This window comes from Eubalaena glacialis, chromosome X, assembly GCF_028564815.1.
Source record: "Eubalaena glacialis isolate mEubGla1 chromosome X, mEubGla1.1.hap2.+ XY, whole genome shotgun sequence".
Lineage (NCBI taxonomy): Eukaryota > Metazoa > Chordata > Mammalia > Artiodactyla > Balaenidae > Eubalaena > Eubalaena glacialis.
In genome coordinates, this window is record NC_083736.1 from 42625453 (window position 1) to 42886077 (window position 260625).

The 260625-nt window shown below is 40.7% G+C and overlaps 2 protein-coding genes across 8 annotated transcripts; one reads left to right on the plus strand and one right to left on the minus strand.

Moving 5' to 3' along the window:
- Positions 1 to 8372: 8372 nt before the first annotated feature.
- CHST7 (carbohydrate sulfotransferase 7) lies at positions 8373 to 34049 on the plus strand. Of its 4 annotated transcripts, none has more exons than XM_061178496.1 (2): positions 8373 to 10253; positions 33959 to 34049. In XM_061178496.1, exon 1 carries the CDS (start codon positions 8759 to 8761, stop codon positions 10220 to 10222), a length of 1464 nt encoding a protein of 487 aa, XP_061034479.1. In that variant the 5' UTR covers positions 8373 to 8758; the 3' UTR covers positions 10223 to 10253; positions 33959 to 34049. The 4 variants fall into 4 exon arrangements, with proteins under 4 accessions (XP_061034479.1, XP_061034482.1, XP_061034480.1 ...); XM_061178499.1 differs by lacking the exon at positions 33959 to 34049 and adding an exon at positions 33255 to 33828; XM_061178497.1 differs by lacking the exon at positions 33959 to 34049 and adding an exon at positions 23014 to 23188.
- Positions 34050 to 35012: 963 nt separating this feature from the next.
- On the minus strand, positions 35013 to 177369 carry SLC9A7 (solute carrier family 9 member A7). 4 transcript variants are annotated; one of them, XR_009698899.1, is made up of 19 exons: positions 176970 to 177369; positions 111000 to 111199; positions 109186 to 109263; positions 103221 to 103297; positions 100226 to 100338; positions 85257 to 85362; positions 84783 to 84924; positions 82858 to 82963; positions 81489 to 81577; positions 81283 to 81396; positions 78926 to 79037; positions 75892 to 76045; positions 68013 to 68072; positions 61417 to 61480; positions 52116 to 52198; positions 44609 to 44714; positions 40768 to 40899; positions 35998 to 36159; positions 35013 to 35166 (listed from the first exon to the last, which is right to left on the minus strand). XR_009698899.1 is itself a non-coding variant. In XM_061178270.1 (18 exons), exons 1-18 carry the CDS (start codon positions 177295 to 177297, stop codon positions 36055 to 36057), a joined length of 2169 nt encoding a protein of 722 aa, XP_061034253.1. In that variant the 5' UTR covers positions 177298 to 177369; the 3' UTR covers positions 35261 to 36054. The 4 variants fall into 4 exon arrangements, 3 of the variants coding, with proteins under 3 accessions (XP_061034253.1, XP_061034252.1, XP_061034254.1); XM_061178270.1 differs by lacking the exon at positions 35013 to 35166 and having other exon boundaries at positions 35261 to 36159; XM_061178269.1 differs by lacking the exons at positions 35013 to 35166; positions 35998 to 36159 and having other exon boundaries at positions 39933 to 40899.
- Positions 177370 to 260625: the final 83256 nt, after the last annotated feature.

Below are 260625 nucleotides of genomic sequence, written 5' to 3' on the forward strand. Positions count from 1 at the left end.
ACCTCTTTGTTTCCTGGTGCGTGAAGAGAGGGGATTAAGAGCGCTGCTTAAAGGAGCCCCAGAGACGAGCGCGAGCCGCGGCTATCAGCGCGGACCCCAGAGACGGGCATGAGACGCTAAGGCTGCTGCTGCCGCCACCAAGAAGCCTGTGAGCAAGCACAGGTCACTCTCCACACCGCCCCTCCCGGGAGCCTGTGCAGCCCACCACTGCCAGGGTCCCGTGATGCAGGGACAACTTCCCCAGGAGAACGCACGGCACGCCTCAGGCTGCTGCAACGTCATGTCGGCCTCTGCTGCCCCAAGCTCGCCCCACATCCGTACCCCTCCCTCCGCCTGGCCTGAGTGAGCCAGAGCCCCCGAATCAGCTGCTCCTTTAACCCCGTCCTGTCTGAGCGAAGAACAGACGCCCTCAGGCGGCCTACACGCAGAGGCAGGGCCAATCCAAAGCTGAACCCCAGGAGCTGTGCGAACAAAGAAGAGAAAGGGAAATTTCTCCCAGCAGCCTCAGGAGCAGTGGATTAAATCTCCACAATCAACTTGATGTACCCTGCATCTGTGGAATACCTGAATAGACAACAAATCATCCCAAAATTGAGGCAGTGGAGTTTGGGAGCAACTGTAGACTTGGGGTTTGCTGTATGCAACTGACTAGTTTCTGGTTTTATGTTTATCTTGGTTTAGTATTTAGAGTTTATTATCATTGGTAGATTTGTTTATTGATTTGGTGGATCTCTTCCTTATTTTTTATGTATATATATATATATATATATTTTCCTTCTTCTCTTTTTGTGAGGGTGTATGTGTATGCTTCTTTGTGTGATTTTGTCTATATAGCTTTGCTTTTACCATTTGTCCTAGGGTTCTGTCTGTCCGTTTTTTTGGGGTTTTTTTTTAAGTATACTTTTTAGCACTTGTTATCATTGGTGGATTTGTTTTTTGGTTTGGTTGTTCTCTTCTTTCTTTCATTCTTTTTTCTTTTTAATTACTTTTTAATTTTTTTATTTTTAATAATTTTTTTAATTTTTTATTTTAATAACTATTTCTTTTTATTTTCTTTCTTTCCTTCTTTCTTTCTTCTTTCCTTCGTTCCTTCCTTTTTTCTCCCTCCCTTTTCTTCTGAGCCATGTGGCTGACAGGGTCTTGGTGCTCCATCCAGGTGTCAGGCCTGTGCCTCTGAAATGGGAGAGCAGAATTCAGGACACTGGTCCACCAGAAACCTCCCAGCTCCACATAATATCAAACAGTGAAAGCTTTCCCAGAGATCTCCATCTCAACGCTAAGACCCAGCTCCACTCAACAGCCAGCAAGCTACAGTGCTGGACACCCTATGCCAAACAACTAGCAAGACAGGAACACAACCCCACCCATTAGCAGAGAGGCTGCCTAAAATCATAATAAGGTCACAGACACCCCAAAACACACCACTGGACACGGTTCTGCCCACCAGAAAGACAAGATCCAGCCTCACCCACCAGAACAAAGGCACCAGTCCCCTCCACCAGGAAGCCTACACAAGCCACCAAACCAACCTCACCCACTGGGGGCAGACACCAAAAACAATGGGAACAACGAACCTGCAGCCTGAGAAAAGGAGACCCCAAACACAATAAGTTAAGCAAAATGAGAAGGCAGAGAAACACACAGCAGATGAGGGAGCAAGCTAAAAACCCATGAGACCAAAAAAATGAAGAGGAAATAGGCAGTCTATATGAAAAAGAATTGAGTAATGATAGTAAAGATGATCCAAAATCTTGGAAATACAATGGAGAATATACAAGAAACTTTAACAAGGACCTAGAAGAACTAAAGAACAAACAAACAATGATGAAAAACATAATAAATGAAATTAAAACTTCTATAGAAGGAATCGATAGCAGAATAACTGAGGCAGAAGAACGGATAAGTGACCTGGAAGATAAAATAGTGGAAATAACTCCTGCAGAGCAGAATAAACAAAAAAGAATGAAAAGAATTGAGTAAAGCCTCAGAGACCTCTGGGACAACATTAAATGCACCAACATTCAAATTATAGGGGTCTCAGAAGAAGAAGAGAAAAAGAAAGGGACTGAGAAAATATTTGAAGAGATTATAGTTGAAAACTTCCCTAATATGGGAAAGGAAATTGTCAGTGAAGTCCAGGAAGCGCAGAGAGTCCCATACAGGATAAATCCAAGGAGAAACATGTGACGACACATACTAATCAAACTATCAAGAACTAAATACAAAGAAAAAATATTAAAAGCAGCAAGGGAAAAACAACAAATAACATACAAGGGAATCCCCATAAGGTTAACAGCTGATCTTTCAGCAGAAACTCTGCAAGCCAGAAGGGCGTGGCAGGACATATTTAAAGTGATCAAAGGGAAAAACCTACAACCAAGATTACTCTACCCAGCAAGGATCTCACTCAGATTCGATGGAGAAATTAAAACCTTTACAGACAAGCAAAAGCTAAGAGAATTCAGCAGCACCAAACCAGCTTTACAACAAATGCTAAAGGAACTTCTCTAGCCAGGAAACACAAGAGAAGGAAAGGACCTGCAATAACAAACCCAAAACAATTAAGAAAATGGTCATAGGAACATACATATTGATAATTACCTTAAATGTAAATGGATTAAAAGCTCCAACCTAAAGATATAGACTGGCTGAATGGATACAAAAACAAGACCCGTATATACAATATCTACAAGAGACCCACTTCAGACCTAGGGACACATACAGACTGAAAGTGAGGGGATGGAAAAAGATATTCCATGCAAATGGAAATCAAAAGAAAGCTGGAGTAGCAATTCTCATATCAGACAAAATAAACCTTAACATAAAGACTAGTACAAGAGACAAAGAAGGACAGTACATAATGATCAAGGGATCGATCCAAGAAAAAGATATAACAATTGTAAATATTTATGCACCCAACATAGGAGCACCTCAATACATAAGGCAAATGCTAACAGCCATAAAAGGGGAAATCAACAGTAACACAATCATAGTAGGGGACTTTAACACCCCACTTTCACCAATGGACAGATCATCCAAAATGAAAATAAATAAGGAAACATAAGCTTTAAATGATACAGTAAAGAAGATGGACTTAATTGATATTTATAGGACATTCCATCCAAAAACAACAGAATACACTTTCATCTCAAGTGCTCATGGAACATTCTCCAGGATAGATCATATCTTGGGTCACAAATCAAGCCTTGGTAAATTTAAGAAAATTGAAATCATATCAAGTATCTTTTCCGACCACAATGCTATGAGACTAGATATCAATTACAGGAAAAATTCTGTAAAAAATACAAAAACATGGAGGCTAAACAATACACTACTTAATAACCAAGAGATCACTGAAGAAATCAAAGGGGACATCAAAAAATATCTAGAAACAAATAACAATGAAAACACGATAACCCAAAACCTACGGGATGCAGCAAAAGCAGTTCTAAGAGGGAAGTTTATAGCAATACAATCCTACCTGAAGAAACAAGAAACATCTCAAATAAACAACCTAACCTTACACCTAAAGCAATTAGAGAAAGAAGAACAAAAAAAACCCAAAGTTAGCAGAAGGAAAGAAATCATAAAGATCAGATCAGAAATAAATGAAAAAGAAATGAAGAAAACAATAGCAAAGATCAATAAAACTAAAAGCTGGTTCTTTGAGAAGGTAAACAAAATTGAGAAAACATTAGCCAGACTCATTAAGAAAAAAAGGGAGAAGACTCAAATCAATAAAATTAGAAATGAAAAAGGAGAAGTAACAACTGACACTGCAGAAATACAAAGGATCATGAGAGATTACTACAAGCAACTATATGCCAATGAAATGGACAACCTGGAAGAAATGGAAAAATTCTTAGAAAAGCACAACCTTCCAAGACTGAACCAGGAAGAAATAGAAAATATAAACAGACCAATCACAAGCACTGAAATTGAGACTGTGATTAAAAATCTTCCAACAAACAAAAGCCCAGGACCAGATGGCTTCTTGGGAAAATTCTATCAAACAGTAGAGAAGAGCTAACACCTTTCTTTCTCAAACTCTTCCAAAATATAGCCGAGGGAGGAACACTCCCAAACTTATTCTACAAGGTCACCATCACCCTGACACCAAAACCAAAGAAAGATGTCACAAAGAAAGATAACTACAGGCCAAAATCACTGATGAACATAGATGCAAAAATGCTCAACAAAATACTAGGAAACAGAATCCAACAGCACATTAAAAGGATCATACACCATGATCAAGTGGGGTTTATCCCAGGAATGCAAGGATTCTTCAATATATGCAAAGCAAGCAATGTGATACACCATATTAACAAATCGAAGGAGAAAAACCATATGATCATCTCAATAGATGCAGAAAAAGCTTTTGACAAAATTCAACACCCATTTATGATATAAACCCTCTAGAAAGTAGGCATAGAGGGAACTTACCTCAACATAATAAAGGCCATATATGACAAACCCACAGCCAACATCATTCTCAATGGTGAAAAACTGAAACCATTTCCTCTATGATCAGGAACAAGACAAGGTTGTCCACTCTCACCACTATTATTCAACATTGTTTTGGAAGTTTTAGCCACAGCAATCAGAGAAGAAAAAGAAATAAAAGGAATCCAAATCGGAAAAGAAGAAGTAAAGCTGTCACTGTTTGCAGATGACATGATACTATACATACAGAATCCTAAAGATGCTACCAGAAAACTACTAGAGCTAATCAATGAATCTGGTAAAGTAGCAGGATACAAAATTAATGCACAGAAATCTCTTGCATTCCTATACACTAATGATGAAAAATCTGAAAGAGAAATTAAGGAAACACTCCCATTTACCATTGCAACAAAAAGAATAAAATACCTAGGAATAAACCTACCTAAGGAGACAAAAGACCTGTATGCAGAAAAATATAAGACACTAATGAAAGAAATTAAAGATGAAACAAACAGATGGAGAGATATACCATGTTCTTGGATTGGAAGAATCAACATTGTGAAAATGACTATACTACCCAAAGCAATCTACAGATTCAATGCAATCCCTATCAAACTACCACTGGCATTTTTCACAGAACTAGAACAAAAAAATTCACAATTTGTATGGAAACACAAAAGGCGCCGAATAGTCAAAGCAACCTTGAGAAAGAAAAACGGAGCTGGAGGAATCAGGCTCCCTGACTTCAGACTATACTACAAAGCTATAGTAATCAAGACAGTATGGTACTGGCACAAAAACAGAAATATAGATCAATGGAACAGGACAGAAAGCCCAGAGATAAACCCACGCACATATGGTCTCCTTATCTTTGGTAAAGGAGGCAAGAATATACAATGGAGAAGAGACAGCCTCTTCAGCAAGTGGTGCTGGGAAAACTGGACAGCTACATGTAAAAGAATGAAATTAGAACACTCCCTAACACCATACAAAAAATAAACTCAAAATGGATTAAAGACCTAAATGTAAGGCCAGACACTATAAAACTCTTGGAGGAAAACATAGGCAGAACACTCTATGACATAAATCACAGCAAGATCCTTTTTGACCCACCTCCTAGAGAAATGGAAATAAAAACAAAAATATACAAATAGGACCTAATGAAACTTAACAGCTTTTGCACAGCAAAGGAAACCATAAACAAGATGAAAAGATAACCCTCAGAATGGGAGAAAATATTTGCAAATGAAGCAACTGACAAAGGTTTAATCTCCAAAATTTACAAGCAGCTCATGCAGCTCAATATCAAAGAAACAAACAACCCAATCCAAAAATGGGCAGAAGACCTAAATAGGCATTTCTCCAAAGAAGATATACAGATTGCGAACAAACACATGAAAGAATGCTCAACATCATTAATCATTAGAGAAATGCACATCAAAACTACAATGCGATACCATCTCACACTGGTCAGAATGGCCAGCATCAAAAAATCTACAAATAATAAATGCTGGAGAGGGTGTGGAGAAAAGGGAACCCTCATACACTGTTGGTGGGAATGTAAATTGATACAGCCACTATGGAGAACAGTATGGAGGTTCCTTAAACAACTAAAAATAGAAGTACCATACGACCCAGCAATCCCACTACTGGGCATATACCCTGAGAAAACCATAATTCAAAAAGATTCATGTACCACAATGTTCATTGCAGCTCTATTTACAACAGCCAGGACATGGAAGCAACCTAAGTGTCTGTCGACAGATGAATTGCTAAAGAAGATGTGGCACGTATATACAATGGAATATTACTCAGCCATAAAAGGAAACACAATTGAGTTATTTGTAGTGAGGTGGATGGACCTAGAGACTGTCATACAGAGTGAAGCAAGTCAGAAAGAGAAAAATAAATACTGTATGCTAACACATATATATGGAATGTAAAAAAAAAAAGTTCTGAAGAACCTAGGGGCAGGACAGGAATAAAAACACATACATAGAGAATGGACTTGAGGACACGGGGATGGGGAAGGGTAAGCTGGGACGAAGTGAGAGAGTGGCATGCACTTATACATACTACCAAACGTAAAATAGATAGCTAGTGGGAAGCAGCCTCATAGCACAGGGAGATCAGCTTGGTGCTTTGTGACCACCTAGAGGGGTGGGATAGGGAGGGTTGGAGGGAGACGCAAAAGGGAGGAGATATGGGGATATATGTATATGTATAGCTGATTCACTTTGTTATAAAGCAGAAACTACCACACCACTGTAAAGCAATTATACTCTAATAAAGGTGTTAAGAAAAAAATAATGGTCTGGGGGCTTCCCTGGTGGCGCAGTGGTTAAGAATCCGCCTGTCAGTGCAGGGGACACGGGTTCAATCCCTGGTCCAGGATATCCCACATGCCACAGAGCAACTAAGTCCGTGTGCCACAACTACTGGGCCTGCACTCTAAAGCCTGGGAGCCACAACTACTGAAGCCTGTGCGCCCTAGAGCCCATGTGCCACAACTACTGAGCCCACGTGCCACAACTACTGAAGCCCACACGCTCTAGGGCCCACCTGCTGCAAGTACTGAGCTGCATGCTGCAACTACTGAAGCCCGCGCACCTAGAGCCCATGCTCCGCAGCAAGAGAAGCCACCACAATAAGCCTGTGCACCACAGCGCAGAGTAGCCCCTGCTCGCTGCAATTAGAGAAAAGCCTGTGCACAGCAACGAAAACCCAACGCAGCCCAAAAAATTAATTGATTAATAAAATAAAAATAATGGTCTGGGGTCTGTTAGCTGAATATGAAAAATTGAGAAGGAAGTGGGGGTAGTGGTCAATGAGGCTGGAAAATAGAGAGGATTTGAACCAGTGGCTGAAGGGAGAGGGAATTGTGCACAAAAAGCAGGATGCCAGAGCTAGTGATTTCAGAGGTGGAGTCGTTGCTGTGATGAAAAAGACTAGAGGAGAAGATCTTTGGAGATATTTTCACTTTTCCAGTTTGAACACCTTCCCCTGGTGGAGATGAGTACATTTGCTTTCTATCCTCATTAACCTCACAACACCTTCCCCAAGGGGGTATTCATTATCCTCCTTTTAGTTCTCTTTTGGATTTCAGGCACTCTAAGCTTAATCTGCCTCTTGGGCTTCCTGTCACTTTTTCATCCATCCTTGAGTACATGTTCCTCCTTATGGGTCCTTTTATTTTTTTTTAACTTTTTATTTTATATTGGAGTATAGCCGATTAACAATGTGTGATAGTTCCAGGTGCACAGCAAAGGGACTCAGCCATACATACACATGTATCCATTCTCCTTATGGGTCCTTGTAAACACTGAGCTCCTGAGAAATTCCACCATCCTACCACTCTGATTCTGTAAATGTCTTTTGCTCATGTGTGTCATAATAGGCTAGGTTATTCTGTGCTAACAAAGGACCCCAAAATCTCAGGCTGGAAGGTATGGAGGCACTAAAACTTATCCGCATTTTACAAATGAGTAAACTGATCTTCAGGGTGTCTGTAAAATGTGCATGGCCCTCAGCGGGCAAAACCCTAGGAAGACAACACTTAAATTTCCGCAAAGGCTACACCTTAACAATCAAATGCTCTGCGTGAACGCAGTTGTGCTTCCAATTCCTCTGGACCACGATGCACTATGCAATCTGCGTCTTTATGCTAGTGGAGAAGTGCTCCCATCCAGAACTCAGTAACACCCACCCCGGGGCTGACGGGGGCGCTGGATGTAGATAGTGACCAGGGGCCCCATTCTAAATAGTGTGGAGGCGAGTCTGCTTACGACAGAGATGGCCAAGCAGGGGACATAAAACAGGAGAGACAGTGGAGTTCTCCGGGTGGGGTCCACGTCCTGTCACTGGGTACATTCTGTACACACGAGCCCCTCCCTTGCCTGCACTCAATTCATGAAGACTTGACTTCATCACGGAGGGGTTGGGGAAAGGTGGGGTCTGGCTCCGTGCGCCCCAGCCGGCGTCCCCCACCCCGCGGCAACCCCTCCCAGATCTGGCAGAGCCCTGGACGAACCTCGGCGGGTAGAGAGGCGGGGAGAAGCTGCAGGGTGGAAGGCGGGGCGGGTCGCTGCCTAGCCGGCCAATAGGCGGCTCTCCAGCGCGGAGCCTGGAGAGGGCAGGGGATTCGCTACTAGCACCACCGCCTCCAGAGTTTCCCTTGTGGATGCACAGCCCCGGTGACTCCGCTCGTCCCGGCGCAGAGGGGCCCCAAGAGGCCGGAGGAGCGCACTCGGGACGGGATTTCCGAGGAAAGGGAGAGGAAGGGCGCCCCACCCGCTCTGGAGGGGTTCCGTGAACGATGAAGGGCCGGCGGCGGCGGCGGCGCCGAGAGTACTGCAAGTTCGCGCTGCTGTTGGTGCTGTACACGCTGGTGCTGCTGCTCGTCCCCTCTGTCCTGGATGGCGGCCGCGACGGGGACAAGGGCGCTGGGCACTGCCCGGGCCTGCAGCGCAGCCTGGGAGTGTGGAGCCTGGAGGCGGCGGCGGCGGGCGAGCGCGAGCAGGGCGCGGAGGCGCGGCCCGCTGCGGAGGAGGACGCGGGCCGGTCCCCCAGGTCCCGGGGCAACCTCAACGGCGCCGTCGGGGAGGCGGCATCTCGCGAAAAGCAGCACATCTATGTGCACGCCACCTGGCGCACGGGCTCGTCGTTCCTGGGCGAGCTCTTTAACCAGCACCCGGACGTTTTCTACTTGTACGAGCCCATGTGGCATCTGTGGCAGGCGCTGTATCCGGGCGACGCCGAGAGCCTGCAGGGCGCGCTGCGCGACATGCTGCGCTCGCTCTTCCGCTGCGACTTCTCGGTGCTGCAGCTGTACGCGCCGCCGGGGGATTCCGCCGCGCGCGCCCCGGACGCGGCCAATCTCACCACGGCCGCTCTCTTTCGCTGGCGGACCAACAAGGTCATCTGCTCGCCGCCGCTGTGCCCCGGCGCGCCCCGGGCCCGCGCCGAGGTCGGCCTCGTCGAGGACACCGCCTGCGAGCGCAGCTGCCCACCCGTGGCTCTCCGCGCCCTGGAGGCCGAGTGCCGCAAGTATCCGGTGGTGGTCATCAAGGACGTGCGCCTCCTCGACCTGGGCGTGCTGGTGCCCCTGCTGCGCGACCCCGGCCTCAACCTGAAGGTGGTGCAGCTTTTCCGCGACCCGCGGGCCGTGCACAACTCGCGCCTCAAGTCTCGGCAGGGGCTGCTGCGCGAGAGCATCCAAGTGCTGCGCACCCGCCAGAGGGGCGACCGCTTCCACCGCGTGCTGCTGGCGCACGGCATGGGCGCTCGACCCGGGGGCCCGTCCCGCGCACTGCCAGCCGCCCCGCGCGCCGACTTCTTCCTGACCGGGGCGCTCGAGGTGATCTGCGAAGCCTGGCTGCGCGACCTGCTGTTCGCGCGCGGCGCGCCAGCCTGGCTACGGCGCCGCTACCTGAGGCTGCGCTACGAGGACCTGGTGCGGCAGCCGCGCGCCCAGCTGCGCCGCCTGCAGCGCTTCGCCGGGCTGCGCGCGCTCGCCGCGCTCGACGCCTTCGCGCTCAACATGACGCGCGGCGCGGCCTACGGCGCGGACCGGCCCTTCCACCTGTCGGCGCGCGATGCCCGCGAGGCCGTTCACGCCTGGCGCGAGCGCCTGAGCCGAGAGCAGGTGCGTCAGGTGGAGGCCGCATGCGCCCCAGCCATGCGCCTGCTGGCTTACCCTCGCAGCTGGGAAGACGGCAACGCCGAGCCGTCCGAGGACGAGGAGACCCCGCTGGAGACGGAGGCCGACGGCGCCACGTAGCCCCGCTCCCGCGCCCCCGGGACGGATCCGGGTAAGGTGGCCCCCGGCAGGGTAGGGTCAGGAAAGGGTCTTGGGGAGCTTGGATCAGCCTTCAGGGGGAGGGGAGTGATGCCGTCTCAGATCGATCTCACCCGATGAAAATATATCCGAGCGGTAGGGGAAGTCCAGCTGGGAGCATTTGGGAGAGTCATTGGGATCTCTAGCATAGTCCCCTGCCTTCTCAGAGGAAGACCCAGAGAAGCGAGAGGTTAATTATGGCTAAGGCAGAACGCAGGTCTCCGCACTACGTTTCCCCTATGAAGTAAAAGGTAGGATCGTCTGTGGAGAATGAGGAATGGGGGAAGGAGAGGGAAGAGGGATATCACGGGTCTGAGCAGAGTAGAGAAGGTTTGAAAGTCACAATGAAACTTGAGACTGGGAATTGACATGAAAAGTACAGGATTTCGGGGACCATATGAGGTCCATGATTATGATTTTATCTTGATGCCACTAGGTCCTGTGGGGAAACCTTTTGCAACAGTGTTTGCAGGCACAGGGAAAACCAAAAGCAAAATTTGGGGGAAAGTTATTGACTCTTATCCTACCTACCCCTAATCTGTTTCATATTTCTTTGCCTCTGCCTCTCTGACGTGCAGACTCCGAGGCTTTCTTTCGGATTTACCAAACATACAGTCATAGGCCTCTCTTGCAACAGCTTTTGCACATGTGTGTGCCTCAGGCTCTGGTATACTGGCGTGGAATGGACTTTGATTTCCCCTGGCTCGAGGGGTGGCTCCCCCCACCTCCCACCTCCGCCCCCAGTGGCTGGCGCTCCCAGGATATTTGACCATATTCCGTTCACATCAGGTCACAGAAGCTGCCTGGTCTGCTTCCTCTAGTGCGGACAGAACCTCAGGGCTGGGCTTCCCTCACTCTGCCCCATCCGCTTGAGAGATGGAACCTTGGATTGGCAGTAGCAGCTTTGGCTGTGACTGCTGAAGGAGCTTTGTGAAAAGACATTCCCTTTCCGCCCCCCCCCCCCATTTTTTTTCTTTCTCTGTAAAGCATATATCCTAAGATATCCTAAGATGCCAAAATGGGGCTTAAATGATCTCAAAATGTGTTCAGTGTCTGGGTCAGTCTATGGCCTGTTCGTTGGGACGAGGGAAGTTTGTTCTACGTGATGTTGACCTCAGGAGTCTAGTTAGTGGCATGGGAATGCGATTTCCCAAACTTTGTGTGAGCTGGAAGAGTGCAGCCTTCTGCACTGTGCAGTTCAGAGGAGGAAAAGCAGTGCTGGGTGGGCGGAAATGACTTAAGTTTCCATTCATTAGTTTATAGTGTAATTCAGTATTCCTCTGGGATGAAGCTCTGAGGACAAAGTCGAAGACGTTAATGAAGATGGATTTTGTTGTTGTGAATAGAGCCAGGGTTTCAGAGTGATTTCGGAAGCTAATTTTTCTCTTAGTGATCAAGTGGTTTTCTTAGTCAGTTTCTGTAATTGCTTAGGAAGTCTGTGCTCTTTCCTGATTTCCAGAGTGAAGGTAAAAGGCACAGGGTGACTTGTCACATTTTAACAAAAACATCCTTTCATCTGCTAATCCTGTATTTACAGATGTAACATAATGGGTCTCCAACCCTCCTTCACCGGTCTGAGGGAACGCCTCTCGAGGACAAATGGCTGCAGCATTTTATGGTTTTAAGAACTGACAATCTCCCAGAAACTTTGACTCTTTTTTTTTTTTTCATTTTTACTAACATTTGGCACTGACTGGGGTGAGGTAAGAAAGTGAATAGAGAGGAGGGTTAGAGGACACAGTCTTCATCCAATAGGAGGTTAGAGTCTGTGCATGTGACAGTGACTATGGGGCCAGACATCGGTGCTGCTGTTTGGAAGAGCCGATGGGGCTTCCTTTGCAGGGCTGCAGGGACATCTGGGAACAAGCTTTAGGCTCTTTCAAACTCTGGTGACTGAGCTCTTCCTCCCACATTTCTGCTGGAATTATCGGGCACTTAACCATGTCACCACCAACCAGTGGATTTATCAAAATGCTTGTATTCCTGGTTCCGAGAAAGATAATGTTACCAACCAACTGATGAGTTTCCAAAAGTCTGTCACACTCCACTCTAGGAATGGGAAGGAGATGGATCCTCAGGTGCCATGTGTTGAGTTAGGCATTGTGGATATATCATTACTGTGACTGTCGATGAAAATAATCAATAAACAATCTATAATAAGAATAGAAAAGAGTTTTATTTGAGCCAAACTGAAGACTATAGCCCCGAAGACAGGAAGACAGTCAGATGACTGTGAGCTGCTGCTCCAGAGAAGCTTGGTTTTCAGACCAGTTTTACATCTTGTCAGAACAAAGAACACTAAGCAACTCAGGGATCCATTCCTTCAAGGTTTCCAAAAACAAACAAACAAAACAGATCAGCACGTACACCGCGAGCCAGTATGTCCTCAGCACCTGGGAAGTGAGTCTTATCATCGAAGGAGTACCAGCGTTGGCATCCCAGGAAGGAAGGCATTTAATCTTTATTTTTAACACAGACATTCTTTACTTCTGGTCAATGCGCCCTTTTCTTTAATAAGTAAAGTAGAAGTACCATGTACGTTTGATAGGCTACAAACAGGCTGTTTTAGTTGGCATCACATTCGGGTTAAATCACGTATAAGCCAGAATGACTTCCCCATACCTCCATATGTGAACATTTCTTTCATCATGACATATTATCAGTTTTACAGATGAGAAATCAGAGACTCAGAGAAGTCAGGTACCTTGCCCAAAGTCACACCTGGGCTGCTGGGCTGCTGAACTGTCATGCAGCACTGGTGTTAGACCCCAGAGCTCAGAATCTCTCCATTATAACACACCCTCACCTGCCCCCCCCCTTACCTTCCCCTGGCACCCTTTTGGCACCGCAGCCAGGCTTAGTGGCTACTCTAGGGTGAGAACGACACTTAGCTTTATTACTAACAAACACTGAACAAACCAATAAAATATCCCTGAGCGCTGCCAACAGCACCTACACGGGAGAGCCCCTGACTCTATAGCCGTCCTCCTCATGGCTGTCCTTTGCTTGGGGCACCTGAGCACCCTTGGGGCACCCTTGGCTCAGCAGTGAAGAGGGACTGCACGTGAATTAACCTGAGTGACTTCTGGATGCTCCAGACCTGACAGCCAGGATTTGGCAGGGAGGGAGTCAGTGCGCTTTTTTTTCAGGGCTGGGTGGGGACCGCAGCACCAAACCAAGTCACCAAGGACCCAGGCCCTTTCCATCTTTTCCATCTTCTTGGCTTTCGTTCACCAACTTATCTTCCCACTGTCACAAGATGGTAGCCTCAGCAAGAAGCATCACTTCCTCACCCAACCACACAGGGCTGTGAAAATGCAGAAAGGAAGGAAGGTGGTTACTAAGGGGTAGCGTTTTCCCTCATGTATCTGTCTTTCCTCCAATCTGGTTATAAAACCATCCCCAGAACCCCCTACCCCACTCACTTCCTTTTATGTCTCACTGGCTAGAACTGGGTCACGTGTTCTGCCCTAGCCCAGTAATTGGTGAAAGGGAAGGGGGTTGTCATGATTAGCTTAGACCAGTGGGTTCTCAGCTCTGGCTGAACATTACATTCACCTGAGGAGCTTTTTTTTTTTAATGTCAATATTAAAAAAACTCCATCCTCAGAGATTCTGATTTAATTGGTCTGGGGTGGAATCCAGTTATATAATTACTGTATAATCCCCCAGGGGATTGTATAGTGCAGCCAAAGTTGAGAGCCACCTACTTGGACCAGTCATGCTTCATCCCCTGGGCTGAGCCCTTGCCACTGGAACAAGATGAGGATGCAGACTAAAGTTGATGAGCAGTGAACTGTCTGCCACAGTCATTTATGTGAAAGAACTTGGAGCTGTGAAATACCAAGCAGCTGTAGGGTGTTAATATGGAAACGTCTTAAATTATTCACAGCTCCATTTATCACCCTCTCACATTCCTTCAAATGCTTTGTTGTCTGTATCTCCTTATCTATAATCCATCATGGTGCACTATCCACTACCATTCCGAACAGACTCATGTGCTGTCCTGTCCTTTTCAGCATGTATCCGTTTGACCTCTGCCCTTGGTAGGACCCAAGATTTCATTTCATTAGGCATTTAAGACATCTTGGTCTTTGTTCTTCACAAGATAGATGGACCCTTTGAATGAAATTAGGAAGGGAGGTAAGCACACTGTAACCGAAACCCCAACAATCAGAAAGCGTTCTTTCTAAGGAAATCATCCAAACAAAAAGAAATGAGCAGCCATCACCAAATCCCTACCAAAGCATTTTGAAAGTCATTCCGTTTTAATAAAACCAAATGACTTATGTATAAAAATCACTGAAAGGGAAATCTCTTGCTTAAACAGCAGTCTGTACTGCTAAAGAACAGGCATTTGTTAAACATTGTTCCTACCTAGAATTTCTCATTCAACAAAATTTGTTCAAATTCCTAATTGTAGTAAAAGAATGAAACTAGAACACTCCCTAACACCATGCACAAAAATAAACTCAAAATGGATTAAAGACCTAAATGTAAGGCCAGACACTATAAAACTCTTAGAGGAAAATGTAGGCAGAACACTCTATGACATAAATCACAGCAAGATCCTTTTTGACCCACCTCCTAGAGAAATGGAAATAAAAACAAAAATAAACAAATGGGACCTAATGAAACTTCAAAGCTTTTGCACAGCAAAGGAAACCATAAACAAGACCAAAAGACAACCCTCAGAATGGGAGAAAATATTTGCAAATGAAGCAACTGACAAAGGATTAATCTCCAAAATTTACAAGCAGCTCATGCAGCTCAATATCAAAAAACAAACAACCCAGTCCAAAAATGGGCAGAAGACCTAAATAGACATTTCTCCAAAGAAGATATACAGATTGCCAACAGACACATGAAAGAATGCTCAACATCATTAATCATTAGAGAAATGCAAATCAAAACTACAATGAGATATCATCTCACACCGGTCAGAATGGCCATCATCAAAAAATCTAGAAACAATAAATGCTGGAGAGGGTGTGGAGAAAAGGGAACCCTCTTGCACTGTTGGTGGGAATGTAAATTGATACAGCCACTATGGAGAACAGTATGGAGGTTCCTTAAAAAACTACAAATAGAACTACCATACGACCCAGCAATCCCACTACTGGGCATATACCCTGAGAAAACCATAATTCAAAAAGAGTCATGTACCACAATGTTCATTGCAGCTCTGTTTACAATAGCCAGGACATGGAAGCAACCTAGGTGTCCATCATCGGATGAATGGATAAAGAAGATGTGGCACATATATACAATGGAATATTACTCAGCCATATAAAGAAACGAAATTGTGTTATTTGTAGCGAGGTGGATGGACGTAGAGACTCATACAGAGTGAAGTAAGTCAGAAAGAGAAAAACAAATACCGTATGCTAACACATATATATGGAATCTAAAAAAATGGTTCTGAAGAACCTAGGGGCAAGACAGGAATAAAGACACGGTTGTAGAGAATGGACTTGAGGACACGGGGAGGGGGAGGGGGAAGGGTAAGCTGGGATGAAGTGAGAGAGTAGCATGGACATATATACACTACCAGATGTAAAATAGATAGCTAGTGGGAAGCAGCCGCATAGCACAGGGAGATCAGCTCTGTGCTTTGTGGCCACCTAGAGGGGTGGGATAGGGAGGGTGGGAGGGAGACGCAAGAGGGAGGAGATATGGGGATGTATGTATATGTATAGTTGATTCACTTTGTTATAAAGCAGAAACTAACACACCATTGTAAAGCAATTATACTCCAATAAAGATGTTAAAAAAAATTCCTAATTGTAAATCAATGTAGGTATTGTGTTCAAGCCAGAGGGCTAGAAGTTAGGATGGTATGTGTGTGTGTGTGTGTGTGTACATATAGACAGGTACTTGAGTGGCAGGGATGCAGTAAGGTGCGAGCAATTTTTAAAAACACACCCACATCCAAATTCTTATTGCCCCCTTGTGAGGTTAGTGCTGCCTTTGACCAAGACATTCTTGGAGCTCCCCCTTGGGGCTGCCTTCCCAGGCAGGACCCCCTCAGTTGATGGTGGATTTAGTGTTTAGGAAAAATCAAGGCTCATCAAATGTGGCGAGTGAAGCAGGGGAGGAGGCTGGTCCTGCGAACTGAGGTGTGGCCATAGAGTAGTAGCAGAGTCATTCCTTGGCTCATATGAAATCTGTTTTTATATTAGGGTACAGGAACCCAGGCATCAGAGCCTGGCTTTCCTGGTTACTACATGATTGACCTTGGCAAGTCCCTAAACCATTTTGGCTTTAGTGTTCTTACCAATAAGAAGACGAGGTTGAATTAAGAGGATTTACAAGTTTTCTTGGCACTAAGTGGGGGTGTGTGTGACATTTATCGAGTGCCTATTTTGTGTACTGTGTTACTAGCTTAGTGCATGTTGTCCGAGTTAGTCCTCATCTTAGCTTTATGAGGTACATAGTATCCGCATCGTATGGATGGTGAAACAAGCTCAGAGAAGTTGGGTAATTGCTAAGGATAACACAGCCGGAGGATTAAAATCAGGTGCTCTCTATTTTGAAACTAGTGTTAAAAATTTTTTAGGAATAATATAAGCACGTGGCGAAAAAAGAGTTCAACAGTTTAGGAGGATATAAAATACCTGCCAAGCTCACTTCATAGAAGTAACCACTACGTTTCTTGTGATATATGTCTAGAAATATTTCATGCAAATTCAAACAGAAGTATGTAGGCTTTTTGTACTTAAATCTTTTTATTTTTAATTCCTTAAAATTTTAAAATTGAGATCTGACATAACATTATATTAGTTTCAGGCGTACAACGTAATGGTTCACTCTTTGTATATATTGCAGAAGATCTCCACAGTTAGTCTAGTGACTATCCATCACCACACAAAGTTATGTAGTTTTTTTTCTTATGATGAGAAATTTTAAGATCCACTTTCTTAATAACTTTAAAATATATGGGAATTCCCTGGCAGTCCAGTGGTTAGGACTCCGTGCTCTCACTGCTGAGGGCCCGGGTTTGATCCCTGGTTGAGGAACTGAGATCCCACAAGCCATGCGGCACGGCCAAAAAAATAATTAAATAATACACACACACACACACACACACACACACACACACACACACACACACACACACACGGCATTATTAACTGTAGCCACCATGCTGTACATTACATCTCCCTGACGTATTTATTTTATAACTGGGAGTTTATACCTTTTGACCCCTTCACCCATTTCAACCCCACACCCAGTGCCTCTGGCAACCACCAATCTGTTCTTTGCATCTGCGAGTTCATGGGTTTTGGGGTGGGGGGCGGAGGGCTAGATTCCACATATAAGTGACATCATACAGTATTTGTCTTTCTCTTTCTGACTTATTTCACTTAGCATAATGTCCTCAAGGTCCATCCATGTTGTCACAAGTGCTGATATTTCATTCTTTTTTTATGGCTGAATAATAGTCCCTTGTACACGTATATACCACATTTGCTTTATCCATTCATCCACTGATGAACACATAGGGCATTTCCATATCTTGGCTATTGTAAATAATGCTGCAGTGACCATGGGGGTACAGATATCTTTTTGAGTTAGTGTTTTCATTTCCTTTGGATAAATACCCAGCAGTGGAATTGCTAGATCATATGATGGTTCTGTGTTTAACTTTTTGAGGCACTTCCATCCCTTCTTCCATAGTGGCTGCACCAATTCACATTCCCACAATTCTTGGGTGACAGGGACGGGCACTTTGTTGTACTGGATTTCTGCTATCATCTACTTAAAGTCCAGAAACATGATGGCAAAGATGAGGTTATCAAAACCGTGCCTTTGAAGAAGATGGTGGAGAGAATTCGAATTCGCAAGTCCCAGATTCTAAATGATGAGGTAATCACTATCTTGGATAAGTACTTGAAGTTGTGTTATGGAGAGAACATGGCCATGGGGCATGTTCACCGCTCTCAGCCACCCATCTACCAGTCCCTGGCCAGCAGCTGAGGGCATGTATATCACCTGTTTTTTTTTAAAATAAATAAATAAATTTATTTATTTTTGGCTAAGTTGGGTCTTTGTCGCTGCGCGCGGGCTTTCTCTAGTTGCGGCGAGCGGGGGTCTACTCTTCGTTGCGGTGCGCAGGCTTCTTGTTGCGGTGGCTTCTCTTGTTGCGGAGCACGGGCTCTAGGCGCACGGGCTTCAGTAGTTGTGGCACACGGGCTTCAGTAGTTGTGGCTCGTGGGCTCGAGAGCACAGACTCAGTAGTTGTGGTGCACGGGCTTCGTTGCTCCACGGCATGTGGGATCTTCCCAGACCAGGGCTCGAACCCGTGTCCCCTGCATTGGCAGGCAGAGTCTTAACCACTGCGCCACCAGGGAAGCCCTATCACCCGTTTTTGAAGAGTCCCAATACTGACTACATTTAATAACTATAAGGGCATATTTTTCGTTCTATAAATTGTTTAGTGAGAATTTTAGGGACTATTTTTCAGTATCTTTGTGCCAGTTAAAGTGGGATGCTTTTTTTTTTTTTTTTTTTTTTTTGGCTGCACGTCTTGCGGGATCTTAGTTCCCCCACCGAGGATCGAACCTGGGCCCCCTGCAGTGGAAGCGCAGAGTCCTAACCACTGGACCACCGGGGATTTCCCTAAAGCGGCATGCTTTTCAATCTAAAAAGCTTAATTTTATAAAATTGACTTACTTTTCTAGACTAAAATTGTATATGCTTTTGGTAATTGGAAACTCTGAGAATATTGGCTGCTGACTGTTGCCATTGTGTTCTTACAAAATTATTTTCCATTTTTTATGGAATGTTCCCACAGCTAGCTATGTCATAAGGTACTGCTCAGTTCATCCATTTATCCTTTGGCAAAGGGTCAGTAATGTTTAGAGAAAGATTTGTGGACTTAAACAAGAAACTTAATGCCAGCGAATTGATTTAAAATCCTTTACCGATTAGCATTAAACTTAATGATTAAGTATTTAGCTTTTGTTTAGGGATTTTTCTGATGGTCTTTTGTGAAGAATCTTTTCTAAGTAATTCTTCCCTTCCCTTTTTTGTGTCAGTGTTTCAGAAAATAGTTTACTCGAGTCCTCTGCTTTCTCTAAATCCAGTTGTGACGAAATCTAATTTGTGAGGTATGATTTAAAGGTTACAGAGATAAAACTAATGAAACCTAAAAAGACAAAAAGTTCCTATATCATCTTCTTTTCAGTGACTATCTAGTATTTCATTGTAGGAATGTATTGTAACATATTTAACCAGTTCCTAGTCCCAACACTTCATTGCTGCATTTTTAATAGCATCTTTTGCATACATGTAAGTACGTCTGTAAGAAAAATTTCTGTAGTAGGGTGATGGTATAGAGCAAAATGTATACAGGCTTTTTTACATTTTGAGAGGTTAAGTTGTTCAACGTTGCACCAACATCTGCCCCCACCAGCTGTTTCTTGGAGTGTCTGCTTCCTAGACTTTCAACAACAAGCATTTTATCTATTTTTTTTTTCCAACATGGCTAGTGTGATAGGTGGAAAACCCTTTCTCCCAGCGCCCTGGCCCTCTCTGACCCTACAGTTCATCTCAGGCGGTGAATAAATGCCTCCCACCTCAGGTTGTGATAACCAGATGTCGAGATGAAATTCATTCCTTAGTCCTTCTTCGATGCACCTGGGTTTGCAAAGTGTCACTTCTGTGGTTCTTTTGAAGGACTGGACACATCTTGAAATCAAAGTGATCATCCCTTTATAAAACCACACTTACACAGGACATCAGGTTGTAGCAAGCTTCTTATTAAGCTGAACTTCTCCTGCTACTGCTGCAGGGGATTGTACCTAGTGACTTGAACTTCAGCTATTTCGGGACACTATCAGTGGGGAACTGAGGCTGATTTTAAATGAGGTTGAACTCTATACATTTTCTCTCTACTCCTGAGAGCCTTCTTTATTGGGGGGGGGGCGGGGGTGGAGGGCAGAAGTGCCCATTTGCAGTTGTTGAGGCAGGATTCAGAGGATTTTCAAAGAGGCTTTTGTAGTCTGGGCAGGGATTTGTTTCCCATGAATACAAATGTAATATAAATAATTGGGAGTGATGCTTTTAAAAAACATTTATAAGCAGCTGGCTTAAAATTCCTCAGTATGCCTTTTCTCAGCCTGCTCTCTGTCTAAGCAGCACAGAAAAGACTGAAACTGAAAAAAGCTAAACGGGCCTTGCTTTTGTGTGTCCAGTTGAACAAGGTGACGAATAAATGAACCTCTGTCTCTGTGAGGTCTCCTGGCCCCTCATCCTCTCACTTCGTAATGGAACCTGAGGAACTTGCTCTATTGAAAGAACCATTTCTGCTCAGGTGCAGTATAAAATAAGAACAGTAGGGACTAAGAAACAGCTCTGGCCCAAGTTCAAGAACACAGGGAAGTGGAGAACTATTGGGGAGTTGAACAGGAAGCAGTTTCAGTCGGGGCAAAGTTGCTGAGCTCAGTGATGTCTTCATGGGAATGGGAAGCCTTCAGCCCTGCTCCAGCCCACAGGCACCAAGCCAGAGGCCGTCAGTCCGCTGGATGCTGAGAAGACATTGGAACGGCAGCTGGCAGTGAATGTTTTGAAATCTGGGGGGTTAAAGGGCGGTGGAAGACGACCACCACGTTTGACTTCAATGATGACCGCAGTGAGCAAATTTCTCCTCCCCTGAAATGGATGCAGCAGGGGGCTTGGCTGTAGAGTCACATTCTAAAAATAGCCACTGAGGTAGACTCGTGTTTTTCACTCGTGGAATGGAAGCCCTTTCTTTTAAGTGTTACCTTCATGCAGAGGTGTTAGAAGGAGCCCCGAAGGCACAGGGAGAGTTGTGAGAATGCAGGGCAGTCTCTGGGCCCTGCCAGCAAGAAGCCTCAAATCTGGCCTGAAATCCAAACGCTTAGAGGGCCAGCTTGGACAGATTAATCTTGTGTGATTAAGATGGTTTGGTCACAGTAACCAGCAGGCTGGAAACAGAAACCAGCCTAACTGAAAGGCTGAAGTAGAACATTACAGAAGCGTTTGTAAGCTATGGGGAGCGGGTGGGGACTCGAGACTCTGAGTTCCTTTGTAAAGATGATGAACTGGGGAAAGTTATGAACAGCACAACTGGAGGCTGGCTGAAGCAGTCCTGACATACATACAGATCAAGTGAACATCAAGGAAAAAATGTCCCAGGGCTTTGAGGGTCACTTTCCCCATGACTGAGACCAGACATTACCAAAAAGGACTCATTACTGCCTCGGAGAGCTTATGGGAACAGTAAGCCAAAAATACTAAAACCAAGATAATGTTTTAAAAATAGGACTTCCTTTCAAACAGCCTAGAGCTGGCGTATGTTAAATATACAGATTTTAGAAGCAATAAAATAGATGCTGTCTCTTCCTGTAATAAAGGATATCGCCAACAGGGATGTGAGAAGGGAAAACAATACATTTTTCAGGTTCTGCAAACAACAACAAAGTTAAACTTTGTTGCCTTTCTGTGCACTCCCCTCCCCCACCCCATCCCCCTAGCTGGGAATTGCCAAGGGGACTATTTTACAAAAAGGAGACGGTTGGCTAAAAATAAACACACAGCCCTACCGAAGACCAACAAGACTCCCAGCATTATCGAATGCCTTTTAGATTTATTTTTATTTCTCAGCAGTCAAAGGGAAGGAGAAATCATTCTGAGCTCAGGAAAAATCCATGTCCTGCTCCTAAGTATGGCAATCTCTGGCAGTCCTACAGGCCCAGGAGAAGACTGGTGTACAGCTCGCCAGTGTCCTGTGAGAACGTGAACCTGCTCTCGGCCATGGGGCCATTTCATCCCTGCCAGACTGTGCACAGCGCTAGGAAAGGGTGGCACAGACACAGTGCCCCGCTCCGCAGGGAGAGAGAACCAGAAGGGATGGGCTAGACTTGGGGTGACACACAAACTCTGTACCCTGACTAGCCATCCTAACCTGTGAATCCTGAAGCTGATCGGGAGTGGCCCTAGTGCCCCCCACTCCATTTGGCCCCCTGTAGAGGCCAAAGGGCTGCCTGAAGGGTAGGTCCAAGCTTCCCAACCCTGTGCCCTCACTAACCCCTGCCAACCCTACTTGGTAGATGGCAAACATCTGCAAGTGGGCGGTCAAATATATATTACAAAATACTGATTCCGTTCCTTTATTTGAGTTGGGAATGACTTTCCTCACAAAAGCAAGTAGGTACACACCAATTAAAATTGTATCTTGGAGCAGCTCAATGAAAGGAAAAAACAAAAGTCAACTAGCCAAACTCACGTCTTTCCAAGTTTTATTAACACTGGTTTGGAGTGCATTCCTTTTGTTCTGAAGTGAGCTCAAAAATTCTGGAAGTTTTTAGCTGGGGGTGGGTATGATAAAATTGGAAACGTGTTATTATTTTATTCTCTTCTATTGGGGAAATGTAATGGCCATTCCGTTTTTGCACTGGCTGACTCTGGGTCTTGACTAATGAGTCCCATGGAATGAGGTTTTATTCTGAATTCCGGAGCAGAGAAGTGAGTCCTCTTCTCCCACTGGGGGCAGGGAGGGATGGGGATGCAGCTCAACTCTGGACATGGGCTGCCCAGGGTCAGGCAAGTGGCTTTTCCCCGAGTTTCTCCCTTTACTCCCCAGGCAAGAGTTTTGTTTGTTAGTGGGTTTTTTTTTTTTAAAGATTTCTTTGAATGTGGACCATTTTTAAAGTCTTTATTGAATTTGTGACAGTATTGCTTCTGTTTTATGTTTTCGTTTTTGGGCAGCAAGGCATGTGGGATCTTAGCTCCCGGACCAGGGATCGAACTCACACCCCCTGCATTGGAAGGCGAAGTCTTAACCACTGGACGGCCAGGGAAGTCCCTTATTTTTCTTTTAAACTCAGTCTCTGTTTTCACCTAAAGGGAGAGTTGTTTCATGTATTAAATAGGACTGAAACTAGTATTGACTAATGCAAAGATACTGGTGCCCCCTGCCACTGCTACTTAATTTTTCAGATTGAAAGTCTGGAAACGATTTATAACATGTATGCTGCTTCAAGTACATTTCTAGGCTATTTGGGGGGTGTGGTTGTATTAGCAAACTCCATGTTTCCTGTTCCATTTTGCTTTAGAGTCACAGGGAGGGAACGCTTGCACTTTGACATTTCTGGTATTTCAAGTATTATTTTAACATTATCCCTAGGCAGCTCCCTTAAAAAAAAAAAAAAGACAACTTAATGGCTCCATTGTCACAAACTTTGTCAGTTATTTCCGTTTTCCTTGGCACTGCATTTCACTAATTTGAGGTGAAAACAGGAAGGTGAAGAAAGCTTAACCAAGGTTAACATAAACTTAGATGATAACATCACTCACAGGGGGCCGTTCCAGAGTAGGATATTGGGAGATGACCCCCCCCAAAACACATCACCCTTGAAAAGGAGGCTAATGCCTGTCCTCGGCCCATTTGTTCTGCAGCAGGTCCGGGAGGAAGGCTGTTACAATAGGCTGGAAAGTAATTCCCCCGTGATAACGGGACCCGCTGAATACCCGGAAACCTCAGCTCCCGCAGCCAGAGTGCCAGGTCCCTGCACCAACTTTTAGCATCTGTGAAGTGGCTTCTGGTGGGGAACCTGGGGCACCTCACCTGGCACAAGTGTGTGGGCAGGGACAGGTGAAACCAAGAAAACTGGAAGGAAAGAGGGGCTAGTAGAAATCTACAAGTGCAATTCAAGGAGGGGAGGGAGGTGCCCATGCCGGTTCGCAGAGCCACCGGGGACGCCCAGGGATCGGTATCTGACTTGAAATGGGCCAGGAAGGCCACTGAAAGAGGCAAGTTCATTTGGCCGAATCTTATGTTCTCAACCTTGAAAGCCGGCAGGAAGTTGATTCTTCCTCCTCCCCCATCCCAGCTTCAGACGTTGAAAAAAGTTTGATTAAAATGCTAAGAGTGTGTCTTCCTGGGTTATTCCGCCCGGGGAGCCTCAGCCAAGCCAACTGCAGGCAATCACAGCCTGGAATGACGTTTCCCTTTGATGGCAGTGAGGCTATTAGTAGGTCAACCAGCTGCAGTTAGGGCCCGGCTGGTCATTTAAGTACTCAGGGGAACTGTAGCAAAGGAGATAAAATACACCCAACTCATGGGAGTATGACTTTGAATCTTTAAGTAAACAATCCATTTTTTAAAAGTGCAAGTGAATTTGTGAATTAATTTGAGTATTAATTAAGCCATTAAGGAATGACTTCACGCTTCAATGCCACATATTAAAAAAAAAAAACCTTTTATACAGGCTTCACAAAACAATATACAGAAATCTCTGTAATTCTGGAAATTAATTGCACCAAGACAGTTTTTAAAATTATCTACTCTCTATTATCATACAGGATAGGTCTTTAAATAGTTTTGACTTCGGAATGACCAGAAGGGTCTACACCATTTCAGGTGGTTCAGGCAGTAGTAAACATTCTCCCCAGACGCTGGACAAGCGGAAATCATTTTAACCAAGAAGTTTAGTAGCTTAAAATTTACTTCTACATTGTTAAACATCTAGCAGTTGTAAAAAGGGCAAAGCTGGCTACTTGGTAACTGTAGCTGGCTGATAACCTGAGCGTTCAGTTTTAAACTATGCACGCAAACTTGAATACTTCATTGCTCCAAACTAATCAGGCCCCATAGTATTAAGAAGAGTGGGGTCTGGAGTTAATTAAATTCTTAATCCTATATCTAAGGAGCTTGAGAATTTGGGGGATCATCACACTAAGAATTCATGGACATGTTAATGTTTTAAACACAACCAAAAGTAATTAAAAATGGGAGGAAATTAACTGACAGTTTTTGTAGGGTCTACTTGGAGGTGAAGTCAGAACTGGAAGGTATTTGAGCATCCCTGCCCTGGTGCGGTGACATTCAGGAACTGAGACCAAACCAGAAGAACGGGAATCCATTTCTGATGTGAAGAAAGGGCCTTGTGGGGTTGCTGCCTGGGCCCAGCCTGGCTTAGCAGGACTTCAGAATTGTTCTTCAAATACCCCAGAGGCAGTAATAGATCTTTGAGGGCACCTGTTTCTCCTCTCCTCCCACCTTGTACTGCTGGGTGATTTGATAAAAAAAAAATGTGGACTTATGAAAAGCAGCTTTTCAGGTAGATTTTAAAATTTTTTTAAAGAAGGTTTTTAATAAAAGGACTTAAAGGGTGCTTATGGGTCCAGAGGTTGGGCTGATAGTATCTCCATAAACATCTGTCAGGACATGGGATATGATCAGGCAACATTTAGCACTTGGTTAGTTATTGACAGAAAGCCACACTGAGTTACTGCCAAGTTGTTCTCAAGTCTTTAAAATGACCCAAATGGAGAGCTGAATGCATTGTACAAAGAAAGAGTGACAGGAAAACTTTTTATTTTGAAATAACTATAGACTCATGGGAGGTTGCAAAAATAGTACAGAGAGGTCCAGTGTACCCTTCACCCAGCTTTTCCCAAAGGTAACGTGTTACACATCTTACACATAGATCAATATCAACACCATGAAATTGACATTGGTACAATCTACAGGCCTTATTCAGTTTTTAACAGTTTTTACGTGCACTCATTTTGTGTGTATGTGTGTGCATAGATCTGTGTGATTTTATCACATATATGTAAACATCATCACAATCAAGATACAGAACTGTTCCATCAGCAAAAAGAAACTCTCTTGTGCTATCCCTTTATAGTCACATATCCTACCTCATCCCACCCCTTTCCCTGGCAAACACTAATCTGTACCCCATCTCTGTAATTGTGTTATTTCAAGATTGTTATACAAATGGAATCATACAATATATAACCTTTTGAGATTGTCTGTTTTCATTGAGCGTAATTCTCTGGATATCCATCCAGGTTGTTGCATGTATCAATAATTCATTCCTTTTCATTGCTGAGTAGTTTTCCATGGTATGGATGTACCACAATTTGTTTAACCATTAACCCATTTGAAGGGCATTTGGACTGTTTCCAGTTTTGGACTATTACAAATAAAGCTGCAATGAATATTTGGGTATAGGTTTTTGTGTGGATGTAAAGTTTCATTTCTCTGAGATGAATGCCCAGGAGTGGAATTGCTGGTTTGTGTGGTATATGTATGTTTAGTTTTATAAGAAACTACCAAAATGTTTTTCAGGGTGGCTGTACCATTTTACATTCCCACCAGCAATGTATGAGAGAGAAATTTCTGTGCAGCCTTTCCAGCATTTGGTATTGTTGCTATGTTGTATCTTAGCTGTTCTAATAGGTATGAAGTGGTATGTTATTGTAGTCTTCATTTGCATTTTCCTAGTGGCTAGTGATGTTGAACATCTTTTTGTGTGCTTATTTGCCATCCATATCTCCTCTTTGGTGAAATGTTGGTTCAGGTGTTTTGCCCATTTACTAACTGGATTGTTTTTTACTCTTGAATTTTGAGAGTGATTGGTATATTCTAGATAAAAGCCCTTTGTCAGATATGTGGTTGCAGATATTTTCTCTCAGACTGTATCTTGTCTTTTCATCCTCTTAACAAGATCTTTTGCAGAGCAGAAGTTTTAAAATTTTGATGAAATCCAATTTATCATTTTTTCTTTTGTAGATTGTCATTTGATGTCATGTCTAAGAACTACCTGTCACTCACCAGTATCACACTGTTGTGATTAATGTCGTTAGATGTAGCTTAATATTGAATAGAGTGACTATTCCTACTTTATTCTTTTCCAGAATGGTTTTAGCTATTCTAGTTTTTTTGCCTTTCCATATAAATTTTAGAATAAGCTTCTCTGTATGTATAAAAGGCATTGATAGAATTTGGTAGGAATATTGTTAAAACTATAAATCAATTTGGGGAAAAATGACATCTTTACTTGAGTCTTCCAATCCATGAACATAGTTATATCTCTCTATTGATTTAGATTGTTTGATTTCTTTTATTGGTGTTTTGTAGTTTTTGGCATACAGGTCCTTTATTGTTTTGTTAGATTTATACCTAAGTATTTAATTTGAGCGATTATAAATAGCATGAGTTTTTAAATTTGGTTTCAAGATGTTCATTTCTAGTATATATAAAGTTGATTTTTTAATATTGATCTTGTAGCCTGCAAATCTGCTGAATTCATTTATTAGTTCTAGGAGTTTGTTTTGTATTCCTTGGGATTTTCTATGTACATAATCATATAATCACAAATAAGGACTGTTTTCTTTCTTTCTTTCCAATCAATATGGCTTTTCTTATTCTTGCCTTATTTCATTGGCTAGAACTTCTAGCACTGTGTTGAATAAGAATGGTAAATGCAGACACCTTTGTGTTCTTCCTGATCTTAAGGGGGAAGTATTCAGTCTTTCACCATAAATAATGAGGTTAGATGTTGGTTTACGTAGATTTTTTTTTAACATCTTTATTGGAGTATAATTGCTTTACAATGATGTGTTAGTTTCTGCTATATAACAAAGTGAATCAGCTATACATATACATATACATGTACATATATCCCCATATCTCCTCCCTCTTGCTTCTCCCTCCCACCCTCCCTATCCCACCCCTCTAAGTGGTCACAAAGCACAGAGCTGATCTCCCTGTGCTATGCGGCTGCTTCCCACTAGCTATCTATTTTACATTTGGTAGTATATATAAGTCCATGCCACTCTCTCACTTCGTCCCAGCTTACCCTTCCCCCTCCCCGTGTCCTCAAGTCCGTTCTCTACGTCTGTGTCTTTATTCCTGTCCTGCCCCTGGGTTCTTCAGAACCATTTTTTTTTCTTTTTAGATTCCATATATACGTGTTAGCATACAGTATTTTGTTTTTCTCTTTCTGACTTACTTCACTCTGTACAGACTCTAGGTCCATCCACCTCACTACAAATAACTCAAATTTCATTTCTTTTTATGGCTGAGTAATATTCCATTGTATGTATGTGCCACATCTTTATCCATTCATCTGGTTTATGTAGATTTTTTACATTGAGGAAGTTGTCCTCTATGCCTAGTTTGCTGAGAATTTTTATCATGAATGGGTGTTAAATTTTGTCAATTTGCTAAATTTTGTCAGTTTCTTGAGGTAGGTGCTTAGATTACTGATTTGAGACCATTCCTCTTTTCTACTGTAAGCATCTAATACTATAAATTTCCCTCTCGGTACTCCTTTGGCTGTGTGTCACAAATTTTGGTGTCTTGCATTTTCATTTTCATTTAATATGTTGTTGTTGTCTAACTTCCCATGGATTATTTAGAAGTATGTTCTTTAATTTCCAAGAGTCTGGAGAATTTCCTCCTATCTTTTTGTTATAGATTTCTAGTTTGATTCTATCAGGGTTAGAGAATGCATTCTGTATTATTATTTCAATTCCTTTAAATTTGTTCAGGTTTGTTTTATGAACCAGGATATGGTTTATGTTGGGAATGTTCCACGCATGCTTAAAAAGAATGTGTTTCTACTGTTATTAGGTGGAATGGTGTATAAATGTCAGTTCAAACGTTTGGTTGATGGTGTTGTTTAGTTCTCTATCGTTGATTTTCTGTCTAGTAATTCTATCAACTTTTGAGAAAGAGGTATTGAAGTTTCTAACTAAATGTGGACATGTCTATTTCTCCTTTCTATTCTTTTAGTTTTTGCTTCAAGGAATTTTAAGTTCTGTTGTTTGCTATACACATACACATTTAGGATTGCTATTGTCTTCTTGGTGGGTTGAACATTTTACTATTATGTACTGTCCTTCATTGTCCCTGGTAATTTTCTTTGCTCCAAAGTCTATTTTATCTGATATTAATATAACCACTCTTGCTTTCTTTTGATTAATATTTGTATGGTTATCTTTTTCATCCTTTTACTTTCAACCTACCTATATCATATCTGAAATGAATTTTATATGTTTTATATGAGCATATAGATGGGTCATGTTTTCAAAACCATTCTGCTGGTCTTTTTTGTGTACTGTATTTGTGTTTTTTGAACCTTTTATATTTAATTATTGATATTATAGGGCTTAAGCTTGCCATTTTAAAAACTTGATTTCAGTTTCTTCCCTCTATTTTTTGTTCCTATTTCCCTTTTTGTGCCTTCCTATGCATTACTTGAATGTTTATTAGAATTTTATTTTTATTTATTTGCAGTGTTTTTAAGTATATATCTTTGTATGCTTGTTCTACTGGCTTCTTTTCTTATTGAAATATAGTTGATTTACAATGTTGTGTTAGTTTCAGGTGTACAGCACAGTGATTCAGATACATATATATATATATATATATATATATATATATATATATATATATATATGTATGTTAATCCCAACCTCCTAATTTATTCCTCCCCAACCCCTTTCCCCTTTGGTAACTGTAAGTTTGTTTTCTATGTCTGTGGGTCTATTTCTGTTGTGTAAAAAAGTTCATTTGTATTTTTTTTTTTTTTTAGATTCCACATATAAGTGATATCATATGATAATTGTCTTTCTCTGTCTGGTTTACTTCACTTAGTATGATAATCTCTATGTCCATCCATGTTTCTGCAAATGGCATAAGTTCATTCTTTTTTATGGCTGAGCAATATTCCATGTATGTATGCATATATATATATATATATATATATATATATATATATATATATACCACATCTTCTTTATCCATTCATCTGTTGATGGACATTTAGGTTGCTTCTATGTCTTGGCTATTGTAAATAGTGCTTCAGTAAACATTGGGGTGCATGAGTCTTTTTGAATTATAATTTTCTCCAGATATATGCCCAGGAGTGGGATTGCAGGATCATATGGTAACTCTATTTTTAGTTTTCTAAGGAACCTCCATACTGTTCTCCATAGTGGCTGTACCAATTTACATTCCCACCAACAGGGTAGGAGGGTTCCTTTTTCTCCACACCCTCTCCAGCATTTATTATTTGTAGACTTGTTTTTTTTTTAAACAGCTAATTCATTTAATGTAACACTATTTTTTAAATTAATTTTTATTGGAGTATAGTAGCTTTACAATGTTGTGTTAGTTTCTACTGTACCTCAAAGTGAATCAGCTATACGTATACATATATCCCCTCTTTTTTTGGATTTCCTTCCCATTTAGGTCACCACAGAGCATTGCGTAGAGTTTCCTGAACTATACAGTAGGTTCTAATTAGTTACCTATTTTATACATAGTATCAGTAGTGTATATATGTCAATCCCAATCTCCCAATTCATCCCATCCCCCCTTTCCCCCCTTGCTGTCCATGCGTTTGTTCTCTACATCTGTGTCTCTATTTCTGCTTTGCATATAAGATCTTCTATACCATTTTTCTAGATTGCACATATGTGTTAATATACAATATTTGTCTTTCTCTTTCTGACTTACTTCACTCTGTATGACTGTCTCTAGGTCCATCCATGTCTCTAGAAATGGCCCAATTTCATTCCTTTTTATGGCTGAGTAATATTCCATTGTATATATGTACCACATCTTCTTTATGCATTCCTCTGTCGATGGACATTTAGGTTGCTTCCATGTCCTGGCTATTGTAAATAGTGCTACAATGAACATTGGGGTGCATGAGTCTTTTTGAATTATGGTTTTCTCTGGGTATATGCCCAGTAGTGGACTTGCTGTGTCTTATGTTAGTTCTATTTTTAGTTTTTTAAGGAAGCTCCCTACTGTTCCATGTAGTGGCTGTACCAATTTACATTCCTACCAACAGGGTAGGAGAGTTCCTTTTCCTCCACACCCTCTCCAGCATTTATTATTTGTAGACTTTTTGATGATGGCCATTCTGACCAGAGTGAGGTGATACCTCATTGTAGTTTTGATTTGCATTTCTCTAATAATTAGCAATGTTGAACATTTTTTCATGTGCCTGTTGGCCACTGTATGTCTTCTTTGGAGAAATGTCTATTTAGATCTTCAGCCCCTTTTTTGATTGGGTTGTTTTTTTTTTTTTTTTTTGATATTGAGCTGTATGAGTTGTTTGTATATTTTGGAAATTAATCCCTTGTTGGTTGCATCATTAGCAAATATTTTCTCCCATTCTGTTGGTTGTCTTTTCGTTTTGTTTATGGTTTTTTTGCTGCACAAAAAAGTGGCTTCTTTAGGTTACACATATGTAACTAATCACAACCTACTGGTCTCAACATTTTACTACCACCTCAAGTGAAGTGTAGAAACTTTATGTCCATTTAGGTTCCATTATCCTGTGCCCTTTATAATTCTCTTATAATATTTTCTCTCTGTATATTGAGAACTACATCATACAATGTTATAATTTTTGCCTCAACTGTCAAACATAATTTTTTAAACTCAAGAGAATAGTCTATTAAATTTACTTGTATTTTATCCTTTCTGTTCTTTCTTCATTCATGATGTTTCAAGTTTCCTTCTTTTATCCTTTCCTTTCTGCTGGAAGAACTTCCTTTAGCAGTTCTTTTACAGCAGTTCTATTGGCAATAAATTCTCTTAGTTTCCTTCATCTGAGAATGTCTTTATTTCACATTCATTCCTGAAGGATATTATCATGGAATATAGAAGTCTGAGTTGACAGTTATTTTCTTTCAGCTCTTGAAAAATGTCATGCCACTTCCTTCTGGCCTCCATGGTTTCAGATATGAAATCCACTGACATTCAAATCATTGTTTCCATAAGTAATGCATCATTTCTCTCTAGTTGCTTTCAAGATTTTTTCTTTGTCTTTACTTTCCCGAAATTTGATTATGCTGTATCTTGGTGTAGATTTATTTGGGGTTTTGTTGGGGTTCACCCAACCTCTTGAATCTGTAGGTCTTTTGCCAAATGTGGGAAATTTTTAGCCGTATTTATTCAAGTACTTTTTCAGCCTCAATCGCTTTTCCCTCTCTTTCTGGAACTCTGATTAAAAAAAAATGAACACTAGATCATTTACTGTAGTACCACAGGTCCCTGATGCCCTGTTCATCTTTTTTCACTCTACTTTCTCTCTTTTGTTCAGATTGGGTAATTTCTATAGTTATATTTTCAGACTTACTAATTCTTTACTCTGTCATCTGTATTCTGCAATTTGGCCCATCCAGTGAGCTTTTAAAATTTTGGTTATTGTATTTTACAGTTCTAAATTTTCCATTTGGTTCCTCTTTCGTTTTTGTATTATACTTCTTTGCCAGGAATTTTTTTTTTTTTTTTGCTTCAAGTGTGTAACTGCTAATTGAAGTATTTTTATGATGGTAGCTTAAAATCCTTCTTGGATAATTTCAGTATCTGTGCTGTTTCAGTGTTGGCATCTGTCAGGTGTCTTCTCTCATTCAAGTCAAAATCTCCCTGGTTCTTGGTTTGACAAGTGATTTTTTTTATTGTATCCTGAACATTTGGCACACATTTGAACATATATTATGAATCTCTGAATTTTATGTATTTATTTTAGCAGGCCTCCACTGACACTGTGCTGGTAGAAGAAGGGGTACATCACCTGGTTATTGCCAGGTGGGGGTGGTAGTCCAGAAGCCCTGGCTTCCCACTAGGCCTCTGCTGACAGGAGGGGGGATTTTTTTTTTGAGGTGCTTGGGTTCTTTCTAGGCTGACCCTTTCCCTGCCCTTTGGCTAGAGATAACAGGCTTTTCATGGGGCTTTTATGGTCTATGGCCATTGGTATTTCTGGCCTGCTGGATTCTTCAGCATCCATCCTAGGATATTGAGGAGGCAAAAAGAAAACCCAGGCAACTCACGCCTGTGTTGTTCCTCAACTCCCAAGGTCCCTAGTCAGTCCAGCTTGTTCTCCCTATCCTTCAGAGTCTTATCTTCATTTTATAAATATATTTGGGGATTTTAGTTACACTTTTGGGGAGGAATAAGGAGAAATGCATCTATTCTACCTTACCTGGAACCACAGTCAGCCTGTCTGGAAATTGGTTTTTATTAAACTAAATTCAACTGAAATTTGACATGCTGGCTCTTTCTTTATGTAAATAACCAGTACTAACAGAATGCTAAAGGTCATGAGACAGGCCTCAAGGCATTTATGAAATCAGTTCTTGCCTAATGCTTAATGTGAATCTTTATTGCACATTTTTAATCATCTTGAAAGTGCTCCTTACCCAAACTCTGCTGCATCAGTAGTTCTATCAAGTTTCACTACATTAGAAAATGTCAAATTTGGCACGTATCCGGGATCAGAGGAAGGATCACAAGAAAGCCAGAAACTGGTGGCAGAACTAGCATGAACATCGTCAGTTCACCCTTTGCCGCTCCCATAAAGTGATGCAGCAATGTGTTTTAATGGAAGATGGAAAAAGCCCAGATCCCACAGAGGTAAGGAAGCTGGACTCGTTGCTTATATACAGCCTCAGTTTTACAGAACAGCTGATCGTTGTTGGCATGATTTATTTCGCACATATGAACCAGTACACAAGTGAAAGGTGGATGGTTACATGGTTGGTGCCTAAAGGTACAGCTTCAGTCCCAGCCCTTACCCCACTCTACCCAGCAGGTCCCAGAAAGTTCTCTTCTCAACAGGCGCCCCACAGCAGCAGCTGCAGAAAGCCCAGTCACACTAAGAGAGGTGCCCCCATCTTTTTCCCATCTTCTTTAACCTCACCAAACACCTCTTGGGTCACAAGCAGAAATGATAGATACTGATTCTGTATGGGTTTACAGCATTGGATAATGCAGCTTAGGTAGGGAAGATTATAGGTTTCATATTTAAGAGGCCTTATATCGTCAAGGTTCAACAGGCTTTCCGTGGATTTCTGTGTTCTGAAGTTCAAACACCCTTTGTTCCTTCCCTTCCAGGTCAGTCACCACGAACCGGGGCACTCAGCACATTGTCCCAGCATTGGGGAAGCCACGCTGTGGAGGCAGTCTATCACACTGTCAGAGACTGGGGCTTGACTTGGTACCAACTGCTGTGCTATTCTGCGGAGCAGGAATATCATGAGCTGTTAAATAATGACTGACACATTGGTTGAAATGAAGTTTCCAGTAAGGAAATGACAGTGCAATGTGGATAATTATGGCAATAAAATAGGAAGAGCTTTAGTTCCCAGCCTGACCCTGCCTCTGCTGGAGCCATGTCAACAAGGCGTTCTCAGAACAAAGAAGAGACGTGATTTGGTACCATTTCCCATCAGCAGGTGTCTGGACAAAACATCAATGTGAATAAGGGTCAAGTGCAGTCCTGTGTATCTTGATTAAATTACTTAATATTAAATAAAAGGTCTGGGTGGTATTTTTTAAAATCTGACTCATCCAGCTCTAATTCAAATAGCTCCCCTCACCCCGACCCTTGAATGGATTTTTAAAAAGTAATTTCTCTCCCTGGGGTGGGAGAACCCTAATGAGCTGAAAGAAATTTTTGCTTTTAAATTGTTCTACCTGATGTTTTTGTAAATTATATTATTAAATGACTCTGGAGTCACTGTTAATGACAAGATTTGTTTTTGCTTTGTTATGATGTAGTTCAATTGCATGGTTTAGGGAAAAGCTAGTCTACATACAAAAGAACACAAAGACTATGAAGGAAACTATAGCGAGCTCAAGAATCTTAGCAACTAGCCAACACTCAAAGCCTGTTAAAGATGATTGCAGGCCGGGAGAAGTCACAGGCAGAGACCAGGTTTAAAGTGTTTCTTTTAATCCTAAGGCACATTTTTAACATCTAAAAAAAATCTGTTGCTGTGATTTTTAGATCTAATTTTAAAACTAAAAATTTTCAAGCATCTAACTTAGGGGTCAGCAAAAAACTTTTCTGTAAAGACCCTGATAGTAAATAGCTCAGGCTTTATGAGCAGCTAGTTGTTCACTGCTGTTACAACTCCTCAGCTCTGCGTGAAAGCAGTCACAGACAGTATGCAAATGAGTGAGTGGAGTGTGTGCCAATAAAACTTTATTTACAAAAAACAAGCAGTAGGCTGGATTTGGTCCAGGGGCTGCCGTAATTTGTCAGTCTCTGTTCTAAATGAAGTTGGAGAGGAACAGCTTCCACCCAGAACAGAACCTCTCTGTAAGGGAAAGAAACAGACTAAGAACAGGATCATACTGCATTCTTCTACTAACGGACAATACTTCTAAAAATACAAAACAAGATGAGCTCACCCAGTTAATCTTTTTATTTTGAGTTTTGTTAAAAAAAAAAAAGCTTTGAGAAAAATGTGTTAAATATCAGTAAAGGGCAGGAAAACATGTAGCTAGCTTTATAATATCAATCTAAACATATACACAAAGGCAAACATTAAGTAAAATGCTAGGGAAAGGGAGCACTTTGGGGGCCTAACTCCAGTTTTTCTTATTGCACATAAAGGTTGCTGATAACTCCAAGTCTTCACTTTTTCACAGTTAGACATACTTTAATATTATTTTATATAACATGTTTATATAACATCCTATGTTAATTTTATAAAGCCACCAGTTTGCTACTGTTGAATGGAAGTAAAAGACAAAAATTTCCCCAATTACAGTATGTAAGCTCTCTATAAAAAAAATTCCCCAGAAGGTCACATCAGCCCATATTAAATTCATCCTATTCTATTTAAAAAACTGCTTTTCAGCTATTAAATGAATCTTGGTGGCCTTCCCATTTAATCATTTTAATGGACATAGTAAAACTTCCTAAGTAAGAAGTACCAGATGTATTTTATGTAAAAAATAAAAAACCTAGGAGGTGACCCTACCATGAAGTCATACTTCGAATGAGTGATTTCAGTGACAAATTCCAAATCCATAGACTTAACACCCACATGACTGAAAATCATCCCACTGCTTCTCCAAAGCCCACAGCTGGAATAATCACAACTAAAGTCAACCCCCAAATGTCCATGCAGCTAGATACTCACCCAGTAACACTGGGATCTTAACTTTTTTGAAGTGCTTTAGACAGCAGATGTAGTTCTTCATGCTGTTTCCAAGTCCTTTTCCACCTGAGTTCCCCCAACACATACAGGCCCAGATAATTTTCCACTGGCCAAGAGTTGAGCTGACCATGACATGTGGCAGTTCTGTGAACCCATTTGAAAAGGTGGCCATCAGGATGAGAAGGTAACCACTCCCTCTCCCGAGCACTCTCATGTCTGCTACACACCTTTACAAAGGGCAGCAGAACAGGCAGCCCTTCCTTCTCATCTTTTCCCAGGCTCATGTAGCAGAAAACTGGCTGCCTGTGTGTGCCATGTGGGCCATGGTTAGACTATACCCTGCTTACAAAAATAAAACTGACATCAAAAACTTTGGTTTTGCTCTTTACAATTTCTGCTAGCACTGGTTGACAAGATGGGTTTGTTAATTTATAAAAACTCTGCTTATGAAACTTGGAACTGGAAAAAAAATGGTTTCTTTCTAGGTCTCGTTTTGAAAGGATTGTCAAAGAGCCTACTTGCTTTTCCTCGTTAGACACTAGCATTGGTTTCCAGAATATTTCTCTGTAGATTGTTCTTATTAGGTTTTAGAAAGAGGGAAGGTCTTTTGAGGTATCCACATGGTGAAAGCAGCATTCAGGTGGGTCGTTTCTAAACTCTAACTCTTGGCCACTAGATGCCCTCAATTTACTGTATCAGAACGCAGCAATTGACACTGGTGAGCCAGATTCTCACTTAAAAAAAACAACAGAAGGGATCAGAATTCAATGATACCAGTCTACTGTATTTGACAGACTAGCTCCTACACTAATTCACCTACAGAAGCAACATCAAAAAGCAGGCACCAAACCTGTCAAGTGTCCCATTTCTGAAGTGGAATAAGGAGTCATATACTTACTGAATCAGAAAGCTGACTTTCCAGATGCTCTCAGTCCAGATTGCATTTTACAGCAGATGGGAAAATCAGCTTTCTGATCTACCTCTTAGAACTCGCAATGGGTACCAAGGTAGGTTTCCAAGCGGATGATTTTCCCCTTTGATGAGTTGCTTGTTTGCCCTGCCAGCAACCTCTCCTGAGCGCATCAGCGGTGTTTCTACATTTAGCAATCATTTTGTTCACATTAAATAGCTGACATGATAACGTTAACTTCCACTCTGGACATAGAAAGGGAGAGCTATGATGGGGGGTGGGGGGGTGTGCGTGAAACAGACTTCTGTTTTGGAAAGAACCACTACTTCTTTGCCCGAGACTGAAACGTTCGCGGATAGCTGAGATAACATTTTTTCAGGTTTTCTAAAGAGATTTAGAACCATGAAGGACATTTTCAGGTCTAGAGAACACGGCCTAAAGAGCTCCTTGCTGTTTGCTTGATGAAACATTTGATGTCGCAGCGTGATTTTGGGCTGCAGGGCATCAATGCTTCGTCTGGTCACTCTGACTCCGATGGTCAGAGGCCATTTAATCACATACGCCCTTCCTATACCTGTTTCCTAGGAAGAAATACAAAATTTCTTTAAATTCCAAATTTCCTTCTTTAGTTCAGTTCTCCTTGTAGTCCCCAAAAAAGAGTATGAAAAGGAATTGCAGGCGCTTTTGTCTTTCCTGTGTCGGTGCTATACAAAAGTTTGCATCTCCTTAATTACCTGCTACCGACACCACCGCCACGTGACAGCAAAGTGATCACAACTTTCCACTTAATATGGGGCCTCTGCTCAGGCAATAAATGGGCCCATCCTTATCCTGAGGAGTCCAGCGTGGATGCAGGCATGGGGACAAGCAAAGTGTGAAGAGAAAGAAAGTTCACTTGACTGCAATGGGGACTATTAATATAATCTCAGGTTAAACTGCAAAGATACCATCTCAGAAAGCTTCACATTTGATTAGTCTGCAGCTCAGTTAAGACAAAACCCCTTTTTTCCCATAGATGGGGGCAAAGATGACAGGTTTTTAATCCCCCCCGCCAAACATACACTCAAGTCGCCCATCTCTCCTTCTCACGCTCTAAGGTTTTCAAAAGTGACCTTTTAGGTTGCACTTTAAGAGGTACATTCTTGACTTCTGCAAAGATTAGCATGAAACTCACAGCTGCCCGGTCTGTATTACTGATCAACAACTGTTTGTTCCACATGACTAACAACTAAAATAAAACGTTCTTTGCTAGGCCATTCTTTAAGGTTCCAAATAGGGTCCACTGCCAGTTCTAGACTAGACGCTCTCGACCCTAGCTGTGCATTAGAATCCTTGAGGATCCAGAACAAAGCATGGCAGCCAGGGCCCACCCCAAACCTACTGAATCTGAATCTCTGAGGGTAGGGCCCTGGCATCAATATTTTTAAAAACTGGCCAGGTAATCCTAATGTGCAGCCAGGGTTGAGAACCTGTGCTCTAGAGCATTCGACTACTGAACTGTCATCCCCCCAACCCAGAACAAACATGTTTATAAGATGACTTGGGATTACTCTCTCAGGGGAACTTTCTTTAGCTGGATGCACCATTACTTAGCAGTTTCGATCTGATTTCTGCCAGACTGGCAACAGATACTCAGCCTTGAGTGAGGTGGTTTCAGGCCTTCGTGGCACCCTACTTTTTTGCCACTCAGCACAGGCATGATGCTTCTGAGAGGTGGAAGCATGTTGATGAGTGGACTCACTTCCCATGACCCCTGGTAAGGTCAGGATTAATCTCCACATCTTGCAAACAAAAATTAGGACCACAAGTCAGTGGCTTACTCTGATCCACTGAATAAAAAATCCAACTACATAACTACAAACCTAGCTCACTTTTGGTCTTAGCAAATCTCCATTTACTTATATTTAAGTAGGTTAGAATAAAATGTTTGCAGTGAAGAGGACAAAGCCCATGGATGACCATAAAATCAAAATGGACTTTAGTGTAGATACGAAGGAAAGAGGGGAAAAAAATGATTCAATTATATTATATTGAACCATATGAAATTGCCATATCTATTTTTTTTAAATGGTTGAATGTCAGCAATTTCATATGGCTCAACCTAACAATAAAATTTTCCTGGTTTGCACAAATTATCAATTCAAAAACAAAGTATCAAGCAATGTCTTATTTAAAGATTAACCATTAAAAATGCGAGTCAAGAAGATTCAATGACTGACTTCATTATGGCTGTCCTAGACTGAACTGGGCCACTATTTTGTCTGCCATAATAAGAAAAATGGCCACATTTTATGAAAGCATTTTTTAGAAACTGGGTTTTCAAATATACTAGCACTGAAGCATAGAGACACGGGGAGAATCTCAAACTTGGTTTCCAAGAGTTCTCTCAGTATTTCACCTACTGCAGGTGCGGGCAGGTGGAGCGGCTCATCCACAAAGAACCCAAACTAAAAACCTAAGTTTGAAACCACACTTACACATGAAGCTGGTGCAAGGCTCCCCAGATACCAAGAAAATGGCCCTTCTCTACATGGCATTCAATGTCAAGACATCTGGATTCCTAATCTGTCTATAGTAGACAGAACCTTCCATCAAGTTGAATAATGCTGAACTTTTCATTGACTTGCCTCTGATTCCCCATGTGGCCACTGAAATCTCATGTATTTATTAGCTCAAAGTTTGGAATTCTACTCAGTCATTAGAATACTATCTTGTATTTTCTTTGCAGTTAGTTTTGTTTGCAGTGAGATTTCTTCCCTCTGAATACTAGCCTGTTCTCTCTTAGGCTTCTTACTGCCTTCTCTTCCCTAGATAAAATTGCACCCCACAAACTGTGGTGTCATTTCTAAACCCACAATAGAATCCAGTCCTATTAATCGTTTTCCAGGCAGTCAGCTCATATGGGAGCCTTCAAGAACCGACTGATTTTTGCAGTGATATCACCATCAGTTTCTAGACAGTTTCTCCTGTCCTCAGATTAATTAAAAACAACAGTATAACACTATTTTGCCTTTGGTTTCAAACATTTCAGTAAATTCTTCTTTATGGAGATTTCCAGAGAAGGAACTGGAATTCGTTCCCCCATGTTGAAATGTTCACGGACATATTTTCCAATCTTCAGTCTAGAGGAAACACAGGTAGCCAAAAAGGGCAGGAATCCTGATGGGAGGGTACAGTCATGCAGCCTCGCTGCTGGAGCCTCCACTCGAATTGCTTTTTCATGTTTTCTGTCCCGTTTAACACCAGCTTCTCACAATCCTTGGAGGTCCAATCTCAATTGCCTTCCTTCACGGTCTTTTTCTAGCCTGTTTCCCCCTTGCTATTCCTACAACCAGCTAGACCTGCATCGCTGTGTCTGGATATGAAGCCTCTCCTGGGAAGAACCCCCAGGAGTTCGTCAACCTGCCACACCTTGTTCAGATCTGCAGGTGAATGAATGAAGAGAGCATTAAAGCATGCTATTAGTTTGTTTGTTTGTTTAACTCTGAACAGCGTACTACTATGTGAAAAAAGTGGGAATACGTCTGCATTTGTCTTGATTTAGAGACACTTCAGCCCCACCAGCTGCATCTTGGGTTAAATTTTAAATGTGAAGATATCTTCAGACCCCAATAAAATAGAAGTGTTAGTTCCATTCAGTCAAGGCCCCACCTCAAGCTCGCGGCCATCCTCACCCCGCCAGTGGGCCTACCCCGTCACTCAGGGCTCGGGGTGGGGGGGAGTCACGCGTTATCCTCCAGGGGAAACACCAGGCGGGTGCCCCGGCTGGAAACCTTCTGGTCTCCCATTCCCAGGTCTCGTTCCAGCACCTCCTCGGAGCTGCCCTTCGTTCTCCGACTGACCTCGACGCTCGTGGGGGCCGTGTGGGAGCCCGAGGAGCCGTTCGCAGTCACTGTGCTGTCCCCGTAGGTCAAGGTGAGGTCGCCCTCGGTCAGGATGAAATCAGAGTCTTCCTCTCTCAGCGGCTCTTGGTTCTGAAAAGTGCAACAAACACCACGAACATCAACGACAAATGGAAGACCACTGTTTTCCCGGGCTGAAGCCCACCCCAACCTCAGCTCCTCATCTGAAAAGAGGGATCATAAAACTTGCCTGCCTTGAGCCTCTAGCATGATAACTGGATGTAAACTGTAGAGTGCTAGTCAATGTAAGGCTGGTGCTGAACCAGCACTTCAAACACCAGAAAGCAGTTCTGATTTTAAATGCCTGACAGCTTGGGGACAAAAAGTGACAAAAGGGAAGAAAGGGAGATCAGCTCCAATTTTCGGCTTCCCAACCCACAAAGGTAGGAAGGAGTAAGGTCCCTGGGCAAACCTACAAATAGGTTTCAGGTCCTCTCTTCTTTGGGAAGGTCTTCCGGGGGTGGAGGTGGCCTCCTGCCCTGTACAAACCACCCTAAACCCACCTGGTTTACAGCTGAACTACTCTTTGTCCTAGTCAGCAATTCAGGGAAGAGGATAAGCCATAATTAGGGTTTCCTTCCTGTCCCCACAGAAACACCCTGATGGGAAGGAAGGCCTCAGGTGGATGAAGCGAGGGACAGAGAGGGAGGGGACGTTTTCTCGAGCATCTATTATACGCCTGCCAGGAACGTCACAGAAGCTCTCATTTGATCCTCACCCCTTCCCTATGAAGGGCACAAACACTCAGGTCACAGAGAAGAAAACCTGAGAGAACCCATGGAATTTGCCCGTGGCTGTCCAGCTGCTTGGAAGCAGAGTTAGGATTTATGCTGTCCCTAGACTGGTTCTACCCACATAAAAGATGTGAAAAATCACCCCATCGGGAAGAGGACTGGTGGGGCATCTCATGCTAGGCAGCGGTGGTAGCAGAACAGACAAGGCTGAGCAAAGCAGGCTAAGTGGCAGCCACTTGAAACTACGAGACTATGGGAAGAGTGTCAGGAAGCAGCGTGAGGTCAGGCACAACCTTTCACCCTCCTATGGTTTAACAAGCAAAGCAAGGGGCGGTACACTCCCCGCGCCCCCGCTGCACGGCCGTCAAACACGGGGGACTTCTTCCTTGAATGGCAAACATATGCTTCCAAGCCGCTCCGGGTAAACGGTTCTTTCTCTCCTATTTCCCATCTACCTTCAAAGTGCATTTGCGGTCCTTTGGCCTCTACACGACAGGGTCTCCTTGGTGTGGGATGCTGAGCCTGCCTCCCTGACAGCCACGTGGCCCCCACTCAGTCTCGCTGCCCGAGGCTGGGGTAGATTCTCCCGTGTCCGGGCCGGGGATCCCCAGCTACGTGAGAAACCACCGAACAGCAGTGATCTCCTCCTCTTCCTGGCGCCCTTCCTTGCGCTGCTGACCTCTTAGGAGGTGCTAGATGAACGCCTGTTAAATGCACCGACCCAGGGAGGACCCGTGGGTTCTGCCTACCTTGCCTCTCCTATCCTGGCCCATCTCTGGGCACGTAAGGGTGACAAGCACATGCTTGTTTTCTGCATTGTTTCTCAGTGACGTCGGCTTCTCCACTCTCCAGTGTGACTCCACTTAACCAGGGCTCCGGCTTTTTTAACAGGCAAGCACGCAAGTCCTCTTGATTGCTGCCTCCAACCCTCACCGGAATGAGGCAGGGAGCAAATGTACAGTTCAGTAAACATCCTCGACTCGGGCAGAGCATAATTCTAAAGCTCACTCCAAACTCCCCAATTTCCTCCTCCCCATTAGTAGTTCTCAAAGTCCTGAAACTCCAACTGCTCCATGATGGTTTTCTTAACAACAGATGACATCATGTTCCCTGTTTTAGCACGTTCCATTTCTCCCGTTCATACATGTGCTAAGTAATGTTTTTGTTCATCTCTGTCAAAATCTCTCTCCCAGGGCTCCTTAGCTCCCAATGTTCAGGAGAAGACTCTCCTGGCACGTATTTTGCTGTTTCGAGGTTTGGAGCCACACGGGGACAGAGAGGAATACAGAACAACTGCATGTGCGGGGAATTCTGCAAATGGAGCCAAGCCCCTCCCTCCCCAGCAGCACAGAGGAACCCCCAGATGGAAGTTCCGGCGTGGCCCACTCTGACCCCTCGCAGTGGGAAGCAGGGCCAAAATTCACTGACAGGAGAAAACAAGACTGGATGTTGTCCCATTCCATGATGAAGCTCACAAGCCCAGACAAATAGAACCCCAGGAAAGGTCACTCAGAAACAAGGACGTAGTAAAACCCAGTGGAGAGGGATTTACAGATGGAAGCTTAAGGAATGTTCTATGCTGACGACAAAACTATCCCACACTCTCCAATTCCAGATGACAGGATTGACAAAAGTTTTGTTCAGCTGAAGGTTTGTGTAATTACATAACTAGCTGTCCAGTGAGGGCTGCTATGGAAATGGAGTGAAATAACCCTGCAAACACCTGCAAGCAAGAGTGTCGTGGGAATGTGTGCATTTAAATATCCACAGATCATTTTCATTAAGTGGAAGAACAGTTTTCTAGGCGGTTTTCAAACCTAAATTTTGTTTAGAGTTAGTGGAAATGACGAATAACGAACATTTTCCATATCTCCCAAAGAATCTTGGTGAAGTATAAAACGCCCTACAGGTGATGAGGGGGGCACCCAAAAGTGTGTCAAACAGCCCAGAGAATGGCTCATCTGATGCCCTCATGTGGCACTAGACTCCACATGGAGCCCCCTCCATTCTCTCACCTCTGGCTTTCTCAGTTAAACTTCCAAAGACTCTCTGCTCTCACTCTCTCAGCAGCAGGCCTCTCTGTGTCTGGAGGAGGCTGGGACCCCAGTCAGGACCCCAGCCCAAGGCAGTAGCGAAAGAATGGAGGGTGGTTCTTGCCTGTAGCCCAAGTCACCGCATCTTGGGTTGGCTGTGGGGAGTCCACAGCCCAAACATTACCCCAGGAAGCAAACCTTGGGCAGGCTCTGGAAGTGGTGAGGGGAGCACTTTCAATTTAAGTCCCTGGAAGTATACTGAGTTTATGCTGAGTTCAAAGTAGGCCAGATACCCCTAACTGATGTGTGAGGAATAGTTGGTAAGCTTCCAATTAGGTAAGGTTTTTATAAAGTTTTCATAGTGGGTTAGTTACTTTACTATTACAGAGACATGAAAAGTGACCCTTGTAAAACCTAAGTAAGAAGGAAGGCTTTAGAAATTGGTTAAAAGAGACTAGAGCTAGAAGGCAAAGAAACACATAAGCCCAGTGAAACAAAATCAAACAGTGTAATCAGTTGATGATGATAAAACACATCCAAATGGCCCACACTGTCACTTTACACAGAGGTCCAAACTGAGCAAACTATTCAGCATTCAAAAAAAGACAGATTTATTAAATAAAATGGGATGGGAAATTATAAAACTAACTTTTTAATCTATTGGTCTGTATCCTTCCAACATAAAAGAAAAGGTAATTAGCATTATTACCTAGGCTCATATTCCACTAAAAACTCACCATAAGCATTAAAAATCACTTTACAAAACCGGGAGCAGTTCTAAGGAAATGGTGCTCTTGGCATCTGACCCATTTTTTGTAATTAAAAACAGTTTATCAGAGGTGGCACGGGAATTCCATTTGTATATGGGGAGGGGCTGGGGAGGCTGGAAGCCTCAACTATCTTTAAGAGAAGGAGACATTGATGTTGTTCTCTGTCACGTTTGGTGGAAATTCAAAGCAAAGGCCATAGCAGAACTGCAGTGTTACCATGGCAACCCGGCCATGCTGTACTTACGTCGTACACCTGGGGACTGGTCAGACATCGAGCGAGCAAGCCACACCAGGCTGGGAGAGTGGTGGTTAATGGGGGGCCACTGTGTGTGAGGATGGGCTTCAAGTAACTTTAAAAAGAGAATTAAGGAAAAGTGCCTGCAAAGAAAACACACCCAACAAAATGTGTTTAGAAATCCCAAAGAGTAAATCATCTGGCATTCTACCCCCAAAAAGCCTCTTTTCCCCCATTTTGCCAGTACAATACAGAAAGTACCTGTAGTCTGCAACAGTCTGAATCCAAGATTAAACTATGTCCCATCAGCCTTAAATGTTAACTGTTAACTTTCAGGTTGCGGGTTCCTCATTTTCAGTTAGAAAGAATATCTGATTAATTAGAACACCCTTCTGCCTTCTTTGTTATGCTGAATGAGAATTTTGGTTTTGATCAGCCTTCCAGCTTTTGACACACAACCAGCTCATGTTTTGGAAACAGGAAATCGTGTAGCTGGAGTGGAGATGTTACAGCCCCTGGGTCCCCCCCCTCCCCAGAGGTCACATGGTGGAAATGTTCGAGGCGGACAGGACCTGAGAGGACTCGGCAAAAGGCAAAACGGTTTCCCGACAGTCACTCAGACCTCAACCTCCCACCTTCCCATACAGGACTATTCTTCCCTCTACCCTCTGCCTCTCTCCCAGACTCTCCAACACAGTTTCTCCACCTCGACACTAGTGGCATTGTGGGCCAGATCACCCTTTGTCGTAGGGGGCTGTCCTGCATTGTAGGATGTCTAGCAGCATCTCTGGCCTCTACCCACTAGAGCACTCCCAATCCTTCCCTCAGGTGTGACAACAAATATGTCTCCTGACATGGCCCAGTGTTCCCTGAGAAGCAAACTTGCCCTCAATTGAGCACCCCTTTCTAACATGAAGGTCAACTGTTCTGTGGAGACCGGCTCAGGGTTTGCCAACCTACAGATATTTGTGCTGCCAAATGTGCAGCCCTGTGTCACATTACGATGGAGCTGGGACCATTTCTGATACCCAGAGCCGAAGCAATGTGGAAAAGGTGGAGACCTACAGGGCCACCTCAAATGCAGGAATGGCCAAGAGACTTTAAAGGCAGGTGAGAAGGAGTCACAGCTGTCTGTACCCAAGCGGATGACTGCTCCAAGCACCATCACTTCCTGTCTTCATTCAGAGCAGCACGAGAGAGAAAAGGCTTCTCTACAGGAGGAGATGGAAGGGTGACCCCTGGGTAAAATTCTGACTGGGAATTACTCATCAAAGGAGGATGTGTAGGCTCTGCTGGGACTCTATAAGCAGAACAAGCCCCCTCTGACTGCTGTCCTCATTCCTAGAAACAGCCCCTACAGGCCTATCAGTTTTCTTGTGTCTTCAGCTCAGAAGCTGACAGCAGCTGCATTTGCAGAATGACTAATACAAAAGAGCTCCGGGGAACCCAGAGGCTACCTTTCAGTACCCTGTCTTGGGCAGTTCAAAGACAAGCTCGCTCTTCCCAAATACAGCAGGCCCTCTAACAACTTCTTTAAAAGAGAAAAAATATTTACAGATAGATTTTAAATATTCAGATTGTTGGAAGGGCAAAAATGAAATATCAAGCCTCCCTCCCACCCAGTCTTTCTGGTAATTTACCATTACAACTTTATAGAATACAGTTTTTTTCGCCTATTTCCTGATTTATAAACTGTAGTCAGCTTTTAGCTCCCTCTTATGAAGGATGGTAAATTTAATTCATTTACATTCCTGCCTCTTTTCAATTTTTTTCCTTTCTAATTTTTATTTATAATTAATTTTATACTGTAGATATATAACATTTGCATTCTCTAACTAATAAGCAAATATCTGCTTTGTCTATGGATTGAGCCTAATGTTAAAGACCAATAAGCAGTACTTGTAATAATATAATTTATGAATATTATTCACTGTAACCAAGCAGAGTGGTTGGAATACTATTAAAGGAAATGTAATACAATGTCATTTAAACTTTGTTAGAAGACAACATTTGAGTATCCTGCAAAAAAAAAGATCTTCTTTTAATTTCTTTTTGATCTTGTTCACTTCTTCTGGGTTATAACAAATCACTGTCCCCTTAGTTGGATTTTGTTTTGTTTAATCCTTATGTTATTTTCCCCCCTTCTTATAGAGTCTGCACGGTGCTAAACTTTCTGAATTCTTGCATGTCTGAAAGCCACCCTCCTTTTTTTTGCTCATTTTTGATTAACAGTTTGGGTATAGAATTCTAAGCTCAGAAAAATTTTTTTCATCCTAGGACTTTCATTTTGTTGATGGTTTCCTTTGCTTTGCAGAAATTTTTTAGTTTGATGTAAAAAATTTTACACGTGTTTATTTTTGCTCTTGTTGCCTGCGCTTTTGGTGTCAAACACAACAACAACAACAACAACAAATCAGTGCCAAGACCAATGTCAAGGAGCTTTTCCCCTTTGTTTTCATCTAGGAGTTTTATGGTTTCAGGTCTTACATTTAAGTTTTTAATTCATTTTGAGTTGATTTTTATGAGTGGTATAAGATGAGGTCCAGTTTCATTCTTTTGCATGTGGCTGTCCAGTTTTCCCAACACCATTTATTAAAGAGACTGCCCTTTCCCCATTGTGTTTCCTTGGCATGTTGGTCTTGACTCTATATGCAAGGGTTTATTTCTGGACTTCTTATTCTGTTCCTTTGATCTGTGTGTCTGTTTTTATGCCAATGCCATACTTTTTTGATTACTGTACCTTTGTAATATAATTTGAAATCAGGAAGTGTGATGCCTCCAGCTTTGTTCTTTTTCCTCAAGATGGCTTTAGCTATTTAGGTTTTTTCGTGGTTCCATACAAATTTTAGGATGGTTTTTCTTTTTCTGTGAAAAATACCATCAGAGTTTTGATAGAGATTGTACTGAACCTGTAGGTCACTTTGGGCAGTGTGGACATTTTAACACTATTAATTCTTCCAATCCATGAACACAGGTATCTTTCCGTTTACTTGTGTCTTCTCCAATTTCTTTTGTCAATGTTCTTTAATTTTCAGTATATAGATCTTCACTCCTTGGTTAAATTTATTCCTAAGTATTTTATTGTTTTTGATGCTACTGTAATGGAATTGTTTTCTTAATTTCTTTTTTGGATAGTTCATTGTTAGTATATAGAAATGCAACTGATTTTTGTATGCTGATATTATCTCCTGTAACTTTAGTGATTTAGTTTAAAAGCTTCAAACAATTTCTTGGTAGAATCTTTAGGGTTTTCTATATGTGAGATCATGTCATCTGCAGAGACAATTTTACTTCTACCTTTCTGATTTGTATGCCTTTTATTTATTTTTCTTGCCTAACTGCTCTGGTTAGGATTTCCAGTACTGTGTTGAATAGACGTGGCAAGAGTGCACACCCTTGCCTTGCTCCAGATCTGACAGGAAAAGCTTTCAGCTTTTCACCACTGAGTATCATGTTAGCTGTGGGTTTGTCATATGTGGCCTTTATTATGTTGAGGTACACTCCATCTATACCTAATTTGTTGAGAGTTTTTATCATAAAAGAATGCTGGATTTTGTCAAATGCTTTTTCTGCATCTATTGAGATGATCACATGATTTTTATTTTGTTAATGTGGTGTTCACATTGATTATGTGGCATCCCCCAGGGATAAATCCCACTTGATTATGATGTCTGATCCTTTTAATGTGCTATAGAATTCAGTTTTTTAGTATTTTGTTGAAGATTTTTACATCTATGTTCACCAGGGATACTGGCCTGTAATTTTCTTTTCTTGTAGTGTCCTTGGTGGGCTTTAACATCAGGGCCATGCTGGCCTCAAAAAATGAATTTGGGAGTATTCCCCCATCTTCAATTTTTTGGAAGAGTTTGAGAAGGGTTAATTCTTTCTTTTTTTTTTTGGCTGCACCGCACGGCTTGTGGGATCTTAGTTCCCCCACCAGGGATTGAACCTGGGCCCTCGGCAGTGAGAGCCCGGAGTCCTAACTACTGGACCTCCAGGGAATTCCCGGACTAATTCTTCTTTAAATGGTTGGTAGAATTCACCAGTGAAGCCATATAGTTCTGGGCTTTTCTTTGCTGTGAGGTTTTTAATTACTGATTCAATGTCCTTACTTGTATTGGTCTGTTCAGATTTTCTATTTCTTCATGATGCAGTCTTGGTAAGTTGCATGTTTCTAGGAATTTATCCATTTCTTTTAGGTTATACGATTTTTGGTGAATAATTGTTCACAGTAGTCTCTTATGAGCCTATATATTTCTGTGGTATTAGTTGTAATGTCTCCTCTTTCATTTCTGATGTTATTTATTTGAGTCTTCTCTTTTTCTTAGTCTAACTAAACGCTTATCAATTTTGTTCATCTTTTCAAAAAACCAACTCTTAGTTTCGTTGATCTTTTCTATTGTTTTCCGAGTCTCTATTTTATTTATTTCTTCTCTGGCCTTTGTTATTTCCTTCCTTCTACTAATTTTGGGCTTTGTTTGTTCTTCTTTTTCTAGTTCCTTGAGGAGTTAAGTTAGGTTGTTTGAGATCTTTCTTTTTTCTTAATGTATCACTTAATGTATCACTTATCACTATGAACTTCCCTCTCAAAACTGCTTTTGTTGCATCCCATAAGTTTTCGTGTGTTGTGTTTCCATTTTCATTAGTCTCAAGATAATTTTTAAATTTCTCTTCTGATTTCTCCATTGACCCATTGATTGTTTAGGAGTGTGTTGTTTAATGTCCACATATTTGTGAACTTTCCAGTTTTTCTCCTGTTACTGATTTCTAGTTTCATACCATTGTGGTCAGAAAAGATACTTGGTATGATTTCAATTTTCATAAATTTGCTAAGACTTGTTTTGTGACCCAGTATATGATCTATCCTGGAGAATGTTCCATGTGCACTTGAGAAGAATGTATAGTCTGTTGTTGGATGGAATTTTCTGTATATGCCTAAATGTCATTTAGTCTAAAATGTAGTTCAAGCCCAATGTTTCCTTATTCATTTACTGTCCAAATGATCTATCACTTTAGCATTCTGTCGCTCTCCTGTGAACTCTCTCCAATTTCCTCTACATCCTTTCCAAGCCCAGTGAGTAACATGCATTCTGAATTACAATGTAGACAAAGTTCATATGACTTAAAAAAAATCCCTGGGGGTTCTATTTTAGTTAATAGCAAACAAGGTAATTTGAACCATTTTTTCCACTGAGGCTAACTAGAAAAGCTGGGAAAATAAAACACAACAACATTTTCTGCTTAATGGCATCAGAAAGCTACCATGGCAGTGAAGAGGGCCAGAGTCTGGAAAAGGAAATCCAAGAGGTGAGCCCTGCACACGGTGAGCCACGTTTTCCCTAAAAGCACCTGAGAAGCTAAGCAGAGCATCTGGCAGACTCACAAAAACAGAGTGAATCTGACAAAAACTGGAGTCCAGGGTCTTCTGAGGAAGTCTACATAAATACTCTAGGCTCTAGGTTGGAACCCTAGAAGAAAGGGCACACAGAAAACAGACTAACCCTCACAGGAACTGAAGCCCAGATTCATATCACCTTTATTCCCGATTGGATTAAAGTGATCTGGAATTGCTAATTCCCCTAACCTTGCCACTGACCAGATGTAAGGTAAATCATCTCTGAAAGATGAAAGATGATAACCTCATCTAGAGCATCTCAAATTATCTCTATACTTTTTCATTGCTCATGTCTGTCACTTACTTAAAAAAAAAACAAACACAGATGTACAGAAGGTAAACAATAAAGCTCCTAGAAGATATCATAGGAAATTGGCTTTATGACTTTGGAGTAGACAAAGATTTCTAAAACAGAACACAAACAATAATAACCAGAACAGATAAGATCAAGAAATTCGATTGGATCTTTTGTTCATCAAAAGATTCTATCTAAAAGTGAAAAGGCAAGTCACAAGTAGAGAAGATATTTTTTTATCACATATAACTAGCAAAATACTCATATCTAGAATACATAGGAACTCTTAAAATCGGTAATAAAAAGGCCAATGACCCAAGAGAAAAATGGGCAAGAGACTTGAACAGGCACTTCACAAAGGAACATACCAAAGGGCCAGTAAATATATGGTAAGGTGCTCAACCTCATTAGTCACTAGGTAGATGCAAATTAAAACCACAAAGGAGTATAATCTATAAAAATATTGAATCACTGTGTTGTACACCTGAAACTAATATAATATGTAAATCAACTATACTTCCATTTTAAAAAACCACAATGAAATACCACTATAAATCCACTAGAAAGGCTAAAATTAACAAGACTGGCAATACCAACCGTCAGTGAGGATGTGGAGCAAATGGAACTCTCATACACTAGAGGTAAGTATGAAAAGTGGTACCACCATTTTATAAAACTGTTCGACACCATCTTCTAAAGTTGAACCTTTGCACGTCCTATGACTCAGCAATTTCACTCCTGGGTGTATTCCCAACAAAAATGTATGTAAACATGCACCAAAAGACATGTATAAGAATGTTCATAGCGGTATTTTTCATCGTAGCTCCAAATTAGAAACAATCTACATGTTCATCAACAGGATGATAAATAAATTATGATATATTCATACAATGAAATACTATGCAGCAATGAAAATAGATGAACTAGAGCTACAACATGGATGAATCACACAAATAATGTCAAGCCAAACAAACCAGATACTAAAATATATACACTCTATAATCACATTTATACAAAGTTCAGAAACAGGTAATATTATTAAGTGTTGCTAGAAGTCAGGAGAGTGGTTACGTTTGGGGAGGAGAAAGGGGCAGTAATTGGGTTATGGCATGAGGGGAACTGGTAATTTTGTGTTTCGTGACCTGTTTGGTATTGAGCGTACTTATTTTGCAATAACTCGCTGAGCACTTATGATTTATGTACTTTCCTATACGTATTCTTTACGTCAATAAAAAAATTTTAAACACTTTCAAAGTCTCCAAAGACCATATATAAGCTACCTATGCATTTGACCGCTATGTCAACTTAAGAAACCATGAAAGTGTAACTTTTTGGTTTTTAATTTTTCACCTGGGGCCAAGTGAATCTACTAGAACAGAGTCTGCCTTGCATGTGGTCCAGTTAAGGCCAGGATCAGACTTGGCCAGACTCGGTTCAGCCAATAGGAATCATCCTCTCCACATGGATTAACTGGCCAACTTCCACTTCCCTTCCTGACCACAGCATGGTTCAAGTGGAATTTTAACTAATTCACCTACACAGGCATATTTCCCTTGGACACAAAGCTCTGAAGAGCCACGTGAGTCTACCAGGCTGTGGACTGGCTACCCTAATGATGTGCAAACATTCCTCTTGGCCAGAAAGATGCTCGTTATGACTGCCTGTGGTTGAATGATCATTGCATGTGTCCCAAGAGAGGACTGACTACACCTGTAGCAGCAAGCACACATCTTTCCTTGGTCATCAGAAGTCATTCACTGACAACTCAACAAGAGGATTTCATCATTGATGCTTCACAAATACAGGGAATCCTCTTAAAAGGATACTTGTGGTCAAAGCTGTACCACAGCCTGAATAGCCATGCACTCTCCTGCTTTGTCCGGTTTCCTCTGGCAGTATCTGGACCATCCTAGGAACAAACAAGAAGAAAGATACTTAGGTGCAGAAAAGGGATTGAAATAGGGGGAAAAGCTTCCCTTTTAACCATAACCTTTAGAGATTTTGAGCTCAGAGTCAAACATCCTGTATCATCAAAATTTCAAAGATTTATCAGGAGGTAATATTTTAAAAGAAATCAAATAAATCCAAAAGGCAGACAAATCAATCCCCAAAGAAACAGGCTTGGTTATGTCTGAGGGTAGACCAACTCAATGTAGTACAAAATTTCTTTTGGCATTTTTACTGTAATTTTCCTCAGAGTGCCTTTTAGCAGGTTAATTACCCTAAAGTAGTCTAGATCCTAACAGGCCAAAATTGATTTATAGAGAAGATTAAAGAAAGCGTCTGTAAAACCAACTTTCCAGGTCCCCCACAGCTGGCCTGGGGAAATCACGCTTGGTTGAGTTTCCTGACAAACCAGCCAAGGGTTCTTTGTGGCCCTTACCCAGGCACCTGCATTGTGTTCCAGGCAGTTAGGAACTTGCCCTCCCAGCTTTAGGAAGCGGCGGGGGGCGGGGGGGGGGTGGTGGGCAGGGGAAAGGGAGCCAGAATCAGCATCTCTGTTATTTTCTCTGCCCTCAAGTAGTACGTTCCTTTACTACTCCTCTCATGCCTTTCCAACTCAAACATCCCCATCATTTCATTTTCAAAGTAACTGGCACAATCAAACATTCATTTGTGGTTTAGGAAATCTGTTCTGTGCAAGTAGGATAAGCAGCACAATTAATATTAAAAAGTGGACTGATGGCAGCAGTCTGAGGGCACTGCTGGGGTTCTACGTTGCTGGATGACAAGCTCTGAAAGTACAGGCTGCTTGTGAAGCGCAGCCATTTTTATCAGCCTCCTCTTGAATGTTCTAGGGAGAGGCAGCTCTACAAGTAAGGGGCAATCAAGAAGAACGAAATAGAAGTTGAGTCAACGATTACAAGTATGTAGTTCCAAATCTCAGTGGGTGTAAATTCTACCTGTAGTAGAGATGCCAAGAAGGAGTCAGAAGTCTCTGAGAAGGTAAGATACAGACAAGCATAGGGAGGGAAGTTAGCAAGCACTATTTAAATTCCTAATATTTCCAACGGCAAAGATGACTTTTAAAAACAGAGTCCCCCATGGTATTTGAGGAATGTTTAGTGACATATATGCAAATGGCTTAGTTAAATGGGCCCTTCTGTGGATGAGGAAATAAAAAGGAGAGACCCCAGAGACCAACTTTATTTCACATTTTAATAAATCACGTAGGGAAAAGGGGGCACAGAAATGTCTCTATTTGCAGATAACAATCATTCCTTCGGGTAATTAATTGCTAGCCCAATGACAACTCTAGGGAGATTTCGAAATGCCACACGATTGAGTGGAGAAGTGGTAGATGACTTTTTTGAGAGATGACCGTTTCACGAAAAAAATTAGGTGCTTCTTTATAAAGTGATAGGCTCTAAGCTCTTGGTTCTAAGTGTCTGTAGAATCTTACTAAAGAAAAAACTAGCAAGATGATAAACATCTTCTGGAAAGACGCTATAAACCATTGGGCATAAGACAAGTTCCCCAAAGTCACTTTTGTCTGCTCTTCCACTAAAATAACAATAAAAATGGCAAACCCCTATTCTGTCATCCTAACCTCTGCATTATCAAATCACAGTGCATTCTCATCACCTGCAACACTTAAGTTCTTGCCATCTCACCTTAAGGAAGCTACAGGAGACTGACCTATATAAGCCCCAAGAGGGACAATGAAAATGAGTAAAGCAAGGGAAAGGCTTTTTTTTGAAGGCAAATTAAGAAAAGGTCTTCTCAGGCTACAAAGAGATATGCCTGCAGTCCACAAATAAGATAAAGCGACCTTGGAAATGTAAGATACTAAGAGCCAACCCTGAAAGGTTACAAATTCAGGGCAAATAAAAAGTGCAAATCTGTAACGGGGGTGTTAAATAACTTCTTATTCTAAGAGATGGGGCCAGAAGCATGATTATGTACAGGAAGAACTTGGATAAATCCACATATAGAGGCTTTGGGGAAATCGGGGAGGGTCTGTGGAACAGGACTGATTTTTTTAAGCTGACCCGGAAGACAACCAACAACTGCTTCCTAGCATGATTTGGGCGGCTACCATTCACAAGCCGGCCAGCCCTTCCTGCGGGCTCCAAGCAGGGGTCGGTGTGGGTGCAGGTGATCCTACGATAGGTGGGCCGCCTGCCTGGGCTGCCCAGAGAAAAAGCGGGGACTTGGCTCTCCCACCACGTCCTCCTCAAAACCTCCATCCCCACCAGGACGGTTCACACCCCCATGTCTTTAGTTCAGGCTGCTTCTAGAATCCAGAACACCCTTGCATACTCTCACCTTCTCCCACCCACAACACCTACCTGGCTGATCCCTATTCATCTTTCAAGGCTGTGCACAAGGTTGGCATCTCTGAGAAATGTTTCAAAGGCAATGGAGTGCTCCAAGAGGTGTAGGTGTAACCATCACAGGCTTTCTCAACAGACTACCTGGGTCCAAGTCCTAGCTCTACTCCTGACTGTGCCTTTGCCCTGCTGTGTGACTCTGGGCAAGTTTAAATTGAGACATAATCGACATATAACATTGCATGTTTAAGGTGTACACCAGTGTTGGTTTGATATGTTTATATATCGCAGTTTGATTACCACCGTAGGTTAGCTAATGCCTCTATCCTGTCACATAATTACCATTTCTATTTTGTGGTGAGCACAATTAAGATCTAGTCTCTTAGCAACTTGATAGTTTATAATATAGTATTGTTGACTACATTCACTATGCTGTACATTAGCTCTCCAGAACTTGTTTATCTACTAGTTGCAAGTTTGTACCCTTAAACATCTCCCCAAATCTCCCCCTCCCCCATCCCCCAGCTCCTGGTAACCACCATTCTGCTCTCTGTCCTTATGAGTTACACAAGGGATTTTAAAACATTTTACTGAAATTGTTAATAGAGAAGCCCCTTCAGGAAAATAAATACCACTAGCTCTGCTTATCACCAATTTTTGAGCATCAAACAATGAATGGCTATTTCTCCTGCATTCATTAAGCACCTACTGTGTGCCAGGTACCATGCTGGGTGCTGGAAACACAAAGAGGAATGAGACCCAGCATCTGCCACTTGAGGAGCACATTTCCAGAGGGGGAGACGACAGACAGATACATACGGGGTGAAGAAAAAGAAAGCAGATTAAAGACCTGGGGAGTGGCAAAAGGTCCTATTTTGAAATAATTTTTCTAGAACTAATGAATAATGATTTCTGGGTAGAGTTATATTTCATTCCATTCTTATTGTTAAGAGATGTATTTTTTATGTTAAGGTCATTACAATAATGAGAACAGCTTATTTTTTTTTCAGAGATAGAGCAGAATACTGCCCCTGCTCCCCAAAGATTTCTACATCCTAATCCCTGGAGCCTGAGTCTGTTAACGTTACACGGCAAAAGGGGCTTTGTGGGTGGACTTAAGGTTTTCCAGGTAGGCCCAGTATAATCACATGGGCCCTGAGAAGTAGACAAGGGGGGCAAGAGAGTCAGAGAGATGCGGTGGGAGAAGAGGCAGGAGAGATTCCGAGCATGAAGTTTTCATAGTTGGAAGTGGAGGGGGCCAAGAGCCAGGAAACACGGGTGCTTCTAGGACCTGAGCTTGACTCCCGGCCAATGGCCAGCAAGGAAACAGGACCTCAGTCCTACAAGCACATGGAAGGGAATTCTACCAACAACCTGAAGGAGCCTGGAAGTGGCTTCTCCCCCAGAGCCCAACCCCACTGACACCTTGATTTTGGCCTTAAGAGACCTAAAAGAGAGAAACCAATAGAGCCCACCAGACTTCTGACCTACAGAACTATAAGACTGTGTTGTTTTAAGCCACTGAGTTTGTGGCAATTTGTTAGAGCAACGATATGAAACTATGCAGAGCAAAAGAGTACATAATTGATGCAACCCGATTTGGGTCTTTCTCATGTCCCTGGGATGATGGGGCCAAGATTTCTCAGAAGGGGGTAACACAGGGTTTAAAAACAGGGAATTAAGAGCTCCACACTGCCTCCACCAGGGCTTCTCAAATTGTAAAGTGCACACAACCCTCCTGGGCACCCTGTTAAAGTGAACATTCTGATTCTGTGGGTTCAGGTGGGGCCTGAGAGTCTGCATTTCTAACGAGCTCTCTGGTGATGCCCAGGCTGCTGTCCACGGGGACACTTGGAACAGCAGGGGGAGGTTCACAGTCCCTCTTGGAGAAGCAGACAAGGCCCTCCACCATCTCGCCTCTGCCACTCTCCACCTTTATCCTTCATCACGTTGTCACCAAGCCCTTAAGGACAGAGATTCATCTGTTGTGTTTGCAAATGTATTCCCAGAGCCTGCAAGAATGTCTGAAATATAACAGATGCTCCATAAATATTTGTCAAATGAATGAATAAATTAATGTTAATTTTGAACTTCTAAGACAAAAAAAAAAAAAAGAATAGCAGAAAGGGAAATCAGGGGCCAAGGGAGGCAATCAGAGAAACAAAAAAGTGTGGTGGGGAAGGCAGTCAGAGAGTAGTAATCTGAGGAAAGGCACTTCAGCAACTGTTTGAAGTTAAAGATTTAAGGGACTGGATGTCAGATTTTAGCCTGCAAGGAAACTGGGGGAGGACCAAGGAACAAACAAATCCAACTTGCCCAGAAAGGTATATGTGAATGCAACTATAAACAGCTGAGTTTCTGCAGTTTTCAGGTACACACACACAGACACACACACACACACCCCCCACAAGCACAGTGGTTTCCCTTCCCCCACATTCCACTAATATCCTGCTTGTGACCTTGTCCTGCTGAGATGGCAGAGGCGGGATACATTCAGATTCGTGTTCCTAGCTACTCCAAAGCGGCCTCATCAATGAGCACGCTTCTGTAAACTTGGGGAAGGAAGTGAATGATGTGTCTGCATGTCCGGCCAACATAAATCTCAGCTGCATCTGGCATGAAAAATCCCCCCTTGAATGGGTTGGGAGGCCACCCCCAGGCCCAGGCAGCTTGCCTCCAGCTGGGCTTGTTTTTGTTTTGGTTGCAAAGTCACCAAGACCTCCGCAGAAACAAAGCAGCTGAGTTTTTTGTTTTGTTTTGTTCTAATGAGTCAAACTTGCCAGGGACATGAAGCTGAAGTCTATCCACAATATTCTTATGCTTCCCTCACATAGAGCCAAAAGTTCTGGCCAACAGCTCCCTTCCTTCGCCCACATGAGCTAATATTCTGTGGCTCTGTAGCCATGACTCTGTTTATAACCTTGGGCTTCTAGGACCGGTGAGGAAAATCGTGCTCCTTATAAATTGTGCTTTCCCATCAAATATCACTTTGTCTGTTTTTAGCAAGATGGGGAACAAACATCTGGACTTCCCCCACCTCTGATTTCAGTTTCATGACAACATTGAGCATGTGACCTGGATCCATTTCAGGGGAAGCTGCAAGGAACCCAGGGTTTCACCCAAAACTGAGAAGTCCATTTAGTTCTCTGTTTTACTGGTTTCTCATGACCACTGAGTGCTCCCAGCCCTGTTGTTAATGGCTTACTGGACCAAGAAGTCAGGCCAGGAGGACTTGGAGAAATGAGGCCCTTTCTGCATGAGGGCATGAGTCATTTTTCAGAAGGTGTCCTGAAGAACTGAACTTGAAGTTCGCCTTTTTTTTCTCCAGTCTGACAGCAATCTTGAAAGACTTTCAAAATGCCAACAGAACTGCCTTTGAGGGCCCTCTGCAAGACTGCGTATGAGGTTTGGAAGGAGGGCGGTTAAAGGGAAGGTGTGACACAGCTCCTGACCAGGGCCGGCCAAAGGGGCGCCACTGGGAGTGCAACGGAAGTGGCTGCCACCCGCCTGGTCAAAATTGGCCCAAAGGGCGGTTTCCAATGTTCACCCTGCCTGAGGCTGGGGGCGCTACCTTAGCTATCACAGCAAAATGGCTGGGGGCGGGGTGGTGTTGACCAACTTGGAACTGTCAAGATGAAATTGCCCCAAACCCTCAATATCCACCTGGCAGTGACCTGTTTTTCTTACAAAATTAACTTGTCTGGCCACAGGTCTATGGAGGATGTGTATCCTACCAGAGCCATTATTTTCCCTTCGGTGAAATGAGGATGTCCATCATGAATTTCACCCAGCTTTCCTCAGATCCCAGTATGAGGGAACCCAAACTGTCAGACTCTAAATTGGCTGCCAGGTGCACAGTTCCTGAACCCCTGTTTTCTAAAGTCCTTAATCAAAGCTCAAGTCAAATAGCAACTTTTCAAAAAGAGCTTCTCATTGAAACCGCATGTTCCCAACTGGCACAACAGCCAATTCTAATATAGTCGCAAAGGTCTTCTGCAGCACCATTAAAGTGGGCACCAAATCTCCAAGTGAAGCTCACTGAAAGCTCTTCCCAAAATGCCTAGAACTTTCAGAGGTCATGGCTTTGTGTCCCTTAAGGGGCATCAACCCAAGAATGGCTCATCAGGCTGTGACCACCCTCACAGAAAGCTGTGGTGGCACCCCTGGGCCCCACACGGCACCACATTTTGCGAGATGTGTTAAATCTGATTTGGTAGCTGGAGTCATTTAGAAGATCCTAGGGGCAGAAGACCTAAATAGACATTTCTCCAAAGAAGATATACAGATTGCCAACAGACACATGAAAGAATGCTCAACACCATTAATCATTAGAGAAATGCAAATCAAAACTACAATGAGATATCATCTCACACCGGTCAGAATGGCCATCATCAAAAAATCTAGAAACAATAAATGCTGGAGAGGGTGTGGAGAAAAGGGAACCCTCTTGCACTGTTGGTGGGAATGTAAATTGATACAGCCACTATGGAGAACAGTATGGAGGTTCCTTAAAAAACTAAAAATAGAACTACCATACGACCCAGCAATCCCCCTACTGGGCATATACCCTGAGAAAACCATAATTCAAAAAGAGTCATGTACCAAAATGTTCATTGCAGCTCTATTTACAATAGCCCGGACATGGAAGCAACCTAAGTGTCCATCATCGGATGAATGGATAAAGAAGATGTGGCACATATATACAATGGAATATTACTCAGCCATAAAAAGAAATGAAATGGAGGTATCTGTAGTGAGGTGGATGGAGTTAGAGTCTGTCATACAGAGTGAAGTAAGTCAGAAAGAGAAAAACAAATACAGTATGCTAACACATATATATGGAATCTAAGGGAAAAAAAAAAAGTCATGAAGAACCTAGTGGCAAGACGGGAATAAAGACACAGACCTACTAGAGAATGGACTTGAGGATATGGGGAGGGGGAGGGGTAAGATGGGACAGGGTGAGAGAGTGGCATGGACATATATACACTACCAAATGTAAAATAGATAGCTAGTGGGTAACAGGTGCATAGCACAGGGAGATCAGCTCGGTGCTCTGTGACCACCTAGAGGGGTGGGATAGGGAGGGTGGGAGGGAGATGCAAGAGGGAGGAGATATGGGGATATATGTATATGTATAGCTGATTCACTTTGTTATAAAGCAGAAACTAACACACCATTGTAAAGCAATTATACTCCAATAAAGATGTTTAAAAAAAAAAAAAAAGAAGACCCTAGGGAATCTAAGACATGCAGACTGGATTTGGGATTAAGTGCAATGATGAGTGTGATGCAAAGCTGACTGAAAGAAAAAGAAACACTCGACATGGCTTTGCGGACAACACATGCACGTAGTCAGTGAAGCTTCCCATGCCCTGTGCTGCTCTCGCTCCCCCATCTTCCCATCAAATACCGATCAGGCCCCCCATGGACCAGGCACTGTGCTCAGCACTGGGTATTCTATGCTGAACAAAACAGTTCTTCACTCCCAAGGCCAAATAATAACATTTTGGAAACAAATCTCTGCTCTTATTGTGAGTTTCCCTTCCCCCACCTTGCCTGCCCAGGAAATGCTGGTCTGGGGAAGGAGCAAAACCTGGAGGCAGAATGAGCCCACCAGCCTCACAACAGGGCTGATACAGCAGCTTTAGAACAGGGCTGCCACTTCGCTTATGCTCCTCCCATCCAGAGGCGATGGTCTCTATCTCCTCCCGCTGAATCTGGGCTGGCCCTAGCAACTTGTTGTAACCAAGAGAAAGTCACGGAAGTGATGCTGTGTGACTCCCAAGGTTAGGCCAGAAAGGGCCACATAGTCTCCACCCTGCTTGCTGGGACACGGGCTTTTGGAAGCCTGAGCCATCACATAAGAAGTCCCATACCCTGAGGCCATGGAGAAGCCATCACAGGCATTCTAGTCGCCTCGCCGGTCCTAGTCTGAGTCCTCCCAGCCCAGGCGCCAGACATATGAGCGAATGAGCCTTTGGATGATCCAGCTCCCAGCTGTTGAGTTACCCCCAGGTTTCTTCATGGAGCAAAGGCAAGCTGTCCCGACTATGCCCTTTCCAAACCTAGAGAATGCATGTGGATACGAAATTGTTGTTCACTTTCCTTCCTATGTTTGGGGCAGTGCATTATGCTGCAAGAGTGACCGGAGCAGATGGCAAAACCAAGGACCAGCACACACCTCTTCCCCCACCACCCCACCCCCGCCCCACCCCGGTCTCCATCAGGATTCTCTGTGGCAGCAGGAACTCTTCCCTACTGTCACACGAGATGCGGCCATAGCGCTCTTGCCCTCACCTGCTTCTACAGCTTCCACTCCAGGCTGTCACTGCCACCACGATCCTGCCCAAACCTTAACCGTTAGCCTTGCTGTGACCTTCATCGCCTATGGGGCTGAGGGCTGCTGCTCTGCTACTGCCGCGCCGTCACCCGGTGTCCCTCCTCTCTTGCTCAGATTCCCTGGGCTGGAGAGTTGATCACATCCCTCTCCTTCCCAGAACCAGTTACCGTGAGCCAATCACCAATGTATCCACATATCCATTCTTGGAAGGTAGGGAGTCAGCTTAAACACACTTTTGGGCCCCTTAATATGTTGTTTAAGAACAGGGACTTTGAAGTCAAATCCTGCCTCCATCATTTTCTAATTCTCTGACCTTAGATAACTCACTTCAACTCTCAAACTTCAGCTTCTAATCTGTAAACTGGGGATAACAGTTCCTACTTCATAAGGTTGTTGTCAAGACCACAATGAGGGAATCCACGTAAACTGCTTGGCGTGTAGTAAACGTTCAATAAATTTTAGCTATTTTAAATAACACCTCCCTGGGAAGAAGCATCTCTTGTGACTTACCCCTTGTAAGACTTGGAAGCTGTCATTGTTGGGTGGTGGGTCTTGATCTGGATCAACACCAACTCTATAAGTCATCAGAGAGAAAGACAAGGAGAAAAACAGAGAGTATTAGCTTGGACCATAGCGGCCAGGCTGGCTGAAAGTAGCCAAGAGGCTGACCATCTTCCCGAGGTGGAAGGAGTGGTTAGCTAAAAGAAGGGGAAGGCTGTCATGCAAAAGTCGTGCGAAAGAGGTCATACACCACATCAGATCCCAGGGGTAGGCCGGGCAATCAACCTGTGTGCTGACACCTTAAGCAAGACCTCTGGGGAACGGCACCAGCGGGCAAAATGTCCGCCTGCCTTCCTGCACCAGATGGTCCCAGGTAGCAAAAGGTGGGTCCTGCCGCCCCAGGCCTCTTCCCCTCTGCTGCTTCCTTACTTCCCTCTGACCTGCTTTTATTTCCTAACCTTTTGTTATGGAATTTTTCATATATCCAGGTAAGTTTTGAATGAATTTATAGTGAACACCTGTATACCCCTCACCTAGATTCTACCATTAACATTTTGCTGTATTTTCTTTATTACATACCTAGCCCTCTCTCTATCATCCACCTTATTTTTTGGATGAATTCAAATAAAGTCGAAGACATCCGTACACTTCCCCTAAATATTTCAGCATGCATATCATTAACTTTCTATCCTGGTGGCCCCGCATCCTCCTGCAGCACAGATGACCTGAGAACTCACACGTTTGAGATCAGCAACTGAAGACAGAAAGAAAAAGCAAGGTGGCACAACCCACTTATAACGAATTCCATGAAAGCACTAGGGTAAGCTGACTTGGCTTAGCAACATACCAACTGTTGCCCTATGTATCTGTTAATTCTTTATCCTTGAACCTTCCTCATTCTAAGGCAGAGAACTGTGGCACTGATGACATGGGGCAGTGGAGGAGGAGACAAAGATGCCAGGAAAATTCTCTACTTTCCTTGTTCCCTCCGATATTGCAAAGAGTGGCTGTTATCATAAAAGCCAAATAGAAAACACAGCTTTCAGCAGGTCTGATTTGAGCTTGAAGAGAGGTGCTGAATGGCCTTGACCACGTGTGTTATTTGCTGTCTGGCACCAGGGCGCTGACTCCGATGAGCAGACAGTGGATGTGCAAAGCCCCACGTGTGCCTTATTTTTCCTCCTCTCCCTCCCGCTTCTCCACCTGTGATGCCCAGGATATATCCTGAGAAAAGAGACTAATGGAAAGGAGGAATAGAAGACAACACAGACATACTGGCAGCCTCTACTCTGTTTTACTCCAGGCTTGCCGAGCACTAAGCCAAGGTGCATGCCCCCTGGATGGGGGTGAGGAGATACAGAAGGAAAGGGAACAGTCACCCCATATTTTGCTGAAGGCAAAGTTTAAAAACCACGAGATGAATTCATGCATTCAGCAAATATTTACTGAATGCCTACCAAGCCAGGCCCTGTTCTGAGCACTTTGTTAAAACCTATAGTGTACCTGGCACCAGATTTCCTCCCCACAGGCCTGAGGTTTGATGGAATCTTTGTAGTGAATTAGATTGACTTTGCTGTGTCTAGAGGTCAATTTCTGGCAGGGGTTTCGGAGGCTTGACCTCACAGCTGGACATTATCCAGGGACTTCTGAGCAACAAACCTCACATAGATTTTTTTGGAAATGAAATATTCTGGGGCCCCAGGACTACCCACAGAGGTCACACGAGAGCCTCAGTGCTCCCAAAGTGTCTAACGTACTGAAGTGGTAGAGGAGAGGTCACACTGAATTCCTAGCTGTTGATCTTTAACTCTCACCTGTTTTGAGAGTCTCTAATGTACGTTCCATAGAGAAATGTCCTCTATATGGTGTCAGATCTGTAAGACCAACAGCTAGGAATCCAACGTTAGGTCTTGTTCTGTGGATTCTACAGCCGCATGGAGCCACTTCGTGGCAGACTAATTTGCATAGATGAGCTCCCCAGTAAAGCCTCAGAGAGAGGGGCAGAGCACTGGTTACCAGTCTGTCTCCCGAACAGCCTACTGGAACGTCTGGTGACACGGCAGCCTTCTGCCTAACCACAGAGAGGCTATTGTGGGGCAGGAGCAACGAGATGATGTGATCTGAAGGGCACGGCGGGCAGGATGGCGAAGAGCACAGCAGTTCATACCTGCCACGGACAGTCTCTCCTTTCTCTACTGTGAATTTTGAAACAGGTGTATTGCCTTTGTAAGTGGCTTCCACGCAGTAAAGATAAAACAAATGGATTTTATCAGCCCAGGTGAAATAGGAATCCTATGGGTAAGAGAAAAGGCTTAAGTGTGCCTTGTCCTACAATGAAGAAAATAAAGCCAAACATAATAAAAGCTTCCAAATGAAGTCTAGCCCCCTCTATTCTTTCAACTAACCTCTGCTAGGAGAAAAAAAAATTGTTTAACAAGAATTAAAATAAATTCTGTTTAACAAGAACTGCTTATAAAGACTAGGTTTTGACTATTTTCATTCAAGTCCTGGAAACATAAGAGGAATTCATCTACTATCCTGGACCCACATGGCCAGGCCAGAATTCAAACAACGGAGTGTGAAACATTGGAACAACCTGATAAACTCACAAAATCAGGGCCACCCTAACCTCATCCCAAACTGGTTCGACATTTTGCTTGGGGGAACTTGAGAGTGATTCTAGATGTACATCATCCAACAGAACTTTCCGCAGTGATGGCAGTATTCTAGATCTGCGCTGTCCAATGTGGTAGCCACCAGCCACATGTGGCCACTGTGCACTTGAAATGTAGTTAATATGACTGAGGAACTGCATTTTAAGTTTTATTTCATTTTAATTAATTTAAACAGCCACATGTGTCTAGTGGCTACCAAATTGCACAGTGCAGATTCTAGAAAGTACTAATTCCAGCCATGTCTAGCATCACTTTTTTCTCTGCCAAAAAAATTGACAACTATCTGCTTCCTTCTGCCTTCTCAGTGATAATACCCAAGATTCCTGCTGGGATCCTGCGGAGACGCAACTCTGTAGTCCCACAGATATTAAGTAAAAATTTGCTTGAACTGATTACTTAGACAATGGAGAGATTTCTCACTTCCTCGGTATAGAAAATAAGATTGAAAACCCGCTGAAAGCTCTTCTATACAGATAATTGTCATAAACATGAAAGGAATGATAGGATTAGAAAATCACCACTTGCCCCTCACAGTGTAATAATTGTTTTGAGACAATTTTACCAGTGGGTAAAAGGTTGTTGGGAATCTGACTATTCATATGATGTTAAAGGATCACTCTACAGGTAACTTTTTAGTTACAAAGGGAAAACAGTGCTTTTATGGAGAGACCTGGCGTCTAAAGTGATCAAATTTAACATCACTAATAAAAGGACAGCCTGACAACATGCACCACCTGATATGATGCAACAAGAAAGCATAACATCACTTTTACATTATTTTTGGCCCCCCCCAAAAATGATTATCTATCTCTACTCAAGAGGAAAACAAATTTAAAAAATCCACTTTGTAGGGCATTATGCAAGACAATTATCCTGAAAATCCTGACTCCTTAAAAAAAAAAAACCCTCAATATCATAAGAGACAAAAAGGAGGAGGGGAGGACTGTTCTAGATTAAAAGAGACTAAAGAGGTGACAACCAGGTCAGTCAGAGCACACAGTGGCAAGGAGCAGTAGGAGGGGAATGGAGCCACCACAGGCCTGAATTAAAAAAAAAAAAAAAAGATGACAACCAAAGGAAACTTTGATTGGATCCTGGATCCTGTGTGTGTGTATAAAATTCATGTTACTTTCTCAGGTGTGATAAATATACTGTGATTATGTAGAAGACTAGATTCCTAGGGGATACATGCTGAAGTATTTAGGGGTAGAAAGTCATGATGTCTATAACGTACTCTGAGGTACTCGGAAATGGTTGAGAGAGAGAGAGACAGAAAATGACCCAAAAATGTATGACAAAATGTTAACAATTGGCGCATCCAGGTTAGAACTTGGATATTCATTGCTCTATTCTTTCAGATTTTTTTTTACAGATTTAAAATTTTTCACAACTTAAAAACAATATTTAATTATATCTTTGGTGAAAATGTTTCACAAATACGTGAGTACAATTTCCTGTCTCTATAATTTAATCTAATTTATTAATAATGATGATTCGGGATCCTCATATTACTCCAGGGTCTGAAAAATCACAAATTGTAAAGATTCATGGACATAGGGTGCTATAATAGGTAAATAGGTAGATACAGAGTCTAGTAATTACACGGGTTTTTTAATCCCAGATAAATCTTAGAATATTCTGTTGAGGTTTTCCTCCTAAAAGTGAAGGGCAAGGAGAAAACTGCTAGTTAACTGAAACATATGGTTAACTAAATTCCAACCAAGACAGCCATCCTCAGATCTGGTTGTGCACATCCCCTGGAAACCTGCAGTTCTGAGCACAGGCCTACCCAGAGCCCCCATTCCTTGCTTTTCCCTCCCTCTGCCATGGCAGTTCTGATCCTTGCTGCAGCCACTTGCTACCAACTACCTGCCTGAGATGCAGCCCAACTCCTGGCCCACTCAGAGCCTCCAAAGACCTCTGGGGCCCTCCCACAGGTGGAGTGACTTGGGAGGGCCCCTTGGAGGGTCTCGGAGGTACCTGCTACTGACATAAGTGCTGAATAGGAGAAAGTAAACCTGCTTCCCAGCTTGCTACCGGGTTTTAAATGCCAAAAGAAAACAGACCAGGGGACTTGCGACACAGACCGTGTTCTGCGATTTCTTTCCCCATTCAAGGCTGTTTGCTTCAGGACAATTGAATGATTACTTTTCTGGCAGGGTTGAGGGCCTCTTGGACCAATCCCCAAGGATGATAATGGACCCCTACAAAGGGCCTCACCCTTGGGGCAGGGCGTGTGGTGGTGTGCTGGGCAGCAAGAAAGACCAGGTACAGTATTTTAAGTACAGTGCTTCAGAAGACTTAGGGTTCGTTAACTTTCTGAAATTCCTGGTTTCAGGAAACTGTCCACAATATATATTTCCCTCCTGACCTGTTATAACGCTTTTGATCTAGGCCACTATATAAATCTAAAACTTTTGTGCTGTTTTATTACATCATATTTTAGCACTCCCCTGATACATCAGGGTTGAGCTCATCTAAGCACATACAACAGTCTTTTCTTCCAGAATGAATTGAATTATCCTTACTTTCATTAAGAATAAGACAAATGTGGTAATCCCATACCAAATGAGAAAATAAAGCTATCACACTGATGTGCTCATTCTGGAATGAATACAAAAAATGAATCATTTCCCTTTTGATATAGTATGTACATTCTGATTAACCACCATATAAAATGCCATAAAATCTCAGAAATTTTAGAAGCTAGATTTAATCAACAGGTTTTTATTTTTTAACTGGAATGGCTGAGGTCCTAAATAATTTGGGGAATATGAGACACACACGTTCATATAAAACCTTGAACAACAAACAGATCAGAATCCGAATTCCCTCATGTCCCAAGTGTAATAACTTGCACTTTGCCTGAGGGACCTTCCTTCTTGAAGCTTGGATATTTCAAAGGAAAGGATTTCCCCTGCTACTTAACTGGTAGTTACAGTCAGGTCTCTGAAAATGAATTTGTGTGTGTGTGTGTGTGTGAGAGAGTATGTGTGTGTGTACTTTAAACAGTAGAAAAAAGTGTGAATCCAGGGAACTTAAATGCTTCAATTAGTTGTATGCATGTCATTACAGTTTACATTGGGGCCTGGCAATAGCCCAAGATTCATGCCCCATGACAGGTACTGCTGCTTTTACCACTGTCCTCAGAGAGTAAAACACTTTCACAATGAGAAGAACAGAGTTCAAGCCTGTTTTGTGTTTGATTTATCTACCAGCACCCAGAATCAGATCAGGAAGAAAGCATGCCAGTTAAAGATACGGAAAGGAAAGAAGAAACACTAAAGTCTTTACTCTGATAGCCCAAAATCACCACCCTTAGGCATAATCAAATCATAAACTTGGATGGACACTGAGAAACAAATTGCATTAGAAGAGTCTTTCAATATCTTCTGATTTAAAGAAAAATCTGGTTTTTGTATCTTCTGATTCACCATGATAAGGTACAAGTACACAAATTCATACTTAAGAAGTAAAACAGCATTGGTGCTTAATTAAAATGGTATAAACCATACCCCAGTCATGGCTGAAATACAAAATTCAAGTTCTCTTTATGAGTTAAAAGCCTTGTTTACTAGATCACAAGCAGAATTTGGTGGGGAAAGCGTTTGTGGCTCTGAAAATGGGCTGCTCTTAACACTGAGCTCAGCTGTACACGGAGAGACTCGCCAACTCCAGCTTTGGTGCCACACACTGTCCAAAATGGGGCGAGGGGGGACAGACCCTCAGGAACACCAACACATCAATCAGCCCAGAGGAGGGTAGAATAATGATTAACCGGACCTCCTGCCCCTTTTCAAAAAGGGGCAGACGGCTGGCGCACACGGGGAAGGAAGAGAGAGACAAACAGCGTAAAGAGAAACATCTCAGGTTAGAAAGAGGAGAAAAGCCAGGCCCAGTTAATTTGTTTCTGAGGATGCCCTGTGTCACCTGAAGTACTGCCAGCGGTGTTCGTTCTGGTCCTCTTCGGAGGGCTCCTCGACGCCAACTCTGGGCAGCAGAAGAAGGGAACGTGAGTGTGACGGGGACAACAGGGGAACCAGGAGCTCTGGGCACATGACCTGGACCACGTCCATCAAAGAATAAAATCCGCACCCCCTCTTAAACTGTCCCCCTGTTCTCTAAAACCCAGAGAGGCTGCTAAATTTACAACAAAAGCAACAATGTTAGCAGCCAGGTCAAATGAGGATTGATTAGGAATGAAGACAAGCCTCTCAAAATATAACGTAATGAAATCAGAGTAATAAATGCAACTCATAGAAAATGACTTCACACAATTTTTCAGGAATTCATCTGTTTTATAAAGCAAGACACATCCATACAAAAACTAGAAAACAGAAAGTTGTTATTAAACATATATTTGAAGTGTTTACACGCAGTTTTACACATACTTGACAGAAAGAACACTGTATCACTGAAAACAGCAAAAACAGAAGATAAAATGGCCTTTTTTTCTAGACAAGTAATCACACTGTCCATGGGTTGAACCCGAAGGTCAGGAACCCAACTTCTGCTATTCTCTTTACCTTATGGCTTCAAGAGTTGACACGGTCTATTTTCACCTCCCTTAATAATTGCTGGGTTATTCAGACTACATTTGAATTACACCATCATACTAAGAGCAGGGTTTCACAATCTCAGCACTACTGACTGATATTTTGGGCCCTGGCCTCTACCTGCAATATACCACCAGTATACCTCCAGCTGGAGCAACCAAAAATGTCTCCAGACATTGCCAAATGTCCCGAGAGGGCAAAACTGCCCATAGCTGAGAACCTCTACTCTGAGTCCTGCATTCTCAGTGGGGGGGGGGGGTGATATAGACCCCAGGGGCATGAAAATTGGTTCTTATGGGAGAAAAATTTTTTTTAGATATTACAGTGGTTTGTAGCCCTCTAAAGCACCATAGTACATAAACAGATATATAGATCTGTGGTATTAAAATTTCAGTGGAAGAGGTAGATAAAAAGAACATTTTTAAAGGCTCTTATTTAGAGGGGCAGTGATGGAAAAAAAAGGTTGAGAAACACTGTGCTAGACAATGCCCAAATACTCATGCTACTAATATGCCCTGAAATAAGCAAGTGCGAACATGATGCTTCTTAAGGTGGTACTTTTAATTAGGTATATGTTCAGAATGTGACTTAAACCAGACTATAGTATTGAAAAATTATAACAAATTCCAGAACAGCAAGCTGGATTCCATTAATGTAAGATTCACTAGTAATAATAATAGTAATAGCAGCAGTATTAAGGTTATGATTAGCAATGATAATGTTATAGCTAAAATACACTAAATGCTTTCCATGTGCCAGATGGTACATTTAATGGCAGAATTCTTTATCATGTTTATTTGGTATCACATTTTATCTTCACACTGTTGTCATCCCCATTTACCCAGACAGGAAACTGAGAGCAAGAGAGGTTAAATAAGTTGCCCAAGGTCACAAAGGTAGAAAATGAAGGAACCAAGATTGCAACTGAAGCTGTTAGATCCCAGAGCCCTAGCTCTACACCTTACAGGATATTGCCTTTGACTACAAGGTGGCGTCTTTAAATTCTTTTAAAATATCCAGTAACAAATGCTATTACATAAAGATCTCAGGGCTTCTCCCTGCCTTTATTCCTTAATTTATCTTATAAAGAGCTTTATCTTAAACTCTCAGTGTGACAGGACTATACCTAGCAGAGTGACCTTACTTGTCCTTGAGTGACTATATTGCTGCACTCTGGGGTATGAAGGTTATCCTGTTCATTTGGCTGCCTGGGTGTATGCCATTAACCCCCCACAATCACCACCACTTCATTGGTGTGTCACTTGAAGCTGGGCCTTCCAAGAGGACAGCCACCATGCCACCAAAATGTGCTCAGGACATAGATGAGGCTCATCTGATGAATCTGCACATCTGATGGTTTTTTCAAGTTGCCAAAATTACAACCTTTGTGAATAACAACAACTTGCTCAAGAGACTAAGAAAAATAGTATGTAGTTTGTATATTACCAAAAAGCCATTTGAAGTTTGTACATTACCAGAAAGCAATTTGAGCATTTTGCCATTATGTTTTAAAATAGCAATCACATGCTCAACATCACTAATTATTAGAGAAATGCAAATCAAAACTACAATGAGGTATTACCTCACACCAGTCAGAATGGCCATCATTAAAAAGTCTACAAATAATAAATGCTGGAGAGGGTGTGGAGAAAAGGGAACCCTCCTCCACTGTTAGTGGGAGTGTAAATTGGTGCAGCCACTATGGAGAACAGTATGGAGGTTCCTTAAAAAACTAAAAATAGAATTACTGTATGATCTAGCAATCCCACTCCTGGGCATATATCCGGAGAAAACTATAATTTGAAAAGATACATGCGGGAGTTCCCTGGTGGCCCCCGTGGTTAGGATTCCGGGCTTTCACTGCTGTGACCCGGATTCAATCCCTGGTTGGGAAACTGAGATCCCACAAGCCATGTGGTGTGGCCAAAAAACAAAACAAAACAAGATACATGCACCCCAATGTTCATTGCAGCACTATTTACAATAGCCAAGACATGGAAGCAACCTAAATGTCCATCAACAGAGGAATGGATAAAGAAGATGTGATATACGTGTACACACACACACACACATACATACACACACACACACACACACGATGGAATATTATTCAGCCACGAAAAAGAATAATGCCATTTGCAGCAACATGGATGGTGAATCACTTTGTTGTACTCCTGAAACTAACACAACATTGTAATAAATTAACTATATTTCAATTTTTTAAATGGTTAAAAAAATAATAAAAAAACAAAATAGCAATCACAAAATTCCAATTTAAAAAGATAAGTTGGATTTCTGGAAAGCAGTGACCTGGCTTTGGATTTGTGGTTACATTCATTTTATATTATACACAGACTAGAAATTAGCCATGGTTAAAAGTCATAGCTAACTCCTAATTATTTATGGAGGAACTCCAAGTCCTACCCTGGGCTTCTGACTTCTGGGCAGCCACTTAGCAGCTGATCAGGACCTCTGTCAGCAACCTGGAGAAGTAAGAAACAACTAGGTACTGATCTTACTGAGGTCACAGATGTCAAAACACCACACTGGACTTCAGGGGGTTTCCGAATCATTTTAGAATAAGAACCCGGTCCACATAAATGATTCGTGGCCATTAAGTAACACCACAAGCACAAGCCACAAAAACCAATCGGTCTCATTACCTTATTTCTGAGGGAATTTCTTTTGATGTAATGTCCGTAAATGTCAGTTTCTACCTCTAACATATCACTATTTATACACATCTGAAAAAAACGCAATGAACTGACACCATATGTATTTTTCACCAATGGCACACTTTGCTTCATTACACTATCTGGGTAGAGTTGGACAGAAAGAAGGAACTAATAAAGATAGAAGCAGATTGAAATTGAAAACAGAGAAACACTACAGAAAATCAATGAAATAAAAAGCTAGTTCTTTGAAAAGATCATTAAAATTGACAAACCTCTAGCAAGACTGAAAGAAAAAAAAAAAGAGAGAAGATGCAAATTACCAATACTGTGTCATGAATGAAACATGGGATATCACTACAGATCTCACAGACATAAAAACAATAATAAGGTTATGCTATGAACAACATAAACATGACAATTAGATGAAAATGACCAATTTCACAAACTGCCACAACTCACCAATATGAGATATAGCTGTTAAAGAAATTGGCTTCATAATTTATATAATAAAACTCCTGGAAAAGAAGACTCCAGGACCAGTCGGTTTCACTGGAGGATTCCATAAAACCTTCAGGAAGAACTAACACCAATTCTAAACAACCTCTTCCAGAAAACAGAAGAGTAGGAAACATGTCCCAACTCATTTTGAGAGGCCAGATTACCCTGATACCAAATCAAAGGCAGTATGAAAAAAGAACACTACAGACCAGTATCCCAAATCCTTAACAACATATTAGTTAACAGAATTCAGCAATATGTAAAACATTTATGTATACACCACAACCAAGTGGGGTTTAGCAAGCAAGGGTGGCTCGATATTTGAAAATTACTCAATGTAACCTATCATATTAACAGGCTAAACAAGAAAAATCATATGATCATATCAATTGATACAGAAAAGCATTTGATAAAATTCAACATCTGTTCATGATAAAACTCTCAGAAAACTAGCAATAGATGGGAACTTCCTCAACTTGATGATGAACATCTACAAAAACCCTACAGCTAACATCACACTTACTGGCGAAAGACTGAATGCTTTCCCCTTAAGATCGGGAACAAAGCAAGGATGTCTGCTCACATCACTCTTATTTAACATAGTACTGATGGCCCTAGCCAGAGCAATAAGTTAAGAGAAGGAAATAGCACACTGGTTGGAAAGGAAAAAATGAAACTGTCTCTATTTGCAAATGATCTGATGGTCTACATAGAAAGTCCGAAAGAATTTATAAAAACAAACAAACAAAAACTCTCCTAGAACTAATAAGTGAAATTGGCAAGGTGTCAGGATACAAGGTCAACCTACAAAAACCAGCCGTATTTCTATATCCTGGCAATGAACACACAGAAACTGAAAATGAAGATAGAATAACATTTAAAATAGCTCAAAACGAAGAAGAAATACTCAAGACATAACTCTAACACACACAGGCATTCTATGCTGAAAACTATAAAATACTGCTAAAAGAAATCAAAGAAGACGTAAATAAATGGAGAAACGTGCCGTGTTCATGGATTGGAAGACTGAATAAGGTAAAGATGTCAATTCTCCCCAAATTGATATACAGGTTTAACACAATTCCTATGAAAATCCCAGCACAAGTTTTTTTTTAAGATGTAGACAAGCTTATTCTAAAATGTATATAGAAAGGAATTAGAAGAGCTATGACAATTTTGAAAAAGAATAAAGTGGGAGGACCCACTCTGCCTGATGCTCAAGCTTATTATATAACCATAGTTATCAAAAGTGTGGTACTGGTGGAGGTACAGACACATAAATCAACAGAGCAGAATAGAAACAGACCCGAATGCATACAGCCAACCGATTTCTGGCAAAGGAGAAAAAGTAATTCAATGGAGTAAGGACAGTCTCTCTTACAAATTGTGCTGGAACAACTGGATAGCCATAGTCAAATAAAATAAAATAAAACCTCAACCTAAACCTCATGTCTAATATAAAAATTAACTAAGATGGATCACAGATTTAAATGTAAAGCATAAAACTAAAAAAACTTTTAGAAGATAACACAGAAGAAAATCTTTGGGACCTAGGGCTTGATGAAGAGTCCTTAGACATAACACCAAAACCATGATGTTAAAAATAAATAAATAAATAAATAAGTTGCATTTCATTAAAATTAAAAGTTCTGCTCTATGACAGACTGTTAAAAGGGTTAAAAGACAAGCTACACACTAGGAGAAAATATTTGCAAACCACATATCTGATAACAGACTAGTATCTAGAACAAATAAAGAATTGACAAAACTCAATTAAAAAAACAAATAATCCAATTAGAAAATGGACAAAAACCTTGAACAGATATTTCACCATTGCTTATTTGAATGGCAAATAAGCACATGAAGAGATATTCAACATCATCAGCCATGAGAAATGCAAATTAAGACAATGAGGTATCCCCACATACCTATTAGAACAACTAAAATAAAAAAGTGTCAACACCAAATGCTGGCAAGGATATGGGAGAAACTGGATCCCTCATACACAGTCATTTCCTGACCTCTCACCATGTGCTAGCTGTTATGTTCTAAGTGCTATCTATATATCCCATTAATATTTTCACAACAATCCAATTATTATATGTGTACATATACAGCTTGCACGCGTCAGGGAAAGTAGCCCACGCTTCCGGCTCTGGGTAGGACTACTTCAACGGCCCATTTTTTGAAAAGGGTTATGAGAAGTGCAAAATGTCACAAGTCAACTGTCTACTCTCAGTGGAAAGTTATTTGGTCCTGTATGTGTTGGCGGGGGGAGCGGTCAGAAAAGAACTTATGAAATAGCCTGAAAAACAAACACGATTTAACCAGGCTCTGAGCATCCAGGGCACCTACTGGGTAACCAGATAAATAGGAGCAGGAAGTCATCTCAGAGAGGTCACCAAATGCAAAGATTCTCAACTCTGTGCAGGGTAAACCTCCTTTCTTGCTCTTATTCTGCTACACAGAACAAAGATGATACCATCTTATGTCTCAAGTTTAAAGCCAAAAATCTGTACATTTTCTTCTTCAGATTTCTACTTCCACAGATGAATTATTTTCCTTAATATGACTCTTGAGATTCACGCCAGGAAACTGAAATTTTAATCATCCTGAATTTTACAACATGAAAACGGTCCCTAACACAGCAAGCCTTTCGGGCAGTATAGCACAGTAGCTAAGAGTGTGCCTGGGTTCAAATCCCAGCTTGCCCACTTAAAGCTTTGTGACCTTGGGCAAGTTACTGCTCTGTGCCTCAGTTTCCTCAGCTCTAAAATGAAAATAATAGTAGTAGCTCCCTTATAGGAATGCTATGAGGATTATCTTAATGTACGTGTTGGCATCTCAACCGACACCTGCAGCACAAATGTTAGCTATTGTAAGACTCTTACTGATAAGCCCACCCAGGTTGTGCAGACCCACTCAGATCTGAGGCTGAGACCCACTAACCCAGAAATGGTGCAGCCGGCAGTGGCCACGCCCAGGAATCACTGCCTCCCATCAATATAAAAGTTCCAGAAGAGGGAGACTATTCTCTCAAATCCCAGTTTCCTCCCTGACCCCAAGGATGACTGCAAGATCCTTGTCGGTTTCTCCCTCCTCCAAGCTAGGTGTACTCCACAGTTGTCAGCCCTGAGCAAACTAACAGCCAGCAGAGAAAGAAAAAAACATTGCCATCTTGTGGCTTTTCAGAGAATTCTTCACACCTATGCGCCACCCAAGTCTTCTCATTCCCAGCATGTTCACCCTTTGCAGATCTGAAACTGAGGCAAGTGGCAAGAGCACTTTTGATGACGCAGAGGGCAAACTTAGAGCTGCAGGGACCTGGAGAAAAGGTGACAGCACGCTTTTATTTAACGTGAAAGAATACGGAGGCCAAAACACATGAGGAGCTTGTCTTAAACGAGGGTCAGAGTTAGGCTGTGGGTCTCCTGACCCCTGTTCCAATGTCCTCTTTACTGTAAGGTGCTGGAGCTCACAAGCACAGTTTGCAATTCAAATGCTCTTAAAAAAAAATCAAACTTGGGTCAATGACCCTCCATCCTGACACAGCTACAAAACCACAGGCCAGGGATGTCCATGAGGCTGCAAGAAATGAGGGTTATGCAGGAAATGTCACCTCTTCTGTGCACTAAAGCAAGAAGAGACGCAGCATACAGTTTCCTCCTAAAACAAAACTCTAATGGCCTCCCTTTATTTCCAGCTGATGAGCTTATTTTTCAAGGCCTTAGGTTTGATTTCAAAGGAATGTGAAATGCCAGACATTGCCAGCAGCTATGTCTATTCTCTCTCCTGCAGCTTTAAGACTTTTTGAATTCTTGCCCTAATGTCGCGGCACTAGCAAGGTCCAGGTGTTTCTAATTCCTTGTGTTTTTGTACCCACAAACAGTTTAATGATTTTTTTTTCTTGTGGAAAATTCAATACTCTGAATTTTTATTTATTGTTTTTTAATTTTTAATCCTTCCCCAAACAAAACAATAAACTATAAAAGCCTTCCATGCACTAAGCTGTATGTAGCACCCCCTGCATGGGAATAGTGACATAGTTAGACACAAAACTGGCCTTGGTTTCAAACCGACCTTATATTAAGCCATGACAACATGGGCGTCGTGCCTCCACCAATGATCCAGACGGTGAAGAAGACAATGAGGAGGGTGGTCGTGAACATCATCTGGCGAGCGTAGGATGCCGTGTCTCGGATGGCCAGTGCAAATGCCATCGCTCCCCTGAGGCCTGCAGGGACCAAAGAGGAAGCTCTCCTGTCATAAGGATAAATAACAGTGTGTCCTCAAATCCACTGCTGCCACTTGGGGCTAATAAATTGTATCTGCTTATGCTTCAGGAGTCGAGTTGTTTTATACAGAAAAGAACTTTAAAGGAATAGGATTTCCTCCAATTTGAAGTTTTCTTTTGCAAAATGCCCAAATGCAATGAGAAAAACACTGCATCACTTTGTATAGCACATTTTAGAATAATAACACTCTTTTATTACTGACATGATTCTCCTGCTAATAACATGAACCAAAAAGAAATATAAATAAGAAATAATCATATAAGCTCTCTAAGTCTGTGAACCAAGCACTAGCCAAGCACTATACAGTCATTATAAACTTAAGAAGCAGGCTAGGTATGAGTATGTGAAATGCACAAAACAGCCCAGCACTTCCTTAGCAAAGCCAGGCAGAGAAGTAACAGTATAACCTGATCTATATCAGGAGTTGGTGACGTTTTCTGTAAAGTGTCAGATACTATTTTAGGCTTTGTGGGCCAAGAGGAAAAACCAAGGATGTTATGTAGATACTTACATAAAAGAGAGAAAACAAATTTCCACAAAATTTTATTGACAAAAACCAAGCGTATAATAAATACTATAAGTATAATATATAAGTACCATGTTATAAAACTATAATAAGTAATTATAATAAGTAATAATAATTATTATAATAATGAGTTCAATTTATTGTAATCCAGGTCTACTAGTGAAAATGGAATTCTTCTGGGGGTGGGAGATTTCAGTTAATTGGGTTTCAAAGTTAGTGTTCCCTATCATCAAATAGGTTGCAAATATTCATCTGTAAAAGCCATTCTTAGCCCGTGGGGTAGATGAAAACAGGCAGCAACCAAATTTGCTGACCCCTGATCGACAGCCACATTTTTATGTTCTAGAGCTTCTCTTTCTAAGTTCTTTTGTTCCTTCCCCATACCATGCTCCTAATTTGTTCTATAGTAAAGACTTAATCCATGGTCTTTAATAGCTATCTAGTGTAAATTCCTATTCACCATGGGTAAGACTGTGTGTATATTATGAGAATGAAAAATTAATACTCAGTATATTTATTCACATATTTTCCCACCTTTTCCAATAATTTCACAATTTCATTAACCTGAGAACTTCACAATTCACTAAAGAAGAGTGATTCAGTAAAATGTACATTAAAAAACAGAGCAAAGTTGATGTTCTGTATTAATCTGTCCTAGTCAAATATTGACACACATCTAGACCACCCTACAGCCAGCTACGACACCACTTAATATTTAAACCTTTAAATGGATGTTGTCTCAAAGAAGAAAACTTGAGGGCCAGAGAGAGACAACGTGTGCTCCATTCTTCTTTATTAGGTAAACACTGTAAGCAGTATGAAGGTGAAACCTCAGGTATTTCTTTCACAGCCTTGAAGAATGAGTTCTTTTTGAAAGCCAGATTTCTCCCAGCAGAAAATAATTTTGATAGGAGATATCTTTAAACAGCACTGTGTACTTCTCAGTCTTTTAGCACAGAAGATAATGAACACACTTAAAGGTTTATCTAGGTGACTGAGCTATCTCCAATTCATCTTTCTCTCTTCCACTGGCATTTTTCTAATACGTATGGACGATCTGGTCTGTCATTGCCCTCCTCAGAAACCTCTAATGTTTCCCAGCTGCTCTTGGATAAAAGCCCAACTCTTTGGCATGGCATTGGAGCTTCTCCGTGGTCTAGACTCCAGCAATGATTCTCGAAGTGTGGTCCTCAAACCAGCTGCAGCAGCAGCAGCCGAGAAGATGTTAGAGATGCAAATTCTCGGGGCTCACCCCGTACCCTCAGAATCACACTCTGGTGGTGGGGCCCAGAAATCTGCTTTTAACCAGCCCAACAGGTGAGTTAGATGCAACCTGAAGGCTTGCTCCAGTTTACATGCAATTTCCCTTTCCAACCTCACCCTCGTTCTGCATTATCCCATGTGTCTCACATTTAAACCAGACTGCTACCCTTCCCTGAAAAAGCCACACACAAGCAATGCTGTCCTGCCCTTCCAACCTGCCACCTCCTGAAATGCCACTGCATCCAAGCCCAGTTCGAAGGCTACCCCTTGGCGAAGATGGCCCTGGGCCCTGCTTTTCTTTTGTGCAACTCACCAGCCTCTCTTGGGAGAAACTTAGCTCTTTGTACACCTGTCTCCCCCCAGTGGACTGTGAGCTCCTGGAGGGAGGTGGGTTTCTGTATCCTCCACAACCTTGAAGCGTGACTTATATAACGAGGATGCTCAACAAACGTGTGTCAGAGTGAAAGGAAATCATTAGGGCGGGCTGTGTACTTAAGTGCAGATGCAAGCAAGGACTAGACAAAGCAACTGCTTTGCTGAGCAGTGCCTGCTGGTGTGATTTCAGTATGACTCTCTGAGGCCTCCAAGAACTACTGCGTGGCAGTAAAGGGCTGCTACTCACTTTGCCTCTTGTACAGCCCCTCCCCCTTCCCGGACAGAGGCACCTTCAAGGGTCACGGTGGCCTTTTGCCTATCTCCTCCCTCTGCTCTACAGAGATGCTCTTACTTGGGTCTCGTCTATAAAGTCGGATGCTTTCCACTCTCACTGCACCATCTACCTCATGCCAATTGCTCTCTCCTTTCTTTATCTACACATACTTCTTTATTGTCCTTTGTCCCCTCAGTGGCTTCTCCACTCTTCTCAGCTTTATAGTGAAGAGGAAGCATTTGGGAGACAGTGTAAGTCAAGCAGAACTATCACAGCTGTTATCTTCCAGTTTGGGGTTCATCTTGCTAATGTGAGTATATTTTATTTCTTTTACTCCATAGAAAGTTAATAAAACTCATTTTATTTACATTTTATTTTTACCTGAAAACATCATCATGTGTTGAAAATTCCAGCCAATCTTGTGCCTTCTGCCCAAGTTGAGGAAGAAGGAGAGTGGGTAGATGTGTGCAGCTCTGCCCAGGAAGATGGCAACCTGGCCGCCAGGTGGAGGTTAAGGGCCCAACAGGTTTCCAGGATGGCACTTTCACACAACCTGTGACTGAGCAGAGAATTTTAGGAATGCCATGACACCTTGCTGTGATCAGGAGAGTTGCACAGAGAAGGCAGGCTATCTCATTTCCCGCCAAACAAGTCTCAGCAGCAAGTGGGATTCCACTGGCCAATTTTCCCAACTTCCTGGCTCACAGAGACAATTTTTGGCCTGTTAAACACACTGTTGTAACTTCTTGATTTGATTAAACTGATATGGACCAAGTCTCCGACCTACCTAAAAATGAGTCCAGAAATAAGCTAAGGTGCCATGGCTGGGGTGGGGAGTTAAGAGAAGCAAAGAGCGTGCTGGACTCTACTGGAAGAAAAAAAATCACAAGAAGAAAAAATTACTAACCTCTGAGTCAAACTATAAAGAGAAAGCTTGCTGGGTGAGCTCGTAAGCTTTGGTTGGAAGTAAACATCAGGGGTTTGTATGACCAGGAAGATCCTACAAATAAGAGGTGGGGAATCTTACAGTATTCCTACCACGAAGACATATTCATATTCCTCACAAGGATCAGCCTGAGGAGATTTCTCTGCCTAAGTGGCTAACATATCTTTGGGGAGGTAAGAGATGGAAAAGGAGGAGTGTGGAAGAGGAACTCTTACTGTGCAAACCAAAGAATTCAGGGAAACCGGTCATTCGTCACTTGCTGAGTTTAGAACAGAGCCCAGCAGAGAGATGCACACTGCCCTGGTCATAGGAGGAAACCACTGTGGGAGCCAGAGGAACAGGGAGCTTCCGTTTCGACCAGCTGCCGGAGCTGCAGCTGTTTCAGACAGAAGCGAGGGCGGGACTATCTTCTGCCTTCTCTAGGATAAAATACTAACTACTTTTCTTCTTTTATCGCTCTCTTTTTTTTCCCTTTTTGCTACTGTTTTGTCTTCTTTTTAACAGAAGGAAAGAGGTCGTGCTTATAACATTCTATCCAAGGAGCCACGCATAAGTCCGCAAGTGGAAGCGGCCTTCAGGATTCACAGAGGCCCCAGCTCCCCCTTGAACAAGGCCCCGGCGCTGTAAACAAGGCAGCACTCTCACTATCTCTCACAGGATGCCGTGCTAAGAATACAAATCAAAATGACATGTCAGGTCTTTCTTAAGAATAAAAACACTGATCCGCTGGATCTTTAGCTCTTGGTCTGTTGAGTGTGGAAATCTAAGAAATGAGCCCCAGTTGAAGCAGATAATACTCTCACTGGCAGGATTCTGGCGTGGCATTAGGCCAGTCGCTCTCTAGCTGCTTGGTTAGTAGCATTTATACCTGCACAATAAATGAGAAGCCCAGAAGAGAAAAATACTCCTTTTTGGGGGGCCAGCATCCCAAGATCTAAGGATACCCATGAGACCTCAGAAAAGGCAAAAGGGAATAACCAGCAATAGTGGACTCCTGCTCAGGATTTGGAACACCAGGCTGAGCTGAACTGCTATAGTTCCAAGGCCCAGAAGAGTTCACTTTAACGAAAACAATAGGATCTGAGGCCAACTGAGCAAAGCCCTCAGCTGTCCACGCACTGCTGGGCATTCGTATCTCTCCTCACTTGAGAGGAGCCAACCCCCAAAACTGGGTCTCTCTTCCAAAAACTGCTCTCACAATGGGACTAAATCAAAGAACCCAGTATTTCTCCATTTTGTCTTCCCTTCCTCTCCATTTCTTTTTTTTTTTGGGTTAAAGAAAAGGGTCACCTTATGGAAGCTTGGGTGAAAGCGTGCACACTGCCTGCAGGCTGCCCTGGGCGGCGAGAGGAAGGGCTGCTTGCAACCACGTGCAGCTGAGAGCAAGAGACACAGAACCTTCAGGTCTTCCAAACGGGGAACCTCCTGGATTGGAATTCACGTGGCAATGAGAAAAAAACAATTTGGGGGACTGATACGGGTTGCCGATTTTTAGCTCTGCTAGGAAGGGCGCTTTAAAAAACAAACTACCACCTGCCAATCACCAGTGTAACAGAAAGGCCACCTTACACAGAAAATGCAGAAAGGGCAACCCTAGAATCAACACCGGTCCTTGAAATCAAATACACTTAGCTTTATATTTACCACTTAAGCCTTGTTTTGCTCATCATAAAAACACCATGAACCAGTGCTGGCTCAGTCACCTCCCCGCCAAACCAGAAATTATTGTTACAGCTTCCGCAGCAGTGGTCGTCTTTCCGTGTAGAAAATGGGGGAACCAAAAAAAGGATACAAAAGCTCCAATGATGAAAACGGGGCTGAAAACGTGCTTCTGGAAGGTAAACAGCGCCAGGCCCATGTAGGAGAAGATGAAGTTCTCTGCCAGGAAGTGTAACACCTCAAAGAGCTGCACGAAAAGGGAAAAGGAAGCCGTAAACCCTGTGGGTCCCCTCCCTTGTATTTGCAGATCACTTGTGGGGACACAGGCCTCTCCCTCACCTGCTTCGTTCGACTTCTTGATTCCACCGACAGATTGTTGTAGGTGTAATGAGCTTGTGTGATTCCACAGAAAAGGACAGCTACAACGCCTGGCAAGAGAGTTTAAAAAAAAAAAAATCAATGGAGGGAAAAAAAGAAGCAGAAAAAAATCCTCCCTGAAACAAAAAGTTAAGGTAGGCAAGCCCAGCATATCCAACTTACTGAAAGTTTTTGAAAATTTCCTATTACTGAAAGCTCCCTCTGCTCACACTTCTCATATCAACCTTTGCTTCTCCCAACCCTGCCCTCCTTCAAAGCCAAGGCCCCTGATTTCCCCCTTGTTCCAGTTTTAAGAGCATTCTCTCCCCTCTTCTAAACTCCTACTGAATTGGCCATCTCTATGTGGCATTTAGCATTCATTCCCTCAAAGAGACTGTGAAGTGTGCGCCCATCACACACTTTTGTCATATTCCTCTCTGTTCACTGAATGAATGAATTTAATTTCAAACCAATGCTTTATATTTTTGCATGGTCCAGGGCTTCAGACAAAATGGATCCAGAGTACTAGTCCAATTATCCTGGCCCTGATAATCTAGATTTCTGGTTAACGGTGACTATTTTGTTGTGTAAGACAATTAACACACCTGGGACTTTGCCTATATATTTACAGATGATTGTCAAGTTTTAAAGGAAGTGAGGCATATAAAGATATGCTGCAATATTTTGAAAAGACGATAAAAAGGACTTCCGAATTACCTGGATTATGTATAGTAACTGTACTTGAGTTTTCTAATAGAAAAATCCAATGATTTATTTTTTTTAATGAGGGAATGTGAGGAACTAAAACCACATGATCACTCACACTAATAATCTATGAAACGGGCACCATAAAAACATAGTATTGAAAAGCAATGATTAAACAGACCAGAAACAAAACAAGGAAAAATCGTGCTCACACTCATCTGAGTAGAAGCAAAATTACCTTTGAAAGGATCTATATTTTGCTTGTTATTGCTGATACGGGTTTGTAAAATAACGAAGTGATACTGTTTGTAAAATAACGAAGCAATCCAGGGGAGGATACAAAAAAGGTGTTAATGTATTCAGTAACTTTTGCAGCTAAGTATCTACTTATAGTTAGAATGAGTACTCAAAGATGTAACTAAGTTTGAAACAATAAAGCTTATCCTTTAAAAAATATGTAGCTCTGGGAAACTAAATTATTCATAAGGCAGAACACCAGCCTTGCTCAGCAGTCCTCCATATGGACACTCCGTGAGTGGTTTATCAACTCTGGGCAGCAGCTATTTAAGAATTCTTCGCTCCCCTCAAGCTCCCACAGCCTCCGCCACAGTGAGGGGAAGGGTGGCCAAGGGCAGAGGAAACCCACCGGTAAACCCACAGGCTTCTGCCAAGAGGAAGGTGCTCCACGACATCAGGAAGAAGAGGGCCGTCTCCAGCAGGGGGAAGCAGTGCAGCTTGGTAAACTTGGTCACGTCAGCCCCTGTCAAGGAACTGTCTCCAGCAACAAGCATCAGGGTCACCGAGAACCGCACTCTCTTAGCGCAGGACCCCTCCCTAAGGGCTACCCTTTCCCTTCAGCTCTTCCTTTGGGGCCCCAGAGCTGCTGCTTGGTTTTTAAAGTAAAGAAAATGAAGCTTCCCAGTAGAATAGAGGTTTCCAAGGGCTGGGAGAGGGCAGGATATAGGGATCATATTGTTTAACGGGCACACACTTTCTGTTGGGGATGACGAAGAAGATTCGGGAAATAGCGGGGATGGTTATACAACACTGTGGATGCACCTAAGGCCACTGAATTGTACACTTAAAATGGTTAAAATGGCAAATTTTATGTTTATGTATATTTTACCAAAATTAAAAAAATAATAATAATGTAACATAACAAAAACCAATGAATCGTACACTTCAAATGGGTGAATTGTATGGTATGTGAATTTCATCTCAATAAAGCTGTTTTTTAAAATTAAGCTTTCTACAGAAACTGGAAATGGGCTTTCTGTGCTCCTTGCAATGGCCACATTTCTGAGAGGCACAGTCAAGGCCTGAGGTGTGACTGGCAGGTTAGTCTGGCAGTGCTGGGAGTGCCTCAGGCAGACCTGGGAAGATGAGGTGCAGCGACTCTGACCTCTGTGAGCCACCAAGGGCTGAGTCCACAGCAGGTGCCTAATGCATGCATGAGGGAGCGAGGGAGGGAGGGAGGGAGGGAGGGAGGAAGGCACAATGCCAGGGGCAACTACAAAGTGCTGGTGTCACCTTTTGGGATTGGCAATTCCCCTCCTAACACTGCCATTCCATGGCGGGCCAGCTTAGAACCATCTCGTGAGTGGTTTCAATGAGCAGTATAAATCCCCAGCACATCAAAGGGCCCTGATGAAGAAAGCAGTCAAGAAAGAAAGCACTAAATCTGCACGGTCCAATACGGTAGCCGCTAGCCACATGTGGCTACTCGACACTTAAAATGTGGCTAGTCTGAATTAAGATGTGCTGTAAGAGCAAAATACACACCATATTTCCAAGATTTAGTACAAAAGTTGAATGAATAAAATCTCATTAATAATTTGTATAAGTTTTGTTAATAATTTGTGTATCAACTCCAGGCTGAAATGATGTGGCTCCCATTACATCTGTATTGGACACTAGTGATCTAAATGTCATTGAAAGAAGATATGATGAAGGACTGAGCACACCTGTGGAAGGCTTGCCCGCTCACTCTGCACTTTGCTTTTATGTTGGTTGGTTGGTTGGTTGGTTGGTTTTTAAGTCAATATTGTGCAGTCCTTGGCTTAAGGAAGGCCACCTTGCTGTAATTCCCCCAGATAGTCCCTGGCTAGTTACGGCCACGTTAGCCCCATATGGCCTGGAACAGTGGACAACAGCAGTCAGGCTGGGGCTAAAGTACTTCACAGCCTGCTTCCTCCCAGCCTCCTGAGAGGTGGTCCCTGATTCCCAGCCTCCTCCAGGCTCTTCCACTCTTTCCGCCCCACCCCATCCCCCCAAAAAAACTGATGCTTCCCCCAAGCTCCTATCTCCAACAGGTTTATAGGAAGGACAGAAAACACAAAGGTGAGGACAGAGCTAAGCCAAGAGCTACACTCTCAAACATTTTCTCAAACTCTTAGCTAGGCCATCGACTGTCATGTTTCACCAAAGGGTGACATTTCAGGAGCCCCCAGCCCCCAGTGGAACAATTAATTTAAGATTCATTTCTGAAAGGAAGAACTGAGAACTTTCTTTTCCCAAGTGCAATGCCACATAGTCATACTTAGGCAGGGGCAGAAACTACAAAAAGGATATTAGAGCAGTCACAACACCAGTCACAGCTCCCATGGTAAAAGAGCCACTAAATATACCTAGAAAAATGCCAACTGACTTAAAAAAGGCAGCAGCATCAAAGGCGTGAGTGTTCAGCCCCGCTGGCTGGTAGGCAACAATAGACCTGGAGTTTAAAGAGAGAGTTAAAAAACACTAAGCTGGTTTTACACCATGGTACTTACAAATATCGACAAACATAGGTATCTACACTCTGCAGAGCACTCCCCACGGTGTATTCATTTAATTTAACCTGCAGTCACCATGTTATGATGGTATCGGCATTCCAATCGCTGCTGACTGGACAAAGCAACATAACTTTATCAACTAAGTTGATAAACCTCATTTAGAAAAGCACCCAATTCAAAATTTAACACTTTTAAGGTGGGCCTCTGATTTTAGCCCAGAGCATTCAGGAAGCCAGAGTCTCTCTTCCCAGGCAGAAATATTGTTACTTACGAGGACAGTACAATGGCAACAGCATCATTTAGGACACTTTCTCCAAACAGAAGTGCGTAAAGGTCCACATCTGCATGCAATTCATTAAATATCGCCAGTACAGTCACTAAAACATGGGCCAAAAGCATACACATTAGTTGCGGTTTCTGACTTTAAGCCATTGATAACAAATTCATAGAAGCAATTCTTATCTTTGGTGGGACAGGGTGGTTTGGGAGACAGTAAGGGAGTCAAAGATGGGTCATCTGTCTATGGCAGAAATGAAAATGGCAATCTTCCTAATCTTAATGAGGAGTGATATGATGCTTGATTCTAATAACACTGTGCTCTCCACTGTAATCCTGTCACACTTTGAAAACACTTCTATTACAGAACTTAAAAAATAATCACAATTAATGTGACTTGGCTCTACTGGTGGGTTGAAATCTCTTTGAAGGCAGAAACCCTATTTTATTTCTTATTTTATTGAAGTATAGTTGATTCACAAAGTTGTGTTAGTTTCAGGTTACAGCAAAGTGATTCAGATATATATATATATATCTGAATACACACACACACACATACACATTCTTTTTCGTATTCTTTTCCATTATGGTTTATCATAGGATATTGAATATAGTTCCCTGTGCTATACAGTAGGACCCTGTTGTTTATCCATTCTATTGATACATATAACAGTTTGCATCTGCTAATCCAAAACTCCCACTCCATCCCTCGCCCACCCTCCTCTCCTTTGGCAACCACAAGTCTGTTCTCTATGTCTGTGAGTCTCTTTCTGTTTCGTAGATACGTTCGTTCGCGTCATATTTTAGATTTCACATATAAGTGATATCATATGGTATTTGTCTTTCTCTTTCTGACTTACTTCACTTAGTATGGTAATCTCTAGGTCCATCCATGTTGCTGCAAAGAAATCCTATTTTATTGATCACTGTGCTCCAGCATAGGGTCGGGGCACAGTGAAGGTTTAATAAAGGATTATGAAATAATGGAAGTCTTCATTTATAACAGAGTATACATAATTACACTTCTCACAGTTTTCACATTTCATAAACATTTAAAAATCAGCTATTTTCGATTAGGAACCAAGATGGCGGAGTAGAAGGACGTGCTCTCACTCCCTCTTGCGAGAACACCAGAATCACAACTAGCTGCTGGACAATCATCCACAGGAAGACACTGGAACTCACCAAAAAAGATACCCCACATCCAAAGACAAAGGAGAAGCCACAGTGAGACGGTAGGAGGGGCGCAATCACAGTAAAATCAAATCCCATAACTGCTGGGTGGGTGACTCACACACTGGAGAACACTTATACCACAGAAGTCCACCCACTGGAGTGAAGGTTCTGAGCCCCACGTCAGGCTTCCCAACCTGGGGTTCCGGCAATGGGAGGAGGAATTCCTAGAGAATAAGACTTTGAAGGCTAGTGGGATTTGATTGCAGGACTTTGACAGGACTGGGAGAGACAGAGACTCCACTCTTGGAGGGCACACACAAAGTAGTGTGCCCATTGGGACGCAGGGGAAGGAGCAGTGACCCTAGGGGAGGCTGAACCAGACCTACCTGCTAGTGTTGGAGGGTCTCCTGCAGAGGCAGGGGGTGGCTGTGGCTCACCGTGGTGACAAGGACACTGGCAGCAGAAGTTCTGGGAAGTACTCCTTGTCGTGAGCCCTCCAAGAGTCTGCCATTAGCCCCACCAAAGAGCCCAGGTAGGCTCCAGTGTTGGGTTGCCTCAGGCCAAACAACCAACAGGAAGGGAACCCAGCCCCACCCATCAGGAGTCAAGCAGATTAAAGTTTTACTGAGCTCTGCCCACCAGAGCAACAGTCAGCTCTACCCACCACCAGTCCCTCCCATCAGGAAACTTACACAAGCCTCTTAGATAGCCTCATCCACCAAAGGGCAGACAGCAGAAGCAAGAAAAACTACAATCCTGCAGCCTGTGGAACAAAAACCACATTCACAGAAAGATAGACAAGATGAAAAGGCAGAGGGCTATGTACCAGATGAAGGAACAAGATAAAACCCCAGAAAAACAACTAAATGAAGTAGAGATAGGCAATCTTCCAGTAAAAGAATTCAGAATAATGATAGTGAAGATGATCCAGGACCTCGGAAAAAGAATGGAGGCAAAGATTGAGAAGATGCAAGAAATGTTTAACAAATACCTAGAAGAATTAAAGAACAAACAAACAGAGATGAACAATACAATAACTGAAATGAAAACTACACTAGAAGGAATCAATAGCACAATAACTGAAGCAGAAGAACGGATAAGTGACCTGGAAGACAGAATGGTGGAATTCACTGCTGTGGAACAGATTAAAGAAAAAAGAATGAAAAGAAATGAAGACAGCCTAAGAGACCTCTGGAACAACATTAAACACAACAACATTTGCATTATAGGGGTCCCAGAAGGAGAAGAGAGAGAGAAAGGACCCGAGAAAATCTTTGAAGAGATTATAGTCGAAAACTTCCCTAACATGGGAAAGGAAGTAGTCACCCAGGTCCAGGACGCAGAGTCCCATACAGGATAAACCCAAGGAAAAACACACCGAGACACATAGTAATCAAATTGACAAAAATTAAAGACAAAGAAAAACTACTGAAAGCAGCAAGGGAAAAACGACAAATAACATACAAGGGAATCCCCATAAGGTTAACAGCTGATTTCTCAGCAGAAACTCTACAAGCCAGAAGGGAGTGGCATGATATACTTAAAGTGATGAAAGGGAAGAACCTACAACCAAGATTACTCTACCCGGCAAGGACCTCATTCAGCTTCGATGGAGAAATTAAAAGCTTTACACACAAGCAAAAGCTAAGAGAATTCAGCACCACCAAACCAGCTCTACAACAAATGCTAAAGGAACTTCTCTAAGTGGGAAACACAAGAGAAGAAAAGGACCTACAAAAACAAACCCAAAACAATTAAGAAAATGGTCATAGGAACATACATATCGATAATTACCTTAAACGTGAATGGATTAAATGCTCCAACCAAAAGACACAGGCTTGCTGAATGGATACAAAAATAAGACCCCTATACATGCTGTCTACAAGGGACCCACTTCAGACCTAGGGACACATACAGACTGAAAGTGAGGGGATGGAAAAAGATATTCCATGCAAATGGAAATCAAAAGAAAGCTGGAGTAGCAATACTCATATCAAATAAAATAGACTTAAAAATAAAGAATGTTACAAGAGACAAGGAAGGACACTACATAATGATCAAGGGATCAATCCAAGAAGAAGATATACAATTATAAATATATATGCACCCAACATAGGAGCACCTCAATACATAAGGTAACTGCTAACAGCTATAAAAGAGGAAATCGACAGTAACACAATAATAGTGGGGGACTTTAACACCTCACTTACACCAATGGACAGATCATCCAAAATGAAAATAAATAAGGAAACAGAAGCTTTAAATGACATAACAGACCAGATAGATTTAATTGATAAAAACAGCTGATTACACTTTCTTCTCAAGTGTGCATGGAACATTCTCCAGGATAAATCACATCTTGGGTCACAAATCAAGCCTCAGTAAATTTAAGAAAATTGAAATCATATCAAGCATCTTTTCTGACCACAACACTATGAGATTAGAAATGAATTACAGGGAAAAAAACGTACAAAACACAAACACATGGAGGTTAAACAATACGTTACTAAATAACCAAGAGATCACTGAAGAAATCAAAGAGGAAATCAAAAAATACCTGGAGACAAATGACAATGAAAACACGACAATCCAAAACCTATGGGATGCAGCAAAAGCAGTTCTAAGAGGGAAGTTTATAGCTATACAAGCCTATCTCAAGAAACAAGAAAAATCTCAAATAAACAATCTAACCTTACACCTAAAGGAACTAGAGAAAGAAGAACAAACAAAACCCAAAGTTAGCAGAAGGAAAGAAATCATAAAGATCAGAGCAGAAATAAATGAAATAGAAACAAAGAAAACAATAGCAAAGATCAATAAAACTAAAAGCTGGTTCTTTGAGAAGATAAACAAAACTGATAAACCATTAGTCAGACTCATCAAGAAAAAGAGGGAGAGGACTCAAATCAATAAAATTACAAATGAAAAACAGGAAGTTACAACAGACACCACAGAAATACAAAGCATCCTAAGAGACTACTACAAGCAACTCTATGCCAATAAAATGGACAACCTGGAAGAAATGGACAAATTCTTAGAAAGGTATAACCTTCCAAGACTGAACCAGGAAGAAATAGAAAATATGAAGAGACCAATCACAAGTAATGAAATTGAAACTGTGATTAAAAATGTTCCAAAAAACAAAAGTCCAGGACTGGATGGCTTCACAGGTGAATCCTATCAAACATTTAGAGAAGAGCTAACACCCATCCTTCTCAAACTCTTCCAAAATATTGCAGAGGAAGGAACACTCCCAAACTCATTCTATGAGGCCACCTTCACCCTGATACCAAAACCAGACAAAGATGTCACAACAAAAGAAAACTACAGACCAATATCACTGATGAATATAGATGCAAAAAGCCTCAACAAAATACTAGCAAACAGAATCCAACAACACATTAAAACGATCATACACCATGATCAAGTGGGATTTATCCCAGGGATGCAAGGATTCTTCAATATACGCAAATCAATCAATGTGATATACCACATTAACAAATTGAAGAATAAAAACCATATGATCATCTCAATAGATGCAGAAAAAGCTTTTGACAAAATTCAACACCCATTTATGTATGATAAAAACTCTCCAGAAAGTGGGTATAGAGGGAACCTACCTCAACATAATAAAGGCCATATATGACAAACCCACAGCAAACATCATTCTCAATGGTGAAAAACTGAAACATTTCCTCTAAGATCAGGGACAAGACAAGGATGTCCACTCTCGCCACTATTATTCAACATAGTTTTGGAAGTCCTAGCCATGGCAATCAGAGGAGAAAAAGAAATAAAAGGAATACAAATTGGAAAAGAAGAAGTAAAACTGTCACTGTTTGCAGATGACATGATACTGTACATAGAGAATCCTAAAGATGCCACCAGAAAACTAGTAGAGCTAATCAATCAATTTGGTAAAGCTGCAGGATACAAAATTAATGCACAGAAATCTCTTGCATTCCCATACACTAATGATGAAAAATCTGAAAGAGAAATTAAGGAAACACTCCCCTTTACCACTGCAACAAAAAGAATAAAATACCTAGGAATAAACCTACCTAGGGAGACAAAAGACCTGTATGCAGAAAACTATAAGACACTGATGAAAGAAATTAAAGATGATACCAACAGATGGAGAGGTATACCATGTTCTTGGATTGGAAGAATCAATATTGTGAAAATGAGTATACTACCCAAAGCAATCTACAGATTCAATGCAATCCTTATCAAATTACCAATGGCATTTTTTTACGGAACTAGAACAAAAAAGTCTTAAAATTTGTATGGAAACACAGAAGACCCCGAATAGCCAAAGCAGTCTTGAGGGAAAAAAAGGGAGCTGGAGGAATCAGACTCCCTGACTTCAGACTATACTACAAAGCTACAGTAATCAAGACAATATGGTACTGACAGAAAAACAGAAACATAGATCAATGGAACAAGATAGAAAGCCCAGAGATAAACCTACGCACTTATGGTCAACTAATCTATGACAAAGGAGGCAAGGATATACAATGGAGAAAAGACAGTCTCTTCAATAAGTGGTGCTGGGAAAACTGGACAGCTACATGTAAAAGAATGAAATCAGAACACTCCCTAACACCATACACAAAAATAAACTCAAAATGGATTAGAGACCTAAATGTAAGACCGGACACTATAAAACTCTTAGAGGAAAACATAGGAAGAACACTCTTTGACATAAATCACAGCAAGATCTTTTTTGACCCACCTCCTAGAGAAATGGAAATAAAAACAAAAATAAACAAATGGGACCTAATGAATCTTAAAAGCTTTTGCACAGCAAAGGAAACCATAAACAAGACGAAAAGACAACCCTCAGAATGGGAGAAAATATTTGCAAACGAATCAACAGACAAAGGATTAATCTCCAAAATATATAAACAGCTCATGCAGTTCAATATTAAAAAAACAAACAACCCAATCCAAAAATGGGCAGAAGACCTAAATAGACATTTCTCCAAAGAAGACATCCAGATGGCCAAGAAGCACATGAAAAGCTGCTCAACATCACTAATTATTAGAGAAATGCAAATCAGAACTACAATGAGGTATCACCTCACACCAGTTAAAATGGGCATCATCAGAAATTCTACAAACAACAAATGCTGGAGAGGGTGTGGAGAAAAGGGAACCCTCTTGCCCTGTTGGTGGGAATGTAAATTGATACAGCCACTATGGAGAACAGTATGGAGGTTCCTTAAAAAACTAAAAATAGAATTACCATATGATCCAGCAATCCCACTACTGGGCATATACCCAGAGAAAACCATAATTCAAAAAGACACATGCACCCCAATGTTCATTGCAGCACTACTTACAATAGCCAGGTCATGGAAGCAACCTAAATGCCCATCGACAGACGAATGGATAAAGAAGATGTGGTATATATATACAATGGAATATTACTCAGCCATAAAAAGGAACGAAATTGGGTCATTTGCAGAGACGTGGATGGATCTAGAGACTGTCATACAGAGTGAAGTAAGTCAGAAAGAGAAAAACAAATATCGTATATTAATGCATATATGTGGAACCTAGAAAATGGTACAGATGAACTGGTTTGCAGGACAGAAATTGAGACACAGATGTAGAGAACAAACGTATGGACACAAAGGGGGCAAAGCGGCAGGGGGGTGGGGATGGTGGTGTGATGAATTGGGCAATTGGGATTGACATGTATACACTGATGTGTACAAAATTGATGACTAATAAGGACCTGCTGTATAAAAAATATTAAATTAAATTAAAAAAATTTTTTTAAAAATCAGCTCTTTTCCAGACCAGCAGCTCTCATACTTTTGATCTCAGGACTCCTTTAAACCCTTAGAAAATTTTGAGGCCCCAAAGAGCTTTAGTTTTGTGGGCTATAGGTATCAATATTTACTGTATTGAATAAAACAAAAAATTAAATATTTATTCATTTAAATTACTAGTAAAACCATTATATGTTAACATATTTTTAATGAAAAATAATTATATTTTCCAAAAAAAAAATAGTGAGAAGAGAGCCACTGTTTTACATTTTCTCAGATCTCTTTAACATCTGAAGTAATGGAAGATAGATGGTTCTCATATCTGTTTCTGCATTCGATCAACAGAGAGTCAGTATCACACATTATATAGCCCCTGGAAAACTCCAGTCAATGGTACACTTGTGAAAGAACGTAAGTAAAAAAGACAAATGATGTACTACTATTATTATTAAATCAGTTTTGACTTTATGGACCCACCTGAAAGGGCTTTGGAGTTTCTCAACTTCAGTTCTACTGATATTCGGGGCCATATAACTCTGTCGTGGGGGCTGTCCTGTGCATCGTAAGACAGTTTAGCAGCATCCCTGACCTCTACCCACAAGATACCAGTAGCACTGCACATTCTCCCCTGCCAAGTTGTGACAACTAAAAATGTCTCCAGACAATGTATACATGCAGGCGGGGTTCTCTTTCAACACTCACACCCAGCTACCTTCTGCTTTGTTAGTTTCTGCCATAAGGACCTGAAAAACTAAACTCACTTCTTCAGCTTCCCTTGTGGTGAGTGCCACTTTTGCTGCCTGGAAGAGGGTGGAGACTGGACGCAGTGCAGTCATCTTGCCTCCATAGGGCAACTAAGGTGTGTCTGAAACCCAAGGGTAATGCCCTAGAAAGACTGAGTGCCTGGATGCCTGATTGTAGTGGCAGCCATGGCACCAGCTCGGAGCCATTAGCCAAGATAAACAGCTCTCTGTTTAAGCTAGTATTAGCCAGATTTTTCTGTTATTTGCAGCCAAACGCATTACTAACTGATACTATTAGAAAACAAAAACAAACAAATATTTAGCACTATTATAAGCCAACCACTCTTGTAACCATCATCCAGTTCAAGAAATGGAACTTTGCCAGCCCCCACAGAAGCCCCCCCCAATATGTACCATCCCAATCTCAAGCCCCTTCCTTCACTCAAAAGTAACCAGTAACCTGATTTATAGGAATCATTTCCTTGCATTTCCTTATAGTTTGACCACCAATGTATATTCCTTGACACTATCATTCGGGGTTTACCCATTTTCAAATTGATTGTTTTAATACTTTACATCTCTTTTTCTCCATGGGTTCCCCCTCCATTCCTTTCTGTCAGCTCTCTTTTCATAACGTCCTATTGTGTAGTCCTCTCATTTCTGAATTTTCCAATCCTGATGTATACAGTTCTTTTATAACTTCTATCATTTTCTTAACTTCCTTTAGCTTCTGTTGGAATGTTAATAAAGTTTCATCTGCTTTGGGACCCTCTTCTTCTAGTATGACTTCATTATCTGTAACTTTATTATTCATAGGGGTTATCCCCATTTTTTCTTATATTTACATGAAGTTCAACCTCAATCCGTTTCTGCTGCCCATATTAAGTGAGGTGGGTAGGGGGTAGAAGGCCCAGAACAGCTTTTCCAGTTTCATGGCTCTAGGGCTCCCTCTTCTGGTTTTACATTGAAGTATTAAAAATATGGCCCAGAGGCGCAGCCACCCAGAGGTGTAGCCAATACTCAGACCTACTTCCTCTGGCCTTCTCCACCATTACTATCTGAGCTTTCTTTCTCCTTTAATGCCCCATCAATCAAGGTCTGTGGTCCGAGCAGGTCATTTTTAAGGAGTGGCTCTGTCCTTGCAGAGAGATCTTCTACAAGGGATTTCCTGAGAGGTCTGAGGGCCCAGGTCACTCCAGCAGCCTCACACCTCCTCCAGTCTCCTTGCCCTCACCCACAAATTAGAGCCTGAAAAGCCTCCTCCCAGTATTAACTGCTGTTATCCAATACGACCATAAAATTCTTTACTCCCAGTGGGGATCCCTCCTTTTGAGTGTGAATACTTGTGGGAAATTTGTAGGTTCCCTGACAATCAAAATGACCAGCAGCCCCCTCTTTCCTTTGCTTCCTCCAGCGCAGCTGCTGTTCTTATCCCTAAGTCTCACCGCTACCGGTAGTTTGACCCCACTAGTTGATAACTGGGGATTCATGGAGATACTCTGTCGCTAGTTGAGTCTGTGTTTTCTTTTTTGCTGTCTTGCTGTCTCTATTTTTGTTAGGGATTAAGGGAGATTCTGAAACCACTTCCCATCACGCCTTTCCTTTCAAAAACTTTAACTCATTTATTGAGAGTAAACAAAAAATAATTTGGATTTGAAAAATGTCAACTATATCATGAGGCTGCTCCAGATAATCGTAAATCTAGGCAATAAAACCACTACTCTAAGCTTTCAGATGCTAACCAGACATCAACAGGGGGCATCACCAGCAGGCATACTTCCTAAAGGACAGACATGTCATCTGTATAAAACAAGACGCAAACAAGGTCAATCTCTTTCTTCCACCCTTGAAAACAGTTTATCAAGTTACACAACAGGAAAAATCTTTAGGGATTAGGCTAAAAAAAGTTCCTGTTTTCTCGATTATTTATTACATGAACGATATGTGTGGCTCCTTACATAAAACCTGTGACGGTTAATTTTACTTGTCAACTTGACTGGACCATGGGGTGCCCAGATATTCGATTAAACATTATTCTGGATGTGTCTGTGAGGTTCTGGATGAGATTAACATTAGAATCAGTAGACTGAGTAAAGCAGATGGCCCCCCTCAATGAGGGTGGGACTCATGTGGTCTGTTGAAGGTTTCACTAGAACAAAAAGGCAGAGTAAGGGAGAATTCACTTTCTCTGCCTGTCTTTGGACCCAGACTGGAACTACAGCATTGGCTCTCCTGGTTCTCAAGCCTTTGCACTGCAGATCTTGAGACTTCTTAGCCTCCATAATCACATGAGCCAATTCCTTACAATCAAGCAGTCAATCAATATGTCTCTTTCCCTCTCCCCCTCACACACACATATGTCTCCTATTTATTCTGTTTCTTTGAAGAAACCTGACTAATACAAAACCTCTACTCTTAGTTTATCATTATATGACACAAGAATTGTCTTGTTTTGAACCCAATGCTGAAGAAAAATTAACAATGATAATAATAACAATTATTAAGGTCTTACCAGGAAGCAGGCACTATGCTAAACATTTTACAATCTCATTTAGTCCTCATAAAAACCCTAGGAAGGTAGTAGTATCATATCTCCCAATTTAGAGATGAGAAAACAGGCCGTGTGTGGTGGGCTGCTTTCTGCTGCGGTAACAAACTTCCCAAAATCTCAGTGGTCAAACGCGAGAGAAATTTTATCTATTACTCATACAGTACGTCCACTGTGGGTTGGCACCAGAGGCCTCTATTCACATCAGTCAGTCAGTCACTCAGGGACTCAGGACTGGTGGAGGCTAATCTCAACGAACAGAGCTCAGGGCTGGCAGCCCAGGACACCTGGGCCCCAGGACTTTATCAGCGAGGGTTCTGGCAGGAAACAGATGAGTAATTTGAGGAGTGTTTATAAAGGCATTATTTATAGAAGTGTGTAGAGAGCACGGGAGAGGGGGAGGGCAGTACCTGTGGCTGAAAACAGGAAGCTTTTATACCATCCCTAGGCTCAAAGGGTCCAGGGAAGGAGTGGTTGCCAGAACCAGGAGCTGTGTGGAGAGGGTCACCCAACAGGAGCCGTGACCTTTGTTCAAGGGACACAGCCAGCCCACAGGGACCCTGCATGTCCAGCCTCCTCCCAGTCTCCCACTGGTGCTCCCCCCGTGGACAAATCCAATGGGAAAGTAGAAGGCAAAGGAACCTTTGCAATCTTCCATACCAGTCAGCCTCCCAGTGCCAAGAAGAGAGTGGGGAAGGGTGGTGTGGAAATGTGGAAGGGCAAACGGAAGCCATCCAATAGTGCACAGCAAAGTCCAAAGACAGAGTAAAGCGAAGCCTTGAGTACATGATTTTCAAAAGCCCCTTTGACTTTTAAACACTGTTTTCCTAAAATACTACTGTACCAGTAGTAAAAAAAAAAATAATGTGTAGTTAACACATTTATTTATGACAATAAACACTAGCTCTGCATAATTAATAATTAACACTTTGTACTGGTCTGAATGTGGCTGTTCTGAATTTCAATTTCTCATTCTCCCTGCCCATCACCTTAGAAAGCAAGGCAGGAAGTCGGCCATGTCCCTCCTGGGCAAGCCTGTGCCCAACCCAGATGAGGACTACGGGTGTGGACAACCAGAAGATGATGCGGGGGTGGGGGTAGGAAGGGGATGACAGACTGGGTGAGTGGCTCCCCCCACAGCTGGACCCTTGCAATCAGAGAGAACAAGGTCACAACAGCTGTTTCCAACTGGACATGGACTGAGAAATTACAATTCACTGACTGAAGACTGCTGGTACAGGTATCTAAAAAGCAGTGGGAAAAATGAAACAATAGTGGAAAGAGAAAGAAGGAAAAATCAAGAACCTGACTTTGTTCCTTCAACTAACTTTCCCTGAACACTCCATCTGTGTACTAAAGAGTACTTAGCACTTGCGAACGCTCAGCACAAAGCGGCAAGTAATGTTATGTAGAAAATAGACCTGACTCAGGAGCTGTGGGAGCTACTGACTGAAGCAGTAAAGGAAGAATAACCAGGCAGGTGGCAGATTTGAACTCAGTCTCAAAGACTAAGCAAAAGACTGACCAGCCTGGGTGGTGCAACTAGTGAATTACTCTCTGACAGCACAGATCGCAGCTTTTGAAACCTGTGAGTCAGTCTGATTGACTCGAGGGGTGTAAAAGTGACAGGATTACAGTGAGAGGAATCACTGCATAATGGTTCACAGGAAGGAAGGGCGCTCATTTTCTCTGGTAGCTGCTTACGAATGTAGCAATACTACAGGTTGGAAACTTATATTTTCTTTCCTGAATTGTGGATCCATTTAAGTAACAGTCCACAAAGATGGCAAGTGGCACCCATGACACATAACAACGGAATGGAGAGGGCTCCTGGTCACAGAGCAGCCTATAGCACACCACGCACAGGCTGCCCCCATCAACGGGAAGACCAAACACAAGAGCCAAGTACAGTGAAATCAGGGACAAGGACTCTTACTCTTTCATCCCAATACCAGAATTTCTGTTTGATGCACCAGGCACAAGAAGTCAATTTGGTCTTATGGTTCCCCTCTAACTCTGCACTTAAAGTTTTTATTTCTTTTATGGCCCAAGTTCTCAAACAACAGATTTTTAGGAAGCTGGTAAAACACTTTTAATTTATAAAAACATTCTACATTTCAGAAAGACTTCCATTAAAAAGCAGTTAAAGTTAATGTCCTGATGTTTAATAAGTTTAAAGTTTCAATTTTCTAGAACTTTCATTTCTATAAAACCCTTACTGTGCCAATCTTCACAGGACAAATAAAAATGGTGTGTCATGGTAATGCCTTCCATTATTTTCTACCACAGCATGGACACATTAAAGTGAAGTAAACAATTACAAAGATAATCTGGAAAAATAAGCCTTTCTATCCAATTAAATGAAGCGACACAAATGGCTCAGAAAACAGTATCAGTAATCTTTATGTTACACTAACTTCCCTTTGCTTATTGGTGGTACTAGTAAGATGTTAGTAATAAAGTTATAGATGAGTATAGTTAGTAATATATTTTCAGAGACACTAAACACCTTTCTTAAACTTATATAGAATCATTTCTCAACAGACACACATTTGGAGATGTCACAGACATTGTAGTGTTAGGATAATAAAGCTACTTTTCACAGTGCTTAGGTTAAGTGGTAACCTGTTATTAAACACACACATACACATACACACACACACACACACACGCACACACACACACAGGTAACACAGAGAAATCTCTGCCTGAGTCAGAAGATGTTGATAGAGACCAACATAATCAGCAGATGATATGCTCAACACTTTACAGGCATTATCTCATTTAATCTTCACAATAGCCCTTCACAATAGGAAACAGGTACCATTATTCTTACTTCATAAATGAGGAAACTGATGCTCAGGAGATAAAGTGTGCCCAGGCCACCCGGTTAGTGACTGGCAGGGCTAGAAGTCAAACCACCACCTGCAACTCCACATCCCACATTCTTTTCACAAACAAGGGTGCTTCAACCAGCCAAGTCTTCAGTATCAATTTACTTAGCGTGTTTGTAAGAAAACAGGGGGGTGAGAGGGACTTCCCTGGTGGCCCAGTGGTTAGGACTTCACGCTTCCACTGCAGGGGGCATGGGTTCGATCCCTGGTCAGGGAACTAAGATCCCACATGCCTCGTGGTCCGGCCGAAAAAAAAAAGGAAAAAAATTTTTTTAAAAACATTAAAAAAAAAAATAGGGGGGTGGTGAGAGAGATCAACAGTTTTTGGATCACCAAGATTTTTCAGAGCCACACAACTGTCTAGAGCTGTGCTATCCAATGCGGTAGCCACTAGCCACATGTAGCCATTTAAACTTAAATTACTGAGCATAAACTTCAAAAATCAGTTCTTCGGTTGCACTATCCCACATTTCAAGTGCTCAATAGCCACACGTAGCTACTGGCTACCATAAAGGATTGGGAAGACTATAGAACATTTCTATCACCACAGAAAGGTCTATTGGGTAGCGCTGATCTAGAGGACCCCCCAAGAGGCACGGTGAAGTGGAGGTGGGGCATGGTGGGAATCTGCATATCTTAGAGATCATTACTGTCCAGAATGTTAGAGGACATCATAGACAATGAAAAGACCTTTCCATCTGTACTGTAAGAACAAGATCAGCTCTTTCTCCATAAATTCTTTCCCTGCAATGGCACCCTCAGTAGTTAACACTAGAGGAAAGAATAGCCGTAACTACTTTATGTGAACCGATTCAATTATGGGTTCCAACTTGGAGAGGAGAGCTTGTTTGTTTGTTTTGAGCTGCAGGGGAGGAAGGGTATATAATAATTCCACTTTTAAGAACTGGTTCAACTAACACTTGAAAAATACAAGGTAAGAGATTTATGAATAGGAACCACATCACAGTGTGCAGGAACATTGCACAAAAGGACTTTACAAATTAAATTACATTCACTACAGGTACTGGTGTGCATTTCTACTAAGCAAAGGTATTATTTAAACCAAATGATAGGTTTCCTAAAAGAATGCAAAAGCACAACACTGAGAAAAAAGACAGTCTAAGTGTAAAAATTATGACTAAATTAGACATTCTAAAATGAAATACAAAAAGGGAAATACAGGTGAAAGCAACCCAAGTGCTTGTTGGCAGATGGATGGATAAACAAGATGCGGTATAGTCACACAATGGAATAATTATTCAGGTTTAAAAGGAAGGAAATTCTGACACATGTTACAACATAGATGAATCTTGAGGACATTATGCTAATGAAATAAGCCAGACACAAAAAGACAACTGCTGATGATTCCACTTATATGAGGTATCTACAGTAGTCAAACTCATAGAGACAGAAAGTAGAAAGGTGGTTGCCCAGGACTGTGGGGTGGGGTGGGGGAAGAGTGGGGAGATGTTGCTTAATGGGTATAGAGTTTCAGTTTTGCAAGATGAAAAAATTCTGGAGATTGGTTGCACAACAATGTGAATATACTCAACACTGCTGAACTATACACCTGAAGATGATTAAGATGGTAAATTTTATGTTGGTTTTTTTTTACAATAATAAGAAGAAGAAGAAGAAAAGGGAAATGCAGGCCCTTCTTAGAAAAGCCATCTAAGTCTGTTAGACCACTTACTGGTCTCTTCCTCCACTGTTCCATGTTAACACTACAGTCTCCTTACTGTAATGAAAGTTAATGATTGCTCTGAACTTTTTAAGATTTAAATAATAAAACATCATAATGGTAAGGCCAAATATGCAAATACCTGGGTCAGTAGCAGAGATAACTGCTCCAAAAAAGAGACAATCCGTGTAGTAAAATTTATCCGAGAGCTGCCCCACAATCTTCATGAGCTTCACCACACCATACATGAGATTTCTGTAAGAAGGGAAGGTAAACTATGTCAGAAGGAAAAAAAAAGAAAAGAAAACCCACCTAATTGAGTAACCTGGCAAATGAGCAAGCAGAGGAGTACTAGAATACTGCACTTCCAGAGAGGTTTGTGAAAACGTTGGGCAGCTGCTGTGGTTGGACACTTACCAGGAACATGTGCAAATAAGACTTTGGCACCAAGTAATGGTCTGCAGTTAATGTCATCTTGCTGAAATATCTGAACACTCCATTTTAAAAAACTGTGCTTATTTACAACTATAAAGTATGATCCTCAATTAGCAACAGTTAGGGCATTTTAAGCAACTGGGTAGTAGGGAAGAAAGGAAGAGAAAGAACTCTGCAAAATGGGTAATGAATTGCTATAAAACTCCCAGGATTCTAAGACAATGCATTTAAAGTCATGGAAATGAGTGGACTGGATGAAGCTGGAGAGAAAAAAAATGGGTTGGCCACAAAGATCCAACTGGTCAACCTTCTCTGCCAATAATTATTTCAAAGAAGGGAAGAGAGGCAAAACTCTTTGAGCATCCCATTAAAATATCAGCGTACCCATTGACATATCTGGCTTCTCACTCTTTGCATGGGTTAGGCAGGCCAGCAGCAGCCCTCCTTATACTGCGCAGAATGTGATATGGCCCAAGAAGGACCACCAAGTTAATATTTCAACTTGGCCAGAGCACATTTCCTACAGGACAGCTGACAAATTGGGAGGAGTGAAGAGTGTTAAAAGGCCTAGTACATGTTATTAAGGGTGTGTGTGTGTCTGTGTGTGTGTGTTGGTAGCAGCTGTAGGGATTAAGGGAATAAAAACAACCACAGAATAAAGAGAAATTAAGAAAATCCCATTTACAACAGCATCGAAAAGAATAAAATGCCAAAAATAAATAGCCACAGAATAGACTCATTGTACCCTACAGCCAACCCCCAATAATAAGATTCTTAAAGGTCAAGACCATATCATTACTCATCTTTGTACCTTAGGTGTCTAGAACAGTAGATTGATGAAGCTAGAAGTTCAAGAACTATTTGCAGAATTGAATCCTTTTGAGAATAAACAGCTATAACTTAGTGTTTGCCTACTGTGTGCCAGACATTGACACTGTTCCAGACACTTAAACAGCTATATTTCAATTCACAGGAATTCTATGATACAGAGTTGATTTGCTCTTTGTTGCTTATCAAAGGCTTCTTTCACCTACCTTTTAAATATTTCTTGAAACTAGACCTTCCTCTCCATTTCCTTCTATCATAAGCTTAGATCTGAGCAATAGACTTCTCCGTGGTAGCGTTTTCCCTATAGTCACCAATATCAGTTATCTAACCTGTCACTCTTCAATGGCTTGTCTCTCTTAAAGGACAAAGTCCAAGCTCCTCCTGTTTTGGTGGCATAAAAGGCTCCTGCTTTTATCTCCAGCTTTCCAGCTAATTTTTTTAAACTAACTAAAGTTCACATTTCATTCAGATTTCCTTAGTTTTTACCTAATATCCCTTTTCTGTTCCAGGATTCCATCCAGGATACCACATTACATTTAGTCATCATATCTCTTTTGTCTCCTCTTGGCTGTGACAAGTTTCTCAGACTTTGCTTGTTTTTGATGACCTTGGCAGTTGGGGAGGAGTACTGGTCAGGTATTTTGCAGAATGTGGGACTTGTCTGATTTTTTTTTCTCATGATTAGACTGAGGTAATGTGATTTTGGGAGGAAGACACAGCAGTAAGTGCCATTCTCATCACAGATATCAAAGGTACAGCGTATCAACATGATTTACCAATTTTGGTGTTAATCTTGATCATCTGGCTGAGGTAGTGTTTGCCAGGTTTCTCCTCTGTAAAGCTACTCTTTCTTCTTCCTTTGCATGCTGTACTCTTTGGAAGGAAGTCGCTATGCACAGCCCACAATCAAAGGGGGGAAGGCCCAAGCTTCACCTCCTTGAGGGGGACTGTATCTGCATAAATTATTTGGAATTCTTCTGCACAGATTTGTCACTTCTCCCCCATTTATTTATTCATCCAATCATTTATTTATATCAGTATAGACTCAAATATATTTGCTTTATACTTTGGGTGATGATCCAAAACAATGTTATTTCTTATGTTGTTCTTTAGCCATTAGGGAGGGGGGGGTTTTCAGGTTGGCTCTGTGTCCCTTTGACATGCTCCATATCCTTTTTGTTTGTTTTCTGAGCACTTCCTTACTCTCTGACACTATAAGATGCTCCATTGTCATTTTGCATATTTGCTGCCCCAGCCCTAGAATCAGCCATTTCTGCAAGGGGCCCTGGTTCTTTTCATTGAAGAATGCTATTAGAAACTAAGATCTGGGGACTAGGTTTTATTTTATTTCAACGTTAATGAATCTTAATTTCAATTTAAATAGCCACATGTGGCTCATAGCTACCACACTGGACAATGTAACTCTAGATCTTAATTACAATCATCATAAACATCAAAATACTGGACTCTGGCCGTTGCCAGGGGCTGGGGGGTGGGGGAAATGGGGAGGTGCTGCTCAAAGGGTACAAACTTCCAGTAACAAGATTAATAAGTTTGGGGGTCTAATGTACAACATAGTGATTATAGCTAATGATACTGTACCACATACTTGAATGTTGCTAACATGTCCTCACCACAAAAAAAGAAATGGTAACCATGTGACCAGATGAAGGTGGGAGCTAATACTATGGTGGTAATCATTTTGCAATTTATAAATGTGTCAAATCAACACACTGTATACCCTACACTTACACAATGTTACGTGTCAATTATATCTCAATAAAGCTGGGGAAAATATTGGATTCTGTGGACCCATGTGGATCTCATCTCTTTGGAAGTGTGGTAATTTGGTTATATGACAAAGAGTCACTTACCCGATAATGAAGCAGGAAACGGCAGTCCCCAAGAAGGCATAGGCCAGAATAGACCCAAGGTTTCTGAAAAAGTGTCTCTGAATAAAACAAAAAAGCAGGAATCACATTGTGAATTTTGACAGTGAACATCAGAAACACTACAAGTCTCTAAAAAGTGAAACTTTACTTACTGCTTCCATTATATTAATTAACAACTGAAGTTACTCCTGAATAATGCTATTTAGCCTTAGAAAATCATGGTTTTAAGATATCCTTTGTCCTACCAATCAGTGAGCAAGCAAGCAAGACCTTAGTAAATTTCAGAAAAAACTACTCTGGCTGATTATATTAAATTACATTTTGTGTGTGTGTGTGTGTGTGAGAGAGAGACAGAGAGAGAGAGTATGTGTGTGTAAGTAGACCAATCATTTTCACAGATTTAACCCAAACTATTTTACCCTAGTGATTCAACTAGTCACTTCCAGTTCTGGTGGTACCTTAGAAGAACATTACAGATATAAGTTTGAAACTAATAAGCTATGAAAGTGCTAAGGAGCTTTCTGGTTAACTCAGCATCAGAGGCGTCTTCTGATATTCATCTGAATTAATCTTTGGAGCCTGGGAAAGAGGGAAAATAGAGATAGGTGTGGAGAAACAAGAAACAGGTAGTTCATCTAAGATGGGCAAATTTATAAGTATGTACACACACACACACACACACACACACACACACATGAATTTACTTCTCATAAATCACTGGGCCTGTGGATATTCTGATGGGGAAAATCCCTGTTCTTGGGACCCTGAGACATGATCCTTACTTCTCAAGGCATAAAGCTGTTCACACTGGACAATCATAACTATTTAACAAAAACAGACAAACAAAATCCCCTAAACACCCTAATTAAACAGGAACCAGGAACACTTTATCTAGAAATTTTAAAAGGCAGGAGAGCCCCAGCATGTGAGCTAAGCACCATCAGGGAAAGAGAGGGCACAGAAGAAGCACTCAGCCTGGATCAAGCAGCCAGCACGAAGTCTGATCAGACAAAGGGCTGCAGGCGACCATCGGCCTGCATTCCAGACAGAGGACCTAAGACCTTGGCTTCAGCCTTCCCCAATGCCTGCCCCTCTCTGAGGCTGTGAAGAAGGCATCAAAGAATCCCTAGTGCCCCTAAACCACCTGCTCAGAACAGAATCCTTCAAGGGCTTCCCACACTGACAGTCATCAAATGAAGGTACTGCCTGTACATATTATAGACACATTATGTTTGCCTCCTAAATCAGTCATTGTCCTCAGTCTTTTTTTAATGCTAATGCATTTATATGCCACTGTTTTGAAAAAAAAAATTAGACTTCAAAAAAAAAAACCAACAGGGTTTCCCTGGTGGCGCAGTGGTTGAGAATCTGCCTGCTAATGCAGAGGACAAGGGTTCGAGCCCTGGTCTGGGAAGATCCCACATGCCGCGGAGCAACTGGGCCCGTGAGCCACAACTACTGAGCCTGCGCGTCTGGAGCCTGTGCTCCGCAACAAGAGAGGCCGCGATAATGAGAGGCCCGCACACCGCGATGAAGAGTGGCCCCCGCTTGCCGCAACCAGAGAAAGCCCTCGCACAGAAACGAAGACCCAACACAGCCAAAAATAAATAAATTAATTTAAAAAAAAAACCAACAACTGTGACCTACTTGCCTTTAAAAGCTCCATCAAGTGCTTAAACCAGGGAGGGGGTGCATCAAGGACAAGACATGAGACCAATGAAACCCATGCGAAGTATCCAGGAGCAAAATTTTAATCCTAGATGTGCTTTCCCTTGCCACTCGGCCTTCTTTTGGGTAATCATTCCTATGGTTGGTTTGAATATATTAAGTAAATTTGCATTTATGATATTAGCCAAAGCAGAAAATTAGAAATGTAAATCTACCACCAAAAATGCATTCATGATATACTCTAAAATCACACATACACACACACACACACACACACACACACACACACAAATTACCCATCCCATTCATATCTGTTGATATGAACTGGAATTTTATTGCACCTTGAAAAGGTATAACATGCCACTTATTTGTATATTATTACACCTAGTATTTCATTATATACTTCATAGTTTACAAAGTACTTTCGCATATTAGCTCATCCAATTCTCACAACAACCTCATCGTGAAGGTGTTTTTTGGACCATTTTATATGAGAGACAACTAAGGCTCAAAAGTGTGATGTGAGCTGCCTGAAGCCACATGTCTACCAAACCGCAGCACCAGAACTGGAAAGCAGGTCTTCTGACCCCAAGGCACTGCACTCTCACCGCACAAGATGCCCTTCTTGATTCCCACCACATCCTTTTAGGGAAGAAGGACAGGAGGTGTCTAGTGGAATCCTATATCTTTCATCATCTTCTTATTTGGCCTTAACAGTTCACAGTCACGTGTGGTTCACATGGCCATGACTGGTTCAGTCTCTCCCTTCTTTTCCCTTTCCATTATAGAATGGCAAAAAGAAACAAAAGGAGATGACATGCCCTGGTAAAGCCTTTGAGAATATAAACCTAAAACAGATCAGGATGAGAAGGTTTGCATTCAATGAAAATCCACCTGGCATCCCAATTCCTAGTTGTACCATTCTAAGCCTTACATTCCTACTCCTTGGGAAACCTTATCATCGCCCATTCCCCTGACAAATTTGAACATGGTGTGTGTGTGTATGTGTGTGTGTATTGGGGGAAATTCACAAAACATGAAAGCTTCTATAGGTGAATTCTTTCCCTGCCAATGCCCTCTAAGCAAACTGAGTGGTAGCACAAAATCAAAGCTAAGGCCATGGTACTTTTTTCAAGTTAGAAAAAAGAAGGCCCATGTCTGAATGACAACTACATGTACATAGGTCAAAGGGTATGAATCTGTTTACATACCAGAGGTTAAATGGTGAAACACTTATTACACATTTAATTGGGAACATTTAATCAGAGATGGCAACCACATAAGTACCAACTATTTAGGTGCCTGATTAAAAAGGAAAGAGACTAAACTAAGAGCTAATAATAATCTTTAAGACTAGCATTTCAAAAACAACTTAAATTGGTTAACTGGCAAAGCCTGTTATTTGTTTTTCTTCTGAGAAAATGAAGCTGACAAAGGGAAGGCTCTGCAAACACTAAGGTTTTTTTTTAGCCATTAGAGTGGCTTTCACAACCAATGGTTTGGTTTCATTTTAAAGCAACTATGACATTGATTATACATTAAGATTACTTATTTAAAATACCAAATTATTCATCACCCATTTGATCTTAAGAGCAGCTCCCAAACTCTTTACTTAGATAAAGAATAACATTATTTATACCTGTAAGATCATCTACCATTTGTTACATGTCAATAGCTGACATATAGATTCAGATTACTTTGGCAACCTCATAAATAAGTCAGAAAAAGGATACTTTTTTGGTACAGAACACCTATATCTGGAAAGAATGTAACACAGAGAAACAACCCTAGGCCCTCCAGTCAGACAGACAGGTATAACCTTGACTCAGTCCTGCACCACCTACATAACCTCAAACGTCACTTAATCGTTCTCAATCTGGCTTCATCATCAGTAAAATGCAGGACATTCTCTACATGTCTGTGAGTGTCCAGATGTGCGTTGGGCTGGTGTGCAGAAACGCAGCCTCCTGCTCCTCAAGCATCCATTGTGGAGAGGGGACTTAAGTTCCATCCCTCCTCCCTTGAAGGTGGTGCAGTAAGAAGGGGCCATGTGATCTCTGAAGGGGGAGATTGGCTTGACCCTGACTTGTAGCCTTGACTCTCTTACGAAAAGTGGGGGAGTGCTCTTGCTCCTGTGGCCTCCATGCTATGAGCAAAAGAGGCAGCCTTTGGCAGGCCCAGCAATTTCTAGGATCTCTCCATTTCAGCCTCCCTATCTGTGACTGTGACCGACTTGGTGGCTAAAGGGCATCTGTCTTCAATTCATGAGGTCGGCAGTAAGGAGTCCCATTACCAAGGGCTAAACTATATCATCCAAGATGCGTCACCAGGGACTTTGGGTCATAAATTGATCATTCAGTTGCCAGTTAGCTCCTTGTGTCTGTTTATAAATGAGTTGGAAACCTGGGAGAGAGGGGTGTGAGGTAATCTACCACCCTCACATTCTTAGAGTTTCTGTGATGATCAGAAATAATGTATGTAAAAACCGAAATAAAGGATATATGCAAAGTTCTTTATATCATACGCTCCATAAATAACTATATTTGTGTGGGTTGGGAAGAGTTTAAAAACCTTCTGAAAACTGAAGAGTTGCTTTGACAGAAGAACCAGCCTGATGGGCAGGCACCCTCTCATAAAATGAGTTGGGACTGTTCCCTCCTCTATGTTCTGAAAGATTTTGCGTAGGACTCATTACTTCTTCCTTAAATGCTAGATAGAATTCACCAGTGAAGCCATCTGGGCTTATATAAAGGTTTTTAACTATGAACTCAGTTTATTTCATTAATATAGGGCTGTTCAAGTTTTCCATCTCTTCTTGGGTCAGTTCTGGTAATTTGTGCCTTTCGAGAAATTTGCCTATTTCACCTGGGTTGTCAAATTTATTGGTACACAGTTGTTCATATTATTCTCTTATTGTCCTTTTAATGTATGAAGGGTCTATACTGATGTCCCCTCTTTCATTCCTGATATAGGTAATTTGTTTCTTTCCTCTTTTTTTTTACCTTGATTGACCTATCTAGAGGTTTATCAACTTTGAAGGCATTCTCTACTTCCTAAGGATGTTACTGAGTTTTATTGGCAGCCAAGATCTCTCTTCTCTAGGCTCACTGAAAAGGTTTCCTTTAGTCCCCTTTCAGAAAGACAGCTGAAACAAGGTCCTTGGCTGTTATCTGAAGTAGGCCTTTTTGGAGGCTAAATTTTCACAGAATAGTCCCACAATGGGGAGGAAGGGAGCCACTCACAGTATTTATAAAGGTATTTGGTATTTTAAATATCTAGGGGCTTAGGCCCAACCTTGCTGCTGAACACAATGACCCTCCCTCAATAATGATAGATTTTTTTTAAACTTTTTACTTTGGAGTAATTATAGATTTACAGAAGCTGCAAAAATAGTGCAGAGAGGTCCCGTGGTACCTTCACACATTTTCCTCCACTGGTTATATCTCACATAATTGTAGTGCAATATCAAAACCAGGAAACTGACATTGGTACAATGTGTGTGCATAGTTCTATGTCATTTTATCACATGTGTAGATTCTTGTAACCACCACTGCAATCAAGATGCAGAACTGTTCCACTGCCATGAAGATTTCCCTCATGCTACCCACTTTATAGTCACAGCCACCCCCTCCCCTTCTCATCCCCACCATCCCTAACCCCTGGCAACCAATAATTTGTTCTCCATCCCTATAATTTTGTCATTTCTAGAATGTTATATAAATGAAACCATATAGTATGTGACCTTTTGAGATTGGATTTTTTTCACTCAGCATAATGCCTTTGAGATCCACCCAGGCTGTTTGTGTATCAATAGTTTGTTCCATTTTATTGCTGAGTAGTATCCATGGTATGGATGCTGTTTAACCATTCACCTATTGTAGGACATTTTGTTTGTTTCCAGTTTGGGTCTATTACAAATAAAGTTGTTATGAACAACCATGTACAGTTTTTTGTGTAAACAGAAGTTTTCATTTCTCTGGGATAAATCCTCAGAAATAAAATCGCTGGGTCATATGGTAATTTCAACTTTAGTTTTATAAGAAACTGCAAAAATGTTTTCCAGAGTGGCCATACCATTTTACATTCCCACCAGCAATGGATGAGAGTTCCAGACTTTAAAACAGAAATGAGTCACTGATGATGCGTCAACTGTAGTCTCTTGAGTGGGTACAGAACACAGTAATAAGCAATCTGAGAGAAGGAAAAAACTAGAATATTGTACAGGAAAATTAAAGCAGAGATTCCCATGCTTTAAGAAATACTGGCAAAAATTCCTTACCTTCTTTAAACTGTATCCAGCATGGAAAATAATTGGAGGCAGCAGAATGTTGAAAAAGACCTCTGGATCAAATGTTACCTAAAAGTTTAAAAAGAAAAAAAGCCAATTTTTGTTGAATACCAATTGGTGCCATAATATTTGCTTAATATTTGCTTAAGCCACTGACTAAAGTTTGAATATTTAAAACAAATGACATAAATGTGAAAAAATCACAGACTCAGCACAGTAGAGAAGCCACAGCTCCCATGAGCACTGGCCTGTTCTTCTCCACACAGCACTTCTGCCTTCTACTCTTGGTGTGTTGTTGAATGTGTATTAAGATACAACAATTCAATGCAATTCTGAGAACTCACAGAAAGCTTCTGGTCAATGTTCTTAAACAAGAAATGAAAACATCTTGATTTTTATCAAACCTTTATAAAGGTTCAACTACAATAAAAGATGCAGTCATGATTCTTTATTAATTTCCTGTATCCTACCACATAATAATTTATAGACATAATCTTACTGAATTTAAGTCTCTTTTGAGCGACCAGCCATTTGTGATACGTAATGTGGACTAGATCAAAGTCTCCAGTGGTGCTAGTGACTTCCTGAATATCAACATAAATTCATCAACTCTAAGGGGACTAAAACTACCTGTAGGCAACCAGGGAAATCACTCTGAAACTATCAGCAAAGCCCTATCGCATCCAGAAAAGAATTAAACATTCTACAAAGCCTCCTAACCTTTTTAAAGAATTTGTTCACGTTGGTAGATTAACTGGCTCTTATTTCAATTAATTATTTGAAATCTCCATTCTAATTATTAAATGTAAACAGCCATTAGTGTGGTATTACACTGGGTATCTTTCTCAGTTGCATTTAATTTCACAAATGTTTATGCAAATCCCATGCATTCTTATGAAGGGTTGAGAGCCAAGAGTTCACTAGGACCGCCCTTAGGGACAGAGAGGAGATGGGCATGTTGAACGCTCCAGGTTGAGAATAATTTTCTTTAAGGATTATGGCAGGTCCTGAGAACAATAATAATTTAATTTTTGGAGCACAGGCTACACTCTTTGACTGCAAGCCTTCACATATTAAAGGGGTCTCCACAACTTGGATCCCCAGACTTTATACGGAAGCCTTCCTGCTGATAAGCCCGGGTCTATAAGGTACTAGAATGTATGTGGATAAATACAGATCTTGTGCTTATCCTGGAAATCACCCAAGTGAAGTGAAGAGATATATAATCCCTTTTCCTGTGGAGTATTTTAGCTACCCCCAACATTAAATGAAAAACAACATGTGGACTCAAATTCTAAGACAACAAGACATTTTTCCTCTGAAGATTCATTAAGCCTTTGGCATCAATCACCAATGAGAGTGGGAAACTCAATAAATGTTTGTAGAATATGGTAAAATAACCACGAAGAAGTAAGAATAACACTTCTGAACACTGATTATTAACAAGCTAAAAGAAAAATAAGAAACCAATCTTAATTTAAGAAAGAAACAATCTCATCCCTAAACCATAACAAGAGTAACAGACATAATCAAAAAGAGATGGGAGTTAGAGAGAGGAGCTGAGTGGGATGTACGAACCCACTGCACCACTGGTGGCCCACATCAGTCTGACAAAGCTAAAAGGCTCAAGTTCAAATCTGGTTCCTTCTCCTCATCACAGTCCAAAAGCTTCCTAGCCAAACTGACAGCCAGGAATGTTACTCATGTTCCAGGAGTGTGAAAAGATTTCTGTTCACAAAGTTGAGACAGAATCGGAAAATCAAAAACCACGTCAGGACCAAAGTGGCTGAGTGGCCCGAGCTCACCTTCCTCAGCATGTCATTCTGCTCTACACTGTTGACCTTGCCAGGGCTGATTTCTCCTTTCAGGGTGTATTCGAAGAACTTCCCACTGACATTCACTAATAAGGTGCTGAAGGCCCTGTCTTCCTGAGTGCAGCTGAGTGACTTGTCGTGACCACTGGTGGCAGTGGTGCCGTACCTCAGGATCACCCCGACGATGAGCCCTGAAACAGAGTGGAAGAAAACATCAGGCCTGTGGAAGGACACAGAGAGCGTGGGAATAATGGCAACAACTAAGAAACTCTGAAGTAATCTTAGAGACCAGGTAGATGATGTGTATTTTAGGGACAACTACACAGTCCTTCAAAAGGGTTAAGAATCCATCTATTCTGGTTTGAGTCCCTCAGCCACCAAGAGGACAAGGTAGGACAGTACCTTTCGGGATTATGACAGTACTCCGAGTACTCTGAACCACTGAGCATGTCTCATTTCTCAGGTTTTTGCTGGAGGAAGATGGGGTGATAAGAGGCAAAGTTTTTTTCTGCCTAGCACAGCACAAAGCAGAACCACTGAGCTCTTTGATTTGCACCAGCAGCATCCCTCAGGCCATCCGCCAGCGAGGACAAGGCCTCGGGAATTTCTAGTTGTTACAAATGCAATTTGTTTTGCCACACACTAGAGGAAGGGAAAAAAAGAAAAGAAATGTTTTTGCTGAGGTCATTTCAAGTATTGGGTATCATGGAGAAAATAATTACATCCCTTAGGGAGCTAAACAGCACAGTGCCAATTTTCGCAGTCATGATTCAGGGACTGGAGAGCTGGCTTCTTGGGGCTATGCCATTGACACAGCTAGCATAATTAGCTGCAAGTCTTTCCGTCTCATTCTGTTCTTAGCAGGGTTTTCCCTTTAGGAGGAAAAAACCAGCAAAATTGGGTGTAAGCATTTAATTCCATGAGTTATGAAGAAATGTTGCTCCCCTGGTCCTGGACATGAGTCACATGCCCAAGTAAAAATGAGTGAAATGTGGGAAAAAAAGAAAACATAAATAACCACCAGACACTTTCCACAATTCTCTCTTAGGTGGAAAACTTCAGACTTCTTTCTATATTCAGTTCTTTGCTAGCAATATTAAGAGAGAGAATGGTAAAATGCTCCCCCATCTCATTTTGCCATTAATGGAGAAAGTTATATGAGAAAAAGAAAGAAAATGTTTATTATATCCTATGTATAATGTTCTACAATATCTCTTATCACCAAGACATATGAGAACTCACAAGACATTGTTGAAGAACAAATAATATATAAAATCCAGAAAGATATAGTTTTTTAAGCCAAACTCTGTGCTCTGTGTCTGTATTGCTTTATTATTGTTGTGGTGGTTCTTGTTGTTAAAGACCTGTACTAACATACTTGAACTTTGTTGACTTTTGTGAAAAAATAAAGTTGTAAAATTTTACTACAAATTAAAAATGAGGTTCTTAATAATCTCAATTTGAGAGCTTGGTCTCTGCCCTCTGGAAGGTACACACATGGTTTACATTTGGCAGCCAATCAAATAGACTGGGGTCCTGAGCAGTCTCTTTTTCTGGCTTGGCTGTGCCAACTCTCAGGGAAATTTGTCATACGAGGTGCCCATAAGGGGCCTTTGTCATCCTCACCTTCGTTGTGTCAACCTGTACAACGAAGGTCCTTTACTCTCTTAGACTATTTTGGGGAGTAAACTTTCTAGATCTTGTGAAGGCTGCATCCTTTGCACTCTCTTGTGGGGACGCCTCTAGCGTGTTATTGATTTGTGTCACTATTAACGTATATCTCATCAATGGCCAGACGATGGATCCTTTAAATTGGGGAAACGTCTAAATTGGTGAATTTTTAGAGCACTCTCATAAACAGCCATTTTATTGGTACCTATGAAAAAACAAATTAGAAGGTGGTAAAAAAAAATAGCTAACCTAAGAACTCCCTCAGTTTAAAACAAAACAAAACAAAACAAAAAAACCAGTTTGGGAAGCCTCATTTGTGGCCTCAACTTACCCTCAATGGGTCTTACAGATGCTAATGAACAGGAGATTATTTGTTAATTAGGTTGATTAACAGGAAAATAAGAACCTGAGAGAAAAGTCTATAGATTTCTTTCTAACCAGGTGAAAATTTTAAAGGGACTCGTCCCAAAAGGATAAAAATCTTTAGATGGTTATTAAGAAATGGGATAAACAAAACAGATGTTAATGGGATTAAAACAAAAGGTTTTGATACAACACTACCTAAGGTTGGATGGGCCAAAGGGACCCCCTATGGCCCCCAACATTAAAGGGCCCCAAACAAGTCCACTCTATTTACCCCAGTTAAATATATATATGCTTTTTACCCAATTGTAACCCAATTTTTACCCAGTGTGTAACCAGGCCTCTTGACAAAATTAATGATGGCTAAACATCTTGAGATAGTAGATCATACATTTAACTCTATACAGAATTAATTGTAATAGTGCAACTCTAGATGTGGGAAGAAGCAACAAGGGAAAACATCCCCTGGATCATAACAGACTAGTAAAACAGAAGATCCAGAGAATTTGAGGTTATTAACAGGGCCTAATCCAAAATTTAGCACATCAAGTGGCCTATCAACACAATCCTCATCTGATCTAGGAATGAGCCTTCTTAGCACCTTGGGACAAATTGGTCAAGAAATGCCGCCCAAACCTTGGTCTAATTTACGACCAAGAGGAGGCGCTGTGGAAAAAAAAATGTTGCCTGCCATTCCAGTAAACAAAGAATATTGCCGGCCATCAGCTGCCAATGTAACCACACCCCCCAACCCAAGGTGTGCCCTGGGGAGAATTCAGATGGAGAAAAACATGATATGCACATAGATAGTTAAAATGCATATCAAAGGAATAATTTCAATGAGCCAGACTCTTGCATCTTCGCAGACATAGAAAAGTGCTAAATTCATTAACTTGACAGGTCTGGTTTTTGTGATTAGCGGTAATCTTTTGATGTTCGACTACACATTTGGGTTTTTTTCCTGCAAAAACTCCTATATATCCTGGCTCCTCCCTTACCTCTTTGGAACAGATCCTCCGAGCTATCTGAGAGGCTGTTTCCTGGGCTGTATAGTACTCAGTAAGGTCCCTGAATAAAACACGGTTTTCTTCAGTTAACAGTGTCTTCATCAGGAAACCAAAATAAGTCATTTACAAAAGGCTATCCTTCTCCCAAATCAATAGCTGCTTTACATAATTCACTGTTTCTTTTCTGTACTAGCCTCATTATTTGCAGAGCTAACTAAAAAAAATAAACCACAATAGCACAGGGTCTTCACAATGACAACTATTCTAACAATAGAGGAGTTGTGATACTGTGATTTATAATAAGAAATATATATTTGGTCTTTGTCCCAGTTTCCTGGTACAGAGCTCCTAAAACCCCCAGAATCTCTGAAGTGCTAAGTGTCTTTTTTTTTTTTTTTTAAACATCTTTATTGAAGTATAATTGCTTTACAATGGTGTGCTAGCTTCTGCTAGTGTCTTTTTGTATGCTAATGAGATGACTGGTGGCTGGGGGTTCCCGGATTAGCCTCAGAATGAGGGCTGGTTGCCAGGGGAACCAACCAGGTGATTAGAGAGTTGGAACTTTTTAAATTATTTATTTATTTATTTAGGCTGCGCAGGGTCTTCATTGTGGCATGCGGGATCTTTTTAGTTGCGGCATGAGGACTTCCTAGTTGCGGCATGCAGACTCTTAGTTGTGGCATGCGAACTCTTAGTTGCAGCATGCATGCGGGATCTAGTTCCCCAACCAGGGATCGAACCTGAGCCCCCTGCACTGGGAGCACGGAGTCTTACCCACTGGATGACCAGGGAAGTCCCAAGAGTTGGAACTTTTAATTCCACCCCACCCCCTGACCTCCATGCAGGGAAGAGGAGCTAGAGGTTAAGTGGATCACTAATGGCCAATGATTTAATTAATCATACCTATGTAATGAAGCCTCAATAAAAATCCCCAAAGTACACAGGTTCAGAGAGGTTCTGGGTTGGTGCACACGTGGAGCACCAGAGAGGGTAGCTCACCTGAAGAGGGCATGGAAGCTCCATGTCCCTTTCCACATACCTTACCTTATACATCTCTTCCATCTGGCGGTTCCTGAGTTATATCCTTTGATAATAAACCAGTAATATAGTAAGTAAATGGGCTTCCTGAGTTCTTTGAGCTATTTTAGCAAATGATCAAAGCTAAGGAGGGGAACATGAGAACCTCTGATTTATAGCCAGTTGGTCAGAAGTTCAGGTGATAACCTGGACTTGTGACTTACCTCTGAAGTGAGAGGGGCAGGGGTCTTAATGAGGCCTGTGGGATCTGATGCTATTTCCAAGTAGATAGTGTCAGAGTTGAGTTAAATTGTGGGATACTCAGTCGGTATCCACTAGAGAGCTGGAGAATTGCTTTGGTGTGAGAAAACTCCCACACATGTGGTCACAGAAATGTCCAGTGAGAGTATTGAGAGCAGAAGGGAAACAGGAGATTTTTCCTTACAGGAGGCTTTTATTTGCAGCCAAATTCCTCAACTACAGGAAATACCCTCGCAGTCTCTCTCCGTAATCATCACCATCATACCTAGAACCATTATTAGATGACGAATATTAAAAATAATAATACATATTTATAAAATCTTTCCCTCCCTACCCGGGTCCAATGTGCCCATGCTAAAGATGTGATGGAGACAGTGAAGGTGATGATGCTGCCCCCTTGTGTTAAAATATAGCAACAAAGCCCCCTCACAGCAAAGATACAGGTTAAAACGTCCTGATTGATAGTTTTGACCAAAAATATACCAAGCAACAGGATTTGCTGCTAATTCAAGGTAGAGTTTGAGTAGCTCCTCAGACATTTAGATTCATATTTATTACAACTGTAGCCCATGGCACAAAAGGACAGTCATTGCTATATTAAGTTCACGTGTGGCATCTTCCACTTCAGAAAAAATAAGACATTAGGACTGCAGATGGGTATTTTAGGGAGAATATAACAAAGACTTGGAAAAAACATGAATGGCACATTTTCATCTTCTAGATATGGAAGACATCCTCTGACAGGGAACTATAAAGAGGTCATAACTACAAGGAATTAGAATTTGACATTAGGTATTTTTCAAAGCTCAGAAACTTCAGTATTCCCAAAAAAATGATGGAGAACAATAGAGGCATTAAGGACTTACTGGATCAACATCATAGTGTTCCAGATTACAAAGAGCAATCATCTACTGTGTGTGGGCCAGAAAAATATCACATGTCAGCTGATGAAAAGAGACTCACTGATTTCACAGGTATATGACTAATGCTAGGAAAGAATTCAGTTTTGAACTTTTACAGAAAGCAAATATACATGAAATTCCTTTGACATCTGATGTGGCTTAAAGCAACATGGTGAACTCCAAAGGTGCAAAAATTCAAGACTTTTTCAGTAGAAAAAACTCAAGACTGTTTCAACTTTTGAGTATGAAAAAACTCCTGTATTTGCATATTGTGCTGATGGTATACAACTGCCAACTTTTCTAATGTTTAAAAGAAACACATAGGGCTTCCCTGGTGGCGCAGTGGTTGAGAATCTGCCTGCCAATGCAGGGGACACGGGTTTGAGCCCTGGTCTGGGAAGATCCCACATGCCGCGGAGCGACTAGGCCCATGAGCCACAATTGCTGAGCCTGCGCGTCTGGAGCCTGTGCTCCGCAACAAGAGAGGCCGCGATAGTGAGAGGCCCGCGCCCCGCGATGAAGAGTGGCCCCCGCTTGCCACAGCTAGAGAAAGCCCTCGCACAGAAACGAAGACCCAACACAGCCATAAATAAATAAATAAATTAATTAAAAAAAAAAAAGAAACACATAACCAAAAAAAGAACCCTATATACAATTTATGCATGTGCCCATTGGTGGTATGAGGAAGGAACTTAATTATGGACAAAGCATGGTTCAAAAATGCTACGAGGCCATTGAAGGAACTAGCCCCCACTAGTCTGGTGCCAGTTTTTGTGACTCAGGTTGTTGGGAAGACAGTTGAACAAATCGACACTCAGCTGTAATTCTAGACAGCTATCCACCTGCTGCAATATTTAAATGTCTCTATTAATAAGCCTTTGTTAAGGAGCTGGGAACAGGTGCATGGATGTACTATTCTCTAACGAGACTCCACCTTCCCTTATATGAGCTACTGGGAGCAGATGATCATCAGTTCGGTTTGGCCGCCGCTATGGGGATTTTTACAGCACTGCAGGAGTTGTTCTGAGTTCTAAAGTTTCATCTGAAATTCTGAGAAAAGAAAGAGTCCCATTCCACATCCCGTTACACAGTGTTTGAAGAGAGTGATAACTATTTCTAATTGAGCAAATAAAGAGGATGCAATGGATGCCAGCAGTGACAATGATTTTTCAGGTTTGGGGGTCATTTAAGCGACTCTGGTTTTAAGAACGTATGTTACAGCCTTTTCAATATCCTTTTCTACTTGTTCTATTACTTATTATGCAGCTGTGCTATTCATTGATATATTCGTTTCAAGGAGAATTCATTTAAAATATTTTTGTTACTTGTTTTGAATATGTAATGAAATACTTTTTAAAAACAATTTTATTGAGGTACAATTTACATACCATAAAATTCCCCGTTTTAAGTGTACAATTCAATGATTTTATTATATTCGCAGAGTTGTGCAATTATCACAATCTAATTTGGAACATTTCCTTTTGCAGTCACTCTCTGTTTCCCACTCCCAGCCCCAGGCAACTGATCTATTTTCTGTCTCTATAGATTTGCCTTTTCTGGACATTTCATATGAATGGAATCATACAATATGTACTCTTTTGTGTCTGGCTTCTTTGTCTTAGCATACTGTTTTCAAGGCTCACCCAGTGTGGAAGAAAGGTATTAGTACTTCATTACTTTTTATTGTTGAATAGTATTCCATTGTATGGATATACCATATTTTGTTTATCCATTCACCAGTTGATGAGCATTTGCGTTGGTTCCACTTTTCTGCTATTATGAATAATGAACATTTGCATACAAGTCTGTATGGACATATGTTTTCATTTCTCTAGAGTTGAAACCTAGGAGCAGAACTGCTGTGTCATATGGTAAATCTATGTTTACTACTTTAAGAACTGTCCAACTGTTTTCCATTTGGGAAACTGTATACCATTTTATACAATTTATATCCCCACCAGCAAAGTATGAGAGTTACAGTTTGTTTACATGCTCTACAACACTTGTTATTGTCTTTTGATTGTATCTATTTTAGAGAGTGTTAAGTGATATCTCACTGTAGTTTTAATTTGCATTTCCCTAATGCCTAATGATGTCAAGCATACTTTTATGTGCTTATGAGTCATTTGTATATCTTCTTTGGTGAAATGTCCATTAATTCAAATCTTTTGCCATGTTTAAATTGGACTGTCTTACTGAATTGTAAGAGATCTTGATGTATTGTGATACAAGTTCCTTATTGAATATATGATTTGAAAATATTTTCTTCCAGTCTGTGGCTTGTTTTTTCTTTTCTTTCTTTTTTTAAACTTCCTTGATGCTGTCTTCTTAAATTTTTTCTTACTTTTTAAATTGTCTTAACAATAAAATGGACTTTTTCCTTTGGGAAAAAGTCTTTGAATTTTTAGATTTTATTTTTTATTGAGGTAACGTTGGTTAATAACATCATATAAAAGTTTCATGGGTACAACATTATATTTCTACTTCTGTATACACTATGGCATAGATTCATTTAAGCACCACCACGATCAGGATACCAAACAGTTCTATCACTTCCAAGAAAACTCCCTTGTACTATATCCCTTGACAGTTACACCTTCACCCTATCTATAACGCCAGGAACCACTGATTTGTTTCCTATTACTAGAGTTTTGTCTTTTCAAGGTTAAAAAGAGTCATATAGTATGTGACCTTTTGAGATTGGCTTCCCTTGCTCAGCCAAACACCTTTGAGATTCACCCAAATATGAATTAACACTTCATTCCTTTTTACTGTTGAGTAGTATTCCATTGTGAGAATACACTACCGTTTGTTTATCCACTCACCTGTTGAGGGACATCTGGTTTGTTTTCAGCTTTTGGATATCACAAATAAGGCTGCTATGAACATCCATAAAACAGGGTTTTATGTGAACATGTTTTCAATTCTCTAGGGCAAGTACCCAGAGTGGGACTGCTCAGTCATTGGGCAAGTGTATGTTTAAATTTATAAGAATTGGTCAAATCATTTCCCAGAGTTACTATACCATTTTGCAACTATCTACCCACCGCCAAGCAATGTATGAGAGTTCTAGTTGCTTCGAATCTGATAACTCCTGACAATACAACAGAAAATCTGTGAATCGCCAATCAGCCACCCAATGCTATTCTGATAAAGGTTGACTTTAAAGAAATAAACTGAGCCTGTAGCCCTTCAAGACAAATGTTCTGTCTTGCTTCCATCAGTATATGAGATACTAAAACAGTGAAAATCAGGCCCATCAGCCAAGAGTTCAACCTCCAATCCAATGTTCCTCTTCTTCAACAGCTAAAATTCCAAAGATTTGATTAAAACCAACATGGAACAAGTTTATGTGAGTCAAAAAACACCATCATTTCTAAGTAGTTTCCCCAAATATGGAATGTCACAGTTAAGAATAAGAGGAAGAAAATGACTTTAGGGGTTAGATATCTACTTGGGAAAACAAGATATGGAAAAATCATTATATTGTCCCATGAAGTTCTTGGGACACCAGGAACATCTTCTCATCATTGCTATGCTGCACAGCATTTCTCTATGGGTGACCAGATACCACATACATTCTGACAGTCTTTACAAAATGGAGATGCCCATTTTAGTATATAATGGAAGAGTGGGAGAGTCTTTCATTGAAAACTAGGAACCAAGGAGGCAGACTTGGACTCGATGACTGAACTTTTTTTTAATAGATCTTTATTGGATTATAATTGCTTCACAATACTGTCTTAGTTTCTGTTGTACAACAAAGTGAATCAGCGATATGCATATATATATCCCCACATCCTCTCCCTCTTGAGCCTCCCTCCCACCCTCCCTATCCCACCCCTCTAGGTCATCGCAAAGCACCGAGCTGATCTCCCTGTGCTATACTGCTGCTTCCCACTAGCTAACTATTTTACATTTGGTAGTGTATATATGTCGATGCTATTCTCACTTGGCCCCAGCTTCTCCCTCCCCGCCCCCGTGTCCTCAAGTCCATTCTCTATGTCTACGTCTTTATTCCTGCCTGCCACTAGGTTCATCAGTACCATTTTTTTTAGATTCCATATATATGCGTTAGCATACGGTATTTGTTTTTCTCTTTCTGACTTACTTCACTCTGTATGACAGACTCTAGATCCATCCACCTCACTACAAATAACTCAAGTTCGTTCCTTTTTATGGCTCAGTAATATTCCATTGTATATACGTGCCACATCTTCTTTATCCATTCATCTGGATGACTGAACTTTTAACTAGAGTCCAGTATGGTACCCAAGTAAAAACTGATTACACTTGCCTCATTCTAGGAGGGGCCTCTGCTGGCTCAACACCTCCAGGGCCTGGAGAGATTATTTCTGTCTAATCCAGGGCTACAGTCTCAGGAAGCCATTATTGCCACACACCCAAACCACACGCTCCAAGCTCTATCCACCTGGCTCCTTTATCTCCCAATTGGTTCCAAATTTTGATAACAGAGAGAGTATCAGTAATTTAACCCCTCAAATCCCAAGCAATATGGATGACCACTCAAATTCTTAAACATATTTTCTTTAAAATGCTTTTAAAATAAAATTCACAGATTTTGAGAAGATAATGGGAGGCTAGCAGATTCCTGGATAACGTCTAAGGACCTTAAGACAGGTATTTGAATATTTGATTCTGCCTCATACTCTGACATTTCCCAAAATCAAGGACAGTGTACTTGTGGCTGAATCATCACTCAACACATTTTAATTGCTGTTTTGTGTATTCCCCCTTTAATTAAAACACACTAATCAAGTTCAAGTCAACTGCCAAAGGACTACAAATGTTACTACAGCAGATTATCACACATTTTCCTGACCCGTTTGCCACTCTTTAAAGGTCCAGGACAAGACTTTCAGCTAAACATCAGCTACCTTTTGAAATAAATTAATCAATCTTTCCTCTGAGCCTCTGCCTGGAACTCTCTTCCCACTCTCTGCTCCCTAACCATCTTCACTGGGTTAACTCCTACTCGTCCTTCAAGTCACAATGTAGATATCACTTCTTCCAGGCAGGGAAGCCCTTCCTGATACCTCAGGACTGGGTTGGATTCTCCACAATCAGGGCTGCCCTCACAGACTTCAACATGAAAGAGGCTCCCTGGAATTGTTCAGGGCACAATGTACACAACCATATGTGGCAACCCATCTCATCATGCATTTCCGGAACAGTCTCCGATAGTGACTACGTTATCAGAACAATGATTGCACTGCACTGTGACTACCATTTAAGTGCCTGTCCCTCATCCCCAGGGCTAATTTTCCTGAAGGCAATGCTCAATGAGTACTCACCACCCATCCCTGCATCTGACTACCACAACCACTCAGTAAACGACAATAGACTAAGGAGACATTAGCCAGTAGCCATGTGTTAACAAGGAATTACCCCATTTGAGTTATAAGAAAAGAGCCTTAGTTCTGACGCCTAAGGAAGCAACTACATATTTTCAGCCTCTTACCTGACATTAAAATCAAGGATGCCCACCTTTATCAGCCTTTATAATTTGGCCCAAATTAATGAATAAAATTCAAGTACTCTCATAGGTTAAAAAACTTCCAATAATTTTGAGGCATATTACAGAATCTACTTCCTAGAAGCCCTGAATTTAAACAACACTGCAAATAAACAAATGCACTAATCACAGTTATCTTAGAGAGCCATGAAACTGGAACACACGATAGTAACTACATTTGCTGCTCTAGTTACTCCAATTACTAAGGGATGGTTGAGTCTTAAACTGAAATACATGCAAATATATAGATATACACAACTGAAAAGGGCGGGTTTGGAGAACACATGGTAAAATAAACAAACAAAACAGAGCTTGTGTGTACTTACCTCAATTTTTGATGGTATATTTTAAAAAAAAAACTATTTAAGAATTCACCTGAATTCAAAGACTATCAACCAAAATAAACTATCTGCAATGGACTGACTGTGTCCTCTCAAACTCAAACTCAAACTCTCAAATATATGCTGAAGCCCTAACCCCCAAAGTGACTGTATTTGGAGATCAGGCTTTTAGGAGGTAATTAAGGTTAGAGGAGGTCATATGGGTGGGGTCTTAATCCAATAGAATTAGTGGCCTTATAAGAAGAGGAAGAGAGATCTCTCTCTCTGTGCACATGCACAGAGGAAAGGCCAAGTGAGCACACAGTGAAAAGGTGGCTTATCCAACAAGCCAGGAAGAAAGGCCTCACCAGAACCCAACCCTGGTGGCACCCAGATCTCAGACTTCCAGCCTGTGAGAAAATAAATTTCTACTGTTTAAGCCTCATAGTCTGTGGTATTTTGTTATGGTAGCCCATACAGACTAGTATACTATCTTTTTGAGAAACTGTAGGTGGCTTCTCTGGACCATCAGCAATACCTCTACAGCTAACTCACATCCCACCTCCCAACCAGGAAACATTTTTTTACAGATGAGAAGTTAAGCTCTCACTGCTGTAATACAGGGTCCCTAAACCCTACTCCAGAAATGTCTTTTGCTTATTTGTTTTGCTTTTCCCATACCACCATCATGAGTTTTCTTAATCTTCCAAAGGAGACTTACACCATGTTGACCTCCTGACATGAAGTCCCACTTTTGTAGAAAGTATTATCCTACGGCACTAACCAAGAAATTACCACACCTCTGTTCTCCCTGATCAAACCTGATAAGGCCAGAACCACGTTTAATTTTCATTAATGCTTTTAAAACATCACACACTTGGGAAGATCCTGAAAATGTTTAGAAATTTAGTCATAGTCACACAATACATAATTTTTTACTTAGGTGACCAATACAACAATTCAGAAAAGGGGGACGGGACTTCCCTGGTGGCACGGTGGTTAAGAATCCGCCTGCCAACGCAGGGGACACGGGTTCGATCCCTGGTCCAGGAAGATCCCACATGCCGCGGAGCAACTAAGCCCGTGCGCCACAACTACTGAGCCTGCGCTCTAGAGCCCAGGAGCCACAACTACTGAAGCCCGCATGCTCTAGGGACCACGTGCCGTAACTACTGAGCCCGTGAGCTGCAACTACTGAAGCCCGTGCACCTAGAGCCCATGTTCCGCAACAAGAGGAGCCACCGCAATGAGAAGCCCGTGCACCACAATGAAGAGTAGCCCCCGCTCGCCACAACTAGAGAAAGCCTGCGCACAGCAACAAAGACCCAATGAAGCTAAAAATAAATAAAGAAAAGGCGGGGGGGGGGAACAAAGGTTTAAGTTCAAATTGATTAATTACAGATACTAGTAAGATAACTATAAGAAGACTATAGGGCATCCTTTAAAAAATTTTTATTATGAATTATATCAGATACCTAAAAGTAGAGGTATAGTATATATAAGGGATAAAGAATAATATAATTGGGAAGGAATATACAAGAGGGTTCAAAGGTACAGGTAATTTTCTGTTTCATAAGCTGGACAGTAAACACAGGTGTTTATTCCATTTTTTATCTGTACATAAGTTATATATAGTATTTCAAATATTTACTATATTTCACAAGAATTTATTAGGACAAGAATGGTCTGCAAGTCATCTACATGGCTTTCACACAGCTTAATCAACAGTGCATTACCAAGAGAGCTAAGAACCCTTCGTACCCTTCCCAATCAATCCCCCCACTTCCTCCCACTCCACTGCCTGGAAACCACTAACCTCAATCTGGTGTTTATTATGCCCTTAGAGTTTAAATTACAGATATATATATTGTTTAATTTTGCATGTCTTTGAATTATGTATGGTATGAGTTATCCTGGAACTTGCTTTTTTTCACCCCTCAATATGCTTGTAAGCGTCATCCATATTGACATGTGGCTCTGGTTCATGTGGTCTCGCTGCTGTGTAGTATTTCAGCATATGGGTACATTTTCCTTCTGCCTCTCTGTGCCCCTTCCTGGATAATGCTTCAGATACATTGTCTGGTTCACCAATTCTCTCTTCAGTTCTTTACCTTCTCCATTGGGTTTGTAGTTTCAATGACGATTTTCAATTTCTTGAAATTCTATTTGGTTCTTTACCAAATACACCTGACTTTCTGTGTGTTAACAGAATCTGGACTAAGAGTTGAAAACAGTATCTACAATCCTCAGCTCTGCACCCTGTGGCTGCTGCTCACTTATTCCAATCTACGCCATGGAATGGATAACAACACATTATTATAAAAGGCCTACATGTCTCCTCCAAAGGGTAATGGCTAGATAAAGTCTGACCCCCTCACAAAGTCGGGAACACGGTCATCACTCAATAAATGTTTGATGAAAGAATGAGATAACGGAAATCAAAAACTATAATTTGACTACAAATAATATTAACAGATTTTACACATAGGGAAGCATCAGTTCCCTAAATTATGAAGATAATGCCTTTTTCCCCTTGCAATTTATGTCTGGGTTTTGGCAGGCAATGAAACAGTATCTGGAAAGATTAGATTTTTGTACTTTTGTTGCAGTTTCTTGAGTCATGAAATTGGTGTCTGGGAAGTATCAAAGTCAACACTAATGACACAACAAGAAACACTTCACACCATATACCCAGCAAAATCCTTTATGTGTTTATGTGAGCAGAATAAAATGTAATTACTCACTGGGTTTAATTCAGTCCAGCTGAAAACTATACATTATTTAACAGCCTACTTGATAAAATTATTTTTAAAAAAACACAGAGTGGAGAAGAAAATCTGATTTTCTATCAGATTTTCTCTGACAGAAAATCTGTTGTTCATCCTTCTAAGAGTTGGTACCAAACAGATATACTCTGCATTCCAAGAGGGGAGGGCTCTGGGCTGGGTGCTGAGGAGACTTTGAGCTGGCTGGGACACAGCACCGCCCCCCTCAGCCCCCCACCAGCACCCCCCCCACACACACACCAGCCCACTCTGGGGATCACATAATTAAAAATGAATTCAGAGGCATAAAAAGGCGGCACAGTGAGGAACAGAATGAATAATTCTTTCAGGTGAAAAAATAGTTCAGGAAAACTTCATAGAAAAGGTGACTTCCCAGTTGGGCCTTTCAAGATGAGTCAGACTTATTTTGATGAAAGAAGAGGGGGGTGTGAACTATATTTCAGAGAAAGCCCTCAGCATGAGGTGGGAAAGTGAACACTGACTAGAGCAGCAAGGCTGGGGAGAAGGGGGAAGGTGGAGACTGAGCATCAAGGAGTGAGGAAGACGGTGAGCCATCTCCTTAAGCCAAGCTCACAAGACAAGACTTCAGCCCACAGGGCCACAGAGACTTCTGGGCTAAGAAGGGGCATGATCTGGCCTGACTTTTGGAAGATACCATAGTAGCAATACAGAGAATTAACTGCTGGAGAGAGAGGCTACAAGAACAAGAACTTCGTCAGGCTTTCCTAAAAACATCTGCCTCTCAGGGGAAAAAGATCAAAATCATTCCTCCAATTAAGAAGATCCCTACATCATCCCATCGGCCTCCACCTCTTTCTTTTGTTCAAGTGCTGGTTATCATTCAGGTTCACACAAATAGGACCCAGAATGCTCTGAAAAGTAACCCACCCAAACCTACAGATTAAGACAGATTTAGGAGTTACAGAGACAAACCAACCAAATGTAGTGGTAGGGACCTTATTTGCATCTTAAATCAAACTGCAAAAAAAAAAAGAGTCAATTGGGGAAATGTGAACTCACTGGATATTTGGCAAATATTATGAAATTACTGTTAGTTTTGAAGGGTGATAATGTTATTGTGGCTATGTTTTTTAAAGATTCCTTATCTTTTGGAGATGAATGCAAAAATATTTACAAACAAAATTTGGAATTTTGTGTCAGTGACGTGGGGAGGGGTAGCCGTGGGGGATACAGATGAAACATGATTGACTATGAGCTGGTAATTAACAACGCTGGGTAATGGGGACATGGGGTTTGGTTTATTATACTTCTCTGTATGTGTGTGTTTTGCATACCACCAAGCAATTCTCCAATACCAGCTGGGTTTCCTATAATTCAACTCAATTCTGACACTGTCTACCTAGAGATAGTATCAGATCCCACAGGTTAAGGGCTCAGTCCCACGATACTCCCCCAACCCCACTTCAGGTGCCAATCACAAGTCCAGGTTATTCACCTGTGCTTCTGACCAACTGGCTATAGATCAGTGGCCTCCACAACACCCTCTCTGGGTTGGATTAATTTGCTAGAGAGACTCACAGAACTCAGAGGAACATTTTACTTACTAAGTTACTGGCTTATCATAAAAGGATATAACTCAGAAATAGCCAGATGGAAGGGATGCTTAGGGCAAGGTATGTGGGAAGGGCTGCAGAGCTTCCATGCCCTCTCTGAGCACGACACCCTCCCAGCACCTCCACATGTTCACCAACCCAGAAGCTCTACAACCTTGTCCTTTTGGGTTTTTAATGGAAGCTTCATTATATAGGCATGATTGACTAAATCACTGGCCATTGGTGACTGAACTCAATCTCCAGGCCCACTCCCCCTCCTCAGAAGTCAGGGGGGTGGGAATGAAAGTCCCACCCCTATAATCACTAGTTGGTTTCCTTAGCAACCAGCGCCCACCCTAAGGTGCTTTCCAAAAGTCACCTCATTAACATAAACTGAGGTGTGGTTGAAAGGGGCTTGTTATGAATATCAAGATGCCATTCTAGCTCTTATTACTTAGGAAATTCCAAGGCTTTTAGGCTTGGTGCCAGAAACCAAATATATATTTCTTATTATAAATCACACTATCATAATTTTTTGTTATATTGTGGTTTACTGTCTTGACATTTATGTGTTTGAAATTTTCCATAATAAAAACTGAAAAAAGTCATCCACCCAACTTGAAGCTTTAAAGCAATGACTCTAGCAACTATAGTTCTAAGACAGTCTTCTCCCCCATGCTCCAGAACCTTATCCAAATTTCTGCTCCACATCTCCCTAACACCTCTAACTCAATAGGTCCGAGAGGTAATTCTCACTCCTCCCTGTAAACATCGCTTCTCGCCCCCAATCCTTGTCCCTGTGAGACTAGATACCTTCAAGTCATCCTCACCTCATTCATTCACAAGGCAGTCATCTAGTTCTGCACAAGTAGCAACAATTCTTCTCACATAAACTTTTTTTTTTGACAACCTCCTCGCCTCCCTGCACCCATCTCATGCTCCTCAGCAGTCCACCTCAAAACCACTGCAAGGATGGCAATTCTAAAATAAACATCTCTGCCAAGCTTTGAGCCTTCTGATGGCTCCTTGCCATCTATAGGACAAAAGTCTCCACTTCTAAGCAAAGCACACTCTGTTGATTTCTTTGTGTTTATCAGGTCCTGAGGTTTTCCTGATACCATCTTAGTGAATCCAGTTCTCACAAAGGACATGAAACCCATTTTAGAGCTCATTATCTGACTAGTGAGTGGCACAGCCAGTTCACCTCTGACAGCCACAGTCACAACGAGGGATCTCCTGAGGCGGGGTGGCCAGGCAGCCCTTACCAGAAAGCCAGTGTCACCATTCAGCCAGCAACCCCCCAGTTCTATATTCATGCCATGGCCCCCCCGACTGCCCCCACGAGAGATGGGACCCAAGGCTCATATATTCACAGCGGCTGGCTGACTAGATAGGCCAAATGTGGCCACAAAACAGAATTTTGCTCTGTGTGACTAAATGATCTATTTAAGGTGCAAACTCAAACCCAATCAACTGTCCTCCTCCTTAATATCAGAGTGACAGCTCCTAAGCAAAAGAATCCAGATATTAACCATAAAAGGAGGAGAAATTAAGCCACGAAAAAGGATATACTTTCTGGTAAGAATAACAAATAGGCGTATGAATCACCTTTATAAAAAGCACTCAAAATAGGTTAGCAAAATTCAAGTGGAGAGTGTTTGGAGAATATGCCAGCCACTGGAGAGCAGAGCCCAAGATGTCTTTTTCCAATACCATCCACTATGTTGTCTATTTCTTCTTTCCATGTGCCTCTCAGTCACTCAGCCCCAAACTATAGCTTTTTTTTTTTTTTGCAGAGAGATGAAAAATGTCTCCCTAGCCTCAAAGCATTGATACTAAGTAACACTGAACAGAATGAAGTGAAATCTACGATTGGTGACAATAATCAATTTAATGACAACACACACAATTGGTACCTCTCCGGATTATACATTCAACAAATATTCATTGAGTAGCTTACCACATGCCAGGCACTGGGAGTACAGCATTCAACAAGAGTGACAAAAATCCTGCCCTCATAGGGCTTACAGTCTACTGGGGGAAAGAATGTTTTAAAAACAAGATAAATAAGTTAAATAGTACATTGTAAGTACTAGGGAGGAAATAAAGGAGGGAAGGAGCACAGGTGGTGTTGTGGGTGGTCCTGGGGTAAGACAGTGATACAATATTACAGAGCAAAGAAAAGGTGATAAACCGTCCTAAATACAGCAGGTTATCTGCTCTTCTCCTTGCCATTATATTCTCCACCAGTTATGTTTGTCCATGTTTTTAAAAACAAAATGCCCGCATCTTAATTACTGAAACTAACAAAAAAAAAACAGTGTTCATCTCATCATTTGACAAACACATATTGAGAACCCACTCTATGTATAAGACTGTGAAAAGCACTAAAGGGGACAGACCAGAAATAGTACACGATGACTCCTGCCCTCTGAGAGTCCATAATCCAATTGAAGGCAAATTGCAGAAAAGAAAAAAAGCACTGGAGAGAGAATGCATCTATCATCCTTCTAGTTACATTCCAGCAGTGGACGCTCATGGTTCTCAGAAAAACCATGAAGCAGTCAAATGCTGTGCGGGCAGGGAGGTCTCCTCACTGTCTATCAGGGTGCAGATGGCAGCCTAGTGTAACAGAAAGGAAAGGCCTGCTACAAAATACACCGTGAAGAATAAGTCAATGGAATATGATGATTAAGAAGATATGACTGAGGCAAAAGGACAAAAGAGAAATAAAAGAAAACACCAAGGCTTTGAGCTTAGGTGGCTGGTAAGATGTGGATACCATTTATAGAAATGAGAATGTTCAGTGGGAAAGCTGGTATTAAAAAATGAAAGGTGCCCATCCTTCTCAAACGCTTCCAAAAAACTGTGGAGGAAGGAACACTCCCAAACTCATTCTATGAGGCCACCATCACCCTGATACCAAAACCAGACAAAGATACTACAAAAAAAGAAAATTACAGACCAGTATCACTGATGAATACAGATGCAAAAAGCCTCAACAAAATACTAGCAAACAGAATCCAACAACACATTAAAACGATCATACACCATGATCAAGTGGGATTTATCCCAGGGATGTAAGAATTTTTCAAAATATGCAAATCAATCAATTTGATACACCATATTAACAAATTGAAGGATAAAAACCATATGATCATATCAATAGATGCAGAAAAAGCTTTTGACAAAATTCAACACCCATTTATGATAAAAACTCTCCAGAAAGTGGGCATAGAGGGAACCTACCTCAACATAATAAAGGCCATATACGACAAACCCACAGCAAACATCATTCTCAATGGTGAAAAACTGAAAGCATTTCCTCTAAGATCAGGGACAAAACAAGGATGTCCACTCTCGCCACTATTATTCAAGATGGTTTTGGAAGTCCTAGCCATGGCAATCAGAGAAGAAAAAGAAATAAAAGGAATACAAATTGGAAAAGAAGAAGTAAAACTGTCACTGTTTGCAGATGACATGATACTGTACATAGAGAATCCTAAAGATGCCACCAGAAAACTACTAGAGCTAATCAATGAATTTGGTAAAGTTGCAGGATACAAAATTAATGCACAGAAATCTCTTGCATTCCTATACACTAATGATGAAAAATCTGAAAGAGAAATTAAGGAAACACTCCCCTTTACCATTGCAACAATAAGAATAAAATACCTAGGAATAAACCTACCTAGGGAGACAAAAGACCTGTATGCAGAAAACTGTAAGAAACTGATGAAAGAAATTAAAGATGATACCAACAGATGGAGAGGTATACCATGTTCTTGGATTGGAAGAATCAATATTGTGAAAATGACTATACTACCCAAAGCAATCTACAGATTCAAAGCAATCCCTATCAAATTACCAATGGCATTTTTTATGGAACTAGAACAAAAAATCTTAAAATTTGTATGGAGACACAAAAGACCCCGAATAGCCAAAGCAGTCTTGAGGGAAAAAAAGGGAGCTGGAGGAATCAGACTCCCTGACTTCAGACTATACTACAAAGCTACAGTAATCAAGACAATATGGTACTGGCACAAAAACAGAAACATAGATCAGTGGAACAAGATAGAAAGCCCAGAGATAAACCCACGCACCTATGGTCAACTAATCTATGACAAAGAGGCAAGGATATACAATGGAGAAAAGACAGTCTCTTCAATAAGCGGTGCTGGGAAAACTGGACAGATACATGTAAATGAATGAAATTAGAACATTCTCTAACATGATATACAAAAATACACTTGAGGCTTTCTGCCTCCAAGACAACCATCGTTCATGTTAGTTTATGTCCGGTCCAAGGTTTACTAAATATCCATAAATATCCATAAATACATAATATTCTTCTGCTTCTTTTAACTTATATAAATAGTATCATATAGAATTAGGAAACAGGTTCAGCTGCTGGAACAAAGACCCAAATAATAGTGGCTTAATTGAGACAAGAGTTTATTTTTCTCTCACATAAGAGTCAGAGTATAAATATTTCTGGGATAAAATAGTGGCTCCCCAGTCTTACTGCTCTACCATCCACAGGGTGTTGCCCTCACCATCAGGCCCACATTTCAGGGAGAGAGAACTGAGACCAGGACAAGGAAAGGCTCTCCCTTTCTCTTTATGGGGACAGCCTCTAAATTGCACACACTACTTCCGCTCACACCCTCACACCCCGCTGGCCAGGACCTGGTCACATGGTCACATCTGGCTGCAAGAGAGGTTAGAAAAGAAAGTCTTCTTTCTGGGAAGCCATTTCTCCTTCTAAAATTCCATGTATATGGAAGAAATAGAAAGCAGATACTTGGGGACAAGTAGCATTCTCTACCATAGTTACTGGATGGATTCTGCCGCATCTCCCTTTTTTCACTCAAATATGACTTTTTTTGATGTTTTTGAGAGTTACCCATGTTCGAAACATATAAGTTCATGCACATTCACTGCTGTTCAGTTGTATGTCGTGCACCTTATAAGGGCTCATGTGACAGATCTGCTTTACAATTTAGGATCTATGAATCCTAAATTAGGATTTATGAATACACCACATTTATTAAACTTTTCCCCTATTGCTAAGCACCTGGGTCTTTTAAACACTTAAATTACAGTGTTTGGATCACATCAGGGGAAATGTTAAGTCAGTTAAATGCTAAACTATATGGAGTATAGTACTTGAGTATGTACTCAAGTACACTCTGATTGCTTCTAAAGCCTTTAAGGTACCCTACAGCAAGCCAATTAAAATAGAAACCGATAATATTAACTACACTGTACATAAAAGGAGGAACTAAACGTATGGTCTTCCTTGACTTTCTGTTGCCGTAGTCAAGCATTACATGGTTTCTGGGTTTCTTGACAACTGAAACAAAAAGGAAACTTGTGTTCTGTTTGATTCACATCATCTGATAAAAGGAAATAAACCAGTTAAGTAAAACAGATGTTTGTTTAATCCTAATTCTAAAACAAATCTGTCACAAGAGCCCTCATCCAAGGCTCAAATAGCATGAAAGGATAATGTCTTTCACAACCAGTTATACAAAAAAATGCACAAGGCTTCTCCAGGAGAATGTTTCCTTGGTTGACCCTTAACAGAAGACTTAACATTAAAATTTTTTCCGCAGAGGGTCAGGGTAGTGCCCCAGGTTCAATATGAGATTCCTGCCTGGAGGGGGACATCCATGAGGACCTGACCACTCAGGAAAGGCCAATTCTCCCCCAGAGCCTGGTGGCTTCCCTGTGGTTTGGTACTTTTGGAGATCATACTATTAGTGACGCTGGTATAATTAGGGGATTTTCTCTCTCCTGTAATTTACTCAAGGTTTCAAACCATTTTGGAGAAGTGAAAGGATACTGGTTATTTCTGTGTGTTTTTTTCATGACTGTAAAACACCCAAATATAGTATCTTCCTTTTCATTTTTACTCATATTAAGTAGTTACTTTTTCTAAACCAGTTACAATACACTACCCCAACGTTGTTTGCTTCTCCTTATTACTCTAATTTGCCCCAAACAGAAAAGGTACATTTTAGTATGTTAAAACAGTTTCAAATCAATTAGTGCAGGATAAGAAATACTTACTGAATACCCACTTTGTACTAAGGATTTTACTTAACAACATTATCTCTTAATTTTCACCATAACTTTATGAAGTAGGGATCATTAACACTACTTTACAGTTAAGAAAACTAGATCTTCAAGAGTAAATAATTTGCCTAAGGTCACAAAGCTGGTCTGGTCACAAAAACTATAGAACTAGGATTCAAACTCATATACTTCAATTCCAAAGCCAGAATTCTTTCTGCTATTTCCTGATGCCTCCCAGATGACAAATGAATTGTAGGAAAAATTTTGCTCAACTTTATAAATAATATATTACCTATTTTACTGAACCCCTAAACCTCCCCTCAAAACAGGCTACTCTCTATAATCTGGCCATAATGACTGTCCCCCCACCTAGTCTTATTTCCTACTATGCTCTACACAGATCTCGTCCCTCAATCTGACCTGAAAGGTTTCATCATTGCCTCCGCATTTACAGACCACACATTCATTCAGCAAATATTTTTTGAGCTTCTACTATGTCCTATGCACTGTTCTAGTCTTTGGGGACATGTATCAGTGAACAAAACAAAGAGAAAGTCCTGATCTCATGGAACGTTACTTCTAGTAGAGGGAGAAACACAAGAAACAAACTTAGTAAATTACATAAGTAAAGAACATGGTAAGTGCTATGGCAAAAAATAAAGCAGAGAAAGGGTTAAAGAGAGTAGTGTGAGGTGGAAGATTGCAATTTTAGAAAGAACCAAGAGAAACTCCAGAAGCGAAAAACATCATCTTAGAATTTTTGTTTCATTTTCAAGTTCAACAGCAGACTAGACACAGTGGCAGAGAGAACTGGCAAATTGGAAGATAAATGTGTTGAAAGAGATTCATTCATCAAGCAAATTAATATTTATTGAACGTCTACCATATATCAGACATTGTGCTAGATGCAATTACTCCACCTTTATACCTTCACAAACTTTCTTTTCACCTGGATTACATTCCCAGGTTAAACCTCAACTTTCTAAAGTCTACTCAAGTTTCTTGTTCATGTTGATATTTAATTTCTCTAAACAATTACTCTACTTATCATTTTAAAATAATAAATATTTGGGAATTCCCTGGCGGTCCAGTGGGTAGGACTCGGTGCTTCCACTGCAGGGGGTGTGGGTTCGATCCCTGGTCAGGAAACTAATATCCCGCAAGCTGCACGATGCAGCCAAAACAAAAAAAAATTATTTGTATCACAGATCAGACCAGTTCTTAAATTATTCCATATCCCTAACTAGACTGTAAACTCCTTAAGGATTAGTTCTACAGATAAGATTTCTTTTACATCTCCCACATGGAACAGCATAGTACATACAGTAGGCATTCAATAAACACTTGACTGTCCAATCACTACTAATTAGCTAGTTAACCTCGGGCATATTGCTTGAACCCTCCTGGGCCTCAGTTTTCCCTCCTGGCAGCCAAGGTTAAGTGAGCTCTATTTGCAAAGCCAGAACTGACAGGCAGCTCTGCTTAAGCAAGGTAAAGTAGGTGAATTTTGGCCTCAACCTGACTGAGTTCAAATCTCTGCTTCTCAATTACTTCTCAATTGATGGTTTTGGGTAAACTACTTATCATACCTTGGCTTCCTCATTTGTAAAGTAGATGTGTTAATAACAGTACCTGCCTCATAATGTTGAGGTAATATTTGTAACCAAGGACACTGTCTGTGACTGGAAAATGTAAGAATTGTGCTCAGAATACACTCATATCAAGGAAACAACACCAGAAGCTCTGAGATAAGTGTGGACAGTAAAGAACCAATGGGATCAAATGTCTAAAAGTATTGAGCGCCTGTAAACTGTCCTATCAGAATAGTTAACTATAAATGCCTCCTGCCATCTACTTTCTTCTCATCCTCTAATCAAACCTACTTGTCATCAAAAAGTCAATTAAGGGACTTCCCTGGTGGTCCAGTGGTAAAGAATCTGCCTTCCAATGCAGGGGATGTGGGTTTGGCCTTGGTCAGGGAACTAAGACCCCACATGCCATGGGGCAACTAAGCCCGTGCACCACATCTGAGTTCACGCACCTCAACGAGCGAGCCCGCGCGCTCTGGAGCCTGCACGCCACAACTAGAGAGAAGCCTGCACGCCACAAGGAAGAGCCCGCGTGCCTCAACAACCTGACGCAGCCAAAAAAAAAAAAACAAGTCAATTAAGATAAAATTCCTTAATATTATCTTTAAATTACTGTCATTACAACTGTCTAATTTTCTAAAGTTTAATTGTATATTCTATCAGCTACATCGTGGACTAACTCTATTTGGAGGATGGCTGGGGATTAACCACAGTATATATTATTTCTAGGTTCTCATTTTTGTCGAAGTATGAACTTCAAAGAGTTAAAAACAAGATTCTCATTAAAATGCATAGTGAACAAATGTCAAAAATATTTAACTGCTTAATTAGGGAACAGGCAGAATGGTAAAAAGCTGGTTTCAAGGAGGAAAGGAAAGATCAGTATATTCAGCCAATGGAAGAAAGAATGCAGAAAAAAAGATTGCTAAATTAGATTTTAAAATACTGATTTCTATGGTCTGAATGTGTGTGTCCCTCTCCTTTGCTCCCACAATTCATATGTTGAAATCCTAACCCCCAAAGGTGATATAGTAGATGAGGGTTTTGGAAGGTGCTTAACTCATAAGGGTAGAACCCTCATGAATCAGATTAGTGTTTTCTAAAAGAGGTTCCAGAGAGATCCCTGCCACCGTGTGACTTGACTGAACAGCTTCTTCTCTATAATGGCTCAAGTGCAGTTAGCTCCGGGAAATGGCCGCAATATTGTTAATAACTATACTGTGGTTCATTGATCCTAAAATTAAAATATGAGTCCATTAATATAAGTTGTGGATCTAATCAAATTTCTGTGAGGGTACCATCATCCCTGGTTAGTTAAGAATGACAAATGCCACATATGGTCTATTTTTCAGTCTTGACAAGTCTTTACATATACATTACTTAATATTATTCCTGGCAAAAGCCCTCCAAGGTAGGCAGTGCACATATTAGCCTTATTTTGTAAATCAAGCTGGAATCTACAAATAGTAAGTGGTCTGCTCAAGTACAGGTGGGTATTGAAGAGTGAAGCAATGACTCAGACCCAAGACTTCTGACTCCTAAGCCAGTGCTCATATGCATAGAACTGGATGCACGATACATCTCCAAGTGGCTAACTGGTTAAGTGAACATTTGCAGGGCCTTAAAGGGCTCTGCCTTCCAGTAACTTCTGGTAACATATGCTTATTTTTAGAGTACTTAAGCTCATAACAAATGGAAATCAGTCAAGAAAGGACTCCATGTTGCCTGCATTACTCAGCCACTAGATGCTGAAAGCCCTGAGATGACTAAGGCAGGATCCTACTCAGTAAGACAAGAAGCCTAGCACAGAGCAGGAGCGTGGCAGTACAGGCAAGTGCTAAGGAAGCCCAGAGGAGGGGAAGTAAATACCTTTCCCAAATCTGCTCTCAAACTCCCCACTGACTCACCCTGAAAAACACTTGAAATATTGAACTGTAAGAGATCTAAGCCTATTGTGAAGGCACTAATTCTTCTCATTCAAAATACTCAGCAGCAGGAAATTGGAGGTCTAACTAATTTACACCCAAACAGGAAGGGATGACTCTGATATCAACAGGCAAATAATTCCCAAATGACTTTCAAACCCTATTTGAAGCTGTTTTGATCATGCTTTAGTTTTTCTTAATTTTTTTCTTTTTTCTTTTCTTTTTTCTTTTTTTTTTTTTCTGTTTCTCATTCCAGTTCCTTGCTGTTTGGGAAAGGGGGGACCACCCTGTCCTGAAGTCAGTTGACTTCCAGATAAAGCCAGAAGTCTGACCAAAAAGATATGGGCTGCCCAGGACAAAAACAAAACAAAAACCCTAGGTCTGTATTCCCTACACTGTACATTTCATCCGTGTGGCTCATTTATTTTGCAACTGGAAATCTGTACCTCTTAATCTCCCTCACCTATTTCTCTTCTCCCCTCACCCTCATACATATACCACATCTTCTCTGCCCATCAATAATTATACAATATCTCCATAGGGTGACAGATGGTAACTAGACTTAACCTGGTGATCATTTCAAAATGTACAAAAATATCAAATCGCTACACTGTATAACAAGAACTAATATAGTGGTATAGGTCAATTACACTTCAAAAACAAACAAACTCATAGAGAAAGAGATCAGATTTGTGGTTACCAGAGGAGGGCGGGGTCGGGGGGAGGAGGAGGAACTGGATGAAAGTAGTCAAAAGGTACAAATTTCCAGGTATAAGATAAATAAGTACCAGGGATATAATGTACAACATGATAAATGTAATTAACACTGCTGTATGTTATATATGAACGTTATTAAGAGAGTAAATCCCAAGAGTTCTCATTACAAGGAAAAAAAAGTTTTTCTATTTCTTCAGTTTTGTATCTGTATGAGATGACAAATGTTCACTAATCATTTCATGATGTATATAAGTCAAATCATTATGCTGTACACCTTAAACTTATACAGCGTTGTGTATCAATTTTCTCTCAATAAAACTAGAAGAAAAAAAGAGCTTAAAGCAACAAAAAAAGAGAATAAACTTTAAAGACGCTTAATGTAGATGTAATATTTAACTCTTTATGTAATTATAAAATAAACAAATGATAACTTAAAAAAACCTAGTCCTGGTTCTCCATCCTGGACATTTGGTCACATGAGTTATGCCAAAGCAGTCACTAGAATAACCTAATTGCATTTTCCCCCCAAATAATGAAATAATTGGGAAGGGGGTGTCACATTCTTGAGCATTGCAGACAGGAGCTATGTCATAAAAAGCAAAGTTGCAGCTACAGTCTATATTCCTGGAAAATACTCCAAAGGTGCTCCAAGTAATATAAAATGGTCATATATAGTATAGACATTAATTATACAAAGGGTCAAGTGACTAGAAATCCCACTTAGTACCACAAAAATTGCCCTAATATTTCTCTTGTTAATTTATATTATGTTTGGGTAATAAAGTGTTAAAGTCACTGAGAAAAAAATACTGTTCAAGGAAGTCTAAGCAGTCCTCTTCTTAAATATCCTAATAAATACTGACGTAGGGTCATCCAAAATCTTCATTCTCCTTAGAAACATACTTTAATATATATCCAACTGATTAAAATGACTTAAAGTAAAAACACAAATCTAGTTAAAAGATTAATGAATACAGTAAGAAAAAGAACAGAAAAAAATCCATAATCGAAAAAAAGAAAAAAAGTTATCTGAGGAAAACCATAGAAAATAAGCTTAAAATTCTGTGCTTTCTGCTGACAAGAGCAAAGTGAAAACACAAGAATAAACATGAGTTTCGTTTTCTACCCTAAGGGTTAATAAATTTTTTTATTGTTGTTGTTATAGTTACTAACTTTTTTTATTTTTTAGATTCCACATATAAGTGATATCATACAGTATTTGTCTTTCTGTGTATGACTTATTTCACTAAGCATTATACCCTCCAAGTCCACACATGTTGCTGCTAATGTCAGTGTTGATGGACACCTAGGTTGCTTCCATATCTTGGCTATTGTAAATAATGCTGCCATGAACGTTGGGGTGCATGTATCTTTTTGAATTAGTGTTTTCGTTTTCTTCAGATATATACCCAGGAATGGAACTGCTGGATCATATGGTAGTTCTAGTTTTCATTTCTTTTTTTTTAACTTTTTATTTTCTATTGGAGTATAGCCGATTAACAATGTTGTGATAGTTTCAGGTGCACAGTAAAGCAACTCAGCCATAGATACTAAGGGTTGATTAAATTTAAAAAATTATTTTGTTGGTCCTGTGCTCTAAGAAGAATCCGTCTCAGGGTCTTTGTGGAAATTGAGGGGAAGAGGACCACTAAGGTCAACAATAGCCTTAATAACATTTTTCTCCAAAACGCAAAGGTATTCCATATATAAGTAGCCCTCAGAGAAAACTAAAGACATGATGTCAGTTTGATTCTATAAGGACAGCTCTGGGGGTGGAACACTGGAGGGCAAAATACTATGGTCCAATCTTTCATTTCCTGGTGTTTTAGGCTGAAATTATTTTTTAAACAATTAATAAGTAATATAATATATTCCTTAAGAACATTCTCAAATTCTAAAATTTTCAGCCAGGCTTCTGACACAAGCAGGATGAATGACCAACATGACTAAGATCATTACTGAGGACCTCAATAGCTGTTTATTTAAAAGCTCTATAAGCTACAGTTTCCAAGTGTATCTTCTGGCCTGCTAAAGAAAGCTTCTAAAATCACAAACAAGATTTCCTCAGAAAGCAACTCTGGTTCAAGCACTTGATTCAAGCACAAAAGCTTGGTACCACTGAGGGGCACCGCATCACCTCCACATCCTATCCTTTCCCAGTCCTGCCAACCCTGCTTCTTAAGTACTCACTCTTCCTGCTCAATCATAGCGAGTTAGTAGTTCAACTTACTAACATTACTTTGGTTCAGTCTCCTGCCTGGACTTTCCACAATAATTTCTTAACTTTCCTCTCCGCTTCTAACCTGGTTCCCTAATCATCCATTCTCCAACCACCACCAGACTAACTTCTCTGAATCACAAATAAGGCTAGTCACGCCATAGCCCTGCTTAAAATTCTTCAGTGACTTCATCGCCCATGGAAAAGAAATCCAAGCTCCTTAACATGGCATTCAAGGCCCACAAAGACCTGGCATCTGCCACCTCTCCAGTTTCACTTTCTACCACCATCTGCCCCTCACACATAAACACTCGTCCTATTCAACACCTCAGAGACGGACTTCCCTGGCTGTCCAGTGGTTAAGACTCTGCACTTCCAATGCAGGGGACGCAGGTTTGATCCCTGGTCGGGGAACTAAGATCCCACATGCCACGCAGCGTGGCTAAAAAATAAAATAAAATAAAAAACAAAAACAAAAAAAACACCTCAGAGTGCCCCTCACTCACCTTGCTATCATCCTGGCAATGATGTCCTCCTAGACCTTCCTCACAGCATTGGCAGAGAGGAGAAAAGGAAAAAAAAAAGAGAGAAAAAAAGGAAGACAAGAAAAATAGAGAAGAAGGGAATCTCAGCTAAGGGGGCCTCTCATCCAAATAAACCCTGGGGATCTCTGAGATGATGTATCAAAGCAAAACCACCTACACATACAGACTGCCAAGACTATATCCTGAATTCCCAGAGCAAAATCTCTCCAAAAAGTGATAAAGCATCATATGAGTGGATGTTAAAGATGAAGTCTCCTGATACACGAAAACCCAAACTTAGGAACAAACAGATTGAAGAAAGGACTTCAAATCGCATTCCCACAAGATGATTAGCTCTGGTCCAAATACATACGATGATATTAATAGTGCTTTTAAAATATATTTCCTGTGTTGATTATCTTACTGATCCTATTTGAAGATATAATTTGATTTAACTTTGAGTTGATCTTACAAAATTCTAGTAAATATTTTTATTCTTAAATGAGTTTAATATAACAGCCTGCTTAGGTTCAAGTGTTCCAACAGATAATGTTCTTTTCACTTCTAAAATTAAATTACTCAATGAGAACTGCCAGAAAGAGACTTTATTAATAATTCTCCAGAATGATAGAGAACACACAAGATATGTTTCCATTTTACCACTCTAATCAGCTAGCAGAAGAGTGGAATTTTCAAAGATGCAAATAGTTCACCTAGGTCATGTTACCCTGGATAGAAATCAGAGCTGCAAGAGAATAGGAGACTGAGGGAAAAGAGCACATCCCTCAGCCTCTGGTTTCTCTGGCTTACAAAGCTAGAGCAAATGGTCCTCTTTCTTTAAATTCATCCATTAAGCTTCCAAGAAATAAGTAAGTTAGTTTTGAAATTCAGTTTCCTGTGAAGTCATCTTCAGATGCTTCACAGTTTTAAATTATTATAAGTATCACAACACAGCTTGGATTCCAAAGTGAAGGGCCAGGATTGAGAAAAGACCCTCCCCTCCATGCATCACCATCCAACCCACTGCAGACTATGGAGACTCTCAGTCAGCCAGCATTGGAGCCATCACGAATAAGGCCATCATGGGCCTTGCCTTTATGGACCTTGTGGTCTAGTGCGGGTAGGGAGGAGTAGCCAATAAAAAAGTAAATCAAGAGAAGAGATGATTATGTATTGTGCTAAGTGCAGTCAGTGAAAGCAGTTGGTGACATGCACCAACAAGGGGCATTTTTTTTTCCATTTTGCTTCCTACATTCTCAATAAACATATAACTTCATGGTTTGGACTATTAATTGCACAAACACTAGAGCAAACATGGATTTTCTATTCTAGTCTAAGGGTTGATAAACCAAAAATCTATTTTGATGATCCTGTGCTCTATGAAAGATTGCCTCTGGTTTTTTGTGGAGGGGTGGGTGACTGGGTACCAGGATCAGCAACAGTCTTAGTGGTACTTTGCCACAAAATGCAAATGTGTTCCACACATGAGTAGCCTATGAACACAGGTTTCAAAATAAGCATAAAACCTTAACTTAGAGTTTAATTATACTTTAGAATCATCACTACCTTAATGTTTAAACATCTGTTTAAGTCCTCCTAATAAGGGAGAAATGCCTGTTTGTTTATGGCTTTTCTAAATATAAATGCAGTGATCTATGGCTTTAAAAAAACACTTTGTTACAATGTTAGTTAATCTAGCTAATAGGAGTTATTTGCAGAAAATGGAACATAAGAGAGAGTAATAGAGGTTTTTCATGTACAAGTAGAAACTGTTTCCTCCCCAAATCTTAGTTACCTGAATTATTCTAAGATTATTTGTAAAAACTAAAGTTCAGTGAGGCAAGAAAAGAGTTTTATCAACCCCACTTATGACATTTAATTTAAGCATTTCACACAAAGAATTGGAGTATTAAAGAAAGTAACCAAAAAAGAGACAGATGCTGATCACAAAGTCTTTTCACAGGCACATATACCAATAAAACCATGAAAAATAGCATTAAATAAGTGATCTGAGCACTCCAAAACTTTATATACAAAGTTATTCCTTTGTGTCTGTGGGTCATTGTAACAATGAGACTGCAATTTACTAGATGCCATTCACAAGTTCTGCTGTGGGCTCAAAGCAGAGGTATGGGGGGGGACCTCCAGAAGATTCTTCCACAGTAAGCAGTAACCTTCTGTCATTTTAGGCCACCACACAGAAATAACTGTCACTCACAGCTTCAGTCACAGAGTGGGACGTATCATGCTTCATTCGGTACAAAATAGGACAATGAAAATACCAATAACTTGATCAATACTGTGGACAAAAAAATGTGGCCTGCCATTTCAGTAAACAAAGAATGTTGCCTGCCGTTCAGGTACCCAAATGTTGCCGGCCACCCTGAGGGGAATTCAGGATGGGGGAAAAACAGGATACTGGCCCTAAATAGTTAAGACGCATATCAAAGGAATAATTTGATATTATCAATAAGCATAGACTCCGGCATCTTTCCACACATAGAAAAGCACGCTAAGGGGATTAACCAAGATGACGGAGTAGAAGGACGTGCTCTCACTCCCTCTTGCGAGAGCACCAGAATCACAACTGGCTGCTGGACAATCATCGACAGGAAGACACTGGACTTCACCAAGGAGGATACCCCACGTCCAAGGACAGAGGAGAAGCCACAGTGAGACGGATGCTTCTGCGTGTGCGCCTGGCACTCTGCCGTCAAGCAGCACAAGCCTCGGCTCCTGGTCTCACTATTTCTGAGCCACATTTTCAAAGGAAGGTATTTATTGTCCCTGGATTTTTAACAGCTGTTTCCATATCCCTCAGTCAGTACTTGCCGTTCACCTACATAATGACCCCAAGTGATATCTTAAAAGAGCCAGATGTTTATTCCTGCAGCAGAATATTATACCAAACAAATAATACTTGTAAAAAAAATAAAGTTCTTCCCAAGAATCCCAAATCTTTCCCTTCTATTTTCTCATGGCACCTAAATAAAACTGGAAGCAAAAAGTCGGCTTTCAATAGGTACCTACTGCACACGTGTGTTTTGGGAAAAGTCTTCGATGGCAATCAATTCTTTTTTCCAACGTGCGGGATGGAAACTCGAAACAGCAATTTGGTACATGTTCAGGGCGTGAGCAGGTGGGCTGGGTTTCAGATGAAGTGGGGTTAGTTCTTACAATCAGTGAGCATATTTGCTAACTGCCTCTTGGACTTCTGTTGGGCTTGTGTTACTAATGCAGACGTGTTTACCTTCTTCCTGCATGCAGGCGGTTGGCAAAGGGCGATAACAATAGACTCCTTGTTACAAAGCTCTACCAGTGAATCTGCTTTTATTTTTTTTCCAGCATTTATTCTCCATGTACTTCTTTTTATTCAAATAAATGTTAATTTGAAAAAAAAAAAAGAAAAGCACGCTAAAACCATTAACTTGAGATGTCTGCTTTTTGTGATCAGCAGTAATCTTTTAATGTTCGACTACATGGTTTTTTTGGTTGGTTTGTTTGGGTTTTTTTGGTTTTTGTTTTTTTAGCAAAAACTCCTATATATATATATCCTGGCTCCTCCCTTACCTCTGTGGATCAGTTCTTCAGAGAGCCTGTGAGAGGCTGTCTCCCAGTAAGGTCTCGAAATAAAACATAACTCTCAACTCTTAGGTTCTGTGGGGTTTTTTTCAGTTGACAATATATTTCAGCAACCCCTGGTCAGCCAGCAGTGAGAGGAAGCTGAAGTGCTGTGATAAAACAATCAGGCTGCTTGCAATGTCGACCTAGAAACCAAATCACTGCTTTGTAGCAAAGAATAAAAATCATGATACAAAAGCCACATTCAATCTACCCACCTAGCAAAAGAAAGATGAATAAAATACATAAATCACTACCACACGTAACTGGAGGACTTGATATGAGAAGTAATATATTACATTGGGTTAGCCAAAAAGTTCGTTCAGGTTTTTGGTAGCATCTTACAGAAAAACCCAAACGAACTTTTTGGCCAACCCAATAAAATAATATAATGTGGTCTTATAAGGCTCATCTTGGAAAAGGAACAATTTGCTTTCTTTGGTGTGACTAAAGGGCCTGGGTTGGGCAGTCCATGTATTAACAATGAGATTTCTCACAAGAAAAGGCAAAAAACCTCAACAGAGCAATGTCTGAAGCCCTGAGCCAGCCCCAAGTGCACACCCATTGCTCAGACCTTGCCTGGGTTTCCTCCCAAAGCAAACGCACTCACTCACCTATGAAGAGGTGAAGCAGGAGACTGCAGAAGCATCACAGCCGTGAGCCCCGCAAAAGATGCCAAGAGGAACTTTGAGGAAGGGGCTGCCTCAATAGCAGAGGGCGTCAACAGATGTGAAGTGAGGCCCTACAACTGTAGCATAAGGCTTCCCTTGGCTTGTACAGGGGTACAAGCCAAGGGGTAGGTGCTCTCCTCACCCATGTAAGGAATCCGTGCTCCCCAGAAACTGCCCAATGACATAACTCTGTACAGCTGTAACTTGCATGAGCGTTCTGACTCAGTCATCAACGATGACCTTAAAAAAAACAACTACTAATTCCATTCTTTTGCTATGATGAAGAATGCAGAAGAGAAGCTAGAGGAATTGGAATGGTTCAAAGCAGGGATTCTGGAGTCAGACTACCCGGGTTCAAATCTCAGCTTAAGGGACTTCCCTGGTGGTCCAGTGGTTAAGAATCTGCCTTCCAATGCAGGGGACGTGGGTTCAATCCCTGGTCAGGGAACTGGAATCCCACATGCCTTGGGGCAACTAAGCCTATGCGCTGTAACTACTGAGCCCATGAGCCACATCTAGAGAGAGAAGCCCGTGCACCACAATGAAAGATCCCGCATGCTGCAAAGAAGATCCTGTGTGCCGCAACTAAGACCCGATGCAGCCAAATAAATAAATAAATAAATATTAAAAAAAAAAATCTCAGCTTCACCGTTTACTGAGCTGGATGGCCTCAGCCAAGTTACTTTACTTCTTTTTGCCTCGATTTTCTCATCAATAAATGGTAAATGGTATTGTGTTGTTATGAGGAATTGAGTTCATATTTATAAAGTGCCCGGAATCGTACTTGGCACATATCGAGAGCACTGTTTATTAAATTTTTAAAAAGTAAAATAAAATAAAATAATGAAATAAAATATACATGTTTACACAGCTAGGAAGAACCCCTGACCCCACTCAGACCTCTCATCAGAGCTGTAGTTGGAGTTCTGTTCTCCCTTCTGCCCCAGACCACTTAACAGAACTGCTAACGGGAGTCTCAGTGCCCATGATGGGTACAGATATTCACTATTCTCACCTTCTCGTTGCTATAACCCTGATTCAGGTCCTCCTCATCCCCAACACAACCACTCTAAAGGCATCTCCCCAGCTCGTGTCACTAACCTCTCATTCCCAGGCAGCAGTGCAGTCGCAGTGATGGGTTCAAGCTTGCAATCAGACTCCCAAGACCCAAACAGGTTTTCAGTTAATACAACATTTACTTCGCTTTAGAGTAGTATACGGACAGGAAATACATCAGGGACAGCAGCTTCATCTCCACGGGAAGCCCAGAAACCACCCCAGTACACAGTTCTTCTGTCCCCTCACCCACACCGGTGGTGAATGACTGCCACAGTGGGAGCCAAGACGTTTGGGGGTCTTGTTGAGACACCACAGCCCCTTTTCCCATCAGTCTTTTATACCATCCTCTGCAGGACAAAGGTCCACACTCCAACTTACACCTCCCCAAGCCAAGTGCAGCTCCATACAACAACCGAGGCAGACACAATATCCCCCAATTATCTTAACTCGACTGTTTCCAAAGACACAGAGTATGGGAGACCAAGATCATTCTTAACGCAGGTCTAAATCAACCCAAACCTTTGCTCACAAATGCCAACCCATCTTTTAACAGAACAGAGCCTCAAAACTCCAAAAGGGCAAATGAGGTCCACAGTCTGTTCCCTGAATCCTATGTTTCCTGTGTTATGCCCTACAGTGATCCCCACATGCCCTAACCTCAGCCACACAACCTGACCTGGCTTTCGGTGCACCACAGACAGTTGTGTTCCATTCAGTGTCAACTCCTTGGGTGCAGAACCTTTTCTTTATTTCCTCTTCCCACTACCTGGCACCACAGCATAGTCTCTTAAACCTGAAAAACTCAGCAAAACATTATTAAGTAACTAATAAAGCTGCGTCATCCAAAGAAGACATACAGATGGCCAAGAGGCACATGAAAAGCTGCTCAACATCACTAATTATTAGAGAAATGCAAATCAAAACTACAATGAGGTATCACCTCACACCAGTTAGAATGGGCATCATCAAGAAACCTACAAGCAACAAATGCGGGAGAGGGTGTGGAGAAAAGGGAACCCTCTTGCACTGTTTGTGGGAATGTAAATTGATACAGCCACTATCTGTATCAACTGGAGAATAGTATGGAGGTTCCTTAAAAGACTAAAAATAGAACTACCGTATGACCCAGCAGTCCCACTACTGGGCATATACCCTGAGAAAACCATAATTCAAAAAGAGTCATGTACCAAAATGTTCATTGCAGCTCTATTTACAGTAGCCAGGACATGGAAGCAACCTAAGTGTCCATCAGCAGATGAATGGATAAAGAAGATGTGGTACATATATACAATGCAATATTACTCAGCCATAAAAAGGAACGAAATTGGGTCATTTGTAGAGACGTGGATGGACCTAGAGACTGTCATACAGAGTGAAGTAAGTCAGAAAGAGAAAAACAAATATCGTATATTAACACATATTTGTGGAATCTAGAAAAATGGTACAGATAAACCAGTTTGCAAGGCAGAAATAAAGACACAGATGTAGAGAACAAACGTATGGACACCAAGGGGGGAAAGCGAGGGCAGGGTGGTGGTGGTGGGATGAATTGGAAGATTGGGATTGACATTTATATACCAGTATGTATAAAATAGATAACTAATAAGAACCTGCTGTATAAAATAAAACTCAAATAAATAAATAAATAAATAAAGCTGGGTCACAATTATTCTGCTACAGTGAAGGAATGCTATGTCATTTTAAAAGTCTCAGTGTCTGGATGACAGTGAGGACACACATGAAATGTTAAAGACCGAAAGCCTAATCCAAACCACTCTCTCGATTTTTCTGTTTCTCTTGCTGGAAGAAGCAGCTCCAGAGGGATCATAAAGCTAATTTCTTAATAACCTCCTCCACATAGCACTCCCATAGCAGTCCTTGTGAGAAGGGTCTGTGTCCCTGTACAATAAATAGCCACAAATACTTGGGTAGTCAACATACGACTTAATTTTGTGAAAATCATGGTTGGGCTTACTTGGGTCTCTTTATGGAAAGATTGAAATCTGTAATTAATAAACAATACCAAAACAAACACAAAGAACTAATCAATATAAATGAGGGATGTCCCAAAGTTTGACTCAGGCAAAAATCAGCTTCAGTCTTCAGAAGTAACTGAACGTCTCCCTCAATGGCATTTTGGGTATTCCTTAACTGTTAGTGATCAACGACCATGCGAAAGCAAGATATAGAATGTCATCACATGTGACCAGCATATCAACATGAGTAATATAAACAAGGCATGCCTTTTGTATTTATTATAAAGTCTATTTGTAATATGGAGTACAGATTGCCTTATGTGTTTTACATGTAGAAATTCTACCAGTCTCTTGAGTGATATATTCATCTTTACTATTGTAAAAATAAATGTTGATAAATGACTAGGAGAGCTGTTGATTTTATATACAAAACATTTAACTTATTAATAATGCATTAAGATGGACACAAAAAGTACAAACCATAAAGGGAAAAACTGAAAAATTGGACTTTATCAAAATCTAAAACTTCTACTCTTCAAAAGACACTGCTAAGGAAATGAAAAAACAAGCCACAGACAGGGAGAAAATACTGCAAACCCCTTATCTGATAAAGAATTTGTACCCAAAAAATATAAAAGCACAACTCAAGAAGACCAAAAGAAAAAAGAAGATTAAAAATGGGCCAAAAAATATGAACAGAGCACAACAAGGTATACAGATGGCAAATAAGCACAAGAAAAGAAGTTCCACATCATTGATCATTAGGGAGATGCAAATTAAAACAACAATAAGATACCACTTCACACTAGAATGGCTAAAATTAAAAATTCCTAAATAAGAAAAATTGGTAAGGCTGTGGAGCAATCTTCCACACTGCTGCTGGGAATGCAAAATGTTCAGTCCCTTTGAAAAAGGTTGCCAGGTTTTTCTAAAGTTAAACATACACTTACCATACAACCCAGAAATCTCACTCTTGGGTGTTTATCCAACAGAAATGAAAACACATGCCCACACAAAGACGTGTAGGCAAATGTTCAGAGCAGCTTTATTTATAATACCCAGAACTGAAAACAACCCAAATGTTCAACGAATGGTAAATGTGCAAGTAAACCATGATGCATCCATGCAATGGAATACTGCTCAGTAATAACAAAGAAACAGACTACTGATACACACAGCAACATGGATGAATTGCAAAAGTATTTTGCTAAGTAAAAGAAGCTAGACACAAAAGGGTACCTAATATATGACTTCATTCACTTCAAGTTTTAGAAAAGGCTAAACTATAGGGACAGAAAACAGACCAGTAGTTGCCGAAGGCTGGGGTAGGATGAGGGCATGCTCTGCAAAGATGCACAAGGACTTTCTGGGGGGACAGATGTTCTATATCTTGATTTTGGTGGTGGTCACACAAGTGTATGTGTATGGGAAGACTCACCAAACTGTATACATAAGAAGAACGAATCTTATTGTATGAAAGTATATCTCAATAAACCTGACTTTTAAAAAGGAATATATTAAGAAATAAACAGGTAAACAGTGAAGGTTGAATGAACAGTACAATCACTAAATAACTTAAGGAAAAACAATATATCTGGTTAAGTAAAAAAATATCTAAAAGTTTAAGTAACAACACAAGATACAATAATAGACATTAGGTTATAATTCTAATCTTTGTAGAATTGTTTGGTACCATTAACATCACAAAACAAACTTCTAGAGTTGCATTTAATTTCTAGTTATCTCTTTAGTATCACACAAATACGACCTAATGAACTCCCCCATGCAATCTAGCAGCTGACAGTGCTGAGAAATTACACTCTGTAATGTCAAACTTTGAAAACATGACAACTGACATTTTTAATAAAATTGCAATAATAATGCATCCCTGAATAAAATATAGATTTAGTAAACTCAGAGATTCATTCTAAGTTGGTGATACTTTGGTTTGGTCTTGGCCAAATACGAATTTTCAACACTTGCCATTCAACAATTAGCCAAAATAGTTATTCAGTGCTATCTCTAATACAAGTGATCAATCTGTTAACTTTCAGGATGCCAAGTTTTTGGTTCATGACAAGCCAGCCTCCACCAAACCAATATCAAAATACACCCTGGGTTTTGCCTTCTCTGCCTTCAAGCACTTATGCTAACATCTACACTAGAAACCCTAAGCCATTTTCAGTACTTTGATTTTTTTACATTAATTTTCAAGATACTTCATTTCAAGGCAGAAATATAGTAAAAAGCATTTGGCAATTTTCAGGAAATATCCTGGGCTGTGAAAATGAGAGTAAAGAAAATGAAAAATAACGTGGCTAAGCAAATTTAAATGAAAAATATTCCAGAACAACAATACAGTTTAAAGATATAATGGACAAGAAGACCTCATTTATAATATTAACAAAAATATAAAATATCTAGGTTTAAGGTTAACAAGAAAGGTGCAAAACTTAAGAGGAAAACTCAAAAATACTCCTGAAGAACACAAGAGTCTTGAAAAATAGAAAGGCATAGGAGGTTCTTGAATAGGAAGAACCAACACTGTAAAAATTATTCTTCCCACACTGATTCATAAATTCAATGCTATCCCAATAAAAATACCAATAGGCATTTGGGTAGGAACTAGAGAATTCTAGAGTCATATGCAAAACTAAACAGACAAGAACCAGGAAAACTCAAGGGGAAAAATGAGCAATGAGGGACATTAGCCCTAATAGATTTTAGAATATTCTAAGGGCCAAAGCCATTGGAACTATTTAATACTGGTACAGTAATAATATTGCCGGCATTAATCCATGAATAGAATCATACCAATGGACCAGAATAGAAATTTAGGATATGATAGAGAAGGCATCTCAAATCAGCAGGGTCGATATGAACTTTTTAGTAACTGGTGATGGGACAACTAAGTAGATATTTGGGGAGCATCTTTCTAATGATGAAGTCCAGACATCTTAAGAGTAAAAACTGAAAACTTTGACTACTTGATAGCAAAAACAACAACCTTCTAAGAGGAGGAAAACACATAATCAAGGTTTAAAAAAAAAGATAAACTGAAAAAAATATTTGCAACCCGTCACAGATAAAGGGGCTAATCTCCCTAATATATAAAAAGGTCCTACATGGAAGCAACCTAAGTGTCCATTGACAGATGAATGGATAAAGAAGATGTGGCACATATATACAATGGAATATTACTCAGCTATAAAAAGATATGAAATTGAGTTATTTGTAGTGAGGTGGATGGACCTAGAGTCTGTCATACAGAGTGAAGTAAGTCAGAAAGAGAAAAACAAATGCGGTATGCTAACACATATACATGGAATCTAAAAAAAAAAAAAAAAGGTCTGAAGAACCTAGGTGCAGGACAGGAATAAAGACACAGACATAGAGAATGGACTTGAGGACATGGGGAGTCAGAAGGGTAAGCTGGGACGAAGTGAGAGAGTGGCATGGACATATATATACTACCAAATGTAAAATAGATAGCTAGTGGGAAGCAGACGCATAGCACAAGGAGATCAGCTTGGTGCTTTGTGACCACCTAGAGGGGTGGGATAGGGAGGGTGGGAGGGAGACGCGAGAGGGAGGAGATATGGGGTTATATGTATATGTATAGATGATTCAGTTTGTTATAAAGCAGAAACTAACACACCATTATAAAGCAATTATACTCCAATAAAGACGTTAAAAAAAAAAGTCCTAGAATCAAGAAACAGACAAGTCCATAGGAAAAAATAGGTAAAGAATATAAATAGGCAATTCACAAGAAAAAAATATAAATGGCTCTTAACCTTTTGAAAAGATATTCATCATTATTTATAAGAGAAATGCAAATTAAATGACACTGAGATACCATTCTTATCTCTCAAATTGACAAAAATCCAAAAGTTTGACAACACATTCTTTTGGCAAGACTGGGAAAATGGGCACTTTCATTGCTGGTAAGAGTGAAAAATAGTACAACTTCTAATGAAAAGAATCTGGCAACATCACCCAAAATTGCAAATGTATTTACCTTTTGAGCCAGCAATCTTACTTCTAGGAATCTATCCCACAGATACAACCACACATGTACAAGATGTTCAAGGTTATCCAGTGCAGTATTGCTTGGTTACAGTAAGACTGGAAACCATCCTAGCGTCCACCACCAAAGGACTAAATTATGGTACATCCACACAATAGAATACCTTGCAGCTATAAAAGAAAAGAATGGGGAAGACTTCTTTGTTCTAATATGGCAACATCTCTAGGATAATTTAAATGAAAAACACAAGATGCACTACAGGACACATGGTATATACTACCTTTTACAGAGGAAGGGTGGAAATTAGAACATATATTTGTTATTTGCTTATATTTACGTGAAGAAATACAGGAAAGACAAACAAAAGTGGTTACTACAATGTCAAGGAGAAATGAATACAGTGGGATGCGGCATACATTTTCTTTTTTTTTTAACATCTTTATTGGAGCGTAACTGCTTTACCATGTTGTATTGGTTTCTGCTGTATAACAAAGTGAATCAGCTATACATATACATATATCCCCATATCTCCTCCCTCTTGCATCTCCCTCCCAGCTTCCCTATCCCACCCCTCTAGGTGGTCACAAAGCACCAAGCTGATCTCCCTGTGCTATGTGGCTGCTTCCCACTAGCTATTTATTTTACATTTGGTAGTATATATAAGTCCATGCCACTCTCTCACTTCGTCCCAGTTTACCCTTCCCCCTCCCCGTGTCCTCAAGCCCATTCTCTAAGTCTGCGTCTTTATTCTTGTCCTGCCCCTAGGTTTATCAGAACCAACTTTTTTTTTTTTTAGATTCCATATATATGTGTTAGCATATGGTATTTGTTTTTCTATTTCTGACTTACTTCACTCTGTATGACAGACTCTAGGTCCATGCACCTCACTACAAATAACTCAGTTTCATTTCCTTTTATGGCTGAGTAATATTCCATTGTATATATGTGCCACATCTTTATCCATTCATCTGTCGATGGACACTTAGGTTGCTTCCATGTCCTGGCGATTGCAAATAGTGCTGCAATGAACATTGTGGTACATGACTCTTTTTGAATTATGGTTTTCTCAGGGTATATGCCCAGTAGTGGGATTGCTGGGTCATATGGTAGTTCTATTTTTAGTTTTTTAAGGAACTTCCACACTGTTCTCCATAATGGCTGTATCAATTTACATTCCCACCAACAGTGCAAGAGGGTTCCCTTTTCTCCACACCCTCTCCAGCATTTATTGTTTGTAGATTTTTTGATGATGGCCATTCTGACCAGTGTGAGGTGATACCTCATTGTAGTTTTGATTTCATTTCTCTAATGATTAGTGATGTTCAGCATCCCTTTATGTGTTTGTTGGCAATCTGTATATCTTCCTTGCAGAAATGTCTATTTAGGTCTTCTGCCCATTTTTGGATTGAGTTGCTTGTTTTTTGCTATTGAGCTGCTTGTAAATCTTGGAGATTAATCCTTTGTCAGTTGCTTCATTTGCAAATATCTTTTCCGATTCTGAGGGTTGTCTTTTCGTCTTGTTTATGGTTTCCTTTGCTGTGCAAAAGCTTTGAAGTTTCATTAGGTCCCATTTGTTTATTTTTGGTTTTATTTCCATTTCTCTAGGATGTGGGTCAAAAAGGATCTTGCTGTGATTTATGTCATAGAGTGTTCTGTCTATGTTTTCCTCTAAGAGTTTTATAGTGTCTGCCCTTACATTTAGGCCTTAATCCATTTTGAGTTTATTTTTGTGTATGGTGTTAGGGAGTGTTCTAATTTCATTCTTTTACATGTAGCTGTCCAGTTCTCCCAGCACCACTTACTGAAGAGGCTGCCATTTCTCCCTTGTATATTCTTGCCTCCATTAGCAAAGATAAGGTGACCATATGTGCGTGGGTTTATCTCTGGGCTTTCTATCCTGTTCCATTGATCTATATTTCTGTTTTGTGCCAGTACCATACTGTCTTGGTTACTGCCGCTTTGTAGTATAGTCTGAAGTCAGGGAGCCTGATTCCTCCAGCTCCGTTTTTCTTTCTCAAGATTGCTTTGGCTATTTGGGGTCTTTTGTGTTTCCATACAAATTGTGAATTTTTTTGTTCTATTTCTGTGAAAAATGCCACTGAATCTGTAGATAGCTTTGGGTAGTATAGTCATTTTCACAATGTTGATTCTTCCAATCCAAGAACACGGTATATCTCTCGATCTGTTTGTATCATCTTTAATTTCTTTCATCAGTGTCTTATAGTTTTCCACGTACAGGTCTTTTGTCTCCTTAGGTAGGTTTATTCCTAAGTATTTTACTCTTTTTGTTGCAGTGGTAAATGGGAGTGTTTCCTTAATTTCTCTTTCAGATTTTATATCATTAGTGTATGGGAATGCAAGAGACTTCTGTGCATTAATTTTGTATCCTGCAACTTTACCAAATTCACTGATTACTTGTAATAGTTTTCTGGTAGCATCTTTAGGACTCTCTATGTATAGTATCATGTCATCTGCAAACAGTGACAGTTTTACTTCTTCTTTTCCGATTTGGATTCCTTTTATTTCTTTTCTTCTCTGATTGCTGTGGCTAAAACTTCCAAAAGTATGTTGAATAATAGCAGGGAAAGTGGGCAACCTTGTCTTGTTCCTTATCTTAGAGAAAATGGTTTCAGTTTTTCACCATTGAGAACGATGTTAGCTGTGGGTTTGTCATATATGGCCTTTGTTATGTTGACGTAGGTTCCCTCTGTGCCTATTTTCTGGAGAGTTTTTATCATAAATGGGTGTTGAATTTTGTCAAAAGCTTTTTCTGCATCTACTGAGATTATCATATGGTTTTTATCCTTCAATTTGTTAATACGGTGTATCACATTGATTGATTTGCGTATATTGAAGAATCCTTGCATTCCTGGGGTAAACCCCACTTTATCATGGTGTATGATCCTTTTAATGTGCTGTTGGATTCTGTTTGCTAGTATTTTGTTGAGGATTTTTGCATCTGTGTTCATCAGTGATATTGGCCTGTAGTTTTCTTTCTTTGCGACATCTTTGTCTGGTTTTGGTATCAGGGTGATGGTGGCCTCGTAGAATGAGTTTGGGAGTGTTCCTCCCTCTGCTATATTTTGAAAGAGTTTGAGAAGGATAGGTGTTAGCTCTTCTCTAAATGTTTGATAGAATTTTCCCGAGAAGCCATCTGGTCCTGGGCTTTTGTTTGTTGGAAGATTTTTAATCACAGTCTCAATTTCAGTGCTTGTGATTGGTCTGTTTATAGTTTCTATTTCTTCCTAGTTCTGTCTCAGAAGGTTGTGCTTTTCTAAGAATTTGTCCATTTCTTCCAGGTTGTCCATTTTATTGGCATATAGTTGCTTGCAGTAATCTCTCATGATCGTTTGTATTTCTGCAGTGTCAGTTGTTACTTCTCCTTTTTCATTTCTAATTCTGTTGATTTGAGTCTTCTCCCTTTTTTTCTTGATGAGTCTGGCTAATGGTTTATCAATTTTGTTTATCTTTTCAAAGAACCAGCTTTTAGTTTTATTGATATTTGCTATTGTTTCCTTCATTTCTTTTTCATTTATTTCTGATCTGATCTTTAAGATTTCTTTCCTTCTCCTAACCTCGGGGTTATTTTTGTTCTTCTTTCTCTAATTGCTTTAGGTATAAGGTTAGGTATCTGTTCCCCGCCCAGACAGGAGGGGGTTAAAACAGTGGCTGATTAGGGGGCTCTTGCTCATTCAGGCCTGGGGGAGGGAGGGGTATTGTAGTCATAATTGGAATGCGGGGCGAGCCTGCAGTGGCAGAGACCAGCGTGACGTTGCAACAGCCTGAGGCATGCCATGTATTCTCCCAGGGAAGTTGTCCCTGAATCACGGGACCCCGGCAGCGGTGGGCTGCACAGGCTCCCGGGAGGGGAGGTGTGGATAGTGACCTGTGCTTGCACACAGGCTTCTTGGTGGCTGCAGCAGCAGCCTTAGCGTCTCATGCCCGTCTCTGGGGTCCGTGCTGATAGCCGCAGCTCGCGCCCATCTCTGGAGCTCATTTAGGTGGTGCTCTGAATCCCCTCTCCTCACGCACCCCGAAACAATGGTCTCTTGCCTCTTAGGAAGGTCCAGACTTTTTCCCAGACTCCCTCCCGGCTAGCTGTGGCGCACTAGCCCCCTTCAGGCTGTGTTCACGCAGCCAACCCCAGTCCTCTCCCTGGGATCTGACCTCCGAAGCCCGAGCCTCAGCTCCCAGCCCCCACCCATCCCGGCAGGTGAGCAGACAAGCCTCTCAGGCTGGTGAGTGCTGGTCAGCACCAATCCTTTGTGCAGGAATGTCTCCGCTTTGCCCTCTGCACCCCTGTTGCTGCGCTCTCCTTCTTGGCTCCGAAGCTTCCACCTGCCCATACCCCGTCTCCACCAGTGAAGGGGCTTCCTAGTCTGTGGAAACTTTTCCTCTTTCACAGCTCCCTCCCAGAGGTGCAGGTCCCATCCCTATTCTTTTGTCTCTGTTTTTTCTTTTTTCTTTTGTCCTACCCAGATACATGGGAATTTTCTTGCCTTTTGGGAAGTCTGCGGTCTTCTACCAGCATTCAGCAGCTGTTCTGTAGGAGTTGTTCCACATGTAGATTTATTTTTGATGTATTTGTGGGGAGGAAGGTGATCTCCACGTCTTACTCCTCCGCCATCTTGAAGATCCCACTGGGGCATACATTTTCAATGTGTCTCCTTTAAATTTCTTTTCTATTTGGACCATGTAAATGTATTACCTATTCAAAAATTTTTAAATATTTGCAAAAGAGACTCAAGAAGGGCAAAAAATAATAACAATAAAATTATTAAGAGCTACATATACTTGTTATAAACTATATAGACTATTTAAATTATTACTAAATTTCTTTTGTTGTTGTTGAGTCCAACTTCAATTACTTTTTGGTCAGAGAACATTCTTTATGATTTCAATCTTTTAAAATTTAATAAGACTTGTTTTATGGCCAAGCATATGATCTATTCTGTAGAACGTTCCATGTCTGCTTAAAAAGGATGTGTATTTTACTGTTGCTGGGTAGACTGTTCTATAAATGCCAGTTAGGTTAAGTAGGTTGATGGTGTTGTTTAAATCTTCTGTAACCTTGCTAACTTTTTATGCAGGTGCTCTTTCAATTATTGAGAGAAAGGTATAGAAGTCCCTACCCATTATTGTTGAATTGCATCTCTCTTTTCAAGTCTGTCAATTTTTGCTTCATGTGTTTTGGAGCTGTTTTTAGGTGTGTACACATTCATAATTTTTATATCTTCTTGATGGCATTATGAAGTGTCCCTCTTTATCTACAATAATATTTCTTACCTTAAAGTCTATCTTCTCTGATAACATAGCTACTCCAGTGCTTTTATGATTAGCGTTAGCTGGCATGTATTTTTCCATCCTTTTACTTTCAACCTCTGCATGCATGTGCGTGTGTGTGTGAATCTAAAGCATAGCTCTCAGCAGCGAGCAATTTTGTCCCCCAAGTGACATCTGGCAATAGCTGGAGAAATTTATGTTTATCACAACTGCATGGCTACTACTGACATGTAATGGATAAAGACCAGGGATGCTACTAAACACCCTACAATGCACAGGATAGCCCCCATAGCCAAGAATTATCCAGTCCAAAATTTCAGTGGTACAAGGCTGATAAACCTCATCTAAAGTATGTCTTTTAGACAGCATAGAGTTGAATCTCAGTTTTTTTTTCCTAGTGTGACAATGTCTGCCTTTTGATTGCAGTGTTTAGTCTAGTCACATTTAATAGTTGGATTTATGACTGCCACATTTGCTATTTATTTTCTATGTTTCATGCCATTTTGGTTCTTTCTTACTTTCTCACTGCTTTCTTGTGTGCATGTGCATGCTTTCTCTGTCTGTCTCTCTCTATATATATATAATTTGTGTGTATGTGGAATTTCAATTCCTTTTTTTTACTATATTTTTGAATTATTTTTTATTTCCATAGTGGGTGTTCCAGGGATTACAATAGTCATCTTGATCGCAATCTACTTCAGTGTGATGCTAATTTAATTCCAGTAAAATATTGAAACTTTGATTGTAGCTCCATTTCCATGTGATTCTCTACGGAAACGTAATGAAAACATTCCATTTTTAAAACAAATTGTGATGGGCAATGAAAAGTGGATACTGTACGATAATGTGTAACAGAAGAGATCATGTGGCAAACGAAATGAACCACCACCAACCACACCAAACGCCGGTCTTCATCCAAAGAAGGTAAGGTGTATATGGTGGGATTGGAAGGGAGTCCTCTATTATGAGTTCCTTCCGGAAAACCAGATGATTAATTCTACAAGTACTGCTCCCAGTTAGACCAACTGAAAGCAGCACTCGACAAAAAGCATCCGGAATTAGTCAAAAGAAAACGTATAATCTTCCATCAGGATAACGCAAGACCGCATGTTTCTTTGATGACCAGGCAAAAACTGTTACAGCTTAGCTGGGAAGTCCTGATTCATCTGCCGTATTCACCAGACATTGTACCTTCAGATTTCCATTTATTTCAGTCTTTACAAAATTCTCTTAATGGGAAAAATTTCATTTCCCTGGAAGACTGTAAAAGGCACCTGGAACAGCTCAAAAAGATAAAAAGTTTTGGGAAGATGGAATTATGAAGTTGCCTGAAAAACGGCAGAAGGTAGTGGAACAAAATGGTGAATACATTGTTCAATAAAGTTCTTGGTGAAAATGAAAAACGTCTTTTATTTTTACTTAAAAACCGAAGGAACTTTTTGGCCAACCCAGTATTTTCTGTTTCTATACATTTGCCTTTTCTAAACATTTCATGTAAATGGAATCACACAGTAGGCAACCTTTGTGCATGACTTCTTCCATTTAGCATAATGTTGAGGTTCATTCATGTTTTAGCATGAATCACTACTTCATTCTTTTTAATCTCTAAATAGTATAAACAGTCCTGCATGGTAGTGGGAACTGCAAAAATGACTATGCAAGCTGAAAGCAAGAAAAGCAATCTTAATAATCAATGGGGAAAATATAATTGTTCAATGATCTTTAAAAAATGTCATCAAAACATTAAAGACTCTTACTCTTGGCTATAAATGTAAAGAGAAATGAAAAGGTAGTAAAACTTATATTTATTTAGTACCCTGTAATTTAAAACACCAAAAATATTAAGAATTAAAGGGTTTTTTCTTGGGACTTCCCTGGTGGTCCAGTGGGTAAGACTCCACGCTCCCAATGCAGGGGGCCCGGGTTCGATCCCTGGTCGGGAAACTAGATCCCACATGCATGTCACAACTAAGAGTCCGCATGCCGCAACTAAGGGTCCGCATGCCGCAACTAAGACCTGGTGTAGCCAAAATAAATAAATAAATTTTTTTAAAAGGGGTTATTTCTTTGTAGAAAACTTATCAAAAGTAGTTTGAACAGTGCTTGCTTTCTTTCTCTCACTGTATAACTTATTGTACAACACAGAGGGATACAGAGCAAGCATCTTCTCTATGCCTTGGTGAACTGTCACACTCCTTTCTAGGTTAGGATCAGCTTTCACATTATAACCTTAGCACTCTCCATGTCTTGAAATCTCTCCAACAGCCACTTCAATATGAAGTTTTTTTTGCTGGCATCACTTCTTCTGGATCGTCATCCTTTTCATCACAACCACTTTGCTCATTTACATCAGTAAGTTCTTCACTAAGTTCATCTGGCTGTATATTTAGAGTTTCTCGAATGGTGGCAGTGTCGACATTTCTGCTATCAGACCGTTCTTCTATTATTCCATTTATGTTTGATACAAATTTCTCTTCCAGTGTCGTCACTTTTCATTTCTCTGCTGCACTTTCATCTTTGTTGGCCAATTCCCTCTTTCAGCTACCCATTTTTGTAAAATGTCACATGGATTTATCACTGGGAGACAAGGAGGCAACCCAACTGCATGCTTTGCTGTCTGTGTGTGAAACTGAATAACAGGTGGGCAGTGAGCATGGACAGACTTTGAAAGACTGGTCACTCATCTTGATATCCATTTGTTATTTATGTAATACAAAGAGCTAGCAGGAAAGTCTGAACTTTGTGCAGTTACTCACAGTTAATATACCATGGTACCAGAAATTTGAACTGTGTTGTTAGGGGACTGATGTTATTTAACTAAACCATGGTAACTGAAATTCATACATATCAGACTGATGCAAAGTGAGGACTACCTATGTTTTGGGTGGGTAGGACTTCTACCTTGCTTCTAACCAAAAGAATATGGCAAAGGTGATGGGATATCATTCCTGCAATTACGTTACATTATATGAAAAAGGTGAAATGATTTTTCAGATAAAATTCAAGTCCTTAATCTTCCTTGTTACGAAGTCTACTCTATTTGAAATTAACATAGCTACTTCAGCTTTCTTTTGTTTAGCATTTGCATGGTGTATCTTTATCCTTCCTTTTACTTTGAATCTATGTCTTTATATTTAAAGTGGGTTTCATGACTTCCCTAGTGGTCCAGTGGGTAAGACTCCAAGCTCCCAATGCAGGGGGAGCCTGGGTTTGATCCCTAGTCGGGGAACTAGATCCTGCATGCATGCAGCAACTAAGGAGTCCGCATGCTGCAGCTAAAAAAAGATCCCGCATGCCACAACAAAGATCCTGAGTGCCGCAACTAAGACCCTGTGCAGCCAAAATTAATTAATTAATTAATTAATTAAAGTGGGTTTCTTGTAACATGCATACATATTATGTCTTTTTTTTTTTAATCCAATCTGACAATCTCTTTTAGACCATTCACATTTTCACATTTAAAGTGATTACTGATATGGTGGGGTTAAAATCTATCTTGTTAGCTGTTTTTTATTTGTTCCGTTTGTTCTTCATTTTTTTTCCCCTGTCTTTCTGCTTTCTCTAGGTCTTATTTAGTACTTTTTATGATTCCATTTTATCAGTTCTATTGCTATGTTTACTTAATGCTTGTTAGCTTGGTAGTGGGGAGGTGGGAGATGGGGGCAGTCTCTTCTGTTCCGGTCAATCATCAATATTAGATAGGTACTATGGCCCCGGGTCTTGGGGTTGTGGCCTCCATAAGCATGTGATCCTCTTCCAAGCAAAATTCTGTGCCCAGAATTACGGTATTCCTTTCCTTCCCTAAGAGTAGAGCTTTTTTGTTTTTCCTGTTCTCCTTTCCCAGCTGCAGTGGGTTTCCACCAGTTTTTGTTTCCCTTCTTCCTGCAGATTAAGACTTTTGTTCCTTTGGGAGATGAGGAGACATGTCTGGGCAGATTTTGGCAGTGGCTGTTGTTCTGCTATCCTAGCCAGCACATGGGAGACACTTTCTCAGGAGTCTCCCTGATCTTCCCTGTGAGCACCTGGTGGGGATCCTGAAGGAAAAGTCTGCAAGACAGAACCTTCTATACCTATGGCCCCCAACCTTTAGTAATTCATTAACAATTTAATCTTATTGGCTTATATGACATTGGCAGTGTCTATCCCAGGAAAGCAAATGCTCATGTGCTATTTCTCCCTGCAGTGGCACCTGCATCTCTCCTGATTTGGGGTTAGGTGTAAGCCCGGAAACCTTAGTTTTCCATTGGGTTCAAGAAAAGTCATTAATTTGCAATTTGTCCCTCTTTTTTCTTGTTGTAAGGATGGGAACTCTACAGTCCACATCTCTGAGCTGAAACCAGAAGGCTGTTGATTAGTTTTTCAAGTGTAGTTATATCTTATATGCAGCCTTTTCCCACAAAGTCTAGATATTTAAAATATTAAAAGACTGTGTCAAGCAAAGTATAATGTACTAACAATTCGCTGAACATTTTGTTAATCCAGCAAACAGACTGGATATTCTTATAGTGTTAATATCTAATCAAGGATTCTGATCAGTTTGAAATAACTGATATTCTTGCCTGGGTTGCAATAATTTCCATTAAAAAAAGAACTTATTGGGAATTCCCTGGTAGTTCAGTGGTTAGGACTTGGCACTTTCACTGCCGTGGCCCAGGTTCAATCCCTGGTCAGGCAACTAAGATCCTGCAAGCCGCGTGGCACGGCCAAATAAAAAATAAAAATAAAATAAAAATAAAAAGGGTCCTCCCGTCTCTCCTCATATCTACCACCACTTCCTCTCCCTAAATAATATATAATAACTCAATCAAACAGCATCAGTAGATAAGCTTAAAAAATAGCTGATGTGGGGTTTGTTAATGCATAAACTTAACATTTCAAATGTGAACAACTGTTTATCATAATTACCTCATCTCATCCTTTAAGCAGATATTATCATAGCAAATGTAGCTTGTGCCTCAACACCTAGCTTCCTTTCCCCCAGACTGCTGATAGGAATACTGGCTCTTTTGACCTTGACCATGCAGCTTTCCTCCTCCCTTCTGGACCATATCTAGGTATTGGACATACTGCATATCAGAATGGGCATTCGATTTGAGGAAGGACCTTCACACCAGTCCTGGGCTGATGTGCCCTCAGATCCACTTTCTGCCCTTTGCTGCTCTGCTATGTGTTGCAGGGGACGGGAAAAGAGGGGGGACTCCTGTAAACTACTTTTCCAGGCCCCCTTGCAAGTGGCTTCCAGTTAAATTAATCCAATGGGTGGCACTGATAAGAGACTAGAGGGTGAGAGGAAAGAAGTCAGGGTATCTCAGGCGACCTCACTCCCGGGCTCTGGTAACACCACCTTCTCCCTATGCCCACCCCAGGGGTGACAGTGGCTTCCTGCTGTTCCTTATCTCTAGGTCGCTTCAATGCACGCTGGTTGGCTTCTCAGCTCTTCCAATGCCTTGGTTCACAGTTGTCTCCTACTGTACTACTTGCCTCTTTTTTCCTGAGTGGACTGGGATTGGGACTTCATCTGCCACATCAGAGCTTCACTCTTTACCAGATTTCCCCACAATGAATAAAAATCACTACTGTAAAGAAAAAAAATATGTTGCCTGCCATTCCAGTTCTGCAAGGATCAAGCCATTAGCCACTGCAGTCGCCCACCAGTTCATACATATTCTAGCTCCTCCATTACCTCTTAGGAGCAGTTCCTCAGAGTTCCTCTCAGGCTAAAGTCCCCGAATAAAACTTAACTCACAACTTTCACGTCGTGCATTTTTCTTTCAGGCGATACTACGGTATCACCATCTTGTCTGTGTCTCTCTCCAGTGCCATCATAAACACTCTGCACAACACCGCCATTGAAAAGAGACAATTCTCTCATTCATGTCACTGAAGAGAATCACTCTGGCCCATTCATAGCCTACTCTGTTAATGAATGCAATTGTTTCCTTCCCCAGTTCTCTCAACAGCAAAAATGTACAGTAGCCAACAGATTCCTAGACTAGAATAAGATCATCCACGGTAGGCTTGTTTTAAATGTGTGTCCATGTGTATATAAAAATGCGTAACTGCATAAAAACACAGACACACACATGAAGTCCACAGTTCAAGAAAAATAAAACAAAAAGAGTCTGTATGGGGGTTACAATGACAAAAAAAAAAGACCAAAACTCCTTCATGGAATTAAGGCTTCCACTTCCAGACAAGAAAGAGAAAGAGGGACTGGAATTATCTTCATGCCTGAAACAAAAGCAAACATAAATACATGAAATAATGGTTTTCAAGACACTGGACATCAGGCAATGAAGAAGAGTGAACCCTGAGAGATGGGGGGAAATGAGGTAAGCCCTTGATTGCTCCAGCTTACTGCCTTAAGAGCGTTTCCAAGCCACAAAATAGGGGAAACAGAGACAAAGTCTAGCCAACTCCTGAAACTGACAAAGCTGGGATTCTGGATACAAAAGCAGCTAAAGTTCCTAGGACTGAGCACCAGAAAGGAGACCTAAACAGAGAAAGAATCCTGGAGATCCACAAGGGGTCTCTACCTCAGGTATTCAGAAGAGATCAACATATGCATATGAGGGGAAAGAATAACCTGAAAGGATTATGGATACAGGGTTTCTTTGGGGGGGAGTGATAAAAATGCCCTAAAATTGTGGTGAATAATTGATAGATCTACATAGGAAATCATTAAGAATATAGAAGATTTGAACTAAAACAATTTTGTAAAAGAATAAAATTGGAGGACTCACACTACCCAATTTTAAGATGCACTACAAAGCTGCAGCAAGCAAGACAGTATGGAACTGGCACAAAGCTAGACACAGATATCAGTGGAACACAGGAGAAAGCCCAGAAAAACATCCATACAGATATGGGCAATTGAGGGAATTCCCTGGCGGTCCAGTGGTTAGAACTCTGCACTTTCACTACCAAGGGCCCAGGTTCAATCCCTGGTCGGGGAACTAAGATCCTGCAAGCTGCGTGGCGTGGCCAAAAAAAAAAAAAAAATACATATATATATATATATATATATATATGTGTGTGTGTGTGTGTGTGTGTGTATATGTATTTCATATTACATATCCAACAAAAAACTTGATTCCAGAATATATAAAAAACTCTCAAAATTCAAAAACAATACAATTAGAAAATGGGCAAAAGACTTGAACAGTCACTTGACCAAAAAGAATACGTGAATGGCAAATAAGCAGATGAAAAGATGTTCAGCATCAGGGAAATGCAAATTAAAACCACGATGAGATACCACTACACATTTATTAGAATGGCTAAAATTAAAAATACTAACAATACTAAGTGCTGAAGAGAATGTGGAGCAACTGGAACGCTTACACATTGCTAGTTGGAATGTACAGCTACTCTAGAAAACAGTTTGGCAGTTTCCTTATAAAGTTAAACATATGCTTACCCTATGACCCATCAATCCCACTCTTGGGTATTTACCATAGAAAAATGGAAACTTACATTCACACAAAAACCTGTATGCTAATGTTTATAGTAGCTCTATTCATAATCACAGAAAAACTGGAAACAACCTAAATGTCCCTCAACTTGCAAACAAATAAACTATGGTATACCCATAAAATGGAAGCAATAAAAATGAACTAATTATAGACACATGCAACAACATGGATAAATCTCAAAGGCCTTATGCTGAGTAAAAAAGCTAATCCCAAAAGGTTACATACTGAAAGATTCCATTTATGTTGACATTTGAAAAGACAAAACAATAGTGATGGAGAACAGATCAGTGGTTGTCAGAGTAGGGTGGTAACATGGGTTTTTTAGGGTGAAGGAACTAATATTCACCTCAATTGTGGTGATGGTTACACATATCTATATATATTGTAAAATTCATAAAACTGTATGCCAAAAGTCAATATTACTTATGATAATTTTTAAAATAAAATTAATAAATCTAAAAAAGTAATGATTTTAAAAATAAAAGTGGGACTTCCCTGGCGGTCCAGTGATTAAGACTCTGCGCTTCCAGTGCAGGGGGCACGGGTTTGATTCCTGGTCGGGAAACTAAGATCCTGCATGCCACGAGGCGCAGCCAAAAAAAAAAAAAAAAAAGTGTCTTGAAACCAAAGAACCCTCAGGAACACAAAAAGCTAACAGTCAATTGATAACACAGGGAAAGGTTAACATAATAGGCCTGATGTTGCTATTTCTAGGAGACCCTGCTTGTATGATTGATCCATGCAATAGCTCCTGGGAACTTGGCCAGGATAAAATATCCCCTATGTTACTAATTGATAAGGTTGTTTTATGTGCCTGGAATGCTGAATATGGCCATACCAGTCTTGCTAGATAGTTTCTGCAAATGTAATTCATAGAGAACACCTGCTTTCTTCTGGGAATCAGAAATTTCAGTAACAGTACCTAATCAGTCCCCAATTAAAAAAAAAAAAAACTCCGAGTCTTGATCAAGCTTCCCTAGGCAGAAACACTGTGCAGGCACTGCTGTATTTAATTGCTGGAGGAAGCAGCTTGTTCTGTGAAACCCCACCCCTTTGGAAGCCCACATCTAGACTCTTCCAGACTCCACCCATTATGTCTTTTTCCCTTGCTGATCCTGCTGTGTATCCTTTCACTGTAACAAACCATAGCTGTGACTACAAATGTCTCTAAATCCCATGAGTCTTTCTAGCAAATCACCAAATGTGTGGGTGATCGTCAAATGCCCAAAACAGTTCCAAAATATAAGTGGTACTTTAAATCTTAACCCTTTCCTCAAACCCTTGTTTTGGATCTGTACTGCCTACTCTTTAGCCTCTCCTAGAATCCCAAGCAGTGCCATATCTATTGTAGTCTTGAACATCTGCATTAGGCCCTTGAAAGAGCCTCATATGTGACACCCGAGTTCCAAGTGGAACTCAGAGCCTGGTGTAAATGCTACAATTAGGTTCAGTAGCAAACAACAAAGACCCATTTCTCTCTCACTTACAAGGAGTCCAAAAGTATGTAGTCCAAGCCTGGCATGGCAGCTCTATGCTATCAGAGACCTCAGCTCCATCTAACTGTATTGCCAGAAATGCCTTCCATTCCCAAGGTTACCTCTTGATCCAACATGGCTGCTGGAGATCTAGCCATAACATCCACATTCAAGATGACACAAGGCATGGCAAAAGAAGGGCATGCTCCCTTCCTTTTAAGGATACTTTGCACTAATCCCACACAACACTTCTTCTAGTCTTTAAGCCAGAACTTGGTCATATGACCATACCTAACTGCAAGAGAGGTAAGGAAATGCAGTGCTTTCATTGTACAGAAATATGCTGAGCTAAAAATCAGGGTTCCATTAGAAAGATGAAAGGGAGAATGGATATTGGGAGGTAACTGGAGTCTCTGCTACACCTAGTTAGTTCTACACTCAACACAAAGTAATCTGTGAATCAACTGTTTTAATACCCTAAGATAATTTGAGGTCAGTGTGTCTTTACCTAAAATGTGTTACAGAGGTAGATATGGAGAAGAGTGATAAGAAAAGATTTGTTGAGTATAAACCTAAACTGCTACTTCTTTCTTCTGCCTGCTCAAATATACTGTTGAGCCCCTCAGGAGGAAATGAACACATTCCTAGAAAGACACAAACTATCAAAACTGACTCAAAAAGAAATAGAAAATCTGAATAGATCTATAACAAGGAGATTGAATCAATAATCAAAAATCTCCCAAAAAAGAAAAGCTCAGAACCACATGGCTTCACTGTTGAATTCTACCAAACATTTAAAGAAAAACTAACACTAATCCTTCTCAAACTTCCCAAAAGTTGAAAAAGAGTGAACATTTCCTGACTCTAGGAGGCCAGCATTACCCTGATACCAAAGCCAGACAAACACATGACAAGAACAGAAAACTACAGACATAGATGCAAAAATCCTCAACAAAATACTAGCAAACAGAATTCAGCAGCATATTAAAAGAATTATACACCATGACCCAATGTAATTTATCCCAGGAATGCAAAGGTGGCTCAATATATGAAAGTCAATCAATGTAATATACCACATTAATAGAATGAAGGGAAAAACCCACATCATCACCTCAATTCATGCAGAAAAAGCATTTGACAAATCTAACACCTTTTCATTATAAAACACCCAATAAACTAGAAATAAAAAGGAATTTTCAATATGATAAAGGTCATATGTGAAAAACAACACATCTAACATCATACTCAATGATGAAAGACTGAAACCTTTTCCCCTAACATCAAGAACAAGACAAAGATGCCTGCTTTCACCACTTCTATTCAACGTAGTACTGGATGTTCTGACCAGAGCAATTAGGCGAGAAAGGGAAATAAAAGGCATCCAAACTGGAAAGGAAGAAGTAAAACTATCTCCACTGGCAGATGACATGATCTTACACACATAAAACCCTAAAGAATACACACACACACACACACACACACACACACACACACACACACACACTGTTAGAGATAATAAACAAATTCAACAAAGCTGCAGGATATAAAATCAATACCAAAAAAAAAAGTCATACTTCTATATATTAGTAATGAACAATCCAAAAAGGAAATTAAGAAAACAGCACCATATACAAAAATTAACTAAAAACAGATCAAAGATCAAAATTTAAAAGCTAAAACAGGGAATTCCCTGGCGGTCCAGTGGTTAGGGCTCGGCGCTTTCACTGCCAGGGCCGGGTTTGATCCCTGGTCGGTGAACTAAGATCTTGTAAGCCGCGTGGTGTGGCCAAATAAATAAATAAATAAATAAATAAAAGCTAAAACTATAAAACTCTTGGAAGGAAATATAGGAGGAAAGCTTCATAGCATTGGATTTTACAATGAATACGATACCAAAAGCACAAGGAACAAAAGAAAAAATAGATAAACTGAACTTCATCAAAATTAAAACTTTTGCACATCAAAGGACACTATCATAGAGTGAAAAGGCAACCCAACGGATAGGAGAAAATATTTGCAAATCATATATCTGATAAGAGAATAATATCCAGAATATGTAGAGAACTACAACTCAACAACAAAAAATAACCAAATTTTTAAAATAGACAGAGGCTTGAATGAACATTTCTCCAAAGAAGACATACAAATGGCCAACGAGCACATGAAAAGATGCTCAACATCATTAGTCCTTAGGGGAGCATCAATCAAACCCATAATAAACTACCACTTCACAACTACTAGGGTGACTATTAAAAAAAAAACAGAAAATAAGTAGGAAAGGATGTGGCGATATTGGAACCCTTGTGCATTGTGGTGGGAATGTAAAATACTGCAGCCACTTTGGAAAACAGTTCAGTGGTTCCTCAAAAATTTAAACACAGACTTACCCTACGACCCAGGAATTCCACTTCTAGGTATATACTGAAAAGAACTGCAAACAGAAACTCAAATAGACACTTGTATGCAAATGTTCATAGCAGTATTATACCACCAATAGCCAAAAGGTGGAAACAACCCAAGTGTCCCTGAACTGATGGATGGATACACAAAATGTAGCATATATATACAATGGGATACTATTCAGCCACAGAAAGGAATGAAGTTCATGTACCTGCTACAACATGGATGAACCTTGAAAATATTATTTTAAGTGAAACAGATCAAATATTGTATGAATACACTTATATGAAATCTCTAGAACAGGCAAATTCATAGAGACAGAAAGTAGATTAAAGGTTATCAGGGGCTAGGGTGAGGGAGGAATGGGGCATTATTACTTAATGAGTACAAGGTTTCTATTTGGGGTGATGAAAAAATTTTGGAAATAGTGGTGATGGTCACACAATTTTATGAATGTTATTAATGCTAGTGAATTATACCGTTAAAATAATTTAAATGACATTTTATGTTATATATATTTTACCACAATAAAAAAAGAAAGAAAAACCCACCATGTGGCTTATTAGCTAAATATACAATTTTCTGCAAACACATACTCACCTATCCCTTCATTCTCCTTTCTTAAACAGTTCGCTGTGATTCAAGCAGATGTTTTCACAAACAAAGGTTTCCTTCTCAGAAACTTCACTCTCAGTGTGAATCCGGGGCACAACAACGTGAAGGAAGGACCTTTAATGCTAAGCAGTATTACAGCATCTCATTTTTTGTTAGACAAAGTAGAATCCATTAAACAAATATTCCCATAGCACCTACTATGGGTTAGGCACTGTTCTAGGGGCAGAGACAGAGCAAACAAAAGAGACATTCCTGCCTGCACCAAGCTTCTTTCTCATGTATTGTGTTTTGGAAAATCTCTCCAGGAGACTATGATATGCCTGTGACAACTAGCACAGTAAGAGCAGAGAGACCCGAGCGCTTGACAGACCCAGTTCTACCCGCTTCCCCACCTCTGTGATAGCGACGTCTAGAGATGAGAAAACTTTTAAGCAACTGCTCCCACCTGAGAAAGGCTAGTGCAGCCACTCTGATCATCACTTGACTACATTCCTCCATAACACTGGGAGCCTTCTGTCATACTGTCTTAGTTCGGGCTGCTATAACAAAGTACCATAGACTGTGCAGCCTATAAACCAGAGAAATTTATTTCTCCCAGTTCTGGAGGCTGAAGTCCAAGACCAGGGTACCAGTATGTTCGGGTTCTGGTGAGAGTCCTCTTCTGGGTTGTACACTGACGACTTCTTGTTGTATCCTCACATGGTGGAGAGTTCTCTGGGGCCTCTTTTTAAGGGCACTAATCCCATTCATGAGGGCTCCACCTTCATGACCTAATTATTTCCCAAAGGCCAAATGTCCCAATACCATCATCACCCCGGGAGTTAGGACTTCAACATATGATTTTTGAGAGGCCACAAATGTTCAGTCCATAACACATATCAATGGAGTAACACCTGGAATGTGGCCTTTGGGGTACAAATGAGCAGGTATCTTGGCTTTACTTGGATTCAAGGGCCCCGGACAGATCTAGCATAGGAAAATTGATTCTTCCAAACTGGCCAGCCTCACCCCTTGCAGCTGTACACTGGAGTTTGGAGACAAAGCCCCAGCTAATAATAAAGGGTCACTTTGCTTTGTTTTATACTCTGGGCATGGATTTCCCTCAAAGACCTCCTGGAACCAGGTAATCAGGGCACGATTCAGGTTCTGCTCTATCCTGGCTAAACACATCCTCAACCTATTGATCTCATCCTTTAATAGATCCCCATTTACCAATCTCAAACATGTGACTCTAAACAAATGAGGTACTAAGCCTAACTTTCAATTTCTTCATCTCGTAGAATGGGGCCAATAATACAGTCTTCATACATTTGATGTGAAGGTTAAATGGCTTAAAGTATGCAAAGTACTTAATATGGTGCTTGACTTTTACAGCAGGTGCTCAATAAACAGTTGCTATTTCTTTCCTGCATTTATTTAATTACAAGCAACATAGTGAATGTATTTAAAGGGCGAAAACTTAAATATTCTATAGCAGTGAGTTTCAAACTTCAGTATTTAAAAGAAAAAAACCTTGGTAGTGTATTGAATCACAGATTTCTGGGCCCCACTGAGACATTCTCAGTCAGTCTGGGGCCAGACATGCTATTTTTAACAAGCTCCCAGGTAATGCTGATAGGTCTATTGAAACAACTTCATAAACTCAAGATGAATGCCCTCTTCAAACTGGATCACTTAAAATACAAAATTTAGTTTATCAACAGCTGACAACAACAAGAAATATGCATGCAAATCCTACTACTTCTCTTTTCTGGATTATGTATTACAAAGTACTCATCAAATACTTCATCAGAGATTGGCTAGCTGCTTTCCAAACCTGTTCCTCTTACTCCAAATAGACGATATTTCCCTGCCTCCCTTCCAGTTAGATGCGGCCTCATGACCAAATTCTGTCCAACAGAAGCAGCAAAGCAATGTGCAACACTTCCAGGCTTAGTGTGTAAGGCTTCCCCATATGATCTTCTTTTTCTTGCCTCATTCGTTGGCTGGAGGGAGAGGATTCCAAAGCCCCAAGGGATGGGGAAGCCACAAGATGGAAGACACCTGGTCCCTGAATCACCACATGGAGAGCCACCTGCCAGACCCTTGCACTGGCCCATTACATAAGTAAAAAATGAACTCTTCTCTGGTTAGGCCACAGAAATTTGGGGTTGGTCTATTATAACAGCTAGCATTACCCTAATACAAATATCCACAATGATTAAGAGAGGGAGCATGATTTAACCAAAAGAGAAAAGTCTCCTAACATATACTCTCTTCTAAGTGGAACAGAGGCAGTTTTTCAAAAGACAAGTGAACCTAAAAATCAAACCAAAAAACTGAAATGAAAAAGAAGTTACTGATTCTTAAGTCATGTAAGCCTAACATCATCTCATGCAACCTAAAGTCAGTGTTACACAATGTCAGAAAGAGTTTAATGAGAGTAACAGATGGGTTGTAGACAGCCTCACCTGTACATTTTAGACAGGACAGTTAACAAAGTTACCAGCTAAGAAGTTACAGGGAGGTTAACATCTCCCCCAATCTTCTATTTTAATGAAAATTTCAAAACATAAAAAAAGTTGAAAGAATATAAAGCACACCTTTTCATCCACCACCTAGATTTAACAATTGCTAGTATTTTGCCATATTTTTTCCTCTATGTATGTGGTGAATTTTTTTCGACTGAACTTTTTGAAAGTTGCATACATTAGGACTCATACACTCCACCCCTAAATACTTCAGCCTATATCTCCAAATAAGTACATTCTCCTATATAAATAACCTCAATTATCACACCTAAGAAAATAACAGTAATTTCCTAATATCATCTAATACCAAGTCCACATTCAAATATCCCCAACTGTCCCCAAAACATTTTTATAGCTCATTTTCATAAACCAGGAGCCAATCAACTGTCCTGTGCTACATTTGGTTATGTCTCTTTGGTCTCCATTAACTCAGAACACTGTCTTAGTCCGCTCAGGCTGCTAGAACAAAATACCATAGACTGGGTGGTTTAAACAGCATTTATTTCTCACAGTTCTGGAGGCTGGGAAGTCCAAGATCAAGGTGCTGGCAGATTCGGTGTCTGGTTAGGATGCTCTTCCTGGCTTGTGAGTTGCTGCCTTCTTGCTGTATCCTCACATGGTAGAAGAGAGAGGGCACATCCCATCATGGAGACTCCACCCCCATGACCCCATCTAAACCTAATCTCCTCCCAAAGGCCCCACTTTCAAAGACCATCATGTTGGGGATTGGGACTTCAACATATGAATTTTGAGAGGACACAATTCAGTCACTTATCTTGCCTTTCTGTTTCCCTTGACATAGACTTTTTGAAGAAACCAAGACCAACTGTCTGGTAGACTGTCCCATATTTTGGATATGCCCGTTTTCACATGGTATTTTATAACTTATTTCTCTATCCCCTATATTTCCTATAAACTGGAATATGTGCCTAAACCTCGATTAGATTCAGATGAAACATTTTGAGGACGAATACTACATAGGTAAAGCTGTATGCTTCCTCTTGCAACACATCAGGAGGCACATAATACCAGATAGTTCCACAAGGACCAAGGATAAATTTGATGACTTGAGTATAAGATGGTGACTGCCAGACCTCCCCACTGTAAAGGTACCTTCTTTCCTTTGTGATAGGTAAGTAATCTGTGGGGTGATACTCAGCACCACGCAAGTACCATGTTCCCCAACAACCTCTCACCTATGGCTCTGGAATTCACTGAAAATCCTTGTCTAAATCAACTGTCCTTGGGGGCTGTGAAATGGTGATTTCTAATTACATCATTCCAAAAAGGTTCTAAGAAATGCTTTCAGGAAATGTCATTTTTCTAATTTTAAGACGCATTTTACTTCCATTTTTAACTTTTAAATAACTAATGTTACCGAACCACACAACTTATCATCTATTTCTAATGCATTTTTGCTACAAAAAAAGGTGTTTGCTTTATTTTTTTAATTTTTATTTTATATTGGAGTATAGTTGATTAACAATGTTGTGTTAGTTTCGGTTGTACAGCAAAGTGATTCAGTTATACATATACATGTATCTATTCTTTGTTTGCTTTATTTTCAAACGTTTCAATTGCAAAAGTAATGTGTCAGTGTTATAGAAATTTCAGGCCATTCAGAAGAGTACAAAAGGAAAAGTAACATCTCCCCTCTCTCCCTCTCAACAACAGGTCCCACTGTCAAAGGATAACCACTGCTAAGTTTGTGCATCCTTCCCGAGCACACATATCATACATAAATGTATATGCATCATGTTTATGTATATATATCATATGACTTTCAAAAAAATAAATGAGATACTATACATACTGCTCTGTGCCTTGTTTTTTCCCACAACACTATGTGTGGGCAGCTGCCCTAAAAGGACATCTCAAAACACCTCTTTTTCCCAGCTGCATAGTATTCCTTAGTGGGAATGTGCTGTAGTTTAACCAGTTCCTTCTTAATGAGTATTGCAACTTGTTTCTGCTGCAACAAATATTGCCATCTATATAACGTAACATACTAGTGCATGTATTTCTGAAAAATAAAGTCCAAGAATGGAGACTGCTGGATAAAAGAGTAGAATAGCTACCCTGTAAAATTTTTTTCTAAGTATTAACAAATAGCCCACCAAAAATTACGATTCTCATCGCTCCCACTAACTGTATCCTAATGCATTTTAAAATTGCAGCAGGTCTCTGCTCAAGTAGCAATGCTGGCCAAAGAATCACAAATCTAAATTGAAAATGAGAACTAATATTTACCAAGTAAGTACCAGACACTGCACTTGACCTTTACAATATCACAATAATACAAAAATTCTGTGAGGTGAGTGGCACTGTCTCCATTTTTGAAAAGAGGAATCTAAGGCTCAGAGAGCTTGCCCAATGTTACACAGCTTTATAAGTAACAGGGCCAACATTTGAACCCAGGAGATCTGGTACCAAACGGAGACTATACAGAGCTTCCCCAAACTAGGGCCAAAGTGAAGGGCTCTTAAAAATAAATAAATAAATAAGGGCTCCGGATTAACCAGGAAGAGGGTGGTTCTGAAATGTTTGCTCACAGGCTCAAATGTTCATTTCATGCTACTGCAAAAAGCCATATTTCCTCTTTCAGACTTTGGCTTTGAACCCACCCTCAGCCTGTGCTTAGGCATCCAGCTTCAACAAAACAACAATGAGCCCACGGTCCACAGAACCTGGAGGGGCTGACCAACACGTACTTGGAAAGTTGACGGGCGTGGAGGAGGGGGAAGCCAGAAGCAGGTGGTGGGCTAGCATGGCAAAGTTAGATAGTCTGGACCCATATCAGTTGTCACAAAAACATTACGGGGGAAATGGAACCACTGTACACACGAGAGAGAACCACAATTAACTGACACAGTCTGTTTACGACAACTTTCCCTGCCTCAAACACTCGCTGTTTCTGCTGCACAGACATGCGGGGCTCGGTAACTTCAGGATGGCACTTAATCACGTACCGAGCCAGACAGCTGGGAGCTCCCTGCCCTGACAAAACAGGTTAGACTGGTGCCAGGCAAGCACCTTACCCACTGCCCTGCAGCTCCCATCGCAGGGTCTGGGGGGCTGCCTTCAACATCCCTGGAGAGTCTAGTCTTTGGTCACCTTCCCTCTTAGCTGCCTGGACCAGTGGCCAGGGAGAAGGAGTGCTTCTAACTGTCCCTTGGAGAGTAGGGGAATTCCTTTCAATTTAAATGCTAAGCATTCACAGCGTGTCTCTTATTGTCCTTAGGTCCTTTGGGATCTATCTGTACACACCGCTCCTAAAGTAACATCAACTCTTTTGGGGGGATAGTGGGATAAAAGGAGCGAGGAAGAGGAGGGAAAATCTCTTCCCCTTTCCCTGTTTTGTCTCCCTTCCAAACACAGGGTTCCAAAAGTTTCATGGGTACAGTCAACAATTGAAAGATCACAGAAAATTGATAATAATGTGATTTGAATAGGGAGAAGCGGGCATCAAACTGGATGATTTGAGGAGCATCTTAAAATGCCACAACAATGCCACAGAATGGAGGCATGGACATGCTATTAGGCGATTCCACTTCCAAAGTTAAAAAGAAAGCACAAAAGGGTCTAAAGTGATGTCTCCCTCCCACCCCTACGTCCCACCCACCTAGTTCCTCCCCAACAAGGAAACCAATGGTACTAGTCTATTGCATGTCCTTCCAGAGATATTTTACAACTACACCAGCAAATACATATATTATCACATTTTAATATATTACTATATATTAATATATTGTGTCATATATATGTATATATCACAACTTATTTTAAATATTAAAGCCTTCCCTCTCAAAGTACCACTTAAATATTTTTAAAGTGGCAGGAATTCGATTTTTTTAAATTTCAAAGTAAAGAGTTGAAATTCGCAGCTGAACTCTTTTCACTCATGAAAACTTACCAACATTTAAAAGTTAAATTGGTTACCTCCATAAATTAAGTTGGGCACCCAGCACACAGCAGATACTTAACAAACGTTTCCTTAGATCTTTTTGTCCTTTATTACTCAGAGGCAACAGGACAGTTACTCATTTCCTCTATTGATATGGAGAAATGAAATCTGATTTCTTACTATTAAGAAAGAGAGGTCCTGAAATCTGTACTGCATTCACATAAGTATTCAAAGATTTTCATACCGAATTTTAATCAGAATCCCTATCCCAATAGTCTAAGTATATATTGGCTAGTTAGCTTATCAAATGACATTAGAATTCAGATTTGGGGGCGGGGGGGACTTGAAACAGAAGACTAAATATCCCTGAGAAAAAGAGAAATATTATCTCTCAATTATAGGCAACCCACATCAAAATATTAATATTTGGCAGAACCCAGGACATCTCACTTTGACAAACAAATTTCTTAATGCATTTCAAAGTAAGATTAAAAAACCCAAAGACACAGAACAAAATTACAGAGAATGCTATGAGAGGATGTGGCCTTTTCTGAGCATCATCAATTAAACCAGATTTCCGCAAGACAAAATGAAACAGTACACTGGTAGCACAATCCCAATGACTAAAATCTGACTAAAAGATTGAGATGAGTTTAAAAAGTACATATCCACAAAGGAAAATTCCACTGTTGTTTTCAAGCCTTAAGATAAAGGTGACTGAGCTGCTAAGAACATGGAGTACTCCTCAGAAAATCCATTTTTAAATCCCATTTCCATGCACTTGAGCATGTATTTATGAGCCTGTCAAATCTACCTTCCAAAAGTATTTCACACTGTACTTTAATGAATTGGATCTAAGGGCTATAAAATAAAAATATTTTCATGGCTATCTATATACATATAAAGGCAACATTTGCGCTATGGCAGAGTCAATCGCCTGAAATGACAACATGCTTCAACTCCCCACTCTGCTACCTGCTCAGGAAACCTTCGAGCTTACCTGCAGCCTGGGCATCAGTCGTCACCGACTGACACAAACCACAAAGCTAAAGAATGGCCAGATTTGTGTTCACACCTGTAATTTGCAATAACCAAACTCAGTTTTAGATCTGGTCCTGTTTCAATTCAAGACCTGTTTAGGCCACTCCCTCTTTAAAACTAGAGGGCTCCCCGACAGCACTTCATACCCTTGATGGCCATGAGCCTGGGCTGTCAACAATCAAGAACCATGAGAAGCAAGGCCCAGGGCCAAGGGTAATTGTCACATTAAAGATTAAGGTGTCTGCTTTCCATTCTCTATCAGGGAACGCTGAATGGAAATTGAGTGGAGAGATCCCTCCAGTATAAGTGATGAAGTCAAATGTTCCCTACTGGGAACAGTCGTGAAGTGGGCTCATCTATTTCACATGAGGATGCCAACGCGGGCCTTCACTCCACTGAATTAAATCCAAAAAGAGAATACTTGGTTCCAGTTTGGAGTCATGTCATGGTGGGCGGGGGTGGGGGCGAAAGGGGGGGGGCATGGCGGGGGAAGAGGGATGATTCAGACTGTGGCTGACATCCATGTTGTAACGTAAGATTTGTGCTGACCACTGTGCATGTAAAACACCGTGTGCCATTAAATCCAGAAAAGGATGGTGGCATTAGCCCACCTTTCACAACAAAAGAAGGCTGACTCCAGAATTAAAACCACTACTTTTCCTCTTCATACACCCTTAAATGTACCTTCGAAGTCGCGTCCTTCTTACAATCTGAGGAATAGGAAAGCTCCTCTTAGCTTAGAGAAGGCAAGTAACTGGGTGTAACTTCCCACCTGGACATAAGGGTGGGAGGCGTGCCCATCTCCCCGACTAGGCCCGCCATGGCGGTGCACCACTCTAAGTCCTGGACCACGCTCACCTTTCACAGTGCTTCAAGCTTCGACTTTATTCACAAGAGATCCGGGAACACAGATGTCAGAAGTGGGCGCCCACCCAGGTTGACCATGGACGCGGCGGCATCCACCAAGCCCCATCAGCCGCTACCCAAGCCGAGGAACGCTCAGCCCTCGCCCCACCCTCACGGTGGCCTGCTTCCTGGGGCGGTGCGGTCCCTGGGAGGTCACCCACCTCCCGCCACCGCACACACCCTGTGGAGCTGAACTGGGGCGGGGGACGGGGGCGCGAGAGGGGGAGAAGCTGAGACAGAACCGACCGGACGGAACCAGGCCACCCCGGTGCCTTTCATTTTCCCGGTTCCCCTTGAAGAAACGTCGAAATGGGGTGGAATTCTTTTTCATGGTAATAGGGAGCCCGAAAATGCAGACAGTTGACCTTGGGAACCAAGACCGTCGCAGCGGGAAACGGAAAAGAAACGAAACACGTCGGCAAGTGAAGGGGGAGCACAAGGCGGCGAGGGGGGGCGGCGGGGAGCGCAGCAGCCCGGGCGGCCGAGGGGAGTCGGGGACGGTGGGCGCGGGTGCGGGGTGCTCACCGTAGATCATGGCCAGCCCGGTCTCGTGCAGGAAGCGCACCCGGCGGTGCTTGAAGAGCCAGATGGTGAGGATGGTGAGCGTGAGCAGCAGGATAAAGGTGAGCAGGCTCACGCTGTCCTGCCGGTGGCTCTCCTCCGCCTCCTTCTCCGTGGCGAGCTCCTCCATGGCGCTGCTGTCCTCGGCCGCCGCCCCAGAGGAGGAGGCCGAGGCCGCCGCGCGCAGCCCCCGACCCAGCAGCAGCAGGAGCAGCGGCAGCAGCAGCAGCCGCGGTGGCAGCGCCCGAACCACCCGCTCCGGGCCGAGGCGTGCCGCGTCAGCAGGCTCCATGGCCCCAGCGCCGCCCGCGCGCCTCCTGCGCGCTGGGACCGGCAGCCCGCGCCGTCGGCGGCTTCCCGTGGCGCCGCCGACCTGCCCGAGTGGCCGCTGCAGCCGCAGCTCCTCCTCCCGCTCGCGCCGGGGCCGGGGCCGCGCCGGGAGCCGCGCTGGGGGAGGGGCGCGCGCAGTGCGCAGGATCCCCAAGCACCGCCCCCCGCCCGCGCACCTGTCCGGCCCCGGGCCGCGCCGCGCGCCCGCCGCGCCGCCTCCGCAGGGGGGTCGCCTGTCGCCCTCCAGCCTGCGGGCGGGGCCGCTGGCCCCTCGCCTTCTGAGCTCCTCGCCCGGTCCCGGCGTACCTGGCCAGGCCGTCTGGGCTCGCGGGGCCACTTCCTGGGCACTCGCCGCCGCGCTTCGTAAACGGGACGCCAGAGGTCGCCCATGCCTGGCAGGAGCATCCTCTTGGATGTGCGGTCTCGAGTCCTGTGTCTGGGACCACTCGAAGTATTTGATCTCCGGCCAGTGTGTAGCCGCCCTGGGCCCAGTAAAGTGGGGACTCTGGAGGAGCCGAGGAGCCTCGAAGCCACGTTACCACCTACACCTCTCTTCCCACGTCTCTCAGAGTGCCTTCCAGCATTCCGGGCTTCCCAGAATCCGCCAGGCTTCATTCAAACCTCGGCTTTAGCCTGACCCAAAGTGAGGACCGATAAGGGGTTGAAATGAGGGAAGAGCGTTAAAATAGCACCTTTACCACTTGGCAAGTAGACTGACTTCTTATTCTGGACTGTGTAACTAACTCTCAGGGGGAAGCGGGTTGAACCAGAAGGAACTGGACACTTGCCATTCCAGGTAGATGAGCAGCAGGTGGTTGGGGAGGGGCAGTTACCCTAGTGGCCCTTTTATGTTGACCTGCTGGTAGCCCAGGGAGTTTTGGATGATTCTTAAGACCGGGCCCAGGTCTGGAAAAAAAATCGTAAAGTGGACTCTAAATGATAAAGCCTCTTGGAACAAATCCTCAGGAAGAAGAATTTTCAATCTACCTTGTTCCTCTGGTCAAGGAAGAAAAGAGAGATTGAGTTAATTAATCACTGAATTCCCAGCGCCTAGCACTGTGCTCATAAGCGTTTATTGAACCACTCTGAAATCCGTACCAACTGTCCAAGTTTTGTCTCCCAGAGGAGTCTGCATTTTTAAGAGGATTCATTGAAGAGAGCAATGCTTAACTAAAAGGAGTAGTAATAGGGTAGAGATGGTATTAGGTAGGAAAGATATGTGGAGCACTGCAGACTTCCTGGTTCCCCTCTAGGTGACCACGCTGCCAAGGCTGCCCAGTACCTTCTTTGCAGCAGGGGAATCTCTTCATCTAGATTTTAGCTAGCATCTCTCCCTGTTCCTCCAGACTGTCACACAGCCCCTACAAAATCCATATACCTTGAAGTTCCATGCAGGTTCCCAATGAAACTGCAAACACTAAAAATGTGGATAGTCACAGAGAAAGTTAACCAACGGGAAAACTTGATGTAAGTTCTGGAGACTGACTAAAAGCCATGTTTGCTGAAAATCTAATTTCTGGAGAGTCACTAAAAGCCATGTTCACTGAGCATAATATTTAATATCACAGCCTCTTGGATTCCCAAAAGTCAAGGGAAAAGCTTCTCTCTATAGGTAACACTGAGGACAACTCAGGAGCTACCTTAAAAGTACAGATTTCGTAGTACTTATGGCAGATCGTGTTTTCCAAAAGCGCCAGAAACCGTGTTTCCAATCCCACATGTTCTTCCAGAACTTTGCCACTCCCGCATTAAGAGGTGGCATCTATGTTCACCCCCCCTTGAACCTCGGTAGACCCTTACGACTGCCTCAAAAATAGAATGTGGTAACTTGTAAAGCTACGTCAGAAAAGGCAATCGGGTTCCTGCCTGGCTCACTCTTAATGCTCTTGCTCTCCACTCACTTTGGAGCCCTGAGCTTCCATGTAAGAAATCTAGACCATAATGAGATATCACCTCACACCTGTCAGAATGGCTATTATCAAAAAGACAAGAGATAATAAATGCTGGTGAGGATGTGGAGAAAAGGGAACCCTTGTGCACTGTTGGTGGGAATGTAAATTGGTGCTGCTACTATGAAAAACAGTACTGAGGGTCCTCAAAAAACTAAAAATAGGACTATCATATGATCCAGCAGTCCCACTCCTGGGTATATATCCAAAGAAATTGAAATCAGGATCTCATCGAGATATCTGTGCTCCCATGTTCATTGCAGCATTACTCGCAATAGCCAAGATATGGAAACAACTTAGGTGTCTGTCAACAGATGAATGGATACAGAAGGTGTGATATATGCATACACCATGGAATATTACTCAGCCATGAGAAAGAAGGAAATCCTGCCATTTGCAACAACATGGATGGACCTTGAGGGTGTTATGCTAACTGAAATAAGTCAGAGAAAAACAAATACTGTATGATCTTACTTATATGTAGAATCTAAAAAAACCAAATTGATAGAAACAGAGAGTAGAGTAGTGGTTACCAGGGGCTGGGGGGTGGAAGAGATGGAGAGATGTTGGTCAAAGAGTACATACTTCCAGCTATAAGATGAACAAGTTCTGGGAATCTAATGTACAGCATGGTGATTATAGATAATAATACTGTACTATATACTTGAAAGTTGCTAAAAGAGTAGAGCTTAAATGTTCTCACCACAAAAAAAGAAATGGTAATTATGTGACAGGATGGAGGCATTAGCTAATGCTATGGTGGTAATCACATTGCAATATATATGTGTATCAAATCAACATGTTGTATTCCTTAAACTTACACAATGTTATATGTCAATCTACCTCAATAAAGCTGGAAAAAAAAAGAAATCTATCTATCTTGAAGGTTCCATGCTGGAGAAACCATGGAGAGACCACATAGCAGTAGAGACAGACACCACAGAAGCCAAACTTTTTGAATGTTCCCAGACCAAATGCCACACACATGAATGAGTGAGCCTTCAGATATTTCATTCCCAGATACCATTTTACTGTAAACATATGAGAGACCGCCCCCCCCCAAGGAAGAACCACCTAGCTGAGCCTAATCAATACCTGAATCTATGAGATAATAATAACATAATTTATGTTATTTTAAGCTACTAAGTTTGAGGGTGATTTCTCCCATAGCAATAGATAACCAGAAGAGTATTTATAGTATAAAGTGGTTGCCTCAGGTAGAGTATGAAAAGATTAGTCCCAGCTATTCACAAATATACACCAAAGAAAACACTCCATGATCTATATATATTTATATATGAAAACTAATGTATACGATACAAAGGTTCTGATTCCAGTTAACACAGAATAATCACACTCAACCCATTCTCTCCCACTGAATGCAGCTATAAAACCTGAACAGAATGCATAGAGCAGCTATTTGAGGACTCTAAAAAATACATTGTACCAGGCGATTTGAAGAAAAACACCCGAATTTGAAGTAAAACAAATGGCAGCGAGTTTACAATTTTTTTCCCTCCGGTAGCCACTGGACTGGACTCAAGGCAGCCCAAAACCCAGTAGGGGGCATTGACATGGACAGAAAGCATAACAGGACGAGCAAGAAATAGATCTCCTAACGTTCAGAGAAAATAGGGAAGTACCAGTTTTTCTTTTCTCCAATCTCTCACACCCTAGCCAATAGGCAACCCCCCTATGACCGCTGAGTCAACCATGACAATGGAGGGAGCAGTGCTCTCAAGTGCCTAAAATGACAAGGGAGGGGAGATCTTTCCTCTGATTGGAGTAGCTATGGTCCCAAGCCAGTGGGGCAACCCCCTATTTATATATATTTTTCTCTCTCTGCCCTCCTACTACTTGGCCCCAGACATGGCTGAAGTTGCAGGAAGTGCACGGCAGAGAGGAGTAAATAAAGACTCAGATTTCTTGCCAAAGAATTGAAAAGGGGAACTCCAAGGAGTAGCAAAGTAACAGGGAGATTATGCAGAGGGAGATGCTTGGGAAAACAACCCTATCACATGGTTTTATGAGCTCCTAGATTCACCCCAACCTGCATGTGGATCTGATCTTACATAGCATACCAAAGACTGTGGTAACTGAACTAAGAAGCAGATCACCACCCAGATCCTAGACTAGCCACTGGTTAAAACACATGTGGGACAGATCTAAATAGCACTGTAAAACTTTTGAAAACTGAATTGACTTTGGAGCCATGATCCACAAAAGGCAGGTCAGAACTTATGACCTGGACCCAACCAAGTTGACTACAAGCTAAAACGAAAATATGAATATTCCTCCATGGGATTAAAACAAGATGTAAAGCCCCATAACATAATATTTAAAACGTCCAGACTACAGCCCAAAATTATTTAGCACATGAAGAACCGTAAGAATCTCAACTATTGATTGCCTATTGAAAAGGCAATCAATAGACACCAGTGCTGAGATGACACATGACATAGCTGTTGGAATTATCTAAAAAAGACTTTAAAGCAGCTATTATAAAAATGCTCCAACAATCGCCTCTCCACTTTTTGGCTAAGATCAAGTGTAAAAATGCTCCAACAATTTAAAGCAAACAGTCTTGAAATGAATATAAAGACAGAAAGTCTCAGCAAAGGAGTAAACAATAAAGGAAGAACCAAACTGAAATGTTATAACTGAAAAATATAATAATTGAAATTTTAAAGGTGACTAAATGGGCTCAGTAGCAGAATGAAGATGAGTCAGTAAATTTGAAGACAAATCAATAGAAATTATCCAACTTGAACAACAGAGAGGAAAAATTGAGAAATAAATTAATATAGCCACAAAGACCTGTAGGATAATAACAAAAAGTCTAACATTCACGTGTTTGGAGTCCCAGGACAGGAGAAAGAGTGTGATACAGAAAAAAAAAATATGTGAGCATATAATAACTAAAAACATTCCAAAGTTAGCAAAAGAAATAAACCTGCAGATTCAAGAACCCCAGCAAAGTCCAAACAGGGCAAACTCAAAAGAATCGATGTCCACACATATTATATTCAAACTGTTGAAAAGAAAGGCAAAGAAAATACATTGAAAGCAGAAAAATAACAAATTACATTTAGAATAATGACAATTCAAATGACTATGGATTTCTCATCAGAAACCAAGGTGGTCATAAGGAAGTGCACAACATTTTTAAAGTGCTGAAAGAACTGTCAACCCCAAATAATATATCCAGCAAAAATAGCTTTCAGGAATAACAGTGAAATAAAAACATTCTCCAAAGAAGGAAAACTGAGAGAATCCATTGACAGCAGACCTGCTATAAAAGGATGGCTAAGAGAAGTTCTTCTCTTTAAAATAGGCTTTTTGAAAACAAAAATTATAACATGATCTAATGGGATTTTCAATATATGTAGATGTAATACACAAACAACCATAACATAAAGGGGTAGGGGGATAAAGGGACCTATATGTTAGTATGGTTTCTATATTCCACTTGAATTGGTAAAATATTGATTCTAGGTAGATTGTAAAAACTTAAGTATGTATGTTGTATTCCCTAGAATATACAAAGAGATAAAAATTTTAATAACACAATAGATGAATTAAATGGAATACTAAAACGTGTTCAAAGGAACCCAAAAATAGGCAGGAAAGGGGAAATGGAGGAACAAAAACCAGAGAGAACAAAAGAAAACAAATAATAAAATGGTAGACGTAAATCCAAACATATCAATAACTACATTAAAGGTAAATGGTCTATACAAATCAATTAAGAGACAATGTCATAATGGATAAAAACAAGACCCCAAAATAAGTGCCTAGAAATTCACTTCAAGTGCAGAAGCCAGCGAAGAGCAAGACAGCGGCGGCCTTGGAGTGGAATCGGGCCCGAGGAAGGGCCATTGGTTTCTCACACCCAAGAAGGCAAGCATGGTGCAGCAGCAAAAGCTTGAGAAAAACCTAGCGGTCAGGATCCGGAAGAACATCAAACATGATGTGATGAAAGCCAGCACCAGGCTGCCCGAGAACCTGGCACTGTTGAAGACCCTCACCAAGAAGGCGGCAGCCTTCTCCTACACCAAGACACCTTCCTAAGGATGCTGCCCCAGTAGAGGCCATCACCGCAGCCCCCTCCTCTGTGCTCAGACCTATGCAGGTAACTCCATACGGAGAAGGGGGCTTGCTCTGCAGAGCCTTGGGTTGCGCCTTGAACTTTAGTGGGGGCCTGGCCCGTGAGCAAGTGATCAGCAGGTCCGAAGTACACTGGTTGGCTTCCCAGAGTGCTGAGGACGCCACACAGGCCAAGGCCAGGAGGATGCCTTCAGCCACTTTCTGTGTCCACCCTCCCCCTCCCCACATCCTTTCTCCACTGGTTTAACCCAGGGCAATAAACCTGACTTTGTCATTGAAAAAAGAAAGGAAGAAGTTCACTTCAAATATCCTGACATAGGTAGGTTTCAAGTAAAAGGATGGAAACATATATACCATGTAAACATGAATAACAGAAAGCTGGAGTGACTTTATTAATATCAGACTTAGACTTCCCAGCAAAGAAAATTACTAGGAACAAAGAGGGACATTACATAACAATAACTGATCTATCCACCAAGAAGACATTACAATCTGCACTAGTTTTCTATTGCTGTGTAACAAATTACCCACAAACTGAGTGACTTAAAACAATGCACATCTGTTATCTGACAGTTTTTGTAGGTCAGAAATCAGGGCACAGCTTAACTAGGTTCTCTGCTTCAGGTGCCTGCAATCTAGGTATCAGCTAAGGATGCAGTCTCATCATAAGCTTGACTAGGGAAAAATCCCCTTCCAAACTCATCCAGGTTTGGGGCAGAATTCATTTCCTTGCAGCAGTATAAGTAACTAAGGGCCCTAGATTTTTCTTGGCTTTCCTTTGGAAGCCACCCTCAGATATGAGAGGCCACCTGCGGTTCCTAGAGGCTGGCTGAAGCTCCTTGCCATGTGGGTTTCCTCAACATGGCTGCTTACTTCATCAATCCAACAAAGATAATCTCTCACTCCAGTTTGCTAAGATGGAGTCTTACATAATGTGAAATAATTATGGGAGCGACATTTCATCATCTTTGCCATATAACATGACAATCAAGAGGGTGACATCCCATAACCTTTGCCATATTCTACCCATTAGAAGCAAGTCCCTGGTCCTGCCCCTGCTCAATGGGAGGGTATTACAAAGGCATGAACATCAAGAGGTTAGTTCATTTGGACACACCTTCTTAGGGACTGCCTACCACACAGTTCTAGCTATGTGTGTGCATCAAATACCAGAGCTTTAAAATACATGAGGCAAAAGACGACAGAACTGAAAGGAGAAATAAACATGTCCACAATTAGAGTTGGAGATTTCAATACTCCTCTCTCTGTAATAGATAGAACTAATAGACAGAAAATCTGCAAGGATCTAGAAGATCTGAACAACACAATCAACCAACAGGATGTAATTGACATTTATGGAACACTCCACCCAACAACAGCAGAATACACATTGTCTTTAAGTGTACATGGAACAAAAGTCTGCAGTCAGTTTCACTGGGCTAAATTCAGCAAGGCTGGTTCCTTTAGGCTCAAGGGGAAAATCCATTTCCTTGCCTCTTCCAGCTAATGGAGCTGCATTACCTGCCTCATGGTCCTTTCCTCCATCTTCAAAATCAGCAGTGTAGCGTCTTACTTCCATTGCCACATCTCCTACTTCCTCCTTTGACTTTCTTGCCTCCCTTTTTAAAGGACTCTTGTGAGTACATTTGGGGCCCATTCAGACAATCCAGGTAATCTCCCCATCTCTAGATCTTTAACTTGATCACGTTTACAGGGTCCCTTTTGCCAGTAGGGTAATATATCCACAGGTTCTGGAAATTAGGACATAGATATAGGAGGCCATAATTCAGCATACCACATACACTTGTTGAATAAATTGAACTCGTAGTAAAAAACATTCCAAAGAAGAATTCTACAGGCCCAGGTGGTTTCACTGGTAAATTCCACTGAAAATTTTTAAGAAGAAATAACACCAATACTACACAATCCCTCAGAGAAAATATGAGAGGAATGAACACTTCTCATTTTATGAGGCCAACATTACCCTGATACCAAAACCGACAGACAGTTCAAGAAAAGAAAGCTGCAGAGCACTATCTCTCATGAACTTAGACATAAAACTCCCCAACAAAGTATTAGCAAATTGAATCTAACAAAAAAAAGAAGTATACATCATAACCAAATGGTGCTTTTCCTGGGATTGCAAGGCTGGTTTAACATGAGACAATTAATCAATGAAATCTACCATATTAACTATCTAAAGAAAAACCACATGATCATATTGGTGCAGAGAAAGTATTTGACAAAATTGTTGACTTGTCCATTCATGATAACAACTTTCAGCAAAACAGGAATAAAAGGGAACTTCCTCAACTTGATAAAGACCATGTATAAAAACAAAAACAAAAAACAAACAAAAAACCACTACAGCTAACATCATTCTTAAGGTTAAAGACTGAATTATTTCCCCCTAAGATGAGGAAAGAGGCAGGAAGGTCCACTATCACCACTCCCATTCAACAGTGGAGTGAAACTCTTAGTCAGTGCAATAAGGCAGAAAAAAGTAACAAAAGGCATACAGATATTGCAAAAATCACAATATATAAATTTAAATCGAATACTGAGGAAACAGAGGAACAAAAAACCCAGAAGAAACAAAATGAAAAGGAAGGGGGATAAAAGGAGTTCTCAAAGGATATTAGAAAATTTCTCCTATTCACAGATGGACATCATCGTCTACTTAGAAGATCCCAAGGAATCCATAAAATCCTAGAACTATTGCTATGTACTAGCCATGTGCAATTTGAGGTAACAATTTTTAAAATATATCATTCACAATAGTAGAAAATAAAAGAAAATACTTAGATATAAATTTAACAAAACATGTTCAGGATCTATATGCTGAAAACTACAAAACGCTGATGAAAGAAATGAAAGAAGGCCTCAATAAATGGAGAGACATACCATGTTTATTTATCAGAAACCTAGCAAAGATGTTAATTCCCTCCAAACTGATGTACAGATTTAATGCAATTCCAGCCAACGTCTCTGAAGAAATTTTTGTAAATATAGACAAGGAAAATCTAAAATTAATAGGAACATCAAAGTACCTAGAATAGCCAAAACAAATTTTTAAAAGAAGAATAAAACTGGAGACCCCATACTATCCAATTTAAGACTTATTATAAAGCTACTATATTAAGTAATAAGGCATAAAGCAATCAAGGCAAGGTATTATTGGCGAAAGAATAGATATATAGATCAATGGAATAGAATAGAGTCCAGACGTAGGTCTACACACAAATATGGTGAATTGATTTTTGACAAAAGTACATAAGCAATTCAATGGAGAAAGTACATTCTTTTCAACAAATGGTTTGAAATAATTGGATATTCATATGCCCAAAAAAATGAACTCAATTTAAAAATGGGCAAAAGACTTTGACACTTAACAAAAGAGAATATGTGGAGGACAAATAATGACATGAAAAGATGTTTAACATCTGTAGCCATTAGAGAAATGAAAATTAATGCCATGATTACTACCTATTAGAATGGCTTAAGTAAAAAATGCTGACAATACCAAATAAAGGTGAGAAAGCAAAGTACCTAGAACTCTTGTACACTGCAGGTGGAAATGCAAACTGGTATAACCACTCTGGAAAATAGTTTGGCAGTTCCTTATAAAATTAATATATATTTACCCATAAAAGCAAGCAATCCCACTCCTAGGTATATATCCAAGAGGAATGAAACTTATGTTCATAAAAAAACCTATATATATATATAGTTAATCACCACTTTATTTGTAATACCCCCCAAACTGGAAACAACCCATATGTCCTTCAATGCGTGAATAAACTCTAGTACATCACACAATGGAATACTATTCAACAATAAAAAGGACTGAACAATTGATATACCTAATAACTTGAATGAATCTCAGAGGCATTATTATGAGTGGCAGTCTCAAAGGTTGCATACTATATGAATCTATTTTTATGACATTCTCTTTTTTTCCCAGCTTTATTGAGATATAATCAACACATAACATTGTAAGTTGAAGTGTACAATGTGTTGATTTGATACATTTATAAATTACAAAATGATTATCACCATAGTGTTTGTTAGCTACCACCTCCAACCCTTCACATAGTTTTTAGGACATTCTTGAAAAGACAAAACTATAGTTACGGAGAACAGATCAGTAGTTGCCAGGAGTTAGTAGGAGAGGAAGAGTGTAATTATAAACAGATAGCACAAGGGAGGTTTTTGGGGTGACAGAATTGCTCTGTATCCTGATTGTTGTAGTGGTTATATGAATCTGTACACATGTTAAATTCATACAAGTGTATATTTAAAAATACATTTTACTGTGTGTTGATCTAAATAATTCCTCCACATCATGTGTTAACAAACCCTTTTGTTACCCTTGGACATCCTCCAATTTTATATTGCTTTAAGGAGGTCGTTAAGGCTTCAAGAAGTCCCCTAAACATTTCATAATATAAGTCAAACCTTTATGCTGTACACTTGAAACTCAGTGATGTATGTCAATTAGATCTCAATGAAACTGGAAACAAATAAAAAGTAAAATAAAAACCATGATTTGGAAAAAAAAAAGTCCCCTAGAGATATGTCCTAAGTTCAGTTACCCTGAAATGTGGCAGGATGTGGCAGGATGTGGCAGGAAAGGAAAGCTGAACCCTTAAGTCCAGGCACATCCATAGGGTACTATGAAGTCTAAGGGTATAAATCTTAGCATCATGGTGAGGGACCTGTTTTCTAGAACTGGAAATCAAGTGTCCAAAATTAACTCTCTGATAGGTTTTCACAGATAAGCTGGAGAGTTACTAATTTACTGAGGCTTTAATTAAAAAGAAAAAACCACTTTGAATATTTTCAACTAAGGACCCCAATCTGGTAGAGGATGGTAACTTCAGGCTGAGCACGAGATTCCTGGAGCACCACCCTGTTTCCTCACCACCAACCAATCAGGAGAAAGTCACACACCCTGCAGCCGTCACCCCAAATTTTGCCTATAAAAGCTTCTCCCTGAAAACCATCAGGGAGTTTGGGGGTTTTTGAGCATGAGTCACCCATTCTCCTTGCTTGGCCCTGCAATAAATCTTTCACTGCTCCAAACTCCAACCTTTTGGTTTGTTTGGCCTCGCTGTGCATCAGACACACAAACTTGCACTCAATAACATTACCACAGGGGACTTCCCTGGTGGTCTGGTGGTAAAGAATCTGCCTTACAATGCAGGGGATGTGGGTTTGATCCCTGATCAGGGAACTAAGATCCCACATGCCATGGGACAGCTAAGCCTGAGACACAACTATTGAGCTCGCACATCTCAACTAGAGAGCCTACATGCTGCAAACTACAGAGCCCACACACTCTGGAACCCGCATGCCACAACTACAGAGCCCATGCACCCTGCAGCCTCCGCACCACAACTAGACAGAGAAAGCCCGCACTCCACAACTAGAGAGAAGCCCACGTGCCACAGTGAAGAGCCCGCGTGCCGCAATGAAAGATCCCGCGTGCCTCAAGGAAGATCCTGCATGCCACAACTAAGTCCAACGCAGCCAAAAATAAATTAAAAAATAAATAATAAATTTTAAAAATAAAACAGAATAAAATAAAATAAATTACCACAGTAAAATCTAGCCTATACTGACTAATACATTTGTGATTTGTCCCCTGCCCACCTCTCTAGATTCATCTCTAGCTGTGGCCCCTACTCTCTCACTCTTCCCTAAGAGCATCAAGAAAGCTTAATGCCTCTGGGCTGCTGCATATGCTCCTCTGTCTGCCTTATAATCATTTTGACCTGACACCTGCTGCCAGTAGTTGAAAGCCCAGTTCAGATGCTACCTATTCCAGGAAGCCTCCTTAATCTGGGTTAGGTCTGTTTCCTATATTTTCCCCTAATACCTTGTGGTTAATTGTAATATGACCCTTCCCATGTTGTATCACATTATCTAATTATCTGTTGATATCCCACTTTACATTAAGCTCTTTAGAGGCAGAAATTGAGTCTTTTTTGTTGTTGTTGTTGTATTTTTTATTGTTGCTTTTTATATTTATCTCTAGCTAAATAATGCATTGAGCACAATGCCTGGTACATAGTAGATGTTCAAAAACATTTGCTGAATAAATGATTAAACATATATAAATAGAGCAGAGGATATTTTTAAAAAATGTTTAGCTATATACATATAATACAATTAAACTGCAAGTCATTTTGTGAGTTCTATATTTTTCCAAGGTACCTCATGTGGCTTTTTGATCATCTACTTTATTTAGAATTCATATCTTTTTAGTTATCACTTGCTTTTGTCTAATATATTTTCTGCCCCCTTCTTACTTTCATTGATCTATTTCTATGGAATCCACTTACTTGATCTGTGTCAGTAAATATGTATAGTTAAAATTCAGGGCAGTCTTGGAAAACTGAAAGGATTTAAATATATTTTATGTATTTAATGCTATAATACCCTTGTAACATATTCCAAATTAAAGTTACTTTTAAATATAAAAGAAAAGGTTTGGGGGTTTTTTTTCAGCTATTTTATCATCCCCAAATCACAGTGCTCCATTTTTTCTTCTATTTCCAAAGGCCAAAAACCCCTCTCAATTCAAATTCAGTCTCAGTTCAGATTCTCTTGAAAAAAGGCAAAGTCATTTCTAGACACTCATAGTTTTATGTTTCTTATTAAACACACTGAAATTCCTCTAAATGTGAATCATTTAAGCAAAGCCTTGGGAAACCTCCAGATTCCTTTTAATTATCTTAAAGTAATCTGAAGATAGTTAAGCAAATGCTGGAGAGAATGCCCTTATTATCGAGATGTTTTAAAATTTTTAAAAAGAGCCTATTATGAGCTAAAGATACTCCTCAAAGCTTTTATTAACAGTTCAAGTTTGTCCCTTCTATCTGCCTGCTCCTGTCTCACTACATTAAGCAAAATGTTGGTATTGCATTTTTTAAGCTCCTTTTAGCATCCTCCAAATTTGGGCTTCCACCCAGGGATGGCTGCAGTGCACCACTCTGTGAGTTGATGACAGCTAAGGTCGAATAGCCCCTGGGGAACTTCTGTGGATGTGTTGACTACCACAAGTATAAACAGATGATCCTGTGGATGTGTTGACTACCACAAGTATAAACAGATTATCCTTTTCGTAATGCAAGATGGGCAAAAAGACACAGGGAAGACCCAGGTACCATTACCTGCATGCCTGCATGAAACCACACAGACTACATGTTTATGATTCGGTAGCCATATTAGAAAAGTGCTGCCTCAGACTCTAGTCAGAGGTTAGCCACAGTATACCTTAGGAGTCCCCTCCACAGACGTCATCCTTCTTCCCATGGTGGCTGTAAACTTTTGCCTCTGACATGTACAGGAAAACTCATCAGTTAAAAGGAACTCATCAGGTTTATTAGAAATACTTTTGCTATAAGTAGCAGAAAACCTGTCTCCCAATGGCTAAAGCAAATAGGAGTTTATCTTACTCATATAACAGGAATTCTCTCTGTAGGAAGCTGCTAGTACAGGTTCAGTGCCTCAAGGATATAAGGACCGCATCTTCACACAGCCCAGCCTTTATGATTGAAAGACAAATACTGCAGCTAAAACCGAGTCCCCCCTAAAACTGAGTTCCCCTGCCAATTTTATGATTAACTTCTCTATCCAAAACTTTATTCCCTTTCTTGTCCCGTCCCTGTTCCCCTTAGGATTGAGGAGTATCAAAGAAAAAGGGGGATTGAAACTGAGCAGGACCCTTCAGGGCCTTTCCGGGAACAAAAGCCCCTCTGTATCCCCTATTTCTTGTTTGTAGGAAAAAGGCTATAGTCTCCTAGGTCTTCCCCAAGTTCCAAAGAGCAGACTTAAGCAGTTACTAATTAAGGAAATGAGGGAATGCAGAAACAAAGAAAAAGCAGTTAAAAAAGAAAAATAATAATAATTTAAACAATAGTCAGCAATAAAACAAAGTCCTAGTTCCTCCTCAAGGAATATACATAACAATCTGACACACATCTTTGAGTTGCTCTGCAGGAACTAAGACCTCCTACCCAGGTGGAGGATTATGACTACGTGCTGAGCACAAGCACGTAGACCCCAGACTGATTGGAACCAGAAGGTCGATAATTGACATTCCTGAAACATCACCCTGTTACCTCACCACCAACCAATCAGAAGAAAGTCCACAAGCTGCAACCCTCACCCCAAATGTTGCCTTTAAAACCCCTTCCCTGAAAGCCATCAGGGAGTTCAGGCCTTTTGAGCATGAGCTGCCTGTTCTCCTTGCTTGGTGCCCTGCAATAAATGCTTGTACTTTCCTTCACCTCAACCTGGTGTCAGTAAATTGGCTGTGCTTGTACAGCAGGCAAGTGGACCCAAGTTCAGTTTGGTAAAACAGCTCCAACCATAGGGTCTAGGTTCAGAGCAGGAAGATGTGGGAAGGGCCCCTGCAGCCTCTCTCCTTTTATCAAGAAGGCAAAAGATTTTCTAGACCTATCTCTCTGAGTCCCAGCATACTTCAGCTTGGGTCTCATCACCCGGAGCTTAAGTTACCACCTCTGGCTGCAAGAGAGGCTGACAAAACAAGGAGCGGGATTGTCACAATTGGCTTAGTGCAGTTGTGAGGCTGCTGCTTCATAGAAAATCAAGGATCCATTCATTAGCTACAAAGAGGATACTTACACCAAGGTCTCCGGACTTGTACCAATGTCTGCCTCAGCAAGACTGTTCAGGAATATTATACCCAATTAAAAGGCCTTTGTTTAGAATGTGGCATGGAGTGCGGCAGGTACCGTACCTGCTAAAAGGATGCTCCTTTTGTGTTCAGCTATGAGAAAGAAACAAAGTACTGACACATGCTACAAGATGCATGAACTTTGAAAACATGCTAAGTAAAGGAAGCCAGACACAAAAAGTCACATACTGTATGATTCCATTCATATGAAATATCCAGAATAGGTAAATCCATAGAGACTGAATGCAGGTTGGTGGTTACCAGGGGTGGGGGAGAAGGGGGAATGACAGCAACTGCTTAATGGGTTCAGGTTCCACTGAGGTGATGAAAATGTTTTGGAACTAGAGAGATGATGTTTGCACAACACTGTGAATGAGCTAAATGCCACTGAATTGTTCACTTTAAATGGTTAATTTTATGTTTTGTGAATCTCACTCAATGAAAAAGGGGATTCTGTTGCCTTCTACTGAAAAAATGAAGACCAGCTTTATGCAAATAATCTTTGTATAACATTTATTCTTCAGCTCCTACAAACTCATTTTAGCAGTAGTAGTTTCAATAAGAGCCACTGATTTGCAACCGAGGCAGAGATAACTAGTCAGCCTCCAATATCCCCTTCTTCTATCCTTTGCTCCTTAGTAATGGAAACCTAGTCAATGTGCCCAGCAAAAAAGCAAAAACAGAAAGTTATAATTTCCCAGCTTCCCTTGCAGCAAGGTATGGCTATGGGACTAAGTTCTGTTCAGTGAAATGTGAATGGAAGCATTGGGTGGGTCTCCCAGGTAGGATCCTTAACAGTGTATGACCATTTGTCCTACCTTTTTTTTTCTTCTGTCTTCCAGCCTGCAAAACAGACTTGATGGCTGAAGCATCACCTGCCAACTTGGACCATGAAGTGACCTTGAAGATGGAAGCTGTGCTCTGAGTATGGTAGGGGAAAAAGAGAAGAGACTGAAGATACTATACCATTCGTGGACAGCCTACTTCCAGATTTCCTTTACCTGAGAGAAATGGGAGAGAAAGTTCTATCCTATTATTTGTTAAGGGGAGGGGGTTGTTGTTTACAAGCAAACTTAATTGTAAATGATACAGCAGCATAACCTCCTTCAGACAATCCTTCATTCTCTAATTCATTTAAGATCATACAGCCCAGGGCTTCCCTGGTGGCTCAGTGGTTAAGAATCCGCCTGCCAATGCAGGGGACATGGGTTCGAGCCCTGGTCCAGGAAGATCCCACATGCCGTGGAGCAACTAAGCCCGTGCACCACAACTACTGAGCCTGCGCTCTAGAGCCCACGAGCCACAACTACTGAGCCCACGCGCCACAACTACTGAAACCTGGGCGCATAGAGCCCGTGCTCCGCAACAAGAGAAGCCACTGCCATGAGAAGCCCACGCACCGCAAAGAAGAGTAACCCAACTAGAGAAAGCCCATGCGCAGCAATGAAGACCCAATGCAGCCAAAAATTAAATAAATAAGTAAATAAATTCATTAAAGAAAAAATAAGATCATACAACCCAGAGCATGAGTAACATACTCCACTCCAAGGTAAGAATGGACCTGCCTACAGGGCTATACCCTGTTCCGTAACAGGAGCTGCTGCCACTTACCTGGTCTGTCTGATAAGAACACTAAGTGTACATTTCTATCAATATACTTCAGAGGTCACAGGTTGGCCAAACCCATTCCATAAGTACATTTTGTTTGGCCATCACATTTGTTTATTTTATTATTAATACTGTTATTATTTTTTATTATTTTTGAATTATACTTGAATATGGTAAGGGGGCATGTGCTCTCCAGTTTCCCATAATCCCCTCACTGTATTTTCTCAAGCTGAGTGCTTCACATCTGTACAGAACCTACTGGGCTCCTGAAGGCATTAATGAGAACTATCCCTGGAAATGATTCATTCAACTTGGTGCTTAAGAAATAAAGGAAGTGGTGAGAATTAGTCAAGAATGTCTCAGCTTGAAATGATTCACTAACAATGAACTGAAGTCTGAATGTATTGATAGCAGACAATATAAAATATACCCCATGGCTCCAATGTTAATTTCAAATTTCTCTCCATGAAGAGAAAGCCTTAGGATGTGATTAGGGGAGCATTTCTGTCTTAGTCCTGTTGAACTTCAATCCCACCAGTGTCAGAGATTGTTTTCTTGTATCTGGACTTCAAAGATTTTCAGTCTGTCTTTATCAACTGCAGGCAGTTCACATATCAACTACGTGTCCAGACTGCTAACTACTGCTGAATAGTTGCTGCTGAATAGATCGCTCAACTCTGGAATGTAAGTTGGTCCTACTTGAATGTAAGTTCTTTGAGGCCAGAAATCATGTCTGCTTTCCTCACTGCAGTCTCCCCAGCACCTAGCACACAGGGCATAGCAGTCACCTAGGGCTTCGTGTATGGTTTTGCAGGTTGTGCCAAGAGGATAGCACATTAGCCAGGACTAAAATCCAGCCCTCCCTGCTCACCAAACCTGCACCCTGGTGGGGGCTGCTTCCAACTGGGAAAATGAGGGTTTTCCTAACTTGCACAAAGGTCCTCTGGGCTCCCCAAGCTAAGTGAGAAGAGCTACACCTGCCCAGAAAGTGAGCATTTTTGTAATTCACACAGAGGTTTCTTGTGGAGTGGCAGCAGCTCTGGAGGCTCTCAAAAATAATTTTGATATGCTAAGGGAAATAAGTCAGAGAAAGACAAGTACTGTATGATATCATTTATGTGTGAAATCTAAAAAATAAAGCAAACTAGTGAATATAACAGAAAAGAAGCAGACTCACAGACACAGAGAACAAACTAGTGGTTACCAGTGGGGGGGGGGGGGCAATATAAGGGTGGGGGAGTGGGAGGTACAAACTATTGGGTGTAAGATAGGCTCAAGGATGTATTGTATAACACGGGGAATATAGCCAGTATTTTGTAATAACTGTAACTGGAACGTAACCTTTAAAATTGTATTAAAAACTTTTAAATTTAAAAAAAAATAAAATAAAATACAAATAACTTTTAAATAAATAAATGCCCTCCTTCTATGAGCACTTTGTAATTCTGGCCCCAGGAAGGGCAGCATGGGGCTTCCCACTGATGTGTTTCTGCTCATTCCTATGTGTTTCACTTAGCGGTGGAACAATTTTTAGACTGCATTATGTGGATCTACCATTGATAAATTTGTGAGATGAAAAAGAAAACTACTGAAAAGCTATGTCCCAAGGGAACTTTCTGGGGTGATAATGATATTCTATATCTTGAATGTAGTTTGGGTTACACAGGTGTATGCTTTTTTCAAAACTCATGAAATGGTCCACTTAAGATGCATGCATTTTAATGTATGTAATTGTTATCTCAAAGGAAAAAATTAACCATAAACAATATTAAACTCCAGTTAACTTTATGCATACTTAAGTACTTAAGAGGAGATGTACTGATATATGCAATGCATCAAAAATAAGATTGATGGATGATGAAGAGATAGATAATGTGATAAATCAAATATAATGAAATATTAATTATAGAATCTAGATGGAGAGTATGTGGGTGTTCACTGTAAAATTCTTTCAAATTTTCTGTGCTTGAAATTTTTCATAATAAAATATTGGGGAGAAAAAAACTATGCCCCACAGTAGCAGATTGGATTATTGTACCCACTCTTTACTCTGTCCCCTTATTAACATTATATCACCACACCCTTTGCTATGTGACTTTGCAGGGACTCCCAGTAAAGTAGGTAGAGTAGATTTCCTTGCCCTATGGGCTTCATCCTTGGTCATGTGACTTGCTTTGGCCAATGAGACAATAGCAAACACAGCATGAGCAGAGGCTCTAAATGTGTTTACTTGGCTTAGCCTGGCATCTTGTGCCTCTACCATCATCATGAAAAGAACATGACCCATGTTGCTGCTGTAATCAGATCTGAACTTGACCTGCAGCCTGAGGCAGAACTGCCCAAACTAACCCTGAGGCCCATGAGTGAGAAATAAATGCTTGTGTAAGACACTGAACTTTAGGATTGTTTGTTACACAGCATTATCACAGCAGAAACCTAATTACCCATTAGATCCATTCTGTCACAGAGGTTAAATGTTTCCATTGGAGAAATGGTTGTCCTTATCAAAATTCAGTGTCCTAATTTAGTGTCTGTGAGACCTATGGCTATACTGTCCTGGTGAGAGGCTGTGGTGGGGGAGGATTAAGGCTGACTTTGAAGTGTTCTGACCAGGACTAAGGCTAGGGCAGGTGCTTCTCACCAAGGCAAAGGGCACACCTAGACCAAGAGGGTAAATCAGGCCATATTCCCTCAGAATATGCTATATTGTCTCTTTGGTTACATTTTTGAGACAAACTTACATTTTCAGTGAAACAAGTGTACAAGTGTAACCACTCTTTGAAACTGGGTTGTGGAGCTAATTGGAGTCAGAAGAGACCTTAAGGAAGATCTGTATTTACCTAATTGTACAGATGAGAAAACTGAGGGATAAATGCAACTGACCTATGCCTGCACAGGTAATTGGTGGCAAAGCAAGAATTAGAACCCAGGTCTCACTGTGTGATCCAGGTCCCAGACTAGCCTGGAAAAGCATTCAGCTAAATGATAGATTCTGCTTAAGAAAACCATAGGTTCTTGCTGAAAACTCAACTGCTGTTTCTTTGCCCACCACTTGAGCCTGATTTGATATTTTAATCTTTTCATTGAATGGGGCAAGAGCTTCCTTCCTAACAACATTTATTACACACACACTCACCAAGGCAACAAGGATTGGATTCCGAGTGACTGTGCTTGGTGGGGGGCAATCAGAAAGACACAGCTGACCAGATTGAAGTTTGAATTTTCTTACACCCTTGCTACTCAAAGTGTGGTCCAAGGAACGGCAGCATTGGATCCCGCTATAGAATCTTGGGCTCTATCCCAGACCTGAATCAGAATGTGCATTTCAACAGGAATCCCAGAGGATTCAAATGCATATTAAAGTTTGAGAACCACTGCTCTGTAACCTTCTGTGGTGGTTTTAAAACATGGCCCCAAATTATTTGACTTTCCTCCCATTGAGAGTTGGGGGCTGCTATGGTCTGAATGTTTGTGTCCTCCCCCCAAAGCTCATATGTTGAAATCCTAATGCCCCAAAATGATGCTATTAGGAGGTGGGGGCTTTGGGAGGTGCTTAAGTCATGAGGGTGGAGCCTTCATGAATGGAATTAGTGCCTTACAGAAGAGACCCCAGAGAGCTCCCTCACCCCTTCCACCACATGAGGATACTACAGAAGGTGCCAGCTATGAACCAGAAAGCTGGCCCTTACCAGAATGTGACTATGCTGGTGCCTTGATCTTGGACTTCCCAGTCTCCAGAACTGTGAGAAATAAAATTTTCTTTTGTTTATAAGAAAACCCAATCTGTGATATTTTGTTATAACAGCCTGAATGGACTAAGATAGGAGGGGTCTATGCCCCTCCCATTGATGCTGGGTGAGCCAGTGACTGCTTTAACCAATAGAGTATGGCACAAGTGACGCTGTGTGACTTCCGAGGCTAAGTCATGGTCTACCTTATTCACGGTAATATTCTCTCTTAGAGCCCTGAGCAGCCATGTAAGAAGTCCCTATCTTGAGGCCCCAGTGCTAGAGAGGCCACATGTAGATGCTCTAGTCAACAGTCCCAGCTGAGCCCAGCCTCTGAAGAACCATTTCTGTCAAGGTATCAGGCACATGAGTAGATCTATCTTAGACCCTCCAGCCCATCTGCTTGCTGCACATCATAGAACGATTGCTGTCAGTACCACGTGGAAGAGAAGAATCACCACGATAAACCATAAGAAATGATTGTTGGGTTGTTTTTTTTTTTGGCTGCACCATGTGGCATGCAGGATCTTAGTTCCCTGAACCTGTGTCCCCTGCAGTGGAAGTGCAGAGTCTTAACCACTGGACTGCCAGGGAAGTCCAAGAAATGATTGTTGTTTTAAGGCAGAAAGTCTTGGGGTACTTTATTATTCCACAACAGACAGCACAGTCCTCAAGCTTAGCTACACTCTGAACATCCCCCCCTTGAGAATGAATGAATTGGTCAGGGGTACAGCCTGGGCATCGGGATTTTTAAAACCTCCCCAGGTAATTCCATTCCTCAACCAAGCTTGAGAATCCCTACTCTTTAAGGTATTATTGTATTATCTTAGATCACTTAACCTTTCTGCACTTAAGTCTCTTGGATTTCATCAACTGAAAATGAGCATCACCACTTTTACACTGCATCACCTGGGTGATTCTAGCTGTCTGCCTGCCCCCTTGCCAGGCAGCTACGTAATCAGCTATTTTTCTTTAAGCACATGTGTAGTTTCTCAGTAATCCATGAGGGCCTAATAAATTTCGGTGTTGAGACAGGCATTATAGATTGGCTGACTCAAACTCTTTTTTCTCCTTGCCTACCTCTGCTATCAAGGCTATAAAAACTAAAAACTCCATTTCCCAATCTCCATTACAGTTAAGCCCTGTGACAAGTACAGATGATTCCTAGTTTCTCTTCTTCCTCTTCCTCCTTTTTCCTGATGGAATACAGATATGATGGTTAGAGGTACAGCAGTCATTTGCAGCCACAAGTCAAGGGACATGAGGATGGAGGCCTGCATATTAAGGATACCAGGGCAGAAATCTGAGGATTGCATCTTGCTAATCCTACCAGATGGTTTTATCAGTCTGGGCTGGCTACTATTTATATGATGTTGTAGCCACATTTGACTGTTTAAATTTTAATTAATTAAAAGTCAATAAAATTAAATGTTCAGTCCCTCAATCACACGACAAATTTCAAATCCTCAATAGCTACATGGAGCTAGTGGCTAATGTATTGAACAGCCAGAATTTTAGAACATTTTCATCATCAAGAAAGCTCTACTTGACAGTGCTGACCTAAAGCATCCCTAACGGATACAGTGTGTTTTGAAGGGAGCTCAGAAAAGGAAAGAGTGGTTTTAAAATCATCTTTCAAAGGCGAAATCATGTGCGCTTCCCTACAAAAGCTAGGTTTGTTTCTGACTAAAACTGAAGCTACAGGGTTTTATTTGGTCCCTCTTTTTGCCAAAAACAGTGAGAATAAAATCATGCTATCCTCCCAAACCAATCATGTTCCATGATCTCTCAAAGCCAGGAGGAAAAAAAATGTTTCTGCAATGATTTGAAGCAATAGGCAGAAATGGAAACAGGGAAATGCTGAAGAGATGCAAGTAAAAAACAGAAAAGAATGAGCCAGAATAAAATAGAGATGATCTCTATTCTGTTTTCTAATAGCCACCCTTGAACGGCATATAATGGGCTTTCAGACGCACTGGATTTCAGGTGAAACCAGGTAATGGAAGAGGATTTTTATAGCCTAGCGGCCTCAGAGGGGTTTCTACATAATAGGCAGAGGCTGACACAATTAACTGCTGTAGCTTTGCATTGTTATGGGTGTCATCTAAAAGTTTTTTTCTTATTACAATATTGTAAAAATAAATAAATAAAGTCAAGAACAAAACAGAAAATCTCATATCCAAGTTATATTTGTTTGAATCTTTCCTTCTTTCAGTTTTGATTAAATTGACTGAGATGAACTACCTCTTCTACCATCTGTGCATTAAAGTCAATGTCTATTCTCCAGGTGGGACAAAGCCATGTTTACAATCAAATGCAGGCACACAGGTTCACATTCATCACCACTTCTTCATGTGCAGCCTTCTACTTGCTTATGCATGGGTGTTTGTCCACCTCACCTGTTAGGATGGCTATTAACAATAATACAAAAAGATATACGTGAGCAAGCATGCGACTATGTCTTCTGCCCAAGTTTCCTCCTTCCCCATATTCAGCCATACAGATCATAGAACTGTTATTAAAGTACTTCTCTCAACCCTTCATTTCACCAAATAGTGAAATATCTGGGGTCAATCATATATAAGCACTATAATTTATAGCAGGCATTATAGCTTAATGGAATCAACTTCAGGAATTAAAGTCTTTTCTCTAAATATGGAGTATGTTGAAGGTAAGTGTCCATATATCAAGGAAAAGTGACATTGATGAAAAATGCCAGAAGCTAACAAATGGAAAAGAAAGCTATAAACAATTGGTTTCCCTATATCTAATAATCACTAATTATTTTTTCATTGACTTAGGAAATATTTAATGAATTCCTCCTGTGTACAAAGCTCTGCAATCAAGTTAGTGAATTCACCAAGTCAGAGCCCTGCCGTCAAAGACCTTATCATTCTTTTTTTTTTTTTTTCAGGGTGAGGCTTATTTTTTTTTTAACATCTTTATTGGCGTATAATTGCTTTACAATGGTGTGTTAGTTTCTGCTTTATAACAAAGTGAATCAGTTATACATATACGTATGTCCCCATATCTCTTCCCTCTTGCATCTCCCTCCCTCCCACCCTCCCTATCCCACCTCTCTAGGTGGTCACAAAGCACCAAGCTGATCTCCCTGTGCTATGCGGCTGCTTCCCACTAGCTATCTATTTTATATTTGGTAGTGTATATATGTCCATGCCACTCTCTCACTTTGTCCCAGCTTACCCTTCCCCCTCCCCATATCCTCAAGTCCATTCTCTAGTAAGGACCTTATCATTCTTTACAAGTCAAGGCTCTTCTGCTCCAGCCACAGACGTAGGCTTTTCATAGAGCTAATGGCAAGGCTGGAATATCACACTCAGAAAATGAGCAGAGACCAAGGTAAGCAGGGCAGCCAGAACAGACCAAACTGTGCCCCCAAACCATTCCAACAGAAGCACCCCTGCTGCTTCCTGTGACTCCTGGAGGCTGGAGTGTAGACTGTGACCCTGGGGTCCTGGCATCTCAGTGGCACACTGCCCTGGAGACTGGGCGTTGCTGTTGCCATTGCCACCACCACGGGACACATTCCTCACTGTTGCTAATTCTTCACCTCTCCCGCTTTCGATACAAAGTACCAGGTGGATGTGTTTCATTGGCTCAGCCTAGATCATGTGTCAGCCCCCTAGCTGCAAGGAAGGCAGGTAAAGCAAGCACCAGCTTTTCGAGCTCTGGTCCGGGAAGATCCCACGTGCCACAGAGCAACTAAGCCCGTGCGCCCCAACTACTGAGCCTGTGCTCTAGAGCCCGCGAGCCACAACTACTGAAGCCCTGCGCCTAGCACTACTGAGCCTGCACCTAGAGCCTGTGCTCCCCAACAAAGAGAAGCCACCGCCATGTGAAGCCCGTGCACCACAACGAAGAGTAGCCCCCGCTCACCGTAACTAGAGAAAGCCTGTGCGAAGCAACGAAGACCCAACACAGCTAAAAATAAATAAATAAATTTATGAAAAAGAATTTATAGGATGAGCAGCAGAGGTAGGGGGTTCAGATATTGGGCAACATAACAATGAAAAATACGTTAAATGAGCTACATATAAAGTACAGTGGGCATTCAAATGAAAGATAAGATCACTTCTAGCTGGTGCAATCAGAGAAAAATTTCTCCAAAAGATGATTTTTAAGGTGAATTTTATAGGACGGTATGATTTGGACTTGGGAAGATGTGGAGAAGAGCATTACAAGTGAGGCGGCAGCGTGAGAAAATAAATACACAGAGTTGGGAAAATGTGGAGGCAGGAAATGACAGGATTTTATTCCAACAAGCATTTATTAAACATATGATGTGTGCCAGGCCTCTGTTCAGCACTGGAGACTAAGATGTGAAAGGCACACTCTTTGCCCTTAGGTGTTCACAGTCTAGTGGGCAGAGACCACATCAAACTAAAAGACTTCTGTACAGCAAAAGAAACCATCAACAAAGTGAAAAGGCAACTTATGGAGTGGGATAAAATATTTTCAAACTAGCTATCTGATAAGGAGTTAATATCCAAAATGTATAAAGAACTCCAACTCAACAGCAAAATAACAAATAATCCAATTTTAAAATGGGCAAAGGACTTAAATAGACATTTCTCCGAAAAAAGACATACAAAATAGCCAACAGGTATGTGAAAAGATGCTCAAAATCACTAATTATTGGGGAAATGCAAATCAAAATAATAATGAGATATCACTTTATACCTGTTAGGATGGTTATTAACAACAGCAAAAAAAAGATAAGTATTGGCAAGGATGTGGAGAAACTGGAACATTTGTACCCTGTTGGTGCGAATGTAAAATGGTGCAGCCACTATGGAAAATGGTATGGAGGTTCCTCAAAAAATTAAAAATAGAACTACCATATGATCCAGCTATCCCACTTCTGGGTATTTATCGAGAAGAATTGAAATCAGGGTCTCAGAGATATATCTGCATTCCCACATTCATTGCAGCATTAGCCAAGATGTGAAAACAACCTAAATGTCCATCAACAGATGAATGGATAAAGAGAATGTAATATAAACATACAATGTAATATTATTCAGTCTTAGAAAGGAATTAAAGCCTGCCATATGTGACAACATGGATGAACCTGAACATTATGCTAAGTGAAAAAAAGCCAATAACAGAAGGACGAATACTGCACGATACCACTTACATGCGGTAACTAAAATAGTCAAACATATAGAAACAGAGAGTAGAATGGTGGTTGCCAGGGGCCAGGGGAAGGGAGAAATGGGGAGTTGCTGTTCAGTGGGTATAAAGTTTCAATCATGTAAGCTGATTAAGTTATAGAGATCTGTTTTACAACATAGTGCCTATGGTTAAAATTACTGTATCATAGACTTAAGATTGTGTTAAGAATGTAGATCTCATGTTAAATGTTCTTACCACACACAAAAAATTTTTAATACACCAGGATAAGTGCACTATACAGGGGAAGAATCACAGACCAGGGTCACTTAACCAGCTTCAAGGGAATTAGGGAAGACTTCCCCAAGGTGGTGGGCTCGATGTGAAAGACAAGTCAGAATTAGCCAGGTGAAGAAGTAGCAGGTGTGGGTGTACTGAGGTTTGAAGGAATTCCTAGTAGAAGGAATAGCATTGTATTAGTTTGCTAGGGCTCCCATAATAGAATACCACAAACTGGATGGTTTAACAACAGACATTTATTATCTCACAGTTCTGGAGGCTGGAAGTCCAAGATCAAGGTGTCGGCAGAGCTGGCTTCTCCTGAGGCCTCTCTCCTTGGCTCTCAGGTGGCTGCCTACGCACTGCATCCTCACATGGTCAACGCTCTGTCTATGTTGTCTGTGTCCTAACCTCCTCTTCTTATCAGGACACCAGAAATATTGGATTAGGGCCCACTTATATGACCTCATTTTACATCAGTTGCCTCTTTAAAGGCTCTATCTCCAAATAAGTCACATTCTGAGGTCCTGAGGACTTTAACATATGAGTTTGGAGAGGGGACACAATTTGCAGCCCATTACAGGTATTCACAAAGTCATAGAGGTGAAAGGATGCATTGTATGCTTGGGCAATTGCAGGAAATTGGTATATCCTGTGACTGAGTGGTGAATGATGAGGCACAACTGAGAAGTTTTGGTTTTACACGAAGGTGATGGGAAAATGTCGGGGAGCATCATGATTGGGTCATGTTTTTGAAAGACCACTGATTGTGGTGGGACCAAAACCAGAAGCCAGGAAATGAGTTGTATCAGTTAGCTTTTTAAAATTTTTTTATTTTTTGCTGTGGCAGGAACTTAAGCCCAAACTTAATGGCTTAAAAAAAAAACCCATATTTATTTATCTCACTATTTTGTGCTTAGGCAATTTGGGCTGGGCTCAGATGGGAAGTTCTGCTGATCTGGGCCAAGCTTGGCTGAACCTGGTTGGGCTCATGCATTTGTTGTGAGTGGCTGGGTCAACTGGGGGCTGGCTGGTCCAGGATAGCTGAGATGGGATGGCTCATCTCTGTTCCACATGGTCTCTCAGCCTCCAGCAGGCTATTCTGGGTTTGCCCACATGGCAGTAGTGGTAGGGGTTCCCAGGGCAAGAGTGGAAGCACACAAGGTTCCATTAGCCTCTCACTTGAAATTCACACAATATTGCTTCAACTGCAAAGCAAGTGTCAGGGACAGCCCAGAGTCAAGGACTGGAGAAAGAAATTCCATCTCTTGATGGAAGGAGCTGCAATTATTTGTGGCCATTTCTGCAATCCACTACAACAGCTGGGAGGTAACTTTTTGTAATTCAGAAGGAAATAAATGATAAGAATCAAACCAAATTAATAACAGTGAGGATGGATGAGAGACTGACTTGGGAGAAGTGACCAGACTTGGTGATTGAATGGGTCCCCTGGCTCTGACTTGAGCAGTGAAGAGATTGGTGACATCATTTGGAAGACGAGTGTGAAGAGAGGGACTGATGGTCAATTTGCCCAGATCATATCATTAAATGCATTCAGATTAACCTCTGTTACAGTTCTCAACTCCTGCTCTTGCATGCAGTCTTTATAGTTTGCTGTAACCATGGAACAGTGTTATCTGCTCATGAATGAGATAAGAGTGTTAGTGGAAAGGATGGATACCTCTGGGTAGCAGTTTTCTGTTCCTCCAGCAAGAGAGAACTTTTACTGTGTTAAGCTGTAGAGAAATACTAGAGGATATGTTTTCCCTGTTTCAGGGCTTGCATCTAGGACTTTGCACATGCTGTTCCCTTTCCTTGAAATGCCTTACCACTCATTTCTTGGCCTGTCCTTTGTGTCTGCTTTTTTCTCATCTACCAAGTTTCAGTTTACATGTCATCCTCACAAAGAGACCTTTTCTGACGACCCTATCTAAATGCACACTACTCTTGCCAGTTACTTTCTATTACAGTGCCCTGTTTAATTCTTTCTCAGCAAATTTCACAGTCTATTACCATCTTGGTTTGGCTTATTTATGCGTTTTGTGTCTCCCATTACTCTAAAATGCAAGATCTGAGATCAACAATATCGTTTTATTCACCCCACACAGAGCCTGGCACATTCTAGGTGCTCAATACATATTTGTTGAATGAAAACAGACTATTATCTCTATGGCTGGAGTTCTTCTTTTTGAATTTGCTTTAATATGAGTTTAGAAACACACATTGAAAAGTAGAAGGAAGCTTTTGATATTGAAGATGTGATTAAACACTGGAGTGATTTACTAATATAGTATATATTGGGCTGGCCAAAAAGTTCGTTCGAGTTTTTCTGTAATCTTACGGAAAAACCCGAACGAACTTTTTGGCCAACCCAATATTTACTGAGTGTTTACTATGTCCTTTGTATGCATTAAGTCATTTAGTTTTCATTACAAGACTGAGATAGTGAGATAGGTGCTATCATTATACCCACTTTACGAAAGTATTAAAATTCATGGTAGAGCCCACACTTAAAGCCAGGCATGTGCTCTTAACCACTGTGCCATAGTTTCTTTAAAATAATTCTGCTAGTTCCTTTAAAAGGCCTGTTTTCTATCTGTCTAGTATAAGTCTGCTTAGAGACGGGCTAAATAAATATTCCATCAAGTTCCTTCCCAGGCCTATGAATCAGTAAATAAATGTACGGCCATCTGAAATGAATGTTAGCATTAGTTCCTGTTTCTTTATATGGATAGCCTATTTGAGCCGAGCAGTGAAAATCAAAGCTCCAAGAATTTGACTACACTATCAAACCAAATGTTTGAATAAGTTAAAGCAGTGTTTTTAAAATATGCTATATCCGCTAAGACACCAAAAGCACAAGCAGCAAAAGCAAAAATAAATAAGTGGGATTACATCAAACTAAAAAGCTTCTGCACAGCAAAAGAAACAATCAACAAAGTGAAAAGGCAACTTAAGGAATAGAAGAAAATATTTACAAGTCATGTATCTGATAAGGGATTAATATCCAAATTATACAAAGAACTCATACAACTCAATAACAAAAGAAACAAACAATCCAATTAAAAGATAGGCAGAGGACCTAAATACACATTTTTCCAAAGAAGACATACAAATGGCCAACAGGTACATGAAGATGCTCAGCATCACAAATCATCAAGGAAATGCAAATCAAAACTACAGTGAGGGGCTTCCCTGGTGGTGCAGTGGTTAAGAATCCACCTGCCAATGCAGGGGACATGGGTTCAAGCCCTGGTCTGGGAAGATCCCACATGCCGCGGAGCAACTAAGCCCGTGCACCACAGCTACTGAGCCTGCGCTCTAGAGCCCACGAGCCACAACTACTGAGCCCACATACCACAACAAATAAAGCCCATGTGCCTAGAGCCCATGCTCCACAACAAGAGAAGCCAGCACAATGAGAAGCCCGTGCACCACAATGAAGAGTAACCCCCACTCGCCGCAACTAGAGAAAGCCCGTGCACAGCAATGAAGACCCAAGGCAACCAAAAATAATAAAAAAATAAAATTAATTAATTAATTAATTTTTAAAAACTACAGTGAGATATCACCTCACACCTGTTAGAATGGTTATTACCAAAAAAATAAGAGATAACAAGTGTTGGTGAGGATGCAGAGAAAAGGGAACTTTGTGCACTGTTGGTGGGAATGTAAATTGGTGCAGCCACTGTGGAAAACAGTATGGAGGTTCCTCAAAAAAATTAAAAATAGAACTACCATATGATCCAGCAATTCCACTTCTGTGTGTATATCCAAAGGAAATGAAATCAGGATCTTGTCGTGATATCTGCACTCTAGTGTTCAATGCAGCATTATTCACAATAGCCAAGATATGGAAAAATCTAAGTGTCTGTCAATGGATAAATGGATAAAGAAGATGTTATCTATCTATCTATCTACACAATGGAATATTATTCAGCCATGAAAGGGAAGGAAATCCTGCCATTTGCAACAATATGGATGGACCTTGAAGGCATTATGCTATGCTAAACAAGTCAGATAGAGAAAGACAAATACTGTGTGATCTCACTTACATGTGGAATCTAAAAAAGCCGAACTCATAGAAACAGAGAGTAGAATGATGGTTACCAGGGGCTGTGGGTGGGGAAAATGGGGAGATATTGGTCAAAGAGTACAAACTTCCAGTTAGAAAATGAATAAGTTCTGAGATCTAATATACAGCGTGGTGACTATAGTTAACAATACTATATATATGTGAATGTTGCTAAGAGAGTAGAAAAAAAAGGTAACTGTGAGATGATGGAGATGTTAACTAACCATATTGTGGTAACCAGTTCACCATATATGCATGTATCAAATCATCACGCTGTATCCCTTAAACTTACACAACATTAAATGTCAATTATATCTCGATAAAACTGAAAGAAAAAGATTCCTAATCAAGGTGCTATCATGCAATCCAATTATTAAAAAAGGAATATGCTACAAACTATCAGCAGATAAGCTGATCTTCTTAGTTCTCCTATAGGTCCAACCCTTTAATGAAAAAAATTAAAATGCTTATCCCTTTTGAAAAACAAAACTTGTCAGATGATCCTGTATCCACTATCTATTGTGGTGTAACAAACCATCCCAAAACTTAGTGGCTTAAAATAATTATTTATTCAACATGGATAAACCTCGTGGATATTATGCTAAGTGAAATAAGCTAGTCACAAAAAGGCAAATACTGTATGATTCCACTCACCTGATGTATCTAAAGTAGTCAGATTCATAGAAACAAAAAACAGAATGGGGATTGACAGGGGCTGGGAGGAAGGAGGACAGGGGAGTTGTTTAAGGGTACAGAGTGTCAGTTTTCAAAATGAAAAAGTTCTGGAGGTTGGTTGCACAGCAATGTGAATACACTTAACACTACTGAACTGTACACTTTAAGATGGTAAATTACATGTTTGTGTTTATAACCACAATTAAAAATAAAAAGATAATTATTATAATTATTGCTTATTATCTCTCCCAATTCTGTGGGATGGCTGGAATTCAGCTGGGTGGTTCTTTGGCTGGTCTTGGGATCTCTTATGCAGTTGTGTTCAGTTGGGATCTCTAAGGGTGGCTGGGGCTGGAACCTCTAAGATGACCTCTCAGGCTCCAGGACCTCTCCCCACATGGCCTCTAATCATTCAGCAATCTAGCCTGGACTACTTTATGGCATGGCAGCTGGACTCCAAGAGGAAGAAAGCAGAAGCTGTCATTCTCTCTTAAGGCCTGGGCTCAGAAATCCCATAATAACACTTTCACCTTATTCCATTGGTCAAAGCAAGTCACAAGACCAGTCAAGATTCAAGGTGTGGGAAGACAGAGTCCAGCACTTGATGGGAGGAATGGCAAAAAATTTGTGGCCATCTTGAATATACCACAGGGCCCAACCATCAGATTGTCTGGGTCCTGGTGTATTTTTTTAATTAATTTTTATTGGAGTATAGTTGATTTACAATGTTGTGTCAGTTTCTGCTGTACAGCAAAGTGAATCAGTTATACATATACATATATCTATTCTTTTTCAGATTCTTTTCCCATACAGGCCATTACAGAGTATTGAGTAGAGTTCCCTGTGCTATACGGTAGGTTCCTATTAGTATATATATATAGTAGTGTGTGTATGTCAATCCCAATCTCCCAATTTTTCCCTCCCCCCTCCCCCACTTGGTAACCATACGTTTGTTTTCTACATCTGTGACTCTATTTCTGTTTTGCAAATAAGTTCATTTGTGCCAGTTTTTAGATTCCAAATATAAGCGATATCATATGGTATTTGTCTCTCTCTGTCTGACTTACTTCACTCAGTATGAGATTCTCTGGGTCCTTGAATGAGTGATTATTTCACTGTAGGAGAATATCCCTTATTTTTGTGGAGGACATAGCCTCCGTTCCAAATAATCAAGAATATTGACAGAGGGCTCCACTTCCAACATTCTGAATCCAGGTGTGGGCATAGAAGCATAAGAGAAGGATGCATGGGGACCATTTAAGCAAGAGCAACATTATTAGTCCCTGAATCCTAATGCCAGGTCAAGCTTCAGTGCTGATGTCTGCTCAACGTCTCAAACGGAGATACTTAAATCCAAGTGCTATTTGGGTCTGAGAGAATTGCCTCTATCACATCACAGTGGGGCTTTAACTATCAAAATCATCACTGTATTAACTTGAAGACTTTTGGCTGCAAGTGGCAGAAAATTCAGCTCAAACTAGTTTAGCATCATCATAGTAATAACAATAATGATAATGCTTACGTAACTGTGCTAGACACGGAGATGCACCCCCCAGGTCTCCCTTAAGAGAGCTGTGATAGCCTCCAGTTGTCAGTTCCTTCCAGAGCTGCCTCAAGTGCAAAGGGCCACCTCCCTCAAGGTCACACCCTTCTGAGCCCATATCCAATGACAGAGCAAGGCAGAGGATCAAAAGCCCACCTTGAGACTTGAACTCTGACAGGAAATACTTGCTCCGGAGATCCCTGCTGTATTGGCTGAGGCTTTGTCAGACCTGCCTCACTGCTGCCCCATCCTGCTTCCTCCTCCTTTCACAGGTGTTGACCCCTTATAAACCTCTCGCTCCCCAAATTGCATCTCAGTGTCTGCTTTTGGAGACCCCGACCTGCAACAGTGGTCTGACCAGTGGTAAATTTGGCTTCAGGCATGGCCATACACAGGAATGCAGAGGCTCAAAGATGTACTCAGGCCCTGTTTTCTATCTCTCAGTACAGCTCTGCTCATGTCCGTACGTTAGCTCATTCAGAAAAGGCAACCTCATGGCTGGAAGGTGGCAGCAAGGAACTTCTGGGGTAGCCTTCCAATTTCACAGCCAGCAAAAGGAAGCAGGCATCTTTATTTATCCCAGCATTCCCAGAAGTCCTGAAGTTCACTCTAACTAGGTCTAGCTGGGTCAAATGCCCCATGTCTGAACCAATCACTATGGCTGGGAGAAGGCGATGCTGATTGGTTTAGGTCCAGGACACATGCTTCACGCTGAGTCAGGGTAGGAGAGGAATAATTTGCCACATGGAAGCCATGGGAAGTGGGCAGAGATTGGGTAAAAGGATACTCACACATCCCCCACAATCACTCCTTGAGACACTCTTAATCTTATTCAGATTAAAACTTGGTAAAAATCTAAACTTTGATCAAGATAAAGGATATCAGTAAAACGGAGTCTAGATTGAGACTGGGAATATCTCAATTGAATGTTATTCACCAAAAGCATTTCTAGAGTGCCTATCACGTGTGGAGCATAATACAAGGTATTGTTAGAAGATAGTCCCTACCCTCAAGGTACTTAAAATTTAATCAAATATTTACTCAGTCAATGACAAGAGGTACTTGCAGAATGGTATCAACACCTTTAAGGGAAGAGTAGACTTTCTAGGAATCTCACACATGTGGAATGGAGCAGGAAAACCAAGAAATCTGCTGATTGGCTGGAGCAGCCATTTCAAAACCCACATATGTGACCATGGTGATGTGAAGTGCAGGCTTTCCTGAAGAGCCTATCCATTGTTACTTTTGCCTACAGTTTTAATAGTCATGGTAAACTCTTTCTCCTGCTCAGTTTAGAAGTCACAGATTATGAAAGGGAGGAGGAGTGGACAGTGTGATCCTAGAGACAGTAAGAAGGGATGACTAACAGGCTAAGAGAGAGAGGAGACAGAATGTGTGGCTGAACCACACTGACTCCATTTTGTCAGCTCCATCTTGGGCCTGCACTCCTACCCCCTCCCCTTTGCACATGACTGAGCTTTAGCTCAAGCCAGATAAGTTCCCTATCAACTTTTACCCTTGCCTTCAGCTGATATAAAAACTGGAAGAGTGCCTTTTGCTGACGTGGATGCTTAATGGTCATGAGCACCCTCGGGGAGGAAAAGCCCTCAGTTCCCATCAATGTAGGCGGTGCTTCTCACTTGGTAGTCAGATTTTATTTTTAGCTTTGGCCCCTTTAAATTCCCCTGTACCCCTTTCATCGGTGCGGAGTGTAGCTTCGAATGCTTCTGGATCGTAGTCGTCCCCCCAGTCCTGCCTGTATGTAAGTTACTCACAATAAACTTCATAATTGCACTTTACGGAGCAGCCTGCTTCGCTTTTTAGTCTCGAAGTTCCTTCTCAGTTTGGACAATATTATTCAATATCTCTGCCTCCCAACACAGAACCATCTGTGGAAGCTGTAAGAAACTGCAACTAAGTAGAATAAATAAGCTATACATAGAAAAATGTCTCAAAGAAATATTTTAAAAAGAGACCAGAAGGAAATACATCTAAATGTTTCTAAGTCTAAATGAGTAATTTTCTTTCTACTTTTTTCTATTTTTGAAATTTTCTGTAATAAAGATGTAATATTTTTATACGAGGGGAAAAGCAAATGTTATTTTAAAACCCCAGCTGGTAGAACTATAAAAGCACACTGAGGTGAGCCATCGGGTAAACAGTCCTACACATCTTGGTAGCCATGGCACCATGGGACACAAAGGAAAGATCAAATTATACGTAATATACACTTTGAAAGAAGGCAGATAATTCTACAATCTATTTTAAGAAGTGTTCCACTGGGAATTCCCTGGCAGTCCAGTGGTTAGGATTCCACACTTCCACTGCAAGGGGCACTGGTTTGATCCCTGGTCGGGGAACTAAGATTCCACAAGTTGCGCGGCACGGCCAAAAAAAAAAGTGTTCTATTAAGACTGTTCAATTTTAGAGAAAAAAATTTGGCACTAAAAGTGGTAAATTGAGTTATACGGAAAATTCCCTTATGCAGAACAACGCTTGCCCCAGAAAGCTCATTTACTTGAGTAAACAAGGCATCACTGGAGCACATGGGAGGACCATGGTGAAAACTCCACCCTCATTAGATATCTTCCACTTTGACCTTGAGAGTGGGCATCAGCATGGAGGTGGGGCTAAAGTATACAAAGGACTCCAGGAAGCACTGGAGCATCGTGGAGTTGTGCCAGGACAGGGTTGGAGATGCTTGCATGCAACGACTGCAGCCAAACCCAAGTCAAGCAGACCTTCATTTCTGAGCTGTCACCCTCTACCCCCAACACATATACACTTCTCACATTCTCTTTTTTAAAAAATATTTTATTTTTATTTATCTATTTGGCTGCACCGGGTCCCAGTTGCGGCACACGGGACCCTCTAGCTGCAGCATGCGGGATCCAGCTCCTAGCCCAGGGATCAAACCTGGACCCCACCCCCCATCCCGCACAGGAGCGTAGAGCCCCAGCCACCAGGGAAATCCCTCACTCTCACATTCTCAATCCTCATGATACCTCATGGTAGTTTTGACTTGCATTTCTCTAATAATTAGTGATGTTGAGCAGCTTTTCATGTGCTACTTGGCGATCTGTATGTCTTCTTTGGAGAAATGTCTGCTTAGGTCTTCTGCCCATTTTTGGATTGGGTTGTTTGTTTCTTTCTTATTGAACTGCATGAGCTGTTTATATATTTTGGAGATTAATCCTTTCTCGGTTGATTCGTTTGCAAATATTTTCTCCATTCTGAGGGTTGTCTTTTCATCTTGTTTGTAGTTTCCTTTGCTTTGCAAAAGCTTTTGCGTTTCATTAAGGCCCATTTGTTTATTTTTGTTTTTATTTCCATTACTCTAGGACGTGGATCAAAAAAGATCTTGCTGTGATTTATGTCAAAGGGTGTTCTTCCTATGTTTTCCTCTAAGAGTTTTATAGTGTCCAGTCTTACATTTAGGTCTCTAATCCATTTTGAGTTTATTTTTGTGTATGCTGTTAGGGAGTGTTCTAATTTCATACTTTTACATGTAGCTGTCCACTTTTCCCATCACCACTTATTGAAGAGACTGTCTTTTCTCCATTGTATATCCTTGCCTCCTTTGTCATAGATTAGTTGACCATAGGTGCGTGGGTTTATCTCTGGGCTTTCTATCCTGCTCCATTGAGCTATATTTCTGGTTTTGTGCCAGTACCATAGTGTCTTGATTACTGTAGCTTTGTAGTATAGTCTGAAGTCAGGGAGTCTGATTCCTCCAGCTCTGTTTTTTTCCCTCAAGACTGCTTTGGCTATTTGGGGTCTTTTGTGTCTCCATACAAATTTTAAGATTTTTTGTTCTAGCTCTGTAAAAAATGCCATTGGTAACTTGATAGGGGTTGCATTGAATCTGTTGATTGCTTTGAGTAGTAAAGTCATTTTCATAATATTGATTCTTCCAATCCAAGAACATGGTATATCTCTCCATCTGTTTGTATCATCTTTAATTTCTTTCATCAGTGTCTTATAGTTTTCTGCATACAGGTCTTTTGTCTCCCTAGGTAGGTTTATTCCTAGGTATTTGATTCTTTTTGTTGCAATGGTAAATGGGAGTGTTTCCTTAATTTCTCTTTCAGATTTTTCATCATTAGCATATAGGAATGCAAGAGATTTCTGTGCATTAATTTTGTATCCTGCAACTTTACCAAATTCATTGATTAGCTCTAGTGGTTTTCTGGTGGCATCTTTAGGATTCTCTATGTACAGTATTATGTCATCTGCAAACAGTGACAGTTTTACTTCTTCTTTTCCAATTTGTATTCCTTTTATTTCTTTTTCTTCTCAGATCGCCGTGGCTAGGACTTCCAAAACTATGTTGAATAATAGTGGCGAGAGTGGACATCCTTGTCTTGCTCCTGATCTTAGAGGAAATGCTTTCAGTTTTTCACCATTGACAATGATGTTTGCTGTGGGCTTGTCATATATGGCCTTTATTATGTTGAGGTAGGTTCCCTCTATGCTCACTTTGGAGAGTTTTTATCATAAGTGCATGTTGAATTTTGTCAAAAGCTTTTTCTGCATCTATTGAGATGATCATATGGTTTTTTTCTTCAATTTGTTAATATGGTGTATCACACTGATTTGCGCATATTGTAGAATCCTTGCATCCTTGGGATAAATCCCATTTGATCATGGTGTATGAGGCTTTTAATGTGTTGTCGGATTCTGTTTGCTAGTATTTTCTTGAGGCTTTTTGCACCTATATTCATCAGTGATATTGGTCTGTAATTTTCTTTTTTTGTAGTATCTTTGTCTGGTTTTGGTATCAGGGTGATGGTGGCCTCATAGAATGAGTTTGGGAGTATTCCTTCCTCTGCAATTTTTTGGAAGATTTTGAGAAGGATGGGTGTTAGCTCTTTTCTAAATGTTTGATAGAATTTACCTGTGAAGTCATCTGGTCCTGGACTTTTGTTTGTTGGAAGATTTTTAATCCCAATTTCCATTTCATTACTTGTGATTGGTCTGTTCATATTTTCTATTTCTTCCTAGTTCAGTCTTGGAAGGTTATACCTTTCTAAGAATTTGTCCACTTCTTCCAGGTTGTCCATTTTATTGGCATAGAGTTGCTTGCAGTAGTCTCTTAGGATGCTTTGTATTTCTGCAGTGTCCGTTGTAACTCCTCCTTTTTCATTTCTAATTTTCTTGATTTGAGTCCTCTCCCTCTTTTCCTTGATGAGTCTGGCTAATGTTTTCTCAATTTTGTTTATCTTCTCAAAGAACCAGCTTTTAGTTTTATTGATCTTAGCTATTATTTTCTTTGTTTCTATTTTATTTATTTCTGCTCTGATCTTTATGATTTCTTTCCTTCTACTAACTTTGGGTTTTGTTTGTTCTTCTTTCTATAGTTACTTTAGGTGTAAGGTTAGATTGTTTATTTGAGATTTTTCTTTTTTCTTGAGGTAGGCTTGTATTGCTATAAACTTCCCTCTTAGAACTGCTTTTTCTGCATCCCATAGGTTTTGGATCATCATGTTTTCATTGTCATTTGTCTGTAGGTATTTTTTGATTTCCTCTTTGATTTCTTCAGTGATCTCTTGGTTATTTACTAACATATTGTTTAGCCTCCATATGTTTGTGTTTTTTACATTTTTTTCCCTGTAACTGACATCTAGTCTCATAGCGTTGTGGTCAGAAAAATGCTTGAAATGATTTCACTTTTCTTAAATTTACTGAGGCTTGATTTGTGACCCAAGATGTGATCTATCCTGGAGAACGTTCCATGCACACTTGAGAAGAAAGTGTAATCTGCTGTTTTTGGATGGAATGTCCTGTAAATATCAATTAAATCTATCTGGTCTATTGTGTCATTTAAAGCTTCTGTTTCCTTATTTATTTTCATTTTGGATGATCTGTCCATTGGTGTAAGTGAGGTGTTAAAGTCCCCCACTATTATTGTGTTACTGTCAATTTCCTCTTTTATAGCTGTTAGCATTTGCCTTATGTACTGAGGTGCTCCCACGTTGTGTGCATATATATTTATAATTGTTATATCTTCTTCTTGGATTGATCCCTTGATCATTATGTAGTGTCCTTCCTTGTCTCTTGTAACATTCTTTGTTTTAAAGTCTATTTTATCTGACATGAGTATAGCTACTCCAGCTTTCTTTTGATTTCCATTTGCATGGAATATCTTTGTCCATCCCCTCACTTTCAGTCTGTATGTGTCTCTAGGTCTGAAGTGGGTCCCTTGTAGACAGCATATATAGGGGTCTTGTTTTTGTATCCATTCAGCGAGCCTGTGTCTTTTGATTGGAGCATTTAATCCATTCACGTTTAAGGTAATTATCGATATGTATGTTCCTATGACCATTTTCTTAATTGTTATGGGTTTGTTTTTGTAGGTCCTTTTCTTCTCTTGTGTTTCCCACTTAGAGAAGTTCCTTCAGCATTTGTTGTAGAGCTGGTTTGGTGGTGCTGAATTCTCTTAGCTTTTGCTTGTCTGTAAAGCTTTTGATTTCTCCATCGAATCTGAATGAGATCCTTGCCGGGTAGAGTAATCTTGACTGTAGGTTCTTCCCTTTCATCACTTTAAGTATATCATGCCACTCCCTTCTGGCTTGTAGAGTTTCTGCTGAGAAATCAGTTGTTAACCTTATGAGAGTTCCCTTGTATGTTATTTGTTGTTTTTCCCTTGTTGCTTTCAATAACTTTTCTTTGTCTTTAATTTTTGTCAGTTCGATTGCTATGTGCCTCGGTGTGTTTCTCCTTGGATTTATCCTGCCTGGGACTCTCTGCGCTTCCTGGACTTGGGTGGCTATTTCCTTTCCCATGTTAGGGAAGTTTTCGACTATAATGTCTTCAAATACTTTCTTGGATCCTTTCTCTCTCTCTTCTCCTTCTGGGACCCCTATCATGCGAATGTTGTTGCATTTAATGTTGTCCCAGAGGTCTCTTAGGCTGTCTTCATTTCTTTTCATTCTTTTTTCTTTAGTCTGTTCCGCAGCAGTGAATTCCACCATTCTGTCTTCCAGGTCACTTATCTGTTCTTCTGCCTCAGTTATTCTGCTATTGATTCCTTCTAGTGTAGTTTTCTTTTCAGTTATTGTATTGTTCATCTGTGTTTGTTTGTTCTTTAATTCTTCTAGGTCTTTGTTAAACATTTCTTGCATCTTCTCGATCTTTGCCTCCATTGTTTTTCCGAGGTCCTGGATCATCTTCACTATCATTATTCTGAATTCTTTTACTGGAAGGTTGCCTATCTCCACTTCATTTAGTTGTTTTTCTGGGGTTTTATCTTGTTCCTTCATCTGGTACATAGCCTTCTGCATTTTCATCTTGTCTATCTTTCTGTGAATGTGGTTTTTGTTCCACAGGCTGCAGGATTGTAGTTCTTCTTGCTTCTGCTGACTGCCCTCTGGTGGATGAGGCTATCTAGGATGCTTGGAATGAGTATTCTTATCAGTGATCTAAAAATAGTGGTTGAGCCAATGCTCGCTCAATAAGCTTGCTGATTACATTAAAATGTTTGCATTGTTAACACCTTAGGAGAAAAGAGGGGACTAGGAACACATACAAAGGGAAGTGCATTTAAGGAAATACCTGATGTAGCACAATAAGGCCTTTGTGCCATAACAGAGTCCTATCTTCATAACAAGCAGAAATATATTGTTAACAGAAACAAGTGAAAAAGCGCACATCTGCTACATTTGGCTTTGGTCAGACCCTTTGATTTAAACGGTACTTAAATTCTTTTATTTGAGGGAGATGAATGTAAGTCATTTAATCATAACACATAGCATTGTTAGGCATTAATTATGTGCCAGACACTGTGCTTTACATGTATTCTCTCATTTTCAAATATGTTTTGGTGTGAAATACACAAAAAATATGTAAGTTATAGTCACATTTTACCAAATGGTTAAAAAGTAAACTGTGACCACATAGTAAACTATGAGGTGCTCTGTAATGACCTATATGGAAGTGGAGTCTAGAAGAGAGTGGATATATGTATATGTATGGCTGATTCACTTTGCTGTACAGCAGAAACTAACACACCATTGTAAAGCAATTATCCTCCAATAAAGATGTTAAAAAAAAATCACATAAATGAAACTTAAAATTGTGATGACTTCTTTCAGCTACCCAAGTTAATAATTGTTCTGACCCCTATATTTTGTTCAGAAAAAATTCAATCTAATTTAAATAAATAGAAGTACCTACAAAAAAAGGTAATTAAAAAAATAAAAAGTAAAAAAATAAAAGGTAAACTGTATCCACACAAAAACTTGCACACAGATGTTTTTAGAAGTTTCATGTATAATTGCTAAAACTTGGAAGCAACCAAGATGTCTTTCAGTAGGTGATGAGTGAATAAATGAACTGTGATACACCCAGACAATAGGATATTATTCAGTGATAAAGAGAAATGAGCTGTCAAGCCTGCATGGAAGAACCTTAAATGTCTATTGCTAATGGAAAGAATCCAGTCTGAAAAGGCTGCATACTGTTTGATTTCAATTCAATGACATTCTGGAAAAGGCAAGACTGTGGAGACAGGAAAACATCAGTGGTTGCCAAGGATTGCAGGGGAGGGAGGGAGGAATAGGTTGAGCACAGAGGATTTTTAGGGCAGCAAAACTATTTTGTATAATACTATGATAGTGGATGCATGTCATTATACATCTGTCTAAACCCATAGAATGTACAAGACCAAGAATGAACCCTAATATAATCTGCGGGCTTTGGGTGATTATGAAACATCAGTGTAGGTTCACTGATTGTAACAAATGTACAATCTAATGGGGGATGTTGATAGTGAAGGGGGCTGTGCATGCGTAGGATTAGGGGGTATACGGAAATGCTCTGCATTTCTGCTCAATTTTGCTGTGAACCTAAGACTGCTCTCATAATAAAGTCTATTAAAGTTTTTTAAAAAGTAAATGTCTGTATTTACTAAGCAGGTCAGGAAACAGAACATTATAGTCACCCTTTCAAAGCCACCCCTGCCATGGATCCCTACTTCCTCCCCTTCCTTCCCCCACCAGAGGTAACTACTACCCTGACTTTTATGCTAATCATTTCTTTTTTTTTTTTTTTTTTTGGCTGTACTGCGGCATGCAGAATCTTAGTTCCTCAACCAGGAATCGAACCCGTGCCCCCTGCAGTGGAAATGCAGAGTCCTAACCACTGCACCTCCAGGGAATTCCCTATGTTAATCATTTCTTGCTTTTCTTCATGGTTTTACGACTTAAGAATACAACCCTAAAAATATAGTGTGCTTTTGTTTTTTAAATATATGTGTATAAATGAAGTCATATTGTATATAATATTCTGTGAATTGTTTTTTTAATGCTCAACAATATGTGAGATTCATCCATGTTGTTATGTATAGAAATAGTTTGTCCATTTTTAAAAATTTATTTATTTATTTTTGGCTGCGTTGGGTCTTCATTGCTGCACACGGGCTCTCTCTAGTTGCGGCGAGCGGGGGCTACTCTTTGTTGCAGTGTGCGGGCTTCTCATTGCAGTGGCTTCTCGTTGTGGAGCACGGGCTCTAGGCATGTGGGCCTCAGCAGTTGTGGCTCATGGGCTCTAGAGAGCAGGCTCAGTAGTTGTGGCGCACGGGCTCAGTTGCTCCGTGGCATGTGGGAATCCTCCCGGACCAGGGATCGAACCTGTGTCCCATGCATTGGCAGGCGGATTCTCAACCACTGCGCCACCAGGGAAGCCCAGTTTGTCCATTTTTATTGCTGTATAGTATTCCATTTTATGACTGTGCCATAATTTTTACACATTTTACTGTTCATGAGCATTAGTGCTGCGATGAACATTTTTGTATATATAATTGTAGTACACATTCACATGCCTTTCTGTTGGAAGTATACCTAGGAGTAGAACTGCTATGTTAACATACCTGTGTTGCTTCAATATCATTAAATAATGCCAGGTTGCAGTTCTAGGTAAGATGCAATAAGCATACTCTGCCTGTCTCACCCACTGAATGCAGCTATAAAGCCTGGAGCAGTTACTTTCAGGACTCTGAAAAGAAAATGAGAGTAGGCACGTTAGGGAAAAGACTAGACCTCAAAGTATCACTGAACTGATGGTGAGTTTACCTCTTTTTTACCTCCCTCTGGCATCCCCTGGCAGCCCGAACTCATAAGTGCTGACAGACAGAGCCCCAAAAGAACTCCTCTAGTTCAGGCTTGAAGAATGGGAAAGGAGTCTTCTAAAACTCATATAAAGTATGGAAATCCCCAGTTATGTTTTTCTTTTCTTTTTCTTTTTTTGTTCTCCTAAACCAAGCCTGAAAGTAATCTTATGGTGGCAATAGTAATGTTTCTGCATTCCACTTAAAATATATTGATTCTAAGCAATGCAGGGGAGAGTGGGCATTCTTACCTTGTTCCCGATCTCAGGAAAAAGCATTAAGACTTTTACCATTAGGTGTGATGTTAGCTATAGGGTTTTGTGTGTGTGTGTGTGTGTGTGTGTGTGTGTGTGTGTGTGTGTGTGCATGCCCTTTATCAGATTATGGAAGGTTCTTATACTTCCAGTTTGCTGAGAGTTTGTTTGTTTGTATTTTTCATGAACATATGTTGAATTTTGTCAAATTCTTTTCTGCATAAATTGATGTGATCATATGATTTGTCTTCTTTTAATATGATGTAATTCATTGATCGATTTTGAATATTGACTCAGCCTTGCATTCCCAGGATAAATCTCATGTGGTTATGGCAAATTTTTCATCATGTTATGTACAGATAGGGATAGTACAGAAAATCCTAGTCAATGCAATAGGCAAGACAAATACAGAGAAAGCTATGGATTGGAAAGAAGGAGAAAAAAATACTTCCTATTTATAGACAACATGATAGTTGTCTGTGTAGAAAATCCCAAAGAATCCACAAAATGACTTATAACTAATAAGTGAATTTAGCAGGGTCACTGAATACAAGGCTGACACACAAAGATCAATTCTATTTTTTATACTAGTAATAGACAATTGCAGTAGAAGTTAAAAACAGTACCATTCATCATTCACCATAATTAAGTGGGATTTATCCCTGAGATGCAAGGATTATTCAACATACACAAATGAATAATATGACACTATATTAATAAAATGAAAGATAAAAATATATATGATCATCTCAATAGGTGCAGAAAAAGCATTTGACAAAGTGCAACATCCTCTCATGATTAAAAAAAAAAACACTCAAGGAATTGCCTATAGATGGAACACACCTCATCACAATGAAGGCCACATATGACAAACCCACAGACAACATCATACTTAATGATGAAAGCTTGAAAGCTTTTCCTCTTAGATCGGGAATAAGAGAAGGATGCCCACTCTCACCACTCCTATTCAGTATAACACTGGAAGTCCTAGTCAGAGCCATCAGGCAAGAAAAAGAAATAAAAGGCATACAAATTGGACAGGAAGAAGTAAAATTGTCTTTGTTTGCAGATGATATAATCTTTATATAGAAAATCCTAAAGACTTCACAAAAAAACCTGCTAGAACTAATCAACAAATTCAGTAAAATTGCAGGATACAAAATCAACATACAGAAAACAGTTGTGTTTCTTACACTAACAACAAAACATCTGAAAAGGAAAGAAAGAAAACTATCCCATTCACAGGAGCATCAAAAACACTAAAATACTTAGGAATAAATCTAACCAAGGAGGTAAAAGATACGTACTTTAAAAACTACACGACTTTGATGAGAGAAATTGAAGAAGACATGAACAAATCCATGTTCATGGATCAGAAGAATTAATATTGTTAAAATGTCCATATTACCGAAAGTCACCTATAGATTCAATGCAACCCCTATCAAAATTCCAATGGCATTTTTCATAGAAATAGAAAAAAGTCCTAAAATTTGTATGGAGACACACACACACAAACCAAATAGCCAAAGCAACACTGAGAAAGAAGAACAAAGCTGGAGGTATCACACGTCTTGATTTCAAACTATACTACAAAGCTATAGTAAACAAAATGTTATGGTTATGGTATGAAAATAGACACATAGACAAATGGAACAGAATCAAGAGCCCGGCAATAAACCTACAAATATGTAGTCAACTAATATTTGACAAGAGAACCAAAAATACTCAATGAGGAAAGGATAGTCTCTTCAAGAAATGGTACTGGGAAAACTGGATAACCACATGCAGAAGAATGAAATTGGACCCCTATCTTATACCACTCACAAAAATTAACTCAAAATGGATTAAAGAATTAAATTTAAGACCTAAAACCATAAAACTCCTAGAGGAAAAAATAGGGGAAAATCTCCTCAGCATTGGTCTCAGCAGTGACTTCCTGGATATGACAGCAAAAGCTCAAACAACAAAAGCAAAAATTAACAAATGGGACTACATCACACTAAACAGCTTCTGCACAGAAAAAGAAACAATCAAAAAAATGAAAAGGCAACCTATGAAATGGGACAGAATATTTGCAAATTATATATCTGATAAGGAGTTAATACCCAAAGTACATAAAGAACACATACATGCACCCAACATAGGAGCACCTCAATACATAAGGCAAATACTAACAGCCATAAAAGGGGAAATCGACAGTAACACAATCATAGTAGGGGACTTTAACACCCCACTTTCACCAATGGACAGATCATCCAAAATGAAAATAAATAAGGAAACACAAGCTTTAAATGATACATTAAACAAGATGGACTTAATTGATATTTATAGGACATTCCACCCAAAAACAACAGAATACACATTTTTCTCAAGTGCTCATGGAACATTCTCCAGGATAGATCATATCTTGGGTCACAAATCAAGCCTTGGTGAATTTAAAAAAATTGAAATCGTATCAAGTATCTTTTCCGACCACAACGCTATGAGACTAGATATCAATTACAGGAAAAGATCTGTAAAAAATACAAACACATGGAGGCTACACAATACACTACTTAATAACGAAGTGATCACTGAAGAAATCAAAGGGGAAATCAAAAAATACCTAGAAACAAGTGACAATGGAGACACGACGATCCAAAACCTATGGGATGCAGCAAAAGCAGTTCTAAGAGGGAAGTTTATAGCAATACAAGCCTACATCAAGAAACAGGAAACATCTCGAATAAACAACCTAACCTTGCACCTAAAGCAATTAGAGAAAGAAGAACAAAAAAACCCCATAGCTAGCAGAAGGAAAGAAATCATAAAGATCAGATCAGAAATAAATGAAAAAGAAATGAAGGAAACAATAGCAAAAATCAATGAAACTAAAAGCTGGTTCTTTGAGAAGATAAACAAAATTGATAAACCATTAGCCAGACTCATCAAGAGAAAACGGGAGAAGACTCAAATCAATAGAATTAGAAATGAAAAAGGAGAAGTAACCACTGACACTGCAGAAATACAAACGATCATGAGAGATTACTACAAGCAACTCTATGCCAATAAAATGGACAACCCGGAAGAAATGGACAGATTCTTAGAAATGCACAACTTGCCAAGACTGAACCAGGAAGAAATAGAAAATATGAACAGACCAATCACAAGTAATGAAATTGAAAATGTGATTAAAAATCTTCCAACACACAAAAGCCCAGGACCAGATGGCTTCACAGGCGAATTCTATCAAACATTTAGAGAAGAGCTAACACCTATCCTTCTCAAACTCTTCCAAAATATTGCAGAGGGAGGAACACTCCCAAACTCATTCTACGAGGCCACCATCACCCTGATACCAAAACCAGACAAAGATGTCACAAAGAAAGAAAACTACAGGCCAATATCACTGATGAACATAGATGCAAAAATCCTCAACAAAATACTAGCAAACAGAATCCAACAGCACATTAAAAGGATTATACACCATGATCAAGTGGGGTTTATTCCAGGAATGCAAGGATTCTTCAATATACGCAAATCAATCAACATGATACATCATATTAACAAATTGAAGGAGAAAAACCATATGATCATCTCAATAGATGCAGAGAAAGCTTTTGACAAAATTCAACACCCATTTATGATAAAAGTCCTGCAGAAAGTAGGCATAGAGGGAACTTTCCTCAACATAATAAAGGCCATATATGACAAACCCACAGCCAACATTGTCCTCAATGGTGAAAAACTGAAACCATTTCCACTAAGATCAGGAACAAGACAAGGTTGCCCACTCTCACCACTATTATTCAACATAGTTTTGGAAGTGTTAGCCACAGCAATCAGAGAAGAAAAAGAAATAAAAGGAATACAAATTGGAAAAGAAGAAGTAAAGCTGTCACTGTTTGCAGATGACATGATACTATACATAGAGAATCCAAAAGATGCTACCAGAAAACTACTAGAGCTAATCAATGAATTTGGTAAAGTAGCAGGATACAAAATTAATGCACAGAAATCTCTTGCATTCCTGTATACTAATGATGAAAAATCTGAAAGTGAAATTAAGAAAACACTCCCGTTTACCATTGCAACAAAAAGAATAAAATATCTAGGAATAAACCTACCTAAGGAGACAAAAGACCTGTATGCAGAAAATTATAGGACACTGATGAAAGAAATTAAAGATGATACAAATAGATGGAGAGATATACCATGTTCTTGGATTGGAAGAATCAACATTGTGAAAATGACTCTGCTACCCAAAGCAATCTACAGATTCAACGCAATCCCTATCAAACTACCACTGGCATTTTTCACAGAACTAGAACAAAAAATTTCACAATTTGTATGGAAACACAAAAGACCCCGAATAGCCAAAGCAATCTTGAGAACGAAAAATGGAGCTGGAGGAATCAGGCTCCCTGACTTCAGACTATATTACAAAGCTACAGTAATCAAGACAGTTTGGTACTGGCACAAAAACAGAAATATAGATCAATGGAACAGGATAGAAAGCCCAGAGATAAGCCCACGCACATATGGTCACCTTATCTTTGATAAAGGAGGCAAGCATATACAGTGGAGAAAAGACAGCCTCTTCAATAAGTGGTGCTGGGAAAATTGGACAGGTACATGTAAAAGTACGAAATTAGAACACTCCCTGACACCATACACAAAAATAAACTCAAAATGGATTAAAGACCTAAGTGTAAGGCCAGACACAATCAAACTCTTAGAGGAAAACATAGGCAGAACACTCTATGAAATAAATCACAGCAAGATCCTTTTTGACCCAGCTCCTAGAGAAATGGAAATAAAAACACAAATAAACAAATGGGACCTAATGAAACTTAAAAGCTTTTGCACAGCAAAGAAAACCATAAACTAGACCAAAAGACAACACTCAGAATGGGAGAAAATATTTGCAAATGAAGCAACTGACAAAGGATTAATCTCCAAGATTTACAAGCAGCTCATGCAGCTCAATAACAAAAAAACAAACAACCCAATCCAAAAATGGGCAGAAGACCTAAATAGACATTTCTCCAAAGAAGATATACAGATTGCCAACAGACACATGAAAGAATGCTCAACATCATTAATCATTAGAGAAATGCAAATCAAAAGTACAATGAGGTATCATCTCACACCGGTCAGAATGGCCATCATCAAAAAATCTAGAAACAATAAATGCTGGAGAGGGTGTGGAGAAAAGGGAACACTCTTGCACTGTTGGTGGGAATGTAAATTGATACAGCCACTATGGAGAACAGTATGGAGGTTCCTTAAAAAACTAAAAATAGAACTACCATACGACCCAGCAATCCCACTACTGGGCATATACCCTGAGAAAACCATAATTCAGAAAGAGTCATGTACCAAAATATTCATTGCAGCTCTGTTTACAATAGCCAGGACATGGAAGCAACCTAGGTGTCCATCATCGGATGAATGGATAAAGAAGATGTGGCACATATATACAATGGAATATTACTCAGCCATAAAAAGAAATGAAATGGAGGTGTTTGTAATGAGGTGGATGGAGTTAGAGTCTGTCATACAGAGTGAAGTAAGTCAGAAAGAGAAAAAGAAATACAGTATGCTAACACATATATATGGAATCTAAGGGGGAAAAAAAAGGTCATGAAGAACCTAGTGGCAAGATGGGAATAAAGACACAGACCTACTAGAGAATGGACTTGAGGATATGGGGAGGCGGAGGGGTGAGATGTGACAGGGTGAGAGAGTGTCATGGACATATATACACTACCAAATGTAAAATAGATAGCTAGTGGGAAGCAGCCACATAGCACAGGGAGATCAGCTCGGTGCTTTGTGACCACCTAGAGGGGTGGGATAGGGAGGGTGGGAGGGAGGGAGATGCAAGAGGGAAGAGATATGGGAACATATGTATATGTATAACTGATTCACTTTGTTATAAAGCAGAAGCTAACACACCATTGTAAAGCAATTATACTTCAATAAAGATGTTTAAAAAAAAAAAAAAAGAACACATACAACTCAACAGCAAAAAAACCCCTAAAAACCCAATTAAAAAATGGACAGAGGAACTAAACAGACAGTTTTCCAAATAAAATATACAAATGGCCAACAGATACATGATAAGATGCTTAACATCACTAATCACCAGGGAAATGCAAATCAAAACTACAATGAGATATCACCTCACACCAGTTAGAATGGCTATCATCAAAAAAGACAAGTGATACCAAGTTTTGGTGAGGGTGTGGAGAGAAGGGAATCCTAGTAAACTGTTGGTGGAAATGTAAATTGGTACAGTCACTATGGAAAACAGTATGGAGGTTCCTCAAAATTAAAAATAGAACTACCATATGATACAGCAATTCCATTTCTGGGTATCTATCTAAAGAAAATGAAAACACTAATTTGAAAAGATATGTGCACACCTATGTTTATTTGCAGCATTATTCACAGTTGTCAAGATATGGAAACAACCTAAGTATCCATCAACAGATGAATGGATAAAGAAGATGTGGTATATATATATATACAATGGAATACTATTCAGCCATAAGAAAGAAGGAAGTCCTGCCATTTGCAACAATACAGATGGACCTTCAGGACATTATGTTAAGTGAAATAAATCAAGAAAGACAAATATTATCTGGAATCTAAAAATGTCAAACTCAGAGAAACAGAGAGTAGAATGATTGTTACCAGGGGTGGGGGGTGAGGGAAATGGGGAGATATTGGTCAAAGGCTACAAACTTCCAGTTACAAGATGCACAAGTTCTGGAGCTCTAATGTACAGCATGGTGATCATAGCTAATAAAACTGTATCATATACTTGAAAGTTGCTAAGAGAGTAGATCTTAAATGTTCTCACCACAAAAAAAGAAATGGTAATTATATGATGGGATAGAGGTGGTAACTAATGCTATGGTGGTAATCATTTTGCAATTCATAAACGTATCAAATCAACACATTGCACACCTTAAAGTTACACGGTATTATGTGCCAACTGTATCTCAATAAAGCTGGGGGGAAAGTACTATTCATAATGTCTCCAAAAATGAAATAGTTCAGTATAAATCTGACAAAACATGTACAGAGGGACTTCCCTGGTGGCACAGTGGTTAAGAATCCGCCTTCCAAAGCAGGGGACACGAGCTCGAGCCCTGGTCCGGGAAGATCCCACATGCCGTGGAGCAACTAAGCCCGTGCGCCACAACTACTGAGCCTGCGCTCTAGAGCCCACGAGCCACAACTACTGAGCCCGCATGCCACAACTACTGAAGTCTGCACACCTAGAGCCCGTGCTCCACAAGAAGAGAAGCCACCACAATGAGAAACCCGCACACCACAATGAAGAGTAGCCCTCGCTTGTGGCAACTAGAGAAAGCCCCCATGCAGCAACAAAGAACCAACGCAGCCAAAAATAAATAAATTTATTTTAAAAAATAACAAAACATGTACAGAGTGTGCATGCTGGATGGCTCTATTGCAAAGCAGGAGAGGACAGTGATGGAGATGGAATGTGAGCAAAGGGCAGTCTCTGCCAAACCATCTGCTCCACCAGAGGGAAGCATTTCCCCTAGTATACCTCACGGATAGTACTCTGACGCATATCCCTGCTTTTGCTTACCTAGTCTTCATTTCGGTACACTTCTTCAGAACATGTTCAGTCTTGACTGCTAAGGTATCTATTGGCACAACATTGCTGCATAACAAATTACCCCAAAACTCAGTGGCTTAAGAACAGTAAGCACGTACTTAGCTCAGAACTGTGGCTCAGCAAATGTAGACTGGACCCAGATTGTGTGTGATGGGGGAGGGGGAGGGGGTCCTCTGTTTTTCGCTGGGATCACTCTACTCTTTGGGGATAGATTAGCTGTCAGCTTATCTCAGCTAGCCTCGGCTGGTACTGGGGTGACTTGACTCTGCCTCATATGTATTTCATCCTCCAGCAGGCCAGCCTGGGCATGTTCTCAGAGGAACAAGAGCAGAAGCAGATACATGCAAGTGCTTTTTAATGCCTCTGAATGCCTCACATCTGCTAACGTGCCATTGGCCAAAGCAAGTCACATAGCTAAACTTGGAATCAAGGGGTACAGAAATATACTCAGTCTCTGCAATGAGAGTAGCCTCAAAGTTACTTGTCAAAGGGTATGGATACTGGGAGGAGTTATTAATGCAATTAATCTACTAAAACCATGGTGTCAGACTCTCATCTTTGGTACCCACCCTGGTCTCAATCCATTTGTGACCTCTGTCATCATTCTTAGACATCGTTTTTACATTATCATTGCTCCTTCTAACAAATTCCTCCAGGATTAGCTCTAGAGCTGGTCTAAGACCCCCAGAGATGTCTGGGTCACTGACTTTCATTACATTCTCACAGCTCTGAGCTCTGAAAAGCAGTTGGCCCAGGCTGGGTTGGTCTAGCTGAGATGAGAGCAAGAAATAAAGGCTGTGTACATGTCTGAGTATTCTGATCTGAACTATACTCTGTCACCATATTGCTGAGCTTCCAGAAGCTTGGATGTGAGGTTACTTCTCTCAGACTTACTATGTACAGCTGTGTGTCCACTGGTAAGGTCCTTTTGGGGATCTGGAACTAAACACCTCCCTCTGTCATTGAAAATACTACTGATTTCTAGCTGTGTATCTGACTATGCTAAATTCTTTTTGTGTTCTTTAGTTCAGTCAACAACTGCATGTTCTCTCTTGCCATCTGAACCAAATTGTTGACTTTCCTCAATGCTATGAATATGTGATTCCTAAAGTGGTCTAAAACACTATGGTTGTCTTCTTCCCGTGCCAATTGACCCTCAACTACTGACCCTGCCTTCAGTAAATACTTAATGTTGGTGAGCCCTGTGTTCCAAGCTGAGCACCCAAAGTATATACCAAAGAGCCACATTAGGAGTTGGATGGTGGGATGGGGCTCCAAGCTCAATCCATGAAGTGAAAGCTGAGTGGAGATTAAAGCTAGGTCAACCTTGGCTTAAAAGAGAGAGATACCATGACTAAGCAGGGAATGCATGAGATTCCCAGTTTGGGTCCCAGTCACAGACAAAGCTGATAGGAGATAACATGGAGGTAAAGTTCAGGAGTGCAGATAATGTTGCATGTTGTGTTCTCTAAGAAGCAGACTCTGAGACAGAGTTTAGCATACAGAATATTTATTAAAGAGTGTCCTTGCAAATGTGAATGGAAAATGTTGCCTGCCATGTCAGTAAACAAAGGATGTTGCAGCCATCAAGCCACTACAGCTGCCCACCTCCATGGTGCGCCCTAAGGGAACTCAGGATGGAGACAAAAGGGTTGGGCTGCCCACTGCCAAGCTCTCAGCCACTACAGCCACCCCAGAGGGTGCACCCTAAGGGGACTCAGGATGGGAAAGCACAGGACACTGGCCCTGGATGGCTAGGGTGCATATCAAAGGAACGGTTTCAGTGAGCCCAGACTCTTGCATCTTCTCATACATAGAAAAGCGCCACATTCCTTAACCTGAGATGTCTGGTTTTCTTTAATCAACAGTAATCTTTTGAAGTTCTGACTACCTGGTCTTTGTTGCAGAAACTCCTATATGTCCTGGCTCCTCCCTTACCTCTTTGGGGCAGTCCCTCAGAGCTACCTGAGAGGCTGCGTCCCAGGCTATAGTCCTCAGTTTTGTCCGCCAAATAAAACATAGTTCTCAACTTTTAGGTTGTGAATTTTTTCAGTCGACACAAACAACACCTGGAACAAAAAGGGAAGGGAGAAGAACTAGGCAGAGAGACAAGTCAAGCTGCAAAATAGGCCCAAGAACCTCAACCAACCCTATGGACCATGATGGACATAAAATGGTCCCTCAGAGTTGTCCTGGGCTGGGCCAAAATGGTCAGGCCATCTACTCCTGCATCCATCAGTCATTGGATGTGAGCACTGAGCAAAGCTGTCTACCCACAACACACTTAGCAACTGGGCCGACAAGTTCTTCCCTCTTCCTCCTTTTAGAGGTGTAAGTCACGGATCCTGGAAATTTGCCTAAGTCAATCTTAAACACAGGGCCCCTGAGCTCAGTATCTGACGGCAATTCTACTGTGTTCTTTTCATTCATCTCTGAGGTTACAGTTCATTTTTTTCATCATTTTTGTCCAGTCTAATGTATTGCTTAAAAATCATGATATAATCCTTCAGAGATAAATATATAAAGCTTAACACATTGTGGCAATTTAAAAACATGCTGTATTAGTCAGAGTTCTCTAGAGAAACAGAACCAATAGGATATATATGTTAGGGAACGTTGACCAAAACCACCCACCTTGGCTCGATGATAACCACTTGCATGAGTTGTCTCACAACAGGAGGTCCTGATGAGAAACATGGTGCTGCCACTGAAAACTAACCAGGAGAATTTGGGAGGGGCCAAAAAGAGGGAGGAAATGCCAACCCATAATATTGTCCTACCACCCTCCCAGAATCCTTCTTGCTGGAATCCATCTTGGCTGAGAGGTGCTCACACCACCAGGCAGGACCCTGAGTCAGACCAAATGTGGGCACAAGCAAGATGATTGGCCAGAGACAACCGGAAAGCTAACATCATCACCATAAAACCCGAGACTGTGAGCCACATGGCAGAGCAGTTCTCCTGGGTTCCCTTACCCTCCTGCTCTCCGCCCAGGCGCCCCCTCGCAATAAAGTCTTTTGCTTTGTCAGCACGTGTGTCTCCTCGGACAATTCATTTCTGAGTGCTAGACAAGAGCCCACTCTCAGGCCCTGGAAGGGGTCCCCATCCTGCGCTATGTGTGTGTGTGTGTGTGTGTGTGTGTGTATATATATATACATATATATATGAAGAGATTTATTATAAGGAATTGGCTCACACAATTCTGAAGGCTGAGAAGTCCCACGATCTACTCTCTGCAAGCTGGAGACCCAGGAAAGCTGGAGGTGTAATTCAGTCCAACTCCAAAAGCCTGAGAACCAGGAGCACCAACGGTGGAGAACGTTAATACCCAGCTCAGTCAGTCAGGAAGGACCGAATTCTTCCTTCCTCCCTCCTTTTGTTCTATTCAGGCCCTCAACAGATTGGATGATGCTCATCCACTATGGGGAGGGCAAACCACTTTACTGAGTTCACCAATTCAAATGCTAACTTCATATGGAAGCATCCTCATAGACACACTCAGAAATAATGTTTAGGCAAATATCTGGGCACCCCATGATCCAGTCAAGTTGACACATAAAATTAACCATCACACATGTCCACAAATTCTTTGATTCTCCTTCCATCAAGACGTATGGCCTCTGTCTCCTTTCTTTGAACTGGGGTGGGCTTGTGATTGACTTGTAATCAATAGAATGAGACAAATGTGATGCTGTATGTTTGTGAAGCCAGGTCAGAAAAGGCAATGCAGCTTCTACCTTGTTCCCTGGGACACTAACCTTAAAGCCCTGACTCACCATGTAAAAGGTCCGACTACCCTGAGGCCACCATGCTGTGTGGCAGCCCAGCCCACATGGAAAGGACACAGGGTAGAGTTCTGTCAACATCTCCAGCCTAGGTCCCAGCCAACAGCCAGCATCAATAGGCAGACACGAGAATGGAGATGCCTTCCTATGACTCCAGCCCCCAGACTTTGAGTTACCCCAGCCCAGTCTTCCCAGCTGAGGCCGCAGACATGGTGGAGCAGAGACAAATGACTCCCACTGTGCTCCGTCAGAATTCCTGACCCACAAAATTAGTGGGCAGAATAAAATGATTATTGTAAGCCATTAAGTTTGGGGGTAATTTGTTATCGAGCAATTGGATACATTTGCTTGATAACAACATGGGATACAAAGCTTCTTGTGAGAAATTCTCGGGTCTGTCCCTGCACTCTTACAGAATAGGCTCTCATGCATCTTTTGGCTCTGCAGAGCCTGGAAATGACTTAGAGAAACTCTCCCTTTTGGAGAATTAGAAAGGAGAATTTCTGGATTAAAAACATCATTTTTAGGAGTTCACTATGTGCTTTTTGCTTCAAGAGGCAAGTATATGACAACTGAATCCAGGTCATCCTAAAAAGCCCAAGAGTGAAGATGACTCAGAGAAGGGGGACATCAGTCTTCCACCACACAGGTTTAGTTCCTGATCCTAAATGAATGTTTTACAATTTAATCTGGTTGCCATTCGGCTCGTGTTTATTTTTACATCGACTAAACATAAAATACAGGTTGGTCCAGTTGTGTTAGTCATAAAATATATCAAGCAATCTTAGTTAAATAGTTTTAAAGCTAAGATTTTTCTCTCTGTATAAGATAATCTCTTTTAGTTAATGTTTCCAGACACCCTCAAATGAGCAGTGCATATCAGTGTTTGAAAAATCCAAATGAAAGAAGTTCTTTTATCTTCATAGCAGCTCGCGTGATTTATCTTGCTAACAAGCAGAAGTGAGGAATTCCACTTGAGGTTTTAATTAGAATGTAAGGACTCATTGAATAGAAGGAATTGAAAACCGCCACCTCCAATGGGTCAGAATGCAGCCAATGTAACAAGCAAGGCCTCTTGAAATTTAAGAGCCAAGTTTTCCTGGTGTTCAATATGGTTGACAGTCTATGGGCTGGACGAATGAAAATATCTACCTCATTACCCAGAATGTCACCCCAACTACTGTAATCAGGTACTTTAGGGAAATTGTTGAAATCACTTGCCAGAAACATCCCTCAAGTTTTTCAACTAATCTCTGAAAAGCTTTGTGGAACAGCCAATTTCACACTCAGGTCAACTGTATTCTTTTAAACCCTTGAAGTCATCAAGTTTTACTAAACATCAAACCTGTGTATTGCAAATAATTTCTTTTCCTGCTTGCTGACATTGGAAATATTCTCAAGAACACTGTGGCAAGATGAGCTGAAGGAAGAAAAGCCTCGAAGAGATATTCCCTCTCACTCAGTCAGTGGGCAGTATTTGCTCCTGAGGTCACAAGGCTGAAAAAAATGAAAAGAGAAAATATGCATTGAAGGCTTAGAGGTGGCAGGAACTGTTATTATCAGAGAGAAAACTAAAGCCAAGAGAGATAACTAACCTACCAGAGTTCATGTAATCAGGAAGGGCCAGGGCCAAACTTTGAACACAAGCACCTTTAATTAAGAAGCAATACTGCTTCCTGGAGCAGAGCTTACGAACAAAAAAAAGGGGGGGGGGCAGAAAGAGTAGAAAACAGAAGAATGCAGAAGACTGGTGTGGATGAAAAAATGTCACCTGCCATTATCAGGAAACAAAGGATGTTGCGGCCATCAAGCCATCAGCCACTGCAGCTGACCCTGAGAGTGCGCCCTGAGGGGACTCAGCATGGACAAAAGCAGGATACTGGCCCTAGATGGTTAAGGTACATATCAAAGGAATGATTTCAATGAGCCCAGACTCTTGCATCTTCCCATACATAGAAAAGCACTAAATTCCTTAACTCGAGACGTTTGTTTTTTCTTTAATTAACAGTAATCTTTTGATGTTCCGACTACCTGGCTTTTGTTGCCAAATCTCCTGGCTCCTCCATTACCTCTTTGGAGCGGCTCCTCAGAGTGACCTGAGAGCCTGTGTCCCAGGCTGAGGTCCTCTGTAAGTCCCCCGAATAACACGTAACTCGCAACTTTTCGGTGGCGCGTTGTTTTTCAGCTGACACCGGGGTTACCACCTATCACATCTGAGGAAAAGCAGCAATCAAGTAGATCACGAGCTGGTTGCTTTGCCTCTTTCTCTTCCATTTCTTCCACCTGTTTCCACCCACCAATTCTAGCATTTGTCCTATGCCTCCTTGTTAACCCATTCACTCCCTGCTTCTCTAGTCATGTAGCCCAAGCACTTCCTTTGTTTTCTTTTAAGAAGGTGATATTACTTTTTTTCTCTTTTTTTGGCCATGCCACATGGCACGTGGGATCTTAGTTCCCCAGCCAGGGATCGAACCCGCGTCCCCTGCATCCCTGCATTGGAAGTGCGGAGTCAACCACTGGAGAACCAGGGAAGTCCTTCCCACCCACTTACTTTTAACACAGAGACCCAACCCACACCATACTAGTTGTTAGGAAGACGTGACAAGGTAAGGGATTTCCATACTAGAACTGTGTAAATTGCAAAGTGCCATTTAAATGTGAGGTATTATTTTTTATACTAAATTGATGTCATATCCTGTCCTACCACCCAGCCTGGAATGGCCTATCACTCCTTAAGGGAGTTCCAGAAGAGATGGAACCTTATTTACCATCTTAATATTTTTAAGTGTACAGTTCAGTCGTGTTGTGCGACCAACCTCTAGGACTTTTTCATCTCACAAAACCAAAGTACTATACCCATTAAACAACACCTCCCCATTTCCCCTCCCCTCAGCCCCTGGCGGCCACCATTCTACCTTCTGTCTCTATGAATCTGATTCTTCTAGTTACCTCAGATAAGTGAAATCATACAGTATTTGTCTTTTTGTGACTGACCTATCTCACTTAGCATAATGTCCTCAAGGTTCATCTGCATTATAACATGTATTGGAATTTCCTTTTTTAAGGCTAAATAATACTCCACTGTCTGTATATAGTGCATTTTGTTTATCAGTTCATTCGTTGGTGGACATTTAGGTTGCTTCCACTTATTCTTACAGCTTTTAAAAATCAGTGCTCGTGCAAAAAGGAATAACCCCCACCCTTTCTGACCTGCTTCCTACTCTGCACTGTCATCTGTGTGTCAGAGGCTGACCCACTGCCTGCTCTTTCTCCTATGCCCTCCTTTCTGTGCCTCCCTTCCTTTCTTAGCCTTGCATACATACCTGCTCCCTATCGATCAACCAGGGTTCTGGGCCTTTCATTTGATTTATTTATTTTTAAAAATTTTATTGAGATATAATTGACATATAACATTGTGTAAATTTCAGGTGACACTGTGTTGATTTGATACATTTATATATTACAATATGATTACCACTGTAACATTAGCAAACACCTCTATCATGTCACGTAATTATTTCTTTTTTGTGGTGGGAACAATAAAGATTTAGTCTCTTAAAAGGAAACTCTGGTATACTAGGAATGGTGGGAATGTAAATTGGTGCAGCCACTATGGAAAACAGTACGGAGGTTCCTTAAAAAACTAAAAATAGAACTACCATATGATCTAGTAATTCCACTCCTGGGTATATATCCAAAGAAAATGAAAATACTAATTCAAAAAGATACAATATGATCTAGCAGTTGCACTTCTGGGTATTTTTCCAAAGAAAACAAAAACATTAATTTAAAAAGATACATGTATAAAATAGATAAACAACAAGGTCCTACAGTATAGCACAGGGAACTATATTCAATATCCTGTGATAAACCATAATGGAAAAGAATATGAAAAAGAATATATATATATATATATATATATAACTGAATCACTTTGCTGTATACCAGAAACTAACACAACATTGTAAATCAGCTATACTTCAATAAAAATAAATAAAAATAAAAAGATACATGCACCCCTAAAAAAAAGATACATGCACCCCAATGTTCATAGCAGCACTATTTGCAATAGCCAAGGTATGGAAGCAACCCAAGTGTCCATCAACAGATGAATGGATAAAGAAGATGTGGTGTGTGTGTGTGTATGTGTGCGTGTGTATGCAATGGAATACTACTCAGCCATAAAAAAGAATGAAATTTTGCCATTTGCAACAACGTGGATGGACCTGGAGGGTATTACGCTTAGTGAAATAAGTCAGCAAAGACAAACACTGTATGTTATCATTTATATGATGAAATAAAAAACAAACGAATGTATATAACAAAACAGAAACAGGCTCACAGATATAGAGAACAAACTGGTGGTTACCATTGGGGAGAGGGAAGGAGGAGGGGCAAAATAGGGGTAGGGGATTAAGAGACACAAGCTAGTATGTATAGAATAAGTAAGCTACAAGGATACATTGTACAGCACAGGGAATACAGCCAATATTTTATAATAACTTTAAATGGAGTATAATCTATAAAAATTTTGAATCACTATGTTGTACATTTGAAACTAATATTGTAAATCAACTATACCTCAATTTTAAAAATTAAAAATTTTTTTAAATTTCTAAAAATCTAGTGTCTTAGCAACTTTGGAGTGTATAATACAGTATTGTTGACTATAATCACAATGCTGTGTGGGCCTTTCATTTTAGACACCAGACTCTAACCCTGGGCTTCTGGAAGACTCTGTCACTCGTTCCTTTTCTGCTGAGAAACACATCATACCCTCTTCCAGCTCCCCACAGCTGCTGGTTCCTAAGCCCAAAGGCCCAGCTAGGGCTTTTCCAGGTCAGTGAATTCTCCTGATGTGGCCCCCTGCTGCCACCTGCTGGCTGTAGTCATCAATGCTTCTATGAGCCTGTTTCCTCTTCAAGGTTAGCCCTTCCCATCTCGTCGTCCATCATGGGATAAAACTTCCAACTACTTAAATTTTTTCTCTTCAGTATTTTCACCCTACCTGCTTTTAAAAGAAAGACCCTCTAGCGAATCCATGTGCAGGTTACACACCCTCTTATCAGCCTTGTCCAAATATAGAGAAAAAAAATCTCTCTGTATTTGGTCACTTCATTTTGCAAAAGGACACAGAAAATTCCCAAAATGTATATCAGCTCCCCTTATCTCCCTGGAAGCAGTTATATTATAATCAAATAAGTTGAATTATGGGTAAATCTATAAAATATCAAGTACCAAGTTTTCTTTGAAAATATTTTATATTTTCTATAAATATAAAGTATTTATATTTTATATTTTCTTTCAAAAATCTTTTGAAAACATTTCAAAATAAAACAAGATTGTTTATTGTTAACACAGGCATAAAAATGAAACTTATAGAATTACAACAAGAATTACTTTACAGAGTCTTGGATCATTTGGAAATAAGGCAAGCCAAGAATGGAGCATAGATCTTCTATTTATGGATGAAACTAATTTGTGAATGGGCAAAACTGAAAACACATAATGGTCCAAGCCCCAGGTTTTGGGAGTAAGGGATTAAAATTGTGTTACTGACTATATCTTTATACATTATAAAATGTTTATTTCCCCCTGGCTTCCTACCTTACCTTCCCACTTCGCATTGGACTTATTGTCTCCAGCACATGTACTTGATAGGTATCCATCCTGCTACGACATCCTGTCATGACAGGTGTGGTCAGTGGCACTGGATATATATTTTTAAGGGTGGTGTAAGGGTTGAGGTGAGAGGTGGGTGTCACAGTTGATGGTAGAGTCCAAGTAATGTGCTGGGGATTCAGCCTTGGGAAATATAGTGGCTTTCCTGCGGTTAGGGAGAAGGAATTAGATTGAAGTTTAAGGGATACGAAAGGAAGGAGCCAGATTTCAGTTAGTGGTGGCTTCAGAATTTGCTTTGATAAGAAGGGGCTAGAGTGGCAATCTGTAGTGAAGGAAGGTCTTCTAGGGATCCATCTTAGAGCTGAATTTGTCTAACAATTTACATAAAATTGAGAAAATGTTGCTCATCATTCAAAAATGGGAGGAGCTGATAAGGCTTTAGGGGAGCTTCAATTCTTCCACTGGTCACTGCATTCTGCTGCATTGTACTGTCGACTGAAGAAAAATGTACAACCTAAAAGTTGCGAGTTATGTATTATTCGGGGATCTTACTGAGGACTATAGCCTGGGAGACAGCCTCTCAGATAGCTCTGAGGAACCGCTCCAAAGAGGTAAGGGATGAGTCAGGATATATAGGAGTTTTTGCTGAAAAAAAATGTAGTCAAACATCAAAAGATTACTGCTAATCACAAAACAACAGACATCTCAAATTAATGATTTTTTAAAGTTCTTTACATATTTATTTATTTAATATTCACAAAAACCTTCAGAGGGAAGTACCATCACTATTTCCATTTTTCAGATAAGGAAACAATCACAGAAACTGAAAAACATGTCTAATGTCACATAGCTAATAAACCTTGAAGTTGGGGTTTAAACTCAGGTACATTGGCTCCAGGCTTCTTTAATGCAGGTATTTTCAAAGCTTATAATATGCTAATATTTATTGTGATTTTCCAAAAGAGGCAGAGAGCACACTACATTTTCTAAACTTTTTGAATAATGAAACTCGTTTAATGATTTTCTCAAATTAATGATTTTAATGCTTTTCTTTGTATGAGAAGATGCAAGAGTCTGGGCTCCTTGAAATCATTCCTTTGATATGCATCTTAACTATCTAGGGCCAGTATCCTGTTTTTCTCCATCCTGAAGTCCCCTCAGGGTACACTGTCGGGACAGAGGAAGAAGGGCAGCTACAGTGGCTGTTTGCGGGCAACATTTGTTGTTTACTAGAATGGCAGACAACATTTTTTGTCTGCACTGCTCTGGTAGGAAGTAAAGGTGAGAAATTGGACTCAGTTCCAAGCAAGGGGTCAGTCAAACATCCCTGTGTGGAGACTTCTCTTCTAGCTAGGTTGAGCTAAAGAAATAAATTAAAATTACGTAAAACTTGTGTTGTCTGAAGCTTTAGCTCTCTGCTGGGACTCTGGAGCTACACCAAGATTGTGAGTGGGGAGTCAAGCTGTGGACGTTGCCCTGAAAGGTGAGAAAAGAAGGTCTTTAGTAAGTGTTATCATGAAAGTGCCATCATGGATTTGATACTTTCAGGTGGAGGGGCCAGGTGGATCAGCCCATGCATCACCAGGTGGACTTGCTCTTGACACAGGAGTCTGTTGATGCTACCAGGGGAAGACATATGCTAGTAGCTGAAATCAGTGTGAAACATCTCAAGAAATACTGTCAATGGAAGCAACCTAAGTGTCCATTGACAGATGAGTGGATAAAGAAGATGTGGTACATATCTACAATGGAATACTACTCAGCCATCAAAAGGAATGAGATAATGCCATTTGCAGCAACATGGATGGACCCAGAGATTATCACACTAAGTGAAGTAAGGCAGACAGAAAAAGACAAATATCATATGATATCGCTTATATGTGGAATCTAAACAAATGATACAAATGAACTTATTTACAAAACGGAAATAGACTCACAGACATAGAAAACAGACTTATGGTTACCAAAGGGGAAAGGAAAGTGTGGGGAGGGATAAATTAGGAGTTTGGGATTAACATATATACACTACTAAGTATAAAATAGATAACCAACAAGGACCTACTGTATATCACAGGGAACTATACTCAATATCTTGTAATAATCTATAAGGGAAAGGAATCTGAAAAAGTATATATATATATATACACATATATATATACACATATATATATATATATACCATATATATATATATATATATATATGATATGTATATATCACTGAATCCCTTTGTTGTACACCTGAAACTAACACAATATTGTAAACCAACTATACTTCAATTAAAAAAAAGAAAAAGAAAATAAAAAAGAAGACTGTCAAATCCTAATACAATAAGAACAATTATTGATCAAATTCAATACCACAAAAAAATGTTAATCCCTGCCTGGTCAATGACTTAGTGATTCTGATCACTTATTATGTACTCTGCTCTAGTCTACATTGTTTCATTCAATCCTCACAACAATCCTATGAAATCTGTAGCATGCCATCCTATTATCATCATCATCAGGAAAATGAAGCTCAGGAAATTAACTTGCCTGTGGTCACAAGGTTCCTGGGATTCAAACTCCTGCAGTCTAACTTCAAAGCTCATGCTCTTAAACAGTCATGTTTTGCCTTCTGAGACCCCCATGTTTAGTTATAAAACTGTAAAGGTGCTTTAAAAGTTCATTACAATACATGTGCACCTCACTTTAGAATAAGCCTTTATGGTGACATCATTGGTTACCTACCCAGCATCTACCCCTTTTCCTGCTTCTTGAAGGAACCCAATTTTATTTAAGTATCTGCCTCTTTTTGTTTGGCCTATGTAATTTGGGTGAAGGTAGCTCAACTTGAAGGGTGGGTCCTGAGAAGTCTAGGCCAGTTGTGCTAATTCCTTTGCCCTTGCCAGGGATGCAAAAATCCTAGGCTTAAATCAATCAATCCAACATTTCCCCTGGAAAATGTTATTGCTCCATAGGTGGGCTTGTGACCCAAACTGGTCCAAAAGCTGTCAAGTAGAGAACATTTATTATCTGGTTTGATTAAAGACTCTCTCTCTCTCTCTCCCTCTCTCTCTCTTTTTCTCTCTCTTTCTCTCTCTCTCTCTCCCCAACCTCTGTCTCTCTCAGTCTCTCTGTCTCCGTCTCTTACACACACACATACACAGCTGTTGAAATGACATTCCACCTCACATCACCCATCCCAAGAAAGAACTGAAAAACCAAACCTATACCAACCCTTCCAATTGAAAGCTTTGCAGCAGTTACACTTAAAGAAACTTCAACCTGGGACAAGACCAAAGTCCCATGTCCTTCTCTTCTCCTTGCCCTGTGACAACTCCAATCCTGCTTTGGCTCAGGTCGTTGCCTAACTTTGCAGTGCTCCCTGATGTGCATCAGCTGTATAAAGCCTTTATCCTCTATTTGAGTCATTTTTTTCATTGACACTATCCAGCTGTCCCAACAAAATGTATTAAAGATTCCATTCAGCAGTATTCCAAAGAAGGGGCAGGTGGGAGCTGTCCACCCAGTTGCTGGAGTGAGGAGGGAATTTTGTCATTTTATCCCTGACATTGTTTACAATCAATGATGCCTGATGATGACAAAAATCAAGTTGATTTAGTCAGTCTTGTTATTGTTTTAAATTCTCTATAGCAACGAACCCCTTATAGTTTATACCTGAGGTGAGCCATTCCCACTGTCCCACCTCCCCGGCTTGCTACCCTAGAGCTGATCTTTTTTCTCCTACTGTTTCAAGATAGCACTTTTATTATATGTCAATTTCCATTTCTGAAATTTCTCTTCTATTCCATTTGTCCATCTATTCGTATGCTAGTTCCACTTTTAAGTTTTTATAAAGTGTTTTATTATCTGATCATTCTGGTCCCCCATCATTGTTCCCTTTCTTTTTCAGATTTTTTTCTGGCTATTTTTTTTTTCCATGTGAATTTCGGGATCAGCTTGTTTAGTTCCAATCCTCAACTTCTTTACAGTTTTTTTTTTTTCCTCGAGGGTTTCTCTTTAGCTGATAATTGAGACTTGTGGCTTCTGGTTTTAACTATATTTTAATCAAGTTTGAAGTAGAATATTTGAAGTTTACAGTCATTCATTGAACATTACAAGGTCATCTGCCAATTTGGGGGGAAATTTGTCACTCTATTATGATTTTAAAATTATTAAGATTTTTTAAAAAATTATTAGTTCTTTGAATAGGTAAAAAACTCTGTTGGTACAAAATTCAAAAGGAACAAAATGGTTTATGGTGAAAAGTCTCCTCCCCACTGCTGTCTCCAAGATACCCAGTTTTCCTCTCCTGAGACAATCTGTGTTGCCAGCTTTTTTCAGATAGTCTAGGCCTATACAAGCAAATATATGGATTTTTCTTTATTCTCTTTTTATATAAATGGTAGCACGCTTTATGCCCTGTTCTGCACCATGCCTTTTCCATGTAACAATATTTTTGAGGAAATCATTCCAAATTAGTACATAAAAAGCTTACTCCCCCTTCCCATGGACACATAGTATTTCGTTGAATAAATGTACCACAGAGTACCACTATTGCTGTTCATATAAGTTGTTTAAAGATCTATTGTTATTATATACTGTGTGATTCCATTTGTATGAAATTCTAATTATTGCAAGCTAATCCATGGTGACAGCAAGCAGATCAGTGGTTGCCTGGGGATTGGAGGTAGGGGGTTGTGACATCTGTCAAAAATCATTGAATTGTGCACTTTAGATGGGTGAAGTTTATTTTACTTAAATTACACCCCATTAAAATTGCTTTTAACAAGAAAAATTAAAAAGAAAAAGAAAACCATCAAAAACTAAATTTAAAATAAAAGAACAAAAAATTCAAAAAGAAGAAAACTTGCTTTTAACAAATCTATTGCTATTACAAGCAATGCTATAATAAATAACTTTTACATATGTGTCCATTCCCTCTATCTCCACCTGTTTTCTCAATTATTAATTATGACTTCACAGCGTCTCATTTTGTTTCCTTTTGAAAAGAATGTTTTTGATAAAAAATCCAGAAAAGATACTCATTTGTTTATTTGGTCGTTCATTTGTTTTTTCTTGTCTGTCTGTCTCTGCTCACTCCCTGCCCCTAGGAAAGAACAGGACCTTTGTCTCATTCACCATCTTATACCCAGAGCACAGAATGGTGCCTAGCACAGAGAAGGTGTTCAATAAAATCTCTGTTGAAAGAAAGAGTATTAAAATATATATTTTCAGGCTCTACTCCTAGGGATTGAGTCAGTACGTCTGTGATCAGTTCTGGGAACCTGTATTTTTAATATGCTCCCCCAGGTAATTCTGGTCATCAACCAGGTTTAGAACAATGCTTTAATTCAGCCCAACCCAACTTCTCACCCAGGTTAACTTCCTCCTTCCTGAATACCACACCCCTTCTTAAAACATTGCAGTGCTGTGGTAGATTGCTTTCAAAGATTGCCACAGCAATCCCGTCCATCCTGAATGCCTTTTGCAATGTGATTTTTTCACCTCTTCCTATCAAGAGGTGGAGCCTATTTCTCTCCCCTTGAATCTTGTCTGGTTTCATGACTTGCTTTGACAATGCAATATGATGGAAATGATGCTGTGCCAGTTCAAGGCCTAGGTCTTAAATGGTATTGCAGCCTCCATTTTTGCCCTTTGGGAAACTATATGGAGGAGAACTGAGGCACGCAGCCAAAAGCCTCCACCAAGGTCCCAGGTGGGACTGGGCAGGAACAGACTTCAAAAGCTACTCTGGGGGGCTTTGGAAACAAGAGCAGCAGGGAACTGACCCCACTTTCCAGTTCTTGCTGGACACATCCTAAGCAGTGGTTTAGAGCAAGCTCAGAGCCATCCTGCCAGGGTTCAAAGCCCACCTCAGCCACTTACTGTGTAACCTTAGGCAAGTTATTCCCTGTGTTTCATTTTCCTCTTCTGCAAAATGGGGATAATAAAAGTCTCTTCTCATAGTCTTTAGGAGAGTTAAATGATTTAATAACTTGGAATTGTGTTTGGCACATTAAGCGTTCAATAAATAGTAGTTCTTATTATTTCTATACCTAGTTTCAAAATTATTATTTTACCTAGGTTTTTGCACACAGGACTGGTGTGCCCTTTGACCAGAGTAAGACTCAGGATTCTTGAAAGTCTGGGAGGTGGAGTGGGGAGATTTATGGGGAAAGATATTGGATTGCCTGCTTAAAAGGACAGAAGAAAGTTCAAGAGAACAACTGGAAAAATTTTAAAAGATGTGATTTTTTTTTTTGGATGGACCTAGAGAGTGTCATACAGAGTGAATAAGTCAGAAAGAGAAAGACAAATATCGTACATTAATGCATATATGTGGAATCTAGAAAAATGGTATAGATGATCTTATTTGCAAAGCAGAAATAGAGACACAGAGGTAGAGAACAAACGTATGGATACCAAGGGGGAAAGGGGGGGGGGCGGTGGGAGGAATTGTGAGATTGGGATTGACACATATTGATGCTATGTATAAAATAGACAACTAATGAGAACATACTGTAGAGCACAGGGAACTCTACTTAATGCACTGTGGTGACCTAAATGGAAAGGAAATCCAAAAAAGAGGAGATATATGTATATGTATAGCTGATTCATTTTGCTGTACAGTAGAAACTAAGACAACATTGTAAAGCAACTATACTCCAATAAAAATTAATTAAGAAACAAAAACAAAATAAAAAAATATGTGATTTTTTTAAACTTAATTTGGTGAAGCAGGTTATACCTATAATACATGCCCATTTTGATTTGGAAACTATAAATAATAAAATAGTAATCACTACATTCCTACCATCCACAGACAACTAATTAATATTTTAACATAGTTCCTTGCACATTTTTCAATGCCCATATAAATTTTACATTGATTTTTTTCATATCAATATGCAATTTGTGTTCAATTTTTCACCATATCATATATAAGTATTTTCACACACATTTAAAAAATTTTGTCAACAAAATTTTAAATGCCTACATAATAGTCCATAAAACGGCTGTGTGCATATTCCCAATGAGCTCAAGTTAATGAATATTTAGTGCATCCATTTTCAATTATTATTAAAAATATCACAATAAAAATATTTGTTCATAGTTTTTTATCCCCATTTCTGGTCATTTCCTCAATTCAGATTCCTAGAAATGAAGTTATTGGATCAAAGCAACAGACATTTTAAAAGCCCTTCTTATATATTGCCAATTTGCTTTCCAGAAAAGTGATACCTATTTGCCCCACTCCATACTCTTGACAAGCCTTTGCTAATTTAACATTGTTTTAATCTTCATATTTTCATTACTAGTGAAATTAAAATGTTTTCAATATTTAATAGTTCATTGCATTTCCAAGATTGTGCCCATGTAATTGCTGCTCATGTTAATCAAATGCCACCTATATGAAAATATTAAAGAAATGCAAATGGGAATTTGGGAAAGAAAATGAGGGTGCTGTGATCCTGGGAGTTGGAAGACACACTCTGATTTGCCCAAGGTAAATTTTTCCACATTCTCTCTTCCCCCAACACCTTGGACTTTGTATCTGGCTGGATAGCAAGTGAAATTTGTGTCAAGCATGAGGCAAAGCCAGACCTGACAGATTCTATTGGTAAAGATATAATAACAAACCCTTTTAGATTCAGACAGTTTCCTAATCACAAAGACAGCGAAAGGAGGAAGGGCAGTCAATGGTATGGGCTCCCATGGCCCTGGAGCAGGGCAGCACTAAAACAAAAAGGGCCAAATAATTGCAACACAGATAATAGGACACCCTATTGCTGAGGAGCCCATTCTAGACTGCCATGATTGTTTTCATCGCTTGCAGCTGTGCCATAAGGGAGCAAGGCAGAAAGCCTCTTACCCATCAGAACCCAGGAGAGGGTAAGAAACTATGTTATCCCAAATGGAAGGATGTCCTTCTTTCTCATGGCTGAGTGATAGTCTATATATATACACACCACATCTTCTTTATCCATTCAATCATTGATGGGCACTTAGGTTGTTTCCACAACTTGGTTGGACCTTGAGGACATGATGCTAAGTGAGATGAGGAAGACAAATATTGTATGGTATCACCTATATGTGGAATCTAAAAAAGCTGAACTCATAAAAACAGAGAGTAAAATGGTAGTTACCAGGGGGTGAAGGTGGGAGATAGGAGAGATGTTGTTTAAGGGTACAAACTTGCAATGAGTAGTAACGAAGTCCTAGAGATCTAATGCACAGTATAGTGAATATACACAACAATATTGTATCATAATCATCATACTTGCTAAGAGACTAGAACTTAATTATTCCAACCACTAAAAAGAAATAATTAAGTAATGTGATAGAAATGCTAATTATCACTACAATGGCAAGCATATTATAATGCATAAGTGTATCAAATTAGCATATTGATTTGATAAATTTACAGAATATTATATGTCGAATATATTTCCATAAAAAAACAAAGAAACTATTGTATGACAGCTTCCTAGGCTGATATCTCCCAGGGAAGACAGGGAGGTGAGTGGGAAAATGGTTTCAAAGCAGCACTTCACAAGCCTCCCATGCTCTCCCATGTTCCAGAAGGATAAGAGACGTTCTGTCAAGACTTAGATCCAGCTGTGGTACAAGCCTTGACTCCCTAGCCTATGTGGATACACACAAGTTACCAGGGCACCATGGCGGAGCCACTCCTTTACAGTGTGCGGGTAAGGAGTCTAGGAATTCTGTCTAGACCTTTTTTCAGCTTAACAGAGTTTTGAGAAAAGTTCATTAGTTTCAAACAGGCCACTGTCTTCACTACAACAAGAAGATCAATGAAAAATTTGCACCTATAGCGATTATTTTATTGCCAGAGAGATCCTAAATGTTGTGGATCAGCAGTTGTGTCTTTAAAAAAATTTTTTTAATTGGAATATAGTTGATTTACAATGTTGTGTTAGTTTCAGGTGCACAGCAAAGTGATTCATTATACATATATATAAACATATATAATCTTTTTTTACATTCTCTTCCATTATAGGTTATTATAAGTTATTGAGTAGAGTTTCCTGTGCTATACAGTAGGTCCTTGTTGGTTATCTATTTTATATATAGTAGTGTGGATATGTTAATCCCAAACTCCTAATTTATCCTTCCCTCCACTTTGGTAGCCATAAGTTTGTATTCTATATCTGTGAGTCTGTTTCTGTTTTGTAAATAAGTTCATTTTGTATCATTTTTTTAAGATTCAACATATAAGCGATATATGATATTTGTCTTTGCCTGGCTTACTTCACTTAGTATGATAATGTCTATGTCCATCCATGTTACTGCAAATAGCATTATTTCATTCTTTTTTATGGCTGAGTGATATTCCATTTCAGATTCTTTTCCCTTATATGTTATTACAAGATATTGAATATAGTTCCATCTGCTATACAGTAGGACCTTGTTGTTTATCTGTTTTATATATAGTAGTGAGTATCTGTTACTCCCAAACTCCTAATTTATCTCTCCCCCACCCCCACTATCTCCTTTGGTAACCATAAGATTGTTTTCTATGTCTGCTTCTGTGTCTTTGAGCCATAATTGGCCCAGAAAGCAGGTGCATGGAGCCACACCAAGATTACTGCATCATATTCGTTGGTCTCACAAAGGCCTCTGATATTCTCAGTAACGTTCCTGGGTCTTAGTGAGCATTGTCTTGAAGAGGGATGGCACATATAACGTAGCATGGCTAATGTGCTAAGTGAAACATTTACATTACAAACGAAGTGAAACAGGACTTCAGAAGTTGAAATAAAATCCTTATTCGGTGTTTTTGTTTGCTTGGTTGGTTGGTTTTTGTTTTTTGGGTTTTTTTTTTTGTTTGTCTGTTTTGTTTTGTTTGCAGCCCTGTTTCTTCTGAACTAAAAGCCAGTGTTAAAATATGTTTCTTGTCCTTTGGGACACTCTTTAAACCCAGCAGGCCAGTCTAAAAGATCCCGTGACTCCCCTGTTGATAACTGTGTTCCAAACTTCTCACACAGGAAGATATTGCATTCTGATCACAAGCCTAAACAAAACCAAATCATCATTCCACGTGATTGCAGAAAGGAAACCCACACATACAGCCTGTATTACTTTGCTAGGGCTGCTGTAACAAAATACCGCAGACAGGGGGCTTAAACAACAGAAATTTATTGTCTCACAGTTCTAGAGGCTGGAAGTCTCAGATCAATGTGTCTGTAGGGTTGGTTCCTTGTAAGGGAAGGAGCTCTCCAGGCCTCCCTTCTTGGCTTGTAGGTGGCTGTCTTCTCCCTGTGTTTCTTCACGTGGTCTTCCCTCTGTGCATGTCTATGTCCAAATTTCCCCTTCTTATTAGGACACAAGTCATATTGGATTAGGGCCCACCTAATGACCTCACTTTAACTGGATTACCTCTATAAAGACCCTATCTTCAAATAAGGTCACATTCTGAGGTATTGCGGGTTAGCACTTCAACATACGAGTTTTGAGGGAATACAGTTCAACCCATAACATAGCCTAAGATTTTCCTGCTTGTTCTGACGCTCAGAGCCATTGCTCAGTTTGGCTAATTTGGCAGTACACTCTTAGACTAAGAGATTAGAAGAACGAATCATGAAGTAACATTTTTTACAACTCTGAAACCCAAAGAAGGGAACCAACAAGGCTTCAAACTCCAGACCAAAATTCTTGAGGGGAATGCTAATACCAAAGTGCAAATCTTATGATTTAGCTGTAGATTACTGGAAAATAGTGGCAATCATATTGCCTAGGAGTAGTGTTAAGAAAAATTAAACAGAATGTGGAAACAAGCAAGATAATTGCATGGCCTTTTTTTTAAATATAAATTTGTTTTATTTTTGGCTGTGTTGGGTCTTTGTTGCCACGCGCGGTCTTTCTCTAGTTGCAGCGAGCGGGGACTACTCTTCGTTGCGGTGCGCAGGCTTCTCACTGCGGTGGCTTCTGTTGTTGTGGAGCACCGGCTCTAGGCCCGCGGGCTTCAGTAGTTGTGGCACGTGGGCTCAGTAGTTGTGGCACGCAGGCTCTAGAGCGCAGGCTCAGTAGTTGTGGTGCACAGTTGCTCCGCGGCATGTGGGATCTTCCCGGACCAGGGCTCGAACCCGTGTCCCCTGCATTGGCAGGCGGATTCTTAACCACTGCGCCACCAGGGAAGCCCCTGCATGGCCTTTTAATGCTGTTCTATAACACTGTCCAACAAGCCTGACTAAGGTTCAGCTGACTCTCTAAGGGAATGTTACTTGCTTGACATACAATTTATTATTGGTTAGTACTCAGATATTTTATAAGTCTGTGAAGTTAGAGATTAACTTATAGAAAACTGGTCCAGTGTGATGATTTTCTTTTCTGCTCATTAGAAAAGATCTCAAAGCTTATGGTTTTATTGCCCCCTAGGACATTAACCAGTTTTGTATCCACGGTAGCAATCTTATTTCAACATTCCTTTTTCTTCACTGACTATATAAAGCCGCACTTCTCATATCCTCTTTGAATCAACTTGTTGACATTTTGGCTTCCTCACTAATGAATTAAATCAATAATTTGATACTGGCTCATTGTCAATTTGTCTAGGAATTATGTTTTTAATATTTTGAAAATTATACCTTGGTAGTACCCTTTTCAAGCAAAGGTTATCAACTAGGAGGCAGTAGGGTAAGTAACTACAAAATAGAATGTTGTCATTGTTAAAATTAAAAGTTGGACAAGAGATGTAGGAACTGAGTTTATTTCTGCCAGCAGGGAAGCATGATACGACAGGTTTGATAAGAACTTACACTGTCTCAACAGGAAGTGTAAGCATCAGTTTCCTAAACAGTTTGATAAAAAGAAAAATTTGCGGGCTTCCCTGGTGGCGCAGTGGTTGAGAATCTGCCTGCCAATGCAGGGGACACGGGTTCGAGCCCTGGTCTGGGAAGATCCCACATGCCGCGGAGCAGCTAGGCCCGTGAGCCACAACTACTGAGCCTGCGCGTCTGGAGCCTGTGCTCCGCAACAAGAGAGGCCGCGATAGTGAGAGGCCCGCGCACCAAGATGAAGAGTGGCCCCCACTTGCCACAGCTGGAGAAAGCCCTGGCAAAAAAAAAAAAAAAAAATTTGCAATCATACTAATTTAAAATTAAAATACCAGGCCAACGTATAAATTTCAAGGTTCTAACTTATCTTTCTAATAGGAAAGTTTTAAAAAAGAGTTTGACCAAATTTGCACTTCTGGTCATCTGAATGTCTGGTTACCTAGTTGTCTCTGTGGATTGTTAACCGGTCAGTAAATTTGCTTTAGAAATTTTGTTCTTTGCATATCTCACTCCAGTAGCTCATTTTTTATTGGTTTCCATCAGCCTGCACCTATGGGTTTCTCCGTTCCCGTTGAGGTTTTTCATAAATTGTGGCAGATCTGCAACATTGCCAGGAAAATATGGTCTTTCTAGTCCTTTGTCTGTATCATGTGCCGTCATGTATACATTCTGAAGCCAATTAGTATATGAAAAATATGTAGTATGTGTGAATTTAGATCCTGACTCCCCAAGAAGTAATATCCCTAATACTTTTGGACAAATGGCTTATAGTACAGCAAATGGAATGGAAACTTTAGGGCCCTCCATTTGCATGGGTCCTGTATGTACCCCAAGAGGGGCCCTAACAATTTTGTATTCATAATTTGTATTATTTTTCTTAGAAAGGGCCCAACCTAAATTGTATAAACTGCAAACCCTACAAATCCTGGATTTCTCTCTTAGAGTGAACTGTTGCTGATTAGATGCTATTCTTAGCACCGCGAGAATTAGTGAATGAATGAAAGAAGTGCTAAAGAGATGTTTTCCTCCCTAATTCGTGCAGCTGGGTGTTTGTGGTGGGGAGGTGAGGAGGTGGGAATTGTACAAAACCCAGCAAAGAAGCTCTCAGGGAAGATTTTATCTAGAATGAGCCCTGACTTTTTTTACTTTTGTCAGGAACCGGGGGAGAGGGGGAAGGGTGAGTAGGAAAGAAATCCTACTCATAAAGGTCTCAGGGACTTTCACGTCTGCTTAGGTGTTGGCCATCTATATGATATTAACCACTTCCTCATGTAAGATGTAGGAAATGTTATTAAATATCCTTTTACTAAAACTTTTGTCTTGTGGCATCAGTTTTCTTGCCCAAATCTTTCTTACTGACTATTTTGGCACTGTATACTATACAACTGTTGATGAGTAGCAATTTTGTGAGTTGGGATCTTCTCAATGTCGGATTGAGAGCTTATTTTTTTTTAATCTACATGCATAGAGGAAACTAGGAAATAAAATCTCTAACCTAGCTTGGGTGAAATGGGAAGTAGCTCTTTTATTAATAAAATCCCAAAGGTAAAAACAAATTTTATGAACTAGCACACTCTGATTAACTCTGAGGTTTTAGTTTTATCACAGTTTGTCCCTTTCCTGAAAAGTATTGAAATGAGTGTTTGGAAAATGGAAATTCCACTAGAAAAAGATTTTTTTAGTCCGGAAACTATTTTTTAAAGTAGTTTCCATTGGAACTGCTTTGCTGTAAAAGTTACTGGAATGACTTTTATTTTATGCTGCTAAAACCATTCACTTCTGAGACTCCTTTCTTGGCTTTTCCACCCTCCCCATCCCCATTTGAGTTAAAAGTCTGTTTCCTCTGTTGTTCCTTTTCTGTACTAACTTCCAAATATTTTTTGCTTGGCTTACATTAAGAATTTTACCAACAACAGTGAACAAGATACTCTATGCTAAGAGCAGTCGGAAAAATATACAGTCTTTATAACCTGATTACACACAATTTTTATGCTTTTAAAAAATCATTAGAACTGGTTGATAAGAGGGTGAAAGAAAATCGGTAAGAACTACCTAAAAGTTAAAGTATGAGAAGAGATGTTGGTTCAAAAATCTATTAAAGGAAGGAGAAGAAGATGGTGGAAGAGTAAGACGCGGAGATCACCTTCCTTCCCACAGATACATTAGAAATACATCTACACGTGGAACTGCTCCTACAGAACACCCACTGAACGCTGGCAGAAAACGTCAGACCTCCCAAAAGGCAAGAAACTCCCCACGTACTTGGGTAGGGCAAAAGAAAAAAGAAATAACAGAGACAAAAGAATAGGGACGGGACCTGCACCTGTGGGAGGGAGCCGTGAAGGAGGAAAGGTTTCCACGCACTAGGGAGCCCCTTCGCGGGCAGAGACTGCGGGTGGCGGAGGGGGGAGCTTCGGAGCCACGGAGGAGAGCGCAGCCACATTGGTGCAGAGGGCAAAGCGGAGAGACTCCCGCACAGAGGCTCGGCGCCGAGCAGCACTCACCAGCCCGAGAGGCTTGTCTGCTCACCCGCTGGGGCGGGCGGGGGCTGGGAGCTGAGGCTCCAGCTTCGGTTGGATCGCAGGGAGAGGACTGGGGTTGGCGTCGTGAACACAGCCTGAAGGGGTTAGCGCACCACAGCTAGCCGGGAGGGAATCCGGGAAAAAGTCTGCAGCTGCCGAAGAGGCAAGAGACTTTTTCTTGCCTCTTTGTTTCGCGGCGCGCAAGGAGAGGGGATTCAGAGCGCCGCCTAAACGAGCTCCAGAGATCGGCGCGAGCCGCGGCGATCAGCGCGGACCCCAGAGACGGGCATGAGACGCTAAGGCTGCTGCTGCCGCCACCAAAAAGCCTGTGTGCGAGCACAGGTCACTCTCCACACCGCCCCTCCCGGGAGCCGGTGCAGCCCGCCACTGCCAGGGTCCTGTGATCCGGGGACAACTTCCCCAGGAGAACGCACAGCGTGCCTCGGGCTGGTGCAACGTCATGCCGGCCTCTGCCGCCGCAGGCTCGCCCGCATCCGTATCCCTCCCTCCCCCCGGCCTAAGTGAGCCAGAGCCCCCGAAGCAGCTGCTCCTTTAACCCCATTCTGTCTGGGCGGGGAACAGATGCCCTCAGGCGACCTACACGCAGAGGCGGGTCCAAATCCAAAGCTGAACCCCGGGAGCTGTGCGAACAAAGAAGAGAAAGGGAAATCTCTCCCAGCAGCCTCAGAAGCAGCGGATTAAAACTCCACAAACAACTTGATGTGCCTGCATCTGTTGAATACCTGAATAGACAACGAATTATCCCAAATTCAGGAGGTGGACTTTGGGAGCAGGATATATTAATTTTTCCCCTTTTCCCTTTTTTGTGAGTGTATATGTATATGCTTCTGGGTGAGATTTTGTCTGTATAGCTTTGCTTTATAATAGCTTTATTTTACTTCACTATATTTTATCCTCTTTCTTTCTTTCTTTCTTTCTATTTTTTCTCCATTTTACTCTGAGCCGTGTTGATGAAAGGCTCTTGGTGCTCCAGCCAGGCATCAGGGCTGTGCCTCTGAGGTGGGAGAGCCAACTTCAGGACACTGGTCCACAAGAGACCTCCCAGCTCCACGTAATACCAAATGGCGAAAATCTCTCAGAGATCTCCATCTCAACATCAAGACCCAGCTTCACTCAACGACCAGCAGGCTACAGTGCTGGACACCCTATGCCAAACAACTAGCAAGACAGGAACACAGCCCCATCCATTAGCAGAGAGGCTGCCTAAAATCATAATAAGGCCACAGACACCCCAAAATACACCACCAGATGTGGACGTGCCCACCAGAAAGAGAAGATCCAGCCTCATCCACCAGAACACAGGCACTAGTTCCCTCCACCAGGAAGCCTACACAACCCACTGAACCAACCTTAGCCACTGGAGACAGATACCAAAAACAACGGGAACTGCGAACCTGCAGCCTGTGAAAAGGAGACCCCTTTTCAAACACAGTAAGATAAGCAAAATGAGACGACAGAAAAACACACAGCAGATGAAGGAGCAGGGTCAAAACACACCAGACCTAACAAATGAAGAGGAAATAGGTAGTCTACCTGAAAAAGAATTCAGAATAATGATAGTAAGGATGATCCAAAATCTTGGAAATAGAATAGACAAAATGCAAGAAACATTTAACAAGGACGTAGAAGAACTAAAGAGGAACCAAGCAACAATGAAAAACACAATAAATGAAATTAAAAATACTCTAGATGGGATCAATAGCAGAATAACTGAGGCAGAAGAACGGATAAGTGACCTGGAAGATAAAATGGTGGAAATAACTACTGCAGAGCAGGATAAAGAAAACAGAATGAAAAGAACTGAGGACAGTCTCAGAGACCTCTGGGACAACATTAAACGCACCAACATTTGAATTATAGGGGTCCCAGAAGAAGAAGAGAAAAAGAAAGGGACTGAGAAAATATTTGAAGAGATTATAGTTGAAAACTTCCCTAATATGGGAAAGGAAATAGTTAATCAAGTCCTGGAAGCACAGAGAGTCCCATACAGGATAAATCCAAGGAGAAACACACCAAGACACATATTAATCAAACTATCAAAAATTAAATATAAAGAAAACATATTAAAAGCAGCAAGGGAAAAACAACAAATAACACACAAGGGAATCCCCATAAGGTTAACAGCTGATCTTCCAGCAGAAACTCTGCAAGCCAGAAGGGAGTGGCAGGATATACTTAAAGTGATGAAGGAGAAAAACCTACAACCAAGATTAATCTACCCAGCAAGGATCTCATTCAGATTTGATGGAGAAATTAAAACCTTTACAGGCAAGCAAAAGCTGAGAGAGTTCAGCACCACCAAACCAGCTTTACAACAAATGCTAAAGGAACTTCTCTAGGCAAGAAACACAAGAGAAGGAAAACACCTACAATAACAAACCCAAAACATTTAAGAAAATGGGAATAGGAACATACATATCGATAATTACCTTAAATGTAAATGGATTAAATGCTCCCACCAAAAGACACAGACTGGCTGAATGGATACAAAAACAAGACCCATATATATGCTGTCTACAAGAGACCCACTTCAGACCTAGAGACACATACAGACTGAAAGTGAGGGGATGGAAAAAGATATTCCATGCAAATGGAAATCAAAAGAAAGCTGGAGTAGCAATTCTCATATCAGACAAAATAGACTTTAAAATAAAGACTATTACAAGAGACAAAGAAGGACACTATATAATGATCAAGGGATCGATCCAAGAGGAAGGTATAACAATTGTAAATATTTATGCACCCAACATAGGAGCACCTCAATACATAAGGCAAATACTAACAGCCATAAAAGGGGAAATCGACAGCAACAATCATAGTAGGGGACTTTAACACCCCACTTTCACCAATGGACAGATCATCCAAAATGAAAATAAATAAGGAAACACAAGCTTTAAATGATACATTAAACAAGAGGGACTTAATTGATATTTATAGGACATTCCACCCAAAAACAACAGAATACACATTTTTCTCAAGTGCTCATGGAACATTCTCCAGGATAGATCATATCTTGGGTCACAAATCAAGCCTTGGTGAATTTAAAAAAATTGAAATCGTATCAAGTATCTTTTCCGACCACAACGCTATGAGACTAGATATCAATTACAGGAAAAGATCTGTAAAAAATACAAACACATGGAGGCTACACAATACACTACTTAATAACGAAGTGATCACTGAAGAAATCAAAGGGGAAATCAAAAAATACCTAGAAACAAATGACAATGGAGACAAGACGACCCAAAACCTATGGGACGCAGCAAAAGCAGTTCTAAGAGGGAAGTTTATAGCAATACAAGCCTACCTCAAGAAACAGGAAACATCTCGAATAAACAACCTAACCTTGCACCTGAAGCAATTAGAGAAAGAAGAACAAAAAAACCCCATAGCTAGCAGAAGGAAAGAAATCATAAAGATCAGATCAGAAATAAATGAAAAAGAAATGAAGGAAACAATAGCAAAAATCAATGAAACTAAAAGCTGGTTCTTTGAGAAGATAAACAAAATTGATAAACCATTAGCCAGACTCATCAAGAGAAAAAGGGAGAAGACTCAAATCAATAGAATTAGAAATGAAAAAGGAGAAGTAACCACTGACACTGCAGAAATACAAACGATCATGAGAGATTACTACAAGCAACTATATGCCAATAAAATGGACAACCTGGAAGAAATGGACAGATTCTTAGAAATGCACAACCTGCCAAGACTGAACCAAGAAGAAATAGAAAATATGAACAGACCAATCACAAGCACTGAAATGGAAACTGTGATTAAAAATCTTCCAACACACAAAAGCCCAGGACCAGATGGCTTCACAGGCGAATTCTATCAAACATTTAGAGAAGAGCTAACACCTATCCTTCTCAAACTCTTCCAAAATATTGCAGAGGGAGGAACACTCCCAAACTCATTCTACGAGGCCACCATCACCCTGATACCAAAACCAGACAAAGATGTCACAAAGAAAGAAAACTACAGGCCAATATCACTGATGAACATAGTTGTAAAAATCCTCAACAAAATACTAGCAAACAGAATCCAACAGCACATTAAAAGGATCATACACCATGATCAAGTGGGGTTTATCCAGGAATGCAAGCATTCTGCAATATACGCAAATCAATCAACGTGATACATCATATTAACAAATTGAAGGAGAAAAACCATATGATCATCTCAATAGATGCAGAGAAAGCTTTCAACAAAATTCAACACCCATTTATGATAAAAGCCCTGCAGAAAGTAGGCATAGAGGGAACTTTCCTCAACATAATAAAGGCCATATATGAGAAACCCACAGCCAACATTGTCCTCAATGGTGAAAAACTGAAACCATTTCCACTAAGATCAGGAACAAGACAAGGTTGCCCACTCTCACCACTATTATTCAACATAGTTTTGGAAGTGTTAGCCACAGCAATCAGAGAAGAAAAAGAAATAAAAGGAATCCAAATCGGAAAAGAAGAAGTAAAGCTGTCACTGTTTGCAGATGACATGATACTATACATAGAGAATCCAAAAGATGCTACCAGAAAACTACTAGAGCTAATCAATGAATTTGGTAAAGTAGCAGGATACAAAATTAATGCACAGAAATCTTTTGCATTTCTATACACTAATGACGAAAAATCTGAAAGTGAAATTAAGAAAACACTCCCGTTTATCATTGCAACAAAAAGAATAAAATATCTAGGAATAAACCTACCTAAGGAGACAAAAGACCTGTATGCAGAAAATTATAAGACACTGATGAAAGAAATTAAAGATGATACAAATAGATGGAGAGATATACCATGTTCTTGGATTGGAAGAATCAACATTGTGAAAATGACTCTACTACCCAAAGCAATCTACAGATTCAATGCAATCCCTATCAAACTACCACTGGCATTTTTCACAGAACTAGAACAAAAAATTTCACAATTTGTATGGAAACACAAAAGACCCCGAATAGCCAAAGCAATCTTGAGAACGAAAAATGGAGCCGGAGGAATCAGGCTCCCTGACTTCAGACTATATTACAAAGCTACAGTAATCAAGACAGTTTGGTACTGGCACAAAAACAGAAATATAGATCAATGGAACAGGAGAGAAAGCCCAGAGATAAACCCACGCACATATGGTCACCTTATCTTTGATAAAGGAAGCAAGCATATACAGTGGAGAAAAGACAGCCTCTTCAATAAGTGGTGCTGGGAAAATTGGACAGATACATGTAAAAGTATGAAATTAGAACACTCCCTGACACCATACACAAAAATAAACTCAAAATGGATTAAAGACCTAAGTGTAAGGCCAGACACTATCAAACTCTTAGAGGAAAACATAGGCAGAACACTCTATGACATAAATCACAGCAAGATCCTTTTTGACCCAGCTCCTAGAGAAATGGAAATAAAAACACAAATAAACAAATGGGACCTAATGAAACTTAAAAGCTTTTGCACAGCAAAGGAAACCATAAACAAGACCAAAAGACAACCCTCAGAATGGAAGAAAATATTTGCAAATGAAGCTACTGACAAAGGATTAATCTCCAAGATTTACAAGCAGCTCATGCAGCTCAATAACAAAAAAATGAACAACCCAATCCAAAAATGGGCAGAAGACCTAAATAGACATTTCTCCAAAGAAGATATACAGATTGCCAACAGACACATGAAAGAATGCTCAACATCATTAATCATTAGAGAAATGCAAATCAAAACTACAATGAGATATCATCTCACACCGGTCGGATTGGCCATCATCAAAAAATCTAGAAACAATAAATGCTGGAGAGGGTGTGGAGAAAAGGGAACCCTCTTGCACTGTTGGTGGGAATGTAAATAGATACAGCCACTATGGAGAACAGTATGGAGGTTCCTTAAAAAACTAGAAATAGAACTACCATACAACCCAGCAATCCCACTACTGGGCATATACCCTGAGAAAACCATAGTTCAAAAAGAGTCATGTACCAAAATGTTCATTGCAGCTCTATTTACAATAGCCCGGACATGGAAGCAACCTAAGTGTCCATCATCGGATGAATGGATAAAGAAGATGTGGCACATATATACAATGGAATATTACTCAGCCATAAAAAGAAATGAAATGGAGGTATTTGTAATGAGGTGGATGGAGTTAGAGTCTGTCATACAGAGTGAAGTAAGTCAGAAAGAGAAAAACAAATACAGTATGCTAACACGTATATATGGAATCCAAGGAAGAAAAAAAAAAGGCCATGAAGAACCTAGTGGCAAGACGGGAATAAAGACACAGACCTACTAGAGAATGGACTTGAGGATATGGGGAGGGGGAAGGGTGAGATGTGACAGGGTGAGAGAGTGTCATGGACATATATACACTACCAAATGTACAATAGATAGCTAGTGGGAAGCAGCCGCATAGCACAGGGAGATCAGCTCGGTGCTTTGTGACCACCTAGAGGGGTGGGATAGGGAGGGTGGGAGGGAGGGAGATGCAAGAGGGAAGAGATATGGGAACATATGTATATGTGTAACTGATTCACTTTGTTATAAAGCAGAAACTAACACACCATTGTAAAGCAATTATACTTCAGTAAAGATGTTTAAAAAAAATCTATTAAAAGAAAAAAGTTATCTGCTTGTACAATTTTTTTCAACCTCCCAATTCTCTTCTTCAGTACATATGTAATACTAGTGACACAACCGACTCCCGCTATGGTAGCCAGCCTCTGAGATGACACCCCAAAGATCTATGCCTTCCAGTATTCATGCATTTGTTTAGTTCCCTTCCTGAGGGAGTCAGGGCCAGCCCTGTGTGATTAATAGAATCCAGAGGAAGTGATGTGTGATTTCTGAAGTTACATCATAAGAGGCCTTGCAGCTTCTGCCTTGGTCTCATGGAACATTTATTCTTGGAGCCTTCAGTATGGTGTATGAAATATGACTAACTTAAGGCTACCTTGCTAGAGAGATCACATGGAGAGGCTCTGAGATTTCATGTAGAATGATTCAGCCATTTGAGTCATCCTGGCTGAGGCTTTGGATGCTGCATGAAACCAGAGTTGAGCTGTCCCCACTGAGCCCTGCTTAAATTGCAGATTCATGAGGAAGATAAATAATCGTTGTTTTAAGCCATTAAGTTTGTTATGCAGCAATGGATCATGGAAACACTCCTCTCCTCCCTTCTCCTTCACTTGCAAAGTGTTTCCTTAGGTGAGTGCAGAGTGAATAAGCCTGTGTCAGGTCAACTCAAGAAAAGGGACTTTTCCAGCCGCTGTTGCTGGGGTACTTGGCTTATTCATGCTGTGAAGATATATGTTGTCAGGACTGTCTTCTGAGAGGTAACAATGTCACTTCTGTGGTCAAGAAACACAGGGGACCCAGACCATGTCTGGAGCCTGTGGCCAGGTGCAAACCCACAACCCAACTTTTTTTTTTTTTTTTTAATGATGATGATTTTTTTTAAATTAATTAATTTATTTATTTTTGGCTGTGTTGGGTCTTCGTTTCTGTGCGAGGGCTTTCTCCAGTTGCGGCAAGCGGGGGCCACTCTTCATCGCGGTGCGCGGGCCTCTCACTATCGCGGCCTCTCTTGTTGCGGAGCACAGGCTCCAGACGCGCAGGCTCAGCAGTTGTGGCTCACAGGCTTAGTTGCTCCGCGGCATGTGGGATCTTCCCAGACCAGGGCTTGAACCCGTGTCCCCTGCATTGGCAGACAGATTCTTAACCACTGCGCCACCAGGGAAGCCCCCAACTTTTTAATACAGATGAACATCTATCTGTTTGGCTGATCATGAAGGGCAGCTTTCTATAGAAAAGAAGTCACAAGAGTGTAAGTAGGAGGAGGAATATAAACAGAAGGAGCGACCAATTTCTGTCTGGACTCTGCGGAGTTAGGGCTGCCAGCACATGTGCCCTTTCCAGGACCTGCTTCCCACTTGTGTTTGCAATATAGAACTCATCCTTGTGGTTGCAGCAATTAGACCAGGGGTGCACAGTTGACCGGTGGGTAACCATTCTATTGATTGGCCAGCAGTTTATCTGGTTATCTCCCTTGAGAATCTGAACTAAGATATAAAGAAATTGTAGTATGCACTTGGACAGAAAGGCCATGAGGAATCAGGGTGGGATGACTGTCTCAGCCATGTGTATATGCTTTTGGTCAGGGGTGATGGTGGGATGCGATTTAACAGAAAGGGGATTTTATCGTCACTTTGTTTAAGGGTCCCTGAAAAGATCACTGTTGGATATAAATTTTGTTTTAGGTTTAAGTCTCTCATTAATGAATACTTCAAAACTACGAGAGTTTTAGGGATTGTTTCTCTAAAATTAGTTTTGTTGTTTGTTCATTAAGAGGAACAACATCACTGTGGGACAGAGCTCCATAGGCATCAGAAGGCCTAAGCAGGTACTTCTTTACTTCTTTCTTTCAGATGAATCAGAAAGGAACAAATTTAGGAGGAGGGAGCACTGGACAGCACAGGCTCTGGATTTTTATAGAACCTGTCTAACCACTCTCATTGTGACCACAGGTTAGTCCCTTCACCGCTGTGGACCTCTGTTTCCTCCACTGTACTACGCAGCAATGGATCACAATTTTAACCTTCTATGAATATAAAACATCTAAGGGTCTTATCCAAAACATCCTCACATAGACTTTTCATCTCACTCTGAGGAAGAAAAAGTGTGCACCCGGTGAAGACTCTGTTGCCTAAGATCTGGAACTTAAATTTACAGTCATTTCTAATACTTGAGCACACGCACTTTTCTTCCTGATTGTGCAATAAAAGGCAGGAAGTGAAAAAGGGAACATTCTTAATGCTCGAGTTAAGTCAGAGGCTCATTTAGGACATACACTAGATGTGAATAAGTGTGGGAAAGCAGAAAGATAACCAAATTTGAGTCTAAACTAATCTGCATTTGATGTCCGACCAAATGCCAAAATACTGTGCTCAGAGAATTAAACCAACAACTTACCTTTTCTATTACACAAGCAATACATGTGTATTGTAGTAACATTCAACCCAAGTATAGCAAATGCTAATATTTAGTATATATTTTTAAAAATATCTTCAGACAAACCCTATACCATTTGCTGAGAACAGATCTGATAGTTTATATGGCAACGCTTGTGTCCTCCACCAGGCTATAAACTCCATGAGGAGAACCCCTTTACCATTACTCTTCCCCCCACCCCACCACCTCCGCCCCACTTTAGTCACTTTCTTTGGGAAAGAATAGGGAAAGGTTGTAAATGTTTCCTTCACTAGTGTGCAAGCATTCATTCGACAAACGTTTTATTGAGCAACTAGTGTGGAGTTGAGCAAGGCTTGGGGGATTAAATAAAAGAAAAAGACAGGGCTTTTGGTCTCAAGAAATTCACAGTTCCAATAAGGAGACGATACAAAAATAATTATTTTTCTAAGTTCTTCTTCAATTTTAGAGTCATTCGTGGAAATTCTAAGACAGCACATAAGAGAGGGCAAGGAGGGTCGGGAAGGTCTTTGGGGAAATTTCCCGAGGAGGTGACACTGGCCAGACGTCGGGCAAGGAGGGTCGGGGAATGGGTGACGAAGAGTGAGGCATGCGAATTTCATGGCCCTTCCTGCGTCAGCAGGAATTCTTGTTCCCTCACCAATTGCACCACAAAACTGAAGTCTAATGTTCAACTACGGAGCCCTCCCGCGTCTAGAACTTGGAAACTGAGAACCTAAGGCCAAAAGACCTGGCTGCCGAGGCTGCACTCCCGGCAGCGGAACAGCCCCTCTGAGTCCTA

Excerpts from the sequence above, each read along its gene's own strand:
- CHST7 (XM_061178496.1), top strand. The coding sequence starts at position 8,759 with ATGAAGGGCCGGCGGCGGCGGCGGCGCCGAGAGTACTGCAAGTTCGCG.
- SLC9A7 (XM_061178269.1), bottom strand. The coding sequence starts at position 177,297 with ATGGAGCCTGCTGACGCGGCACGCCTCGGCCCGGAGCGGGTGGTTCGG. Across the intron at positions 109,264-110,999 it reads AGAATGACATGCTGAGGAAG|GTAACATTTGATCCAGAGGT; the intron begins GTGAGCTCGGGC and ends TTAAACTTTTAG. Across the intron at positions 40,900-44,608 it reads CCAGTCCCCAGGTGTACGAC|AACCAAGAGCCGCTGAGAGA; the intron begins GTAAGTACAGCA and ends TGCACTTTTCAG.